The 275,311-nt window shown below is 44.9% G+C and overlaps 11 protein-coding genes and 1 non-coding gene across 19 annotated transcripts; 6 read left to right on the top strand and 6 right to left on the bottom strand.

The window, feature by feature from the left end:
- Positions 1-21,921: 21,921 nt before the first annotated feature.
- On the top strand, positions 21,922-30,349 carry cdh31 (cadherin 31). Its single transcript, XM_018752482.2, has 16 exons — positions 21,922-22,079; positions 22,578-22,698; positions 24,746-24,990; positions 25,144-25,284; positions 25,366-25,521; positions 25,770-25,914; positions 26,062-26,234; positions 26,341-26,469; positions 26,561-26,746; positions 27,407-27,651; positions 27,745-27,887; positions 27,965-28,189; positions 28,784-29,002; positions 29,106-29,236; positions 29,334-29,477; positions 29,639-30,349. The coding sequence occupies exons 1-16, from the start codon at positions 22,032-22,034 to the stop codon at positions 29,843-29,845; spliced, it is 2,658 nt and encodes an 885-aa protein (XP_018607998.2). The 5' UTR covers positions 21,922-22,031; the 3' UTR covers positions 29,846-30,349.
- Positions 30,350-32,974: 2,625 nt separating this feature from the next.
- Positions 32,975-36,009, top strand: snai3 (snail family zinc finger 3). Its single transcript, XM_018752492.2, has 3 exons — positions 32,975-33,161; positions 34,462-35,112; positions 35,521-36,009. Exons 1-3 carry the CDS (start codon positions 33,023-33,025, stop codon positions 35,700-35,702), a joined length of 972 nt encoding a protein of 323 aa, XP_018608008.2. The 5' UTR covers positions 32,975-33,022; the 3' UTR covers positions 35,703-36,009.
- Positions 36,010-45,321: 9,312 nt separating this feature from the next.
- rnf166 (ring finger protein 166) lies at positions 45,322-61,189 on the bottom strand. Its single transcript, XM_029256352.1, has 6 exons — positions 60,675-61,189; positions 52,097-52,253; positions 51,074-51,186; positions 49,052-49,166; positions 48,297-48,404; positions 45,322-48,094 (listed from the first exon to the last, which is right to left on the bottom strand). Exons 1-6 carry the CDS (start codon positions 60,881-60,883, stop codon positions 48,029-48,031), a joined length of 768 nt encoding a protein of 255 aa, XP_029112185.1. The 5' UTR covers positions 60,884-61,189; the 3' UTR covers positions 45,322-48,028.
- Positions 61,190-61,495: 306 nt separating this feature from the next.
- ctu2 (cytosolic thiouridylase subunit 2 homolog (S. pombe)) lies at positions 61,496-72,347 on the top strand. Its single transcript, XM_018752491.2, has 15 exons — positions 61,496-61,894; positions 62,036-62,116; positions 62,251-62,329; positions 62,903-62,962; positions 67,980-68,040; positions 68,192-68,301; positions 68,633-68,943; positions 69,301-69,436; positions 69,721-69,852; positions 70,391-70,482; positions 70,720-70,820; positions 71,322-71,490; positions 71,602-71,668; positions 71,755-71,813; positions 72,057-72,347. The coding sequence occupies exons 1-15, from the start codon at positions 61,839-61,841 to the stop codon at positions 72,130-72,132; spliced, it is 1,590 nt and encodes a 529-aa protein (XP_018608007.2). The 5' UTR covers positions 61,496-61,838; the 3' UTR covers positions 72,133-72,347.
- A 129-nt stretch (positions 72,348-72,476) lies between these two features.
- On the bottom strand, positions 72,477-142,519 carry piezo1 (piezo type mechanosensitive ion channel component 1 (Er blood group)). Of its 4 annotated transcripts, none has more exons than XM_029256341.1 (52): positions 142,322-142,519; positions 141,178-141,910; positions 123,356-123,451; positions 107,204-107,326; positions 106,226-106,268; positions 105,704-105,851; positions 98,852-99,053; positions 98,483-98,696; positions 97,646-97,820; positions 97,372-97,476; positions 97,142-97,232; positions 96,925-97,028; positions 96,508-96,768; positions 96,127-96,232; positions 92,573-92,754; positions 92,194-92,342; positions 91,773-91,931; positions 91,571-91,677; positions 91,247-91,410; positions 90,719-90,895; positions 90,140-90,265; positions 89,610-89,810; positions 88,973-89,177; positions 88,527-88,631; positions 88,282-88,438; positions 87,625-87,868; positions 86,917-87,013; positions 86,608-86,773; positions 85,863-85,952; positions 85,442-85,521; positions 84,851-84,922; positions 83,630-83,733; positions 83,429-83,537; positions 82,684-82,755; positions 82,241-82,413; positions 82,016-82,131; positions 81,641-81,820; positions 80,968-81,226; positions 80,366-80,554; positions 79,366-79,621; positions 79,132-79,252; positions 78,686-78,833; positions 78,364-78,578; positions 78,092-78,250; positions 77,616-77,763; positions 77,233-77,421; positions 77,055-77,147; positions 76,270-76,442; positions 75,948-76,070; positions 75,756-75,835; positions 74,046-74,232; positions 72,477-73,762 (listed from the first exon to the last, which is right to left on the bottom strand). In XM_029256341.1, the coding sequence occupies exons 2-52, from the start codon at positions 141,239-141,241 to the stop codon at positions 73,513-73,515; spliced, it is 7,557 nt and encodes a 2,518-aa protein (XP_029112174.1). In that variant the 5' UTR covers positions 141,242-141,910; positions 142,322-142,519; the 3' UTR covers positions 72,477-73,512. The 4 variants fall into 4 exon arrangements, with proteins under 4 accessions (XP_029112174.1, XP_029112175.1, XP_029112176.1 ...); XM_029256342.1 differs by having other exon boundaries at positions 142,432-142,510; XM_029256343.1 differs by lacking the exon at positions 142,322-142,519 and adding an exon at positions 142,182-142,200.
- A 456-nt stretch (positions 142,520-142,975) lies between these two features.
- On the top strand, positions 142,976-143,048 carry trnaf-gaa (transfer RNA phenylalanine (anticodon GAA)). The gene has a single exon. It is a non-coding gene; the product is annotated as a tRNA-Phe (tRNA).
- A 3,428-nt stretch (positions 143,049-146,476) lies between these two features.
- cdt1 (chromatin licensing and DNA replication factor 1) lies at positions 146,477-153,362 on the top strand. The gene is made up of 10 exons (XM_018752486.2): positions 146,477-147,128; positions 148,641-148,790; positions 149,201-149,427; positions 149,597-149,791; positions 149,900-150,045; positions 150,953-151,053; positions 151,152-151,337; positions 151,436-151,573; positions 152,077-152,278; positions 152,789-153,362. The coding sequence occupies exons 1-10, from the start codon at positions 146,583-146,585 to the stop codon at positions 152,953-152,955; spliced, it is 2,058 nt and encodes a 685-aa protein (XP_018608002.2). The 5' UTR covers positions 146,477-146,582; the 3' UTR covers positions 152,956-153,362.
- A 492-nt stretch (positions 153,363-153,854) lies between these two features.
- On the bottom strand, positions 153,855-157,260 carry aprt (adenine phosphoribosyltransferase). The gene is made up of 5 exons (XM_018752496.2): positions 157,127-157,260; positions 155,167-155,270; positions 154,956-155,089; positions 154,516-154,594; positions 153,855-154,286 (listed from the first exon to the last, which is right to left on the bottom strand). The coding sequence occupies exons 1-5, from the start codon at positions 157,216-157,218 to the stop codon at positions 154,147-154,149; spliced, it is 549 nt and encodes a 182-aa protein (XP_018608012.1). The 5' UTR covers positions 157,219-157,260; the 3' UTR covers positions 153,855-154,146.
- A 2,174-nt stretch (positions 157,261-159,434) lies between these two features.
- On the bottom strand, positions 159,435-179,921 carry galns (galactosamine (N-acetyl)-6-sulfatase). Its single transcript, XM_018752490.2, has 14 exons — positions 179,691-179,921; positions 178,972-179,095; positions 177,052-177,126; positions 175,909-176,011; positions 175,446-175,589; positions 174,171-174,237; positions 173,903-174,030; positions 172,331-172,470; positions 171,183-171,286; positions 168,449-168,585; positions 168,026-168,128; positions 165,226-165,347; positions 161,060-161,177; positions 159,435-160,119 (listed from the first exon to the last, which is right to left on the bottom strand). The coding sequence occupies exons 1-14, from the start codon at positions 179,853-179,855 to the stop codon at positions 160,033-160,035; spliced, it is 1,617 nt and encodes a 538-aa protein (XP_018608006.1). The 5' UTR covers positions 179,856-179,921; the 3' UTR covers positions 159,435-160,032.
- Positions 179,922-180,517: 596 nt separating this feature from the next.
- Positions 180,518-181,905, top strand: trappc2l (trafficking protein particle complex subunit 2L). Its single transcript, XM_018752497.2, has 5 exons — positions 180,518-180,599; positions 180,902-181,074; positions 181,239-181,326; positions 181,447-181,526; positions 181,603-181,905. Exons 1-5 carry the CDS (start codon positions 180,567-180,569, stop codon positions 181,646-181,648), a joined length of 420 nt encoding a protein of 139 aa, XP_018608013.1. The 5' UTR covers positions 180,518-180,566; the 3' UTR covers positions 181,649-181,905.
- pabpn1l (PABPN1 like, cytoplasmic) lies at positions 181,905-185,657 on the bottom strand. 2 transcript variants are annotated; one of them, XM_018752494.2, is made up of 7 exons: positions 185,396-185,657; positions 184,777-184,885; positions 183,595-183,662; positions 183,391-183,497; positions 183,169-183,256; positions 182,733-182,875; positions 181,905-182,280 (listed from the first exon to the last, which is right to left on the bottom strand). In XM_018752494.2, exons 1-7 carry the CDS (start codon positions 185,507-185,509, stop codon positions 182,262-182,264), a joined length of 648 nt encoding a protein of 215 aa, XP_018608010.1. In that variant the 5' UTR covers positions 185,510-185,657; the 3' UTR covers positions 181,905-182,261. The 2 variants fall into 2 exon arrangements, with proteins under 2 accessions (XP_018608010.1, XP_018608009.1); XM_018752493.2 differs by having other exon boundaries at positions 181,911-182,875; positions 185,396-185,656.
- Positions 185,658-192,875: 7,218 nt separating this feature from the next.
- On the bottom strand, positions 192,876-235,076 carry cbfa2t3 (CBFA2/RUNX1 partner transcriptional co-repressor 3). Of its 4 annotated transcripts, none has more exons than XM_029256347.1 (12): positions 234,454-235,076; positions 207,612-207,758; positions 206,096-206,337; positions 205,761-205,850; positions 203,914-204,095; positions 202,485-202,765; positions 202,297-202,382; positions 199,959-200,199; positions 199,685-199,753; positions 198,583-198,636; positions 196,418-196,608; positions 192,876-195,031 (listed from the first exon to the last, which is right to left on the bottom strand). In XM_029256347.1, exons 1-12 carry the CDS (start codon positions 234,647-234,649, stop codon positions 194,660-194,662), a joined length of 2,151 nt encoding a protein of 716 aa, XP_029112180.1. In that variant the 5' UTR covers positions 234,650-235,076; the 3' UTR covers positions 192,876-194,659. The 4 variants fall into 4 exon arrangements, with proteins under 4 accessions (XP_029112180.1, XP_029112181.1, XP_029112183.1 ...); XM_029256348.1 differs by lacking the exon at positions 234,454-235,076 and adding an exon at positions 223,242-224,857; XM_029256350.1 differs by lacking the exon at positions 234,454-235,076 and adding an exon at positions 223,242-224,857 and having other exon boundaries at positions 200,064-200,199.
- Positions 235,077-275,311: the final 40,235 nt, after the last annotated feature.

Below are 275,311 nucleotides of genomic sequence, written 5' to 3'. Positions count from 1 at the left end.
CAGGCCTTAAAGCAAAAATAATTACAAATCCTGTTTTTCATGTTGAATCTTTTGCTTTGCAATGAGGATTGAAACAATGCAGTTCTGTGCAATTCAGTGAAGATTATTCTTACATACTGCCTTTAGCAACAAAGCTGCTCAGAGCAATTAGGAAAGGATGATTATTATTATTTAGCTGGTGCCTTTTCACAAATTAAGGGTATTGCAGCAGCAGTGAGACTCAAACCTTTAACTTTCAAATTACAAAGCGTGCACGGACTGAAGCACATGATCATGGTAGGAGACAAACAGTCCCTCCAGGGAAAGCTTTTAGTCTTTGCTGTGCTCAGAGTCCATGGACAGAATGCAAAGCTGATTTTTACAGTTATGGAAATTATACATTTATGGCATTCATACAAATTAACAGCTTCATCTGTTAATGTGTATGAATGCTATAAATGTATAATTTCCATACATTTACATTCAACCAAGGGCTCACTGCAGAAATTTGTCACTGTTTTTAGAAGGCCCAAGAGCAGCATGAAATATGGACAGAAGTTCTGCGAAATTAACAGATATCAACAAGTGCCGGTAAGTCTGCAGTCTGGTTTTAGTTCTCAGTGGCTGGGTATGATTATTAAGACTATAGGCCAAATTTGTAAACAAGAGAGAAACGGTAAGCTACAAAGGATAGATACAGTCTGTCCTTTGAACGATCACACCTGCCCAGCAGAGTTTGATACAATATTAATTCTGTGACATTAATCTGCTGGACATATTTTCACTTCTGTGAAGAGTAGTGGAGTCAGAGCAAGGTCCTGAATTTGTTAGTCATTTTACGCTTTAGTCTCCACTTGTTTCAAAAATATCTTTAAATTCTCTTTTTGTCTGACATTGTGAAACAGCTGCCTTTCTGGACCAGTAGTGTATTTACAGTTATTTTCATGCCTGGAAATGCCATTACTGGAAACACTTGGATGTACAGTACATTTATATCAACAAATATTTTGTGTCTCTGCAGTTGTTTCTCATGACTGCAGTGGGCGCCAGTGAACACTGTTTAAAGCAGACAATTCCTGCTTTGAGGTGGACTCATGGACTAGATGGTCTTGCTCAAAAGGCCCATATGATACACCAGAGCTTCTAAGTCCACACCTGGGACTGTGAGTGCAGGGAAAATGTGCAGAGGAGCTTCTGGGCAGGATCTCTGCTGACAGACTGCTGCCTCCTCCAACAGCATCAGCCTGGGGACAGTATTGCTAATTAAAAATAAAAAAACAAAATGAATATGCCCAAACTACCACTTTAATGAGGTGTAATAGATACAGAATTCACACACCAGACTCAGTGATCATTTAATACTGATTTTACAAATTCAGGGTACTTTCATTTCTGTAATTAATGTCCTCTAATTTCCTATCCCCAAATGTACAGTACAGGACCTGGGGTTTATGTGTTATACACGCTAAAGCTTGCTTTTCCGCTGTGGATTAGAATCTAGTCCAGATGGGTGGACTTTCCCAGTGTTTAAATTCCCACAGTCCTCCAGAGGTCAGAGGAGATGGAGGAGGATGAGGAGGAGTTGGAGGAACTGGTTCAGTCCTTCTCATTAACTCCCTAAGGACTGGCAGGGGCCTCTCTCCCAAAGCACATGTCCTGGCTGCTATCAGTTTGCTTCTGGAGCTCCCGTCTATAACGAGCTGCACGGGACCCATCTGCTAAGTGTCTCCTGCATAATCCTGCACTGTCGTGCATTCAACACACCATGGAATCTTCGATGTTAACCGGACACACGCTTAGCCTATGTCTAAGAGAGCAATCATTGTCAACAGGCATTCTGGGGAAACCAAGACCACTAAGAGACAAAGAAAAGTGGACCAAACCAGACCACAGTATGCATCACCTACGAGCAAATCTGTCACATGAGCAGGATTTATGTCCTAATTATACAAGTGCACCATGGATTCCAAATGCTCATTACAGCATCTATTAAGGCAGTAAAGGTTGGGCCGCTGATCCACACACAGCCACCAGCAAAGACAGCCGTGGTGCAGCACATGCATGTAGAAAATCCACAAAAGACTGGAGTTGGTTTATTTATCTGTCAGACCCCTTAAACTCTGACATGTGAGCTCTTTGGTCCCTCCATTTATTCAGTCATTGTTGACACCTAACATACACCTGCATGTCGGTTAAATGATCTTTGTGCAGCTGGAGACCATAATGAGCTGACAGGCAGGACAGCTGATCACCCACACAGACACAGAGACAGTGGAAAATCCCTTTATTGTCTCGAGTTCTTTACCTGGTGAGGCTCATCTTATTGGGCACAACTGCTTTTCATAAACTATTGCATATTGTGACAGAAGCTGAATGCATTTTTACTTTAACTTTCAAGCAACAAACCTTTCCAATTTCATATGACATTTATATTACATACAGCATCCAGGTACTGCACAGTAAACATTCTCCAATTTGTTTCAGATATATACAGTTTAATCAGCTTGGGTGTCTAAATCTGCAGTGGACTGATATATCCAGGTTGTGACCCCACTCAGCCTTTTGCTCAGTGATTGACCTCGGACCTTGGTCAAGACAAGAGGTTATTGAAAATGGATGTATGGATGGATGGGTTTTTAGGTACTGTTTTTAAATCTGATCACATCATGTAAGCCATATAGCTGATGGGATGCCAATCCACTACAGACCTATTACACTCGTTCATTAACTCATCCATCTCACACTTAAACACAATAAAAGACAGTTAGAGTGACAGGTTTACCTGAAACACATCACACACGAATGGTGGAAGAAAATGCAAATGCTGCACTAAAGCTGCTCTAAACGCGGATCCAAACACACAGCCCTGAAGCCGAGAGGCATCAGCACTACCCGCTGTGCCATCCACTGCAATAAATGAATATATTGACAGCAACCCAACTAACCTTAACAGGACACATCGTGTTATTTGGCACAACACTGGGTGCTTTTACCCAAGTCTTGCATTCATAAGCCTCAATGTAAAGGATTATACAAAGGATACCACTAGCTTTTGTAGTCATTGCAATTCATGTATTGTAAAAGTATTTACAGAAGCTAGTACAGTGTTTTCTAAAAGTAAACCACAAGTCACACCCACTTCCTTAAAATGTGTGTTGTCGAAGGTGCTTTGCTTTCCTTTTGTCATCATTACTGAATCTGCTCACCATAGAGTACAAATGATGCCTCCATCTTTCTACAGTAATGTTACATTCTCTTTTCTGTACAGAACATGATACCAACCACTTTCCATCAGCTGATATTATTGATGCATATATTAGGAATATAATTATATTTTCTTCTTAAAAGGTTTCTCCACTTAGTGCTTCATCCAAAGTTTCATCTGGGAAAAGATAGGACATTTCTCTGAGTGAGAAGAAGGTCTGTTTGTGACCCCATTAAAGTAATGAATATCCCAGTGCTAATAATCCATATCACACAGTTATGTCCTTTTATGGTTTGCTCTGTACTGTGACATAATCCTCCTAGCTGGAACTTCCAGCATCTTGATGGTGACTAAGAGCTTTTGAAACAAACTGGAGCTCTTTAATATATTACTGTTTGATGCTGACAGAGAGTATGTTGCTGTAGTTTTGTTGGTGTGGTTTGTTTGTGAAACTAAGAGCATAGAAAACCATAAAAAAATCATTGATTTTTTTAAATCATTTAGATACATTGACTATTTTAAAGAAACTGTAAAATGCTTTCAATCACTATTTACCTGAAACTAACATGTTTGCTTGACTCATTGCCCCATCTTTGAGTGACCACAGACATGTCAGTTTGATAGATGTTCACTGCCCCAGAAATCTAACTAATATTCAATGTCACCCTTTCTCATAATGTTCATGCAGTGTGCTGAGTAATCTGATCCCCTTTGACTGCTGCATGCACTGATTTCTGAGAATGCATAACCAATAGCTTATTGGATAGTGCCTTTAAATTTTGTCATTGAATACAATCATTTAGCTGTGTCATTAGCTATGTAGAAGTGCATTACAATTTTGCAAATTGGATGTCTCCAAATGGAACTACACTGTTACATATACATGGGAGGTAGGACTCAAATGCAGGAGCTTTTATTTCTCTCCGAAGGGCAATAGCAGGAGTCATTGGTCAGGGACAGGCATAGGTTAAATAAACATGGCGCAAACATCGTGCTGGGAGTTGATCTAAGGTTGTTGTCAAAAAGCAAATCCATAGGTCTGAAGCCAGGGAGATCAGAAGCTGGGGTAAGGAAACAGGAGCAAGCAGTCAGGCAAGGCGAAGATGCAGTAAGGAAACGCAGAGGCGATGGTTGCATTAAGGAGATTCCGCAACCTGGGAGTGATGGTATGGTTGGGCTGGGATGTGGGGGATATATTCTCAAAATATATCATATTCAAATTTCCTTTTTTAATTAAATTGAAAAAAGTATTTAACACAGAGAATACTGTTGTAACCAAATGACGTGTTCATTTCCTTTTATACGGTTCTTATCTAGAGTACTACAGCTGAAATTCAAATCTGCAGCCTTTTGGTCCAAAGGCAGCAGCTCTAACTACTACACCACCAGCTTGACCTTTTTAAAACACATTTAGTAAAAGCAGCCTGAATTAGTGTCACTTGCTGTAGAGAAATCTAGAGTTTCTCTGAAAGAAAGGAAAAAAAAAAAATCTACTTAATCAAAGCACACAGATGAAATAAACATTGTTTCTGTGTAAGTGGCTACATAATAAAGATTTCTATTATTGTCTAATAGATAAGAACTTCTCTGAAACATTTCATCAATCAGTTTTCAGTGAGACTAGCTTATACTTTCCATTGAAACAGACCTCTAAAAATTAAGGGAAATAAAAATAATTTAGAAATGCTAGAGAAGACTGATGATGTTTGTAGCTCAGTTTGCTGATTTAGATGTTTGCTGAGCTTGGTATCCAGACTGCAAATATCTCATTACCAGTCAAGGTGACATCATCAGTACTTAATGTGTGTAATAGTGGTTTGAATGTCAGTCTTTATATTGAATCTGAAAGCTGGAAACTTCCTTGGCTTCAGTTTGGCTGATTGAGATGACCTTGGGCATTGGTTCCCATTCTATTTTCTGGCTGGCTGACCACTGCAGCTGTAACCAGTTCCAAGCCCGATTAACCTGATTAAACCCTACCAGTTTAGTTTTTGGTTCACGTTGAGTGGTCCTTGTGTCATATGGGCTCATAGATGGGGTCCAGATTGACATCGGCAAACACCTGAATCAACAACCCGAGCTACAAACACCATCAATCTTGTCTACCATTTCTAACTCATTCGGGCATTTGACACTCAAAATTGCTCGCTGGTGGGAGACATTTGTCTGTTGACAGATATCTGTTGACGAGGAGTTGTACTTCCTGAATGAGTGCCTCCGGAGGGTAATTCCAGCAAGCGTTAATCACAGGCCACCGACAAACCATCCCCAAGCATGGGCAATAGCTAGGCAGAATGGCAGATGCAGGGTGGCGCATGATAATCACTGATGCACACAACCGCCTGCGAAAATATGAACGCATAATCAAAGAGGAAAGAAACAAGTGTACTCAAGCGATGGATAAACAAGCGATAGAACAACTTCAGGTGACTTTTCAGTAAGAGGACTCAACTTCAGTAGGAAAGACGGAACAGATAGACAGTATCTGGCCGACCTGGAACACAATCTCAAATCCTCCGGGCTCCCAGAAGATACAAAGCAACAGGTTTGACAAGCAACAAACAGTTTGACACATTCTCACATATCACATCTGCTGAAAAGAAAACACAGAAAACAACAATCTTACAAGCCGACAAAGGACAAACGACTGGTCATGGACAAGGCTGATTACATTGAAAAAGCTAAATAATTGCTCAGGGATACAACTATGCATCAGTCAACTGATACAGACCCAGCTTTCAAACTGAGGAATAAAATCAACACCACACTAAAAAGACTCCAGGATGTGCAGGAGATAACCTAACAAGAACACTGAAGAATAAAATCTGATGACTTGAGCATTGCACAATTTTATGGATTACCAAAAGTACACAAAGGAGCCCTGCTAAGATCTATAGCCTCATTGCCCAGAACACTAAAGTACAATCTTGCGAAAGATTTATGGGGACAACGCAAACTTGTTTGTCGCTGGGTCAGAATAATTAACAATGCCCAACAATTTTTGGACAAAGTGGAAAAATATAAGAATGGACAAAAACAAAGTCATGGTCTCCTTTAATGTCATGGCACGCTTCACAGCCATCGACCTGGATTTAGCCAAAGAAATATTAAAAGAGCTTCTGGAACAAAGCAGACAAATTCAAAGCTTACAAACCAAGAGCATTTCTGAACTAGTCGTTTATGTCTCCGAACATATTTCAAGTTCAATTGGCAAATCTATGAATAGCTGAAAGGAACTCCAGTGGGCTCACCCATATTGGGATTCATCGCTGGAGCAGTTATGCAGAAACTTGCAGTATGGCAATGTTCTCCAATCAAGCCAAAACTGTGAGTATGGTGGGTACGCTACATTCGTGATTTTGAATCAATCCAAAATAGAGAAGGCCTACAGCAACAACACCTTCAGCGAAGAAGTAGTTTATGATGGAGATATAAAACACTGAATTGGACATTTTTGGATGTACTGGTCAAACAACTGCAGGAAATTTAGAAACAGTCTATCACAAATAGACACACATGAACCAAATCCTCAATTTCAGCAGCAATCATTTTAACTGTCACAAGAAGAGCTACATATGAACTTTATTCAGGAGTGCACAAACACATTGCAGCACAACGGCTGTCCAAGCAAACGAAGAAAATCTTCTTAAAGATGTTTGCACACAATGTGGCAAATGCTACATCGGCCAAAGAGGGAAGAAATTATCAACACGACTTTGGCAACACGAACTAGGCACAAGAAGACACGGCCCATTGTCCATAACCTCTGTGCACCAGGAGTTATTTACATTTATTTAGCAGATGCTTTTTCTCCAAAAAACTTCCAATGAGCTCTATGTAGTGTTATCAAGGTGACTTGCACTGCTTGATACACTGTTTACAATGGGTCACTCATCTATACATTAGTGGGACACACTTTCTCTGTCACTTGCACACTATTGGTGATCCTGAACAGTATGTTTTTGGATTGTGGGAGGAAACCCATGCAGACAGGGGGGAGAATATGCAAATGCAACACACACACTAAGTGGGAATTGAACCCATGTTCTCTCACACCACCCAGACACTGTAAGACAGCAGCACTACTCACTATGCCACCCTGTTGCCAGGAAGGACATACTTTTAACCTGGACAACCCAGAAATCCTGTCTCAGGCAGGTACAACACACTTAAGGCCTGGTACTTTTCAACAGAGTCAATAAATAGGCATGTTGATCTGAACCCCATCTGTGAGCCCATATGACACACGGACCACCCAACACTAAACAGAAACTAAACTGGTAGGGTTTAATTAGGTTAATTAATCGGGTTATATCGGCCTTAGAACCTGCAATGATCAGCCAACCAGAAAATAGAATGGGATCCAACACCCAAGCTCATCTCAATCACACTCACACACACACACACACACACACACATTTTCAGAACCGCTCGTCCTATACGGGGCGTAAGGCCAGAGGGGGAGGGGACACACCCAGGACGGGACACCAGTCCGTCACAAGGCACCCCAAGCAGGACTTGAACCCCAGACCCACCAGAAAGCAGGACTGTGTTCCAACTCACTGCGCCACCACACCCCCTCATCTCAATCAGCCAATCAGCCAATCAAATCTAAGCCAAGGAAGTTTCTAGCTTCCAGACCCAATATAAAGACTGATATTGAAACCAGCATTATATGCATTAAAGACTGATTATGTCACCTTGACTGGTGATGAAATGTTTGCAGTCTGAATGCCAAGCTTGGCAAACATGTGAACATATAAACCACTTCTCTTTACTGAAAAGTATCAGAGATGTGCTGTATATATAAATATTTTGATATGTTTTAAGATATGCTTATTTGTTTTTGCCACATTAATTTACAGTGTTTGTTGAAAGTATGTGAACCCCTTGTGGCCCTTACTTTTATCAAAAAAATTTTTTTTAATCAGAAGCCACCTTCCTCATTTGACATAATGGTTGTATAATGCATGCAGTAGAAAAACAGAAGTAGTGCAGGTGCTAGAATAAGTGAATCCCAAGTTGCACTGTTTAAACTAAGTAGGTAGGCATAATCAGTTGTTTAAATCATAATCATGTATTAATTTTATAAATTTATTTTAAGATTTAACATTCAGATTTTATGGGTTTATTTTAATATTTCATACAAGAGTAATGACCATCCATATCGGGTTCACATACTTTCAAGCAGCACTGTAGTTTTATCATTAAATAGTAAAAGCTGGATTTTGTTCATTCATTCCATAGAGTTAAATAATGTTCGACATCCTGTGTGGCTCAATCCACACTGAAACGAACGCCTTGCACAATAAACAAGTCCTGTGCCTTTAAAATTCTTTGGAACCTGAATTACCTGTTTAGATGAGGGCTGATAACTCACCTTCCGGCTTCCTTCTGGATTAGCTGTTCATTGTTGTTTGTGAGTGGAGCAGACGAGGGTGTCAGGTTACAGCGTTTCATCCCCCAGGTTCTTTTAGTGACTCTAACTGTGCTGATGAAGCCATATTTAACCAAGGCAAAAGCTACAGGAACTGAAAGAGAACCACTGAGGTGCGGTTACCAGGTGGTCCTTTTTTATACACTTTACCTGCGAGTATCACTGTCGCCGCAGGTACCGTTTCACTTACCCACAAGATATTAGAAAATTCTATCTTGTATTAGAGAGGGGGTGCAGTGGCGCAGTGGGTTGGACCGCAGTCCTGCTTTCCGGTGGGTCTGGGGTTCAAGTCCCGCTTGGGGTGCCTTGCGGCGGACTGGCGTCCCGTCCTGGGTGTGTCCCCTTCCCCCTCCGGCCTTACGCCCTGTGTTGCCGGGTAGGCTCCGGTTCCCCGTGACCCCGTAAGGGACAAGCGGTTCTGAATATGTGTGTGTGTGTGTGTGTGTGTGTGTGTGTGTGTGTGTGTGTGTGTATCTTGTATTAACAACTGAACTAAAGTGAACTGACAATAGCACAGAAATACTTAGTACATGAGAGATGTGGAAAAATATGTGCAAATAGGTATGACAATGCATGTGGCAAAGGGGTACAGTGTTTTATATTATCAGATTAAAAAATTATACTTAATATTATAAGCAGCTGCTTCTGGAATGTATGCCAACAAAAACTGTGGTATTGAACAAATTGACTACACATTCAAAATCATGTTTCTGCAAAATGAATAAACGAATATGTGGTGTAATGTGAAAGTTTTCGCAACACTATTCTCCAGAATTCCTTCAAATTATCATGCATGATCTTCTCCAGTGGAAGCAGTACATTTACATTTATCTATTTAGCAGACGCTTTTCTCCAAAGTGGCTTCCAACTTTATGTAGCGTTACCAGCCCAAACACCTTATTCACCAAGGTAACTTACACTGTAGATACACTACTTGTAATGGGTCACTCATCCATACATCAGTGGAACACACTCTCGCTGTCACTCACACACTATAGTGTACAATACATACCTCACTCAACCACATATCTGTAAAGGGAGCTTCTATTGTGACCCACAGCAGTTGCAGATGCATTTTAAGAGTAGTCAACCTTTGTTCATCAAAAACAGGGATGTAGAGGGAGACAAGTCAAATTTCTGTTAAACTTCTTTTGCAATGACCCAACAAAAAATATATTTTGAATAATTCATGGCTTTCCTGAAGTATGTCAAGGGTCGCAGTTACAGATAAATTAATATCTGGAAGTTTTGTTAAACTAGCCAAAATTAGTAAATAAATTGTTATGTCAGTAAAACTTGTTTAATTCCAGAAAGTTACCCATTTACAAGAATTCTTTGCTGGTTTCAGGTGATAAAATGCAGATTGGTCAGATTAAATGTAAAGGAGGGCCCTCTTCTGTGTGTCAAAAAAAAAAAACAGATCAAGGGATGGTATGCAAGACGGGAGTTGGGTGTGACTGGTCTGTCTCAAATAGAAGCTAGTCTTGCTCCAGGTGGGGAATTATCCACCTTCTCACCACATGTGAAAAATGCTGACCTGAAAATCCCCCACCACCCCCTCAACTCAGCATGACCCCTGCAGCCAAATCAGGACAAAAGACGCAATGAAGGACCTGTTTTCTGTAAGCAAACGGCTTTGCCCTGAGAACACAATAACTGCTGAGAGGTCTGGGAAGGGTGCTGGGTGGGATGAGATGTGAAATAATCCGGGAAGCAGCAAGAGGAGCTCAACTGGCACATCCATATCTCCTTCATGTGGAATTGTGTGCCTCCACCTCATCTCCTGCAAGTTCTTGCCCATCCTCCACAGCTGTGAGAAAAACTGCCCCCATGGTTGACAATGTGCTTTCTGCCTGCAAGCCTTTGGCTGTCTCATCATCACACAGTTTTTCTGATCACCTTTGGTAAACGTGAGGCAACAGCATTTCAGAAATCCCCCATCGAGTGACGCCAAAGATTTTGCCATGCAGTATCAGGGCCATACGTTAACAAAGAGGTGCTGCCGAGGGTTTCTTTTCATCCATGAAATTCCAGGAAACTTCAGAGTCATCTATCTTCAGCCAGGGGAGTTTCTGTAACTCAGACTGAGACAGGTGATCCACCCTGCATTCCAGGAAACAATACCCAGCCCAGAGCAAGACAGATCTTGCCTTCTCACCAGCAGAAGAAAGCTCTGGTTTACTAACGGATCTGAACATGTTTCGGTACTTATCTCAGGGGACGTTAAGGATGGTTCAGATGCATGGTTCCACACATAATAAGATTTTAAAGGTCATGCTGCATAAACATTTTATGGTGTCTGAAAGCTTCTGTGTTAATGGGCTTTTAAGGGCGTTGATGTAGAGAAGGAAGTCAGTCATGGGCAATGGGTGGGGCTTTGCAGATGGACATTCTGAAGCTGGTGCCTCCTTCTACGCAAATGTTCATACTGGTCTCTGAACTGGAGCATAGCGTACAGTGTACAGTGATTATTATTAAATTTGGTAACAAATTTATTTGCGCTTTAGATGAGGAGAGTTAACCAGAAATAGGTGGGACTTGTGGGAAATTTATACTTTGATGTAATGATAGTATTGTGCTTTGATATAGACATGGGTTCCCAGGGAATATAGCTTTCCTTTTAGACTCTGACCTGCAGGAACATGCTTTGATGCTGTCATAAAGTATTGCTCTCTTTACATGCTCATACATATTACCTCCCTTCCCCCACAGACTCTTTAGTACCTTTTTCCTATGTGCTGCCAAACAAGTAGGTTCACAGTCTGCTCTCTGAAAGCAGAAAAAACATGAAAGCGTTTAGCGCAAATGATTAATTCATGAGCAACACAAGTTTTTACCTCGCGCTTTGTTGTGAAACAGTTTGGTAAATAAAAATTATGTGTCACTCAAAAGACATAATGAATTCATGTTTGTGCTTCACAGTTGTCTTTCCAGTAATTTCCACACAAATTTCTGGCCCAGCTCCCGAGGCGAAGCATGTGAACAACTGGACAAGAAATGTACAGTGAGGTAATACAGTGGAAGCCTTTGTTTAACTATTTAATTTTATTTTTTTAAATGAATCCAGATTTATGCCACAGGGACCATCATGGATGGATATGAGGATACAAGAAGATACATAGCTGACCAATTTATCAGAGAAATATTTCCCGCTTCAGTAAATGAATAAAAGTTGGCCACTGAAAACAGTGAAGGGTGGCGACCTTGGCAGTACCCTTGTGGAATGTTGTGTTTGCATTGGTAATCATGCAGCTGAGAAAAAAAAGTTTCTGTTTCAGCAGCTGCACAAAAATTATTAATCATTAATCTAGTTTTAAACATGGACCAAGAGGGTGGGGGGTGAAAGGGACTTTGTTCAAAAAACCTTCTACAAAAAAACTGGAACACTTTTCCAGTCAAGCAACAGTTAAATACTGTAAGTTCCATTATTTAATAAACACAGTCAGAGCTGCAAACAGGATTAGTGTCACTGATTTGGCATTTTTATTGTCACTCATCCAGAGCACAATGGCTGAAGAGTCCAAAGCAAAAATCCATGCCTGTATTAAGCCAGAGGGGTGCGGTGGCGCAGTGTGTTGGACCGGGTCCTGCTCTCCGGTGGGTCTGGGGTTCGAGTCCCGTTTGGGGTGCCTTGCGACGGACTGGTGTCCCGTCTTGGGTATGTCCTTACGCCCTGTGTTGCCAGGTTAGGCTAATGCTCCCCGTGACCCTGTATGGGACAAGCAGCTCAGAAATGTGTGTGTGTGTGTGTATTAACACAATGCCATGAAAACTGAACTTATTTTCTTTGAATAAAAGGAATTCCAAGAATTTTAGGTTTATTTTCTGTTTTTTATTATGACAACAATGAACAAAAGAACACATGTCTATAGGTTATTCACTGAGTCCCAGACTAAAGGTGCTGCCTAAAGTGCACTGGCGTACTGTACGTTCATCTGATAAAAACAATTTCAAACCGAAGGAAAACATCTCGTCTGATCTGTTCTTAAGATTCCAGTGCCCAATTTTGGGTTAATCCCACAAAAGTAAACTTGTTTTAATGCACAGATGAGCAACAAATTGTACTAATGGCTGCTGCTGCGCATTTTTATGTGTTTACACTCATTTTGATTCTTATTTCAGACCAGCATGCAGAAACCAGTAAAGCAGGATACTCCTAGTCTCTGAGAAAACATGTTTAAAAACAGAAGTACATGAAAAACACTCTGCAAAATGCATTTGAACTCTATATAACAAATTCATATCACCTAAATATCAGTGACCTCTTGCCCAAAGCAGGGTTGTAATGGTCTGGAGCCTATCCTGGTACACAGGGCTTGAAGCAGGGTACATGCTGAATGGGACAGCAGTCCATTACAGGGCAATCTCACACATACTAAAGGCCTATTAATTCAGTCAATTAACTTATTCAATTCAGTTTATTTTTATAGTGTTTTTCTGAAAAGAGTGATGCAGCATGCTGAATAATTGACTGTAGGTGAAACAAAATGAGAGAGACATGAAAACAAAGATAATGGTATGCAAACATGAACCAAGGCAGCTGAAGAAAGGAAAACAAAAAAACCTAAGCAGGAAGAAAGAGAAAAAAAAATAAACCTCCGGGGGTCCAAGTACAAGCAGCTTCTCACCTCTTCTGGTCATTGCAGTGTTTTACAATGGGCCCGCATAGGGCGTATCTATGTAGAATTATAGTCTGCGAAGGTAAAATCAATAACAATCCAAATCATAACATCATGAAATTCTTTTCAAACACTTAGTTCATTCCAGTTATATGTCAAAAAAAGTCTAGTTTTTGTGAACAATATTTTAAATGTTGAAAAAGTCACATATTAAACACAAAATGCATGTCTATCCTTCTAAAATAATGCACTGTCTGTTCACTTAAACTGACCTCCACTTCAAGACTGTTTGCCTCTCTGGCTGAGATAAATGAGCCAGATGAGACACCCAAGGCTTCTTTGTAACACATGCAAGATTAGTGAGGCATCGTATCTTACGCTGGGGCTGTGCAAAAGGCAGAGGCGAAAAATACACGAGCACAACGAGTGCTTTGTGAAGCCCTCCACGCCTAAGGTCATGAATGTGACACACTAAAGAAAGCATGTCTGTTTTTCAGATCCAGAAGTATCATTTTTGAACATGGTTCTTTTGCTGTTGAAATTGTAGGACAAGTTACATCAAACCATTATTTAAAAAACTGCCAATGGAACATGTTCTCAGCTGAGTAAAACATAAGTGTTACAGTTATGGAGCTCTTGCGGCGCTTTGCTGTCGAGAACAGGAGGGTGTTTGCATAAGGAACGTCAACGTGATACAGCAGGCCGCTGTGAGATGGCCACACTAAAGCTACTGCAAAAGAAAATCTCACAAGCCTCCTTCTACGAGAGCTGAGTCTGATTCCAGGTCACAGCCACTCTTTGCCCTAACCCATGACCGAAAATTTGTGTTGCATGGTGCCCCCCCAGCTAAAAATAGTCACCCTGAAAGAATGATAAACAATAACTCCTGTTTTTTTTTTCCCAGCGAGATTAATTACAACAAATCCAGTGCTGCTCTGTAAATGTAACGTCTGTTATGCTTTTCTTCTGTGTCATGATAAGAAAAAATAAACACTGTTAAATGAAAGTAGTAGCTGAAGTGCAAAACTGTTGTTCAATGTGTTTGGAAAGACAGCTTGAAATAATAGAAATATGGTAGGGTTAATTAAGTTAACCTTCTCAAGTCCTAACAGATACACTTATGAGATTTAAAAAATTGTATTTGGAAGTGAATTTCATGCAGCACAGAAAGTGAGGTAACACTGAAAACATTACAATCTCTACTTTCAGTTACCATCCATGAAACATTTTATCATTTACTGGTCTGTCAATTAAACTTCTGTCTGAAATAAATGATCAAGTACAAGAGGTGTGTCATAAATATGGGTCTCAGGACGCAGTGGTAAACGTTGTGAAATTTGTAAATGTTTATGTTTAGCAATTTTTTTTAATGAAAATGAAAAATAAGTTGTTGAAGGATGGATAAAACTTTATGCAGCTACTCATATGATGTATACTGGTTCATATGGTGAAATGTGACAAATGGACTGTACTTTAGAACCACGTGTCTGGGTCCAAATCTCTCCTTTTGTTTATCTAACAAACTCTTTGTGTTGTTTTCTGAGATGTACGTCACTTTGGAAAAAGGTGTCTGCTAAGTGAATAAAGATGAATGTAAATGTAAAAAAATTTACAGTATGTCTATGGATATTAATATTTTCCATGAAATCCCAGATTCGGCCAAGTAGGGAAAATTACTGTGATAGAAAAATAAGAAAAAGGAGTAGAAATGATGGCATGCATTGAATGTACAACTGATGCAGAACTGTAACTGCTGCAGAAAGCCCATTGTGTGAGAAGCAGGATGTACTGAAACTGCACCCCCAACTGTAAGGGGTAACCAACACTGGTTGGTACTGAAAAACAAGAAAATAAATAATGTTGGCAGGTTGAGAGACAAACTGAAGGGGTATAGGATGCTTGCTATATGATGTGCATAACTTACTTTAGCCTATAGGAAATGTAGTAGATAAGTAAGTAACAAATTAGAAGTAAACACGAGCTGAGCACGTATTGATCATGCAGAAAGAAAGCCAGTGGGAAATGTTGTCATGTACGTAACATGCGCTTTTGGAACTACTCTATGTAATATGTATGTATTGGATCCTTGGGGAGTCTCCCTTGACTCTGACACAGGGGAATCTCCGTCCACTTGGGGTGAAATAAAATAAAATACTTTCTCCCGTTTTGGATCTTTTGATTTATGTCAAATTTCGTGTACATTACACATCAGTGGCAACGGAATATTTAAAGGATTGTGACAATTCAAGCAATTATGCTGTAACTTTCAAAAGTTTCTCAGAGCAAAAGAAGAACTCGTGTACTGCTACTGTCAGCGAAGGCATTTTTTCCCGTTTGTAAAATATATGCTAATTATGTTTAAAAAAACATAAACAGGTACCATTAGTAACCAGTTACCACTCTAGTTACCACAGGTATTACCATACTTTTATTTAACAAAGCAGGATTCTTCTGTCAAGATAACAGAAAAACATATCTGTAGCAAGTAGAATTGATGTCAGACTCATATTTTAAAAGAAACAGTTGTGGTGATCAATTTTTTTTTCTTATCTTCTAAATGTCTTCATCCCCAAGCCCTCCTCTTTCATTCACAGCAGCTGTGATTTTACACTAAATAGACAAAGATCTTGGCAAAAAATTTGAAGGCAATTGGACAGCATTAATACACCCTGTTATTTTTCAGTGAGAACAATTGACAGTCTATCTACACAATCATGAAGGAAGCACATGATTCAGCCTGTGATCTGAAGTGACTCAGCCATGATACTAGCAGTTGCTCATTTGATTCACCATGAGATTTGACCATACACACAGAACTGTTAATAACCCGATCCCATCTGCTGCTGCTTTGTGGATGAAGCATCAATTGGGACATTTCTTGAGAAACAGGGTGAACAGGAAACACAGGGTAAAGGTCATTGCTATCTGAATGCCTTACTCTTTAATGTTAAACAACCCAGTTTGTGTGCACTGTGGGTCTTTAGGGGTTTACTTCGTTTGACTTGTCCTTGAGATGAACATAAGAACTGTACTCTTATTAAGAGTGACATGTGACAATGAAGTTCTGCTGCTCTTGTCTTGAAAACTATTCAGATATAAAAGATTTCTTAAAGTTAATACTTGTTTCGTTATTGTAATTTCTGTTGTTTAGTTATATTACAGATTTTATCTTTTGCCATATATAAATGGCAACCGAAATAGAAACAAAAAGAAAGGAAGAGAAAACATAGAGAAAGAAATAGACACAGACAGAAACAGGGAGAGACAGAGAAAAAGAAAAAGAGAAACCAAGGTACAGGATAACACCTAAAGAGAAGACAGAGACAGAGAAAATAAGGGGAACATTCACAGATAGCGATGGGGGCAGTGGGACACACACAGATAAAGACAGACAAAAAGACATTGTTCATGAAATCGTTTGACCACTGCGGAATCATTTTTACAAGTGTATAAACTTTTCCAAAACTGAATTTGAAAAAATGAGAGAAGGTGGAGGGGGACGGTTAAGGGTGACTCAAAAGAAAAATCGTGCTCGTAAGGCAGCAAGAACCTCCCCCCGCCCAGTGGGTCCGCATCATTGAAGGTAGACATGTTTTCTCACCTTAAAAACAATATCGGTACCTAACTGTACAAGACTCGGTACATTACACACACACTTTCAGAACCGCCTGTCCCATACGGGGTCACAGGGAACCGGAGCCTACCCGGCAACACAGGGCGTAAGGCTGGAGGGGACGCACCCAGGACGGGACGCCAGTCCGCCGCAAGGCATCCCAAGTGGGACTTGAACCCCAGACCCACCGGAGAGCAGGACTGCGGTCCAACCCACTGCACCACCACACCCCCGACTTGGTACATTATTATCTGTTAAATGTGTTAAATACTAACATTTATTCCTGCACCTTGAGTGTCACATTGCAAAAGCATCCACAACAGTAGGCTACAGGAATGTATTTTACTAGTTTGCCCTTTGTAAGGGGTTTTCGTCATATCGCAAGATAAACTGTTATTTCATTATTTTGATTTAGGTAAAGTTAAAAGTAATAATATTTTGAGTTTTTCTTTTCAAGATCCTTGACTTGTATTAATAATTAAGCAGCACGTGGTCGACGAAGGAGTCTGGTTGTTCAGGCTTTATTTTTCGTATTAACTTGTGACATTTTGTTCGTTTTATACCTGTATAACTATGAATCGTAATTGGCCCCTAGTGATTGAGACCTTTCAGTCTGAACACCAGGTAGCACAGTTAGCAGGACTTGGAGAGTTTGTGAGGTAAAAGACGCCATTGTGATCCAGCGTCCGCAATTTGAATTTCAAACGAGCTTCGCTGCCATAGGCTCATTCATATTCATACATTCATGGCGTCTCGTGCCGTCGTTCCTTTGCATGTAAATTCCTACGTAAAAGGTGGAGGTCTTAGCGAGGCTCGTCTCTTCTGGACGTCACTTTTTTTTTTTTTTTTTTTTTTTTTTTTTTTGCATAACATGCAGAGTTATGTTTATTCATACGTAGAGAAAAAGTAACATTTAAGTTTTCTGAAACGATGCCTATTTTGACTGATAAAATAACATTTGGATAAACTCAATTTTGAGAGAATTATTTCGGCTCGGGTGGGGGGCGCGGTGGGACAGCGGGTTTTCCCGGGTCCTGCTCTCTGGTTTGTCTGGGGTCCGACTCCTGCATGGGGTGCCTTGCGATAGACTGGCGTCACATCCTGGGTCTGTCCCTTCCCCGTCCAGCCTTGCTCCCTGTCCTGTGCTGCCGGATTAGGCTCCGGCTTGCCGCGACAAAGCAGTCACTGTGTGTGTGTGTATTTGGCTCGGTAAGTTCAACTAACTTGTTAAAACATTATTAACCAGACAGTTTTTGCGAAAATTGAATGTATGGCCATTCGTTATTTTAAATAGGCAGTCGGCATGGTGGCACAGCGCGTAGCGCTGCTGTCTCCCATCACTGGTGGTGTGAGAGAACCTGGGGTTCAATCCATCAGTGTGTAGAGTTTGTATGTTCTCCCTGTGTTTGCGTGGGTTTCTTCCCCAGGACATACTGTTCAGGTTCCCCATAGTGTGTAAGTGTCATAGAAAGAGAGTGTGTATATGTACTACTGATGTATGGATGAGTGACCCAGTGTAAGTAGTGTATCTAGCAGTGTAAGTCACCTGGCTGAATAAGGTGTGTGGGCTAATGCTACTAGTATCTGTTCTAATCTCTTAGAGAGAAGTGTCTGCTAAGTGAATAAATCAAAAATTATATTGTTAATATGCTTTCATCATATAATTATGAAATTAGAAATTAAACGATTATTAGATTTGATTAACCAACAATGAAAATATATTTAATTTTTTTTTGTGTTTTAACTGATTGCAATATTAATTCTTTACTTATACATTGGGGGGGGGATCATGGGGATGCAGTGGTGCGGTGGCACAGTGGGTTGGACCGGGTCCTGCTCTCTAGTGGGTCTGGGGTTCGAGTCCTGCTTGGGGTGCCTTGCGACGGACTGGCGTCCCGTCCTGGGTGTGTCCTTACGCCCTGAGTTGCCGGGTTAGGCTCCGGTTCCCCGCGACCCCGTATGAGACAAGCGGTTCTGAAATGAAAATATATTTAATTTTTTTTTGTGTTTTAACTGATTGCAATATTAATTCTTTACTTATACATTGGGGGGGGGATCATGGGGATGCAGTGGCGCGGTGGCACAGTGGGTTGGACCGGGTCCTGCTCTCTAGTGGGTCTGGGGTTCGAGTCCTGCTTGGGGTGCCTTGCGACGGACTGGCGTCCCGTCCTGGGTGTGTCCTTACGCCCTGAGTTGCCGGGTTAGGCTCCGGTTCCCCGCGACCCCGTATGAGACAAGCGGTTCTGAAAATGTGTGTGTACTTCATTTAGCTGATTCTTTTCTCCAAAGCAACCTATAATGTTAAGCTGCTTACAATTTTTTACCCATTTAACAATGGGTAAACATTTTAGAGGAGCAATTTTATGGTAAATACCTTGCTCAAGGGTATTAGAGCAGGGTTTGAGATTTGAACCTATGGGTCCAAAGGCAGCAGCACTAATCACTATCCTACCCGCTGTCCTGTAACATTTACAAAACAATATGAGGAAAGTTACAGTTATTTTTTTAAAACAAATTAATCCACAAAAACTTTTATTTTTGCATACTCAGAATATTTTATATAGATTGCCAATGATATTGTCCTTTTGAAACAGTAACAATCAAAATATAATCAGTCTGACTTGGTTTTCATATTTGTTGTCATTAAGGGTTGTTATCTTTAACATCTGGCCACACACAATTTGTACACTGTACATCTTCCAGTAAGCACTTAACTAATCCCCATACTCAGCAAAAAGGTCTTGCCATTAATGCAGGCCGACATGGGTGGGGGTTAATAGTAATAGATCAATACATCTCACAATCATGAATGATTAACTAAGAAGCAGAAATCTGGAAACAAATGTTATTTTTAACCTCATGATTTTTAACCTTTTCGAAGAGTCTGCATTCAAGTTTCAAGCTCTGTTTTAGAGCAGAAGCAATGTAAGGTGTTTATTGCTCCTGGAATTCTGGGAATTCTTTCATAGGTAATATCCAGGGTCATCAAAAGTACTACATGGGACTTTTTGAGGAGCAAAGTTCAACGGAACATCACCTAGTTCATCTTAAAACAATAACAATTTTGGGAAATGGACCTGTCCTGTCAAACAATAAAAACACATTTATTTACTTACCAGTCCTAACCAATAAATACAAATACATCATACTGGAAACGGAAACGTTATGTCTTTGTTCTTCAGAACTCTCACAGCTGCATTTCTGATGTTATTGTACTAAATTAGGACCCACAGGAAATATCTAATAATGACATTTCTTAATGTATTTTAGTCTTGAGTAACATTACAATCTGATGGCAGCTTATATACAAAAATACCACGATGATAGTAATAAACACAAAGAATAATGACAACAGTGGTGATTTATATAGTTAGTTGTATGCACGATCACTTTTGAAACCCTGTCAGTGTACAATCTGAGAATCTGAGATACTGCACGCTATTGACACAACCAAGGGGACCGCCTCATTCGAAATCTCTTGCCTTCATATTGACAGCATAAAGTTATGATTGTTGGGATGTGAGGGCCATCTTGAGAATCTCAGCCCTGTATGGGCGAGGCTCCAGGATATCAGAGTCAGTGGTGAGACAAGGCAGCTGAATGATTCCTCTGAGTTTAGCTTGACGAGGTACTATCTTTATACAGTGTTTACAGCATCCACACATTCACATCTGTGTGGAATTGTAGATGGTATTGAGAAGATTTTTACACATCTATACTTGCAATAAGCTTTTTTCACTTATTATTGTTCCAAGGCTGTGTTAGCTTTTTTTTTCCCAGTTGATTTAAAAGGAAAGATTAAAGAATATGACAGGTTTCTACAAGATGCGGAGCTCAAACTGCTGAAACCTGTACTTAGGGCAAGGTGCTGCAGGCAGCCAGGGAGATCTGAAGCCTCACAGCAGGGAGAGACGGCCCAGCCCAGACATCTGCAACTCTGCAGCTGGCAAGATTTACTAAATTGTTTGCCAGGTGTCAGACCTGCGTGGGAACAACGGGAGGTAAATACAGCAGTTTACAACCTTGTTATTAATGAATTTCTTTCTGCAACTTTCCTGTCTGGTTGTGCGGTAAATCTGATGTTAAAGCCATTTAATGTTGTGTATGGTCAGTGGGTTTTATTGTATTTTGCAGTTTCCTAATTATAACCTATTATTATTATTACTATTATTGCCCTTAATTCTGTGGTTTACTCAAGATTGACAGTATTTTCAGGCTGGAATTTTTATAAGAGAAATATTGCTAGTTTTTTTGTATCTGTGTCTTATTAAAGTATTATCATTCACCAAACTTATCAGGATTTAGTATGAAGTGGAAGTTAATTGTTTTATTTTCTCAGAATGATTTCTGTTTCACACTTCCCTTTATACTTATCTTTCTTCTTTTATATTCAGCATTTAATTTGATTTATGGTATATTGTTCATCAAGGCTAACTTGCTGAGGGGGTGTGATTATTGTGAACTGAAAAAAGCTTTAATATGATATGGGTACAGTAAGTGTAATAACTGCTGTTCTCATTCTGTTCACAATGCAGATGATGACTGATACCACTAGTAAATATAGTATCGTCACAAGGGTGTGTCAGAGCACAAACATAGCTAAATAAGTGAATTACGCACTAATATAAATGAGAAAAAGAAAAATCTTGTACGGTGTTAGCTTTTCAAGCGATATGAAACTGACTTTTATGATTTTTTAAAAAAATATTTCTGTTACCAGCGTGTTGGATGGTGTAACCCAAACAGTAAGTTCATGGTACACAGAACCATATTTAAGTTTGTCTTTCGAGAGTTTACGCAGGTGGCTCTTTCAAAAAGAAAAGAAATGTATGAAAAAAAAAAATAATAATTTTAACGTGTCCGCTCAGAAAGCTGTGGACGGGTCGGCACTTTGACCCAGAGCAGCCGGGGCCCTACCTTCATTACCTGTGCGATACCACTGAAACCGGTATTCATGCCCATATGTGGAGCGCGGCGGCGCGAGACCTCCCTGACGCTCCTAAGGTCGACGCACCTGGCCGCGCACGCCACGCCCTCCGCGAGTTTACCTGGCGCGCGCTCTTCCAGCACAGCTCTAAAGGGCGTTATTTGGCAACTTGTTTGCAGCAGCTGCGGAGGCAGCGAAGAGTGCGGAGGGCGAGTCTGAGCGCAAGGAGTCGCACGGGGTCTGGGTCTTTAATGGATTACTTCAGGATTACGGCGCTGCTTCTGACTGTTTTTCTACAGGTAATACGACTTTTTCACCGCTTTGGATTGTTTAGGGTTATATAATATATTCCAGCGTTACTCCGGCTTCCGCGACGCCCCTGAACTCCAAACTATCAGTACTATGTGACCTAGGCAGCTTTTCGACTGTTCTGATATCTCGACCTTCTGAGTTGATCTTTATGTCGACCTTTAGTTGACTTTTTTTTTTTTAAAAGTAATGAAAGCGATTTGAAGACTTCTGTACTACCCGGTCTACCGGGTCCCGCTGTTTGCGCTGTGTTGCGTAGTGATTACCCCGAACTACTGGATTCGTCACACCTTAAGACCAGGGAGGGTAAACCTAGACTAATAGTAATTTTATAAATCTACAATCAAGGAATCATCTAACGTGGTAGTGGCATTGATTTGAGCAAGTATAAAAATATGAGGTGTGAATTCCGTCTTGAAGTAGCTTCTAGATGGTAATGTCGCCCAAGGATTGTAATGAATTTTTAAAATGTGTTTTGCTCTTTGAAGGCATTCAGCTTGGGGAGATGTGAGGAGGCTCCACCACCATGTGAACCAGGCTTTATTTCAGAAACGTTCATCTTGCCGGTGCACAACGTCCACCTGAACAGGAGCCAGAGGGTCGGGAAAGGTGAGTTCACCTTAGCCTAGGCTGTTTAAAACTTGTTTCATCTCATTACATTTCATGGATGTTCTTTCATAATTTTGTTGGATCATTTTAAACCCACCTGCTGTTTAAGATTGGCCAGCTGAAGTTGCTAAAGTTTTTAATGTTGACAAAAATAAGTTCTACTTTCTTTATAGACCTTTTCATGAACACTGGCTCTTCATTATTTCCTGCTTTGTCTCACTCGACATACAAATGGCCTTTTGTGTTAATCTGACTGCACAGAGTACAGAATGTGTTTAGTCTGAGCTCAAGGGCAGGTGGGGAGTTCCTGGTTTCTCTTGTCCTCTAAAGTCCCTTTAAAATTTTGCTAGTTATGGTTTTTACTATTAAAATGTATTGGTGTATCAACATTATGAAAGAGGAGACAGGCCTTTGGTTTTTTTGCCCCACTCTGTTTTGATGGCTTTGAGGAGTTGCATGGCAGTTGAACATGGAAGTACAAGTATGTAGCTGGTATTTTTCTCCAAAACAAACTACAGTTTGTTTTTTGTGTAGTTGTTTGCTCATTATACAGCAGAGTAACAATTGAGCGCTATAGCAGAAAGGAGCATTTGAAGTGGGTCTGCTACCTGCTGCACCAGGTACAGTAATATCCCATACTTCAGGTGTGAAGTTGTTTGGCTTTAGTTTGAACGCAGACAGGCGCAGCATGACATCATCAGTGAGACACACTGAAACTGTTCCTGTAAGTTTCACTGGGGTGTGGAAGCACAAACTTGTGCATGACTTACCGAGTTGAGTGCAACAGGTTCTCCCGGAAGGTGGGGGAGGGCAGCCTTAAATTCAGAAGGTGTTGGCCTGCAGTCACTGACTCACTCAGTGTTCAGCAGTCTTATTTACGCTTAATTTATTCATTACAATGATTTTTTTTTTTCCAAAGCAAAACCTTTACTGGAGCAATTAAGGGTTACTACCTTGGCCAAGGTTACCACGATAGGTGATATTCATACCAGCAACCTTCCAATCCAGCCAGTGACTACACTATTGGCAGCCCCTTACGTGTGTCTGCCTCTATTCTAACTGCCCTCTTAGTGTCTAGTCTATCTGGCTGTTTTGTGGGCCTTTGGTATTACTGATTAACAAAAAATAATGAAGTCATTCCAAGTGAACTGTCAGAGCTGCGAGACCTTCGGTTTAAAATGGCGGCACGATGTTGCGGAGTTCGACTAATGGCATAAAGTAGACATTGCACCTGGAAATGTATACAGTATGTGGCATGTAGATATTCAAATTCAGCCTTTCAGATGTTCACATTTAGGTGTTTTCCAGCTTCCTTGGTAGTGCTGTTTAACTACTCTAATTTGAAAATGATACCAGGGTAAGGTCACCTGTCTTTTTGGATTTTGTTTGTTTTTTTTTCTGGACCAAGGAGGGTCCTTCATAAGGTTAAGCTGAACTTTTTGCAGGTGACTAAGTTTTTTAGTGTTAATTTATTTGGAGAATGGAAAGTTGAATACAACTTTGTCATGGGTTTCACTTTTCCAATTTTCTTCTGAGCCTGAAACTGTTGACTGTGATATTCCTCAGCTCCTTAACATAAGGGATAAGCGGTATACATAACTTAAATCTCAATAACCCACTTAATACAGGGTAAAATACACTTCTGAATACCATGAGTGTTTTTTTTACATCATTTAGGCAATGGGTTTTCTTCAAAGTGAACATTGGCTGTGATAACAGGATATAAAACTTGTTTCTTAATGGAATTACACATTGAGTCCTGCAAAAAAATATGAAATGAGCCCCAAATAGGCTGATCCTGCTGTCCTGTCTGAAATTTGTATGCGGCTGGGATTCAGACATTGCTGTATAGCAAATATATGCCCTGTTTGATATTTGTTTGTTGGAATCAAACAGGTTTAGAGCTGCAACTTTGAAACATCTTGGCCATTAACATTGTAACTGGATTTTCTACTGACAATTTCAAATTAAATGTGGTGAATGCTTTAGTGCTCTATTACTTGGAATTTCTCTTATTCTCAACAATTTTCCTTGTTTCTTCCTGCAGTTATTTTTGATGACTGTAGTGGACACCAGAGAACCCTTTTCAGCACTGAGGATACCCGCTTTAAAGTGGCCCCCGATGGGACAGTCTCTCTGAAGAGGCCTGTAAAACTACACAATAGACACAGGAATTTTTTTGTTTATGCCTGGAACTCTGAGGGCAAGAAGTTCTCAGCCAGAGTTGTGATGCAGCCTGAACTGGGGACCAACGATCCACCTTCTGAGGTGGATAGTGCAAGTTATGCTCAGGTAGCATCTTAGTATTGTGAAAGCTGACAGCGACCCCTACTGGTTATGATTTTAGAACAATTAAGAGGTTAAATACTTGTCTTTTTTGGTTTCTTGGGGAAGTATATGTATTCCAAAATGTGGTGAAATTAATAAATTTGTTCATTTTGACAGCCTGTTTCCACTGAACCTGTTCCAGTACTGGAATTTCCACAGTCCTCACATGGGCTAAAAAGGAGGAAAAGGGACTGGATCATTCCACCCATCAACTTTCCAGAGAATGACAAGGGTCCCTATCCAAAAGAAGTGGTGAAGGTGTGTATGCACTTGTCTGCTACAGTATGTTTCTCTGTGTATTACATTCAGTAACAAAGTGATTGTCTGGCTTTACTTCAGATTCGTACCAGCAATGACAAAGAGGCAAAAATACACTACAGCATTACTGGTCCTGGAGCAGATGAGCCCCCTAAAGGACTGTTTTTTATGGACAAGTACTCTGGTCAGATCTTTGTGACCCAGCCTTTGGACAGAGAGAAACAAGCACACTATACTGTAAGTGTTTTCTTCATGTGCATTAATTTCTTTAAATCATTTATGGGACAGCTGGTAGCATAGTGGTCAGAGCTGCTGTCTTTGCAGCCAAAGGTTGCAGGTTCAATTCCTGCTTCCAGCTATAGTACCTTTTGAGCAAGGTCCTTACCCTAAATTGCTCCGGTAATTACCCAGCTGTATAAATGGGGTAAATAAATGTTAGCTGCTGTGGGGAAAAGCATCAGCTAAATAAATTGTTCTTCCTCCAGCTCTTTGCTCATGCTTCTGCTTCAGGAGGGACTCCAGTTGAGGCTCCAATGGAAATCATAATTAATGTCATAGATATGAATGACAATAAGCCTGTGTTTACTGAAGATACATATGAAGGCAGCATTCCCGAGGCAACGCAAGTAGGTAAGACTGTTCCATTTTGATTTAACGTTTTATGAACCACTAATGTTTACAAGCGGATTTAACATCTTGCACTTATTAAATGCTCCATTTTGCAGCATGTATTGAGCTTTTGCCCCCCCCCCCCCCCCCCCCCCCTTTGTTTTATAGGATATGACATCTTAATTGTCACGGCAACTGATGCAGATGATCCCAATACAGAAAATGGTGAAATTGCTTACAGTATTTTAAGCCAAGATCCAAAGGAGCCAAATGGCAACATGTTTGCTATCAATCCTAATAGTGGACAGATTAGGTTGAACTCCCCTGGACTCGACAAAGAGGTATGTTGTGGTTACTCTTCCTCCCCTCCTTGATTGTCCATGAGTGAAATGTCACATTCTGTATTCCCATTCATTTTGCTTTGTGTCCCTCCCCCCCCTTCTCCAGCAATATCCACAATACACACTGACTGTTCAGGCTGCTGATCAGGCAGGCAAGGGTTTCCCAACAACCTGCACAGTGTTAATCAAAGTAACAGACAGTAATGACAATGCTCCTCAGTTTGTAGAGTCCAAGGTAAGTTCATGTTTTTGCTGTAACATTAAATGAAAATTTTGGAACTGATTTTCTTAATTTGCTGAATAATTTGAGCCATTTCTGCTGACAGTACACTGCATCTGTGCCTGAAAATAAAGTGGATGCAGAAGTGGTGAGGATGCAAGTTACTGATGAGGATGAACCGCACACTCCAGCTTGGCATGCCAAGTTCAGGATTCGTGAAGGGGACCCTGGTGGCTTTTTTAATGTCACCACTGGACCCAGTGGCCAGGAGGGTATCATTACTACAGCAAAGGTAGAGTATCCTGAGCTGGCAGTGAACTTGCAGTTTTGTTTCTTCCCCTACTGGGTGGTGCTATTGACTATATTACTTAAGAGTGATATCTGCTGGGAAACTTGGTCAAGTTTTGCTGTGCCTGTTTGTGTATACATCCCATGATTAGTGGTTGTTTTTAAAATAACCCACCACACTTTAACCAATGATTAATTGACTTCTTAAGGAAGTTCCCTTTGTCTTAAAGTCGGTGTGAGCATTGCACAGGTGCCACATTAATATGCAGGTGCCAGTTGGCCCCTTGATTAGTCTGGACTGGGATTTTAACTGAATGATTGACTTCTAAAATTTAGAGTAACTCCTAATTAAGTGTTGCCCTTAAAATGTTTTTTCTACAATTAAAAATGTAGACTAAATAGTTTTATTAAATGAATAAAACTAACTTTTGTTAGTTCAAATGCACCTGCAACAGTTGTACAAATCTGGTTTCCCATGAAACTGCCTACCACCATTGGTTTAATGTGAGTCATTTATGCACTGCTTTTAAAATCATCTGTTGTGGTCTAGTAAGAGCCCAGCCTAAGCTTCAAATGCCACATCTGAGAATGCACTTTGTCTTCATGGGTTTGGGCAATAATGGAAATTGACTTCCGTTAACCACTCCCCTGCATGCTCGTCAAGGCCCTGGACTATGAAAAGAGGAACCAGTACACTCTGCTGGTTACGGTGGAGAACGATGTGCCATTTGCCATTAAGCTGCCAACGTCAACGGCTACAGTTGTGGTGAATGTGGAGGATGTGAATGAGGCTCCCATCTTCATCCCCTCTGAGCTTGGTGTAAAAGCAGCAGAGGATGCAAAAGTGGGTGAACGACTGGCCACGTACACGGCAACGGATCCGGATACACAAATGAAGCAGTCAATAGAGTAATTTGCTCTCCTTCCTCCATCTTTTAAACAACTTGATGCAAAGGCTTTTTTTTAATGTGATTTAAAACATCTCTTCCCTCTTTTCTTTAGGTATAGAATGGCTCCTGATTCAACTGGATGGCTGTCTATTAACAAAACAACTGGAGCGATCACTGTAAAGTCCCCAATGGACAGGGAATCAACAGATGTAGTTGATGGCAAATACAAAGCTCTGGTCCTAGCTGTTGACAATGGTAATCAAATAGTAATTTATTAAATGTATTCAATTTATTTAAGAGGATTTGACATATTAAGAACTTTGTATTTGCAGCTGTTGTTCCAGCCACAGGGACTGGGACTCTACAGGTGATACTAGAGGATGTGAATGACAATGCACCAACAATTGATGAAAGGGAGATTAAGATCTGCAACCAAGATCCAGAACCTGTGCTGCTGTCCGTGTCTGATAAGGATGGACCACCGTTTGGTGCGCCGTTCAGTGTGCAGCTTTTTGAACAGTCATTGACCAACTGGACTGCCACAATGAATGAAACCAGTAAGACTTCTTGCTTCCAGTTTTGGTACAGTAAATCTTAATTTGTAAGGCTTATTTGGCTGGAAACGGCAATCTTAATTCCCAAATGAAGGGGTGGCACAGCGAGTAGTGCTGCTGTCTCAGTGCCTGGGTGGTGCAAGAGGACATGGGTTCAATTCCTGCTCGGTCTGTGTGGAGTTTGCATGTTCTCCCTGTGGGTTTCCTCTGGGTGCTCCAGTTTCCTCCCATAGTTCAAAGACATGCTGTTCAGGTTCCCCCATAGTGTGTGTGTGTGTGTGTGTGTGTGTGTGTGTTTTCCATTGATGTATGGATGAGTGACCCCTTGTAAGGAGTGTATCTAGCAGTGCAAGTCATCTTGGTAAATAAGGTGTGTGGGCTGATAACACCACATAATGCGTTGGAAGTTGCTTTGGAGAGAAGCGTCTGCTAAATAATGTAAATTATTTTGGGCTGCGTTTTCAATAAGCTTCATAAACAGTTTAAATGTATGGCCCCTTAATGTAAACTGAAAGTAAGGAGTTGTCTTTTTAAAATTTTGCTTAGTACTTCTGTAAGTCCTGACTAAGACATGTTGACTAATTTCTTGTTTTCCAGGAACTGGCATTATATTGAAGCTGAAGACCAGATTACCACAGGACAAGTACAATGTCATGTTAACAGTCTCTGATAATAAGAACTTTGGACAGGTCAATACAATTCTAGCTTTTGTCTGTGACTGCAAGGGGAAGGATGTTGAGTGTGGTGATAAGCTTGTTGCTGGAATGGAGCTGCCTGGCATTCTTGGAATTTTGGCAGCTGTTTTGCTTCTACTTTGTAAGTGGGTTTTTTTAACTATAAATTCAGATAAGTTTTGTAGCTTTGTAGGGCATCTTTTGTGACAGGTGAGGCAGTTTCACAATTCTGTGTAACTTCTCAGTGCTGCTGCTGCTGCTCCTCATGTTTGTGAGGAGGAGAAGTAAGGTGAAGAAGGAGCCCCTTCTCCAAGACGACGATGTCCGTGACAACATCTACTACTATGATGAGGAGGGTGGTGGTGAAGAGGACCAGGTAAGTAATGGGCAATTTCAGATTCATTTTGTCTGTGAAATGACAAACTGGGAGAAAGGAGTGTTTCATTGCTTATTTCCTCCTGTTTCCTGGTGAGGATTATGATCTGAGTCAGCTGCACAGAGGCTTGGATAATCGGCCTGAGGTCTTCCGTAATGATGTGGCTCCAACGTTCATGTCAGCTCCCCAGTATCGGCCCAGGCCTGCCAACCCTGAGGACATCGGCAACTTCATTGATGATGTGAGCATTGTCCATTTACTTTTTATATTAAACCAATATAAACTTGCTTATTTCTTCTCTTGGAGAAGCCCTATGCATGTAATCTGACATGTTTGAAGTTTTTCTCATATGGTAGGTTTGGCATCTGAAGCTGTGCTCAATTGTATAATTTTATATTGCAGAACTTGAAAGCGGCAGACAATGACCCCACTGCTCCTCCCTACGACTCCCTCCTGGTGTTCGATTACGAGGGAGGAGGCTCCGAGGCTGGTTCTCTCAGCTCCCTGAATTCATCCAGCTCCGGGGGGGAACAGGACTACGACTTTCTGAATGAGTGGGGACCTCGCTTCAAGAAGCTGGCTGATATGTATGGAGGTAGTGACGACTGAAGAGGGTTCATGCAGCACTTGCACGTTCCTTTGTTCTGAAGCTACTGCCTGCTGTGCACCTATGCTTTGAGAAGTTGATTTTTGTTGCACAGAGGCCATTTTGAGAATGTTCAGCACCAAGTCTTCAATCACTTGGACTGGGGAAAGATGATTTATTAGCCTTTTTGGCTAGTAGCTGAACCTGAGGTTTCATGGCTTTTTCTTTTTCTCTCAACATGTAAATACAGCAATTTAAATGTTTTCTATCAATAAGCATTAAGGGTACTTGGTTCCATTGTGTTCAGGCAAGATTAATTCCCAATAAACAATTTTAAATGTTTTAGATGTACCTGTATATTTTTGTATCCTTGCTTATGCTGTGCCATAAAACCAGTAGTAATTGCTTTTTTTTTTTTTTTTCCCCCTACCACACTTCCTGTTAGGCCTAGAAAACATTAGGATCTTTCATGTTGAACTGCATGGTGTAGTATTTGATAAAGGTTTCTTAATGGGTATGCAGATTTATTTAATAAATTTTTTTTAAAATAAAACTGTCTTGTTTTTTAAACTCTGGCTTTATAATTCCTGATGGTGAAACCACTTAAAATAGTCTGCATTTCAATCTTTGAACATTCTAGTACTGAAACAGCTGAACAGAAATGCACTGGCTTGTACTGTATTATTTCTATGGGGTTTGGATGGAAGTCTTGCTTTCACATGATTTATGTGAAACACTCAATATCCCAATCAAGGTTGAGCGCTGCAAATATAGGAACTAGTACTACTGCTCATTGTGGTGAGGTTTTTTTTTGGGGTCTACAAAATGCAAACTTTGATTCTAAGAATCAATTTGTTTTTTGGAGAACTGAAGATGTATAGGGATCTTGGGGCCATGTATTTTGTCATGGTACAGTCTTGCAGTGAGTTGTCTGTTACATTGCAGCTTCTGAGCTGGTTTTGAATCTGGCTCAATCTGTGTGTAGATTGCATTGTCTATGTGCAGACCATGTTTATTATAGCAGCAAGTAGTACAGTAGTTAGATCTGCAGACTTCAGATATGAAGGTTGCTGATTTGAATCTCACTGCTGTAGTGCCCTTAAGTATGTAATCCTAAATTGCACCATTAAAAATTGCCTAGGCATACAAATGATGAATCCTTGTAAAGAGCCTGATGTTGAAAGTTTGGTCTGGAGAAAAGCAGCTAAATGTCTTTCTCCTGCATGCATAGCTTCAGTCCCACAATCCTAAGTGTTTCAGGGGAGTTAGTGATTCTGAATTGCCCTTAGGCTGTGTGTGATTACATTGGTGTTCCCTCAGTGGTGTACACTGCCTCCCTGTGGTTACTGGGATATGATGGACCACTGTCACTTTGAACTGGACAAGAAGTTACTGAAAATGGATACAGTGTGTTTGGCTTAGAGACCAATTAGATTTCTACAGTATTTAAAATGCATCACATTGGATTTTTTTCAGTACAAAGGAACCCACAGTTCTGTGTTCTGCATTGGTTCCCTATAGCTGTCTGGATGAAATTCAAGACTCCTAGTTATGGCCTACAAAACTGAACAGATGTTCCCTGATATCTACAAGATCTGATCACTCCCTACACATCAACCAAACTGCTATGCTCTTCCACCTCTACTTGCTTGGTAGTCCTACACACACAAAAGGAACAAAATTGCAAAGCACAAAGGTTTTCAGTTCTGGCTAAGATGTGGTGTAAAGACCTTCCCCTCTCACAACTGCTGACTCACTGCAATTAAGAGGGGTCTTAACTCATCTCTTTTGGACTCACTTCACCAATTTAAGAGCATGACAAAGGTGTAAATGTTTGAATAGTTTTGTGATGAGGAAAGTGGTGAATCATGGCTAGACTTTTATGCTGCATCTTGTGTGATGTAAATGTTTATAATTTTGTAAATAGATATTTGTGAAATAGATGAACATTTATGTAGCTGTGTGTGTGTATACTGGTTAGTATGGTGGAATGTGACAGCTGTACTTAAATCACACGTTTGTATCCAAGTTTCTCCTCCTGTTGTGATGCACTTGTATTTTTCTCTGAGATGCACATTGCTTTGGAGAAAAGTATCTGCTAAATGAGTAAATGTAAGTGCATGGAATTTACTGGAGAGGAATTGAGCCTCATCAGCTTACCTTCCCCTGCACTCAGTGCTTTGCTCTACAGTGCTGTGGACTGACTACTGTTGAGTTCCTGTTCAGGCAATAGATCAACAGAGTGCAGAGAAATTGAAGATGGCTTTACAAATGACCTCTTACTTTTTAGAACTTTGAAAGTAATGTCATGATTGCACAGAAGGAAAACAAGGATACAGCAATATTGTAGGTATGATGCTGGAACAGGCGATGAGGATCACGTGGGTCTCTTTGTAAGAGCACAGGGTGATGTTGGGAGGTTGAAAGGAGATGTGGTTTGGTTCAGCATTGAGAGGAAATCCTCTTCTCCCTGCTTTCAGGTTGCCTCTTCATATGCTAATGCACCAGGCCCAGTGTCTTGTTTTTCTAACCTCCTCCTCCTGCTCCCTCCCGAACCCGCGTGCAAAGGCATCCTTTTCAGCTGGGTCCACTTAAAGGACACTCTCCACACCGGGAGAAAGGAGTGACCTGGGGGACAGCCATTGTTTTCCAAACTTTAAGTGGGAGACATATGGAGCGAAGCGGGGGAAAAAGACAGAAGACCATTCATTAGCCAGTGCATATGTAGAGAATGCTTTCACTGTGTGTATATGTGCATATTTATAAAAAGCTGACATTTTGCCCAAAGAGATGGTTATGCCATTAGGAAAACTTATTAGGCCTCAAGAATGGTTTGTTGGAATTTTATAACAAATGGGGGAAGATGTTTTAAATATGTAATTCCAATACATTTCATTATAATCCTCTGAATGGTGATATGTTACCATAAATAGTTTTAAAATATCAGTTTTGAACTTGACTGAATATAAACACATGTTTCTGCGGAATGTCCAGTCCCTCCAAAACACTGCCCGTCGATGCACCTGTTTTGTTCCGGTATGCTGACAGACACCCGAGGCTCCGCCCTTTGCACTTGTCGGTCCGTTCTGATTGGGCCGGCCGCTTGTCTATGCAAATGCGGCGCGACCCCGTGCACCTGACTCTCCGCTGCGCTGAAGAATGTGGAGCAGAAAGAGCCTCCGAGTTGCAGCTATTTATTCATGAAGCGCGCAGCTCACGGATACTCATTCACAAGTCGAGCCTCGTGCGCTGGACTAACGATGCCACGGTCCTTTCTGGTGAAAAAACATCTCAGTTACAAAAAGCCAAATTATGGTGAGCTGGACTCCAAGAAAAAAGGTACAGTAGTCTTTGCGTTAAATAAGTGAAATTAATTTTTGTGTAATAATAGGTACAATAAAAAGTTATTACGACAGACATAGACTAGTAGTACTAGCTCTATCAATTCAATGGTGTGCTGCATAAAGTTTGGAAAAACTGTCCAAAGTCAAAGAGTGTTTCAGGTTGAATATTTTGAATGCTTGCCGTTACCATGACATATGATTTTGCATATTCGTTTTTAATGAACTGAGTGATATAAGAAGGAGAAAGTATCGTACACCTGTTCTTCACTTGTTTCATTAGTGTATGGTAAATAGCATGAACTATTTGCAGGTTCGCGCACGCGCGCACACACACGCACGGTGAAAGTGTTAAGTGCTGCCTTACCCAAGCAGCGCCGTTAATTATTATTATTTCATTATTATGATGAGGGGCAACAAAAGCGTATTGCAACGGATACTGCAAACGCGGCTGGAGTTCAGCAGGTGCGGAGGGTCCCGGACAAAAGGGGGGCTCATTGTCACTCCCTCCCATGGGGATGTCGAGGGTCCCATTAAGCGCCTTGAAGAGGGTCGTCTAGTGCCTCCGGAGGCTCCTTTTTAGCCCGGAATCCGCCTGAAATCCGCGGTTTTGTTCACATGCGCCCCTTTATGCGCGCTGGCCCGGGCTTCCCAGCTCATTGGTTTCAACTGTGATAATGACCGTCCCTGAAGTGATGAATGGCCATGGTAATACTTTAAAACAAAAGAGTCCTTTATGGATAAAAGGGCCATCTATTAATTTAATACAGTATGGAGTTCTGATCATTAGGCAGAAATGATCTTTAATAAATATGGTGAGGAAATGGTCATTATGAGCAAGCTGAACATGCTTATTCACAATACAGTCTCCGCATGCTAGAAAGAGCTTTTTTCTTTTCTGTATTGTAGGGGTAGGCAGGTGTATCACAAGGATTTTATTTGACCAGTTGAATTAGTGTCTGGGGAAAATGGTGTTTAATAAATTTAGGATTATTCTGTAACAAAACATGATGGCTTCGCTCAGAACACTTGGGCTGGAGGAAAGAGATAGACACCTGCCAATTTTTAAAAGAAGAAAATTCCAGAAATAAGTGGTTACTGAGTCTAATGACACATGGACTGTTGCAAATAGCAGTTTGGTGCACCAAAGGTTGGGGGGAAAAATTTGACTAATTGCTAATGTAAGCAGTATTGAACCGTTCTTAAAGTGTAAAAATAGTACACTTTCTGTTTTTTTCCAAATTTTGAAACTATGGCCTTTTAGTCACGTTGCTGCTGAATGTTGTTTGTGTCCACAGAAGACCCAACTTCAGCATATTCTCAAGAGGAAACTATAGTGTGCCTACCCTTCTCTGAGCCACCCTGTCCTGTCCCCTGCCCAGTGCAGCCTCTCAGAGGCTGGCTGTCTGGTGCTCTGGTAGTCGCACAACCAGGATCCCCTGTGGAGCTGAACGCTGTCCCCGCGGCTCTGATGGACACAGGGTCGCTGCGTGCTGACTTTCCCCTGGAAGGTCCAGCTAGGGAGCTGGGCTTCCCCATTTCAGTGGGCCACACTTCCTTCAGGGGCTCACTCTCCTCCCTGGGATCCCATGAGGTCCCGGAGACTCGGGCTTTTCGGCTCTCTGAGGACCCCCTAATCACCAAGGAGCGGGGTGATGTTCCTGCTGCCCTCCTGGGCCTGGTACCTGGTGACCAGGATCGTGGGTTTGAGTGCCTCGGCTGCCGTAAAGCCCGCTTCACTTTCTCTGGCCTGGCCAATCATAGGCAGCCGCACTGTGAGTGGCACTGCCCTCGAGGATTCAGCTGCAAGTACTGCAATAAGGAGTATGTGAGCCTTGGGGCGCTAAAGATGCACATCCGCACACACACACTGCCCTGTGTTTGCAAGCTGTGTGGGAAGGCCTTCTCCCGGCCCTGGCTGCTGCAGGGACACATCCGAACACACACAGGTATGCAGGGGTCATGGACATGTGAGCTGCCCAACAGCAAAGGATATCCATTGCCATTGAGGGGGGGGAATCTAATGCTGTGACTATTAAATAATTTAAAAATTATTTCATTTGATAACACTTTTGAAATGTAACTTTTTTTTGCTTTTAACGTGACTTCCAGTCCTTCCTATGCAGTTATGCATTTTAAATATGTCTTGAAATTAATTTCCTCCTTCCACAGTAGTGTTGGCACTGTAAGTCCAGTATTTTAACCAGCTGGATGTCTTCTTTTAAGCATTGTGTCACCTTGAATAAGCAGGAAATATGAGCCATCAGCCATAAGCAGGAAACATCTGCCATGAAGACTGCGCCCTTGCATCCCTGACTCCATCCACATCTCATGGCTGTATGTCACCCCTGTTTTAGGAGAGAAGCCCTTTTCGTGCCCTCATTGCAGCCGGGCCTTCGCAGATCGCTCCAACCTGAGGGCCCACCTGCAAACACACTCCGAGGTCAAGAAATACCAGTGCAAGAGCTGCTCCAAGACCTTCTCCAGGATATCTCTCTTGTCCAAACATCAAGAAACTGGCTGCTGCCCGATGCTGTAATTCGCTGCTGACTGCACTGGACCTTGGGCTGCATCCACTCTCCAGTGCCCCAGTACTTCCCTACGGAGCCCTGCTGAGACTGCTTTGACTGACATAATTCTGAGCCAATGAGAACACTACTGTAAATATGGATCTATCATAAAGACCTGCAGTATTAGCTGAGGGACACTCCAAACCTTATATGTGCCAAAAAAGTTAAGAACAGCATGAAACTGTTACAAAACTCATTAGGACAAAATAGGAGGAAAGCACACTATAAATTTAAATTTATAATTTAAGCTTACCTCAACTAAAGCTTAAATTTTAAATGCACAACAAAAAAAAAACTTATAAGAAATTTGAAAATTATGGTTAGAAAAAAGTTTCTGGTGCATGTTTAAAGACAGTGGTATGATTACAGGAGCATTTTATATAGCTGTTGATATTGACTTACTTAAAATCAGTGTTTAAATTTAATGCACTGCCAACATAAGAGATTTAGCTAGATTTTTCATGCTTTTGTATGTGTTTTTTGTATGGCATCTTGTACAAAACAAATACATTCATATTTTCTTATGTGCATTCTGCTTGATTATTTTAAAAGCAGCTCTATTACCTTTAAAAACCCATAATGTATAGACTTGCTTTTGTATTATGTCCCAGTTACTGTCAGTTCAGTCTTATTATTCTCAGTTCTCTAAATCTCAATGATTTAATGGCATTAAATTTTCCATCAGAAAAAAATCATCATCCTACCCCACAATAAAATAAACATACTATACTAGTACTATCACTATTATGTCTACATTAACAAGTCCCTTTGTGATTGTGTTAAATCAAAAGAGCTCCACGCTGCTTGTGTCTAGGGAACATGTTTCAGCCAAAATGCATTACACCAAAGAACTGGTATAAGGCTCCAAAGTGGCCTCTGTTCCTTTTCTACCCACAAGAGGTGTTTAAATAGGGAAATAACATATTAGCTGAGTTGTACTTTTCACATTGCAATAAACCACAGTCATTTCATCCCACACTCCTGTTGGCATGAACACTGCCATGAGCCCTTTCCAATGAAATGGACATGTGCCCAGATGGTAGGAATTTTCCCCTTTACCCTCCTGCACTGCATGGGCAACTGTGAATCCCAGATAGATCAGATATGGGTGGGGAGAATGTAGTAAAATGGCAACTCCCATGGTTCCTGCCAGGCAACCTGTTCTAGGCCTTGCCTTTTGACCCCAGTCCCCCAAAAGACCAACTTCTCAATGGCGCTAGCAAGGCCGGGGACCTGAAATTGAACCTCTTGTTTTACTCTGGTTAATTAATGTCTTTGGAGGACAGCTGTGGAGGAGGATTTCTGTCTAAATAAAACTACAAGGTTTCCCATTTGTAATGGACCATGGAAAGTTCTTCTGAAGGCTGTTTATTGGCAGGTGGAGGAGGTCCAGCTGCATGCCACTGTGGCACCAAGCCACACCTACAGTTGGGAGGCAGTGTAGGGGGTAGTGGTGTGGTATGGTTGGGGGGAGGGTGGATTGCACTTTCCAGTTACTCAGCACAAGTGGAGCAGCTGAGGCATCTCGTAGCAGGGCCTCCTGCTTTTCCACAGAAAAGAAAGGAGAAGACAGCGGATTCCTGGGGTGTGACAGCATCCCGAACTGTGTGGTCAATCAAAACTACCACTGTTGCGCATTGGAACATGCAAGTTTTTGGAAGATTGTGTTCATTAGCTTTGTGTGGATGACTGCCCTGTCAACTGTACCTAAGTCTCCAATGGATACCAATTGTGATCAACCAACTGAAAAACATTAGTACAAGTTCACAGCATCTGAATGATTAGTCCTTCAACAAAGAAAGGACTTAATTATGTGATCCTTAAACTTACTTGGAATGTATACAACTTTTGTAGGCTTTGTAAGATGAACATCACTGTCAATAACAGTTCAAATCAGAGTCACAGTGGTCTGGAGCCCATCCCAGAAGTACAGGGTGCAAGGTTGAGTAGGGTGTGCTTTAGCAGAAGATCCAGCTTCACCATATTTTCCAGAGGATGAATGACACAAGTTCCATCGCTACTGTAAAGTCTGCCAGTCCAAAGCAGATTTCAGCCATGCTTTAGTTTTTATGACACATCAAATTTAACACCAGGCATCCCATGCCCACTAACCTCAGTCAAAGCTTACCTGCATTTCCGATTACCTCCAACACCTCTTCAAGCACTTGCCTCCACCACAGCTCACCTTCACCACAATGTACCTCCAAACAGAAAAATATGGTATTAAAACCCAAGTCTTTTGAACAGAAGATGCCTCCTGTAATCGCTATGCTACCTGCTTACCTTCACTACAGTGTATCTCCAGACTCTCTAATATCTGTGTGTACCCTGACCTCAGCTTACCTCAACCGCAGCTTACATGCCTCACCACTTATCTCAATCATCACCTTCCTTCCTGCCTGCTTACCTCCACTACACCTAAGAAAACAGCTGACAACATGACAGAACTGAGAAATAGGGTAATGATTTAATATTAATTGTTGAGATGAAAAACAAGAGTGAGTCTCAGACGGGATCACGACCCCCATTGTCACACTCCATGACGTCTGCATCAGCTGATGTTGGGACCCCTAACTTTAGATGCTGTGACTCTACAAAAGACCCTGAGCTCCTATAAATAAATAAATACCCTGTAAATACACTGTAGCCATTTGCCTTCTTCCCTGTACAGCAGCAGACGGATCCAAAATAGAGATAGAGGGGCTATTTTGGATCCCATGCAGGAGACCTCCTACTGGCTCGGCTAACAGGGGCTTCCAGACCACTCCGGCTGCACTGCCCCCCCTTCTCGCCTTGAGTCCTGGCACAGCAGAGTGGAACTGTGCAAGTTTCCGATTCCCCCTCAAACACCTGTGCCCCTTCCTCCCTTAGGGAACAATCCCAATGGGGCTGAGGTCTGGCACGTCCTCCACACCATCCCATCCCTCATCCCACCAACTCAGCTGCTGGGGATTTCTTCCATTGCTCTTGACCACCCAGTGCTATACTTACCACCCCCACCCTGTTCACAGCCCAGCCCAACTGACCCCAGCACTCTCTATCTCACCCCTCCAAAAAAGCAACCTGCCTGGTCATCTCTCCCAGTCAGGTAAATTTATCACAGTGTTTGGAGGGGCAGGTAGGAGGGGGGTCAGCAAGAGCTTCTTTCACTGATGGAAAACATGCTCTGGGTACATTTCTGAACAATGGAGAGATTAAGAATTGAACCAGCAGCCCTGTAATTCAAACCAATTTCCATGACCAAAACATGGATTTGTTGAGACATGAGTGTGGGGCCTTTGTTAAATGGAAATAGATTAATTTATGGTAACAGGTACTCATATCCACCTTAATTATTGATACCCTCTAGTCCTAATGCCCACCTTAACTTCACCCGGTTAAACAGGTCAAGATTCAAAATTCAAGATAAGGAACTCTAAATACCTACCAAACCAAAAGAAAGTTGTGCAGAATTAATCTAGATCATAAGATTGAAAACTTATCATATATTGGGAGACCAAAATATGAATAATATGGAATTATGCAAAACTTTTGTATTTAAATGGCATCGATGCTGAATATTGACAACCAAATAATTTCCATTTATTCATTTAGCTGACACTTTTCTCCAAAGTGACTTACAATGTTAAGGTACTTACATTTATTTACCCATTTGTACAGCTGGGTAATTTTGCTAGAACAATTTAGGGTAAGTACTTTCCTCAAAGGTACTACAGCTAGAGAGTGGAATCAAGCCTGTGACCTGTGCATCCAAAGGCAGTAGCTCTAATCACTATGCTGCCAATTGTCCATATCCAATAATTAGAGTGCCTGGAAAATAATGCATGTTCAATTTATGTCCTTAGGACTGAAAGGAATGACTTCATTGTCATTGTGTCCATCCATCACGCTTTTCTCTAAAGCAACTTAAAGTGTTAGTCTACCTACAATTATTTACCCATTTATACAGGTGGGTAATATTACTGGAGCAATTCTAGGATAAGTACCTTGCTTAAGGGTACTATAGCTGGATGGGAGAATCAAACCTGCAACCTTTGGGTTGAAAGGCAGTAGCTATAATCACTATGCTACCAGCTGTCTTTATGAGATGCTCAGCTGCATCATTTGAGCTTCCTATGAGAATTTTGGTTTAATTTGAACTGTAATCTGTTCATTTGTTTTGCTGACTCTCCATCACACACACACACATTAGCTGAAGCCGCAGTGAACCGGAGCCTAACCCGGCAACACAGGGCGTAAGGCTGGAGGGAGGAGGGGACACACCTAAGACGGAACGCCAGTCCATCACAAGGCACCCCAAGTGGGACTCAGACCCCAGACCCACCAGAGAGCAGGACCCAGCCAAACACACTGCACCACCGCACCCCCAATCTGGCTTGCCATCATATTCTTAAAGTCTCATCTGTTGCCACAGTTTAAAGAAGTCTCTTTTTCTTATCCTGGATCTTCAATTTCCAGCTTTTGCCTCCTAATGTTTCCAATGATAACATTGTTGAACAATTCTATTGTTTATTCTTGTGGATACTATGCAAAAGTTTTAGGCATTTGGGGAAAAAAGCTGCAAAGTGAGAATGCTTCCAAAAATAATGCTCTTAATTAATAAACTTCCTACAAAGCTTAGTAACCATCCATTGTCAACAACTGCTTGGTGCGGCGGCCTTGGCTGAGTCCCGCAGTCTGGGGTTTGAGTCCTGCTTAGGGTGCCTTGCGATGGACTGGTGTCCTGTCCTGGGTGAGTCCCCTCCAGCATTGCACCCTGTTTTGCTGGGTTAGGCTCTGGTTTGCTGCAACCCCACTTGGGATAAGTGGTTTAAGACTGTGCGTCTTTTCTTTCTTTAACGACATACAAAACCTTACTGTAATTAATACTGTAACTTTTTTGCAAAAAGTATGCTTGAAGATCTAACATGCTCTTTCCCATTGACATTAATGCAGAAGACATTAAATAACCATCTAAAACTAATATTTTTGTGAAACATCTAAGTGCCTAAGACTTTTGCACAGTACTGTATGACAGGATATTTTCATTCTTCTGGATAAGCCAGCATCTTTTCCAGATGTTTCACTGCAGCTCTACGCAAGTACTTTTTTGTAGCTCTTTCCTGCTAAATCCATTGCTGTTCATTGAACTCATGGCAAAAATGTGTTGACTACTTCTTTATCTTAATCAAAAATGATAGTTTTCTGCTGAGCCTGTTGTTATGATTTCAGTTTTTTTCAGATTTGATAGTAGTCCCTTTTTTTTTTTTTTCAATCTCTGTTCAGTTTATTTTTATAGGGCTCTCTTCTCACCAGTGACAAAGAGCATTGAGCAAAGTTGCTCTGAGTTCACTTTGATGTTTTTAGGAATGACTTTTTCTACTAGACTGGTATTGTCAACATATCGAAGAATACTGACATCCTTTTCACAACTTTTGAACCCACATTTCCCTTCTTGTAGTCTAACTTCTCATTATGTTTGGTGTCCAAGTTGAATAGAACAAAAGATGCAGTGTCTTATTACTTTTGCCAACTGGGAAAAAAGAGTTTTCCATGTTGTTTCAGCTGTCCAAATTCTTCTCCAGGAAACCACGGTGTTCCAGTACACACATTTTTATGAGTAAATCCTACAGACGTACGTATTGATGGGCACATCAGGCTTGCTTGAGCATTGTGAGATGTTTTCCTACTGCCCTGCTTGTATGTCTATCATCTGCATATTACTAATACATTTTAAAACATATTTACATTTACATTTATTCATTTAGCAGACACTTCTGTCCAAAGCGACGTACATCTCAGCAAAAGTACAATTTATGCATTATATTAAGAGAAAGAAACATAGCTGCAGACATGTGACTCAAGTAAACCTAGATTGTTGCCTACCACTTGCTGTACTGAGGTTCATTGTTTAAGTAGGTGCATAAAACATAGGATAGACAAATCCTGATACCCTCCTACCAATTTTTTTTTTAATATTATATAATTAATTTATAATGATTTTTTTTATATTGCAATTGTTCAAATGAAAATATTTTGTACTTGTGTATTTCAATTTGCTTTTGCTAACAGAATGTTGAAAAACAATGAATATGAATAAATGCAGGATTATTTTCCAATAACAATGAATTTGAGAGTCAACACTACACGAGATTACTGTGAACACTTGGTAGAAACCTAAATGCCTCCATGAAGCTGGATTTGAACCCACAACCCTGCTCATTCAGCCAGTGAACTGCAATTTTCCAAGCTAAAGTTTATTATATGCAAAGATGTGGTTTCCTTTCCTATTTGGATATTAATAATTTACTGAGGGCTCTAAATATACAGAGACAGCTTATAATAGGTACAGCACCGCTCCATCGCGCTGCGGTAACGTAATACAAGCCAGCTACCGATTTTAGCCTCCCCAAGACAAAGTGTGTCTATATTGGGCCCACACAGCTTACTGTGCCTTGGCCGAGAGGTTATTTTTATGAACAACCCCTCCCCCCCCCCACAGCCTTTGCTGCGACTCAGATTTGCAGAATATTTTCCACAGTGTGTGTCGGGCCTGTAAAAATAACGCGCAGTGCGCGCGGGAACGCCTGACACACGGCGTATGAGCGCAATGCGCGCGCTCGTTGGCCAAAGCCCGCCACTATGCAACGGCGGGTACGGCCGCTTATAGCCTATCCGTCCACTTGTTGTGGAAAAAAATGGAACAGGTGCAGGTTCTTAACATTTAGAGGCCGCCTGGAAAGGGGCGCGCAGCTTGCAGGACTTTCCGCGCTGTGACCGGTGTTGTTTCCCTCCCTCATTATTGTTCGACTTTCGCCTTATCCAGATTCCGTCCACATCGACGTGAAGTGTTTCTTCACCACAACGTTTTCAGCGTTTTGCATTGAAAACGAGTACTTTTTGTGAGGTTTTACGGCGACAAACTGACTGGTACGAACCGGTTTGGACGTGTTCCGGACGTGGTTTAAGCCCGGTCTTAAAACTCGTGACTAAAAATGTAGTGTCCCATTTGACGACATAATTTAATTAATGTAATTTGTAATTAACGATTCAGTGAATGTAACCGAAACCAGGAGTACAGCCATTTTGCCTTAAATTCCACCATACGTAAGTTTGTCAGACTCGTGACACTTTTTTTTTTAGCTATAACAACTGTTGAAAATGTCCTGGGTCCTTACTCTTATCACGATTACAGCGAAATTCACCTTTTTATGTCACGAAACCGTTATACCGGATGAATATTAGCATATTTCAGTTACATTAATTTAATGGTGAATTATTATTGACATGAGGAAAAATGTGACAACAACATCTCTTTGGAAGGATGTCTCTTCTTGTTGCCTCGGGTTCGTTTGATTTTTTCAATTAAATTCTAAGGCTAAAATGAGGACTTTAAAATCTTACCCTTTCACTTATCATACCAAAACATAAAATGTATGAAACTGTAAGCCTAATGGAATTGCGCAAAATGAAGGCAAGATGGTGGAGTACTAATCATTGAAGATGGGTAGGAAGGCTAGCCTACTGTACTAATGTTTTGCCTGTACTTTACTGACGCCCTTATTGAACTGGGAGTCTGAGCTGTTAAAATAGAGGTATTTTCTAGTGCCAGCAATGACACACACATCTGACTATAAAAATAGTACCGTAAAAATCCAAATTCCTTTTTATTAAATAATTTGGATTTAACTTATCAAGAATGGCATTAAGAAGAATAAAAGTATGTTGGAGAATAGTGATTGATTTTAACCATCTGGCTTTCATCTCCTGTTTTTTGTCTGGCCTCAGCACATGAATGGTCCTTTCTGGCTGCCACAGCTACACCTGCTTCTCTGTGAATTCTTCTGTTGCCAACACACTTTCCTGCAGATCATAATAGGAATTGACCCCGGCTGCGATTGACCCTGGCCAGCCGCTCGGTGAATTCCCGTGGGGGCTTGTGGGTGGTTTGGCTTTGGTCTCCTGTCGTGACACATGAGGTCAGGCTCAAGTACGGCCATTTTCATCTCATGAAGAACTCAAGTGCCTAAGTGCAGAAAAAAATTCAGAGCAACTAGTGGGTAAGAGGTGTGAGAAATAGGCCTGAGTACCTCTAAGTGTAACCAAACAAACTTCCATTTTAAAATCAAATGCCCGTGTTCCCTTTTATTTAGTCTTATACAGTGGAACCTAAAAAAGATGACATTAGTCATTAAAGGTTTTTTAAGATTACAATACTTTTGATGTTATGCATGCCAATTTTGAAATTTACTTCTAGTTTTTCTCTTAAAATGGCTAAAACCAGATCTATCTGCATTCAGTGATTACTCAAGGACCTCTTAGATGTGGCTGAGTGGCCAATCATGGGATCACAGAACTTGTACAAGCTGTCACCAGTAGCACAAGTTTTTGCACCTACAATGCCCTGAGCTCCTACAGTCACAGGGTCAACCCAAGCACCTTGTAATTGGGGCACTTCATTCTACATAGCTCAGTCTTCCTAAGTGCTGGAGAAAAGACACGGGGGCTCTGGACCCCCCATTCCCAGCTCAGCCGTAGGCCGCAGTGTCACCTGCACCTGCTCCCAGGCAGACCGTTTGACCCCTCTTTGCCTGAAGCTCAGCCCCTCTCCACTGCTGTGCAGATGGCAGAAGTTGAATGGAGCAATGCAGTAATGAACAGAGTAGCCCTGAATCACAGCCTGAGACTTGTCCTGAACTGAGGCCGAACAAAGGTTTTGGAAATGCTTCACTTTGGTATCGTCTTCACACAAGCACAAAGTAAGGCCTTGTTATGTGGAGAGAAAATGCTGAAATTAATTGATTTCAACAAATAAATTATTTACTAGATAGGAAAGACGCACCCTTATTTCAAAGACAGACTAATGTGGTACTATAATATCCTAATTTATCTTAATTCTTAGATACAGTGTTCCTCTGCCCTGGCACCAAAGGCCCCTGGACTACAGGATGCCATAGATTAACCCACTGTTCACAGGTGCTCCCAGTCCTCAGCCCCTCCTGCCCTTTTCTCAGACAGGTCCAAAAGACCCTGGGGATTCTTTCCCACTGCTTGCTTGTCACTATGGCACTCTTGTGCTGTTTTGGCCAATCTCGTTGTCATCAGGAGTAGTACCTCCAAGGAGGCATCTCCTTGGCAACATTTGTTTGTTTACAAGCCTGGTTGGGTTCACACTAAGCCCTTGGTGCTCTGCATTCATTGGTGAATAGGAGCCCTCCTTCCTTTGGAAAAAATTGTTGGGAGTCTATTCAAAACATAATTAAGGCATATTCTTTGCAGTAAATTTGGACACACCTCTCCCAGTGTTCAGTGAGGGGACAGCAGTTATTGTTAGTGTGATATTGACACTTATTGGTCATACAGGACAGAACCTAACACATGATTCCATCATTTACATCAGATATCTGGTACTGCACTACTGCTAAAATGTTATGCAGGTGTGAATTATAGGAAATCACTCAGAATTTTGATTTTCTGTTCTTGAAAGAATACTTTCACAGAACAGGGGCGGTGAAGTTCAAGCCTATGGCAAGACAATCCAACATGATCTCATACAAAGAAGAGACACATGGTGAGATTAGAATGAGATTGCCTTTACTGGGGGGGGGGGGGGAACTGCTACAAATACAGAATAAAAGTAACTTATCAAATGTCAAACAGCAAAAGTCTGTATAGTTATTACAATCAACTATTCAACAAAATGCATAAGTCACGTAAGAAAGTCTCTTGTCTACTGAGCTGCAGCTGTAGCAGAGGTTGGTGTCGGCCACTGTGTGGGCCTGCCTGTTTCTCTATCCATCTGCAGGCAGTCCCTGGGCACCTTGCACACTGCTGCTCAAACTTGGCATTGCTGTTAAGCACAGTGTTTTCTTTAAAAGTCACACACAGGAAATGGTACTGGAAAAATGCCACTGGGGGGGTCTTGGTGAATGGTGGGGCTGACAGAGGAGCCCTTTGCATGGGACAAACCAAAGCACAAGCATGCTTTCTCTTCACATTACCAGTTTTCTGAAAACTGCCCAAAATGATGATAATCCAAGGTCATCATTCAAATGTGATTTAGGTGGTCACTGCCCAGAATCACAGGCAGCAGCCAGAGATCAGGTTTTTCATCAGAAAAGACATCACACTCTAAATGTGAAAGCTTAAGGCGAGTAGAAAACCAGGAAGATCAGTCTAGATGTCTATGAAACAACCCTTCTTAGTCTTAACACGTCATTTTCTCATTCGTAGTAATTCTTAAACCATTAATGAAGTCAGTAGTTTTTGTAATGGTATTGCATGTATGCAACAATATTTTTCCTGCACATAGATGTGTGCAGGAAACTTCATAACTTAATTCAAAGCAGTTTCTGCCTGGGCTCAAATTTAGATGAGCAGTTAAATACAGCACATTCTTGTACTAAAAATACTAATTCTGGCTTAGGCAAATGAAAATGACCAAAGAAATGTACTGAGTGTAGAAAAAAAAGCTAAAATAGGATTTCTGGAGGTTACCTAAAATATGTTATTCCATCTACCTTAAATATTAAAACCGCAATGACACTAAAATAATAAATGTCAGAAACTATAAATAACTTAGTGAAAATATGTTTTCAAATATTTTACAGGTTAGGTATATAAATGTTAAGAGCCTTTGTTTTAGCGGAATTTTGCATGTGTTGGAGTGAAACACGTTTTTCCTCCACAGTTTATTTGAATAATGATACCTTTAAGAACACTGTTCACTTGTCATCAGGTGTAACTAATAACACTTCTCTGAGTAAGTGCCCATATACTGGTCTGCATGAAATAATTAAAAACACCATGGTAAACATTTCTATTTAAGTATTGCTGTGTGGGTAACCCTGGGAACCACAATTTCCTTTTTAACATCTGTTTCACAGTTGGACACAGCGGAAATGGCTGCACATTGAGTAGGGGGTCATTCTTAAAGAACTCAGGCTGGATGGAACTGCCTGGAGAACTTTCTGGAGCCCGAGGTATTCAGCGACAGGAACCCTGGGAGCTGTCTAGAGAGAAGTCAGACACATGGACTACCACTCCTGCTTATGTCCACTCTCTCCAGAGTACCTGAGGTACAGCAGACCTATCCTGTGTTTATAAAACCTTGCTTTTTCACCCTGGGAAAATGAAAGAGCACACATCAGACTCAAGGGGGCTGTTCTAGTCACACAGTATCTACCCAGAATCCTCTACCAGGCAAACACATAAAAAGATGTTCACATATTACTTGACAAACCAGAGGTTTCATTACACTCCAATTTGTGTAACACATGCAGAGCATTCCAATATTCATTATAAAATAGCTTTATATCTTCTGCAAGGAGTGGAGCCACTTGACCTTTAAAACAATATACAGAAGAATAAAGGAGTTTGTATCTCATTCAAGATTTAAATTAGACTTGGATATTAGACCTGCAGAACAGAGCTGCATATCCTAAAACTCCTTTTGGCATTTTCAATCTGTACAGCATTAAACTATGTGGTCAAGGCGCTCTCTAGAGTTGAAACTGTACCATTGCACATCACATCAGCCAGTACTTCAGAGTGAACTTTGGCTACATATACAGTAAAACAGCCAGCATGTTCTTAATAAGATGTGCATTTTCTTGTTTGATGTTGTACCCTTTGAGATGGAAACATTTTGAAAAAAAATATAAACCTTATATACATCTTAACTGACACAAAAAAATTATCCACTGTAGCAAGATAAAAAGGTAATATTGGTATGAAGAATAAACTACTAGCCTTTTGTTAGTCAACTATAAAATAATTTTTACCCTTCGTGTAGGAAATAAAATCAGTGCAAGTTTTTGCAATAGAACAGGACTTCATTTGGAAATATGGATGTCTATAGAAGTGACCTCAGAGGCCAGTAATCTCCCACTCTATGCTTGTTCTCCTCTTCCCATGGCAGGAAATGAAAATACTGTTTATGATGGATAACGCTATGCAAGACCTGTACAGATCTAGGGACCTGCAAGTCATATTGATGACCTGGTTTGGTTTCAGTCTTCTTGCTTGCACTTCCATTTGGGTGTAAAGAAATCCTATGTATCAATAGTAGAGCCTCTCTCATGACACATCTGTACAAATGTAGGATTTCAATTTACACATTTCTGCATCTCAGTTATGATGCAACTCTACAACTGTGACTGACTCCTGTTTGCCTTTCATCTAGGGTGGTTGGGGGGATCTGGTTACGTGGTAATTAGATTTATGGGGACTGGGTAGGGTTGCCGTCAGTGGGCAGTGGAGACCGAGACAAGGCTTAGTTGGGTTTAGGGATAAAGGAGGGGTTGATGAGGGGCCTTCAATTTTCCGTCAATGAGAGTGCCAGGGCTGCTTGTAGTGCTGCATCTTCATCAATGCTGTAGTCCTGTGAACACCCAGACACAGAGGTGTGCAGTCAGCTAACACTGCAACGAATCAAAGATATTCAAGACATCAGGAACAACAGCCCAATAACAAGTAAGGTTCCTTAATGGACTTCATTTAACAAAGCAGAGCTGTGGGAGAACATACAGGCTTCTCACAGGCTAAATGAAGATAGAAGAACACTATCAGGATCCCTTACTCACCACAAATGTGTCATAAGAGAACTTGTGTCGGTGCAGGAGGTGTTGCAGGAAGTTGGAGCTTTTGTAGCTGGGATCACCCCAAGGCATAGCAGCACACACTGGACATACCTAGCACAGTGGGGATACAGTCCAGTCACAAAACACATTCCAATACCATCCAGCATCAGTTCAGTTCATCAATTTTGACTGCACAAACACTTAAAAATGAACTCACTGAGTCATTCAAATCAACATCCAGGTAACAAAGTGGGCAATTATGGATTTGTCATTTCAAGGTCCTTTGTTCCAGCTGCGGCACATGCTTCTGTAATATCACTTGAACGTTCCTGAATTGCTCCAGTAAAATACCATCTGTATAAATGTACCAAACCTTGCAAGTTGCTTTAGATGAAAGCAATAGCCAAGCAACAACCAATTAAGTCTGACAAATAGTCCAGAAAACTTACTGAAGCGATTAAGAGGGAGTGCTGTCGTAAAAATTGTAGCCCTCCCAACTGGGATTTACAAAAAGCTTTCTTCACTTACTAAGTATGTTATAATCTTATTTGAAAATAATCAGTTTTTTCATCCTGCAGCAGTTACTGAAGCAAGTGTAACAGCAGGTTAAGCAGCTTTTTTCAGAGGTACATTGTCAGGAATTCAGCCTGAAATATCTGTCACGCTTTACATGCCTCCTCTTTGTTACCTCAGGACTCTGAGCTACTCCTCAGTACCCTGTGAGCCTTCATGGTGCCACCTTGCGCCCGTGGACTCACCACACGGTTGGGGTCACTGCGGTGACTCTCTAGACAGTGCTTCACCAATTCCTGCTGGTCCAGGTTCCGGGCCCCACAGTACGGACACACAAATGTGGAGCGGTTGGGGATATTGCTGTGGACCAGACAAACACAACAGTTCACCAAGTAAAGCTCGTCAAATGACAGAGGAGAAAAATGGAAGTGAGAATCAGGGCAAACTGAGAAAATCCTCTCTGACTATACACATTATTACCATAGTAAACACACCCAAAGCCATCTGTGGTGGTGTGGCAGCAACCTGTATGACCAATCACTTTGTCCCACTGTGACTCATTTCACCCTTTCCTAAAGGTGAAACTGGGGCCTTTTAGAGATTTTTTTTAAGAGAGCTAGAACTTAAGAGCAAATGTAAGTTATACCCTAAAATCTGTACAGCTTACTGTTTTGAGAAACATTATAAGAACAGAAATTTCAATTTAAAATATAAGCATTGGTGATGTTAAGCAACGGACAAAGCCAGCAACAGTCCCCTCAACACAGAGCATGACTTCTTCTGCACACCTCGGCTTTCCATAGCAGTGTACCTACCCACAAGCATCTCACAGAAATCTTGACTTTTTATAATCTATAATACTGAGGACTTTAATACTTAAAGGAAAAAGTTAAATTGCTAAAAGCTATCAGTTTAAAACCTGAAGTGAAAAAAATGCATCGAATTCTTTTGAAAGGGAATATGAAGAGTGACCTTTCTGGTGTGATTCAGTTTACTATTCATTTATTGCAAACAATACTTTACAAACAGCTCATCGAAGCAAGATTAAAACCATTACAAGTGCTTACAGTTATTACACTGAATGGTACAATTATCTCGATGGGTTGTGCCTGTGTTTCCTCTTGGTGCTCTGGTTTCCTCCCACAGCCATTTTTCAAGTGGATTGGTGACATTAAATTGCCCTTTGTGTGTGTCAGATATATAGAGAAATAGATATTGCCCTGTAACAGACTGGCGTCTTCTCCAGCACAAACCCTGCATCAAGTCCTATGCTTCCTTGATATGCCCTGGTTCAATATGACCCTGCACTAGACAAGCAATTATTGATAATGGAGGGAAAGATGAATGAATGTTATAAAGTCACCCCAACAGTCTTTTCCAGCATGTCTGAGGTTCTCACTTTGCTAATGATATGGACAATGAATCAGAGCTGCACGCACACACGCACGCACGCACGCACGCCCTTCATTACCCTGTTGAGGAAAGCAAAACAATCCTTTTTGAGAGATGGTCTGTTTAACAGGTCTGTTCCACAGCAGGGACAAGTGGTGTGTTCCATGCCTGGGGCTCATTCTGTACGAGCAACAGGCTGTCAGTCATCACCACAGACTGAGGACAGAATGGCTCTGGCTGCCTCTGAGTACACGAGACTCACACCTCTCAAACCCAAGCACATCCAGCCAGACAGACACGTTTGAATCAAGCTCTATATATGGAGGATTTAATGAGCCATATTTCCTAAAGCTTCACTAAAATCCTCCTTATTTATCCGTATTTGATTCAGCCCCTCTTAGTATGAGAGGGAAAGAAAGAGCAAGAGGAGAAAAAGATGTGTAATTTCTACAAAGTGTTTTATTTATGAAAGAGCAGATGAATGTGGCAAGACTAAGGAAACCCTCCCCATCTCTCATTTTCTGTACGTAGTCCACAGAGGATCACACATCTCCCACTCGTCACAAGCCTTCTGGGTGGATGTCTGCTGGCGGCAGAGAGGGTAACACGAGTACCACCCGGCTCGCAAGCTGTTGCAAGGTAAAAATGTAAGGCTTCTGTGGAGACAGGTTTGAGATATAATTTATAGACAAGGGTTATAATGAAATGCATCATTCTTTATAACCCCACAGCTGTAGAGATCCTGTAAAACACCTTTCTAGCGATAACACAAATTTGTTCAGTCACACACAGAACACTTCCAGCATATGAGAGTTCTGCACCTCCTGATGGTATTTTCCAAGTTGTTTTGGAAGGAGAGTAAGGAAGTGTCTTACCTTGGGATGGGCTGTGATGTGGGCACTATGGGGACAAACTTGGGGCAGTTGGCCATTTGCTCATGAACCTTGGAGCAGGACGAAATGTGTGACCTCATTTTAATCAGTGTGACCTACGAGTGGGGTGGAGAAATAAGATTCAGATATTAAGGAGCAGTTGAGGAAAACGGTATACTGGCTCTTCGGGTTACAAACATTCAGGACACAAGTGATAAGATACACAAACATTTTCCCCACTTATTAAATTTTCTCTAAAAATCTATTTTCTAAAATTCTGTCTTCTGAGGAACAGAAGAAATCAGTGTTTACATACATAGTCCTTAGATGACAGTAGAGTGCACCTACACAGAATTAAGAGTTTGCAAGCACCTGACTTCAGCTCACTGATTTTAGGTTAGGGTTAGCTGTCTTTCAGTGCCTTGACTATTAACACTGCACATGTTTATTGGATGAATTGGTTAATGTTGAAAAAGAATTTGTAGAGATTATGTATTTTTTACTTTCAGCAATTTCAGTTTTGATGTTGGAAGTCAATGGGGGGTGTAGTGACACAGCTGGCTTGGCCAGGTCCTGCTATGTGGTGGGTCTGGGGTTCGAGTCCTGCTTGGGAGTGCCTTGCGATGGACTGGCATCCCATCATGGGTGTGTCCCCTCCCCCTCCAGCCTTGCACCCTGTGTTGCTGGGTTAGGCTCTGGTTCCCCACAACCCTGCTTGGGACAAGCGGTTTCAGTCTGTGTGTGTATATGTGTTGGAAGTTAATAAACATGATAAAATGTCTTAAGAGTTTTTATAATACCTACAATATATTCAGAACTTTTACAGAACCTTTTACATACCTTTTTAAAATTATTTTTAAAAGACTGTTTTTAAACATTATACTTATCTAAGAACCTAACCCATAAATCAGTTAAGGGGACATCTGTATTAATGGGCCTTTTATTGACTGAGACTTGTAGTAGGTGTGATTTTGGTCAAATGAAAACCCTTAAGGTATTTTCCTACACTAGAATGCATTGCTTCACCTTCTTACTGCAACCCCTGCAGGGTGCCTTGTAGGAAGACAGCTGCTTTTCCACATTGGATGACCTCTCCACCTTCTTGGGGTCGAAGGGCATGCGACACAGGGGGCAGAGGGGTGAGCTGACTTGCAGACATGGCTGGAGACATTCTCCACAGAACCTGCCAAGGGAAACAGTGTCAGGGTGCGCAGGTGTCTTTTATAGCCTAACCCTTCTTGTACACAGCACCTACAAGAAGGGAACCTTACCCTGTACCTCAAGGTTCAGTCTGTAACTTGAGATGAGTTACAAATTAATTATTCAACCTTACATCCATTTTCAGTAACCTATCATTCCCCCAGTTGGGGTTGCTGTCATCTACAACCATATGTGTCACGACCCATTCTATAATAAATAAATTATTCTGAATTCCATTAAACCTTGTAACTGGCTATTTAGCTAATGATCAGTTAAAAAAAATTCAAACCTATATTTAATTATTTATACAACAGAGTAATTTTACTGTATCAATCCAGGATCAAGGATAGTATAGAAGGAGGTGGGATTTGAAATTGGGTTCTCGAGAACAAAACAACAGGTCTATCCACTACCCGCCTGCTGCCCAGGTCATTTAGTGCTTACATCTTAAGTAAATACAAATTCAAGAGTATGTGGGTAAAGGTAAAAGGTAGTGGGCCAAAGAGCAGCCAACTGAGATCTAATTCGTTCCACCATCAGCAGGACATGCAGCCTGGCTCAGGGGTCAAGAAGGTTTGAATTTGAACTGATAGACAGAGCCCTCAGGAGTCTGTATGGACTCATCCAGAACCTCCGCTGGAGAGGCAGCCAAGTTATAATGATGCATAACTACATTTAGGCCTTGGTGCTGCTATAGAGTTATTCAGTACCACCAGGTCAGCCCTTAGGAGCAGGGAAACCGTTTTATTTTATATAGTCATTATTACTATCTAACAGAAGAAGGGAAGAATAAAGCTACAAACTGGGAGCGTTAATAAGGGAGTAAGGCATCCCGTCTTCCAAAACGTGAGATGCAAAAAAGGAGACTAAAGAAAAGCGTTTGGCGGACTGAGTCAGACAAGAAAAGATCCAATTTGTCACCGTGCCTCTCTAACAAAAACGCTCCCACGCGCTTGCAGCACCGCTACAATGGAGCAGTGCACCGCGCCGCATGGCTGCCTTTGTCCTCCTCCGCTCGGCACTCCTCCCAGCCGTCTGCGTGGCAGGTAAAGAGGGAGCAGGCGGCAAGTTGGCTTTCCACACCTGTCTTTGCCTTTGTCACCCATTCACGTTCCTTACACAAATACCCACACCAAAAAACTATTTCCCATTGAAATCATCTCATTTTTGCCCTCATGGAAACTGATTTTTCATGACAAGCAGGTGGAAACCATTATGTATGCTGGGTGAACATAACTACGGAAAAATTGCAGTGTGAGAACAGAGGGAGGAAAGAATATGGCAAAGCAAGGCACAGTTTGTTTGTACTGTTAATTAGTACCACAAGGTGTTCCCCAAACCATTGCAATCTACTGTCTGATCATCTTCACTGGCAGGGAACCGAGGTCTCTGATCATACTGTACACAACAACCAGTTGTTGCATCACCTGCACACTGGGCTCCTGTATTAAGAACATTTAGGTTACACACACTTATGTAAGCGTGAATGCGGTTGAGTGAACCCTGTCTCACAGCAATCGCTCATGTGGTTTCTGTGGCAAGGGAGGAACAAAAGTGGTTTGCCATTGCCTTCTTCCAGGCATGTTGGGGGGTTCAAGAGTATGTGGGTAAAGGTAAAAGGTAGTGGGCCAAAGAGCAGTCAACTGAGATCTAATTCATTCCACCGGCAGCTAACATGAGGGGAAATGCACACCTTGAGTAGGACTTGAACCCCGCTGCAGCTGAGCAGCTTAGGAGCTTTACCAGCTGTGATACTTATATTTAGTTTTAATTATATCTTCTTTATTTTCAAAAATTTCTGCAGACTGCAAGGTGAAAGCAACCTATACTTACAAAGCTAGTCAATTACTGGAGCCAAATTGCTTTCAGACAGATTGTGGATTGATCTTAATTCAATCTGTGTTTACAACATTTACTACTTGTGTGTTGTGTTCCTGCCTGTTGGTGATCAATAGCACAATGAAGAATGTTCATTCAACAACTGACATTTAATTGGAGTTTATAGAGAAAAGGTGTTTTCATTTTCAGTTTATTTCAAATCAGTTTTAATTGTACTGTAGCCCAGAGTTAATGAAAACTAAAAAGTATTACAACTGTAAAAACCCTGAAATATAGAATGTAACCCACACAAATTGAGCTACCTCTGTAAGATTTTATTAATAGTGAATGAGTGGTGAAGTGATTTTGGATTTTTGAACAAATCAAGTTATGAAGAGACTTTCATTCCTAACTGATCTCACAGTGCTGAGCTAGTGTTTATGAGAAAAAGAGCATGTAGTGGGGTTTCTGCATTGTACCCAGAATTACAGTGCCTATGCTCAGATTAACCAACCACATAATATGACAGTTCCCCTTAACTGAGATGTACTGAGCCCTCAGAGGTGAGAGCACAAAATAAATGACAAAGCATTGTTAGCGGACAGAAAAAAAACAAGGGGGGGGGGGGGGGGGGGGGGGGGAGATCAAACCCAGCAGACTCAACTAATTTAGCAGACAAATCTATTATAGTGGATGTGGTTTTTATTCTGATTAATCAATCTGAGCTCCCTATTTAGGACTGTAATCCACTGAGTGTTGACTGACCTTTTGGTACTTGCCCTTCTCTGGAGGGCTGCACGACTAGCAGCACACAAGGAGCCAGCAGCTCTAAATGGGTCCAGGTGGCCGAGGGTTCAAATTTGCTTTCATGAATGCTTGCGAAAGCATTTGATAAATTTCTTTCTGTGTCAGCGGGATATGCCTTGCAACAGCCTGACGTTCCATTCTGGGTGTCTCCTCCCCCTTCGGCCTTGCGCCCTGTGTTGCCGGGTAAGGCTCCGGCTCGCCGTGACCCTGCTTGGGACAAGCGGTTATTGACATTGGTTGGCTGGTTGGTTTGTCAGTCAGCAGGATAGATGGAAGACAGCAGGTGATTAAAGTTTTCATCCCAAGCTGGCCTTTGCTGCAAAAAAAAAGTAGTAGTCTGTCCATTTATCACCTGCTCCTGTACACCCATGGTCCCTGATGAATATTCAAATTCTCTCTTGAAAACTTATCTGGAGCAATGAAAATGCAACCAGGTTCACAGTATATTAATAGGTTCCTGGAACTCCTTGCTTAGATAAAGAGGTGTTTGCAGCTAACTAGAGCAAGTTAGTATGAGGAGCAGGAATTGTGGGGGAAGGACCATTGAATAGAATTTAGCAAAATAACCCACATAAATGGGTAAAACTAATCTGTGATAAATTGCTCTAGCTGAGTATGTGCAACGCAACTGAATCACGATCAAAGTGCACACACTTTTACACTCAGGGAACCACATCCGTAACACACTCAGACACTGATTGAGAAGACTGGCTGATTTCTCATGGTACTTTGTGAGAACCCAGTAGAATGCATACAGTACTGTAAATGGTTTAATAGATGGATTTAAGTGGTGTTTGATAATAGATGGATGTTCAATAAGTTAAGACACCATGAGAGTTTTAAACTTGGCCTTCAGGTAAGAGTGCCGGAAGCACGTCAAGGCACAGCAAGCGTAACTGTTGTATCACCCGGGATCTGATGAGCTCCCAAGGTCCTTTCACCAACACAGCGCTGTGCAGGTGAGCCCCAGATTGCCGTACAACCAGTAGCTCATCTCGACGCAACGCAGGCACCTCAGACCACGTGCTCCCCAGATGAACGTTGCCTGTTATGCCCCACTGCTCTGGGGATGAGTCATAGGAAGAAGGCCTTGATTGGATGAGATGCAGAAGGCCCCTTATTGTTACCCATTTTTGAACATGGCAAAAAATAGAACAAAGAGTATTAGCATATCCTTTGGCATTGCGTTATAAAAAATTATTTTCTCCTTGACAGGAACTCGACAGTCCTCTTCAGAAACACACGTTCGTGGAAACTAAACTCCTGCAAAGAGCCTTTATTACTGGCTCTTTATTTAGTGGACACCTTTTATCCAAGGTGACTTACAAGTTCTGTGTTACAGTGAGGAAGTTTTCAACAGCAGAGTATACGGGAGGCGATGTGAATGTTGACCTCAGAGCAGCTGCAGTTTGGACAAAGTGTTGGCACCTTAAGGTAAAGATTTTAGTAATATTAGCCAGTATTTAGCTGACCGCTTTCTCTAAGACAACTCGTGTCAGGTTTATACACTAAGCTACTTAATTATTTATCCATATATACAGCTGGCTAATTTTTACTGTATCAATTCAGGATCAGTGCCTTGAGCTCAGGTACTACAGCATGACGGTCCTCTGAACACAGGATGGGGCCTCTAAGCATTACGCCACCCTTAATGTCTCATCATTTCCCCTTTGGCCATAAAAACTGGACCTATTCAACAAACTTTGAAAGAGTCTGGTCTACATGTACCATTTGAATTGACCCAACAGTTGCCTTCAAGCAGCGCCAGGACAAATACTATGGGCAGATTGCCCTGACACAGGAGGAAAACGGCCAATTCGGACGCATATCAACAGTCAGGATACATTGCTGTTGGTCTACGAGTGTATACTATGACTCTGACCTCCCCCCATTTACTTCACAGCCTGATGCGAAGATGCAATAGCAACAAGTGTCAGACACCATTGTGGGTACCGTGGGGTCAGGAACTCAATGACATTTCTGCCAGACGTGCAATGCCACATCCCAGGACACATGACCTCCAGAACCTGGCAGGACATTAGTCATTCAGAAGCTCAAGGGGGTGGCAGCAGGCATCATGCCATTTACAGCCAGAACATGGAGCTCGCTTTGTGAACGAGAAACCCCTGAAACGCAGTAATACTACAGCAGCCTGGCCCCGAAGCCTAGGGGACCCGAAACAGAAGCGCTTCAGGAACATCACTGCAATTTCAGTCTTAGATGGAGCAGAGCTGTTTTTACCATTCATGACAAAGTGTCAGCTGAGTGGGATGTAAGGATTTAGCCCGGTGTTCTCTGGACCGCATAGTGAACGAGACAACCATCTCAAGTTTCGGCAAGTTAGTCGCGCTTTCTTCTAGGTTTTACATTCCAATGCACCTCATAGATCACACATGTGCTCTTTGCCCTTAGCAATGATTATTTATTTATTCATTTATCAGATTTTTTCCCCCCCAAAGTAACTTACAATGTTAGGTTTATACACTACTTACACTGATTTACCCATTTATACAGCTTTACTTATAGTAAGTACCTTGATAAAGGGTACTAGAGGCAGAAGTGGGATTTAGACCCAGGACCTTCAACTGTAAAGCAGTGGCTCTGATGGTCAGGACTGTCCTGTCTGTCTAACTGTTTGGACACAACCTACTTTGAAGTAGTCACCTCCAATCCTATAATGCAAAGCACAATCAACAGCACCCAACACAGTGGGGGGGGGGCAGAAACATCCTGAACTGACAGAGTGAAAAAATAACTAGGCTCAGCTTCTATTGTATGCCTCTCATCAAAAATTCATTCCCTTAAAAGAGCATAACGTGTGTGTTTGGGGAGCAGCGGATGACAGCCATGATGTGTCATCATACTGATGGTATAACGTTCCTTTGTGTCTACAATTCAGTGTCTGCACGAGACAATCGGCCACAGAATAAACGGGGTAAAAAAGTGTTAGTGTTTGTCACTTCTAAGGTATTTCACCTTACTTTGATTAAGCGTGACAGGCTTGAAAAGCACTGAGCCACAATGTGACTCAGTGCTAAATATATTTTTACCACAAAGTTGTGTTTTTGTCACGCAAGATTCAAGTGGGACCACAGACTTGCATTTGGGGAGAAGGAGATGTCACTGAGCGAAGTCGACTTGAAGCCGGAGCAGATTTCTGTGAGTGAAATGAGCACAGTAACATTGCATTGTCTGACTGTATGAAACCTGTCAGCCAGATACAAAAATCAATGCAGAAGTATTTAATATTTTTTAAAAAAAAAGTATTTTATAGGTTGGCAGCACAGTGGCACAAAGCTTGTGCCTCAAAGGTACTGGGCCATGGATTCAGATATGGATTTGAATCCAACTCAATCTGTGCATAGTTTGCATTGCAAACATGTTCTCTCCATGTTTGAGTGGCTTTCCTCCAGGTGCTCTGGTTTCCTCCCATAGTCCAAAGACATGTGTTTCAGGTGAACTGGTGACTCTAAACTGCCTTCACTGCATGTCTGAGAGAGTGATTCAGTAAGTAAATGAAAGGGTATGCATAAATGCCCTGCAATGAACTAGCATCCCATCCAGAGTGAACCATGGGTCACACAATGTGCTTCTGACCATAGCAACCAGTAGCTAAGCTGGTGTGGTACTGCAGAAATGAGTGCAGAGGAAAAAAAGTTGTAAAGAGAAAGTGAGATCAGCTGAGGACAGGGGCTCTATGTGTCACTGAAGATCTGAGATCTCAATAAAACCAACTATCAGCCAACTGTACTGTGGACAATTGGCTTAAATGTGCCTTAACTAGATGGCTTTTTGCGCCTGAAAAATGATCACGACCACCAAGGAAACGCATCTTTCATACGCAGCACTTGGGATGCACCAACCTATTGCCAGTTGAGACCACAGGAGTGAGCTGGTCATCTGCCACAGTCACAGCAGAGATGAGAGAAGCCCAGCAGATGCGTGTGCTCACGGATATCCCCAGGAGAGGGATACAGAGAGGAACTATAGATTTCAAACACATAAATATCTATAGTTCTATAAAAGGCAATGAGTCATTTCCTCACACCTGGAAACCGCAAAAAAGAAATGGCAAGATTAATGTTACCTTTGTGAGATTACAGCTGACACAAAAACAGCAGTACAATACGTTCAGTATTAAATGCCACAGTGCCAGCAACATACATCTTCAGACAGTTATTATACTCTACTCATATTATAAACCCATGTGGTTTTTTTGGGGGGGGGGGGCGGCGAATAGTGCTGCTGTCTCACAGCGCCTGGGTGGTGTGAGAGGACAGGGGTTCGATACCCACTCAGTCTGTTGCATGTTCTCCCCGTGTCTGCGTAGGTTTCCTCCAGGTGCTCTAGTTTCCTCCCACAGTCCCAAGAGATGCTGTTCAGGTTCCCCCATAGTGTGTGTGAGAGAGAGAGAGCGAGAGAGAGAGAGAGAGAGAGAGAGAGAGAGAGAGTGTGTGTGTGTTCCACTGATGTATGGATGAGTGACACAGGGTATGTAGTGTATCTAGCAGTGTAAGTCACCTTGGTGAATAAGGTGTGTGGGCTGATAACACTACACAGAGTTAATTGGAATTCACTTTGGAGAAAAGCGTCAGCCAAAAAAATAAATGCATACATCTTCAAAGTGATTACAGCACCAATCTCTTTTCAAACCCTTTGAATAAATTGTTGATAATGAAAAAACACTCAAAGATGGACAAATTAACTTAATTGGTTCTGAGCACATTGCTTGAGGTGTTATCTAAATAAAATACAGTTAGTAGGTTTAGTGCAGTAAATCCTCACAGTTTGGGACACTTCACTCGAACCCTGGGAGAGCTAGAGATGACAAGATATGGTATATCATTTGTTGACAGACATGACATGTTTAATGTTACAGAAAGTGATGGGATTACAGGTCCTTTGTAGGGTCACTCTGACAATGTCAATCCCTCCTCCTGCTGGACCACCCTTGAACAAAGTACTTACCTTGATTTGATACAGTAAAAATTACCCTGCTGTATATAGAGGTAAACAACTGTAAGTAGCTTAGTATACAAACACGCTTAATATATAATCTCATCTAAAACTAAATCCCCACTGTCAGAGATGAAGCGTTCATCGGTGGATTTGACCCTCTCACATTACTTATTTCTCCTCCTCTTCTTCCCACTTTGAGTCGCTTCTCTTTGCCCAGCACACTAATGATCTTTTCTTACAACAGACCTACCTCTTCATATCTTTATCCATCAATTCATTTTTAATGATGAGCAGCTTAGCTCACTCTTTTATCCAAAGAACCTTACAGTATCTGACCCACTTTCAAAGCCGGATGTTTTCTGGCGCAGTTCTGGGTCACCACTTTGTTCAAAGGTGGTATAGGAGTAGTAAGGAGTGGGACTCAAACCAGCAACCTTCAGGGCACAGCTCCACACCACCAGCTGTCACATGACTAAATGGAGACTCTGGGGCCATGATTGGCCAAAGTTGACGCTATTTTAATGTTAGTAGCATATACACTACAGAGTATGTTGGTAGGTATGCTGAGTATTTTGGTATGTTAAGTAGTTCAAGCCATTCATTCATCAATCATGTATGTTGACGATGCACTTTCGTCAGGCATGTTATTTTATGTCTCTCTCTCGCAAAGCAACTCATTCATTGCCATTTCTCCAGTGGATCGGACACCTTTCCTTCACTTCAAGGCGCGGACCGCCGACCGGGTTAGGAAAGTGCAGCACATCTGACACACACACACACACACACACACACACACACACTGCCGCTCGCGGGTACTCACGTGTGCGCGCAGCTCGCGATGCTCACGGGCTTGTGGTACACCTCGAGGCAGATGGGGCAGGAGAACTGGCTCTCCACACTGTCCCCTGGGCCCCCTGCCGCCGCCGCCGCCACCACCGCAGCAGCCGCTGCCGCTGCCGCCTCGCCCGACTGATGCTGCTGGTGCCTGAGCTGTGCAGCCGACACGAAGCTGCGGAACATCGCCATCATGAAGTGTGAACACCAATCAGTTCACGCTTGGCTCCCCTGTGAACGACGTGTCCCAAGCAATAAGACTGCAACAGATGTATTTGTGATGTGTGCTGTATGCCTGCAGATGGAGGAGGTACGCCGCTGCGCCCGGAATCGGTCTGTCAGCGTTGGGACTGTGGGGCGACAAGCAAGACACGCCGAACACGACAAGAAGTAAACATTAGAAGGCAGTGCTCCCAAACAAAAACCTTTTAAACCCATTGAGCCGAAAGGTTCTCTGGGTACTGTCGTTCAGAGCCCGGTTTTGGCAATGTAATACAGCAATACTTGAACTATAATCCCAAAAGTCTGTGCAACCCCTCACGCGTCTTCGGTACGCTCAGCCGAAAGGTTTACTGGGTACTGTAGTTTAAAGGTCTATTGCAGCAACAGCGAACTTGACAGTCTAAACGGCATTCCCACAAGACGTTGCATCCTTATCGAGTACCTTCAGTGCGCTAAGACGCAAATTTTACTGGGCACTGGAGTCTTGAAGTGTATTTTACCTATGGAAGATGTTCACTTTAAAACTTCAATCCCAAAAGTCTTTGCTAAGTTCAACGTACAAAGGATGCGACCAGCAAGACGCAGTGGAAAGAAAACGGTTCTGTTTGGGCTAGTAAATCGTATCGTTGTATTTTTTCGTAGTAAAATTTACATTTGTTATCTAGGAAATATTAATAGGCTGTAATTAAAATGAGTTTTATGTATCAGTAACGAGAGAAAAAGTTGACTTTACGTCATCAAACAGCGACGTCTCTGATCTATTTTGTGCACATGTGTAGGGAAGTCGTGTAGAGTGGCTTCATGCGACAATGTAAACAAAGCAGCGAAACTCGTGTTTTTTTTTGGATTTGGAGAATACTCTGTGGTGAGGAACAAGCAAACATAAATAAAAATTTGCGTCCGAATTTTAAAACGGGTAGCGAAGAAGATGTGTCAGGTGGAGGAGGAGTACAGCGACCAGCTGGAGACGAGGAGAACCGCGAGGTGCGTGTTTTATAAATAATATAAAGATTCTCATTTCTCCACTCTTCCTCCTACGAGAAGATGGTTTATATACAGGGAAGTTGAGATGTAAACAAAAAGCTTACTCAGCTGTGCCATCTCAGCATCTGTTTGTGCCCACAGTGTGTCCCAGACCCAGAGGTGTGTGAAATGCAAGGCGAACAGCGCCGCCCTGCTGGTCCGTGCTGGAGACGCCTTCTGCCGGTATGAGCAGTGTGTAGCTGGGACACGGCTGTTCTGGGACACACCCAGCCCATGAGTGTCAGACTGTTCACTTACACTTTCTGACAGCCCGGTTGTGCGAGCTTAAACATCACTCTCATCGTGTCTGCATGTAGGGGCTGTTTCAGGGACCATTTTGTGCATAAATTCCGCGCCACGCTGGGGAAAAATCGTGTCATCTTCCCTGGGGAGAAGGTGAGTGTGTGTGGCTCGTCCTGCCTGTCCAGTCCCGGGTGTGTTTTTCCACCGTTAGACACAGACGATGTTTCCCTGTTCGCTGGAAAAACACACAGCACGTGTGTATGAGGTCAAGGGTCACTGTCAGGGAGCAGGGCTCCGAACTGGGGCCAGGACCAACGCTGCACGAGACAAGAAACGCAGAGAAGCTGGTAGCTGCTAGAGTTAGAGACATCACCTTACGAAGGACACAGGTTCAAGTCCCTCTTGTGTTGTAGTACCCTTGATATAGGTACTTAACCTAAATTGGTACAATAAAAATTACTCGGCTTTGTTAAATGGTAGGTTGCTTGACATTGTAAGTCACTTTGGAGAAAAGGGTCAGATAACGGTAAGACAATTTCAGAAATTGCCACGGATGACGCATGATCAATTTTGATTAGTTCTTCTGTTGCGTTTTTGTTTCAGTGGATTACTGAGGTTGCAGCAGGCAAAGCAACCTGTGGTTATATCTGATTCTGAAAGGCAGAGTAATGGGAAGCAGTGTAACTTGACAGGGCAACTTTGAGTGACTCTGTTCTTCTTATTCAGGTTCTCCTGGCCATCTCCGGTGGACCGGCCTCCTGTTCCATGCTAGCGCAGGTCCAACAGGTACTGATCTGCTACTGATGTTCTCTACTCTTTCATGCCACTGCTCTTCAGAAATGCTTAATATATCCACATTTTTATGATTCCTTTGCTTAGGCCAAAAAAAAAATTGAGGTTCCAGTTACATGGCAAAAAAATTAGGGTGGGTGGGTAGGTAGAGATTTTTTTTTTCTCCATGTTCTAGTAGTATTCACTGTAGATACTATAGTCTCTGGTATAACAAAAAAAGTCACATTGAAGGTAAAAGTACCACAAATATTTCCTAGTATCTAGTACCATATGAAAGACAGTTCTAACAACTTAACTTAGAGCAGTTTTCTTTTCAGGGCATTAATTCTTAGAGTGTAAACGTATTCATTGCCTATATCCTCACTTATTAATAAGTGTGAAGTTTGCAATGCCCTTGGCAGATTGTCCAGGCTCTTTGTTTTATTTGAAAAATAAAGCAAAAGGAAAATTAATAGTAATTGTTGATATCACTGACAACTTGACCTCAACTTGACTTGTGGTCAGTGATGAATTTTTTTAAGCTTTTTGTAGGAATAGTCCACACCAATGCACACAATAGAGCTGCATCCTGAAAATGTACTTTATGAAATATTAAATAGATTTCAGAATCAGAGTCAGAACGAGCTTTATTGCCAAGTATGTTCGCACATACAAGGAATTTGGTGACAGAAGCTTCCACAGCACAGACAGAATGACAGTGACAAGATAGATGAGAAGATAGAGTATGTGAATAAGGGATGAAAAATATATAAAAATATACAGTACCCAATATTATATATAAAATAGTCACTAGTTACAAATGCAAGGGAGTGTGAGTAAGAGATATGATGTGATAAATAGTTATAAATATAAATAGCATTATGTATTGCACTGGTTTACTTTCTAGGGGAGAGATTTAGGTGTTCATGAGGTAGATGGCCTGAGGAAAGAAACCTGGTGCTCAGTGTTCTGTAGCATCGGCCAGATGGCAAAGGTTCGAAGAGGAAGTGGCCTGGATGTGAGGGGTCTAGAATGATTTTGCTAGCCCTTTTACTGACTCTTGACGAGTGCAGTTCTTGGAGAGCTGGGGGGGATGTGCCGATGATTCTTCCAGCAGTCCGAACTATCCGCTGCAGTCTTCTGATGTCTGACTTCGTAGCTGAGCCGAACCAGACAGTTATAGAAGTTCAGAGGACAGACTCGATGACTGCGGAGTAGAATTGCATCAGTAGCTCCAGTGGCAGGTTGAACTTCCTCAGCTGGCGAAGGAAGTACAACCTCTGCTGGGCCTTCTTCACAGTGGAGTCTATGTGGGGCTCCCACTTCAGGTCCTGTGAGATGGTGGTGCCCAGGAACCTGAATGACTCCACTGTTGCCACAGTGCTGTTCATGATGGTGAGTGGGGATAATGCTGAAGTGTTTCTCCTGAAGTCTACGATCATCTCCACTGTTTTGAGCATGTTCAGCTCCAGGTTGTTATGACTGCACCAGACAGCCAGCTCTTGGACCTCCTGTCTGTAAGCAGACTCGTCACCATCCCGGATGAGGCCAATGAGTGTGGTGTCGTCTGCAAACTTCAGGAGTTTGACAGGGGGGTCTTTAGCGGTGCAGTCGTTGGTGTACAGGGAGAAGAGCAGTGGGGAGAGCACACATCCCTGGGGGGGCGCCAGTACTGAGTGTGCGAGTATTGGATGAGAATTTTCCCAGCCTCACTATCTGCTGCCTGTCTGTCAGAAAGTTGGTGATCCACTGACAGATGGAGGTGGGCACAGAGAGTTGGGTTAATTTGGACAGGAGGAGGTGTGGGATGATGGTGTTGAAGGCTGAGCTGAAGTCCACGAACAGGATTCTTGCATAAGTCCCTGGTTTGTCCAGATGTTGCAGAATGTAGTGCAGTCCCATGTTGACTGCATCATCCACAGACCTGTTTGCTCGGTAAGCAAACTGCAGGGGGTCCAGCAAGGGTCCAGTGATGTCTTTCAGGTAGTCCAACACCAGTTTTTCAAGTGACTTCATGACCACAGACGTTAGGGCGACAGGTCTGTAGTCATTAAGTCCTGTGATTTTGGGTTTCTTTGGGATGGGGATGATTGTGGAGCGTTTAAAGCAGGAAGGAACTTCGCACATCTCCAGTGATTTGTTGAAGATCTTTGTGAAGATAGGGGCCAGCTGGTCAGCACAGGTTTTTAGGCAGGCTGGTGAGCCACCGTCTGGGCCTGGTGCTTTCCTTGTCTTCTGTTTGACGAAGACCCGACGCACCTCCTCTTCGCAGATCAAAGGTGCAGGAGGGGGGAAGGTGGGGGTTACTGGAGGTGTTAGTTGATTTGTGGAGAGAGGGTCTGAATGGGTGTGGGGTGTGAGACAGGGTTTATCAAACCTGCAATAAAACTCATTCAAATCGTCGGCGAGTTGTTGAGTTGACACGGTGCCGGGGGGTGGTGTCTTGTAATTTGTGATGTCTTTCAGGCCTTTCCACACCGATGCAGGATCGTTGGCTGAAAACTGTTTCTTCAGCTTTTCAGAGTAGTTTCTCTTAGCCACTCTGATCTCTTTTGCCAGTGTGTTTTTGGCCTGTTTATTCAAGACTCCGTCCCCGTTCTTGTAGGCGTCTTCTTTGGCCTGACGAAGCTGTCTGAGTTTTGCAGTGAACCACGGTTTGTCGTTGTATGTTAAACGAGTCCTGGTAGGGATGCAGATATCCTCGTAGAAACTGACATATGATGTTACAGAGTCTGTTAGCTCATCCAGATCAGTAGCAGCAGCCTCAAAAACACTCCAATCAGTGCACTCGAAGCAGGCTTGTAAGTCTTGCTCTGCTTCCTCAGTCCATCTTTTAACAGTCTTTCTGCCTGTAGGTCAGTATAAGATGAACCAGGCAGTGATCAGAGAGCCCCAAAGCTGCCCGTGGAACAGAGTGATATGCATCCTTTACTGTGGTGTAGCAGTGGTCCAGTATATTACTGTCTCTGGTGGGACATGTAATATGCTGTCTGTATTTTGGCAGTTCACGGGAGAGATTTGCTTTATTAAAGTCCCCGAGAATGATTGTAACAGAGTCCGGGTGTTGTTGCTCTGTGTCTGTGATCTGATCCACCAGCTGTTGCAGCGCTGCGTTCACGCACGCTTGTGGTGGAATGTAAACGCTTACGAAGGTGAACAAGGAAAACTCCCGCAGCGAGTAGAAAGGCTTGCAGTTGATGAAGAGCGCTTCTACGTCGGGACAGCACATCTTCTTCAACGCTGTTACATCTGTACACCACCTTTCGTTGATGTAGAAGCATGTCCCACCGCCACGTGATTTCCCCGCTGATTCCGCGTCGCGTTCCGCTCTGAATAGCTGGAAGCCCGGCAGATGTAGCGCGCTGTCCGGGATGGCTCCATTCAGCCAGGTTTCCGTGAAACACAGAGCAGCAGAGTTTAAAAAGTCCTTGTTTCTTTGGGACAGGAGAAAAAGTTTGTCCATTTTGTTGGGTAAGGAGCGGAGGTTCGCCAGATGGATACTAGGCAGCGCTGTTCTAAAGCCGCGCTTTCGGAGCTTGACAAGCGCGCCGGCTCGCTTTCCACGCTTGCGCGTCTTGGAGCGCTTGAGCAGCGCCGCTGCACCTCCGACTACAACGTCCAGCAAAACGTCAGAATAGTCGAAAACCGGTAAAATGTCGGGTGGTGTGTACTGCCGAATGTTCAGCAGTTCTTCCCTGGTAAAACTGATTGTCGGAGTATAACTAAAGACAGGGCAAACTAACAAAAACAGTAAAACAACTGTGGAGCTCCACACCGAGGCGGCCGTTCGCGGCGCCATCATGCAGAACATTATAAAAGAACGTTATTTCACGTTATTTCACAAATAATCCTGTAGCCATAGGCCCATCACATGGATTAAATTTAAAGCATGCAAACATTTACCAGAGATGTATATTAGTATGGTACCAAATAACCCTAAACTTTATAGTCAAGGGATATGTTATATATAAATATATTTAGATACACACATTTATGTATTTGTGTGAAACCACAAATGTCTTATTTTGTGTGTGTTTGTGTGTACATATTTAATTATATTTACACACACGAGTATACACATATTTACTGATACACGTGAGACTTGCATTGCAGAAAAGAATTTTGGTAGGGCTGCAATATTAGTCATTGAGTCAATCGGGAAGTGTCACTTATGTCCCTAATTAAGTCCTGTTTAACAATCTTAATAACACTGCTCTTAAGTGTTTTCCTACTAAACAATCTTATATATAAATGATTAATTAGATTTAATTTTGATTGTTTAACATATAATGACAGTGTATTTCATCAGTGGTACAGAGCAATTAGTATGAGAGATAATACAGGAATTACATGCGATATTGATGACCGAAACTTAGTAGAAACAGGAGAAAGTATTAGCACAGTAAACTAGAGGATATTTTGAAAACCCTGTCAAACTCACTTTAACGGGAAAAATATTCGAGTGTATTTAAAACCGTATTTTTATTCTTTTTCAGGAAATTATTAAAACAAATTTACCTCTTTCTGCCATTGTTGTTGCTTGTGATGCACATCGGTGTATAAAACACGTACTTGATTGACACATAATTCTGATTTAAGAGATTACTGGTGAGTATTGAATTATGCAAGTTGTATACAAAATGGTAAAAACTCCTATCCGATACCAAAAAAAATCAACAGCCTAGCTGTATTTCAGTACGGTTGACTGGGTTACAGGAACTGCAGCTTTTTTATTTGGCCTAAGCATAAATTTGTATCCAGTGGGAATCTTACATTTACAAAAATACATTTTATTGTCCTTAGGGGCCCAATAGCAATGGAATGTAAAAGTCTTAATCTAGTTTTCCTATCTCTGAATGCTAGTTAGTCCTAGGATAGTCTTATGTATGTGTTTAATAATAATTTTTTTCAGAAAAAATGATGCAGCTAACCTTGTGTCCTTTGGTCCTACTGTATGAGTGTTATATTGTAATATATTTATTTCTGTGTATGAGCCTAAAATGATACATTGTTGATACATGTTGTTTTGCAGGGTTTGAGTAAAGATGCACCAAAAAAATTAAGATTTGTTCCTGGCATCGTCTACATAGACGGTAAAGTTTGTACTAATATTTCCAAACCTTAAGTGTCTTATAAGCATCCTCAATTCAGATGAAACTGTGACATGGGTGACCCCCAGCGATCCTGCCGACTACTTTAGAAAAGCTCTTCTATTAATATTTTCATTTGTTTGCTCTTGAACAGAGGGATGTGTCACCGGTCAGAGTGCCGAAGAGCGACAGAGGACATCAACTCAGCTGGAGCTGATTTTCAGAGCCACTGGGTACCCTTTCTTCATAGTCCACCTTGAGCAGGTGAGCCTACAGTTTTCATTACTACATATTGGAGCACAATGTCATTTTTCGTCTTATGTTGTACAGATTTTTATTTCTCATTTCATATTGTGTTCTTGTGTAGTGTGCTGTTTTATTTAAAACTTTATAATTTCTGTAGTCATGGTCTCAATTGTCTGTCTTGGTAATTAATATTAAGGTCAGTGTCATTTTTATATTATTTAGGAATATCAGTCGTGCTGGAAAACGCCTTCCGGTACTCGATTCCTGTTTCTGAAATACCTTCGTTAGTTGTTATTAGCGAAGTTTTGAAGGTGATTGACTGAGTCGTGCGCTCTGCTGGCTCTTTCAGGTGTTTTGCCTGCCTGGTGCTGTTCTGGAGGCCACATGTTCGGTCCCAGTGAGGTCAGAGGGGGACTACAAGGCTGCTGTGAACAGATTCATTGAGAGCAGCAGGGCAGCCAGTAGCAACACAACCAGTGGGGAGGACCAGGACCAAGACCCCTCTGTGCTCAAGACCCAGTGTCTTCTTTCCCAGCTGGACACTCAGGACCTCCCCAGTGGGCTGCTTCCCTTTGACCGACAGCTGACTGGGGTCCTACAGAAGCTTTTTGACGCTGTGAAGACCCTCACGGCCAAGGAGGACTTGCTGCACACCCTGAGGTCAGAGGTCCCAGCAGAAGGGCTGGATGACAGCTTCTTATTGCTGTTCTTCATTCACTTACAGATTTAGGTGTTTGTCCAGTGTTGTGTGCAGTGTGGTCTGATCTCCGTTCAGGCTCTTAGTCAGAGATCATTTTAAGGAGGAGCTGCTGTTGCTGAGGGTGCAACTCCAAACAACGGCAGTGTGCCGGCCACGTCACTGTAGTATTTCATTGTGCCCATTCACAGTCTCTCCTTATATTTGAGAACATTTCAATGGGTCACTGTGACGGAGGACACCCGTGAGCTCTTTCTCTCCTGCTGAGAGAGATCTATAGGGGAAGCGTAGAGTAATGTTGGTCTCTCTCTGCCGGACAGACAGCACCTGATTGTCCACACGGCCCGGACTCATGGCTACTCCAAGGTGATGATGGGGGACAGCTGCTCCAGACTCGCAGTCAAGCTGCTTAGCAGCATCTGTCAGGGCCGAGGGGCTTCGCTCGCTGCCGACACGGTGAGGGCCGGGGTCTTCAGCTCACCGCACCACTGTAACCGTTTCCTCAGATATTCCTTCATTTATTTTTAATTATCTTCACTTGCTTTGCCCATGCTTTTTTCCACAGTGCATCTTGCATACTGTATGGATTGCAATATTTACAGAGGTAGTTCACCTTGACCACCTCCCTCAAAGGCTTCAGTCCTCTTGGGATCTAAACTGACAAAGTTTTTATTGCAGATTCAGTTCGTCAGACTTTAAGGTGCCTGCAGACACTTTTTACATCTGATGTGCATGAACAGGGCTTCTGTGATCTTCGCTACGGAGACATTGGGATCGTCCGACCCATGAGGGACTACTCCTCCAAGGAAATAGCTTTTTACAACAGGATGTTCGGGGTCCCGTCTCTGTTCATCCCTGGGCTTGACACCAAGGTGGGAGCTTGTTTTTGAGACATGGTGTGTCAGCTTGATGGTTGGGAGAACTTTTGTAGTTGTGTAATTGGATTCAAACGCACAGCACAGGGGCTGTGAGGCACAGTGCTACCTGCTGTTCCAGCTTGTCACTTCCATTTAACTGTCTGGATCAGTGCTGTTAGTGCTGATTGTCGTTTGTAAAAGCCATGGATTGGAGACATGGTTGCTTTGGGCTGCAAGTTTGGCATAAGTGGCTCCAAGAGGTGGAGCTGTAATACCCAAACCCCTCTCTTTCTCCCTGTGTAACACTTGCTCTTGTCTGCCCCTTGTGGCCGTGTGCAGAACGGTAAAACCCAAAGAACCGCGTTTCTGTTCTTGTCATCTGTGATCGCATACAATAGAACCAGTCCCACTGAACAATCACTTTTTCACAATCTGTTCCTGGTCTTTGTGTTCCCCCTTCTTCAATGTGCTGGGAGGGAAGTGAAACACTGAACACACATTTCTGCTTTGAGTTGTTTGCCCCAGCTTGGTGACACGCCCTTTCCTTCTGCAGACCCCAGACAAGGCGAGCATTCAGCGGCTCACGGAGAGCTTCGTCACCAGGCTCCAGGCTGACTTCCCCTCCACTGTCAGCACCATCTACAGGTAGAGCTTCAGTTGTCAGTGGTGCGGGACAGTCCCGAACGGTGTCGCAGAAGAGGTTCAGTGCGACAGAGAAGTGTTTAAATTAAATGCTGGTTATGTGAAATACTGTCTGGTTTTGTCAATATTGTATGTCTGTATACCATATAAGTATGTACCATATATTTACAGTTCATTGAAAAGTACTTTGTTGTCCTTTTGATTAATTTTCTTGATGGTTTACTCTGGTTTCCAACACAGGACAAGTGAGAAACTCCAGACGTCAGGAGGTACCCACAGTGCAGATGCTGAACCTGCAGGCAAATGTCTGCTGTGTATGTGTGCCTTGGACACCAAGTTGGGTGAGTAACAAGAACAGCGGCGCAAAAAGGGGCAGTAGCCTGGGTTTCGCTGCAGCTTGCAGGGCGCTTTCATGCACAGTGCAGTCAGCCTGAAAAAATGCAAAGAATCATAGTGTGCTGAATGGGTAATCGACAACTGGCAGCAGGTGGTGTGATTAGTGCTGCTCCCTCCATTTGAAGGTCCCAGGTTTGAATCCCACCTCCTGCCTCGATCAGTGTCGCTGCCCTGAATTAATACAGTAAAAATTACTGTATAGCTGTACGACTTGGTAAATCAGCGTAAGTAGCTGAATGCTTTAAGCTGCTTTGGAGAAAAGTGACAGATGAATAAATGTGAATGTAATTATTCAGGGAGAGCTACAGGAAGAGTTTTCTCCCTGCTCCTTAGTGTCTGTATATATTGGGTGTGGACATGTATGTGCGCTTTGCTGAAAGGATGTTGTTGATGTGGGTAACGTCCTTGTCTCCGGACTTCTTCCGTGGCCTTGCTGTCCCCTCCAGAGGAGGCATCTGCCTTCCACGCGACCTTGGTGTCTGAGAAGCTCTCCCAGAAGCAGATTACAAAGTCTCCTGCTGCTGACTGGGTCCCAGATGGACAGTGTTGCTCCCGCATAGATGCGCAGAACCACAACTGTGGGTCATCAGGAGGCAGGTGCAGCTCCTCTGACAGGTGAGGGTAGTATGTTTGTGGGATGGAGCACTTTGTCTAACAGGAAATGGGTCGGCACTCAGTAGAGGTTTTCATTCTGGGTCTGTCTCTCTTGCTCGCTCTCTTCCTCAGGACCCCCACCTCCACAGACCTGAAGAGTTTGCTTTGCTACAGCTGCAGACTGACCATCCAAGACATGGTGAGTGAAATGGTCCAGTCTGTCAAGCAAATGGCTGACGTTCCGTAGATGTCTATAGCATGTCGGTGTCTTCTTGTCTGTCACAGAGCGCTGCTGAATTCCTACCTCCTTATATTATGGCTGAAGCGGAGCGTCGCATGAGAAGGTAGGGGGGCAGCCTGATCTGAGGGACTTTGTTCTTAACATCTTACAGGTGGTGAATATAATTTGCCCCCTTTTTTTCCAAAAAGAAAAAAAAAAAAACCTTTCACTCCATTGAACAGCTTGATATTTCCAATGAAGTAGGACAACTTAAGTACTTTATTCAGGAGTACAGTATTAGACCTGCTCTAGGTCTTAACCCTATGTGCTGTTGTGTCATGAGTCATTTCCCAGTGCGGTTGTTCAGGTCACAGATGGAGGAGGAGATCGCTGCGTTCCTGCTGCCTGAGGATGACGCAGAAGACAGAGAGGAGGTCTCTTGAGAGAGGTCCGTCTTTATTGGTGAACTGCCATCTTCTCCAGCACAAGGCCTTTCGACAGACAATCAGTGAAGAGGGGATCGTTTTTATTTATTAAAACACTACTCAGCTTAAGATCTGGGAGAAATTGATTTTATAAATTCAAGTGTGTTACTAATGAATGTGGGTGTTTCATTCCTCTTTTTAAATGAACAAAATAAAACCACTTTTTTGGAGTATGCCACTGTGTGAGTGTTGTGCACAGAAACCAAGATAGCTCTGTAAATGTATCTTCATCAATAGGCACACTTTGTGTACTTTCTCAACCAGTATTGTTACAACATACTCACTTTTGATATAGACCAGGGAACCTTATTTATTTGCAATCAGGAAAGCTGCAATTTTCAGCTCAACACAATTAGAATACAAATACTTTTGCAAAAAGAAAATTACAGTAATTTACAGCATTAAAATTTGTGAAGATAGACACCTCCCCCATGTCATTTCTCAAGAAACAGCATAACAGTAATTATGACAATTTGTTAAAAATAATATACAAGCCTTGAATTAGCAATACACTTGACCACACAACAGCAATACTATTGCTGTGTTGAAAAGTGATGCCTCTAATATGTTTCAAATCTATTCCAGCAAGAGATCAACCTTGTATCCTCTCGTGTGACATCCAGCAGCTTCTAACAGGACCTCCTGGACACTTGGTCAGCTTGGCGAGATCATAGTTTGAAAAACAGTCAAGTCTGCATACGAGAAGGAAGCTACCGCACTTCGTCTTAATGTTATGTAAAACGGTGAATAGGTTTTTCCACAGTCAAAATATTCGGAATTGAACAAATATCTTGAATTCAAGTGTATGTGGTCTTGAGGTTCACCAAGACCTTATAACCAGTTATAAACAAAATGTTTTTCTCTCTATGCATACATCAAACTTCATTAAGCCTTAACAGTTTTTTTCCTTAAAACACTGAGAGAGTCAGGATCTTTTTTTACCATAATGACTGTAAAGGAGGTCCCAAAAGGGAAGCTCCTGAAAGCCTTGTCTATTCCAAGCTTGTCAGCATGGAGAAGAAATTCTATCTGTTGCGCAACAGCAAGAGGACAATCCACAAGGGACTGGGCTTCACATTCTTTAGTGTAGCCATGGTGGAGCTGCTCTACTGTACCTTTGGTGATACCCAGAGGAAGAGCAGTCAGCACACCTCTGACTCACTGATAGGTAGTCCAGCACGGGTCGCAACCGCAGCTGCAACCAAGACTTTGCACATGCTTGTGCGGATAGGAGCAGTTACCTGTCCCATGAGTGTCTCAGAAATGTACCCCTGGGAAAAAGGTCTAAATCTGGGCCCCTGCTGGAACACAGCGTGGTTGGCCTGGGGCTGGGCAGCTCTAGTCCTTCTCCCGCGTCCACTTGATCATGGTCTCGGGTGAGCGGTACAGGAAGATGAGCTTTGAGTAGAGCTCCTCTTCCAACTCCAGCTCACCCGTCTCACGCACCAGGAAGATATCGGTGCAGAGCTTGAGGATGCGGTCCACGCAAGGCAACTCCTCAAACATGATGGAGTGTGATATCTCGCTGAAGAAGCCACGCACAAACTTCCCAATCACGAGCACCACTGACACGTAGAGCCCCATGATGCTGTACACACAGAGAGAGAGAGAGAGAGAGGGAGGGATTGGAGTAAGTTGCGTTGATCAAGAAACTGCTAAACTTCTCAATGAATCAAATGGTCTGAGTAAGAACCAAAAGTGTTGTGGACGGACAGTTGAGAATGAAGACACTGTGTGAGGCATCCAGGGCTGCTGAGAACTTGGCAAGAGAAGACGCAGTGCGATACAACTTTGCCTAACCCACGCTGGAGTCACATTGAGTTCACATGAAACCCTGGAAGAGAGCAACAAGGAGCACTATAGATCCATACCCGTATCCTGCCAGGAAACCCAGGCTTGGGGGGCTGACTTTGTCATTGAAGATGACCATGGGAAGGACATTGCAGTCCTGTGTAGAAGGGTCAGCAATGCCGATGTCCCACCACTCAAGCATGCCGTTGCCATTCAAAGAGTTATTTCTGAGTGCCAATGTCACGGTCTGGTACCCCTCCTCATCACCTAGAGGATGTGATGAAGGCATTTAGGTAGGTTGAGACTTGATAAGAGAAAACCACCATAATGTCTTTGTGACACATTCAGAAGTAACATTTTAAATGGGCAATTTTTCAACAATTTCTTGTGTATCATTATAAAACTAATGCTACCCTATGAGAAACATGGACAGCATGAAGAATAAATCACTAATGCCATTTTGTGTTATCTTTTAAAAACTGGGTGATGATTGTGTTGGAGAAAGATTATGGTGTACTAAGGTTCACCCTGTGATAATTTTTAATAGGCCAGTTAACAGGCGATCTACATTTACATTACATTTATCTATTTAGCAGATGCTTTTCTCCAAAGCGACTTCCAATGAACTCTATGTAGCGTTATCAGCCCACACACCTTACACTGCTAGATTGTGTATCTCCAAAAAAAAAAATAGTAGGAAGGTTATGAATCATCAATATTCTGAGTTTTATGCAACTACTCATGTGATGAACATTGGTGCATATGGTGGAAAGAAACTACTTACGAATCATGCGTCTTTCTCCTAATGTAATGAACATGCTTATTTTCTATAAGATGTACGTCGCTTTGGATAAAAGCATCTGCTAATTCAATACATGTAAATGTACATGTAGATACACTACTTATAATGGGTCACTTATCCATACATGAGTCTTCAGTTGTGCTACAGAAGTACCAAACCAGCCAATTCCTGTCTGTCCTGCTCCTAATATGTACCCACCACAAGAGTTCCACTGACCACTTCCTTCACTCTCACTGTAGTCACCTTTGTAGATACATTTAATAAATTTCATTAGCCAAATCTGAATTTACTACAAAAAAAATCACAGTTGCAGTCCAGCTGCTGCCATTCATACAGCAAAAAACACTAGATCCTCAAAAAGACATTAGAACAAGAAAATGAAGATTTTTTTTTCCCTGAATGCAATGAGTAATGCCTGTCATTGTGAGGGGAGTCACATGTTTGGGACAGCATGGTGGCACAACGAGCAGCGCTGTTCTCTCACAGCCTGGGTGGTGCAAGAGGACGTGGGTTCGATCCCCACTCAGTCTGTGGGGAGTTTGCGTGTTCTCTCTGTGTCTGCGTGGGTTTCCTCCAGGTATTCCAGTTTCCTCCCACAGTCCAAAGACATGCTGTTCAGGTTCACCCATAGTGTGCGAGTGACAGAGAGACTGTTTTCCACTGATGTATGGATGAGTGACCCATTGTAAGTACTGTATCTAGCAGTGTAAGTCACCTTGGTGAATAAGGCGTGGGCTGATAATACTATATAGTGTTCATTGGAAGTTCAGCAACCAAGTTCATGCTGTGAGCCCAGAGCTGTCCCTCTCTTTTAAATGACATTTATATACTGACTGTACTATTGAATTATGTGTCTGCATCCAAATCTCTCCATCTGTTGATGTACTGCACTCTTTGTATTTTTCCTTTGAGATGTAGGTTGCTTTGGATAAAAGCGACTGGTAAATGAAGCAACGAAGGAGAGAGTCCTATTGTGCGATGAACATACCTTCATACAACTGGCTGACAGGTTTGGCCTCTGGCCCATTTGGTGCTCGGATGTAGTTGGGGAAAAAGTGAAGCACATGCCTGTACAAGAGCACACATAACATGACGTGTCACATCGTGTCCCCCAACCCTGCTTGTCACATCATGCCATCCCACCTCAGGTCAGCTGGAGGAGCTCAAGGACAGAACCTACACTGAGTCAGACCGATTTCCCACCAACAGCGAGGCCAGTTCTGCCCGGACCAAGTCTCCGGGCTCCAGTTTGATGGAATGTGTGTCGTATGTGTACTCCACTGTGCCACCCTTCCCTAAATCCCTGTTCAAGGAGATGAGAACAGAAGTAGCATTGCTGAGAGGACATGGCAGTGGTCAGTATTTAAATGGTGTACATGCCAGTGGTCAAAAATTTCACAACCAACAACAGACACACTGAGTCACAAACAAAAAACAATAAGAGGTACAAACAAAACAATAAAAACACACTCGTAGTCACAGACATGCACACACGCTCTGACCTCTGGAAGTTCCAGGTCAGACGCAGAGTCATGGCTGCACTGCTTTCCCTCAGCTCCCTGATGAGCTCCTGTCTGCTGGGGGGGCTGATCATCCAGACGGACCCTGAACTGCCCTCTATATTAGCCATCACAATGTCCTCATAGCTGTACAAGGTGATGAACTGCATGGCCACCTGTGAGGAAAGAGATAGAACTTGCTATTGGAGCAGTCAATCCAAGTCAGTCTAAGACTGCAGAGGAATAACAGCTGTATCAAACAGAGGTTTGGAACTGGACTTTTCACTTAGTGGTTGCTGTGGAAACTTGCTGTAATCCTGTATAAACGGTATGTAGCACAGACAGTATCAGTGAAAAGTGCCAGTTACACCTGGGTAACCTGGTCAACACCTGTATGAGATGGACTGGGCATAAGAGTGAAAGCAATGAAATGTCCAACAGTATCACTAGGTAGCACTGTAGAAGAGCTGGGACAACACAGCGATTCACTTCCGACTCAAACCTGTTCAGCAAATGCCTTGAGGGGAAAAAAAAAATAACTGATTTCCAGCAGGTGAACTCAAACTTTTAACTTGTACTTAATGAGTTGAAGAAAACAGAAATGTGAAATTTAAATGTACATTTATTCATATAGCAGATGTTTTTCTCCAAAGTAACGTACATCTCAGAGAAAAATACACAGAGTGCAGTATATCAACAGATGGAAAGATCTGGATGCAGACATGTAATTCTAGAGTACAGTCAATATATGAATGTCATTTAAAAGAGAGGGAGAGCGTTGGACTCACAGCATTTTTGCTGAACTTGGTGGTGAGGGCATCGTAGTTCTTCTGGCTGAAAGGCTGGATGGACTGCTGCTGGGCACTCATGGTGAACAGGGGCTGTAGAGAACAACAGTGGTCACTTGTCCCCACATCTGACAGCATCAGTAATCGAAATACAATAAACGGTATCTACACAACTTACTTCATAACCTCCCAGCTTGACTGTAACTGTAACATCCACTGGATGGTTGACTACACCCACCACAGATCTGACCAACGAGATGAAGAGCAGTGGAAACCAAATGATGCAAATAAGAAAGATGATGATGAGTCCTCCCATCCCATATTTCACAATCTTCTTCTTTTTCTGACCCTTTGGCTGAGGATATTTCTGAACAAATAAAAACAAAATCAAAACAGCGACCATGACATTACACCGGCAGGAAGGCTACAGCACAAAGTTGTTATAGGTTAGAGAACATGTGAAATTGGGTTGCTAATTACAGCTGGTAAAGTTAATATGTATTTTAGGTCTCACTACCACATTATCGTCAAGGAACTGGGATGGAAGAACAGTTGACACACCTTCTCTGTCTCACGGCTGCACTTTATAATAAAGATATTGGCATAGATGTCCTCCACACACATCCAGTTGGAGAGAGAAAGTGTGGTGTCAGTCCACACCCAGTCCATGACTGCCCGCAGTTCCACCAAAAATGGTACCAACCGAAACCTAAAATCAGAGCACATTTTAAATACAGATTTAGCAGAGGCTCACCAAAATCAAACATATAACTGGGTACTTAGTGGGGTAACATATAACAGTATCTGAATCTGCAACATCTTGATGTCAAGTACAGTTTCTTCACCATTTACATTTACATGTATTCATTTAGCAGACGCTTTTGTCCAAAATGACATACATCCCAGCAAAAGTACAATTTACATGACTTATCGCCCTCTGACATTGTAGCTTGGCTGTGCTTGGAAACTGCTCTTTCACTCATCCTCCCTATACACACACGCACATACCTGGGATGTCCTGAATATGACAGACTCACCCCTGGAACAGGAACAGGTTGAGGTGGTTATACTTCTTGGTGAGGATATTACCCAGGATGCGTGTTGGGTAGCCACAGCGGATCTGATATGCGGACAGACCAAAGTAGATGCACTTGACAAAGTACCAGAGCTGGGCCACGGGGTTCTGACTGAACATTCTGAGGAGAAGAAGGGTAAAACAATTTAAATTCAACAGGGTCTTTACAGATTTGGTGAAGATACTGTATGTGCCAGTGCTTCGTGTCCAACACAGCACACCTCTCTCCCTCACCTCTCTGTGACAGCAGGCAGGATGAAGAACATCCAGATATGAATGCCAAAAACAAGGATGATCTGGAAGATGAGCTTTCCCAGGACAGTCTTTCGCAGGTACAGTGCACGGTCGATGATCATGGTGCTGAATTGGATGAGCAGCATGACAAGGAATGCTTCAGGCACCTGGTCATCCGACAAGGTGGAGGCAATATCTGCTGCCGCTGAGTGTTTCTGGAAGATGGGTGGGGTACAGTACATTGATTAGAGACATTCTGAGATGTGGTTAAAATTGACCTGCATGGCTGGTGTGATAGAAAGGAACAGCTATAGAGACTTACTCCAAAGGCCCAGAACCCAAACACAATCACAATGAAGTCAACCACATCGGTGAGGAACATCAGCGCATAAACATCTGTGGCTGCACGGTAGTCTGAGTGCAGAATATCATAGAAGAATCCATATACTGGTTTGTAGACATTGCGCACACTGAAAAGAGAACATCAACAATCACAACGAGGTTTAGCATTATCAATGAAACGGACTTCCTAAGCCCACTACCACCTTTATTTCAAACATATGATAAATATAAAATATTATATTCTTAGCGGACAGTGTTTTTGTGAAACGTATGGCAGCAAAAATCAAACAAAAGTTTTAACACCCAAGTAATACAAATAATTCAGGAAACAGTGGTTCTATGTTTACATAGCTAAAGACAGGAGATGAAGGACAGCAGAACTACACTACATATTAGTAGGTCAGACAGCAGCACTGTTATACTCACAAGCCCACAAAAAGGCGATTAAATTTCTCTCTTGCTGCCTTCAGCTTTTTGCTGGCTGCCTCTTTGCGTTCAGCTCTCAGCCTTTTCTTTGCCTCTTTGGAATCTTTATGATCCTTTGCATCTGATGTGAGGAAAGAATAACAATAATAAATATTGCTATGGACAGAGGTTTGGCTGTAGCATTACTGAATGAAGACTCATTTTGTCCTCATGGTATATCAAAAGTGGGGGTACCTTTGCTTTTCTGCTTCCTCTTACGGAAGCGCAGCAGGCTACTTTTCTTTTCCTCTGATTTGCCCTCGGCTGTGGTAGATGGGCCCTGGTCCCAACTCGCATCAGATTCCTTCTGCATGTCCTCGCACGTTATCCTGTCATCCAGATCAGTGATGCTTGGCCTGGGGCTGGCATGAACTTCTGCCTCCCTGGTACCTTCCATGGGTTTCTGCTTCTCCTCCTCCAGTGGACCATCGCGGTCCCAAAGCCCGTACCGCTGGCAGTGAGACAATTTGATTTGCAGGTGAAAAATTACAAACAGTTCTGGCTTTACTGCCAGCTTCAACATGGCAGGCCTCACTGCTAGCTCCCCACATCTGGCCTTTTCCCTGTACCAAACTCTCCCTTTTTACTTGGTTACCATTTGGTCCTGTGCATGCACAGCATCAGTCAAAGGTATGAGTACATTTGCTGAAACAATTTTTTTCACTGAGCCATTAAATTAACAAATCTCAGCAAGAAACCAGTCAATGTGTCTTTTCAGCTTTTCCGCAGCAATGTCTAGAAGTACAGAGCACTTGCAGGTTGGTTTGCATTCACTCTTCTGTTCATTTTATCTCATACAAGCATTGGCAAGGGTGCCTGGTGCATTCACATTTTTCACTGGTACTATATATCTGCAAAGCAGAAACTTTTCTAGTTCTGCAATAAAAGTTATTACTGCTGTGCAGTGCTTCAACTTCACAAAAACAACCATTTCCTCAACAGGACAGACACTCTGGGGAATAATTACAATACTAAATGAAAATGCTGGACATTAGTACATGGCTTTATATTACAAAACTTGCCAAGAGACAGAAAGACTGGAGGGTGAAACCCGAAATGCTGTTGGAAAGAGAAAGACACAGAACTTGTTTATCTTGGTCACTTTGCTAAAGGCCTCTGCTAACTCAACATAATGTAATATTCTTCATGATTCAAATCAATACACAAGAAGATCGACAGAAGAATACCAGGCTACCTGGAGCAGGGAGCGATGGAAGAAAAGGGCGAGCAACTGCAGCAGGTCATAGCGGATATAGTTGTCTGTCTTCTCCAGGCCCAGGATGCGTGGTGGGAAGAAGGGTTTATCTTCATTCAGCTTGGTTTCATAAACACTATTCCATGGGAAGAATCCAAACTGGAACAGGTATTTGACTACCACCATGACCTAGGACCAACCACAATAGAACCAACATTAACATTCTCCTCAGATCTTGGATCAAAGCAAAAAACAAAAATACCCTGAATTAAGTGAATGAAGTAAATGTTTACAAAACCAAAAAAGATGACTGGTGAACACCAGAAGATAAAGATAACATCAGATAAAGATGTAATACAGCAGAGAAAATATAGCTAGTTTATTGTAGGGCTTTATGCTTTACTTTATACAAAAAACTTCCTCATTCAGCAGTGTGCACATGAACTAGTGTAGTTCAGGTCAAGTATTCTCTGTGTTTAAATTGGATAGCTTTGGTTTGGAGTTCCTTTCTCTAATCCTTGCTGCTTATTGCACGACTGGACACTGGATTTTTCTCAGCCTTTGTGATTTAACCATAGACCGTGGTTCTCCCAGTGACCCACCTCTGTGTAAACAATAGCAGTCATCCAGAACTTCTTGGTGGGCCGGGGCACGGCGAGCATGGCCCACAAGAAGACGAGGATTGGTAGGACCAAAGAGATGACTGATGCAGTTACCACATTGTTCAACACAATGATAAAGTAGCAGACTAGTTCAGAGTTGGCTGCCAGCAGGTTGTAGAGGGCAAAGAGCAGCTTCAGGGCCCGGTTCTGAGAAGCATAGAACTCCTGGCTTTGGACCAGCTCCTCCACAAAGAAATGGCTGAAAGGAGGGGGGGAAAAAAAAAAAAAAAAAAAAGGGCAGCAACAACATGAGATGAAATTACACACATAGTACTAACTGACAACAGGCTGGGCTCGAAGGACTTGGACAAGCAGGAATGGAATTAAAAGGAATTAAACACAAAAGGCAGGAAACAGAACCCCATGGAAAGGAAAGCAGAAGAATGAAACTGATAGAATGGAACTGGCATTCTGTTCTCTTGGTCCTTCTTGGAACTGACTAACAAAACGCAGTAAAATCCTGAGTGCTGTCGTATCATAAAGAAAAGTACATATCCTTTTATTTAATCATTGTTCTTGTTTTGTTAGTATCTATGAAATAAGAAACAATCAAATCATGAAAACCAGGGGTATTGGTGAGATTAGCAACTGGTGGTCATGGGATCACAGCCACCTGTCAGCAAGCAGCTCGCTGGCAGTTCTACACCGGCGAAAACATGGACTGCTGTGTTCCTCAAGCTCTGGCTCCCGTTCCCGTTCCGGGACTGCCTCTGAGCATAGGGTGGTGCTACTGTGGGCAGCAGTTTGAAGTGTGGTACACCCCATGCCGGAAAGTTCTTCCACCCCTAGGCCACTGCAGGATCAACAACAGGGTGAATCACACTTCTGTTGCAATGCTTTCATATGAATAACATGAGAAGATGATCACTTAAATTTTGTTTCAGACAGATCTTTGGCAGGAAAGCTGTAGTTTAAACATTGATCTAGTGTGTGTCTGCTTATGTGTGGGTGTGGATGCATGAACAAGGTCTTCAGGGCTCACTTCTACCTGGTTGCACTGTTACTGTTTATATTGTCAGTATCCAGCTCATCCAGACAGGTCTCAACTGTGGGGCTCTCACTGCCCTGGGATACCTGGTCTTCTTGGGGTTCCCTAGAAGGTGTCTGCAATGCAACACAACCCAGTTAGTAGCCCATCAGTGTCCACCACCTGTCTGTAGTAACCATGGGTGGATAACAACCACTGGAGTCAAACCAGCTAGCCAACAGTCACCTGGCTGATGTTGTGGATGATGAAGAAGCGCTGGTTGCAGAGCACAGTTGAAGTGTCCACGTACTGCTTGGTGAGGACATTGAGCCACTGTGTCAACCCATCCACCATGGCCAGGAGGAGCACCCACAAGAACCTCAGGATGTCCAGGATCCTTTGCATGATGTCACTCCTCCCTGGGAGATGCAATCATCATTAACATCAGACAGCATAGTGGACAAGGAAAAAGATTTGAAACCAGAAGCTTGTTTATTTGGGTGCTCCCCTGTACAAAGTTAAAAATTAATTAAAAACTATTACTATTCTATTATTGCACCTTTGTGCATGTTTACCAAAAATGAGTGTACATCAACAAGCCTGCTGTTGGGGGGGGGGGCACTGTAATGGTACAATAATTATGAGAAACAGACCCCTGGCCAGTAACATTATAATGTTCAGACTGTGACCTGTGTCTCCCTCCTCTGGCTCCTCCTCTTCCTGTGCATTCTGCCCCTCAGGAGTGACCTCACCTTCCATGTCTTGAATTGTAACATAAAACAGGAAAAACTAAAATGAGTTATTGAAGAAATGTCTCAGGGCAAAAACCATTCATAGTAGATAGATAGTTCACAGGCGTGACTAAGGGTGTGAAGATGTCAGTGTGTATCCTATCTTCACGGCTGCCTTGGTTTTTAAGTTTTTCTGTGTTGAGCTTGTGAAGCTGGTACATTGTATGAAATGGAGAGGAATTTGACAGACAGCCCTCCACTGTCTGCCCATGACAGCACAAGATAACGAAGACCAGCTGTTGACTGTCAAGAAGAAATCATGAGGAACATTGAAGGCAGCTGGTCTGAGAATTAGGAGAGTCTTGTCTTTCATAACTGTTATCTGATGGTTGTCTTGTTTGGTTTCCCTCTGGTGTTCTACTTTAATAGGCCCTGACCCGATTTCATTTGGTTACTTTCTTTATAAAAATCTTAATTTTTGTGAGAAAACTTGCTGTGCTCTGCTCCTGCCCCACCCATGTGGCAACTTCCACTCCACAATATGTATGAGTACATTGTGTGTGTGTGCGTGATTGCGCGCATGTGTATGACAGTATAGTGTTTATGTGTGCATTTCTGTCAGTATAGCGTTTGCATGTGTGTCTATATAATATGGGTATGCATATGCAGCAAATACTTCTGTCACTTTGCTGGTGTCTCTAACCCAAGCTCTGGCGGTTCTCCTCTGCCTCGTATTGCTGCAGCTCTCTGAGGTGTTGCTGGCGTTCTTGCAGTGCTGCCTTGGCGTTAGTCACCCAGGCCTGGTACGCCAGCTGTGGGCACAGCATCAGCATTATGGCAAGCCATTTTTTTTTTGAAGAAGTAAATCAGCTGGGAATGGGGGCTCAGAAAGGTGGTGTGTCACCTGAAAGGCACTCTGCCGAGAGGGCTTCAGGTCCTCTACCGGCAATGTCTCTTCCTCTTCCTCACTGTCTGACTCAAAAAGGTAATACTCCCCAGAATGCAACACTGCAACCACACAAGGGGAACATGGAAAAACAGAATCAGTCGCACTTCCTGTCCCTGCAATGACACAGAACTAAAGGGGCAGAAAAAAAGAACTCATAGCACTGTGAGAATTCAGACAGAGCAGAGAAAAGTCTATGCACGGTCCTTTTTCGGACCCTGATAACCTCATGCAGAGGTCATTAAGATTAGCAATAGCGCGCACACACACATTGCCTGAAACCACTTGTCCCGAGGGGGGTCGGAGCGAACCAGAGCCTAACCCGGCAACACAGGGCGTACTGGAGGGGGAGGGGACACACTCAGGATGGAACGTCAGTCCGTCGCAAGGCACCCATGTGGGACTTGAACTCCAAACCCACCTGCGCCACCGCACCCCCTCTCAGGGCTCTACAGGCAATTTCAAAATGACTATAGTCTATTCCTTGTCATTTAACAGATCCTCAGAGATTTTGTGAAATGCCTGTTGTACTGCATTTTCCCTGGGGGGATAGAGGTATGAGCAATTTGCTCAAACAGCTGAAGCTGTACAATAGATTCTACTGGCCAAGGCAGAAAGTAACGAAAACAAATGATTAGCATAGGCAATTGTACAATTCTCAGTAAATGTGAACTGTGCCTGAAACTACTGCAGACAGACACCTTTCAACAAAAGACCTTACATTACTGAAAAATATCAATGGCAGATACTGGTATAGTAACGATGTAAATATTTCAGCAACACTGACGTGCATATATGAAGACATCATGCCCTTTATAAATTTAACACAGTAAAACACACAAACTAATTAAAATGTTATAGTTCACCTCCTCTGCTAGAGAAAATATATATAATTTGAGGAGCTACACAAATAGCTCTAATTTTAAGGCTGCTAGTGTATATAAGAAGCCTCAGGTTCCCCTCCCTCAGGGTCACACTATGAGGTTCACAGACATGGGATCAGGCTGTTTGGAAGTCTGGCGACTGTCTGAAAATACCTGCCCATGCAGCCAGAAACAACAAACACAACAAGCCTTGCCAAAGCACGCTGCTGCAAGAGAGACACACTGCAACTTGGGTGGGTGCATGCACATGCACACATAACTGCATAGACACACACATGCACTCACACACTTATACCTGTCGCATGGTCGAGCCATGGACGCCACCACCTTTTTTTCTGTTTCGGGGACTTACTCTCCTCCCCTGGGTCTTTAACACGAAGTGTTGAAGAAAAAGGCCAGAGGTATTAGAGCTTCTGCCCATGCTAAACAATTCACAGTGTGTATACTCACAAGAAAACACTTTCTCAAAGTTGTCTTGAGTCCAGGGTTCTAGCATTTTTCATTATATTTTAACTTTAAAATGTAACAATGCAAGTTGTTTTGACAAGCCTTCATCACTACATGCTGGGCAGTGGGTAGCACTGTGGTTAGCATTGTTGTCTTACAATCAGAATGTTACTGGTTTGAATCCCTAACCTTGCTATACTATCTTTGTCATTGTTATTTACCCAAAATTGCTCCAGTAAGAGCACCTAGCTGTATCAAAGAGGTAAATCATTGCATGTGGCTTAGTATACAAATTGAGCATTAAATGTTGCCTTGGACAAAGGTGTGAGGTAAATAAAAAGAACCAGTTAGAACATTTGTAAAACAACTAGAAAGCATCTTTTCCCACTGCACTAATCAAATTGCCACACTGAGGTTGCCTTCAGGAGGTGTGGTGTACCCAATTCCTCCCCCACTGTGGTCTTTGAAGAATGACGTCCCTCCTTGTATTTCTGCTGTTTGGCCCGGATTCGCTCCATTCTGTGAAAAGAAACAGTCTCAATCCCGCACTGTAGTTAAAACACTTTTACCTGTTTATCCCTTTGCTGCCCTTCTTATCCATCTGCTATCACCATCCATTTCCCTGCCAACTATGGCTACCCCCCAAGATTTCACTTCTACTGACCATTTTATTCATTCATTTAATAATTAATGGTCAGTCCAACAGTCATGTGGAAAAGGGAGAAAGACAAAGCTGACTGTTGTTCCTGGGCAAAACAATGAAAAAGGCAAACCCACTGATCCCACTTTTTTCTTATATTTGGTTGAAGAACTATTTAAAAAAAAAAAAAAAAAAATCCTGCGACAAAGCTTCCACTCACGATCTCTTGAGCTGTCGGAGAGACCTCTGTTCAGCTTGCTCATGGAATCTCATGTTCTTTATGATGCTGGCCCTAAACAGCTCAAAGCCCCTGTTGGGAAACATGTAACATCTGACTTACTGCACTGACACACACGTGCACATGCCAGAACGCACTTCATTACATATAAACAGAACACACAAAGTAGTAGTCCAGCAGGGAATGCATCACCTTGTGTAGTAATAAAACTTTGACCACTGGGACCAGCAACCTTTGGCTTTAATAGTGAATTATAGCCTTTATAGACTGTAACATACAGTTGTACTGCTCCTTTTTTGTATTAGATGTATCCACACAGGTCCTGGGTCTCCACAGTGGAATGCCCAGGAGGGGTGGGCACCCACTGGAGCTTGGACCCCTAAAGGTTTATTTTCTTCCTTTGGTTGTGTTTCAAGTTTTTGCTCTCCTTTCAACTGTTACGAACAGGGTTCTGCATTGTCATTTGTTTATGCATTATAACTGCAATTTTGAATAATTTTCAGTTTCATTGTTGACACTGTGACATTCTGGTAAGAAGAGAGCTGACCATAAAAATAAATTGAATTGAACTTCAATGCATTCCTAATAACGACGCAGATCATCTGTGTGAAAGGTAAGCAATTTAAGTAAATCTTGCAGAGAAAACAGCTGGAAGTAATGGCCGTGTGGAGCTGTAACCTAAGCTGACTCATCAGAAGGCTGGAGGAAAAGAGTTTGAGAGACTAACCGGGAGGCCTGTCGTGCAGAGGCCTGCAGATCTGCCGTCACGTGTAGGAAGTAGAAACTGAGGAATACTCTTCTCTGAAGCAGGAGGAAGAAGAAGCAGATGCTGTCCCAGATGATCCCAGCCTCCTCCACAGGTAGTACACAATCTTGGTCACTTACCACCTTGGCTGGAAAATAATTTCACACACAAACATGGCTATTTGGATGTTACATGTGGTGACTACTACAGTTGCAATGCTCTTGGATGTAACTAAGGTACACACATGGTTTCAGGGGTCTGTTCAGTTACAAAAGTGCTAGTGTTACTCACGGTTATAGTAGCCTTTGACAGTACATGCTAGGCTGAAGAGCTGTATCACCCAGCAGAAGTTGGTCTGCAGGTACTCCACAAACACACATGCCAAGATCTACAGGGGTAGCAGAAACACATACAATTACTATATGAATATTACAGCAGGTTTTCCCCACTTAAAGTGATGGAGCAATAATAAAAACTTCCAGGTCAACCACTTATATACCTCATTTGAATGGATATTTACGGTGGAAATCACTTAGACAAGAGATAAACTGTTAAACGGACCTAGATGCTGAAGCTTTATGAATCTGGTGAAGTGAACAATGAGATAACTAAGACCTATTCACTGACTATCAATAACTCCATGTCCAGTGCAGGCTGGCTGCTGTCTGGAGCCTGTCCCAGAAGCATACAGTGCGAGGTCAGGTAATATACACTCTGGTCAGGACACCAGTCCATCAGAACGGAGTCACACACACTATGGGTAATTTAGAGCTACCAATTCTCCTAAAGCACATTTGTTTGGACTGCAGGAGGAAACCAGAGCACCTGTGAAATCCCTATGCACACTGGGCAGAACATGCAAAATCTACACATAAATCTATGCCTGACTCCATAGCCCAGGTGATGTGCCACCCTGTAACTGCAACACACTACAGACCAGTGTTAACCATTCTGTTCCCAGCTGTCACAAGTCATCCTGTGAGGTTGTCTGGCACTCACTGACAGCACGTTCTTGGCCAAGATGACAGCCACGTTGTACATAATCAGGCAGTCCCATAGCACTAGCCGGGTCCGGGGAGGCTTGATTAGCAACTCGGTCCCAAACAGCAGGAAGTAGAAGCATGCCAGCAGGTAGCCCAGGCCAAAGACACTGATTCGTGTGGCCCCGGTGACAAAAACCACTGCTAACACAAACCACAACATGTGGCGGAAAACCAGCACCTTGACCATGTCTAGGTAACACCTGGGCAAAAAGGAGAGAGAGATTGAGTGATGGAGACAGGGAAATTAAAGGTACATGCAGGGACAGACAAGTGCATAAAGACACTATATAACGAGATAGCTATACATTGTTTTGGAGAAATGCATCTTAAAAACAACACAGAGAAATCTTAATCAATATTATATGTGTTGTAGCATCTTAATTTGCACTTAAATCACATTCACCTGCATGGCTTTAGCTGGAGTTCAGCTCAATAGAGTTCTCATTGACCTCGTACAGCTGGGATTTCTTTGAGTGAGGTTTGTGTGTACTGGCAGGTTGTGCAACTCATAATAATATGTATACCTGAGAACTAGTAACTTATGCGCACTTGAGTATACACTTCAGTACTGCACTTTACAATGACTCTTCGCTGCATCAGCTTAAACACGCACCTGCAATTTATGAAGTTAGGCACAGGGTTCACAGGCCTGTCCTTCATAGGGTCGTATTTATCCGTATTGTCCCCACCCAGCACCATCCACTCCTCCTTCTTTTCCTCCTCGAATACCTTCCACTGTTGCGAGGCACAGATCAGCAGGAGGAAGTCAGCTGTAGAGAGAAAGAGGTTGAGGATCGAAACTTAATCAACCGCAAGCAACAGTAACCCCATCTGTCCACAAGGGGGCTGCAGACTCACCAATGAGGTTCCTGGAGTTTGGGATGGTGTAGAAGTCTGGCAGGTAGATCCACTTGATCAGGGCAGAGTTGATGGTGATGGAGGATTTCCACCTCCAGGGGTAGTCTAATGAAGAAATGATCTTCAGAAGCTGATTGTGTTTGATTAAAAAACCACCCCCAAAGAAATACCTAAATTTACAGTTATTCCTTTAGCTGATACAACTATTTATCCACTCATATAGCTGGGTAATATTACAGGCCAGTCCAGCAGTCCCAGTACCTTGCTCAAGGGTACTACAGTAATACGTGAGATTAGAACTGGCAACCTTGCATCCAGAAGCAGCAGTCCTAACCATTATGCTATCAGTTGCCCCCTACTACAGTGATGAATGTATACGGACTACACAATAAAATGGCTGAAATGAACAATGCAGGTAACAATCTCAGTATGACTAGGACAGTCACCTATACACAAAGCTGGAGGGATTCCCACACACAAGATGTACTGGTAGATTGTGAAAAACACCAGAAAGAGACAATATTTGGGCCAGATCCTTGCAATAGCTGCCCGCTGCCGTCGGGTCAGTATTACCACCAGCCAGCAGCCGTGAATTATGACCAGGAAGTTCATCCGCTGGCCAATCACATTCACTGTCACCAGGAAGCAAATCTGGAGAAAGAAATTCAAATATTAGCATTTGAAAACAACTTCAAGTAACCCAAAAAGCCTTAAGACTTCAAAACAAGTTCTTACTGATTTTATAACCTACATTAAGTTAATAATAATTAGCATCAACCAACTGTAGACTTGCTTATAGTTCAATGTGGTGTTACTCAGATGAAATGTAACATTTTAAAAACAAGTGGGTATGAATCAGGTGGACTGGTGACTCTAAAATCAGCCATAGAGAGAGAGAAGAGAGAGAGAGAGCCAGAGACAGAAAAAGTGTGTTTCACTGGTGTATGGATGAGTAACTCATTGTAAGTAGTCTCTAGCATTGTGGGTCACCTTGGGTAAATAAGGCGTGGGGCCATAAAACTAAACAGTGTTCGTTGGAAATTGCTTTGGAGAAAAATGTTTCCAACTCTGTGTAAGTACTACCTCCAGGCCAAACTTGTAAAAGCTGTAGTTCAGCAGGTACTTGAAGCAGGTCAACAGGTCCTGGTCAAGGTCATCCCGATTGGCATTGGGGAAGAGAATAGGGATAGAAGGTGGGGAGCACTGGTGCTGCCGATAATGATGTGTCTGGTGGCGATACACTGTGGCTTCAAACACCAGCAGCATCAACACCAGGAGATGGTTCTGAACATGTGACAGAAAGTGGCATGAGGTGAACTTTAACCAAAAATGTTGGCACACAGTACTAAGTCACTCTAGAACCACTATTATTATTTTGTAAACAAGGAGCTGTGCAAGTTTGTGTATCTACAAACACAGTAAGCTGAGTTAGTAGCAGGAGTCTCTGTTAATCAAATAAATGATCTATGATCCAAGACTCACAATAGACAACTCACCACAATGGTCCACACAGCAAACAAGCTGATTTTTTGTGTATTTTAGGAATACAGAGGGTCCTCGGTTAAAGAAAAGAGTCCACCAGAGTAAATGATTATGGTGAAGACGAGTCCCACCTTGCTGTACCCCAAGGCTGTTGCATCCTTCCTGAACCCGAACCAGTTGGCTGGGTCCACGGGGGCCTTGTAGAGGGTGGAGTTCTGCAGCTCTTCGATTTCCATGTTGGTCTCGTTGTCAAAAGGCTGAAGATACCATCAAGGGAGAAAGAGGAGTCCAGACAACCAAAATAAAATCCCTTCAGTTAAAGAAATTCTTTAAAGCCAAAACAGGAAACAGCAGACATTCATAATGCTGCTATTAATGTATTACACAGCTCCTTAAGTCACACATACTCCCTGGGCTGATGTATTAAGTCTCAGCAAATGCAAACAAAAGGCTCCTTTCTTTAAACAAACCACTAAAATTGAAGTTACACACCCCCACGGATTTCAAACATGATAGCTGCTGCAATTTTTGCACTAAAATATGTTTCCTACAGACTGAGGAGAAAGAAAAGGTGGACAGCCTAATAAGCACGTGTGCTACTGCCATGAAAGCATAGGACCCTTTATTATCCGTCTCATTAAGTAGGAGCATAACAGCTGGCATCTCCAGCACATCTGCACACATGTGACTAAAGTGCACAAGGGTCTCACCATGGTGCAGTTGCTGGAGTATTCATAAGGGGTGACCACACTAAGCTGGTAAAGCATTTTGCAGACGATGATGATGCAGACCCAGATGGTGGATAGACAGGAGGCCATGTGACGGAAGCGGGAGTATGGCATAGCAAATGTCCACAACACCACTAGAACCAGGTTCATCACTGAAGGCTGAGGGACACATCCAAAAACAGAAAGAGACATGAGACGGGGAGAGTTCAGACAAGCTTTGGCACAGTGTCTACTGAAACTGGACTCCACAGGTAAACATTATAACAGGAAAGCTTAGCTCCAGTCCTTGAACACAAGATGTTTTATGGGCTTTTAATTTCTTGCTTTAACTAATTATTTGAATGGGACATATCCTTAGCTTATATTTTAGGTGTTTACCAAGTACTAAGAATCATTGTAAAACTGTAACTCCAATTTAAATTTTAATTGTTTTTGATTGTTCTGACAAAAAAAAAAAAAAAAAAAAAAAAAAAACTAATTCCACCTAGTTGACAGGTACAGAACCCTGACCTCCAGAAGTGCCACACAGATGACAAAGAAGGCAACAATTTTGAGGATATGCAGTTCCAGGACCCTCCAGATGAACACTTGCACACGGGTCAGGTTGTCAGAGAATTTCCTGAAGAGCACCACCAGCCGGTCCATGACCAAGCCCCACTTGCTGGGCATAATTTCTGGATGTACAGAGTCAAGAGAGGGTTCACACGGCAAATGAGTATTGGGAGGTGACAAGATGAATTAAAAAAACAAGGCGCATTTACTGTCTATTGGTAGGTTTGAGTAAGGAATACATACATTCAAACACACACTTGCATCTCCATGCAACATTCTCACCTTCATCTTCTGATTCATTACCCAAAAGTTCCGTCTGCTGATTTTCTCCTTCGTATACTGTTCTTTCTGCAGCCTGTGGGACTTCTGCTCTCTGGCCAGCTTTCTTTCTGCAGAAGAAACCCACCATTAGGAAAGTGTTGATTCAGTACTTCTAGTGCAGACAGGGCCAAGAAAGGGTAAAAGCATTACTACAGATGATTACCTGTGGATTGGTGTGACATGCTCCAGATCAGTGATCTTCATAAAGGGCCGGTGAAAGTAGTGCAGCTGGAGAATGCAGGCCAGCAGGAAGAACCCTGGGATGACTATGCTTGTGAACAGCTCTGAGAGCTGGAATGTTTCCAGGCCAATGACTGCTAACCTGGGCAGCACAAGCACAGTTGACCACTGATTAAAGAATAAACACAGCAAGACAGTGCAATCTGGTGCACAGCAAGACTAAACGCTAAGGACCTTAGCTATCACATCCTTTTCTAAAGTGATAATATACACAGAAATTTACTGAACTTCTACAGCTGTTAATCAGGTTTCATAAAATGTAATAAATTTTACACTGTAAGCAAAACTGTGGATCTCATGGTCCAAAACTTTGCAGCCATGTATGACAAAAACAGAAAACATACTGTTCTTTTGTAAAACCGGTAAAATTCTTCCAGTAGTTGGGGAAATCCTCAAATTGGAAAGTATAGATGGCAATGAGGACCAACATGGTGTAAGCCACCACTAGCCACCAGAAAACCTTGAGCAGTCTCCGCCACAGAGAGTAGTATACCTGTAAGAGGGAAGACTGGCTTCAGGGAAAATTACCAGTCTATTTAGAACTCAAAATATGTGTGGAAGAATAGGGAGCTGTCATGGTCATGCCACATGGTGGATGATCCCTAAGGGTATTGCTTGGCATGTATGAAAAAGGGAGACTGAGTGTCAGTATTTAAAGCACATGAGAGAGGTCATATGCAAGGCTGGAGGCCTACATGGGAATGGTTCGAGGCCTGTCCATACCTGGTAGAGGCAAAGACAGAGCAGGAAGAGGAGCATGTAGACAATCTTGTAGCCGACCAGCTTGCCAGCGAAGCTGACCGTGATGAACATGCCACCACACACATAGATCCAGTACTTGGCATAGCAGCTCATGACCACCTCACCCAGCACCTTCAGAACGGATTCATTCCGCCCAGCTCTCTCTGTGAGCCAAGAAGAAGAGCGAGATATCGTAACTTAATATTTTTATCAATATTACAATGTAAAAAAATATACCAGTACAGTAGATAAGGAAGTACAGAGGCAAATAACTAGCTTTGAAAATTGATTCCAGCTTCAGTCTCCAATGATGTGGATCTGCACTTATTCCATTTAGAGGCAGTCCCCGAGTTTCGAACTGACTGGACTTGCATACAACCCATACTTACGAACTACCCCTTTACTGACCGGAAGTTGATTTTTTTTTTTGTCACTATAAGCAACAATCAAATGAAAACTTCAAAATTAAGCCTATTAGAGTAAAAATTCCTGGTGCGTCAGACATCTCCGCACGCATTGCTGCCTGCCTGTCGGACATCTCTTCATGGATGTCTGATCACCACCTCCAACTCAACCTCTCCAAAACAGAGATTCTTTACCTCCCAGCTGGCCCGTCCTCCTGTCACAATCTATCAATCAAACTGGACCACTCACTCACCTCGCCTACCTCCTTGGATAAGAGTCTGGGAGTAACGACTGATGTGAGTCTATCTTTCGCTCAGCACATCAAAGCCACAATCCGGTCCTGTAGATACATCCTGCATAATATTCGTAGGGTTCATCCCTACCTCACAATTGACTCTGCCCAACTACTTGTCCAGGCCACGGTGACGTCCCGTCTGGACTACTGCAACTCTCTCCTGTGTGGCCTTCCTGCTACTGCCATCAAACCTCTGCACCTTCTACAAATCCTGCTGCACGAGTTATGTTTGATTTGCCAAAGCGTTCCCACATACCTCCTCTTCTCATTTCTCTGCAATGGCTTCCTATAGCTGCCAGAATCAAATTCAAGAACCTGGTTATTGTCTACAAATGCATCAATAGAACTGCTCCCAGCTATTTTCAGGTCTTGGATCAACCGCTACACCCCTTCGCTCGTCTACTTCGGCTCACTTAGTGGTCCTGCGTGCGAAAGATAAAGCATGGAGGTTCTTGGTTCTGGCTCTGTTGTGGTGGAACGACCTTCCCCCCCGACTCAGAACTAGGGAAACTCTGTCTACATTCAAGAAGGGTCTGAAAACTCACCTTTTTCGGACCCATTTTGCCCAAGATCTCTCCAGTTCATGAACAATGAACATGTTCATGCACCGTAACTTCATGAGTATCACCAGATAAAGCCTTTTATAACAACTCCGGCATTGTATTTGCTTGCTTGTGTATCTTGATATTAAAAAAAATAAAATAAAATGGTAGGAGGGTATCAGGATTTGTCTATCCTGTGTTTTATGCACCTGCTTGAACAATGAACCTCGGTGCTGCAAGTGGTAGGTAAACTGGGTTTACTTGAGTCACGTGTCTGCAGCTATGTCTCTTTCTTTTAATGTAATGCATAAATTGTACTTTTGCTGAGATGTACGTCACTTTGAACAAACGCGTCTGCTAAATGAATAAATGTAAATGTAAAATTTGAGTTACTGTATATACAATGGTTCGTAATAAAGAACAGGCGCTACTTTGCAAGTGCATCAAAACATTGTGCGTCTACAGTGGTTTGGCCGCTCGTGGGTGGGGCGCATGAGCCCAAGGCAGGACAGACTTCCTTCTTTTCCCATTAACAATGTCTCGTGTTACTGTATTTGGCTTTTTTATTTTTGTTTTTACCCTCCTAATTATAGCACCAAAGTGTAAATGTGATGCAAGTGATGGTGATGCATCCAAGAAAAAAGAAACAATTACAACTGAAACTAAAGAGTAAATAATAAAGCGAAAGGTGAAACACCAACGAACAATGGAAAAAGCCAACATTAAAGTTTCTTAAATGTTTTGCACACGCACATGCACTCTCTCTCTCCCTCTCTGAGAGAGCACTCAGCTACAAAAGACACATCTTCCCAGTTGTGGAATCTCATTCCAGACAACCTCCCCCTCTCTGCTCTTCCAAGTCTTTGTGTTTGACTTGCCAAAGCATTCCCATGTATCTCCTCTACTCCTTTCTCTGCACTGGCTTCCTATAGCTGCCCGGATCAAATTGAAGAGCTTGGTTATTGCCTACAAATGCATCAACAACACTGCTTCCAGCTATTTACAAGAGTTGATCAACCGCGAAACCACAACCAGACCACCTTGCTCGTCTACTTCTGCTCGCTTGGTGGTCCCACGCATGAAAGGTAAAGCGCGGAGGTTCTCAGTTCTGGCTCTGTTGTGGTGGAATGACCTCCCCTCTTACTCAGAACTGTTGAAACTCTGCCTACATTCAAGTAGGGTCTGAAAAATCATCTTTTCCAGACTCACTTCTCCCATAATCTCTCAAGCTCATGTATGTGTAAATGTTCATGCATCGTAACTTTATGATCATGCCCAGATAAGCCTTTACACAACTGCTACTCCTGTATTGTATGTAAATGTTTCTGTACCTTTTTATTTATTTAAAAAAAAAAAAAAAAAAAAAAAAAAAAAACACTGTAGGAAAGTGAACTGGATTCGTCTATCCTGAGTTTTATGCAGCTACTCATGCGATGAACATCGGTGCATAAAGCGGAAAGAAACAAACTAGGTTTACTTAAGAATCACATGCCTGCAACAGTGTCTCATTTTCTCCTAACGTAATGCACAAATTCTATTTTCTATGAGATGTACATCGCTTTGGAGAAAAGCATCTGCTAAATGAATTAATGTAAATATAAGTCCTGTCCCTCATCATCCCCCAGTCCCATTCCACATCTCCTTGATAACGACTGCCCGCCTTGTGCCTCGACCCCGATTTCAGATCAATGCCTCTGTTCAGTTCGCCAATCGACTGACCATGAGAACACGTCTAGTCCTTTGATTCTGAATAAAGGATCCTGCATTTGGGACCGGTCTCCTCCATGTCCTCTGTTCATCATCACGTTACATTTATTATTATTTGTTTCTGTCTCTCTTTATTAGAAATAATGTAAATTTACTATTATTATTACATTTACTCACTTAGACACTTTTCTCCAAAGCAACATACATCTCATTATATTATCATTATATTGTGTTATTATTTTTATTATTGTATTGTTATACTAAAGATGTTTTAATGTGTCTGAAGTGTTTCTTTAATGTTTTTTTATGCACAGAAAGATACACGATATACAATATACTAAGTCAAACATTTGACAAACTGACGTTAGATACCTACCATACCTAACTCTTGAATTACGTTAAAATCCGACTTAAAGATGGACTAAAGACACGGAACTCGTTCGTAATTTGGGGACTATCTGTAGTGGAAAGTATAACTTCCAAATTGTTTCAACTGAAATACCCAACTGTATATATGTATATATATATATGGATATATATGTATATACCCTCCAGAGAAAAATGTGCACACATTCAACATCACTCACCTCCTGTAGTTACTTCCTGCAGTGGTGTTGCCAAAATTTTCTTCCTGCTAAAACTGTCCTTAACCGACTGTCGCAGCAGCAACCAGAAGGTCAAAGTGTAGAGCAGCTAATGGACAGAGGCAAAGTGAACATTGTCAAGGGACATCCCATTAGTGATACCAAAAAGTGTTCACTGTGACAATACCATACATTTGCACTCACTACTTCTTTTGCAGGGCTCTAAAACTTGTACTCTCAATGTACTTAAATTAAATCACCAAGCTTATGGGTGTATATTATGTATTTGTATGACACTAAGACAATATCTGCATTAAGACAAAAAAACACAAGACTACAAGCTACTTTTCAAAAGATGACAACACACTCCTTCACCCTCCTCACCATAGCCCCTAGGCGCAGGCATGGGTAAGGGGCTCGGTCCAGGCCCAGCTGCCTCAGGCTCATTGTGCCCAGGTTCTGGGGCAACTCTTGCTCCAGGTCCATGGCCCAGACATACTGTAGGCTGCAGAGTGACAGGCCATAGAGCAGAATGAAGGGCGAGCAGAGTGTGGCAAAGTGGCGGCGAGCCCGCACCATCCAGATTAAGCATGCCCACAGCAGCAGCACAAAGGTTAGCCAGCTGTGGTAGGTGATACTCCAAACCTGAAGGGGGCAGTGTGGGGACACCACAAAGCATTAAAATCTCAGTCAGAAAAGCAAAACTAAAACAATGACTCCACCATTTGTAATTAGACAATAAGTGTAACACTTATCACATGTGACTTAGTAAAAATTATAGAACTACAAGATGGGTCTTACCATCATTGCAATGAGAGCACACACATAGCTCTGCTGCATAATCATTCGACCGACTATGTGAAGGGGGTTGTCTCTGTCAAGCCCACTGGGGGTACCACCAAGGCCTGAAAGATGGGGAAAAAGGTAATACAAGAGGTTAATGGAAATTAATAACAGAACAGTTCCACTTTTCTTATTAGGGAAATGAAAAAGAGTACAAGTGTACAAACTGCCTCACCTAGATCCTGGTGACTAGAACCGTTAATTACTTGACCTCTGGCACTCTCAGACTCACAACCTGGTGGCTCACTAGCAGTTAGCAGCATTTCCTGAAATAAACACATCAATTTAACTTAACAAGCAATGAAAAATAAACAAGAGGAAGAAAGAGAGGAACAACAACAGGATCCATAACGAAGGAGCTGGAGATGTGAACCCTGAAGACAAAGAGTTGGTACCTGGACTCACCTTAGTGTCATCTTCACTTGCCTTTCTTGATCCCCATGATCTGAGCTCCACTTGCTCCCCTCCACCCTCCATCCTCACACTGCTTGTCTGCATTGTCTCTTCCTGCTTTCCAGAAATTACAAAAAGTTCTTCAGAACTAAGACTAATTTTACAGTGGCACTTTATTTTATCAGGCCATGCATTGCGTTGGAACAGTATACCAGACTTATTCAACAGAAGTAGAATCAATTAAAAAACAAGTAGACTCATGCATATATCCAAAATTGATAAGTACCTCTTCAGAAGACAAAAGACTTCCCATTTTAAGCACTGTTGCCATAGTGATGTACAGAAGTAGCAAGATCCCAGGGTTGGCATACACAGGCCAGTTATGTTCTGTGTTCACAATGAGGTCATAGGAGGTGGAGGAGCAATTACTTGGCATAAGGATAACTTTTAGGCCAAAGAGTCTGAGGGAGACAAAACAAGAATGGACATTCTCTCACAACACATCATCAATCACTGCAACCAAGGCCTAAAATCACCAAAGGTCATGTCATTCTGGGATCTATGGAAAAAGTTCAACTCTTGCCCATATTTGTGGAAATGTGGCTACATCATCCACGTTCCACACCAGGTAAGGGGCCCAAAAATACTGACACTGGGGGAAACTAGAACCCTCCCTCCCTCCTATCTCCTGCCACTGCCAGCATACTGGAAAATAGCTTTCCAGAACTTGCTCAGCCAATAACATTCCATGCATAGCTCCACAGTTTGCAAAATTCCTCCCGTCTCAGAGATCTGAAGGTGGTCACTATGAGTGCTTGACTTGTGCACTCACAATGCTGCAATTAGCGCAATGTCATTCCAACTTGTTAAATATCGAGGGAGGGAATCAGATACAAGAACTTATAAAACCGTTTGTCTAAAACTGTGCCATTTAAATTTAATGTGACAAAAATATATACATAATATGACGTTTGAAAAGAATACCCAGAATAAAGCAACTGGTGGGATCTCTCAGGGATCTCATCTGTAATCTCCCTGACAAAAAATATCAAGCCTGAAAATAAGAAGATGGAATCCAAAACATAGGATGATCCCAGTGAGTCATGAAGGTTGGGAAACTGACCTGGCCCACAGGCTGGCTGGGGGGATGAGGCCCTGGGCATAAGAGCTCTGATACAGGTACAGGCAGACCAGGTGACCTGCTGTGAAAAAGCCAACCATGACACACAAGGCACTGAAACCCAGGCGGTTCATAGGGAAGTGGCAGGCCCACCAGGTGCAGATGCCAATGAACAGCAGGTAGTAGAATGCAGAGAAGGCCGAAGGAAGGGTGATTCCTGGAAACACACAAGTCAGAACATCCACATAGCTAAGCCATACACAGTGTCAGTCCTGTGCTCTTATTTCAACAGTGGCATACAAACGTGTATGTAATAAAAGGTAATGTGTGCAGTTTTCCCAGCAGGCCAGTCCATCTAGCATCATCTCATACCAGCCAGTGCCAGGAATGTAACAATGAGGATCCTGCCCAGGTCTCGAAGGAACCTCTGAGCTGTGGCACGGAAACGGGCCGCCAGGAGAGCCGTGCGTGTTGCAGGAGATGCCTCCTCCTCTGGCTCACTGGAAGATGGCTGGCATTCATCTCCTTCCTCATCTGCCTCATCCCCCTCATCATCTTCTGTACCTTCATCCCTCTGGAAAGAGACACAAACCTTGTAAAGTTCAGAGGATTCACACTGCCTACAGTGAATTTCAACTATTCCTAATACAGTTTCATCACAGTCTGGTTTTGCAATCCCAGTAACACTGTTATACCCAATCCAAATTCCGAAATGAAAAACAATAAGAATTATTATTACTACTACTACTAAAATTAACACCACCATTCAAACATTTCAGTTTGGTGGTTTACTGTGTAGCTATTAAAAAAAGAAAAATAAATAAATAAATAAATAAATAAAAAACCTCCTGGAATCAGCACAGTAGTAACACAACAGCTGATTAACCGTAAAAAGAGAGGTTAAGTATTTTTTACCACAAATAGCCACAGCCAGCCACGAGATGTTATTAGCATCACCTCACTAATTGTTTTTGGTAAATACAGTGTAGGTATGATATCAAATATAGGAATTTTTTGGTGGTGTTATTTATTGTTTCCCTACTCATATCTTTCTCACAATTAAGTCAGTGAAGTTCTCAGCTTTTGAGCACTGGTTGAGAAATACTCAGCTTGGTATTAATAAAAAATAAAGGTCAGGATGGAGTGCAATATTACCAACACCCCAAGGACATGCGTTTCCAGGATTTCCATATATTGCTCCAGTGCCTAGATGGGAATTTTACTATAGCATATCTAGCATTATAAGTTCTCCTAGACAAAGGTGTCAGTAATTTACTAGTTAATAATCATTTCATCTTACAGAAAAACCCATCTACTGAAAAAAGAAAAAAAAAAAAGAAAATTAAAAGCACATAAATATCAGCCCACACATCTTTCTGGCACCCTCCGGGAAGCACAATGGATTATCTAGACCATTTACAGGAAGTCCACAGGCATGGTGAGCCAGAAATGTCAACACCTCTTAGGTCCTTCCTGGCTCATGAAACAGTTCAACATCAGCCAAAAAAGTTGTACCATGACACCACAAAGAAACAATAAGAACAGATTTGCATACCTTTGCCAAAAGAATAAAGAAGCAGTTTTGATTTTTTATTAGTTCACATCAGTCCTTGCCAATGGAATAAAGAACAGTTCAGACATCCAGTCAGGTTATATGATCCAGAAACAGACAGACAGACAGAGACACACACAAAAAGGCCAGCTAAACAGGTTTTTTTTTCCCAGTCCATTGGGCTGTTTTTCCCATCAGCCATGTCAAATGACAGAGGACAGAGCACTGCAGCCAAATAAATGTAAAACAACAGACACTCCGGAGCACTTTTTATCCCCCTCCCCATCCACCCACGGATAAATACACAAACAGGCTAATGACAACCACATAAACATGGGAAGATGCATGTGCACAGCCATACACATAGGTGGTTATCTTGTTTACTATGCAGTTCTAGAGGTGAAACAATGCCTGGAGAAGCCAAGAGGAAGACCACATTGAAACTGTTGGAATGAAAGGGAAAAACAACCAACAAAAATGAAAACACACACACACACACACATTTTCAGAACCGCTTGTCCCTTACGGGGTCACGGGGAACCGGAGCCTACCCGGCAACACAGGGCGTAAGGCCAGAGGGGGAAGGGGACACACCCAGGACGGGACGCCAGTCCGCCACAAGGCACCCCAAGTGGGACTCGAACCCCAGACCCACCGGACAGCAGGACTGCGGTCCAACCCACTGCGCCACCGCACCCCCTTAAAAATGAAAACATTACACAGGAATTTCATAAAAGCTCTGTGGGCCTTTTAATAAACAGAATTAAATTCAGGACATAAGGCATAGAGTTTGTGATGGTAGATATAGGACGTTATTTCTGTAACACCTAATCCAATAGTTTAGGAAATATTCTTCGGGACCCCTTACGCATTGTGCAACTTTTAACATTTATGCAGATGAGTATCTACTACCTTAATACCAAGTAATTCCAAATGCATGTGGGTATGACAGCACTGAATCTCCAGAAACTGAAGCTTAGGATCATAAAACCTTGGGGAGCAGGTAACTTAATGGTTTAACTGGATGTGTGACAAGACTGCAGCTCCAAGTCCAAGACAGGGCTTTGTTGCTATACCTTTAAATGAAGTACACAACAGGAATTGCGCTTTCAAAATACCCAGCTGTAAAACTTAACGCTATGCAAGTTGCTATGCAACTTCTTAATAACAACCAGCATACCAACAGCAGCTTATGAAGTGCTAATTCACACTGCTATGTAAAAAACAGACACAAATGCCCTTAGACAGCCTAAAACTTCTGCACCATTGTATCGGGAGCCTTGTACAGATTTAGACAGGTTTGTGAGCACATTGTGCCATACTGAAAACTGTGCCTGCAAATTCCTTACTTCCTCACATTCTCCCATCACGTAAATAGAGGAACGGGCCTTGAAATCAGTGTTTACAGCCTCGGAAGACATGGGGCAACGTGAAGCTTATCACAGGTTCCAGGACAGCAAGTGTACAGAGTAAACAACAGTGGGTACTAACAGCTGTGAATGCCTCCTGAGTAGGTTATAGTTATATTCAACCACTGTTATATTCTGCTGAGCTTCACAATTTTATTGTGATTATCCTCATTCAGTAAATTCCAAAATTCATACATGTCAAAGACAGAATGAAGCACCAAAATAGCTGATACTCATAATGAAAATCATTATGAGCTCTTTAGGGACCAACAGCCTCACAGCCCTCACCTATAATGACAAAATATAAGGTACTGTGCAGGTTTAGCCAAAAGAATTGAAATCAGGCATAGCAATATCATGATTATACCTGCGAATTAACATCAAATGGAAATTAAAGGGCAGGAATTTTCCATCCTTATCCCCCACCAGCAGTATGCACATGCACTGTTTTCATGCCATTACACTTGCACACGTGCAGTGGTCATCCAAAACATTCCCCCTAGACAGAGACATTCACAGAGAGACACTTGGGCACACAGCATTTATTGATCATTGTGAAGACCTCACTTTAGTGTTAAATTTTCCTAACCCTAACCCCAGAAAAACCCACAAGGTTGGTAGAGCTGTACAAACATACCCTGGATCTATTCTCCCTGACTTGCACCACCATTGTGACATCTGATAGGAATAAAAAAAAAAACCACAGTTGCATCACTCCTCATTATTTGACTTTGCACCATTAAAACAAAACCTCTGGAAAAGCTGACCTTATAAAATGACCACCGCCCCAAAATGATGACTATGATTACACTGATAAAACACAAGAAACTATAAAATTTTGTGGGAAAATTAAAATGGATACTTGGGTAAGAAAATTCAGTTTTTGCTCCATTCAAAACAGCCAAGTTCTGACATGTCTGTTAAGAACTATTAGCCAAATTGGCACACAGGAAGAAGTTCTTTAGACAGATTTCTCCTTCCTTTGGGCTCCAGTCAGATGACAAACACATGAAAACCTTGTGACTGCTCAGAGTAGAGTCTCTGGGTACAGAAGTTAACCATACAAATACCCTTAGTCTCACAAATAAAACACACACAATCTCAAAGCAAAGACCCTGCAAAAAAAAACTGTATGACATCACACCTATAACTCTCCTACAAATGTAGAGATGTCTCCTGTATTACTTGCACAGACCCTGCAAATCTTTGGTGTACTCACCTCTGTTTCCTGAGTGAAACATGTCTTCGATCATACAGGAGGTGCTTAAAGGCAAAATATTGCACAGCTTACTTTAACTGCCTGAGCCTAACATTAATAGAAACTTCAAGAACTGTTATATATGTTGTGTGTACCGGGAGGTGGTGCAGTCACTCATATCAAAGTCATTCTGACTGGATTTTCCAGCACAGAGCCTAGCAAGAGGAGATGTAGTACTAACTGGAGCCAGATGGGGGTTCAGGCCTGTTTCCACCCACTCCTTTTTTCCCCATGAAGATCTAGCATCCACATCAAAGTCCATCATCAGACCACTGCATTTGTGGACCACTTGACTGTGTGCCCAGGGAAACAATCCAGCATCTAAAGCAAGGAAACTGACACAGGCCTGTGTTTGCAGTGCATTATGGAGCATTAGATGTATTAATTTATTATAAATGAGCCCCCACCTTAGTGTTAAGAAAAGATTTTATAACATATAAATTTGTTGTATCAAAATGCAAATTTTAGAGGAAAATTTTAATTAAAAGCTCACATGGCTTTTACTGCAAACACATTTCAGTTCACAGTAGAGTAGGACCGAGAGAGCTCATGTATTAATTGATTTAGTATATTTCTCTCTTCTTTGCTAATAACAATTGGGGCAATCAGTGTTTGTTGCTACAGTTGTCTTGACGACAGAACAGGTCACTGCAGGAGTCTGGGCATCTGTGCCAAGAGTACTCAGAAGCACATGGTGGCTGGAGAAGCAGGAAAAAAGTGAATAAGGGAGGGAGAGGAATGCTTGGAAAAAAGAATGAGAGGGAGGGAGAAAACAGAGAATGAATGACACAAGATGTAATAACAAAAAGAAAAGACTGACATTTTCTAATGCAAGCGGCCTGCTTTCCGCTGGCTTTTTTTTGTCAAGGGTGCTGCTTGACTAAATGAGAGAACTACCAAGAAGTGAATTTGTAGACTGTAGACATGCTGTAAAGTGGGAGTATTGTCTCTCTCTACCAGTGCACACCTCCAAATACGATTTTGAAACACAGTGCCTTAAACAATGTCCCTTTGTCACCGACCAACATGAGTCCACCCAGTGACCTCAGCCTCATCAGAGTCACAGTAACAAACCACAATAAGCACAAGAGCAGTTACCAGAGAGACACCAAAAGCCTTCTAACCTTCTAAGCTTTCTAACACAAAAAGTCAGTATACTTACAATGGAATACACAGAGACATAAAAGTGCCAAATGCCATGGCTCACTGGCAAGCAGCAAGAGTTTCACTCTGTCACTTAGTTTCAAAGAAAACCATAGGAAAGAGGAAGTCAGAAATCATTGTCACAACATTTCACTCAAGTTAAGGAATCTGCCTCTGATCTCTAGATACCTGGAAGTGCTCAGTGACGGGTGGTGTGACCACAGCATTTCCCTCTGAAGACCCTTTGTGTCACAGCCCTTGGTAAACGCAACTCTTGTTACAAGACTGTGGAAAAACTCAGAATGGTTAAAGTGGCAGGGCTGTTCAGAAGTACTGAGCCCAGTGGAGACACAGGATATCCTTACTGCCATATTTTATCACAACATCAGGTGCAACCACAATCTCACTATTTTTCATGGCTGTTTTCAAGTGAAACAGACAAGTATAGATTTCCTAGTACGCCTCTCCTTTCTGTGCAGCTAATCTGGATATTGCAAGAGAACGAAATCCAATTGGCTGATGGTTTGGAGATACAATTTGGCATTTTAAAAAAATCCACATAGTTTTTCTGTTATAGTGTGAAGCGGCTCTGTCACTTTGAAGTTCTTGTAACAGTGTAAATAAATTACCCTGAGTTTTATTTCCTTTTACAAAAAGCCTGGCAGTGCAAGCAATTTTTTGGAGAAGCTGCCCATTGTTAAGGGCAAAGCACAAAAGCAATGGCGCAGAGTTCAGGTTTCGTTGGTACATTAAACTGTTCTCAGTTCCTGGCTTATGTCAGGACTGTTTAGCAACATTCACTGTTACCAGAAACCGAGGACCAGGGTGTGCCTTTGAGTTGACCTAGCCGACTGTTTGATGCCTGCTTTCTGATGCTTTACACTAAAGAATATACACACGACAGCTGAATGACCAGTGCAGAACACTCACACGTAAGAACTGAATCAAAGTTCAAGGCAAATTGCTTGAGACTCAGGAAAAGCTCAAGACTACTGAAATCATAAGGAATGCAATTCCACCTCCATCATCTTCACTGTCACACATAGACTGACTCCTCCTTTCTGCCACTTCTCACCACCTCACGAAACACTCCAATAGATGAATCGTCACCATTTCTTGGATTTTTTATAATTTGTTAGTTAAGAAAAGTGAAAAACATTTCTTTTACATCATAATGGTATTGATTCCCCTCTTAATTATACTTGGTGTTTCCTAAATTGGACACCTTGATCTCTAGGTTTATCTGGAATAATAAAAGGCCCAGAATTAGGCTTTCACACTTCTATAGCGAATATATTTTACCTGGGTTGCACAGATTAAACAAGTGATTAATTGGTTCTAGGCTAGACTAGAGTCTCTGTGAGTGGGTGTAGAGTCCATTTCATGCTACTGAAGAGTGTGAAGGTCTTTGCTTTTCATTCAAAAATTTCATAAGATCCTATCTTTACCCAAAAATTTTGCATTATTCAACACTCTGCTTATTTAGAGGGACACTGACCCTGTACAGTGCATAAAACCAATAAATAAATAAAAAAAAACCATCAACACAGTCAACTTACAGTACACAACGGTTGCTATTGCTAGTAGGGTAAATGTGTAGTGTAGTGGTTAGGGCTCCAGAATTGCAATTTGAAGGATTCCGCTTCAAACTGCACTCCTGCTGTAGCTCCATTAGGTAGAATACTTAATGATTTAAAATACCATGATGTATAATGTGTACAGTAGTTTCCTAATTTGAATTAAATATCAGATGTCCACTCTATGGATATTTGCCTAAGCAGCAACTTATGCAAAATGACATTGTGCCTGTTTTGCAGATTATGAGGGTATTCACTTTTATAAGTACAGTTCAGTGAGCTCACCTGCTGTAAGACCTCTGTACCTCCAGGCCTAATGTTCCTCCTCTTCAGCAACCTTTTGCCTATCAGCACAGTGACCAGGGACACAATGAAGATGCCCAGATCAGGGGCCAAAAGCCGTACCACTGTCCAGGGCTGCTCCAGGGGTAACCTTGGAGTAGGGAACAATAGGGGGGTGGAGGAGCAGTCAAGGTGCAGGCATAAGTCAGTCTAAGGGTTGCTGGAATCATAACCTCCAATTCTTTCTCTCTCTACCACACACATACGTCCTGCCAGTATACCCATGCACAAGAAAATTTTTCAGACAAACAAAAATGTCTCACACACAGTTATGCATACAGTGATAGAAACAAGTGTTTGCACAGAATGTGAATATTTATGCGCTATGAAATAAGCCACAGAGTCATACTTCAACAGAAACACTGGGTTCAGAAATTAAAATATTGTGGTATGTTGCAATCTGAGTTCTGAACAGGCCTTAACAGAATTGAAAATATCCCAAATAGTCCCCAAAGACAAACATACCTGGATACTCCAACATGCCATGATAATGTCTCCCATGAGCTGCCTGCAAAACAAGAGCAAGCAAATACCATAAACGTGTCTGAGATCATTATCTGCTTCAGAGCAACGAGTTGTAGCTTGTTGCTGGGATTTTGCACATAGCATGTGACTTCCACAGCACTATGATTAAAGGGACTTTCTCACTGCTCTTATTCATATTTGTCAGGGCATTGGTTACCTTGGAATTTCTAATCAAGGCTGGCTACTTCCAGTGTAAGGCCCAGGGATAAACCTCAGGCAATTCAAACTTTTTTAAATGTTTCCTGAAGACATGTTCTGGAGAAAAGGCCTAACATGGTGTACAGGGTACAAACAAAAATTCTTTATAACTAGGGCCCAGAGACACTATAAACATTTAAAATGAAAAAAGTAAAATATATACATCAAGTTGGACCTCATATGTCATGGTAAACGAGTGTGTAAGCCCTCTTTTAACAGAAATTTTCAAAATACTATTCCATTGAAACACTTTGCATATCAACAGGTGTGCCCTTTGGAGTAGGTTAGAGTTGTTTTTTTTGACAAAGTGAAATCATTTTCCACCCCCCCCCTTTCGGTACTAGGTTAAACAGTAATGCTAAACCATGAGTTTACAAGACCAAAAATGGGAATAATTTACATTTGTTCATCAAGCTGACATTCTTCTCCAAAGCAACCTAAAATACTACGCTGCTTAAAGTTATTTACCCATTTAGACAACTAGATCATTTTTACTGGAACAATTCAGGGTAAATGCCTTTCTCAAGGGTACTACAGCAGGAGGTGTGATCTGAACCTGGGTCCTCTGAGCTCAAAGGCAGAAGCCCTAACCACCTCAGCATAGTCTGTTATGCCACTTACTGCAGCATCACTGCAGGTTCTTCCATCAGTTGTATATTAGGTTGCCCTTGTGCAGTCCCCAACACCCCAGGTATTTCGTCCAGATCAAAGGTAACTCACAGTTGTGTCCCAGCGTCTCGTCCAATGCTGGGATGGTGTGCAGGCAGATTTGGAAGGTCAGGTGAGCTAGCAGGAAGACTATGCTGGTGCCAAGCAAGGCTTTGGTGAAACGGCCTGTGTGGCCTGCAGGAGAAACACAGAGTTAGGAGAGAGTGCGTCAAAACTGAGTAATAGTAGGGTCAGCACTGAGTCAAATCCGGAGAACTTGAGGAAAAAAGCCCAGTGAGAGGGTTTCTACACTGTGATGATTTAATTGAAAACCCAGCTGAAGTGGTTGATGGGATCGAACATTTGTTCAAGCAATGCTCAAAGGCAGCAACTGTGCTCATGTCTTGCAATACATGCTTCACAAGTCTGAGCACAGACAGTGATTATTACACTTGCAGGAACAAGCTGTAGGCACTGACAATGGTGCAATCTGTGAGTAATATCAATGGACAGTCACTTGTGTAGGATTCTAAAAATGAACTAGCAGTTACTTGTACTGGTGAATTTATTTCTAAGCTTTGAAAAGAAAAGTGAAAGGGCTCTGGATTGCTCCCACATGAACAGATGTACAATCAAAATGAATGGCCCTCAGCTGACATTGAACAGATGTTTTTTCTATTACCAGTAGCTGGCAGAACTATGGATGCTGAGGATGTACCAAGAGAATCAAAAAAACGTTCCCCAGTACAGGGCCATCTCACTACACACCCTTCATTGCCCTGGGCAAAGGAACGTTGGTATAGGTCTCCACAAAACTGTTAGCATGAAAACTGATGTCTAGTAAAAACAACGACACATGCTTTTCCATTGTAGTAACCTCAAGCGGAGGTGAGCCCCACTAAATTGTGGCATGGGTGAGTTTATTGGACTCTGTATAGCGAAAGAAAATTAGCAGCTACAATGAGCATGTATTTGATTACACTTCAATTTTATTTTATGGGGAAGTTCAGCTCTGTGGCCTGGGGCTAAGGCCAGTTTCATGGCCCATTTACATCATAGCTGTGCCTCCAAAAAAATGAGAAATGGGGTATTTTGTTTTATGGATTTTGTTATTTGAACTAAAATGCTCTCTATTTTATGAGGAAGGCATAAACCTGCTCAAAACACATAGCCTGCTTCTGAGATCTGTCCAAATAGTTGACTGAGATAAAAGGATTAGATTTAGTCATGATACAATTTAATTTAATAAACTGCTGTTTGCCACAAGAAAAAAAAACTGATTTCAACTTCAGTCTGATGGGACTCATCAGGAAAGATAAGACTACAGTTTTCCACTTCCAACGCAACACAGCTGAATTGTTTCATCACTGCTAGAAATGTATTTTTCAGATTTTAATGGAAATCCAACCACAAAAATGAAGCACAACTGAATTTACAATCTTCATGACAGAGGTGCTTGCATTTCCAAGATTTAATGGCAAAGGCAGTGAAGTCCCAGCCATCAGCTAGTCCCCTACTCCACACTCCAGCATTCACTGGGGAGGGTTACAAAGCCAGCAGTGAATAGGATGGGATTCTGGGGAGGAAATATAGCATATAGCAGTCCTATGAACAATGCAGTACCTAACCCACAGAGCAAAGACCCCTAGACCCACCCAGTGGGAATCTACAGTGAAGTCAGCTCTGACTTACTGCTGCTGATGTCCTCCACCGATAGATTTTGGAAACACAAGTGTCAGCTGTTTAGGAGTGCCAGTGTACTAACAAACATGTACATACTAAATGAACAAACCACGAATGATTTGATAATGAATGGATTTGTGCATAAACAAATGAACAAAGTAAGGTAGTGTAGTGCTGCTGGACCCAAAGGTCACAGGTTTGAATCCCACCTCAAGCTGAAGTACCCTTGAGCAAGGTACTTATCCTAAATTGCTCCAGTAAAACTACCTAGTTGTATAAATGGGTAAAATATTGTAAGCAGCTTAACATTGTATGCCAGTTTGGGAAAAAAAAGAGCAGATAAATTAATAAATTTAAATGTAATAAAACATGAAATACCTAGAGCTGCTGAAAGCTGGTTAGTGTTTTCAGCTGAAAAAACATACACATGGTATCATGCTGCACAGCAACCAGGCATTTTTTTCCCCACTGGTTACTGGGTTGCAACTGTGACATCATAACAAATCCTGCTGCCTTGCGATCTGCAGACCAAGGTCAGAGTGCTATGTATAATATAACCTGCAGTAGCTAATCACTGTTCCAGCATTACTGCATACAACCCCACCCACAAATCACTTGGCCTTGCAGCAGCTCCTCTCCCCACAACTAGTCTTTCTGCAAAGACCTAGGCCCAATTTGCATGCTGCTAATCCCCAAACTTAATCCTTGACCATTAACACCACACTTGGATTTCTTAGGATCTGCTAAATCTCATGTCATAGCTAATGAAGAATGGAAAAAAGCAACCAGCAGTTAATAATCACATTCCAAAAGGTTACCACAGACCCTTTTTGGAAAAAATTTAAAATAAAGGCATATGTAAAACCCCTCCGTGAACCGCCACCTTACCGTGGTGGAGGGGTTTGAGTGCCTGAATGAGTCCAGGAGCTATGTTGTCTGGGGCTATATGCTCCTGGTAGGGTCTCCCATGGCAGACAGGTCCTGGATGACAGACGAGACAAAGCGCGGTTCAAAAACCCCTTATGACGGAAAAATCGAGGCTTTCGTTTACCCCGCCCGGTATGGGGTCACCGGGGCCCCACCCTGGAGCCAGGCCTGGGGGGGGGGCTCGCATGCGAGCGCCTAGTGGCCAGGTCTATGCCCACGGGGCCTGGCCGGGCTCAGCCCGAAGCCATGACGTGGAGCCGCTCTTCGGTGGGCTCACCACCTGCCGGAGAAACCGTAAGGGGCCGGTGCGTTGTGATTTGGGCGGTGGTCGGGGCCGAGTGCCCGGCCGACCCAAACCTCGGGCGCCAACTCTGGTTTTTGGGACTTGGAATGTCACCTCACTGGCGGGGAAGGAGCCTGAGCTGGTGCGGGAAGTCGAGAGATACCGTCTAGATATAGTCGGGCTCACTTCCACTCACAGCTTGGGTTCTGGAACCACTCTCCTCGATCGGGGGTGGACTCTCCACTATTCTGGCGTTGCCCAAGGTGAGAGGCGGCGGGCTGGTGTGGGCTTATTAATAGCCCCCCAGTTCAGCTGCCATGTGTTGGAGTCTACCCCGGTGAATGAGAGGGTCGTCTCCCTACGCCTTCGGGTCAGGGAACGGTCTCTCACTGTCGTTTGTGCTTATGCGCCTAGCGGCAGTGTAGAGTACCCGGCCTTTTTAGAGTCCCTGGGGGGCGTGCTGGAAAGCGCTCCCACTGGGGACTCTGTCGTTCTACTGGGGGACTTTAACGCCCACGTGGGCAGCGACAGTGATACCTGGAGGGGCGTGATTGGGAGGAACGGCCTCCCTGATCTGAACCCGAGCGGTGAGTTGTTATTGGATTTCTGTGCTAGTCGCGGTTTATCCATAACGAACACCATGTTCATGCATAAGGGTGTCCATCAGTGCACTTGGCACCAGGACACCCTAGGTCGGAGGTCGATGATCGACTTTGTAGTCGTTTCTTCTGACCTTCGGCCATATGTCTTGGACACTCGGGTGAAGAGAGGGGCTGAGCTGTCAACTGATCACCACCTGGTGGTGAGTTGGATTCGATGGCGGGGGAAAAAGCTGGACAGACCTGGCAGGCCCAAACGCATAGTGAGGGTCTGTTGGGAACGTTTGGCGGAGGCCCCTGTCAGAGAGGTCTTCAACTCCCACCTCCGACAGAGCTTCAACCAGGTCCCGAGGGAGGTGGGGGACATTGAGTCCGAATGGACTATGTTCCGCTCCTCCATTGTCGGTGCGGCGGTTCGGAGCTGCGGCCATAAGGTCTCCGGTGCCTGTCGCGGCGGCAATCCCCGAACACGGTGGTGGACACCGGAAGTAAGGGATGCCGTCAAGCTGAAGAAGGAGTTCTATTGGGCCTGGCTGGCTCATGGGACTCCTGAAGCAGCTGACAGGTACCGACAGGCCAAACGGAGCGCGGCTCTGGCAGTCGCCGCGGCAAAAACTCGGGCTTGGGAGGAGTTCGGTGAGGCCATGGAGGAAGACTTTCGGTCGGCCTCAAAGAGATTCTGGCAAACCGTCCGGCGACTCAGAGGGGGGAAGCGGTGTTCCACGAACACTGTTTACAGTGGAAGTGGTGCGCTGCTGACCTCAGCTGAGGATGTTCTCGGGCGGTGGAAGGAGTACTTTGAGGATCTCCTCAATCCCTCCAACACGCCTTCCGTAGAGGAAGCTGAGGCTGGGGACTCGGAGGGGGACTCGTCCATTACCCTGGCTGAAGTTGCTGAGGTAGTCAAAAAACTCCTCGGTGGCAAGGCTCCGGGGGTGGATGAGATCCGCCCCGAGTTTCTCAAGTCTCTGGATGTTGTGGGGCTGTCTTGGCTGACACGCCTCTGCAGCATCGCGTGGAGTTCGGGAACGGTGCCTCTGGACTGGCAGACCGGGGTGGTGGTCCCTCTTTTTAAGAAGGGGGACCGGAGATTGTGTTCCAACTACAGGGGGATCACACTCCTTAGCCTCCCTGGGAAAGTCTATGCCAGGGTACTGGAAAGGAGAATCCGACCGATAGTCGAACCTCGGATTCAGGAGGAGCAATGCGGTTTTCGCCCCGGCCGTGGAACACTGGACCAGCTCTATACCCTCACTAGGGTGCTGGAGGGTTCGTGGGAGTTTGCCCAACCAGTCCATATGTGTTTTGTGGACCTGGAGAAGGCATTCGACCGTGTCCCTCGTGGCATCCTGTGGGGGGTACTTCGGGATTATGGGGTTCGGGGCTCGTTGCTACGGGCTGTTCGTTCCCTGTATGACCGGAGTAGGAGCTTGGTTCGCATTGCCGGCAGTAAGTCAGACCTGTTCCCGGTGCATGTTGGACTCCGCCAGGGCTGCCCTTTGTCACCGATTCTGTTCATTATCTTTATGGACAGAATTTCTAGGCGCAGTCAGGGAACGGAGGGTGTCTGTTTTGGTGGCCGCGAGATCTCGTCTCTGCTTTTTGCGGACGATGTGGTCCTGTTGGCTTCATCAAGTCAAGACTTGCAGCGTGCACTGGTGAGGTTTGCAACCGAGTGCGAAGCGGCGGGGATGAGAATCAGCACCTCCAAATCCGAGGCCATGGTTCTCAGTCGGAAAAAGGTGGATTGCCCCCTCCGGGTTAGGGGGGAGTTGCTCCCTCAAGTGGAGGAGTTTAAGTATCTCGGGGTCTTGTTCACGAGTGAGGGAAAAATGGAGCGGCAGGTTGACAGACGGATCGGTGCGGCGTCCGCAGTAATGCGGTCATTGTACCGGTCTGTTGTGGTGAAGAGGGAGCTGAGTCGTAAGGCGAAGCTCTCAATTTACCGGTCGATCTACGTTCCTACCCTCACCTATGGTCATGAACTCTGGATCATGACCGAAAGAATGAGATCGCGGATACAAGCGTCAGAAATGAGTTTCCTCCGCAGAGTGGCTGGGCGCACCCTTAGGGATAGGGTGAGGAGCTCAGTCACCCGGGAGGAGCTCGGAGTAGAGCCGCTGCTCCTCCGCATCGAGAGGAGCCAGTTGAGGTGGCTCGGGCATCTGTTCCGGATGCCTCCTGGACGCCTCCCTGGGGAGGTGCTCCGGGCTTGTCCCACTGGGAGGAGGCCTCGGGGCAGACCCAGGACACGTTGGAGAGACTATGTCTCCCGGCTGGCCTGGGAACGCCTTGGGGTTCCCCCAGAGGAACTGGAGGAGGTGTGCGGGGAGAGGGAAGTCTGGAGGACTCTGCTCGGACTGCTGCCCCCGCGACCCGGCCCCGGATAAAGCGGAGGAAGATGGATGGATGGATGGATGGCATATGTAAAAACTCAAGGTTCACCTGATTTTTAGGCTGTGAAAATTTCTTTTGCAATTGCATATTACCTCGCTTTGCAGTGCTGGTGTTTTTATAGTGTTAGTGTTTAGTTTATTGTTTAGTTTACCATCTTCAGGGCAGCATAAATTTAAATCTAATTCACATGCTGAAACAAGAAAACTGGGGGAAAGTCAAGTATCAGTCCCTGCAATGTGCTAAGAATATCTTCAGCTGCCCATGGCACATAAAACAAGAATCAGCTATTGGAACGTTAGCAGAAGGTTATCTGCTATCACATATTTAACAATCAGTAACAGAGAGAGAACTCAATTCTGCAGTTGTGACATTTTAAGGCTACATGGAGTATTTTTTAAAATCTACAAGAGAATAACAATGTACTTGAATGTCCTTACAGTGGCCTGCACACAGTGCTTTCAATTTTACTGAAATTATTCAAAAACTGTTCCAACACTCACAGTTTCTGGTATCACTGTAGCAGCATCCATCCGTGTACTTGGGATGTGGGGAAAACCATGAAGAACTTTTTGCTGGGCTACTGAAGTGATTGTCCACTGCCATTATTCAGTTTCATTCTACCGAATCTTAGCATGCTTACAATGACATTTACATGACATACACACACATTGTGCTGTACCGCCCATACAGACACCACCCTACTTATGTAAATTTGACTTGAGTAAATCTGGATTTACGTAAAAAAATTTCCAACATACACATTATTTACAGACAGCGCTTACACATAAGATCTGAAATATGATAAGCACAAGTTGGTGTAGCCAGAGAAGGCAGGAAGCTGCATCATCCCAGTTCCCACGTGTTTTGAGCCGTGAACGTATATCCTCTTGTTAGCATAGTGCTTTTCGCATATTTTCTACCCTTTTCATTATTCACAATGCCTGCTGGTCAACATGCACTTGAAGGATTCACTTACTGCTGAATCTCTGTCCACATTTATAAAGAGGTTTTAAAACTCCTCTCTTCTGGATTTATTTTAACGATGATTTACTAAGCTCATGTAATGTGTAAATGTGCACTATAACTCTGAGATCATGCCTGTTAATGGATAAACCTTCATGTAACTACTCCTGTAATGTAATGTAACTATATATACATATATATGTACCTGTATATATGTATATAAAATACTGAAATACACCTAAACTGTGGAACAATCTACCAGTTACTGTCAGAAATGCCCCGTCTGTATCAGTCTTCAAATCCAGACTAAAGACTTATATGTTTACTTAGGCATATCTCGAAATGTAATTCCACTTAGCCGTCAGCAACAATGCCATTGCTTGTAAACTGACTTAGAAGTCTTATTTAATCTACAATGCCCAGGAGGGGTGGGCAGCCACAGGCCCTTGGACCCCCAGTGGTTTTTCTCCCTCAACTTTCAGTTGGGAGTTTTTGTTCCTTTCCTCCATGGCCAGTAGGCATACTTATAGCTCAATAAAAGCATTATATTATGATAGTCTGTAGTCAACTGTCTTCTTTGTTCTGATGTATTTGTTTTGTTTTTTTTGACCTTATGCCTGTATTAAAGCGCTCTGTGGCACTGTGTGAGAAGAGCGCTCTATAAAAAAAAATTTGAATTGTGTATAAATACTGTACTAGGAAGGACTCGTTGATATTGGGATAAAGTTTTATGCAGCTACTCGTGTGATGAACATTGGTTCAAATGGTGGCGCACACTAACTGCATTTATGAATCACGCATCTGCATCTATCTGCTAATGTAATGTACACGTATTTTCTATGAGATGTACGCCGCTTTGGAGAAAAGTGTCTGCTAAACGAATACATGTAAATGTACGGAAAATGAAAACGGACAAAAACTGTCTATATTGGGAACCAGGCTTAGCCGTATCGACTGTGAATACGATGAAAGATAAAATGTGAAAGATGTGGCACATATAAAGGACCATGTGAAAAGAACAGCAAGCATGGAAACAACAATAATAAAGAAATGTCAAGATGCAATAACTGACAGGGAAAAATTAATATTATGTTGAATAGAGAGGGAGTAGGGGGAAATCTGACATACGTAACTTTTGACTTACGTAGGGGGTTGAATGGTCTATTTGTGTAAGTTGAGGGGTATCTGTATTTCCTTCACTTTGAGTTCAGTAACTGATAATTTATCACAAAAAACTGCTTTGTAGGAAGCCAACAAGCTATCAACTATCAGTATCACTGTACACTGTATCACAGTATCATTTGATATTTGATATCCCAGTAACGAGAGCAATGTGTGAAATTTCAAAGATGTAATCTGAGCACTCCTATCGCTCTTCACCCCTCACCCAGCATCTCTGATGAACTTTAGCCCCCCACACATAGCTGAAAAAAATTGTTTTTATTATGCAACACCTCACAGAAGTTTTGAATACTGAAAAGTGTTCAGATAGACAGACTGGTTAGCAAGTTGGTTAAGGATCTGGCAGAATTCTAGTGGAGGGATTCTCCATTTTACCTTCGTACACTAAACTGCTTCACTAAATTATCCACCTGTACATTCAGAAAAAGGGTAATGTGGTAAACTACATTACTCACCTCGGAATAAAAGCACATGCTAAGCAATTAAGCTATTAAATGAAATGGATGCTAACATTTTTACTGGGTAGTAAGTAGAAACAGACCACATGTGGAGTTTTACAGAAGAAAGAATTTCAGAAGAAAGAAGCACAAGTGAACACTGCTCCCCAGAGCCCTTTTTTTTCTTTTTGCAGGCAAGCTGGAATCTGCACCAGCAGTGTCCAAGAAAACAGCTTTAGGGTTTCATAGGCCTTTGCTTCGCTCCCACCAAATGGATTAAAGTAAAATCCTACGAAAGGAGGAATCTCAGCGTATAAGCCCCCAACAGTGTTTTAACAAGTTAGCAAGTCTTGCACACCTGACTCAAATCCACAGCTTGGACTTCAGAAAAATACAAGGTTATAGAAACTTCTGAGCCTCACGGAAAGAAAAACACAGACCGTGAAAGACTCAGGCTTTGTGATTTGTAACGTAGCAATTGAACTCCACAGGATTTTTATAGGAGGTTAGAATTAGAGAAAACACTTTGCTAAGTAAAAGTATTAAACTTTTTTAAACATGTAAAATAATGTCTCCATTAACATTCTGGGTGTCATGACTATATTTAGGGAATCATGAGTATATTTTTGTTTTGAAATTACATATGGAACTGATTCTTTTCTCACTTTCACTGTTATGATTTATTCATGTTATCATTTTAAAGCTGACATCTAGATTTTTCAACATTTGTTTTTCCAGAGGTTTAACATGTCACTGGTTTTACAAATCATCAGGGAACAGCAGGTGTTCTGGAAGGAAGATGGGAGGAAGCCAGGGGACACTACAGCCATTAAGGGCCAGGCTTAGTGCAGGGTCTTCCTCACATACTGTGCACACAAAGCAAACACAAACCCTCAGGGAAAGGGCAGAATGGATTAAGAGGAAATCCTTAAGTACATTAAGTGTGTGTTTAATATGTCTTACAAGTGTAACATGTTCAGTAAAACGCCACAAAACATTGACAGCTGATTTTTTCCTAAACAACTAAAAAAGCTGCTTTAAACTTATTTCTAAGGCAAGCTCAGTGTTTAGAGTATGATATACCTACTAGCTTTAGATATAAAGGTGTATCCAGGTATACAGACCCCCGGGGGTAAAGAGACTTTCCATATAATGGACCAAGAAAAGTTGTAGCAATGTTCAACGTACGAACTGACTGCTCCTGATGTTACGGACTTTTCCGAGTGTTTGAGGCAGACTTTTCCCCGACGATCTAGAAGTCATGAGCCAATGAGGCACAGACTTTTCAAAAATTATGTTGATGTCGTCATGAGCCAATCAGGCTGACTGTACTCTGCAATCAAGTTTCTGCATCAAAATCTCTCCTTTTGGTGATATATTGCACTTTTTGTATTATTCTCTGAGATGGATGTCGCTTTGGAGAAAATCATAAATAAATAAATAAATTTAAATGTGCCTTTCGTGTGTACTATACAGTAGTTCAGCTAAAAAAAAAAAAAGTCCAAATTTAAATCTTTGTTAATTTCCTTCTAGATTATTTTTAAATATCACATCATCCTAATGTTTTCATTACTGTTTCTTGAGACTGTTTTTAAGTATTTGGAGGGTGTTTGTGGAAATATCTGGGCTTGTCCACAAAGCCTAGGCATGCATATTTTCCCCATTTAAAATAATAGGAAAGGACCTTCTGGTTTATTGACTCTTGGTATACAGACTGTTTTCAGCAATAAATTATGCCCATATAATGGGGGATACATGTTTGGTTCTGGGTCTGGGTGACATTTAAATCCAAATATGATACACAAAGACAACTACAGTTTCTAGCTAAGGATAAAGGCTTTTAAAACTGGGAAGTAACTATAACTCCACCCTGCCTGACCAATAAAATATTTTTATGACCATGCAGCAACTTCCTGCAGGCTGACCTGTGTTACACAATGATTATCTTTCTGCCCTCCATCTTCCGGTGAATTCCATGGACAATTTTTTTATGAGAACAAGTTTTAACGGCAAAAAAAAAGATTTTGACTGAAATTACAGAAATTTGGTGGAATCATAGATCCATCTAGACTGAAGGGCACAGCACAGATGAACCCATGGGATCTGACACTCTTCACTTGGTACAGTGATCAAATAACCCGTGATCAAGAACAATGTCATCCCCTTCAGGAAAAGCATGATGGGGCAACAACAACTATTCTTTGATAAGCAAAATGGGTATATATTAAACACATAAAATAAATACCTAACTACATTATACATTTATGTGACATATTATTAAGCTTCAGGCCACAAACACCTAGATTTTGAGACATGACCAAAGAGAAAACACACCCAGCACAGAAACATTCTGATAAATAAAGGAAAGACGTATGTATACTTAAAACACACACACAGGCTGAAGCCGCTTGTCCAAAGCGGTGTCGCGGCAAGCTGGAGCCTAACCCAGCAGGAGGGGGAGGGAACACACACAGGACAGGACACCAGTCCGTTACAAGTCACCCCAAGCGGGACTCGAACCCCAGACCTGCCCGCTGCGCCACTGCTGTACCCCACGTATATTTAAACGTAAAGTACCAAACTGAAAAAATCTTTCTTGATGACAATTCACATCTGGGCTCATGGGGTGAGCAAGGTGAAATCTTTGCAGTTCATCACCCCATGTTCCATTACAAGCAGATCTATTCCACAAAAATCTCTTTCTTTAATTTATATGCTTATGTGAGTAGGTATTTAAGATGGTCTTCTCTTAGGAACTCAACAAGCTTTTGTCCATGGAGAGAAAAAGACCAGTATTACATAACTGCGTGGGTGACTCAGCCAGATGTTACTGAAGGCCTACATTGTACATCACACAGACACAGTATTACACAGTCTTACGGAATGGAATATAGTTTGTTTTCAATTGTGTTTGGCTAGACAAAAAATATGGAATAATAAACAGCACCAGCTAATCTCTGCAGTGTTTTCCAAAAGACAACCTTACATTTTCTATCATTTTAAAATACCCTGGAATTTCTTCACATTTAGAAAGCTGTTGTCTACTCCATATACAGTACAATCAGTACAATCCCCTAGTGTCCTAGATCCTGCAGTCTGCAACTGGCCTTGGCCATTCACTGGAGAAGATCAGCACAATATCTATTTTTCACACTCTACTGCTTTATTCACACCCTCTCATTAGATGGCACTGACAAGGCCAGGCGGAAAAGGCTACAACAGGTTTGGGTCCAATGAAAAGCACTTAGACTATGGCACAAAGGGGCTCCATATCATGCCAGTTTGATTGTCATAGCTAGGTATTTATGAGGGTAGGTGGGTGATAAAAGCAGCTGATAAAACATGCAAGGATGGAAGGGAATGCACATCAGCATCCAAATAAACACACAATTTCTCTTTCAGAGTGACAGTAGCCATAATCCTGCTTCAGATTCACACAAATCCCAGAAATCTTTGTTGTGCAAGTTTTGGCCCTAATCACTAAAATGTGACACAACGGCAAACTTTAGCCCCAGTTAAAAATTACAGCCCCACATGTTCAGATCTCAAAGAGAAATCTACTATCCTTAGAAATGGTAAACCTATTTCATCAGTAAAAATCCAGCTGTATGAATATGGTTTGAAGCCACTTTTCAACAACAGTAACTTAAAAATAAAAACATACATCAAAGCTGTAAGTCTTTGAATAAGTGAAAAGAACTTCAGCATATGTAGCAACATAGCATACACTGGTCTCTGTTGACCCAAAGGCCATTCCTATCTTAACCAAACGGTTACCATAAGACACTGTTAAGTGGTCAGCGCCGCTTTACACATGGAGCAGCCCTCAGAAACGAGGTCAAGAATTATTTCTGACGTCATGACAGTCTAGAAAAGAAAAAATAAAAAAACTATTTTTTCTGGCTCTTGGGTGAAACGGTGGCCTGTGATTAAACAGAACGGAGACTCACTGCAGCCTGTATCAAACAGAGTAAGTGACTCCATTCTCCAGGGGGCTGCAATCCCTAAGTCTTCCTCCCAACACAGTTGCAGCTTCCATGCTTGTCTCCTTCTATACCCCTTGCATCAACTTAATTACAAGCATCTGGCAGTTGGTCCTGCAGCCAAAAACTGTCCCTCATTTGGAGTAGAGAACAAATAAGATGATTTTCATTAAACTGTTGTTTGCTTTCAGCTTTAACCACAAATGCTTGGCAACACATTGGACTTTCCTACAGCAGACCATATCTGCCAGCCAATGGTCTAAATCCATCTAAATCCAGAATTGTTAGGCTCACATAGTTTTGGCTCTCACACTTACATTCCCTGTGATCTGTGACTCCCTGCTATACACATTCTTCCTCTGACCAATGACTGTTTGGTACACACAATCCCTGCGATACAGTCACTCCATAAACTGGGAATCACTGTAACTGATCACTTTTCATCTGTTATGGTGGGCACATTATTTTAATGAGTGAAATAAAAAACACTGATGAAACCTTGACTTTCAAAAATAATCACAAAGCCACTTGCTGATGTCAGGAAGTAAAACAAAAAAGTTTATATGGCCTAAAATTAACTAGCTTCCTGCAGGGTGTTTATTTTCCAGAAACAGGAAAAGCACAATAGTGGCCAATTCATTTTGAGCGTTATCGCAAACAGGAACCAATAGGCCAAGGAAGGACTCGGTGTGAAAGGGTTGATAACTTGGACAAACAGAAAAAGTAAGGCCATGTACAGCACATGGAGACCTCAGAGATCACCATTGTTCCACCAGAGTGAGGCCAAGCGCTTGCTTCCCCAGGGAGGGGCCAGGATATGGAAAAATCCCTCCCAGAACTGAAAACATACACAACATTTATGAGAATCTGATTCTGAGTGAACAGCTCTTGTATGGATTACAGCTGCACATGGGTGTCTTGTAAAGCTCTGGGTTTTACCAGCCAACTGGAAACAAAGCAGCCAATGTAAATAAACCTTAACCATAGACTTCCAAACCCAATATTCAAGTTCTTGCACATGTGCCAAGAAACTGTGTTCAATTCCATGTTGTTTTCATGTTGCTTTCACATAACGCTGCCATTTGCATGTCATGTCTGTGAAATGAGATCTGTTGTCATCCCAAAGCAGAACATATTTTTTATATATATATTTTTTTTTTAACAAGAAAGTGCCATGCAGAGATCAACCAAAGCACAACAATGAATTCTGAGGAGGCCAATAGCCTTCTAAGTCTCTGTACAAGCATTTAAATAGGGTGGTGCAGTTGAAAATATTCTCCACTTTACACACACACACACACACACACACACACACGCGCATTTTCAGAACCGCTTGTCCCATACGGGGTCGCGGGGAACCGGAGCCAACCCGGTAACACAGGGCGTAAGGCCGGAGGGGGAGGGGACACACCCAGGACGGGACGCCAGGCCATCGCAAGGCACCCCAAGTGGGACTCAAACCCCAGACCCACCGGAGAGCAGGACTGTGGTCCAACCCACTGCGCCACCGCACCCCCTTCCACTTTATACAGCAGGAGGAAAAAATATAGTAAATCAAAGAATTTAAAACAACTATTTCAAACTTTGAAATCACAATTTCCATGAAAAATGTTCAGGACACATAGCCAAAGTTGGGTTGCTGTGGCATCTTTGTTGCTAATCAACACTGTTTGCTAATTCAGAGGCTGATATCCTTCAATTAAAAATGTTCACCATACCCTACTATGCATGCACATACACAGCCCAGTTAACATATACAGGAAAACTAGCTTGACTATGACATAATGATAACAGTATGTAAGACGATGCCCCCAGGCTTGCAATGGTAATCTGTACCCTGATGATGAATGTGTTTGTTGGCAGAATGTACTTCAAAATAAGGTTGTGCTCCACATTACATCTACAAGCAAATACAAACTGCTTGGCAAAAGAAAATACCTGCATTTTACATTAAAAAGTTATATTTCAGGTAGTTCATTTTGGTGGTTAGTACGTTAGATAATACATCTTCATCAAAAACAATTGCTTTAAAATTCGGTATCCTTAAAAGGAAGAAATGCAAGCATAGTTTTGCTACAAAAGACAATTAATCATAACACTATTTTCATATACTTCAGTAAATCACTTACAAATGAAGCACCTGGCTGAAGGCACAAAAACAAGTAAAATTAAACACTTATTTGGACTCGATGGAGACAAATCATGGAACTGAAAAAACTGGCTTGTGACCCTCATCTACACTGTGGAACACACGAGAAAATGGATTTTCTCTCTGCAGTGGAAATTGCCTTAGTAACAAATTGTCTTTAATAACAAACATTAGTATTAATTTAAAAAATTCCACTGTTTCCATAATCTGCAAGACAAAGCGACAGCGAAACCCTGTCACTGGGCTCAGATCTCTGCAGGCCTTGGCACAGATCCCTCGTAAAAGTGTCCGCAGCACGCACTAACTTCAGCAAAGAAGAAGTGCAATATGTAATGAAACCTTGCAAAATATTATTCCACTCTGGTTCAGTTCAACTATCACAGCAGGTGCTATAGTGACTACTGCCCAGAGTATGCTGCAGGTCAAACCAAAATCCTTCCCATTTTTCTTTGTGTTAAAGGCCGTTTACAGAGCAGCCTTGGTGGGCACTAATGTTTTTTGAAGGTGAAACTGTAGAGATGCAGTCACACAGCAGGGTTCTGCTAGTCCCTTAAGACTGGGATAAAACCTCAATGTTTTACTGCTTAACCCATTTACACATCTGATATGTACATTGACATTTATTCATTTAGCTGACACTTTTCTCCAAAGTGACTTACAACTATTTACCAATTTGTACAGCTGGGTAATTTTACTTGAGCAATTTAGGATAAGTACCTTGGTCAAGGGTACTACAGTCAGAGGTGGGATTCAAACCTGTGACCTTTGGGTGCAAAGGCATTTGCTCTAACCACTACACTACCAGCTGCCACATATATACCTCCCATATATGCTGAAAGAAAGTTAAGCACCTCACTCAAGGTTAAAAGCAGAAACGCATCAGTGATATTCACAAATTAACTTACTGACCACTATTCAAGCATCTGCAGTACATATGTGAATAAATGTGGGAAATGTAGCAGTGATTTTCTTGAAAAATAAAATACTATTTAGCATGCACAGGATCACGTTTCACCCAAAGTGCAGCAGATCTCTTACCGAATAACTAAACACACCCTTAGGTGGATAAACATCGAAAGTAGAATAGTTTCCATTTTATCCAACTTCTACATTATAGCTGAATGAGGCCTGCTATCAGTTACATAAACAACTAAGATCTTTACACGGACTGGGACAATCACTGTTTTTTTCCCCACACCCATAATTCAAAATAATAATAATCATCAATGCATTCATCCATTTTCCAGGGCCACAGTGGTCCAGAGCCTATCTATGAAGCACAGAATATGAGCCAGAGTACACCCTGGACAAGACACCAGGACACACATACTCATTTACTCACATATACGCACAATGCAGGGAATTTCAATTCACCAATTCATATTAAATACCTGTTTTAGGATGGTGGGAAGAAACCAGAGCACCCAAAGGAAAACCATATGAATATGGGGAGAATGTGCAAATTCCACAAAGACGTGCTCAGATTCAAACCTACGTCAGAGCTCACATCATGAGCTATGACGCATCAGCACTAACTACTGTGCTACCATAACACCCAATAATATATAATAAATGTATGGTCCTCCCAGGTGCTAAAAATAAGTTAAAGATGTTTCCTTACCATGCAGTGTGTGCTTGCTGGGCCACAGGAACCATGGCAGTAGCAGAAGATACAGAAGGTAGACTAGGGACAAAGCATTGTGACGAAACAGGCAGGCTGTAGAGACAGAAACAACATCATGAGTCATTTTGAGAAATTATAGTTTGCTTTACAGTTCTTTTCTTGGCTTTACACAATTGTGCATAGAATCAGACCTTGTGACACAACTACACCAACTACAAATTAAGTCTCAACTCATCTCCTTGTTAATCAGTATCCCCACCTCCTCCTACACACACTGTACAGAGCCTTAAACTGGATCTACATTAGTCTTCCCCACAGACTTGTACCAGTCACTGAGAGGAATTGGAAAACTAAACCTCTGGCATTCCACAGCATATGAACACCCCAAACACCCTGCGCACAGTACAACCTTTGCTAGCACTGAAAGTAAACAATGTGCACCCCTTACATGACCCATAAGACCTCATAAAGGTCCATCCTAAGAAGGACCCGCTGGGATCAGGGAGATGAGCTCCTCCCTGGCACCTCTATTGTTGCTCTGGACTTGGTGGTGAGGCAAGTCCCCTACGTGAGATAATACTACAGCCAAATACACCCAAGGCAGAGAACGTCAAAGAAAACATGTCAGCACAAAGGAATGAAGGTGGTAGCACGTGAGTAACTGCCCTTACCTTCTCTCCTCTGTGTATGAGAAACCAGCAAGCAGAAAACAAGACATACTGGGTCAATTTAATACACACAAAGCCATCTTCACACCTCAAAGACAATCAAGACATCACACCTGCAAAATACAGCTTTATCCTGTCTGATAAGAACTAATGAACAAATTTTATTAATTCCCTGAATTTCATTGTTGCATCTGTGTATCTACCCAGCCTGTCATGACTGTCTTCTGAATGAAACACAGCAAACGAGAAGCAATGTAGAAACATCTTGGAATGCTGAGACTAATGTCTGTTTTGACTGAATTTGCATAGTTCCTTAGCAAAAGCACATGGTGCTGAAATATATCAAATGAAAATTGACAGAAATTTAGAGTTTATTTTAAGAAATTAGGACATGGTGATTTCTCACTGACACCATGATTTACTACATAAAGGGATTAAAACACAACCACACCTTCCACAAACTGAATGACACCATTCTCCTGACAGACTTATGAGCTTTGTACCCAAAAATAAACTGGCAGGAATTTGTTTTCCCAAACTGAGAACTCATCCATTTATCAATATTTCACACAGCAAAGAAAACAACTGATGTTGTTTAATTCAAAGGCTGCTGTAAATCTCTCTCGTGCTTCAAGGGGACCTGTCTACACCTCCTCATTCCCAGTCAATCCCACTTCCCATGTGAGCAAACAGAGGAATGATCTGGCTCTCTGGCAGTGGATAATGGCAGAGTATTGAACAAAAATCTTGTGGGAAACGAAAACATGATAAAGTGTCAGGATCAGACCTATGCGTCCTCCTCCAGGCTTATCCAGAGACATCTTGTTTGGTGGCTGACCGACCCTCCTCTCCTCTTCTCTCACGCATTACTCGTCTATCCGTTTTAGCACAGTCAGCTGCCCCTCAACCGTGAACGAGCTGGACTTGAAATTATGCATTTTTTAATTAAAGTTCTTCTACAAGTTGCAAAAAACAGCCACAGTGAACACCTTCTGTACTTTTCAGTATATCATACTGGGCCTGAAGACCAGCAGAGCAGTAAAACAATGTCAAATGACAAATAAATAAATAAAGAAATAAATAAATAAAGGCCACATTTCTGTCAAATCTTCTGGCATCCAGACAGAGCTATGACTTCACTTTTACCAGGGGCTTAGCCTAAAGTGAAATGCCAGAACAGCCGCAGAAGTTATCACTTCTATACAGACGACAACTGGGTCAGTGGCTCACACATGATGGACTGCACACTCAGACCAATCGCCCACTGTTGTGTCATGACATTAACTCATCTGTACTCATCTCCCTGCTACTTTAGACTGGAGTGACAAATGAAATAATGGTAATTTCACTTTGGAAAAACCAAGTTTACCAGAACGGAGCCCCATGATGCGAGGCCTCTGTGTGTGACTTGTGTGTGAATGAGAAGCCTGAATAGCAGCTTGTTTTTGCCATTAGTCTCAAGTACTGGTAAATGTACCTGTATCCCAACCAGTGAGGCTCTTTATGGTTTAATTTATTCTCCGTAGACATTATCTCTGGTTAGAAGTTCTCTGAGTAAAGCAAAATAATATGTTTTTTCAGCGATCTACGTACAAAGGGGTGTACTGGGAAACATTACCGCCACAACAGCTTCATACTTTTAAAGCTTGCTGCTGTTTCAGAAGCAATCCACATTCTGCTGGGTCTACAGAGAAAGTGGCACTCTTACCAGATTCACTGCCAAAGCCTTTCAAAGCTCTGCCTAGTGCTCAAGGTGTCTACATTTACATTTATTCTTTTCTGTAAAACAACTTCGGATGAACACTTTGTAGTAATGTCAGGTCACATCTTATTCACTCAAGGTGACTCAAACACACTACTTACAAAATGAGTCATTCATCCATATGCCAGTGAAACACAGTTTCTCTCTGTCACTGACACACACGATGGGCGATTTAGGCATCATCACTCCACCTGAACAGTAAGTCTTTGGACTGTGGGAAGAAACTTGTACAGACACGGCAGAAACATGCAAATTCCACAATCTGAGCGGGTATCAAACCCACATCCTCTTGCACCACTCTGGCACTGCGAGGCAGCAGGGCTATTCACTGTGCCACCATAAGAACAAACGATTTAACTCCTGAAACCTGACACAAGGACTGCAGTGTGAAATCACCCACAAAACACTCACTATAATCATTTGAAGCTTAACAATACACTACGCCATCAACTGAGGCTTAGATTTTAAATGGACAACCTTTGAAATATTTTTCACCAAATTAAACAGCATTTAATTACATTTATAGACACATCTAACTTTCAAAACTGTTTACTCCATTGTTTCAAGAATCCACATTTGTTTTATCACGTTTTTCTTTCCCCACTGATTATGAGCTGTATTTAAAACTGGGAAAACAAGAGTGCAGCTCCTGTACACTAGCATGGTTTCTTACCAACTTTAAATACTAATAAATGTATCAACTCAAACACTACCACAACTCTGCACAGTTTCTGATCCAGGCCATGGTGATATCCCACCCGCACTACTGCAACTCTCCCACATATTTCCCCTTCTTGTCTCTCTCCATCAGTTATGGCTGTAGGTTATGGCCTACAAAATTATCAGCAGATCTGCTACCAGGTACCTACAAGGCCTGATTGCTTGCTAAGAGGACTACTATGCTCCTCCACCTCTAGCCACTTGGAGGTTCCATGCACAAGAGGTCCAAAGTCATAAGCACAAAGGTTTTTGGTTATGGCTTCAGTGTGCTGGAATGGCCTCCTTCTTGCACTTAGAACTGGGAAATCAAGCTACCATACAGCAACAATGCTACTATTACTCATAAACTGGCTTAGAACTGTTACTTAATCTAGAATGCCCAGGAGGGGTGGGCAGCCACTGACACTTGAACCACCAGAGGCTTTTTTTTCTTTTTCCCACTCCCTTGACTTTCGGCTGGGAGTTTTTTGTTCCTTTCCTCTGTGGCCAGTTAGGCGTACTTATAACTTTGACAAATGCATTTATAATGTATTACGCTAGTCTTCAAACTGTCTGACAGTCATCAACTGTCTTCTTTGTTCCTTTGCCTGATGTATTTGCTTCTTTGCCTCATGGCTTTGTTCAAGTGCTCTGTGTAACTGTGAGAGACGAGCGCTCTATAAAAATAAATTAAATTGAACTGCTGAATCTCTCTTGCTCCTCCCCGATCTATGTGCTCAATAAACAACTACATTATCTGTTTAAAAAAACCTTCTATACATACCTACTTGTGTAATGTATACTGGTTTAAACAGTGGTATGAAACAAATACTGTAATGAAGAACCACGTTTCTGTATCTAAATCTCTGTCTGCTAGTGTAATGCATTGTTCCATTGTTTTCTGAGGTCTACGTTGCTTTGGAGAAAATCATCAGCTAAATAAATAAATGTATCTCAGAAAATATTTTACTGTCTCTGGAACAGTTTCCATTACATAGAACTGGCTTGCCCTGGATCAATATACTGTCTCTGCTAATCACACACAATTTCATCCACTCTTCCATCTACTGTATCCAAAACCTACATGCTCGGGGCAGGAATCTGCAGTAAGCCAAGTCCTTGGTACAAAGCTGCCTTTTGCTAGCAGTAATGAAAACACAGCATGGCACATTGATGGCATCTTCACGTAGTGCTTCATATTGGTTTGCTAGCTGTCAATTTTGAAAGTGTGAGCTGTCTGCTAAGAAGCCAATCTATGCCTTCATCTATGGCTTCTGAGCATGAAGAGTGACCATACATACACCAATGGCAGTGCTAGGGTATGGTAGTTAAGATAATATATGATTCTTCTCCATGGCACCTACATAGCACACAGAAGTGTTTCATGCTTAACTCACCTCGTCTGAAGCCTTAATTAAATCTTTCCTTTTTCTGAATGCAGCTACATGTACAGGAGAGAAATGACAAGTAAACACAGAAAACCTGACACCTGAGTTCTAACCACATCCAGGAGACAGAACCTCAGTTTGATGCAGGCTGGTGTACCAAGACCTGGCATTCCATTAAGGACACCATTAAAAATAGATCTTGCTGGTGCTTTTGGACTGACAGTCAGGTAGCCTGGAAAAGGATGTTTTAGACTTTTCCACAGCGACAGGTAATTCACGGTGTATTAAAAGCACATTTCACAGCAGACAGGTTAAGACAGTATAAGGAGAGAGAAGTAAGCCATCTCTTGCACACACACACACACACACACACACACGCTACCAGAAATGCCATGCCATGCATGCTAAGCTGCTGACAAAGCAAGTTCCTACCATGAGTACCAAATCACAATGCATATTCAGTCAACAGACAAGCAAAAACCCATCAAACAACTTTTTGTAGCACACCTGAACTCCAAAACAAGCTCTTGATTCTTCAGGTATTCACTGGCAGAAGCCCAGTCAGACAGGAAAACAAGGGAGGGATAAACAGAGAGAAATGAGAGGCAGAGGGAAGGAAAACAAGAATGCTGGGGGTCCAGAAACCTATGAAAGAAGAGGAGCAGGGTACTGACAAGTGGAGCACTGGCTGCGGGTGATTAGAAACATTAAACCATAAGCTCTCCTGGATTGACATTGGCTATAAATAAGGTGCAGACGTGTACCAGTGCCACAAAAGCTGGAATTTTCCTAGTGCTACAGTCAACAGCAGCAATATTGACTAGAGAGCAAATTTCTACAATCCAGCCATATAAATGGATGAGTCACTTTGAATGAAACATTTTGCTAAGCAACTGAATAATAATAACAAAATATAGTACTGATACAAGAGGCACAGCAGCTCAGTTAGCCTGCCATCCAGTTTGACTGAAAATATGTCATTTTGAGCAATAAGCATGAGTTTCCATGCAGAATCTGTGGAGAACTCTGGGAGCTAAATTGTGACAAGAGGTCAAAACAGAATGGCTTCAGGACGTAGGTTTTGAGGTAAGGCTGAAACAACTGTGGATGACTGCAGCTTTGTCTCTGGCTCTTTGTACTGGCAGCAGTGTGTCACACTAGTGCTCTTGCCCAGGTTCCGAACTGAATCGGTCTTTCGCAACATGCCATGGACTCTCATTGTATTCCTACAGCCAACAGTGTCTGGAAAACTCCTCTATCTTCCTATCCATCTCCCTCATGTTGCTGGATCCACATCAACTGTCAACATTACTGATCCACTACAGCATGTAAATGGAAAAACCAGCAGTACTTTGAGCCTTCAAAACAATCAAGCTCTGTATTAAAACTGCACATCTGAAAGTCAAATGCCATATATTCATTCTATATCCCTTATGATTAGGAAATACCAATTCAAGTACAGATTTCAGTTATATCAGTACAACAGAAAATAATCACAATCAATCATGGAAACAAATTTTGGATGTAAACACATGAGGGCACCAGATGATCGTGATTTGGTTATCATAATCAAATTTATTAAATATTAGAGTAAAGGAATAAATGTGGATTTAAATTTTATGAAGTAGTTTGTTTTTCCTTTTTTGTTTCTTTAAAACTTAGATGAGTCCCCTATCCGATGGAATCAGCAAAGTCAGGGGTCTTAGACACATTAACAGTTTGATGATTCCTTCATGGATGGCCATAACCTGTGTTCCCTGCACACTAGCACAATTTGAGTTACAAATCCTTCTCCAACTGGAATTTGTATGTCCCTTTAATGCCCTGCACAGGATTCCAGTGTGAAGAAATATGACTCATTTTAAAACTTTTAGAGTTGTTGCCACATGTTCCTCCCTGAACTTTATAGTGTATGCCCTATTACTTCTGAGAGCTTGCATTTCAATTTTGCTCTGGCAGGAAGACAAAAAGGCTGGTTCTGCCACAATGTGAGTCACTATGACCCATGTAAACAACTGAGGCTATCTGTTAAGGACCAGATTCCCAGAGATGGGGCCAGATTGTATGAGGGGTTCCAACAGCTGCTTCTGATGGCAACAGCATAGAGGCTGGGGGTTCAGGGCCACAAGAGGACCTGTGTCAAGTTCCCAAACCCTGGAGATCATTGCTGGCCAGCATCACAATGAGGAGGAGTTCGAAGACACTGTGCCGCTTCTTATATTTGTGGAGATGAAAAGTAAAGCAGCAAATGTCAGAAACATGTCTGCTACTTTTGTGAAAATGAGGGAGAAGTCTGACAGAATTAACTCCCTATTTTTGTTTCTCCAGGTCCTTCAGGGACCACAGCTTTCCCAATCTTATCAATTTGTTCAAATACTGACCTCCCCACCCCAACGCCAAACAGAAACAAATATATCGGCCACAAACCCGTGGAGCACATTTCAAGACAGGCAAGTACTTCAAAATCTGAACAAGATATGCTTGCAAAACTCTGTCATTAATTAAACTGCAGGGCTCATTGTCATTGAATGTTAGATTCATAAATCATGTAGCTCAGAAATACTAATTCTGAAAGAGAGTAAACAATGAACTCATGAATTCTACAAGTTGATGTTAGTAACTTTTAAGAGCAATAACAATGAATCAGGTAATATGACCTAATGGATAAATTCCTGCTCTTTATTGTTTTTAAAAATAAAAAAAAAAGTCAACATGCCAAATACCATTAAATGAGTGCATTAAAAAAGATCATTCCTTTGTAAAAACAAGAAGCATATTGAACTGCAGTTTGCTAACTAGACAGAAACACAGTGTGGTCATGTGAACAGAATGCTATAATTAACAGCATGATGGGAAAATTAAATGACCTCTTAAAAATATTATTTACGCTACTGAGAACAACAAAAGTCTTCTTAGCACTAAGCAGCAATGTGGCTAAATCAATGCTAATAAGAGGAATTTCAATAATAAATTATTTCAACTGAAGCCCTTCCCCTTGGCATTTTTAAATTACCATTACATGTCTAAGGTTTGTAGTATCCTTTTTAAACAAATGAGTGCCTATTTGATTATCATCCTGCTTTTCTTGAGGGAACAGCAAGTGACATCTTCTGTACAGCCTAGAGGAAACCAGTACTCTGGACTATGGAGCTAGTAAGTGACAGAGAAAGGGTTTGGAAGATTATCCCAATATTATGGAGCTATACATCACTCCCCGCATCTGTTTCAACAGAAAACAGCCCCTAGGGCATCTCAAAGCAGCAGATTCCTGTACCCACAGCCATGCCCATGTTTTACAAAGGAGCTAGAAGAGAAGTGCACTAGGCAAGTAAACTAATCTATCAAGATCATTTTTAGCCCTCCCCCCTCAAACACAGCAAGGAGCACAACAGAACATGTGTTACGGGATGATAACAGGGAAGTGGGTGCTGAGAGTCGCTGAGAGAGAATGCAAAGCCGACAGCACCACCGTCTCGCTCTTTCCCATTCACCCCACCTGCAGATCCCACAAGACCCCAGGTTCAGCTGTGCCAGACTGTGGATGTCACCATTCCACTGTAGTCAGCACTACTTTCCTCACAAAACGGCCCAAACATAGTACACTAAATGTGGGTCATAATTAAAACTGACTGTGCTAAGTCAGAGAATTCACTTGATTCACAAATTTTAAGACAAACTCCTCTTGAAGCTGAGTTAATTCAGAGATGAGCGGACACTGCCAGCACTGCTGTGCCCTGTACTGGGAATAGGCAGACGTCAAACCCATAAAATGAGCCTATTAGAATGACCAAAGACACACATTTTCAAACCACAGCACTGGGCAAAAACAAAAGTTAAACAGAAGATGTTTCTCCCGCTTAAGAGGACTTAAGAATGTAATGTGTGTCTCATTTTCAATGAGAGCTCATAGATCCATCTTAACTTTCAACAGGAGATACAGACTGGATCACTACAAGAAACATCTTGCAGCTCCCTGGAATTACAGAACTGAAAGCAAACACAGACTAGTCGGGACAAGTGAGTAAAGAATGCTCACTAACTCTGGAAGACTCACAAAAGCAACACAAAATGATTTTTTTAGATTTGTACAAAAACAAAAGTGTTTTTTTTTTCTTCAAAAGAAGTGTTTCATACAGAAGGTTGTAGGTTCAGAAACAAAAGTCTACTGTTGTTTCAATAAACTTCTGACATCCTTTGCCTTGGTGTGTTTGGTTAGACTAACAGCGATATAGGCACTGGAAAATCCAGGCCAACCAAGTAACTGATACAACATCAGCAGCCTAGTCACAGGGCAGCCGGTCTAAATGCAGTTCAGTGTGACCACAACAGGTGGGCACCCCCCACCACACACAGACGCGCGCGCGCGCATGCGCGCGCACACACACACACACACACACACACACACACACACACACACACACCACTTGCAGTCCAAAGCCCTCTACTGCAGCCAGCACTAGTGAAGCTGGAACACAAGTATTATACATTTCCTGGAATCTCACATTCCTACACAGTTTTTCTGCTGTCTGCCTTCACGTGAATTAAATCACAATTCTGCAGTCTTTTACAGGGACAAAGGAAATAAATGTTTCAATGTTACCTTTGCATTCACCAATGGAAAGGGACGTTCAATTATCCCAAAGGCCAGAAAGGACATTAGTTCAATGAAATTATTAAGAGTATCTATGGTACATTTTATCACTTGGTTTATCAGATTAGAAATTACAGAAATTGCTTTGTTATTCCTCAGCAGCAGCATCCTCTGCCCAGAGTCTTCAAAACAAACTCATCTCTTACACTCTGCATGACTTGTAATTCAGAGGTTGATTTATAAAGCTATATGGAAGGCGCACAGAGACTATAGGTTATACTGACCTTTCCATCCATCTATGGATAGCAAAGCATGCTTCTGAATACCAGTCAAAAGTTTGAGTACACCCAGACAATACTTCCAAGATAGGATTCAGAGGGCTAAAGCAAAGGAAGCCACAGCTGTCCCAAATCTCGGGAAATTGCTGCAGAAGAGCTGTGAAGACATGTTAGTTAATATCAAGCTCAAACTTGTTTGCCAAATGGCTCATGAAGACAAAAAAAAAAAAAAAAAAAAAACTTGTTTCCAGCAAGTAGACTCAAATTTTTGACTGTCACTGGACACCATGTGTAATATCGCTTAACTGGTGATAATTTGTTAAATACAGAGTAAAAATTTCTACCCAGGTGACTGTCCTTCTAAGCATCCACAGTTATCTACATTCTCATAACCCTGAATGACAACCATGGTGTGAGGTTGCCTCAGTGACATCATCCCTGGACCTGATGTCAACCACAACCATGATACCTCAAAGATCTCCGCTGACAGAAAGTCAGGCAAGTTGGTTAAATATACATACTTCTACGTATTGTTTAAAACTCTCACTGACATCAGTGATGAGAAGAGTTGGTTTTTGTGTCTCTCACTGTGCGTGCAATTCTCTCCTCTCCTTCCGGCTTTAACCCCGGAAATGGCACAGAGCATTGCCTGCAGCAGCTTCCCAAAGTGGAAGTCATCATGTCAAAGCTCGGAATCTCAAAAGTTTAGGTCAAAGTTGAGTCTTTGCTTATAGCATTGGGTCCAAGACTGGCATATTCTTGCTCATAGCATTTGCGTTCCACTCTGTTGTCCTGTGTGTTTTGAGCACAATGGAGCTGAGCCTGTGTTCTCTTTGTCAGCTGCCCATAGCTGTGAGAACCACAAGACTTCTACAGGAACATTTCTGTGCTGCATGTGTGCAGCCATCTGGCTGAACTGTGGATGCAGACAACTGCTTTCCTCCACCACACACCGCTGACTGTGCAAAGCCAGTCTGGGTTCCGATCTCTCAGATATTAGCTGCAGTTGTCCGTCCTGGGTGTGTCCCCTCCCCCTCCGGCCTTACGCCCTGTGTTGCCGGGTTAGGCTCCGGTTCCCCCCGACCCCATATGGGACAAGCGGTTCAGAATGTGTGTGTGTGTGTGTGTGTGTGTTTACTCTGTGACTGTAAATGAAGCTTGCGATTTGGTCTCTAAATTTGTGTTTACGTCTTAGTGTGGTTCTGAACCTTTGACAAATTATCTCCCTGCGTTATCACACTATGTAATTTTACATTAGTAAATTAAGCAAAAGCAAGTGGCTGTATTGGCCATGAACATCTGGTGGAATGTGTAACTGAAGAAATGAAATGCTCTCCTCTTTCATTGTAGGGGGGTACTGGTGAACAGAGGGGAGAAGTCTACCCCAGGGAATGGATCATCACACCTCATCTTACACCTGCCCCAGCCAACACTAACAGCTCCCTGGCTGGTGCTGCTATACCATCCATCACCAGATTTCAAAACTTCAGTGTGAGCTAACTCATTCCACAGAGATCCAAAAGCTATAAAAGTTCCTTCTGGTGAAAAAAAAAAAGGTCAAAAGTAAAGACTGGGAAAAAAGCCAACAATTTTCCTTATGATAGATAATTTTCTCAGTACTTTAATCTCTTTTTAACTATATGTATGTAGAGGGGGAAATCATGCTTCGCTGTAAAGAATGAGCTAAAATGGCATTTAAAAACATTATATATTAAAGCACTAAACCAGAGAGAGAAGCAAATGTGTCATTTTTGTCACTATGACACAATTGTCCTATAAAAACCTACCAAATTTGCTAATTTTTTCAATTACTATACATATGAATACAAAAATAGTACCTAAAAGCTATGATTCCGTATGAAATGAATCATCACAAAGCTGTTCCCTAATCATAACACAAAAATGCTCTTCTGTTTCTCTAGCTGGCAAAAGCTGCCTGCACTGGATTTTTCTCAACTTCATTTAAAAATATATTTCCTTCCCAAATTCCAGTATTTTCGCTGTGCTCCTCTCAATCTATATTTAATTTCACAACCGAAGCAACTGTACTGGCTTACGAGGGCCAGCAGCAAGTGCTTTAGCTGAAGTGAGGTTTACAGACACCAGCCCTGGCAGTTAAGCCTTTAATGAAAGGCCACAGAAAAACCCCAACTTTTTTTTTTTATTTTAATGGCACCATAGTCTTGAAGCACTGGACAGGAAGGAGTCATACTCCTCTGACATCCTGCTCTGGAGAACAGAATTCTCGTCAGCCGAAAGACAGGGGACAAAACTGACACAAACCCAGATACATGCACAAATATGCATGTTGATTTCCATGTGCACATACATACGTGCATGTACACAATTAAAACACATGTACAAATACCAGATTTCAACAGGGAGGAAACCATTCACTCTCATGCAAGAAAGCATCTGCCTGCATCCACATTTCAATCAGAAGAGACCTCTACACATTTAGCAGAGAAATATTCCAGCACAAGTTCTACAGTTCTCACCACTCTGGGCAGCAGACAAACAGGACACAGACTCAGCTACCTGTGGCCAAAGCATACAGGATGACTTGTAAAAACACTGATGCCAAGGAAAACATAGAAGGGTCTGTCAGCTACAACTCTGAAACTGTGACTTGCTGCTTTACTTTATTCTCATTAGTATCCACTTAAGTAAGCAAGGTACTTGATTCAAATATAACTCAGCAGTATTGCAGATCCCAACTCCAACCAAACTACATTCCTTCATGTTATCAAACATAAGACATGATTGAAGCCTGAATAGTGATATAGCTGCATAATGCAGTTCCCAGAACCTCAGACGAAAGGCAGAACTCACAATCACAGATTAATGACACTTGTCATAAATTTGTCTGACATCCAAAAGTGCCATATGAACAATGAATCCTGGAAAGTTCACCATAGAAATAAAATAATAAATAAACGAATGCCACTCAGTTCCAGATTCCACATTTTCAGGCTTTCCTCACAAAAGGTTTACCATATGGCAGAATAACACCTGAGAATGCTGACACTCTGCAGGACATCCAGGAGACATTACTGCAGCAGTGGGAGTTCAAACTTGCATAGTCCTGACTGCAGCTTCCAATATACTAATTTAGTGGAAAGAATTCTCTCCACAGCTATCAAAACAGCACATAAAACGTCCTCTCCTGGGTACTTTTGGTCAACACAAAGCTCAAGGTGTCCTTTAAGGTTTCAATAAGTCTCCTGACAGTAGACCTGCAAGTAGTCAGCTGAATGCCTGAGAACCCTGGGCCATATCCCACCTTTCAGGACCCACTCAGAGGAGCACAACTATGGTGGAAAATCCCTCCAGACATCTCCATGCTGGGTTTACAGAACACACTACAGCATCTGAGATGCCCAAACCAGCCAACTCACATAACCAATGTCAGGTGTGACACTGTATGGTGAAATGAGTGAAGTCGTATGTTACAGTCAGCAAAGCAGTAATTTCATGGCTAAACATGGCAGTGAACCAAGGAAGATGACTGATGATTCATCTCCGTACCTTGAAGCAAAGTGCAACACTAAAGTATTTTTCAAGAGGATTACATAGAGACAGTCAAAACTTGAGGATCAAGGTGGACTGTAACCAAAACACCACCTTAGATTTTTATGAAGTGATGTCAGAACACTTTCAGGTAAAACATCTCAGTATACATTTAACACCCATGTCTTGCTACTTTTAAGTTCTACCGGATGTGCAATGCCATTGCAGGTTCTCAATCCTTGCATATGTATAGCGTATACAGACAGTTCACCATTTCATTACTGTGCTATGGAACAAACAGGAAAATACAAAAAGCAGATGTAGCATTCAACTAGTGACAGCTTGTTTTGCTTTACTGTATACATACTGCAGCTGAAGGGCTCAGCCTGGCCATAATACTTCTGTGTTTACTCTTATTTATCTAACTTACTCTGTAGTTAGTAGGACAATTACAGAAGTTCTACTTTTTATCCTCCTTAATCCTGTTCCACATAAAATAAGAACTCACCTCCTTTATTTAGCCTGTTAAATCTGAAATGTCAAAGAAAGAAAAGAGTATGAGATAATACACTGCCGTTTCCCTTGGCTAACTTAGAAACAGACGGATATGATGTTTAATTTCAGACCACAGTGAGTTTGAACTGCCTTGTAATTCTCCTTTAATTACCATCATTCACAATAATCCTTGTGGGTGTCCTAGACATTAGGACATGCTGGAAGTCAATGTTGAGAGGAAACACACCCATCATTGTTTATTTATTCAGACAATGTGTTCTAGGACCTGAAATTCTTCATTACACCGTTACGTCTCCTCCTTACCTTGACAACTGAGAGTTCCATTACATAAATGTGTAACAATTCTTTGTCCTTTGTCACTGAGACAAACCCCTGTCTATTGTTAACATAACACTACCAGTGCTGTGCTTACCCGATAGGCCAACATCCTGTTTTTGTGGAGAAATAGAATCAGCTCTACAGGGAAGAAGGGTCACACCCATCATGCCACAGCAATACAGCAAACGGTAGTTGCCGTACTTTACAACCAACACAAGAACCCCACAAATCCTAACTGTATTTAATGACCCCAGTTGTGACCCTCACCCCCATTCTTGCTCATAAAGCATCCTGACCTGGATAAGGAGACCTAACCCTTATCTGCTCTACCCCACAGTCTACTACCAATTAGCTCTAGGGTCCCACCCACACAGGGTTACAGGGTCTTTGACAAGTTATACATATCCATATACTCATATCCAATTCAACAACATACATTGTAGGGTTTCCTGTGGGCTACTGTAAAAAGTTTCATCCTTTGTTCCAGAATCAACAGAATATTATGAAGGCAATGTTTTTTTAAAAGTATAACAAAATCATTTAGGCTAATTATGGAGGGGCTTAACGTATAAAGCACACAATGCATGTTTTGCATATGTCACTTGTCCTATTGAGGCTTTTGAACATGAGCTCAGAGAAGCCAGATGGGACTTGAAGCATTAGCCATATAAAGAATTTCTTTTAGTCAAACCTAACCTTGCAACATTTCCTGTTTCCCTCATACCAATGTGTGTAACTCATAGATTATCCTTTTAAGAATCAAAGAAATTTCAACTTAACAGTAACTTGAGCAATACCAAATAATCAGATTCCTATATACTCATCAGTAGCCTATTTTGTTAGTGTTGTACAACATCTGAGGACTTCCAATAAATCAACTATGGGCAGAATTAAACAAAACTCATTTTATGATGGGCTGGAAGAATATTTGTTATAACCCCACACTGTTTACATTTGGCCTTTCCCAGATGGCATGGCATGAACTGCTATGTGACGTTGACAAGGATTGGAGCATAATTTATCTTAATAGGTGTTATTAAACAGTGGTGGAATATAAGGCCTATAACAGAGTACTGCTGTTTATCAACACACTCCAGCACAGGGGTCCACTGAGTGATTTATCATCTTCAGGCTGAATGCCTTCAGCAGGTTTTAAATGAGGGTAAAGAAATCTTTCGCATTCTCTTCTATGACCTTAAATGACACCCCCTAGAGGTAAATGCCTCCTCAAGCCCATCTACAATGACACTGAAGCAAGTACAGTAAACATTAAATACACAGTAAACATTAAAAAAAACACACACAAAGAATTTCACTGCTTCAGCAACTCATATAAAGAACTATATTTCACCTATTTTGACACAGGTTCATTATCACTCTCAATGGTGCAACAGAAGGGACCATCCTGACATTTGAAACAGCAGCCACAAAGATGCAATTCAGTACCAGTTACCTGCTTTGCCTATATGAAAATAAACACACACTAGACAAAGAAAATTTGATGTAAGAATCATAAAAAGCCTTAATAAAGAAAAATGCATGTCAGTATCAATCACCAATGGAGAAAATTTACTTATTTTGAGCAAAATTGTTCTAGAAAAACCTGTTTATCTGATTCTATTAACTGAGCTTTGTTTAAAATAAAGTATTTTAAATAAAAAAAAAAAAATCCAGAACAACACTGAATATAGCTTCATAATATTTTGTTATATAGTTTGCATAAATGTACAACTCACACAAAAAACAGGAATTAATGTTGGAAAAGCCATTTAGTACTATACCCAGAAAAGAAAGAAAAAATAAAGAGCACCAGCCAGAAACAAAGTATCTAATTTAAAGTCACACCACATTAGTCACACTGACTTTAAGGGTAGCAACCAAATATCCTCAAAACACAGCACTTGTCAAATGTGTGATAAAGAGCTGCAACATTCAGACTGTGCTACTAGTTAAGTGAAGAGCAGTCTGAATCAAGTGTACTATGTGAGAGACAGTTACCCTGAAGCAAAAATGAGTGAGTCCTGACTCAAAAAGTAACCACCTTAGAGATACATATTTTCCAGGTTCTGACTTTGAGCACAGACTATACCCAAGATGAGCACCTTGTCTAACAGCAGGCAATACTCTTATCGATTGCGTCACAATCTTTGTCAAATTCCTCTTATGGGTGTCTCCAACACCTCATCAACAGAGGAGTAACTGCAAGAGCTCGTATTGCCAAAAAAATCTGTGGACAGGATGACAGAACTCATTATTCAAATAAAAAAGAGAGACCCCCCCCCCCAACATGCCAGCCAAGTTTTTTCCTTTAAATCAGGTATTCAGTGGTTGCTGCTCCATTCATAGTTAAAGTGAGAGAAGGTTGCAATAGCAAGGAAATGTATCCATTTGAGATTTAATTCTTCCATAGGTCCCCTGGGATGCACTTATGTAAACTAAGGCATTATATCACAAACTTGTGAAGGGTGATATTAAATGGCATTAAACTGAGACTGAATCACACAGGGGGGTGCGGTGGCGCAGTGGGTTGGACTGCAGTCCTACTCTCCAGTGGGTCTGGGGTTCGAATCCCGCTTGGGGTGCCTTGCGGCGGACTGGCGTCCCGTCCTGGGTGTGTCCCCTCCCCCTCCGGCCTTACGCCCTGTGTTGCCGGGTTAGGCTCCGGTTCCCCGTAAGGGACAAGCGGTTCTGAAAATGTGTGTGTGTGTGTGTGTGTGTGTGTGTGTGAATCACACAGATACCTTACTATGAAATGGTCTTTGTCAAAAACACTTTCAAAGGTGTTAATGGTTTTGGTGCTGTTAGGATTGTTTGGAGAAGACCCTGAAGAAAAGAGCACGTGCAAAGTTTTTACTAGGCACACACTTAAATGGCATCCCTGAGTTTACACAACAATAAAAATGGTGCGGAAGACCAGTAAAAGCGCTCTAGTGAAAAGAATAATTTGTGAAGAGCAAGAATGTAGGCAACAAAAGCCCGTGCTAAAATTACAATGTAAGTCTGTCTGACCACTTTTTGGTGAGCAAGTGAAGTCAGTGGTAACTAAAGGAGCATTCAACTTCCTGCGTGTCACGAGGCCCATGCGACAAGAGAAACCGCATGCTGTCAGACAACTTCCTATGTTTTAACAGTAGTTACAGGGAATCAGATATACGAAGTAGGCTTTCAGAAAGGACAAGCAAAGGTTTGTTTCAGAGAGACAGAAATGTCACAGGTTAAAAAAATTAAAAACCTGGAGCAGAGTGGAGACGGAAATGACTAAACAGGATAGAGTACAGAGAGCCTGTGTACACGTGGGCTGCAGAACGCATGAAGTAGACAATATGACCTCATGTGCACTCAAGTGAATAGGATATAAAAAAGAAAACACTGAGTGACTGACAACACTTAAAATAAAGGCTGGAGAAGGCAGCAAGGCTGGTAGGGGATTTTTGTGTGAAACACAACAGAAACAACATACAACAATGCTAATCGGTGGTTCAGATTGGTCATAACCTGGGCAACAGGGGCTGCTTATGTTCACTAAGGAAAACAGGATATATTCTGTATATCCTTAACCATCCATTCATTCCACCCAGTAATATGTCAAAAGGCTAATTATTTTTGTCTCGAGAGTATGACTAAACAAGGTAGTAACCAGAATATTTAACACTGAAACTGAAATAAAACTTGCTCCAGACATCATAAATTATACTAATTTAATAGTAATAATACTCTAAAGACACTTTGTACATGTCATACTCTGCATTAACAGTATGACATGAATGCTATTGCTCCCACAAAATGTATATATGTTCTTATATAAAAAGCTACATATATATATATATATATATCTTATTTAAAAGCAATATATTGTACAGTCAAATCAACTTTGTCTTTTAAAAATAAAAAAAAGTTACCAGAAAAAATATTTATAAGTATAAAGTTGTGATTACAGTAGTACAGACATGTAAGGCTTGCATAGTTCTAATATTTTATATTTAACAGTTATCTTAAATCTAACTGAACAACAAAGCAAAAACAATTATGACATTTCAGAATTACTTGTTATTTACACCATGGTAATGTGGAGAAGATCGAGTGTGTTACCTGCTAAAAGAGAGATGGGCAGAAAAAAGCAGTAGAAGAGCCCACAGACCACTTGGAGGTCCATGAGAGTCCCTGAAAAACTCACTTTTCCAGAGTCAAACTAAACCCGTCCAGCTGGGGACCAATGTTCATGTTCCAAAGGGGGATAAATGTTGGATTGAGAGAAATCACTCCATTCCTTAAGGAGGAATCATCTCAATCTACTGTGAAGTTACTCTTCATGTGTCAGGCGCTCAGAATGTTTGCAAATCTCTCATTTTGTAAAATCCCAGCGAGACCTGCAGCTCTTCAAAGGTCTGTGTGGGTCATACTCTCCTTGAGAAAAGCCTGAGAAACCTGAAAATGTTCACCAAAACCTCTGGAGAAGTCCCAGTATTAGCGACCCCCCTTCCTCTCCAACGTGGGACATTCCCTGTGCAGCAGGGTGTTCATGGAAAAAGTGATTCACTTGAGCTGCTCCTTCGCTCCAGAAAACTGAGTTTTCCACGTTTCACCTCAAGGCTTCCCTTCACAAGTTAAAAAAGAGGGCAGTTCAACAGGGCTGGAGGCTGACAAACATCAGTGTGGAGTGTGTCTGTCCTTCTGAAAACTCTACCTACAACGGATCCTTTTGTGATCATGTTGATCCACACCCACGACGCGTGGAGAGCCCACCTTCAGCGCGTGTCCAAATCCAACCACGTTTCTACACTGGGGGTTCCAGTCCCCTCCGCCTTTCCTTTTCGGGATCGAGCTAATGTTAAAAAAAAAAAACAAGAGTCGTATTGACATTTACATTCACTTCAGCCCTCCCTTTACGCTTTATTTCTAATTCAAGATTTTGCAGGACAACAAAATTATCATATATTTATAAACATACATACACGATTTTAAATTTACCAGCTTTAGTTTAAGTGAACACAAAGTTTGTCACGCAACAACCCTATACATACATGATACAAAACTCCTCTGTCCTAGGGAATTACACTTCATTAAATACAAAAAATACATCACTATTTACTTACTAATAATCACACTAACACACTTGTCACTTCACTTGTTGCTATTATTAGTAACACATACACAACTAGCCTCGCTATTTTCCAGTATTTGCAGGAAGACGACTACTACTAGAGTCTAAGTTAGACGTGCTTCTCAAACTTACTCGCCACAGAAAGACTACTTTTTTTTTTATTTCCTCGCTAAACCGTATGAAGTTTCGAGTCCTTCCCAGCCGGTCGTGACGCTGTTTTCAGAATTTATAAATAATATTACCAGCGCTCCAGTCAAGTCAAGATAACACACTTTCCACCGAAACGCAAAAAACCTAAGACGTCTCGGCACGTCATCAGCGCGTGCCACCCGTCTGACACATGTTGCACACCCTGTCTCCGTCGTGCACATGCACGCGCCGAGCCCGGTCCTTCACGAGGTACAACTGTTCAGCGTTCTGGCGTGACATGGTTGAACGGTCAGTCCTCGCCTGCCCCCTATTGGTGAACACTTTCTCACGGATCATTTTTCTGAACTACACAGTTACATTATTTAGTTAAAATATGTCGTACAAAAATAACGTGACGATTAATTTTTTAACTTGAATTATGTTCTTGAAATTCCCCAATATTTGTTATGTTTTGTTTTTTTTTTCCAGGAAGGATACCTAATGGCTTAAAAAGAGATGCCGTCAGAGAAAGGTGTTAAAATGTTAGAAAAAGAACAATTTTGCTTTTTCGTAACGTCCCAAAACCACGATCTCCACAAGAAAAGTGAAGAATCTCCTTGAAAAGTTTCATGACATGTAGCTTTTTCTAAAACAACTGCCGAAATAGCTCAGTTGGGAGAGCGTTAGACTGAAGATCTAAAGGTCCCTGGTTCGATCCCGGGTTTCGGCATGTATCAAGAGACTCTCACTGTCTCGTACTACCTTTTGATTCAGTGGGTAGTATGGGGGTTAAAGCTACTCCTTTGGACCTAAAAGTCACAGGTTCTTCAGATCTCACTCTGGCTGTAATACCCTTGAGTCAGGTACTTACCCTAAATTGCTCCAATAAAATTCCTCAGCTGTATAAATGGGTAAATAATTGTATGTCGCTCTGGAGGAAAGCGTCAGTTAAATGAATAAATGGAAAAAAAAAACCATAATGATAAGAAAACAAGCAGTTGTACATGATATAATATTAATCATTCAATTATTTATGCGTCAATGAATAATTCTTGCTGTAAATTAAAAAGCTCGTCCGCTGTGTACTGTCATTAACGGTCCAATACTGTCTACGTTACGGTGACAATAGTGTGATAAACATTACTGTAATCATTAGAAATTTTTTGATATTTGACAGTTTTCAGTTAACTAAATGGTTTTTTTTTCAGCTAAATCAGTATTTCATTCTTGGTAGCTGCGTGGCATTACATGTAGCGAGTTATAGTCACAAAAAAAAACCTCGTCAGAAGGGGAAAGACCGAATCCCGGGTGGCTTTACTGAGGTAAAACGGCCAAGCATGCTAATGGCACTGTTTGAAAGCGATGTAATCCTTATTTTCGTGGAAAATTAAGACCGGTTTTGTGGTCACTTGCGGCGCCTGTCCTGTAGGTTATTTGTCGGTTCTTCAGAGTAAAACACTGTGAAACACTTCTGGACTCGGCCAACGCGGTCAACCAACGGAGCGGGACTAGTGCGCGAGGCCTGTCGTTCCCTCGAGACGGGCGGCGCGCCAAAAATCGATGCCCGGTAAGATGTTCAGCAAAACAACAGGATCATGCAGAATCGAATGGATTCATCAAAACCACAGTATCTTTGAAATAGACAGAATCAAATGTAAACCAATTCATAGTTGTGTATTCGCGTGGCAAGTTCAGAAATTCCGTAGCTCACGTAGGTAGAATTGATTAATAATACTTTTAACTACACTGCACCCTAGTAGAATATTAAACAATTCATGAAAACGGAATCAATGGATGGATCCATTAAATCACAGGGAGTACACACGGGGATACATTTCAAAAGGAACCAACTAACCCTCTTGAACTGATCGACCCAACTGAAATCCTGCCCTTGTTTGAGTAACTTATAGCTAAACAAAACTGAACTGCTACCAGCAGTATAACTACATTTCACTGGTTTGCTTGCGTTATAATACCTACAAAATAGTTACATTATTATACCTCTAAAAATGATGACTCAGCCTAATCTTAGTGATACATTTTTTTATGAGATTTCCACACTTGGGTAAAAATCCACGTTCCTGGTATGATTCCATATTTATAACTATTCACTTTTCTGAAGCTAAATAATAATAGAGATAATCAAAAGGGGATTTTTTTTATATAGGTGAAGTTTAAAAACATGCTTTAGATGGTCTTGATAATCTGAGATTAACTTTATGATGGAATGTTCTATTACATATCTGGACAGCAATATTGCTTCCATCACAATTTAGGGCAACAACCTAGTAATCATGCTCAAAACAAAATTATGTTATGTATTTATGCAGCCAACACTTTTGTCCGCAGCTACTCACAATTTTGGGTTTGAAGACTAAGCTTCTTAAAATGATTTATCAGTTTTTACAGTTTATTAATTTTTGCTAGAACAACTGTGGGTAAGAACCTTCTTAAAGGGTACAGCAGCAAGAGCAGGGACTCAAACTTGTGTCTTCCAAGCACAAGGCAAAGGCTCCGATCTCTTATTTACCTATTGCCTCATGTGAGAAGAATGAAACTTTGGAAAAGAACTCTGTAGGGCCATCTATAAACCTTCTCCAGATCATTCAGGATGCCAATAATATACAAGATAGGGTTCAAGATCTTGATTTAAAGAGACTACATGGCTCTGCTCTTCCTTTCCCCAAACACAATAAACTCTATGTCTCTAAAAATGTGGCATGAGCTTCTGGTCACCATCAGATCTGCTCTCAGTCTCCTGAGTAATGGCACCTCTTGAAGACTCAATTCTTCCCATACCTCCTTGGAAGTATCTTGTATCTGCTATTCTGACAGGCTGCAATTTTAAAACATATATCCCATTGTGCTGTCAGTCTCCACGTTTTATATTTCCTATAATTTGCAGGAACCGCCTAGAAGTTTGAATTGAATTACAATAAACCCATTTTCCCGCTCAAACGTCACACTCCCTAGTAACGGGGTCGTTACAATATATTCTATTTCATTTCTTTAATAAATATGCAATTTTGATTAATATTGTTCTGATGAGATGAGACTAATATTCGTCATTTTTAGCAAGAAACAGTTGACATATGGAAAGACTTTAATTGTATCAGTCGGTTTAAGTATGAATAGTGGTGTGACAGGATAATGTAACGACCATTGTTTCTCACTAGCTCATATCATAGTAACACGACTTATTTAATAAAGTTTCCTTTCAAATATATGATTTTAAACGAACAAAAAAACAAAAACAAGTTATAGGTGATGAGGAAATAAAATCAGCTTTTGAACGCCGGTTTTTGACCAAGATCTGTTATATACTGTTTTTTAGGACCGCCGTGACCCTGCCTTGGACAAGTAGTTATCGGTAAACTAGTGATATTATATTATAATGTTCTTCATTTTTATAACCTCACACGATGTACTGACATGTACTGAAAATTTAAATTAAAGACATAAATTAACATTAAAAACACCTCTGTGTTCACGAAGGAAATCACTGACTGGACACACAGCACAAAAGTTAACTATTTACAGCAGGTTTGCTATTGAACGCAGTGAATAAATCTGGGCCAAACAGACGAGCAAACTCTTTTGGAACCAGACCGTGATTAGGTCAGGCGGACTGGATGGCGTTTTAATGTAGTCTCCACCATTAATCAGTTTATTCCCCGCCACAACAAATCACATCAGAGAGCTGAGTGAATTTCATTCAAAGTCAATGCAGAAGCTTCCAGTAACAAACATCAGTGGCAGTTCAACATCACACGCACTGCAGTTTCATAGCTTTATTCATTGCATTAATTTGGAAGGTAACGGTGTCAAAATGCACGTTTTTATAATTATTTTGTACATTGTCAAAATGTATAATGTTTTTAACTGGGGTAGAGTTAGTATTTCAGAATGCCTGTAATCTGATGAAAACATGATTGAAATACAAACTCGTTCAGGACAAACAGTACCGGCGCTTCTCCGACCCCTAATCCCTGATTGCACGCCTCACTCCAGGCGGATACGCCCACTTCTGCGGTTGAACCAATCGTGTTTCTCTACGCAAGACATTCTGGGTCACATGACACTCTGACAGTCCAATTATTTTGTAGTTCAGCCGTAGAGAACCGCCCACATATGTCACGTGGGTATCTGTGGCGCGGGAATTCTTTTAAACCCTTCTTTAAGGTGTGATGAAGGAGGGAGGACGGTGCTGATCTGTTGCGGTTTTCCAGTTTGTGTCGGGAGTTAACTGGAAGTCCCTGAAACAATGTCTCAGGCTCGGGTCACCGATTTCTTCAGCCAGAGCAAGAGAGTCAATGTGGACGGTACAGGGTCACCGAAGGCGGCTGTACAAACGGAGGTCCTGCGAGTGGAGACAAAACGGGAACATGTGCGAACGACACGGTCCAACAGTAAAACGCTCCCTCTTGCTGATGCATCCAGGACCAGATCCACGTGTTCTACGAATCCGGTCCAGCGGGATCCGAAGACTGAGCTGGGAGAGCAGGGAGCGCCAGCAGTGCTGAGGGACACAGCAGGAGTAGCTGCGAATGATCATGGCGCCTTTGAAAAATCATTCGCTTCGGCTCCCCAGGAGGCTCCCCGCACTCCCAAGCGGAGGTCGCCGGAGACGGAGTTTGACCTTAGCTCTGAGTTGTTTTCCACCGCCGGGACGGGACACAGCTCAGCAAAGAAACGGGCCGTGTCGTGCCGCGTGGACCCGGAGACCGAGCCTGTACCGAGGCGCACCGAGGGGAAAACTCAGAAGAGGACAGCAAGGAAGCGGCTTGTCCTTTCCAACCCACCGGAGGAGGTAAAAACTGCGTGTTTAAATTAATCCTACGAAGAAACGTGGCGAGATCGCCTGCTTTTTGTCCCACTCTTTAGTGTCGGACTTGTCTTTTCAGGGTCGGTGTTAAACTCTAGAGTGGAGAAAATTAACATGATCCATAAAAAATATACACATGTATAAATGTACCAATGTATCTATTTTGTCATTTTATCTACTTCAAGTTTTGATCAATGTACTACAGTGTCTGTGGCTCATGAGGCTTTTTAGCCAATGAGTGGGCGTGCATCGTGCGCGTGTGACATTTGATGAGCCATTGATCAACAGCGTTACGAGTTACGTTTAAGGAGGTCTCCGGTCGTAGCCAATCATCGGCCACATAGAGGGTGACGTTGCGTCCGTTCCCGCTTTCGCGGGCCTCGGTGGGGTTGATGTCGGAAAGTCACTTTTGTATTATCCAAATTATTACATGTTTAGGGTTATTTAATATAAATATGATATGCAAAGCCGTTTTCGCACTTTCATATAAATGGGTATTAGTAGAAGAATTCAATTTGGAAACATGCTTCTTGTGGCTCCTCTTTCAGTTTTATTTTTCCTTTTTGAATTACACAGCTTGATACAGTAACAGTACACTTGCTTTATTCAAGTATTTTATCAAGTAAAAAATGAATTCCTGCATGTATGCATTTCAACAAATGTAACATTACCAAAGCACTTCAATGCTTTCTTCTCCCATTAATGTGCAGCTTTACTCCCAGACTCATGAATACTAGTTTTTTATGCATACAGTTGTGTAAATACACTCATGGCTGTGACTGACTCTCAGATGTAGATGAAGATGTGAAGTAAAGACAGTGTTACTTCACTAATGCTGATTTCCATAACACTAACTGGGCCTTATTGTAATTTATTAAGAGCACCTCTGTTTCAGCTGTATCCTGAAGTGTGATTTTGCTGCAAAACTTTGACCAAAAAAATATAAAAATACTCATTGCTGACTGTGCGCCAGGGATTGTGGGAATTATTTGCCTTCCAGTTGGACTCTGCATTGTTGTACTGGTAGGCACATTCAGGAACTTGACCAAAACTTAATTTCCTGGAGCTCAGTATATGAACACCACTCCCAGACTTAAATTAACTCTACATTGTGTGCTAAGAAGTACTGAAGTATGAATTTTGCAACATTCCTACAGATGTCCAGTGCTTGGTTTCCAACACCACTAAATATGTTGTTCAATAGCCAGGTCTAATTTGTTACATTTGTTAGCATTACTCTTTATATAACAAATTATTGTCTTGTTTTTGAAACCAGGAGAGATGGGTAATGGATTGGCATAATCTTAATTCATGCTTTTGCACTAGCAATCAGTACACAATTTTAGCGTATTATAATATATCCGGTTGTTTTCCTTGACAGAAATCGTAGTAGGGTGTAGCCTGGTTTCTTTGTATATCTACATACAATTTTTAAAACCTTCAGTATTTAGCATATTTAGGCTGCTTGTCCACAGTCTTATTTCACCCGATTTTTAGATAACCGTATCGGAGAGCAAGCCAGCCACAGAGGTGGTGTCTGGAGGCAAGGAAGTGAAGAATTCGGTGGACCAGAGTGGCGATTCCCCCTCAGCGGGTAAACTGCACGACAGTAGCAGTGTCGTTCCCCAGTCGACAGCAGGGAAAAAGGCAAGTTTGTGTGAACTCGTGATGTACATTGGTTCATATGGTGGAAAGTAGCAAACTGTACTTTAGAATCGCACATCTGCATTTATGTCTTTCTGCTAATGTAATGTACATGCACACTGTCTGAAACCGCTTGTCCCAAGTGGGGTCACGGCAAACTGGAGCCTTACCTGGCAACACAGGGTGCAGGGCTGAAGGGGGAGGGGACACACCCAAGATGGGATGCCAGTCCGCCGCATAATGTAATGTACCACTTGTATTTTCTGAGATGTACGTCGCTTTGAAGAAAAGCGTCTGCTAATATAAATGGTATCAACTTACATCTCTTAGCCCACTCCCTGTGGTACTTTAGTGGCTTGTCTCCATCTCCTGGAGTGGGAGATGGTGTGCTTCAGCATCTGCTTCTCCTCCAGACCTTTTCCGTGGACGATATGGCAGCCCTCAAATCTCGCCTTCAGAAGTTCCAGGAGAAGAAGGGGCCTCTGCCCCCAGCAGCCCCCAAGGGCGTGTCCTCGGATGTGAAGACAATGCTGGCTCGTGCCCGGGAGTTGGGGGCAAGGGCACAGTGCCGCAAGGAGGAGAAGCTGGCAGAGGAGGCTAAGCTTGCCACGGAGGAGAGGAAACCCCCTGTTGTAGAAAGGTAGAGAAATTGTGTTCTGACATCCTTTTGGACCTTTGAGTTGAGGCCCAGAGGTATTGTGTGCTGGCTAAGCTTCTGGTTTTCAGAGTTTTGAGTAGAGATTAAAATGGTTGATGCTGCAGATGACAGACCACCATCTGTGCCCTGACTGCCTTGCCTGTTTCCACAGTGAAAATGTTCCAGCATACCAGCGCTACCACACGCTTGCCCAGGATGTGCCGCCTGGCCTCTCCTTGCCCTACAAGTTCAAAGTGCTAGAGGAGATGTTCCGGAGCTTGGACACCATTGTGGGTATCCTCTACAACCGCTCTGAGATCATCACCTTTGCTAAGGTCAAGCAGGGTGTCCAAGACATGATGCACAAGTAAGACCATCTTGGATACTAAAACCACACCTTGTTGATGACTTTAAGCATTAAGTGATGAATATGCTTGTTGCGCTGAATGATTTAATGTTGGTTTTCTGTGCTTAGGCGGTTCGAGGAGAGTCATATGGGCCAAATTAAGACTGTCTATCCATCAGCCTTCACCTTCCAGCAGGAAAACAACATCCCCACTTTCAATGCCACGGTGAAAAAATCCTGTTACCAGCTGACAATCGAGCCTGTCATCAATAAAGGTAAACATCTGATCTGTAAGCAGTGGGGAAAAGGAATCGTTCTCTTGGTTTTTATTATCCAAGGTGTTGCTGGAATATGAACCATTTTTGAAATTTTCCAGTGTTGAAAATTAAATGGTTTTGTTATGAAGTGGCACAGATGGCAGTAACTGTGCCTCCTAGTTTCTAGACTGTAGGTTTAGATCTGTCTCAATCTGTATGGAGTTTGCACGTTCTGCTGGATTTCCTCCAGCAGTCTAAAGACATGAGCTTCAGGAGCACTGGTGACTAATTCCCCATTCGGCACTGTAGGTCCTGTGCCCGAGGCCTGTGAAAAACCGAAATTTAAAGCAGGAGAAATTAAATTTAATGTAACTATAACTTAAATGCAACTTTGTCTTTCCTTGGCTTTTCCAGCTGTCAAGTGGTTTAGCACTAGAATAAAGAGCATCATGTTAATCATAACTGAACTGGCATTTACCCTCTTTCTGCATGTTTAGTGAAAGTACCTTGGGTCTGCAAACATCAACATCTGTCCCTGCCCATAGTATGTGTATGAATATGTGATTGCCCTCAACTAGTATAATATGCCTCGCACCTTGTGCTTCCAGGATAGACTTCAGGCCACCACAACCCTGCACTAGACACCCAGTACTGACAATAGCTGTAATTAAAGCTCAACAGCAGTGTACTGTATAGTTTAACCAGTGACTGAAATAAGAACTGTGGTACATTTGCTCCCACCTTAGTCATATCTATTTGTCATGCACCCCCTCTTCTAGTTCAGCTACTGTAAGGCATTCAACTCTAAATGATTTGTACTAGAATGAGAGCCAGTTTCCTACATACCTTCAGAATCTGGGTTGAAAGCCACAGATTTACCATTGCACACAGCAATGGATGTAGCTGACTGTTTTGGCTCCTGCAGAGAACAATGATGCGAGGCCCCTGCTTTCCAGTTCTCGTCTGCTAGAAAGGAGACGCACGTTCCACCGAAACTTGGTTGACATTGTCAAGAAGCATCACAAGGTAAGCAGCCCGCTTGGAGGCCTTTCTGTTCTACCAACACCAGTTCTTGAGGGTTACGGGAGAATTACTAAGAAACTGACATTCTGCTTGTTCTCAAGGTGTTCTTGGCATCCCTGGACCCACCCATGCATGTCCCAGATGGCAAACTGACCCGCTGGCATCCTCGCTTTAATGTGGATGAGGTGCCCGACATCCAGACCAGCAAGTTGCCACAACCTCCCCAGATGGAAAAGCTGACCACTGCAAAGGAGGTGCTGGACAGGGCTTGCTCTCTGACACCGAAGGTAATACCCTCAGCTCCTCCAAAGCATTAGGGTCTGGGGCTAGAGGTCAAGCAATGGGGTCCCACTGTCCTGCTAACTGTTGCTCTTGATATCTCCAGATGGAGAGGGCCCTGGCCAACATGGCACTGAAGACTGTGGAAACCACCAGTCTAAGAGAATCTGCACAAACAGCCACCCCAGTGTCTGCTGCAAGGCCAAAAGCTCTCAAAGGGGTTTCTGAATCTCTGCTGGAGAGGGTGTGTGTATATTTTTCTTTTACCCCTCCTTCACTTCCCTAACTTTTTTGGCCCTTATGTTCTGCAGAACCAGTTTCAACCATTAAGAAATATGTTTGGTTGTAAGTTGTATGAGCATCTGCTGTGATTTGAGCTTTGGTTTGCATAACTAATCTAAGGATCATTCTTTCCACCCACTGCTGTCCAAATAATTTAGATGCACAAATAAGAATTTGAAAGTCTTCCAGATGTTACAGCTGCCTCATTGATCAGCTTGTTGTGGTGGGAGGGGGGTGTGGTGCCACAGTGGGTTGGACTGGGTCCTGTTCTCCGGTGGGTCTGGGGTTCAAGTCCCGCTTGGGGTGCCTTGCGACAGACTGGCGTCCTGTCCTGGGGGTGTCCCCTCCAGCCTTACGCCCTGTGCTGCCGGGACAAGCGGGTCAGATAGTGTGTGAGTGTGTGTTTTGTGGTGGGACTTTGTGTCCAGTGCTGTACACTATTAAGGTGCTACCCTTTAACCTTAGATCAGGGCAAAGGAGGCACAGAAGCTGCAAGCCACCATGATGCGCAACCCACAGCAGGAGGAGCGGCTGGTGATGATGTCGCGACTGGGGGAGATGGCCAGGATCCTGCGTAATGTCTTTGTGGCTGAGAAGAAACCATCCCTCATCATGGAGGTGGCGTGCAATCGTGTGATTTCCAGCTACCGCTCAGCCCTCAGCACCGGTGAGTTATGTACTCATGGGTCCACATTGGATTTTTCCTTGTATTCATCTTCAAAACTGACCAGTCTTGTCTGTCCCTTAATTTGACTAACATTGCAGTTCTACTGCTAAAAATATAGTTAGGATTTTCATTATACAGTTTGGTATTGGGTGTTGTGTGGATCTCTTTAGTACACTATCTTTCCAGACCAACCTCATGTAAATACAAATGGCAAAAATGTGAAACAGTAATGTAATTTTTGACTGTAGGTGTAGTTGTTAGTCACTGCCTTGGAGAAAAACTGGGTTCAAAAACCCCTCCTTGTGTAGTGCCCTTGAGCAGTTTACTTACTCTGAACTGATGTAGTAAAAGCCGCCCAGCTGTATAAATGGCTTAGTGTACAAACTTAACATGGCAAGTCACTTGGGAGAAAAGTGCCAAATAAGTGGATTAGTTTCTTCACCCTTAGTATCATGGCCATGTACACCATCTCCAGGTTCACATTTTTATTAAAAACCCCTTTCATTTCAGGAGACATGGAAAAGCATCTGCGCCTCCTGGCAGAGCTTGCCCCCGATTGGCTGACCATCCACCCAATCAGAAAGGACTTCTACCTGAAGCTCAACAAGACCATGGCTCTGAATGTGGTGCTAGAGAAACTGAGCCAGAAGACAAAGGAGGAAGAGGCCAAGAACTGAAGCTGTCAGTGAGCACCTGAGCAGTGACAGCTATGTGCAATCAGTAGCTAATAGTCATTTTAATCTGATCTTAGTCTTATCCTCCTTCCTCCAACTAGCATTATGTGGTCAACATTAGATGCACTGTCCTTCAAAATGTCTCTTTGGGTTTTAACTGTGGGAGGGAAAAGAATGCACAACCAATAATGTCACAGGCTTTTTTTTAGAGTGGTGAATAGAGTTTGTAACCAATTTTTAAATTTGTACTTCCTAGGCTTAGGAGGAACCTTTAATAAAAAGTTGTACAATTTCTATACCATTTCTTAAAACCCCAGCTTGGTTAATATGTAAAGTTTTAAGATGTAATTTTATTTTATTCCCTCTTACACAGTGAAATATTTCATGTTATCAAGTTATGTATTTATACTAGGGTATGTGAAGATGACTATCAGCCATAGATTGTAACTGAGTTACATTTAAGTGAACAATGGACACTTCCCTTGGTGTTGAATAAATGTTTCATCCCAATGTTGTACTGCCTTTCAGTGTATGTGTGAATGAAATGTAACCATATGTACCTTGTGGAAGTAAATGACCTCTAAGGAAGCCTTCACTAGAGCTGTATGCAGCTAGACCCCCTGTAACAAGCATGGGGGGGGGGGTGACCCCTATGACACATTAATGGAGTTTGTGACATTGTTTTGGAGATATTAGCAGCTGTTTCCAGACTATACCATCACTTAGCCCTCCTACAGTGGTAGGGAAACACAGAACCAGGGTTTAAATGGAACAAACATCTGAAGCTATCTCCATTACTTGGGGAGATAGTAAAGGTTGTTTATGGGCCCCTGCTGTAGCATTAAGTGGGGAGCTTAATCTTTAGTGCTACATTTGTGCAATTAAAACAACTGTCACTTTTCCAGGGATTTACTAATATGACACAGTGGCTAGGGCCCTGTCACTGCATAGAAAAAAAAAAAAAATCACAATACAGGAACAAATTTGAATCATGGTCCAAAGGTACAACTAAGCAGAGGGTTTGTTTTTTTTCCCCCTTCCCCATTTGTACTACTTCAGAGCTCTTCTGCACACCAGTTCCCATATTAACACATGCATGATTACATTCCTTTGCTGAAGGATGACATGAAGGGTCATGCTTGTAATATGTTTCCAACACTCCAATATGGAGGTAGAGAGCAGTCCAGCAGGCCTTTAATACTGCAGCAGTGAAAACAGCCTGTGAGTGCCCAGCTTCTCAGCCCCCTTGAGCTCCTTCAGCTCAATGACCACTAGGCAGCCCAACACAGTTGCCTGCTTCTGCGTCATCAGGTCACAGGTAGCAGCCAGAGTTCCTGCCAGTATATCAAGCACAGTTAGTTTGCATGTAAATGCCCAGTGCAGGAAAACAAACCAAAAACCCATGGTATCAAGGACTTCACAAGTGCAGGACTGGAACCGTTGAACCACAACTTTCAAACTATCAGGAAATAGTATCAGTATGCCTTTATACAGTTAATACTATTTATTTCTGGAAAAGATGCTAACTTTGCACTGTATCACACTGGTAGAGGAATATCTCACCTCCAGTGGCCAGCAGGTCATCAATGAGCATCACCTTTTGGCCTGCAGACACAGCATCCTCCTGGATTTCCAATTCAGCCTGAGTTTGGAGGAAGAACTTTAAAGTATCTGATATTTTCAACAATGGGGAAGAACCCTGGTCTACACACACACTTGTGACTGAAGATGTGGAATGCCACATCTCCCCATTCATCTGGTGTTATATTATTATACTTTAACACTGTAAGCAAAAAATGGGCAGTAACCTGTAGTATGCACAGGGGTGAACCTTGGTGATTCTGCAAATCAGGTGACAGAGGGCAAATTCCAATAAGGAAAGTGAGTTGTATCATTTACAACTTGACCTATACAATAAGTTTCGTGTGGAAAATGTCTGCTAAATAAGTATCAATGTGCAGGTAGAAACATGGCACAAGAACACAGATGAGAGAACTGCACACCTTTCCATACTCCAGACAGTACGACACAGACACCGTGGGACCGGGGAGCTTCCCTTTCTTGCGGACTAACACAAAGCCAACTCCCAGCCTCTGTGCCAGGAGAGGTCCGAAGAGGAATCCGCGGGCATCCAGGCCTATGGGACAGAGAAGCAGTTTAAGATCATCGGTCTGCAAAAAGACACACACTCAAGTGTTGGTCAATGTCACTTACCTACTATTAAGTCAATGTCGAGGTTTGTCTGCCTCACATATTCTTCAAATAAATCGATGACAGCTGCGACAGCTCCAGGATCCTTCAATATCGGGCAGATATCCCTGCAAACAACAACAATGATAACATATAAGGTTAGGGTATGAATCAGATACAACAATTACATGGGACTTAAAACAAGTGTCCATTCTCCATGTGTTCCACAGTATCTTAGCAACGACTCAAACGACATGTTAATTTTTTAATGTCATGTCACTGTCAACGATCGCTTGTCCCAGGTGGGGTCACAGCGAGCCAAAGCCTACCCAGCAACACAGGGCGCAAGGGGGAAGAGACACACCCAGCACGGGACACTGGTCCATCACAAAGCTCGAACCTCAGACCTGCCACACAGCAGGTACTGACTGAACCCGCCACGCCACCACGCCCCCCAATTTATTAATGTTTGCAACATAAAAGAGCAAGTCAGTGTCAAGGAGGGTATATGGCACTTATAAAATAATCATTGAGTTTATAAACTTGCTTAATAAAAATAGTGTTAAACAATTGCTAATTAAACCATGGTTTTTGTTGGCTTGAGCACATAATGACATCTTAACTGTACAGGCAGCCCCCGGGTTATGAACATCCAACTTATGTACAACCCGTAGTTACGAACCACCCCCTAACCGACCGGAAGTTCACTTTTTTGTCACCCTTATTAAGGGTGCACCCTTATTAACTGCTGCAACAATCAAATAAAAACTTCATAATTAAGTCCGTTATACTCAAAATTTGAGTTAAATACAATTATTTGTAATAACAAACGGGCGCTACTTTGAAATGCATCAAAACATTGCGTGTCTACAGCGGCTGTTGGCTTGTGGGCACATGGGCCTGAGGGAGGACAAACACTTCATTCTTTTCAGTCAGACCACATTGCTGTTAACAGCGCCTCGTGTCTTACTGTATTTGGCTTTAATTTTTTGTTTTTACCCTCCTAACCATGGCACCAAAGTGTAAATGTGATGCAAGTGGTGGTGATGCATCAAATAAAGAAAAACGATCACGACTGAAACGAAAGTGGAAACAATAAAGCAATAGGAAAAAGGTGAAACACCAACGAACATTGGAAAACACTTTCACACTTTCTCTCTCTCTCTATTATAAACACTGTAGTCGTGAGGACCACGCCCGCATCTCAACCAAAAGCGTCAATCCGAGCACTCGGCTACAAAAGACACTCCTTCCCAGTTGCAGAATCTCACTCGACACAACCATCCCGTCTGTGTTCTCAAACCTACTTTGATTTGCTCTTCCAAGTCCCATCCCTCATCGTTCTCCAGTCCCTTTCCACATCTCTTTGATAACGACAGCCCGCCTTGTCCCTCGACCACGATTTCGGATCCTCGCCTTTGTTCAGTTCACAGATTGACCGACCATTCGCCCATCCCCAACCATGAGAACGCATCTAGTCCTTTGATTCTGAATAAACGATCCTGCACTTGGGTCCAGTTTCAACATCATTCCATGATTGTATTATTATTACTATATTGTTAAAGATGTTTTAATGTATCCAAAGTATTTCTTCAGTGTTCTTTATGCATAGAAAGGTACACGATATAGGATATACTAGACAAACAGCTGACAAACTGACGTTAGATACCCACCATACCTAACTGTTCCGACTTACGTACAAATCCGACTTAAAAGAGAGACTGAGGAACGGAACTAGTTCGTAATTCGGGGACTGCCTGTATCTGATTATAATAAGGCACTGCTGACTAGAAGAATAACAACACTTTTTCAGGAAAGAGGGACAGCTTATATAATATATAACATATAAAAATTTATATCCAGCAGTTCAGCGACAGTTTTTTTATTTCATTTCACTATTTAATAATCACGTGGAAACTGCCCAGGCCAGCCCCAGCAGGGACTTCCGTTCCCGGCGGAAACCTCTCCAACGGACCAGGGGTACCTGAAAAGAATGCCTTTCTTGGGGAAGTCTGGAATCGCCCTGACCCGTTGGGCGATCAAATCCAGTTTCTCTTGCTTCCTTCCTCCAGCCATGATTACCTGCTATCACGTTTCTCTCGCCGCTGCTGGAGTTTGTACCCCAGCCGGAAGTCCCTCCTCTTCCTTCAACAGCCAATGAGATTCGTGTTAATCTGACGTCACGGGGCCGTAACCAAGAGAACAACAAAGACTTACACACATAAAGACCTCTGCTCATTGTTGTCGGATCACATCTTAACACCTTGAGACAGAATATAACAGGGGAAAGCAAACGCAAGGGTCTTTAACCAAGACCCCGAACTCGTGGGCTGCACCGCACTGCGTCACAGCCACGGAGAGAGACGCAGAACACGGAGACGTTACAAATACACATATATAAAACAAGGGCAAAAGGATTCAATATTTTAAAGGTGTAATCACGTACTACTATCTATCAGGATGAAAAAAGTGCCGGACATTTCAAAATCTGACTAAATTCTACAGATCAAATGTTTTTTAGCAGAAAAAGAAAGAAAACAATTTATGTTTAAACATGAGGACCATCACGATTTTTCGCTTAGAAAATGTGTGACTGCAACAAAATCAGACTGTTAGCAAAAAAGTGAACTGAATTCAATGGTTAACTAATGAAGACGTGACCAACTTTAAATGGCCGAAATGAGCTTTACACAACTGGAAAATGTATAAGGGTTTCAAAGTGTGGCTCAGTCTAAGTTATTTTCCACAAAAGGGCCAGCAGGTGGCGTAATGGTTGGAACTGCTGACACACACTTGAAGGATTCAGGTTTGAATCCCTCCTCCAGATGTAGTACACTTGATCAAGGTGCTTCTCCTGAACCGATACAGCAAAAATTGTCCAGCTTTATAAATGGATAAATAACCGAAAGTGTTTTTGGAGAAAAGTTGTTACAAGTTACAAGTAGTTTTTACTCTCATTCCTCCACAGAGCTTGTGTACAGCGGAAGGAAATGTCGTTTCTTCGGAGACCATGATGCAAGACAGAACATAGCATAAGACAATGAAAAAGTAAATAAATAAATACACAGGATAGGACGCAGGTATGGCTGTGAGCTCTAGGCAGTTGTGGAGTAGTGTAGTGCTGAGTTAATTGGTCAATGGAGCCAGTTGAGTGTTGGGAGGTAGCTGGGTGTTGAGATGCCTAACTGCCTCAGGGAAGAAACTGTTGCGGAGTCTGCTGGTGGTGGCGCGGATGCTCCTGTACCTCCTGCCAGATGGCAACAGGTCGAAGAGTCCATGAGAGGGGTGAGAGGGGTCGTCCACAATGCTGTTGGCTTTGCGGATGCAACAGTTTTTGTATACGGAGTCAATGGAGGGAAGAGTAACTCCGATGATCTTTTCAGCTGTTCTTACCACTCGCTGTAGGGTCTTGCGGTCGGAGACTGTGCAGTTCCCGTACCACACGGTGAGACAGCTGGTCAAAGACGCTCTCTCTCCTCCCCCTGTACTATCAGTAAATCAGTAAAATAAAAAATACAAGGGCTTTGGGAAATGTTACCAACTTGACCAACTGGTTATTTTACTGATGCTGGTAACTGAGGTTAAATGCAGTGCTCAGGGTTTCTACTGCAGTGGGACTGGACCCCATGATCTTGATGTTACCAGCATTTATACACACACACACACACACACACACACACACACACACACACACACACACACACACACACACACACACACTGTCTGAACCGCTTGTCCCATACGGGGTCACGGGGAGCCGGAGCCTAACCCGGCAACACAGGGCGTAACCAGCATTTATACATGTAAGCTTTTCGTTAATGCCAACATACAAATGACTTTTTTCCACGGCTGTAACTGGAACAAAGGCAGAAGCAGCACCCAGTGACACCAATAACAGTAGATTTGAAGTCTACAATGTTTCTACTATTCAGTGCCTCTTCCAGCACTCGCAGCTGCCATGTCCATCCCTTTGACCACGGTCATTTGTTTACTCAAGTCTTCCTTAATTGCTTACATACTGTTCTTGAAACATTATCCCATCTTCAAAACAGTTTATACAAACTCCATAAAAACATTTGAGCATGTTTTTGCAGATAAGTACAAACTGTTGAGTGACTTCATTTATTTACAGCAGGAATAAACTCACCTGTGGTGCAACCAACCTCATAACTCATAACTCAATTAGACTAACTGTCAAAGTCATTCCCTTGTACACAAACACATATATAGTTACATGTACATATAAAACTAGAACGAGATTTCTGAAAGCCTGTTGCTAGAAAAGCATAAAGTATGAATTTATCAAAAATGTGGATATGCAGGATTTAAATGTGCCAATTTGTAATGTGGAGAGCTGATGACAGAGGAAGATGTGATGCACATTTAGTGTTCTTCTGGCTGCACTGTGCAGAAAATTATGAGATGTGTATGTCAACATGTGGACGATCAGTGCACCCTGACGACCACCCCTTTGTATGTCATCGCTCACTTCTGCAAGCTGCACCAGTCAAACACTGACAGCTGCACGTGACTGAGGTGTTTCACTTTTTTTTTTTTTACTTAAAAATATGTACACGTTTACATTTTCACCCTGAATCACTTCCAACATGAAACACAAAAGATCCACTCTTCACTTTCTTCCCATTATCCTAAAAAGTTCATATAACCCTACAAGGTATTGCTTTGCAACCCCTTACAAACATTGGCCAAACCGGCTAGAATTATCCCCAGAATATTTTCCTAAGAATGTCTTTTCCCTTCATAAATTATAACAGTTTAAAAAGTGCTTCTGGATTAAGTCTGATTGCAGAATCATCGCAGTGCTATGATATCAAAGACAGAAAGTGGTCCCTGATTTTTTTTGCGCGTGTGTGTTCTCTCCATTGCTGCTCAGTGGGGCCAGTCACACTTCCAAGGCTGCGACTTGGGGCCCTTCAGACACTTCCCCAGCTTCTCGCACCCAGCTGGGGTCCAGTTCTGTGAAAGAAGAAACATGACATGACACATTAGGCAGAACCACACGGAGAGGAGAGAGGAAAGAGGAATCCACATGGAGAGAAGGTAAAGCTTTCCAATCATCACACATGCCCTGCCCAACAGGTGACACTTGGTGGCGCTCTTGCTCTGCTGGGTCATTACAGAGGGCCAAAAACATCAAAATTCCACTTTGATATCACAATAAGAGACAAAATTGCCTCATCTTTTTTAATAAACACATTCAGTGAAACACTGCCTAATTACAGCTGAGAAATCTTAAACATCTCAGCAACAGGAGGTCGACAGAGAAGAGGGAGATCGGGTTCGATTAGCGCGAGTACAATGAGACTCTTTAATAAGGAACGGAGAAAGAAGTTCCAGTAAACAAATCCCAAAGAGAAAGGCATTTATGAACTGAGAAAACATCCCTCAGTTTCTCTATTTATGGAGTCATGCGAATATTTACCCTTGAAATGGGCAGAGCAATAAAGACGCTGTTACTGAGAGTGGAAATACAGTACATCGTTATTAGAGGCACAGGAGTTTACCGAGGGGAGGGGACACGACTTGTTGCTCCAAAAATGGGGCAGAACTGCTGCCTCGCACTCCAGGGCCAAGGTTCGAAACCCCCTCCTTGCACCCTTTTTCAAGATACTTACCCTGAACTGCTCCAGTAAAATTACCCCACTGTAAATGGGTATTTTATTGCATGTCGTTTGGGAGGAAAGTGTCAGCTAATAATGGAAACGTAAAAATCCCTCTTTAAGGACAAATAACTTGTTCAGGCATCTCCTCTGGTCACAGATGGAGCCAGAGGTAGATGTGGGTGAGAGTGTGGAGAAGGGTGGGGAGGGGTGGAGGCAGTGGAGTGAGACACATTCCGGGTGTTGACTGGGGGCAGAGGCAGAACAGAGACTCCGGAGCCAGTCTTTCTCCTCACCATGACTGCCAAGTCACACATGTTGAGCTGCGGTACTGCGACCACCAGGTTCTTCTTGTGCCGCTCCACCACTGGGGAGATGTTCTGCAGAGCTGTGCGGTACTCCTCACTCAGCACGCTGGGGGAGGTGGGTGGCAGAGAGTGAGACCGGGGGAATCTCTCCAAAAAAAAAAAAAACACACACACACACACACACACACACACACACAATCAGCCACCGTGGACCTGGATATAAGCCTCAGCTTCCACAAACAATAGCTCTACCTCAAATACATACCTACCATGTGTTCTAGACATGTCCGCACAGGTCCCCTGTCCCCACAGTAGGATGCCAAGGAGGGGTGAGCAGCCACACAGGTTTAATTTTTCTATTTTGTTTTCCTCTCCTCAGCTGCCAGCTGCCTTATCCCACTAGTTCACGATAAAACTGTTACTGCTGCCTTTCTGTGCCGAATCTGTCCCTGGAACAGTGTTAAGCGGTCTGTGTGTGTGTGTCACCCCTGGAAAGGAGAGCACTCTAATAAAATAAATGCAGTTTTAATCTGAATTCTTGCACGTTTTCACACAAAAAAGGACAAGAGACATACACATAAATACAATAAATACACGGACACACACTGGGCAGAAGAAACCAGTAGCGTGCACACAAACATGCTGATGATCAGTGATCATGCACAACACACGTCTTCCTTTTTGATGATAATATGAGAGAAATTTCAAATTGCACCTGGAGATAAGAAGGTGGCAGAAAGTGGAGAGTTCAACACACACAGACAGAGCCTCCATCACGTACCGCTGTGTAACCTTTTCTGCACTAACATATTGCGCTCACTGAAGGCCCTTCCCAGATGACATCCCTTCCTCGCTGGTAACATATCACATAAAAGTGGTTTGCAGTAGACTTGACACACACACACACACACACCGCTGCTCAGGGAATCACCTGGCTGTCCTTTTCCCCTTTGTGCAATTTTTTTCTTGTTGTTGTGGAGTCCAGCGAGCAGCTCTCTGTTGGGTCGGATTGAACAAATGGAGCTTGTTTTGAGTATAATCAAAGCAACACATCGTTTGTTGGGGGGGGGGGGGGATGTTCTCAGGACAGGGGGATGTGGTAAATCTCACTAGTGCAATTACAGCCCATAATGCCAGTGGATACAGCACCTGTGTCAGATGGCGCACCCTCACCACTGCCCACGCGCTGATTGGCCCCCGGGGAGGGTGTGTGTGCATGCACGGGGTGATGCATCAATTAGTGTAATCGCTCAGGGCCCCGTCCTCCTCACACCCCAGCACCCACGATGCTCCGCTCCCTGGGAGCACACAGCTTTCACCACACAATAAATCCCCTCTGCTGTGTTTCTCGATGGAGATCACAGTAACGGCACCCCCTTCCCGAGGCTGCAGCAGTTCAGACTTTACCCACTGAGAACGACACCGACCCCATCTGCAGGGTGCTGCGGCTGAGAGGTTCAGGTTCTAGCTAATCATATTCCATCCTGTTGTGCAAATTTATCAAAATTGACATCATTGCTTTACTTTAAAACTGAGATTACTTTAATTACCTTTTTGTTAAGAAATGTACAAAAGTGGCAGAAACTGACAAAACCCTAAGATATATACTCTACAGGGACAGCAGGTGGCATAGTGGTTGTTAGAGCATCGCCTTGACACCGAATGACTCACGTTTGAATCTCACTGCAGTACCCTTGATCAAGGTATTTAGTCTGAATTGGTGCAGTAAAAATTATCCAGCTGTGAAAACGGTAAAGCGGTGTGATGTCCCTAACACTGAAAATCACTCTGGAGAAAAGCGTCACATAAACGAACAAATAATAAAGGCATATATACTAGTTCAAATAAAAGTTATTCAATTTACTAACGGGAGGTACAGTTCTGTTAATACAAAACTACAAGAAAATCACTGCAATATACTTCCCACTGATATAAGAAAGCAGAAGTTCTAGGCCTATTTAACTCTTTGGCCCATAGAAATATAATAATTAGCCAAGATAAATACTTTTTCTCTGCAGATTTTTTTTTAAAAATAACAGCTGGAGTATAATGAAAGCATCAGTATCTGCATAATTGTTATATACAGACACCCAGCTTAAATGTACTATTTTTAATTTGTAGTAATTTTACTGTGCAGTGAGAATTACCAACACAGTCCATAAGTCTACTTTAAATAATTAGCAAAATTGCTAATTTATTTCCAGTTCATAAACAAAAAATCTTAATTCATATATAAAAAGCACTGTCTGCAAGGTTCATTATTGAGCTGACTTCCAGAGTGAGAAGAATGGAAATAATAACAACACTAAATGCAAATGAAGCCCTTTGATTTATATTGTATAACCCCCTCGGGGGGGAGAGGGGCACTGTTCAGGAGCGTGACTGCACTGATTAGGGATTCATATCCTCAAACACACACACACACACACACACACACACACACACACACACTAACACATACACAGAGAAACACACACAAAGACACAGAATCAATCAGACACAACCACTCACACTGAAACTCATGAAAACAGAACAAATGACTAAGAAACAAAGACACAAAGTTGCACACGCTGAACAACACACATGCACGGGGCAAGGCAATCGGAGATGGGGAGGCGGGTGGACCTTTCTGCCCCTGCCGCTCCTCTCTGGAGGAAACTGGGCAGTTTACTGAGGACTGCTGCCTGGGGGGGGGGGGGGGGGGGGGTGAAGTGCTCGTAGGCAGCCAATGGTGAGCACTGGGTCGAGAGACACAAACATCCGGTGAATGTTTGCGGTGAATGTCACAGCATCATAGAGAGGAGGAGGGCACGACAGGAACTGGAGAGAGAGCCTCCTCTGTCGTCCTAATGAGAACAGACCTTCACACAGTCCAACCTGCTTCCCCCAGCCAGCAGGTGGAAATGGACACACACAGGGATGACCTGTTGATTTCTAACTCAAAAATGGGGGATCTTCATCTGGTGACCGCTCTGTTTTTATGCACGGTAAGAGTAAACGTCACTTCTGGTGAATTTTGTCTCAACTTGACGCTGACCTGACTGACCTGACAAGGCAACGTCACACTTCCAATACCCATTTCATCCCAAACTGGATGATGGAACACCTGCCTCCCATTGGTGCCCTGGTTCCCCACCGGGGGCGGCCCAGGGCCACTGTGGCTGACATACTGAGTGTTGACCGTATGGGTGACAAAAGGCTCTACATCATCACAAGTGGTTCTCTGAACCCAGCCGGTGAGTGAAGGCCCCCACTCGGTCCTGATGAGCACACAGGCAGCACTGGGCCATCAGCCTGACACTAGGGCGGGGGTGGGGGTGGGATGGAGTAAATTAGCTCAGCTTGTCCTCTGAAATGGGCCCCCAGGCCCTGCTTCTCAAAGTGGTAGCAAAGACAGGCCCCACAATGTGTTTCCTGGGACGAAGCCATGGGCTGGAACTGAAGGCAGTCGAGAGGAAAACCTGAACAAGGGGGGGGAGGGTTCCGCATCACTAATATTAATTTTGGGCCAGGGGGGTCTCAGGGGTGACAGTCCACCTCCCCCGATGGGTCGTCACTCTTCATTACCTGCAAGTTTTACTCGCGCTCAACATCCAGTGCCACTATCGACATCTGAGCAGTAACTCCCAGCGTCCGCACAGTGGAAACAGCTCTTTCCCACAAATCCACGGCCTTAAAATGCCAAGAGCATTTATCGGAATTAGCATCCTCCCGAAACAATCAATCTCTATCTTCACAGCTGCAGCTCCCCTGACACTCCTAGCTAACCGCAGGGCCTTTCAAGCAGGAAAGTGACCTTTGCCAGTCTTGACTTATGCATATTAATCTTTAGTCTTCTCCACGGCTCTGCAGAAGGAGCTGTCTTGCACCGATCCCATAAATTCTTCACTCGACTTAACCTCCAAAGTATCCTCCTTCTTTTCGTCTCTTCAACAGGCAGCCGGTGCGCCGGCCGCTTGATCCAGGATTAGGCGGAATGGATGGCACATGGCTCCTGTGACTCTTGCCTGGGTGTGACATTTGGATGCGCCCATACTTGTGAGGGACACTCGGTAAGAAATCAGGTAGCGATGGTCCTCCAGCCCAAAGAGAATGCTGCCCATTTCCGGGAGGGAATCAGCCGATGCACCGGCGATCAATTTGGATGCACTCACCTGATGGGGAATTTCTCTCCGGGATCCCGGCCCAGGTGGAAGATGAGCGGCTGCATGGTGTGTTCCTTTTGGTCGTGAGTTGTTACCCCGTCCACTTCTTCTCCGGGACAAAAGTTAACGCCCTGAAAGCGTGGAAGGACAAACAGGCAAAGGATCAGCATCCATTAAATGCCATCAGAATAACATGACCTTCAATTCACTTCAGCTGTAAATGTTGGACGTGCCCTGAGACAGGGCCTGTTTCAACGAGGCAAACCCAGGACTGGGATGCCGAAAATCTGGGAATTTTCCTATTAGAATAAACTAAAAATTACTAACATAAACAATATTAATGACTAATATAAACTAAATTTCTACCATGGAAAAAACAACAAATAAAAATGTTGTTTAATAATACACAGGGGGGTGCGGTGGCGCAGTGGGTTGGACCGGGTCCTGCTCTCCAGTGGGTCTGGGGTTCGAGTCCCGCTTGAGATGCCTTGCGATGGACTGGCGTCCCGTCCTGGGTGTGTCCCCTCCCCCTCTAGCCTTACGCCCTGAGTTGCCGGGTTAGGCTCCGGTTCCCTGTGACCCCGTATGGGACAAGCGGTTCAGAAAATGTGTGTGTGTAATACGCAGTTTTATTAGAAAAGATCTGCCGCCATATATATGATGTAAAACATGATATGAGTCTATGTTGTACCTTGTTAGGTGACATTTCCTTAATTCGGTCTGTATACTGAACATGAGTACAGCTATTCTTGAGCAGTTACACCAACCATCTGTAAACCGGGAGTCCGCATACTGGGGTATACCTGTAAATATGTGTGTATGTGCGTGCATGTGTGTGTGTGTGTGGGGCAGTCTACGGGCTGCCGAATGGACTGTTGTCTAAGGGCTCCACAAATGTGACTGCCAGACCTCTGCATCTCCTCCTGGAACATGGTGCTGCAGGAGCTGCTCCTATCCCACAGACTGGAGGGTTCCTCACTGGTGTCCCTCAGGCCTAGAGCCTCCATGCAGTGATCAAGAGGAGCTCAGCAGCGTCCACTTCCCACGCACATGCCCATCTTGCTGTCACGGCTGAGCGCCACACGGTGACCCTTTGACCGAGGTTGCCTTTGGTTCAGCCCGTCATACTGCTGCTCTCGGGGTCTTGGAAGACTAAAACATCTCAGTCCCAGAGGATTCTGGGACGGCCCTTCCGAGCCTCACTTTTTCCCACTAATATAGCTGAAGGACCACGTGAGAGGGAAAGCCTCACACACCGCTAACCTGAAGTAGGGCTTTATTTAAAGCGCACTGAAGTTAGCGTGCGCCATTCCAAAATCTGATTTAGACCATAAAATGCTTTCAGCGGCAGTCATCGTGTAGGAGCGGTGCTCTCTCTGTGGGGACTCCGTACCACACTCCTTTGGTGAAATACCATCTGAAGGGAAGCCGTAGCTTCCGAACACAGCATCCTTCAAACAAAGTGCCTTGCTCACTATGAACCCACAACAGGGGGTCCAAACCCACCATTCATCACAAGCTTTGCCGACGTCCCATGCCGGTTTCACTTTATCTGAGAACGAGCCCTCACGTCTACAGCGTTTCCTGTGACCTCGCTCGATGGTTAGGGTTACCGCAGACCCTGGCGGAGCAGGCTGCATGGTGTGAGGCAGAGCAGGCCTCTGGCTGCGGCTCTGAATCGCCAGCGTTACTGTCATGAGAGCCTCCACCATTCACAGCCAAGCGCTGATCCCTGTGAAATTTCTCATTTTACACACGGTCGAGTCGGACAGGTTCCGCAAGGCAGACGTAATGGCTTCCACAGCCATTAGGCCATCATTTCCAGCAGGTCGAGAAGGGACGGACCCCATTTCTTTATGTATCTAACGCACGCGACGGAAACGCCAGCTGGACAGTGAGAGGTGAGGTCAGCGTAGAACACGGGGCTCCAAACTCTCCCAGTTCGCCATTTCTCACCCATCTGACAGCTCACACCAGGGCACCGGTCAACATCTAAAGCATTAACCACCTAGAAAGGCTCCCCCACCCACCCACCCCCTCGGGCTGCGAGTACCTCTGTCTCCTCACGACGCTGATCGATAGGCAACTCGCAGGCAATCAAACGCCATTATTTGTGAAGTTCCACTTCAGTTCACGTGGACTGATAAAGCAGGCAGCTATTGATTCGCGGCCCTCCAGGAGAGAGCTATTGAGGCAGCCGACAGGCCATAAAACAAAGGCTAACGCTCGTTTGAGAAAGGCAAACCGTGGTCTCAGGAAGCGGGGCTCAGCTGTGTTTAAAGGGCCTTGTCCGTTCACCTGAAAAAGAGCCCTTCTGCATTTCGGGAACATTTCTATTAGCTGATCAAAGAATTTTGCTGAGCTCACAGCCTTGCTGACATCAGCGCTTTGGATCCTGACAGTGCCTCCAATTAAATGTGGTCACTCAGCTCATCTTAAATTACATCTATTCATTTAGCCACACTCTTCTCCACAGACACATACTATGGTACTTTTTTGCTCGTATTTTACGTAAAACCTTTATCTTTTTGTTAAACACACTACAGTAAACTGCCTACAGTCATTCACACATCTATACAGCACAGCAGCGTAACACACACACGCACAGACCTGAAACACTTCTTTGGACTGCGGGAGGAAACCAGAGCACCTGGAGGAAACCCACCTGAACACAGTGACAACATGCAAACTGCACAGAGGTTGGACAGGGGACGGAACCACATCCAATCTCTCAGCCAAGGTGCTGCGAGCCACCGCCTTCTTTTTCTCTGTACTTCTCTGGAACTCTCAGGCTGAAAGACGCTCTCACCTTGTGGAACTCCTCCCACGAGTTGCTCCAGGTCCAGTAGTGTGCCTTGTAGAGCCCCAGCCGCACTGCCATCAGCTCGTTGCCGCGGTAATAGAAGATGGGCCTGTTGGGTGTGAAATGGGATTGGAGGCTTCTGGATGGTGCCGATAAGGGAGCCGAGCTTTGCCTCCAGCCAAGCCCAGACCAGACCCCTCCATCTCTCATTCCCTTCTGTTCTCAAAGTCAGCAGCGGCCTCCCTCTGTGGACCCCCAGCAGATCCTTCCCACAGGGCATGGCCAGAATCCACCAAAACCCACGGTGCGGGTTGGAATTCAGAGCACTGCTCTGAACAGATATTCCCAAGGACAAACCCCACAGTGGGTGCACTGACCTACACTGCTGACCCTTCAAAATACCCTCAGATGGTGGGCGTGACAGCTCACCTGTCAATCAACGAGCTGTTGAGGAGGACAGGGCTGAGGTCCAACCCATCGATGATGCGGTCTTCTGGGACGGGCAACCCAGCCAGAGCCAAGCTGGTGGTGAACAGGTCCATGATGTTGCCCAGCTGTTGAGAGACCTGTAGTGGAGACGGTGCACCATGAAACCCATGCAAACATGTGGAGAACATACAAACTCCACACAGAGTGAGACAGATTGAAACCCAGAGCCCAGGAGATACGAGGCAGGAGCACATGGAGGACACTCGTCATGACAGCACAACGGCACAGCTTTCACACGCATTGAGATGCAGAAGCGTGGCACTCTGTGGGTGGGTATCGGGTCCGGATGGAGAATTTCCGGTACACCGACGCCCCCCCAGATGCCCCACCCCATCCACCCACCCCCTGTAATCTGTGCTCGCAGGTTTATTATGAACTACACGCGTCTCTGTAAATTAGCGGCTGAGACACAGAACAGTGTCAGGATGCGGGCTGAGGCTCCAGCTTTATCTTGCTCTCCCAGCCCTGTGAAAAGCTTTATTTTATTTATAAACTTTGAACCGTGCTCAGATAAAACGCCATTTTTTCGCTGTCATCCTTGATCTTTCTCCGCCGTTCCCTCCCGAGCGGCCCTTTGAGGAAGCCTCAGCTCCCGCCATCAGATAAGCCTATCAGGCGAGAGCAGCTGCCGGTGCCGCCACCCCCCCCCCCCCCCTCCCCCACACACACCCCCAAACCCCCTCAGCGCACACACTCACACACACACACACACACACACACACACACACACACACACACACACCAGAAAAAACAGATTTCCTTTTCTCCGACAGCCACCGGGAGCCGGAACGCGTCGGGAGCACATATTACATTATCTGTCCTTCCAGGCTTAACAGAAATAAAGGAGGTAAAAAAAGAAGGAATCAAAGAGGACAATTAATAAAGCTGACTTCTGGGTAGTGCTTCAAGAATTCCTCCTGATGCAAAAAGAAGTGTGTGTGTGTGTGTGTGTGTGTATGTATGTGTGTGTGTGTTTGTGTGTATATATGTAAAATGGAGCACATTTTAAAATATTAATGTATTAAAAACATTTGAAGGGGTGCATGTTCTTCTTTTCATTCCTTGCCATTTATCCTTCTTCCGTCTGTGGCTCTCTTGCCTTCTGCCAGGCTGCGACTGCGCTGCGTTGAGAGTAAATCCCTGCGCCCGCTATCTGACGGCGCACAGCCGCCAGCCCTATCCAATGTGCTCAGGCTCTGTGTCTCCCTGCTGATAAACACAACAAAAGGGGCTGTGATGGCAGCTTTGGGGAGAGGTGGGGGGGCCATCAGCTCACCACCACTGGGGGAACGTGCAGCCCAGCGCATTCTACTCCTTTGCTAACCCTCTCCTCAGATTCTGGTTCTACCCCAGATCCCCCCCCCCAACACCCCCAGGGACCCTTATGCTGGAGAGAGCAGTGGGTAAGGACTCAGGTTTGCCCTTCCTCACTCAGTACATTCATTTCACATGCGGGTACATGCGAGGAACAGGCACCCAAAGCGAGAGGCAGGCGAAAGTTCAACTAGAAAAGAAAAGAGATAGAAGAGAATAAAGCTATGCTTTTAGAGATGGATCCATGTAAATGATTTCTGCTTATGCAAAATAGCTTATATATATATCTATATATACATACACACATACTGTATATACACGATGTGTGAGTCTATATACACACACACACACACACAGAGGCTGAAACCACTCGTCTCGAGCAGGGTCGCGGTGAGCCAGAGCCTAACCTGGCAACACAGGGCGCAAGGCTGGAGGGGGAGGGGACATACCCAGGACGGGACACCAGTGCGTCGCAAGGCACCCCAAGCGGGACTCGAACCCCAGACCCACCGGAGAGCGTGGCCCGGACAAACTCGCTGCAACACCAAACCCCCCAATACTGTCCATAGCTTTCAGATCAAAGTACATTACATTCACATGCACTCATTTAGATGTATAAATGGATAAAATTATAAGTAACAACACTGTACTGTGTTCTTATAATTTTACTCATTTATACAGCTCATTTTAAAGCCCACTGTCACAGGTTGAGGGCAGCGATACACCCTCTCTCCGCTGGTGTGGGAAGTTTACCAGGATGGTCAGGTGACAGGTGTGAAGGCATGGAAAAGAGATGCCAGCACATCTCTGGCAATGCCAACCTTTCCAGCAGTCCTCTATGATCCCCTCGCAAAAAAAAAAAAAAAAAAAAAGTATTTTTTGTCACCCTTTATCCCGCACGCCTGGCACATTCAGATACGGTCCTCATTACGGCTCCATCCAGCCCCGGCAAACACACAAACAGATTAGCCGTTTAAGACCCTGCCGATCCCACCACCTCCAGGCGCACGGCACCGCTATCAGCGCTCAGCACACCCCTAGAGACGGGAGCCGGGCCAGGGCTTACTGCACCCGCGGGCCGCTCTGCCGCCACCCTCCCCCACCTCCACGCCCAAACGTGTCACAGCAGCCACTAATACAATTAAAAGTCATTTGCAGAACGTGCCGGCTTAGCGGATGAGGAGGGAAATATTCAGTGATGGGGGGGGTTTGAGAAAGGGCTTTTGTGGAAGAGGGAGGGGGTGTTTCAAAGAGTCCCACATACACTGGGACTCTCCAGTACAGCTTCTTTCCTTCACGGCTTCGTTGTATGTGGACTTTCAGACGACTGCATGGAGGTCCCAACCCCTCCTTCCCTCACCGTCCCCGCTGGGATGCGTCCAGGCCACCACGCGATGGCGGGCTCCCTCATTCCCCCCTCGAAGGTGGTCTCCTTTCCACACAGGAAGGGCCCGTTGCTGCCACCTGAAAGAATACGGCGTCTCAGTGTGAAAAACAGGATGTGGCACCAGTGAGTCATCTGAGTGATGGGGCTTCAAAATGTTTCAGAAACCTAAACGTGGAACTTTGGGACTAAAAAGAGCCTCTGAAAGAAGTGCACAAGGCCTTCTGTTACGGGCGTATGGCTCACGCCGAGCAGCCTCAGTGTTCACGAGCAGAGAGATGAACGCAAATGAAATCGAAGACACATTTAGATGTATACAGCTAAGGCACAAGCTCCTGGGCTGTGCGTTTCCACATGGGTTCGAACGTGCCTCAGTCTGTGGGGAGTTTGCACGTTCGCCAAGTGTTCAAATGGGTTTCCAGCAGGTGCTCTTGTTTCCCCCCACCACCAGTTCAAAGACGTGTCAGGTAGTTTGGCGAGTTGGTGATTCTAACTGGCCCACAGTGTGTGTATCTAGACCCCTCACATCCAGGCCACTTCCTCTTCGAACCCTTGCCATCTGGCCGGCGCTACAGAGCACCGAGCACCAGGACAGCCAGGCATAAGAAAAGTTTCTTTCCTCAGGCCATCTACCTCATGAACACCTAAATCTCTCCCCTAGAGAGTAAACCAGTGCAATACATAATGCTATTTATATTTGTATTTATAACTATTTATCACATCATACCTCTTACTCACACTCCCTTGCATTTGTATCTAGTGACTATTTTTGTATATTGGGTACTTTATATTTTTAAATATTTTTTGTCCCTTGTTCACATACTCTATCTTCTCACCTGTCTTGTCACTGTCATTCTGTCTGTGCTGTGGTAGTTCCTGTCACCAAGACAAATTCCTTGTATGTGTGAACATACTTGGCAATAAAGCTCATTCTCATTCTGATTCTGATTCTGATCTTACATTGCTCTGCTGTACAGGTGTGTCAATGACTGTAGGCAGTTTATTGTAGTGTGTCTCATACCGTAAGTCACCATGGATAAAGGAGTCGGCCATGTGTTGCGTTGGAGAAAAGGGTCCCCAAATGATCAGATGTCATGTGCGTAAAACTCGTCGTGGGAGGGTACCTTGTGTGGGGGCCGACACCAAGGCAGCCCCGTTGTCAGAGGTGAAGAAGACAAGGGTGTCCTCCGCGAGGCCCAGGGTCCGCAGCTCATCCAGAATCACCCCCACACTGTGGTCCAGCTCCATCACGGCATCACCGTAGCTACAGAGTCCAGCCGAAAACAATCACATTGCGGTCTCAGCCAAACACGCATCACTGGCATGGTCACACGATGACCCGCACTCACTTAATAAATGGAAATTCCTGCACTTCCTTGTGACTTACATTAGTAGAGGTGAGCAGCTGCAAATGTAATACTGGACAGGGAAACACATAGACGTAGGATCAAATGAAAACAGAAGCCTCACTGGAAGCATAAACGTTGAGACTGAGGTCATCATAATTCGGACACGTCTGGGTATGTCACGAGAAGGATGCATTCTCTCGAAAAGACGGTTATTTTTGTAAAAGTTGTAGAAAAAAGGACTGGACAAGGAGCAGCCGGATGGACGGACTCCGTCACAGCAACTAGGGACACAGCCCTCTTGACACTAAGGACTCAAGTCAGGACAGAACATTCCAGAACAGCTCTACCTATGTGGCCGGCGAGAGTTGATATTGACGGTCAAAGGTCAGTTTGTGCTGCACAGGCCTGGTTACCACAGAGAGCATGCTGGGAATTTGGGGATCCTTGGAACAGATAACAGTTCTTTAACCGCTTCACCACCTGCTACCCATTGCTCACCTCCCCAAAGGAGGGGGCACTGACACTTTCAATCCATCTCAGTAAAATGGAAGGGACGTCTTTATCACAGGGCCTCTCGGTCATCGCGACGCATCCCGCAAACTGTCTCCAACATCTGGACGGTTCTTCCTGCCACAGTCCAGCACCATTGCAGTCTTCATCATCGCGGAGCTCATTGCTCATTCCAGAGGCCAGCTGCTCCGTGGGCCTCGAGAGCTGCGAGCGAGCAAGCAGAATACTGAGCAACCCGCTCGGCACAGAGACCAGACGTCTCTGGCTGGCCCTCGTTGATACCGGAGAGGCGTACGCGGCATCAAATTTGCAATGTAATTAATCAATATTCCCCAAGCTGAAAGCAGTGGTGTGTACACTTCACGAGTGTGATTGCCTTACACTCCCCTCCTTTTCCTGGCGCCTCACCCCTGATTTGATTTGGTTTAATTCGCAGCATCCAAATGAGCCTCCCATTTTTTACCATCACGACAGATTCGAGTCACGTCTTGTGAAGAGCGACGGGGAATAAATCACCTTTCGATTCATGCGGGTGCATTTGCCTCCCATTAAACAGCGACGCACTGAGAGTGGTGACATTCCTACTCGGGCTCTCCGGGGACAAAGGGCACCGTGTCCAACAAAGGTCCAAAAACATCTCATGTGGACCGACACACCATGCCAGGAAACTTTACCAGCCTAATTTCTGGGTATTCATGTTCACATATGATCTCAAAGTGTTATTTTACTCTCAGCCTTGAGCTCTGGAACCAGTTTTACTGGTTCTTCTTCAGTCAGACAAAGATGGCTGTCATCGCTCACAAGAGCTGACTGGTGTGTGTTGCGCTCAGACAGTACCGGCCTCTCTGACTCCGCCCCAGGAAGCTCTTGGAAGCATACACCGGGGCATGGGTGGCATCCACTGCCCAGTACAGGAAGAAGGGCTGCTGGGCTTTGGCGTGGGCACGCAGGAACAGCAGGCTTTCCTGTCAGGGCACATTACTGGTGGTGCTTATTGTTATCAAGTGCAAGACAGGGTTTTAAAAAAAGAAAAAGGAAAACGTGGTAAAGTTCATCATTGCTGCACTTCATTACCAGGTGACAATACACTCGTTCACTCACTCACCTCCAAGTATATCTGTGTGAGGTTGGACTCTCCAGTTTTTACATTGATCTCGAACTCTTCATAATATCTGGAAAACAAATTTAATTTTTTTTTATTTATTAGTATTATCATTATTCGTTTAGTTGATGCTTGTCTCCAAATAAATTTACAAAGCTAGGTTCTTGTACACTCAGCTACTTATGATTTACCTATTATTCATTCAGGTAATTTCTAACTGTATCAATTCAGAGTAAGTACAGCCATCAAGGATCCAACAGCTGGAAGTGGGATTCAAACCTGTGTCCTTCGATTAGAAGGCAATAGGTCCAACCAGTCTGCCACCTACAGCCAATTGAAGTAATTAATTATCTTTTGATTAAAGAAATTTAAAATCTAACTGTAGCACCTCAGAAAATTATTATATCTAAGGGACTAGCATAGCCGGGGGGGTGCGGTGGCGCAGTGGGTTGGACCGGGTCCTGTTCTCCGGTGGGTCTGGGGTTCAAATCCCGCTTGGGGTGCCTTGCAATGGACTGGCGCCCCGTCCTGGGTGTGTCTCCTCCCCCTCTAGCCTTATGCCCTGTGTTGCCGGGTTCGGCTCCAGTTCCCCGTGACCCCGTATAGGACAAGCAGTTCAGATAGTGTGTGTGTGTGACTAGCACAGCTTATATACAAGTGTACATCAAAAAGTGTCTGAGGTAAGGTAAATGTTTTTATAAACACTGCAGATGCTTTTTCCACTTAAACTCATATTTTGTCCTTATGCGTCTGCCCCCCCTGCCAAAGAGCCCCTCCTGTGTTTTGAACTTATAATTTTCTTATCATGTGTTCCAAGTACTTAACCATTACGACTCACTTTCACGAGCCTGAATGTCAGCTGTCATCTGAGGGTAACATGCGAGTCCTGTGACATGGTGGCTGTGTGAAAATAGCGGTGCGGTGGCGCTCCACAGCACACGGCTACGCTCCTGCAAAGTCCCTCATGCTCAGGCTGCTCCAGGTGTCCCTGCGCAAACTACGAACGCAACCTGCCGTCTCCTGGGTGCACGTCTGTCCAGGCCCAGGTACGTCAATTAAATTCATCGCTAAGCACGAAAAAGCCCGGCTGCCGGCACCAGTGACCCCAAACGCGCATATGGTCCGTCTGCGAGGAACAAATGGATGGAAAATGGAGCAGCACGAGCGCAGCTGCTGGAGAACGAGAGTACGGGTGGAGTGGGGGTGGGGCGCCAAGCACCGAACCAGGCCCAAGCGGCGCCGAGCACACGGCATGGTTGACGTGTGCATGGGCCTTACCTGCCCACCATCTGGGAGTCCTTGTAGACAGGGATGTTGGGCCTGTCACTGTCATTGTATGGCCCAAAGTGGCAGTTGGGGGATCCGAACCACTCGTCGAAGCCGTGCTCCAGCGGGAGGTACTGCGACCTGTGGCCGAGGTGCCTGAACGAGGACCGTGACATAGTTAATCACCACCATAACCACTATCAGCATTTACTTATTTAGTTCTTTATTCATTTATTTGAATTTTCTCCACATCAACTTATAGTGTTAAGCTACTTACACTGATTTACCCACTTATACAGCAGGGTAATTTTCAAGGTATCAATTCAGTCTAAGTCTCCTTATTCAAGAGTATTAGAACAGGAGGATAGATTCAAAACAGGGTCCTTTGAGTGCATGGCGGTGGCTCTAACCACTATGCCACCTGCTGCCCCATCATTGCCATCATTTCCACGGAGCAGAGACTAAGGCCACTCACCACTTGCCCACGATCTTGCTAACGTAGCCCACCTTTCTCAGCATCTCTGGGAGGAGAATCTCATCCTGGCTGATGCCTCCCACAATCTCCTGGGGAGTGTAGGCTGCAAACACAAAGGTTGTTAGCAGCGCTCGCATGAGAGCTAAGGCAGGCCATTTCTGCAACAGCAGCTCGGCAAGAAATACACATTTACTGGCGCTGCAGAGGGTGCCGCCGTACTGTTTTCCAGGCCCGTCGTGCGCTCTTGGAATTCATGCTTCAACAAATCCGTTCATTGTTCAATCTTACGTTCACATCACATTTACATTTTTCCCACTGATCGGACGGTTATTTCCGTAGGTCATGTGCAATTCGGAGTAAACAAAAGAGCGTCAACAACAGACAAAGGGCTTTAGATACAGACACAGGATTATCGACCCACAGCTTGATTGTCTAAAACCACTGTGTGGTTAATTCGCATCCTTCAGGAAGGTCCTATAGAAAAGACAATCAAATAGCAAATACAAACGTAATAATAGCATTTACATTTATTCATGTTCGATATGTGTGTGTATATTTATCTGACGCTTTTCTCCAAAGCAACATACAATGTTAAGGCTACAATTATTGACCCATTTATACAGCTGGGTAATTTTACTGGAGCAATTTAGGGTAAGTACCTTGCTCAAGGGTACTACAGCTAGAGGTGAAGCTTGACCCTGAGACCTTTGGGTCCAAAGGCAGCAGCTCTAACCACTACGCAGTAGGTTGTATTAGACTCAGTTATGTGGCTTTCAGGAGGTCAGGAGAGAAGTGGCTCTGAAACAGATGTGTTAGAATCCCTTCTCGAACGTTGGGAGGGATCCAGCTCCTCTGAGAGACAGAGGGAGTTCGTTCCAACACATCGGGGCCAAAACTGGGACCCAAGAGACTTTCGATTTTGGAGTCCTTGTGAGTGGGGCCACCAAGCAGCTAGAGGTGGAGACTCCAAACTACTTAAATGAAGCCACTGGTGTGATTTCTGATATCAGCTGCTAATTGAAACATAGCTTAAAAACAATTCCTCTGGGTGGAGAAGGCTGGATTCTCTAGGAGAACAAAGGGGCCATTAAAAAAACACTGTTCTAAGAGAGAGTGGCTAAAAAGGGTGAGCATCGGCCTCACCATTCCTGGCATGGGCGTTCGTAGTGTAGAATCCATTCCGAACAGGCAGCCTCCCTGTCAGCAGCGCCGCCCTAGCTGTCAAAAGAGGAAACGCACACAGCACATGAGTGAAACAGCCAAAAAAAATTGTTGTTGCCCCATTGAAATTAAAACTCTGTGTTTACCACTAACAGACTAACAGCTCAAAGCCCACTCCCATCTTCAAAACTTACTTTCTATTAAGAAGAGAAATGATTAACTTTTAATTTCACGTAATTACGCTGTGCCGCATCACAAGAGATTTTAATAAAAGCAGTATGGTGCTTTATTTCGTGATTGCTAACAAAAGTCTCGCTCACCAGGAAGTAAACAGACTGCAGATTGTATTTTACAATTCACGGTTTATGAGCTGGAGTATTGATAAGAGTTCCGAACTCCGCCAAAGGAGGAGATAGAGCTGCATTTCGGATTTGAAGAAAATTGAGCACGATGCAAGCAGCACAATGCAGGAAAGCTGAACTCATATTTCTGATAACTGCTCTCGCTTCCATCTCAGCATGTGATGGAACTGTAATTATAATTAATGCACATGGGTCAGGGTCCTACGGCAGCACCTTCTCCCTGCTGCTAATAAAGTTCCAGGCCCTGCACTTACGACTTCTATAGGGTGCACAAATCATGCACGTAGGAGATTAATAATTGATAAAGTCTTATTTGCTGAAATATTAATTAGAAAAGAAAAGGCCTAATGGCACATCTCATTTAAATAGCACATTTATGCAAATTCTTAAATTAGGTCTAATTAGCATATTTCAAAAGTACATTATCCCCATTACCATAATGAGTCTTCTTACCACTATCATCCAAGCGCGTACAGCTTAGTGTTTTGAATTATTCATCAGACTGAGAACAGTCTTCTGCGGGATTTCAGCACCTACTACCCACCCCTCAGCCTAAAATTTCTCTTCTTTCTTAATCACCATTCAAGTGAAATAGTCTGATTCCTGACTGACGAGTCAGTAGCACGAACAGAAATCAATTCTTAAAATGAAGGCCTTTAAGAGTCCTTCTTACAGCCATAATGATTATAAGCACATTGCAAGACTTGTGTGCAGAAGGGGAAAATTCAACAGGCAACAGTTCATCCCTGGAGCCAGCAAATGAAATTCCAGCAACAAATAATAGCAATAATAATATAATAATAAGAAGAATTGCAATTACTACTTTCTTTGAGCAAAAGAATTACTAGCAATAATAAATAATAACAATAGAATTTTTATTACTGTTACTATGTACAAAACAACTTTCTATTTATGCAAAAAGATTTTAAAATCATACCAATAGTGTAAGACTATTTTGGTAATGATGTATTTGGAAAATAACTAATTCAGCCATACCTTCTATGGACAATGTCTACCTAGACACTGTTCCGGATAAGTGGCCCACAGAGTTCTCATGACCATAGGGCCCCGACCAGCATGGTTATCTCAGACCACTTAACACATAATCAATCAATGCATACAGGCTGCATGACAGTAAATCAGCAATAAACTGTGGGCAGCAGTGGCGTAGTGGTTTGGGCTATCACATCAGCTAAATAAAGGTCAACAATAATAATAATAATAATAATAAACTATGCTGGCATACACATAAGAAAAAAGCAATTATAATAAAGCACAGAGTTGTACATTAACACTGATCTTAAAGGATGAAATCAAAGCTATTTGGTCATTACCCCCCTTCAACAATGCAGTTCCACAACCAGAATGGTGGGTAAGGACTACGGAGTAGAGGCAGAGGACCTGCAGTTTTACTAGTGAGGTACTGAGCATGAAAAATATATCACTATACTCAGACCAGTTGAAACAAACTGAAACTGCAACTTTCAAGATGTGTTTACTTGTTTCCCAGGCCCGGTCCAGGGAACATGATGAGACTCACATGGGGAACAAAGGGGGTTTGCAGCATAGAAGTTGGGGAAGAGCATTCCCTCAGCAGCCATGCGGTCCAGGTTTGGGGTCTCCTTTGCCGGCTGGCCAAACACCCCCAGGTCACCCCAGCCCATCTGAAACAGGACATCAACTGGGTCACCAAAGTTTGGCAGCAGATAATACTCTGGTTACAGCTGACGCCTTGCAACCAGCACAAAACGGGTTTGAATCCCACCCATGTTGCAGTACCCTTCATCAATACACAGCACTTCAGGTACCACTGTGGGCTCTTGATGGTCCCACTCGCGAGGGGTTCGAAATCAAAACCATGCTGGTTCTCAGTCTTGACCCACTGTGGTTTAAGGAGCACCCTCTGTCTCTCAGAGCTGCTGAATCCCTCCCAACATTCAATGATGGTGTTCAAACAACTGCAAATTAATGTGAATTAACACACTGCAAGTAGTACTGGACAAATGTACCACATAAATGGAGTTTTATAGTAAGTTCCACACGTGGCACTACATTTCCTGCTGCAGAATGGCAACAAAACAGCGTTTTTATACACGAGTCAGTCAGAATAACAGATTCGTAAGTGTGTTCAGCTCTGAGTTCAACATTGCGAAGGATCGCATCGTAACGGTCACTTTAAAAGCGAGGAGCACTGAGTAGAGCGAAGCAGTGAGTGAAGCCAAAGCAAAAGGGACAGAAGAGAAGTGACAAGTTCCTTACATCGTCCATCAGCATGATGACGATGTTGGGAGGAGAGCCGTTTCTGCTCGTCTCTAAGCAGGAGCAACAGGTAGACGTGAGGATGAGAGAGAGCAGCGCAGCTCCGACTCCGAGGTGGTTAGTGCTCATCGTTCTGGCGCCCGATGCGCGCGGCGACACCTCCATCCGAGACGGAGCCTTGACTAAAAACCTGGTGACATGTCACATGAGAACCTATGCTCGGCCTCTTTGCGCGGCATCTGCGCAACGGGACGTGCTATTTCCGCCAGAGTTGCGAGAAGGAACTGAGTGTTTGCGCAGCAGCTGCGTGTGGCGGCTCTGGGCGAGTGGAGATGCAGGTGCCGCAGTGGCTTCTAGATCTGAACCTGAGCTTTTCAGCAAGTTATTTAATCTGCGCTGCTTCAAATGCACTGTTGTGAATTAAAAAATGTAATCTACACGGTTATTTCAGATATATATGGTGCCTCATCTCGCCTCGTCTGTGTATTCGGACACATATTAACATCGTATTCAGTCTTGAAGGGAGTTTGGATATATTAATTAATGGTTATCAGTTCGGGTAGTTTTCAAGTAATTATATCACACAAAATCCTTGGTTTACTGGAGCCCAGAAGTGATCACAAGTTTATCTCAGAACTAGAAAACATATGATATGGTGGGGGGGGGGAATTCTTTTGTCTGTATAATATTATAAGATTGACCATACTATGATGCGTATCGAACATTGGGTTACAATGTTTTTAGAGAACCGCACTGCAGCGTTGCCCAAAAACAGTGCAACTTGACAAACAGGATCATGTGACCATTGCGTTCACGTGATTTCTGGTCACATGATCATACGTTGTCACGTGACCAGGAAATAGTTGCTGGTCCAATATGGCGGTCTGCATAGCCGTTGTTGCTAAAGAGGTACGTGAAATGTTTCTTTTTCCATATAAATAATTGCGCTTATTTTTTAGGGTCTTCTGAACACCATAACTGCACATACAGGCAGTTGCGCACTTTTTTTTAAATCGCGATCGTAATATTAAAGTTTAAAAGAAGATATTACTAGTAGTAGATGATCGTTGATGCTTACGACGTGGTTCGAGACACGGCAGACTAACTGGTGTCGCTCGTTTTTTTTTTAAAACGTTTCACCGTTGTTAGGGCTAATATTTCGGGTACTTTGTGTTTTTTTTTTTTCCCCCCCCTATTTTTTTTATCTACAGAATTATCCGTTGTACATACGCAGCGTGCCGTCGGACAGCGAGCTCAAGTTCCACTACACGGTGCACACGTCGCTGGACGTCGTGGAAGAGAAGGTGTCGGCCGTAGGCAAGGTGATTGTGGACCAGCGGGAGCTATACTTGGGCCTGCTGTACCCCACCGAGGACTACAAAGTGTATCCTTTCTTACATCATACACACAGTTCACTGCAGTGTTTCCTCATGCTGCAACAGTCCCACGATGGACCTCCACTGTAGTGTTTCCTCCCGCTGCAACAGTCCCACGATGGAGCTCCACTGCAGTGTTTCCTCCCTGTTGTCCCCTTGACTGAGAGCTCAGCTACGGCTACGTCACCAATTCCAAAGTGAAGTTTGTCATTGTGGTGGACTCATCAAACACGTCGCTGCGTGACAACGAGATCCGCAGTGTAAGTTGCACCTTGCGTGCTTATTCCCACCTTAATTGCCAGCACTTCATTAAACCTTCACTGTAGTCATGTGCTTTAGGCATCTCTACTGTAACAATGATGAAACATTGTCTATGGCAGATGTTCCGGAAGCTGCATAATTCCTTCACCGATGTGATGTGTAACCCTTTCTACAACCCTGGGGATCCCATTCAGTCAAAGTAAGGCTTTTAACTGTGTGTATATAGGTTTGAGATTTTTACTTTTGCTCACTCCACTGTTTCTATCTTTTCCCAGGGTGTTTGATAGTATGGTGTCCTCCATGATGGTACAGACTTGCTGACAATTTCTTCAGATTGTATATTTCTGTACATAACATTCCTACCTATGCCTTGTGTAGTAAACTCCCTGTGTTTTGTGTGGAGGTTGGAAAATTAAATTCATGTAAGCCACACCAGTGCATCCTTTTTCCCCATAAAGAAATGTACTACTTTATTTACAATGAACATTTAGCTGTAAGTTACAAAAACAAAACAAATTCAAGGCACAGCTGCAACATCCCCTCTCCAACATAGGCTGTATTTTTAAAAAAAAAAAAAAAAAAAAAAAAAAAAAAAAAAAGGGCTGCACTGCTGCATGTGTGGTTTTCTGGGTGAGAAAAAAAAAAAAAAGCTCACCCTCTCAGCTTTATAAAACATGAGCAGAAATGCTAAGCATATCCACTGAAGACAGGGGGGGAAGTCTTGCTTTTGCATACAGCGTGCTCTGACCATGATAAAAAGCTTTACACCGACATGAACAAGGGAGCTTGAACACAAACTTTAATCTTCACACGTAGTTTTAAAAAACTGATCATGGATAAACAGGCAGAGCTCTTCCACCTCTAAAGGGGGGGCGGATAACATTTCGGCACAATGGACTTCTGCTCCACCGATTCAGAAGAGCCGCCTCAAGCTCTACCATGGCTGCTGTCGTCTGAAATCAGCGTGAGTAAATATGCCAAATTAGTTGTATAGATGAACTGGGATTCCAGGAATCTTGCAAACAATTGTGGGTGAAATACTGCTTCAAATCCTAACCTTTGTGCTTTCTTTAAAAAGCAAAAAAAGAAAAAAGCCATCCGATTTGACCACTCCAATTAGCATTATGCAGTGCACCAATTGATCGGTTAAACGGCTGTGTTGTCTGAGTCACAGCATAAGCAGTTGTCAGTCTTTGAAACAGGGGTGTCACATTTCTTGCAAAATATTAAAACATTTACAATGTGCTATGGATACTGCTTTCCGCTTGGCCCCGGGCTGGAGTCCTCAGAAGGTGGGGTAATTAGCAGGAGGCAGGGGTGCCGTTTGGGCCCCTGGTCACGGTGCTCTGGTGCTCCCCAGGGTCGTTTTCCTGGTGGGGCGCCGTAGGGGTGTGGCAGTACTGACCTGCTGGAGCGGCAGCGGTACCTGCCCTGAAAGCCACTGTTGAATCTGGATGTGCGGAAGCCTCGGGCCCGGGATCGACCCCCTCGGTAGCCACCTCGGTCTGTGGTGCTAATCCCAGGCATATTGGTCCTTTTGGGAAGCACCTGTGTGCCAACAGCCAAAGCACATGATTCATATACCATATACTCACTATGTGGTCAAGAATTGCCAAGAGGGAGAGAGATTATACTCATTTCGCAGTCCGATTCAGCAATTCAAAAGTTGACGTATGGGGGGGGCAATTGGTAAAACTGGAAAATATTTCTTGGTTCCATGTCAGGACAATGCGTTGCTACTGGTTACCAGGTTTTAGCCATATGCAGGTGCTGCTTCCGAGAAACAGCCCTGTCTGGTGCTGATGGGGCCCACAGCTCCAATCCCCTTATCTGCTGCCCACCTTGATAACTCTACCCCTGAACAGGGTCTCGTCCAAGGCCATTGCAGTCCTCACCGAATCTCGGTCGGAAAACTCAATGTACGCAAACCTGGGAACAGAGGTCACGGCAAAAGCATTGGAGACACGAAATGAGCAGGAATCCACAACGTTAGTCATAAACTGGCTACATTATGAATAATTTGTGTTCGTAAGAAAAAAAACCGTTTGATAGAAAAGACTCACCCTTTGGGATGGCCTGTGAATTTGTCACACAGTATAGTCACACGGTTCACAGGACCACAGCCATTGAAGTGGATTTCCAGCTCATCAGCGGTTGCACCGTAATCCACCTGTTTCGAGTCACCCATAAAGCATCACTCTTAGGAACTATAACCTGGTAGTTACTTCAACACTTACGGACATTTCAGAAAAGGTACGTTATCTCACATTTCCCACATAAACTGAGCGATTGTCAGCGTCAACCCTCTCCTCATGGGTCATTGTGTAGAAGAAGCCTGTGGACCAAGAGAGGCTTTTAGAGCAAGTCTCACAATTTACATTTATTCACTTAGACGCTTTTCTCCGAAGTGGCTTACAATGTTAAGCTTACGATTATTTATCATTATACAGGTGGGTAATTTTACAGTAAGCACCCTGCTCAAGAGTACTACAGCCAGAGGTGGGAAACCAAACCTGCAAGCTATGGATCCAAAGGCAGGAATTAACCACAATGCTAAAAGCTGTCCCTGCTTTCAGGCAGTGGCCAGGTAACCTGGGTAAACCATCCTCATATCAAGCTCAGCCACTAAATAATATGTCCTTCAATTCCTGATCAAGGTGCGTATCTTAAATTGATACAGTACAAGTAACACTGCCATATAAACAGGTAAATCATTCTAGATTACTCAACACTGTAAATCACCTTTGGTGAAGGGGTCAGTTAAAGAATGGTTAGATATGAGATTTGGCCATCAAAACTTAAGTATATTTGCAGGGACAGCTGGTAGCATGGTGGTCAGAGCTGTTGCAGGTTCAAGTCTTACTTCCAGCTGTAGTACCCTTGAGGAAGGTACTTACCCTGAATTGTTCCAGTAAAATTATTTAACCATTTATACAGCTAAGTACCTTACATGGCAAGTCACCTTGGAGAAAAGAATCAGCTAAATGAATAAATGTAAATGTAGGGTCTGTTGAAGTTAATGACAGTTGTCTTTCACAAGTGAAGAATGCAGAAAATCAGAGTAAAAATTCTGGATTCAGCGTAGCTTTTGTATTTAAGTTCGCAAAATGAGTAGACACTTCAGTGACATACAATTAACATGCGTTTAGCTTACATACTCCTCACACATGCATACAGCACAGCAATGCAACACACGCACAGGGCATTTTAGAGTTGTCAATCTAGCCGAAACATCTTTGGACCGTGGGCGGAAACCCACGGGCCACAGAAGCCGAACCCACATCATGAAGCAGGTGCGATGAGGCACCAGCGCTACCTGCTGTGCCACCATACCTCTTCTTTAGACACATACTGGAATATGGGGGTGCAGGTGCACCAGACACCCTACTAGACTGAAATGTGGGTGCTGCACCAGACCATCACACCACACTGAGAAGGTCCACACTCACCCCCCTGAGGGCTGCAGATGAGCTGTCTCTCCATCTCATACTGCACCTCGTTCAGCCTCTCGGCCTCCTCCTCCATCTCCAGCACCCGGGCCTTGATGGCCTCCAGCTCCTGGACACACACGACGGGGGGGGGGCGCGTACAGCTGCTGTCAGCCGCTCCGTCCACACACACACACACACGCCTGTGACAACACCAACCCGAAGGACCCCACCTCCCACACACACTGAATGTGTTCATCTAGCCGACCGACGTTTGCTTCTCGTGCACAACTTTAAATACCCAACGGACACAGCAACGAGTGGGGCGCGCGGCCCGCCCCGTGTGTGTGGGACGAACGCAGGACGCGCTCCGCACGAGCAAATACACACTTACACATACAGGACACGAGCTGATTATAATAAAAGCCTGCTGTTCGACGGCTTCTAGACGGTCACACGCACCAGTGAGCGCGCGGCACCCCCGCGCCGTGTCCCCGCGCGCGCACGGATTATTAATAAACACCGCGGCGTGTCCGCTCCTTTCTGTGGATAAACCGGGGTGGGTTGTAAGAGCAGACGCACCGTCCTTCCCGTAGAGGCGGACACGCGGCGATGTGAACGCGCAGCCGCTCCTACGTACCGGGTCCTCCGCGGACAGGCCGTCGGGAGCCGTCCGTACAGCGCGCCCGTGCTCCTCCATGTCCACGTCCATGTCCGCGTCCGGGTTCCGCGTAGCGTCCGTCTCCGACAGCATGCCCACAGCCGCGTGCTCAGGACACCCCCCCCCACGCCGATGGATCCCGATGCGCAGCGACGTCACCGCCACGAGGGCTCTCCACGCGCACAGAAAGCCGTCCCTCTGTGTCCCTAGTGGGGCGTGGGGAGGTTCTATGGGTTCTCTTCATTGTCGTCATCAGTAGAAAGTCTTAATCAGTACACACCTGTGGATCACGTGTCAGTAGGTGTGTCCCAGTGACTTAATGGCGTTCACCTGTGGATCACATGTCAGGGTGCCTGTTATTGTCTCCTAACCAACTTGGCTCTAGGTTATGTGTGGTCTCCATCAGGTGTCTAGCTCTACAGTTGCTAGTGTTACCCCCCTTTGGTTTTTCATTTAGCAGACACTTGGCTCCAGAGCCACATACAACTCGGTAGACCAAACTCATTCTCCTCCATCTCTCTGCAGGTTTGGTCAACTCTAGGATCCTGCTTAGTTTGCTAGAACAGTTTAGAATCAAAGGGTTTTCACTGAAATGGTTTGAATCCTACCTGCCAGGTAGATCTTCCCTAGAGTTTGGCCTGCCTCTCTCTCTGTCTCTCAGCTGGTGTTCCCCAGGGGTTGGTACTCAGCTCTTCGCTGCTTTCCTTGGCTTTTCTCCCCAACGAACACAGACATATCTTCGTATATGGCAACGTGTCTCTCCACCAGCTCAGTCCATGTGGAGCTTCTGTGTTCTACCCATAGCTTTTCTCCTCCAGGTGGTCTGGTTTCCTCCCACAGCACCATCTACAGCTCAACTTCCAAGACTAAGATCCCTTGCCCTCCAGCTTGTCCATCCACCTATCTGACTTCTGTTAGGAACTCTAACAAATTTTACATGTATTTAAAATAATAACAGTAACTTAATGTGGATGTATATAGTATTTAAGGAGGTCCAAAAATTTGTTTGCCAAATAACAGAAAGTATAAAGTTTAGAATTAGTGTTTTGTTTACATTTTTACCTTGCTCATCTCATTCTTTTTGAAAGTCTAGAACCTGGAAGTAACAACTATCTCAGGTCTCTTCTTCTCTCAGCAGAGTGCAGCCACAACCCAGTCTTGTAGATGGCTACTCTGTGATATTTGTAGAATCTGTGGTACCCATGTCTCATACCTTACCCAGCCTTTGGTCTAACCAATGGTGATTTCTCACTTGGAGTACTGCCTCTGCCGTCAAGTGTCTTCACTTGGTTGAGAATGCCATGGTGTGAGTTGTTTGAACTGTCTAAGTGTCCTCGTATATCTCCCCTTCTCATCTCTCCACAGTCTTCCCATAGCTGCTTGCATCAGATTCAACACTCTGGTTAAAGTCTACAAAATGATCAAAGGATCAGCACCCCAATATCTACAAGACCTGATCACTCCCTATGCCCCAGCAAAAGCACATTGGTCCTCCACCTCTCAAGCTTAGTGGTCCCACTGCCAAAGGGTTTGAATTTAAAACTCTGTATACTCTCTGCTTTTGTTTTAATGTAGTTGAATGAGCTTCCTCTGTTCCTCAGAAGTGCTTAATCATCCCACTGATTCAAGAAGGATCTCAATTCTTTTTTTTTTTTGGACCCACTTCTCTCCTGATCTCCTAATCGCTCCATAACGTTGCTTCGCACCACCTGTCATGATCACCATAATATTTCCTCAGAATCAGATTTCTTTCTAAAGGCAGGTAGGTGTGTCAGATGGTCCCTATGCTTCTGGGATAGACTCTGGACCACTGTGACCCTGCATGGAGTAAAAAGCTATTGAAAATGGATGGATTTGCTTTCCATTGAATTCCCTTTAAAGTTCCTTCTCTTTGTTGCAGTATTAATTGACAAATCAGGTTGAGTTCAGTTTGATCACTTGACCCTCAGTTAAGCTGTATTGAAACCACACAAATAATGTCCTGAAGAAAACACACTGATGTATAGACTGACTGTGTTTCTGAATGATTTCTTTAGCCATACACTGGCCTTCGTGCTTTTTTCTTGACGTCACATGTTTTGTCACATTGCAGTTCAGTTATTGTCAGATCTTTAGAAGACATGCCTTTAACCATGTAGAAAAAACACCAAGCATGATCATGAAGTTTCTGCCTGTGATTGAGAGACAGATTACAATACAACACGACTGAAGTTTATTGTCAGATTTCTATGAAAATTTTGTCTTGTAGTAGCTCTACCCTTCATATCTTGAGAAATTGTTGATATGTTAATTGATTTAGTTTTCATGCATTTAATATATATATATATTACCTTTGTTTTAATACAAATACTATTGATGATAGTATTGAAATTGAAGATATTTATAATATTATGCAAATATGTATTATAATATTGTTATCAATATCTTGTTTGGTGCTTAATAGGGGTGCGGTGGCGCAGTGGGTTGGACCACGGTCCTGCTGTCCGGTGGGTCTGGGGTTCGAGTCCCGCTTGGGGTGCCTTGCGACGGACTGGCGTCCCGTCCTGGGTGTGTCCCCTCCCCCTCTGGCCTTACGCCCTGTGTTACCGGGTAGGCTCCGGTTCCCCGTGACCCCGTATGGGACAAGCGGTTCTGACAATGTGTGTGTGTGTGTGTGTGTGTGTGTTTGGTGCTTGACATGGTCATATGGCTTTGTAGAGTGTTAATGAACTTGTCTTTCCATTACCATGTCCTAGGCTTCAATAAACATCCATTAGAATCTTATGTGGCTGTTTCATACCTGCTATAATACCTACTTTAGATGGATGTGAGCTTTTGTGGTTGCCTGCAGACATTTTAAACAGTAAGCTTGTTACTAAATCAATTGTCATTTTAAAAAAAATTATGCAGTCGCTTTTAAGTATTAATATGTGTGTTATGGCTGTAAGAATGCAGCCAATTATTAGTGCTTTGAAATAGTTACAGCAGATTCAGAAAGGATTTTCTCTTATGCTTGCATGCAATTGCTACTCAGTCTGTTAATTTCTAAATATCAATTTTTATAAAGGCAGAGACAATTTATGGATGACTGCTCATGTGTCCTTTGTCCTTTCTGTGTGACTTTCTCATTTGTTCCTGCCCATTTTGTTGCAGAATGAAGAAGATCTTAAACAAATGACCCATTCCTAAAGTTGCCATGTAAGAAAATAACATGTCAAGAGACAGCTGATCAGTTCATATTCAATTGGCTTTTTAATTACACAGATATGTAGCTCAACACAGACAATAACCTGAATTAGAATGTTTACAGCTTCACATGTCCAACCTAGCGCACAATTAGAGAGGGAAATAGAGAAAAGGGGACGCATGCAAGAAATAAATTAACATAAGGGTACAATTCTCCTGGCACAGTTTATTTTTTTAGAGCATGACCACAGGACCCTTAAAGAGGAACAGAAAATTACATTTTCTTCAACACACCGACCTTCCTACAGAAACGTACTTTTTCCTGTATTTATGTATTGCACAAAACAGTATATTATGATTCTCTACACATATGAAATCAAATCATTTCATCTAAAGCGTTCATTAGAAAAAGAATTCCTACAATGGCTTTGAGAATACAAGTGCTCAGTCAACCTTTTGAAGAACCTTAAACAGCATTTAAACATTGCTGGGTTTTTGCAGTATGAACTATTATTTTGCTTAAAGCAACATCAGAATCATATAGGCAAAGTGAATCAGTTTGTACTGGGAGACTGGGGGAAAAAACGGTGTCAGAGGAGCTTATGCCTCCGATGCATTATACGCATAATGGGACATGGCCGTCTTCTTCACAGACCATAGTTTGGAAAAAAAAGCCGAAAATAACACACAATTTTGCCAAAGAAAGGATGAACTGGACCTGCACCTGTCGAGGAAATGAACATTCATATTTATTTACAGCAGCCGAAGGCTTTCATTGTTGTGAATTTAAAAAGCATTAAAGCCATAATCCATGATGATCCTCCCTAAGGATGATACTCATACTCACATTTGATTAAAGGAATAAACCTGCTCACATTGGATAAGGAGAATGAAGAAAGTTTATATTTAAATTCAAACAGACAATATATTGTTACTTTACATCCAAACCTATATCCTGTGATTATTTGTTTATTTGATCTGTGTATTTTTGGATTTAAGGAAAGAGGTTGTTATGTGGCAATAAGCAGAGCTCCTGTTTGGAGATGAACAGCCCACCAGCACCTAGGACCCGCGCCCGCTGCTGACCCCCTGACGGTATTCCCGTGAACGCACTATTTGATGAACCAGTTGCAGAAAAATGAGAAAAATCCTTCTTTACACAGAAACAGCAGAGGTGACAAAGATAACAGCGGATACCACAAAGTACTCGCAATGTTCTTTTTTTGGATTTTGTTGGAGTTGTGGAGGTGATGACGAATGAAGGACTGAGACCTGTCGGGAGACTGCGAGTGATGGGCACACACGAAAGCCTTTGTACAAGTGTATAATCAATTACTTTTTGACGCTCCTGTAGGGGAAAGTGTTGCATTGCAATCTGCGCAAAAGTATTCAATTAAATTGGTTATTAATTATGTGCTTAAATACCTTTAAATAGACGAGCTGGATGTGTAAATCGCTGTGGACCACCAGGCCAACACGCTGCCGGAGTTCCTTGGTGCTCGTAGCTGTTGACTGTCTTTGAGACACTTTGGTTTACAAACAGTTGCCATGGAGACTGTTCTCCGGCCGGTCCGCGACACGCCAGCACTGCCCACTGGTGTGAGCTACAGCTATTTCTACAAGCTTTGGTGTGCGCTTTCAGTGATTTTGGATGATTGGTAAGGGTTCGAACGGAAGTGACACAGGAAGAGCAAATGCACAACCTCCAAATGTCTGATCGGCAAGACAGCACAGGATGGGTCAGCCATTGGGTTGTGGGAATAAATACAGCACGCCATCCAAAAGGTTTCATGGACATTATTGATGAAAACAATGGGATCTTGGTTTTCAGTTTGGATTCTGATGCTCATACCTGTCTGTAGAGAATGGTACAGTAGGGTGACCATGACCTCACTGGGTTCTAAGTTCTAAACTTGTCTGCTTTTCCCCTGAAAGTTTCTCAGCTCCCCCCCGTCTCTTTTTAACCAGAGGGGACATACAGGATCCTTCGTCCACCACTCTCACACACTAAGGAGATTTATTTTTATTCCTTCTATGGTTTCCATGCTTTCGCAATAATAGATTCCCAGCCAGTCCAATGAGCACCCAGAGGCAGAAGCATCAACACCAGCTATATTGTGGGAGGGGAAGTGGACGGACCCTTTTGTGGGAGGCGGAGCTAGGGGTAACGACAAAGGATCGAGTGATCGAGCTCAACATGCAAATTAAATATAACTCAGAACTCACAGGGGGACGCGGTGGGTTCAGCCGGTGCCCACTGTGGGCCGGGTCTGGGGTTCGAGCCCTGCTTGGGGTGCCTTGCAACGGACTGGCGTCCCGTCCTGGGTGTGTCCCCTCCCCCTTCAGCCTTGCGCCCTGTGTTGCCGGGTTAGGCTTCGGCTCACCGCGACCCCGCTCAGGACAAGTGGTTGTTGACAATGGATAGTGGATGGATGTCCCACACGACGCACTCAAACACATGAGTGGAGGGCATCTTGCTGGTGGTCTCAGCAGAAAAATTCTATACCTTTAATGACTGAACGAGAAAATAGAAAGCATACATTTCCATTCTGGTAAAACTAATAAATACTGATGCTTTCTGATGTCCCTCTTTTTCTTTTTTCTCCCCTCTGCCATACAGAGTAGCCCGGCTGGACTCGTGCATGTGGCCGGAGCTGAATGAACGCTGCGCAACTCGACAACGGCGGCATGTACTTTTTGGAGTCATGCATTTCACACCGGTTTTGCAGTCTTTATGCTAACATCTGATATAAAAATTAAACGTTTTGTTTTCCAAAGCTTCCCCAGCTGCCCAGTAATCTCATGCATGCTGAGTGACAGCAACAGATGAAAGAGGCCTTTTCTGGTTTGAGTCGGACAGAAGGGTTCTGACTCAGCGAGCGGGGCGGGTGCATCATGCGCGGAGCGTCCTCGCTGCCAGGTCACCTCAACAGGGGGCAGTATTTCATACATATTGCCAGAACTTGGAACGTGGAATGCCCTTTCCCTGTCACTCAGAACTGCAGAAACTCTGTCTGTTTTCAAGAAGGGTTTGAGAACCCACCTTTTCCAGATCCACTTCGCCCAAGATCTCTCCAGCTCATCTGTGGTGTAACTGTTCACGCATCGTAACTCCAGAAGCATCCTCAGATACAACCTTTATTCAGCCATTACTCTGGTATTGTACTGCTCATTTGTGTATCTTATAATATTTAACTAAAAAAAAAAAAAAAATTGGTGTGGGTATCGGGATTTGTATATCCTGTGTCTTATGCACCTACTTGAACGATGAATCTCGGTGCAGCAAGTGGTAGGGAACAAACTGGGTTTTCTTGAGACTTTTATGTCTGCAGCTATGTCTCCTTCTCTTAATGTAATGCATAAATTGTACTTTTGCTGAGATGTACGTCGCTTTGGACAAAAGCGTCTGCTAAATGAATAAATGTAAATGTAAATGTAAACTTCCCCTGGCTGGAGAAGGGACCCTCAGGCTTCGGTTGGTCCTGTTTTCACATCACGTCAGAGGAGGAAAACCTCATCTTAACGTTTTCCACATTCCGCACAGTGTGCCCAACCCCCTGTGGGGTTGTCTCCATATTCAGGTCACAGAAAATCAACAAAGAATCCTTCCTCACACATTTTCAGTATTATTCATTTTGCTTTACTACAAGGGGAGTGCTTGTTTAGCTCCGTTTTTGTTTTTTTATTATTACTTGGTTTTTTTTAATTTTTATTAACATTATTCTCCATGAGCACAGCTTCTCGCTCCCGCTGTCATTCCACTGGCGAAAATTTCATGCTCCTTCTGACCAGAACACACGCTTCCTGTCTAGATTAAACATACACGTGATCATGAAAACCTGGGGAAAAATGAAGCTTCCAAATGACAAACCACAAATCCTTCATCAAAATAAAAAAAAAACCAAAACAAAACACTAATTCTAAACTTTATACTTTCTGTTATTTGGCAAACAAATTTTTGGACCTCCTTAAATACTATATACATTCACATTAAGTTACTGTTATTATTTTAAATATATTTATGTATATTTGTGTATTATATATATATATCACCCTAGGGGCAGTAGCTGAGGTTCTGTTCAGTAGCTGAATTCTGCTAACCATATTGCACCTCTGTCCTTTCACTGTCTCACAATCAGAGCGAGATATAATATTTTGTATGGGGAGTTACTTTTCATGCCTGCTGTAGATGCAACTGGGGCCTTTTCTGGTCATTTCCTGCTGAGCGCCTGGTCTTCCGCCACAGAGTTCAGCCCCGAAACGTAAAATCATCCCAGAATCCCTGTGGTACTCTCGTTGGGGGTGGGAGGGGGGGACGATACAGAAACACGCTCGAGCGGCACAGGCTAACAACATCAGAGAGGACACATGGAGAAATGTTAAAAAAAAGAACGTACAAAGGAATATGTACAGATGAGCTTGGTCCCCTCCCAGGTGTACCTGCACGGGCGTTCTGTCAAAAGGGTGGGGAGCGGGGGGCAGATGGAAGGGGCAGAAGGTACATGGTGGGAGCGAGAGGGAGGCAGAGAGAGAGGAGAGGGAGCTGCTCATCCCTGGCATGCTTTGGAGGAGAAGGACGACCAGAAAGGTCGACGCCGCCGAGCACCTTCATGTGGCACGGTCCGCTCTTGGCGCCGGTCCTCATGCAGTACTGCCGTGGCCCTCTGAGGTTCCCCTTGGCTCCCGGGCTGTCCGTCAGCACTAGGAAGGGGACGGAACATTCCAGTTCGCGGTCCGCCAGCGATCACTCAAAGTCTCTGCCTCGATCGGTTTGTCACCCGTCGCCTTTAGATGCTGCGTTACAGTTCACAGGGGCACTTTGGAGAAAACACCCCCTTGTTATCACCATAGAAACGAGCGCTGGTGACACCGTGGGTGCTGTGGGTCCGCTGTGGCATCCGGGTCCCCTGCTTTGCTGTCCCCCCCTCTCTCTTTCTGTCTCTCGCTCTCTCTTGCAGGGCGGATGCTGTCGCTGAGAGGCTGAAATAGCTTGCGTTTGGTTCCGAGATGAGTGCTTCTCCTTGTCTCTTAGTAACTTTGGCAGTGTAGTAAAAATAGAAAGGTTTGGATCGTGTTCTTTTAAAGTCAATTTGGGTTCACATCAGCACAGAGAGGTGAGTCCGGTGTACGTTTTCTTGGCTCGCTAGCAAGGTAGTTAACAGGTTTATTCTTTTTTCTTCCCATTTCTTTAGGATTTTTGGACTATTCTTTTTATTATTTTGTTTAAAGCCAAAAAAGGGAAATTTTTAAGGTAATCCTCTATGGAGTAAAGCGTCAGCTGTTATATGGAATCGTTCCCGTCAATCTGAAATGCACCACCTGTGGGTCGGCCAAAGGTCCTCCTCGTGGCCCACTTGCGGTGCGCTGACCGCGCCCACCAGGCCGAGCGCAGTGGGGAATCTGTTCTTTGAGATAGCATCAGAAGGCCAGCTGTGTGTGCGGTGCCGACGCGCAGAATCCCACAGCTCTTTCACATATTGCAGGAGATGTTACTGTACCATTCACTTCTGTGAGGTTTGAGGGCACGCCCACGCACACGAACACACACATACGCACGCGCGCACACTGCGCTCCGAGGGAGTATATCCCTTCAGCCAAGTGCTGGGCGCTCCACATATATTACTGTGAGTAATATCTGTCCAGTCTGCTGCATTGATACTGTTCTGTTCTGCTCCATCTGTAACAAATTCCATGATCATTTCCACTTGGTGTTAGCGGCGGTCAATGATGGTCGTGTCACTTGGGTTCGACTTCTCATAAAATAGGCCATGTCGTCCAGTACAGCAGACACCCATGTGTTTGCCTGTAAGTGTGTGTGCGCGCGCGCGTGTGTGTGTGTGTGTGTGTGTGTGTGTGTGTGTGTGTGTGGCAAGTGTGGATGAGCGTGTCTGTGAGTGCAACTCAGGGACAGTGGAGTTCGAGGAGGTGCGAGAAGATCTTCAGGTAGCTGCGGAAGTGACCGTGGTGTTAATGGTTACTCCAGCGCCGGCCTGGAGGAGGAAAAGGTCTCACTGGAGATTCCTCGGTCTCTGTTGGATTGGGGGGGGTCAGGGGGGTCGCTCCAGTGGCGGCAAAGCGTCAGCGGGAGGCGCTGTCCAGCAGTGCCGGCGTGGCCGGGGTGGTGGACCGCGAAGCGCTGCTGGAGCTGGACTCCTTGGGGCTGCCTGAGGCGCTGCTGGATCCTCCTCCCCCGCTGCCTCCCGGGCCACCCACGGACAGCGTAGCAGGCGGGGTACCCTCTGAGTGCGTGGGGGGCGCGCCAGATGAGGATGATGAGGAGGATGAGGATGAGGAGGAAGAGGGTGCCGCCCCAGGCAGCCCCTGCAGGCCCTGGCCACACACGTGGTGGTGCTTCTCCCAGTCGCGGTGTTGGCAGAAGGAGCCGCAGTAGCGTGCCGTGTTGCACCCGCTGCACGTCTCGCTAGCCTTGCGCCCGCAGTTCCAGCAGCTCTGCAGAGAGAAGGGGGGTGCCGTTAGTGCTGCGAGGCCGAGCTGCTCGATCCCGACTCCGCTCCCACAGAGGGAGCCGAACGCCGGGATATGATCACAGCCCTTTGGTGACTCAGTGGCACCATGTCAATCCCTATAATAAGGCTGCATTCACTCAGGGTCATAGTAATACCAGCACTGCTTCAATTCCCCACTTTATATTGTTTATTTTTCTACATTATCTGAAAAATTGTGTTTACCGTACGTTTGCTGCTGCAGGTGGTCCTCGATTTACGACATATGCGACGTAACGACGATCCACACTTACGCAGGCCATCCCAGTAACTTTATACTATTTTTGAGTCCCAAAGTCATGACGTGTAACAACGACCGTTCCATCAGCAGGCTGCGCTGCTGCAAGGCACCAATATCTCTTATTGTTTGGATCTCAGTCAGTGTTTTGAGTGTCCAGCAGCTATTTTTGTTTACTAAACTTTGTGATCCCCTTTCAGGTACTTTCTATTTATAATGGTTAACAAGTGACAAAATTAGTGTTCCGATGAGGCGGAAACGAAAAAGCAAAAGACAAGACATTTAGAAAGTGAAAAAACAGTGCAAATGAAATATTGTGCTGTACTGACATTATTATTTTTCTATTTTGGTTTCATTTTAACATGAATAATGTGCAAAACTAGCAAAAAAAACATGACAAAGCCCTGTTGAGCATTCACTCATGTTAATTATTTATATATCGTTATGGTTCATATAATAAAGTTGACTTACAATGAGGTTGTCGGAACAGAACCCCATTGTTAGTTGAGGTTCACCCGATTTACGATGAGGTTACGTTCCCCGAAACCCATCATAAGTCGAAAATATCGTAACTCGAAAATGCATTTAATACACTTAATACACACCTCTGCGTGACAGACTGGGAGATGCGGATCGCTGTCGCTCCCCAGCATCGCGAGAGAGTATCGCTCCGCATATCGCTTGCCGGGGAAAAAAATAAAATTCAAAATTTGAAGTACGGTTCCTACTGAATGTCTATCGCCAGCTCACCATCGTAAACTTGAGAAAATCACAAGTCGAACCATCGTAAATCGGGGACCACCTGTATTTGAATGTGAGTGTCATATGTGAACTGTGTCGTAAAATGACAGCGAATGTGTGATGTATATTTGGGGGACCTGTCTGTACATTCACATTTACATTCACATTTATTTATTTAGCAGACGCTTTTGTCCAAAGCGACTTCCAATGAACTCTATGTAGTGTTATCAGCCCACACACCTTATTCACCAGGGTGACTTACACTGCTAGATACCCTACTTACACTGGGTCACTCATCCATAGATCATAGCTGTACAAGGGTTTTTTTTTGGTGTCTATGTGTATGCGTGTCACCTCGCTGGAGTCCTCTTGCAGATTAACGACGGTGAGCGCGTCCTCCGAAGCCTGCCTCTTGGCCTCGGCCAGCGCTCGCTCCATCTTGGACCTCTCGGCCGAAATCATCTCGTGGGCTTTGCGTTCCGCCTCCGACACGGCCTTTTGCAGCTCCGACATGGCCTGTCTCTTCACCTCGTTCACAGCCTCCTCTGCACACAAGGGGAACACGTGTCAGGGACCGTACCCGGTCCTGGCAACCCTGTGCTTCCCATCCCATCATCCTTTATTGAGGCGCTCTAAGCTGTCGGCTTGTTTCATCCCAGCAAACAGATGTACGTCATCCAAGATTTAAAACATTCTGTCAGAAAGTCCTTAATAATTCATTAAAACAAGTCTGGTTACAATCATTTGCAGCCCTGACAACAGCAGCTGTCTCCAAACTTTGTTTGCAAACTTCCTCATTAGCCCAGTACTTGGGGTCTGTTCTCCTTTGGACCTTTTTTTCTCAATGAACAGAAGAAGAACTTGGAAAGGAGGGAACCGCTAATGACTCCCTTAGACGCCGTTCCAAACCGGAGCAGCATGGCGGGCCGTCCGTCGAGCCAAACACACTCCGCTCCACAAAAGCTCGGTGTGTCTGAACGAAGGCCGGGTCTGTGAGAACGGGCAGGTGTGGACGCCCTCGTACGGGGGCCTCGGGACAGACGCCCACTCGTACCCTCGGGACGACACACGCAGCCTCGCTGTCGAACTGCGCATTCACCCTGTTTGTCATTTATCTTTCTGCATCACGACAGGCTAGACGAGAATAAGCACGGACGTGGAAGCAATCATCTTTGACTCTTGAAGAAAAAAAAAAAAGAAAATCCCCTCTGGAAAAAAATTCTTTAAGCCAACGTGATAAATTTTAAAATTAATTTACATAGATGACATTTTTACTGCCGTCAGAGTTTCAGAGGGGTAATGCGATCCAATCCGTAAACATTTTGCAGCTCTCCTGGAACCAGAGGCCATTGAATAAATATCAGATGCAACCGCTGAAAGAGGGGCGGCAGGCTGAGGGAGCATTCGTAACTCCCACCCAACCACCGCAGAAAAAAATATTTTTACCACCCATTTACCTCTCCGCTTTCAGCCCTCCCTGGTCCACCAGTCCCCTTCTCACCCATGTTTTTTGGTTTTTGTGTTTGCACCATGGGCACTTTTGGCCGATGCCTCTTCGAGCTGCATCCATCCAGTCGGTTTATGTGCTCTGTTCAGTGCTGAAGCCTCCTGCCTGGAAGCCTCCCGCCACCCGCAGGCGTTACACTCGTAGGCACCTTGCTCACGTAAGTAAGAGTGGGCCGATCGCCTGGCGCTCACTCAGAGGAGCTGCCCCCCCACCCTCTGCCGCCTCTACCCTCCTCCCATCCATCCATCCATCCATCCATCCATCCATCCCTCACTGTGCCCTGCCTCTTCTCTCCTTAGTCCCTCCGACAGCCCCCTGGTTATCAGCTTTAAAGCAAGCTCCTCCGTAAGATTAGTCTGCAAATGTAATTAATTTTATCAAGGAGGCTCTGGAGCAGATGCTTGCGTAATTAACACTTAATGGAAAACACAGAGCCGCGATATTAATGTTTCAGTTCTGCGGGGATTTGCCAGGTTTAACTTTTTTTAGCGCCTCCCTCACTTTGCATCCAACCTCGGACTTTCAGACCATGAATGTACCTTTTTATTTAAGACAAGCTGGGGGAGGAGTACAGTGTAGGGCTGATGGGGTTGGCAACCAGACAGGGGTGCTGCTGCACTAGAAATTAGCCAATAAGATTCCAGACAGTGCAGTGGCAAAAATCTCTCCGATCAGACTACAGACAGGGCAGCTGTGTGAACTACCCAATCAGAGTCCAGACAGTGCAGGGCAGCTGTGTGAACTACCCAATCAGAGTCCAGACAGTGCAGGGCAGCTGTGTGAACTACCCAGTCAGAGTCCAGACAGTGCAGTGCCAAAAAAATATATCCAATCAGACTAAAGATCAGACAGTGCCAACTGATGACTAATAATTGATTTTAAAAAATTTTGTCTAACATAGTCCAGCAGACAGGTGGTGTTGAATAATGCTGTGTGGCCATCATTGATTGTAACTGTAACAATCAATCCAGCACAAGCACATGTTGGGGTGAACATGGGTGCAGTAACTTACCCTGCTTGTTTTGGAGGTGCTTTAGTGCTGGTGAGAGTGGCACACTTGTAGTACCTGCATGAAAAACAACTGCAATTAAAAGGGCACTGCTGCAGTGAAGATGCAGCAGGGCTCCTGCAGACAACAGCAGAATTCCCAGCAGGGACTGTTGAGGCACTGCGACTGGACTGTGATTGGACTGTGGCTAAACTGTCACTGGACTGTGATTGCACTGTGAGCAGTCACTGGACTGTGATTGGACTGTGACACACACTCGTATATACAGTACACACAAACCTTTACTGTTACTAGTTGAAGTATTTTATTGTTAGACTTTTTTGTTATTTTTGTCATTATTATTATTAGTAGTAGTAGTAGAAGGATTTCATTGTAGTATCTTTATTATTATTATTATTTTATTACTGTTTTATCATTATTAGTTTTTCAAAACAAAAAATAACATTTTGCATATGATTGTTCAATACTTTGGGTGTACATGTATACAAGCATTTGTCATGCCAATAAAGTACACTAAAATTGAAAATTTAAATTGAAACTGACTGAATTGTGACTGGATTAACAAATCTGTGACTGGACAGTGACTAAACCATAACTTTACTCTCACTGGACCATGACTGGACCATGACTGGACTGTGATTGGGCAGTGATGGTCATTGGCCTTCTGCTGGATTTTCACCGGACTGCATCAAAACACGATACAGGCTGTTAGTCCAGTCAAGGATGTTGGTGCACCTGATCCGTATCAGACTGCTGCTGTATCTGGCCTGGAGCTCTTCAACCACTTCATCTCTATGGCTTGTTACTTCTATATCAAAGAGAACATCATCTTATGGGACTTCTTACTTAAAGACACCCAAGTGTCCCACCTTGACTTGCTCTTGGGCCCCCTGTAGCAGAGTCCAGCTACACCTGCTTCCGACTTTCCCTACACTGCTGACAGCTGCACCCGGACACTGCATTTTCACAGCGGTTTTAACTGCGGTCGCTTTCCGTGGCAATGACAGATGGAGGCTGCTTACTATTAAAGACACACAGACATCCAGATTCTGCTCTTGCGTAACCACACTATGCTCGCCAGCACCATCTGCGCATCAGTACTCACCAGCCTTCCTCCAAATCTCTTCGGGCAGGTATCCGGATGGCGGTCTGTGCAGAAAGTCCCGGTGGATTTCTGGAGGAAGCAGGCAGAGAGACAGGGTTGCCCTCTTTCACACCCGATCCTGTGACCCTGCCAGGGCATGGCTGGACGTACTTTCTGCACCCCTGCAGGCGCTGACACACATACTGTACATGACATGTGCCGGGAGCTAAACACCCCGGTGTGCGCTGCGTGCTGAGGGTGCGTGTTTGTGGCCTGACCTTTGCAGGACAAATACCTATGATGCGTGTCGTGCTTCTGTTGGGATTGCTGGAGGAGGAGCTGTGAGGAGGAGCAGGAGGAGGCGGCGGCGGAGGAGGAAGGCGGTGGGCAGCACTCCCACCTTTTTTCATATCCTCAACGTCGCTGTAGCGGCGGATCCAGTGATTCATCTCCTCGCGGTCTGCCTCCTGGCATCGGCGCAGTACCGTCAGCGATCGCCGTGTCTTCTCCACCATGTCCATGATGCAATTCAGCAGCTGCACAGAGTGGGACAGGAGTGAGCAGGTAGGGGGTGAGAACATACCTTCTCCAGGAGCCCTCACTCCACCGCTCTCCTTATCTCCTTACTGGGTGGAAGGGCCCGCATGGCTGTGGATCCACTCAATCAAGCCTGTTTTTGTTTAATGCAATTATAAGCTTTACTATAAGCTGGACTGTGTGCTAAACCAGCCTGGTGACATGAGCCTGTAACTGGTTGAGTTTTCTTTATTTCCAAACACTTTTCATGAACCGTGAGTCCAATGCAGGGTTGTGGTGCTCCAGAGATTCTCCAGGAAGCATAGGATGTGAGGTAGGGTACATCCTGGAACACTACTCCATCGCAGGGCAACCACTCACTCTTGACAATTCGAGAGTCTTGTCACCTGAAGCATTTGTATTATATTAATGGCACCACTCCCTAGTATGTCAGTCTATTTCCCTCTGCAGGGGGTCTTAATATTGTAAGCAGAGATTGAGAGCAAAAAACGGGGCTAAAATCAGGGGAAAATGGGGATTTATGATGAAAACATAAAATGGTTGTTAGGACTGTGATTAAAACTAAAATAATGACAACTGGCGGAGGAACAGACTCTGGTGTTCATGGTAAAGATGTAGAAGTTTTTGAAACCTTCTGTCTCTTTGGAAACACCCAGATGGATCTGGGGTCAAATCAGTCAGGACTCCCATTAGAAGCACAGATGATGAGACTGAGGTTATTGTACTTTGAACATATCCTGCAAAGATTGGACTCTCTTCTAAACACTCCAATACTTGTTGGAAGGTTGGAGGAAGGCGAGGAAAACAAGCAGCGACCAAATGGACAAAACCCAACTTCGCCAACAATGGATGCATCCCTCATAACACTCAGGACACCAGTGGAGGACAGAAGGCTTTGGAGACACTCTGTTTAAGTGGTTGACATTAACTTGATGGCATTTAACAAAAACATGATCTCCTGCTCTGCATTTTGCACTGATGCTCAGGTTAGGAGTGCAAGGGGTCTGCATGGCTCCCCAAACAGGTCTGGAGTGGCTGTGCTGCTGGTGCCTTCTCCTCCCTGTTCCAACTCAACCAGTTTATTGGTGTCAATGAAGGATTTGGCCTGAAAGTGTATCACTGCTGGCCAAACTTCAACAGCTAACATTAACACACGGAGTGTAAGTGATCTCCCATCCCTTCTTCTTCCTCCACACCTCTCCTAGTCGGGTGCTCTCGCCGGCTCTCCCTTCCTCCCTCACCCTCGCTTCCCGTCTCTGTTTCTCTGTCCCACTCACTCTCTGAGCTCTGTTTGTTTTCCATCGAGTGTTTCTCACTTGGCTCTGGCCCAGAGGAGCCCGCCTGCTTTCCTCCCTGACTGCAGCCCTTGTGCTCAGCTGCTCGGCCCAGCTGGAGCCTTCTCTGCTCCATCTGTGGCCCTTTCTCCCTCTGTACGTGTGTGTGTGTGTGTGTGTGTGTGTGTGTGTGTGTGTGTGTGTGTGTGTGTGTGTGTGTGTGTGTGTGTGAGAGGGAGAGAGAAAAGAGAGAGACACAGCTCAGGAATCATGAAAGGTCAAGAACTGTGATAGGGTGGCACAGTGGATAACACTAGTGTCTCCCAGTGCCTGGATGGTGCGGTTGGACATGGGTTCGATGCCCGTTCAGACTATGGAGTTTGCATGTCCTCTCCATGTTCTCACCTCAGTTCCCTCCAGGTGGTCTGATGTCCTACCTTTCTCTAAAGACTTGTCTTTCAGGTGATTTGGTGATTGAATTGCCTGTATTGTGTGTGGGTGTCTGCGCATATCTGTGTCAAATTGCTTTAGTATAGATGGGTGGCCAACTTATTGTAGGCAGTTTGCTACCATGTTGGGGATTCCCAGCTGTGCTGTACAGATCTGTGAATGACTGAAGGGAATTTACTATAGTGTATCCGGTACTATAAATGACCTTGGATAAAGGTGTCAGATAAACAATAGTTAACAATCATTGTACATCAGTTTGGAAAAAAGTATGTGCTAGATGAATAACTGTAAACGCCCTTGTGTGAGGTCCGTCTGTGCAATGTGTGTGTCCCTCGTGCCCATACACTCAGCTGACCCTCAAGCAACACATACATTATCCAGGTGCTTCCACTCCTCTGCCCACTCCCGGTCCGTCAGGCGGTGATCAATTACTTCTTCCTGCCGTGTTCCATGCACTGCTGCAATAGAAAGATCCTGGTTAGACCCTTCCAGCTTCCAACAACTGACTGGAGAGTTGAACCCCGTGCTGCCTCCTGAACCAATAAGCAGATCCTGCTTACCTGTCTGCCGGTGGCGGTCACGAGCCTCTCGGTGCTCTGTCTGACGGTAGGCATCACGGTAGTGGTGGGCCAGAGCCATGTCCTCCAGGCGGTAGTGCTGGGGTCCGGGGGGAGTGGCATGCGCCAGGCCGTTGGGGGGGTGCGTGGGCAAGCCGTTGGGCGGAGGGTGGGCTGCCAGGCCGCTGCTGGGGCTGTAGCGGTGACTGGGGCTGACCGTACATGGTCGCTTGGCCAGGTGCTCCGCATGCAGGGTGTCCCTGTCTGCACCGCTCTCTTTGGTCCTACCAGGAAAGACCGAGGTTCGACCATGCTGACCAGGTCACGGAGGGATTCAGGAACTGGATTTGTGACCAGAATGGGAGGGGGGGGGGCAGGAGGACGGCTGCTGTTTGAAACCTGATTCAGCGCAGTGCATAAGTGATGGTATGAATGCTCCAAAGTGTACATGTTTACTTAAACAAGGTGAGCTGTGTCCAGGCAAATACACACGCTGCTCAAAGCCCAGCTCCAGTCTGAGTTTTGTTTTAAACCTGAATCACCATCTAGAATAAATCAATGGTGGAAACATACTGTGATCACAGCCACCGTCACTGTAGGTATGGAGCTGTGGAGCGAACCAGCAGCACCTGTGAGTTTACAGTATTATTATTATTATTATTATTATTATTATTATTATTTATCTGACACCTTTGTTTAAGGTGACTTGCAACGTGAGGTTTGTACACCACAGTACTTACAGTCATTTAAACCGGTAATTTCTACTGTGTCGGTTCAGATTAAGTATACAGTTCAAGGGTACACAGCAGGAGTGGGGTTTCGAACCCGTGTCCTGTGATTGGCTACAGTGCTTGGACTACTACTCTGCTCTCTGAGAGCATTATGCAGACAGTGTGAGTTCCATGGAGCACTTCATGGGTAGCGTGAAGCATGGTCGAACCCGAGACGCATCATCCAATGTGTCATCCATCCAGAGCAAATCAAAGCAGACGCCAGGGGACAGGCCTAACACCCCCGCAACCCCGCCCTTCCCCGGATTGGCAGATCACCATCTGGACACATCCCTGACATATGGCTGGCTGCGGGCGGGTGCAGCGTGGCACAGACTGAGAGCGGCTCTGCGGTTGCACAGCTCTCACGCTCCGTAAAGACGATTCAGAAGACAGAGGACTGAGGCACAGACTCCCTTTGGAAAGTGTACACTGATCCTGATGTAAAGTTCATTTTTTTATTTTATTTTTTATAGAGAAAAGTCTATCTGGATGCTACAGTAAATGGAAGTGGGGTAAAATGGCTGTTAGAATTCATGCCCAAATGATGCAGCCTTATGACCCTCATTGGCATATGGATATGGCTGCATGGGTGGGTGTGCATGAGTGAAGGTAATGTGGTTGAGCTGGCAGGTTAATGGAGGGTCTGAGATGATGGGCACCTGTCGGGGGTCCTCCTCTTGCCGTGCTCATTGATCTCCAGCAGAATCTCAGAGGAGTCCAGGGGCGAGCCGGCGTTGGCATCCAGCAGCAGCTGCTCGTGTTGGGCCAAGTACTGGGCAGGAGTCTGCTTGGCCATGCGAGCACAGTGCAACAGCTCCCTCTGCAGGAGGGGCAGGTTTGCCTGCAGGGGCAAAAGGTGGGGGAGGAAGCAGGGAAATGGAACACAATGAGTTAAAGGGGGTTACGGAAGAAATGGAGAGGAAAAGAGTCCAATGGGAGGGAGGAAGAGGGAAGGAGACAAAAAGGGAAATGGGACAGAGTAAATAGGTGAATATGGGGGCGGGGAAGGTGAGACAGAGGCAGAACAGAGGGTAGCAAAGAGAGGAAAGCATGGGGAAATGAACAGAAAGACAAATAGGAAGGAGAGCAGGAAAAAAGAAGTATGGTAATTAGGGAAAAAACAGGAAATGAGGTACAAAGTGGAAAAGAGGGGAATAGATGGAAAGGGAGGGAAGGAGGGAAATAGAAGAAAGAAATGGAGACAGAAGAGAAAGGGGAGGGAGGGAAAGAGACGGAAGCATTGAGACATGGAGAGAAATAATAAAACACGAATGAGGAAGAGAAAGAGAGGAAATCAGGAAAATGGAAGGAAATGGGAAGAGAGGGTGAGAAAGGGAAGAAGGGGAAAGAAGACAATGGAAAGTGAGGTGGAGGGAAAAGGACAATAGATTGACAGGTGCGTAATAATGGAGGCAAGAGGCAGAAAAGGAGGGAAGGAGAAACAGATGTGGAGACGGGACGGAGAGACGCGCGGTGTGAGACAACGCAGACACGGGATTCAGCCCACATTCCATCCCCGGGGGGCCTCTGCCCCGAACCTCCCACATCCACTTTGACGAAAGGCAGGCGTCGAGCATCGAGCGTGGGGGACACGTTTGCTGAGGCCCGCTGCAATCGTCTCGGGACGGTAAGAAATCCGTCTGTGCCGTCTGAACCGATTTCAAACAGAAAATGTGCTTCACGGATGATGGGCAGCAGCCTTCAAAGAGGAGCCTGCAGAGTGTGACCGACACGTGTCTGTACATCAGCAAGAGGCACTCATGTTTTTATGAGCTGTCTGCATGTACCGGTCTGCGCCAGTCCCAAATGCAGCTTCCACAGACCGCACCCATGACTGATAAACAGAGGGTTCTCCTTACAGAGGACTGTGTGTGTGTGTGTGTGTGTGTGTGTGTGTGTGTGTGTGCGTTCGAGTGAACACCAAAACCGGCTATAGTATGTCAGTTATCTATAATCAAAAGCGGGCCCAGCTCCCTGGATCACCTGATCTCTGGACCAACAACCATGTTGCCACGTTGTTTTTTCGGACATTTTTGCACATTTCATCTTTCGAACCAGCTTCTACTCAGTTCATTGCGTCCATGGCACAGGACTGAGGTGTGACACGACAACGGGCTCGGACAGCAGGACAGCGGTCAGCCGCCGCCACGCACCAATATCCGTCAGTGTCTTCTGCTCCCACGTGACACCCCCTTCCCTCCCGCAGGAACTCGGAACAATACCGCGGCCAGATTCAGAGCTCGGCGAAAGTGCCAGTGTTTCTGCAGAAGTGCGAACAACTACCAAATGGATGTTGAAATGCAAATTACCTCCCTGCTGGGGATCTTCACAGTGAGATCCACATGGATGGGCAAATACAAAACACAAAAGCACGGTGGTGATCAGTCTGCAGTTCACTAGCGAGGCTGATTCCCAGCAAGGAGGTGTGCGCGCGGGTAAGAGTGTGTCCGGTGGGGTGTAAGATCTCGACTCAGGAGAAGGGCAGTATGGGGCGTCACCCACTTACCTTGAGGAAAGGAATAACAAAGGGTCGAAGGGGGAAGTTTGTCGCCTCATGGAGCTTGGAGTGAAACTCCTCGATAGTCAGGGTGGAATTCTGGGATGGAGACATGGAGAGACATCAAGGGAGGACAGATACAAAGAAGGAAATATACAGACACCTATGTTAATTGGAGCAGGTATTCACAATGCATGCTTAATTGGTTGGGGGGTTACTACAGAGGAGGAGATCCACTGATGAGTCTGAACCTATGAGCATCATCTTATCATCCGGTTGGTCATCATCTTGGATACTCCCAGCAGAGAAGGGACAGGGGATGGTAGGCCAGAGGGAGGACTCACCACCAGGCCCAGCACCAGGCTACGTACTCTCTCCCCGATCTCGGGGGAGATGTCATTGCCAAACTGCTGCAGCGTCGTGAGGAAGCGCTTGAGCTTGCAGAGTTGCCGGGCGCCGCAGGCAGGGGGCAACTGTTGAGTGGGCAATGAGGCCGTGGAGGACATGGCGGGCCCGTTGCTAAAGCCATTGGGCGTGGAGGGGGCCCCGTTGAGTGCCGTCGGCGAATGGCCACTCCCATTTAGCACTGTGAGGACAGGTAAAGGTGAGTGGGTGGGTTGAGTAATGAACCGACCTGCTCAGCTGACGGTTGATCCAAAGTCCCCCCGGGGTGGATGGTGTAACATACAACGTGCTAGGTGGCTGTAAGCAAACTGGAGCTGACATCCCTTCTGGGAACCCCCCTCAACCCCCCAGCCGTTGCCAATCCATCTCTCCCCACCTCTCCGCCACTCACTGGAGCACAACTATGTGAGGAACTTGTTAAAGGGATGTCAAAAATAGACCGTGTTACTTTTATTCCAATAGCAGGTGTGTTACTAATTTAGACGGTGCACATGTCCACCAGCTGAAAGTGGCTTTTGCAGCGCTCAGGTTGAGACCCCCCGACACCCGCACGCACACACCCAACCCCTGTCACACCCAAACAGGCTTCCTCGCAAGAGTGACTCCAGAATTATTTACTTCTCCCTTTCCACCCCAAAGTTTCTGTATCAAATCAGAAGCGAAACACAACATGAAACCCATTAAATGACACCTTACAGTTGACATTAAATTTTGTGCATTTCAGTCATTTTTTTATGTTGCAGCATCCGTAGGATACCATATTAATAAAGCATCCATTAAGGACACACGTGCCTCACTTCTTAAAAGGCAGGATTTTCTTGGCCGAATCCTTCATGTAAGTGTTTGTAGTTCAGGACAGATTAGCGCATGTGTGTCTCTTCCCATGTGTGTCATATCACATGTGACCTGTGCTGATGCACGTTCATGGACTGCCACGCCAACATGCACACATGTGAGGCAACCATGTGATAACACTTGTGTTCTGGTTCTGGGGTACAGAGCATCCCGCATATGCCTCCAACACAACAGGTGAAACAACACAACTGCACTGGCTATATAGAGAATAACGCGGTACGAGCCCTGCCCCTCGGGAGCAGGGCAGTAGATCTGCACAGGGACAAACTGGACTGGCATAGACCTGCACCTGGAGCTATAGACAACCCCACACACAAACACACACACGAGTCTGCAGGCTTAGTTTATGGTAAAGCCAGCGAATGAAACATTCCAGCACTTCACTCTGAGTAGAGAATTTGGCTTCAACCACAGGTTGGACTTTGCAGTCAGAAAAAAAGTCCATGAGGAGTATGTTTCAGATGCATGTTCTCCAGGCCATTAAGGTGCCTGAAAAATGCTACTTATTTGAAAATAAACACAATGGTATATAGCAAACATCAACATCGGTGATGTGCAGATCAGTGTATTTTACCCAAAAATTCAGTAATGTGGATTTACTTGTGGTGGGTGTGAATGAGGCGTTGCGATTGGCTGCCTGGCTCACTGCAGGGGGCGGTGGCGGCATGGTGGGTGGAGTTGATCTGGGCTGGGTCTTCACATCGGCAGGTGAATCTGGCATCGTTCCCACCTTCTGTCCGGCGCTACCTGCAGGGAAGGTGAGACCTTGTGAGAACACAAAAGTGTCAAGCAAAATCACGCGCTGCTGTGACCTCGACTTCGGGGTCCGAACAGTCAGCTTTCTACTGCAAAACTGGCCTCAGTTTGGTCGCGATGTGGTTGCGGTCAGCATTTACGGTCACGTACTGGGCCATTTGTTTTATCGTAGGAGTGACAGATAATAACGCAATGGTTCCTTCTACTGATCTAGAATCTGGCACCCCAGCCCCTGCCCTGGATGTTCTCTTGTTGTTCCCCTGTTCTTCAGACAGTTGCGTAATGGTCTGGGACAAGTGCAGCTGGTTGCGCTCCTGTCCATCATGGCTGTCCAACTGCGGGCACTCGAGAGGGGACCAAACAAGGTAAGCCTCCCTGCAGGGCATGATCAGGAGGTCCCATGTCCCTCCCAGAAGTGCACCGGGACACCCGTAACACTGCCCACAGCCTTGTTCCCCCGCTTCCATCCTCACAGTGTTAGTGTCATTTTATCCGCAGGCATTCTTGATAGCTTTCTTTTGTGCTCACAGCACTTTACAAAACCGTTGGAAACGTGCCTTGGGGTACCTCCTGATGCCTGCTTTATAGGACTGGGGACAGTAATAATCTCAGAACAAAGCCACACACACACATTGGTGCAGATATTAATGTGCAGAGTTTACCACTGGGCACACGATCTCTTGCACAATTTATGTAGCAGAGCCCTACAGAAGCCATTCAGGTAAAGAACGTTTCTTAAGCACCGACTGCAGTTCTCTGGAGATCTACACGGGTTTTGCAAGCCTTAGTCGTACAGTGTTGCAGTCCTCCTCCCTGCAGGGGGCATCTCACGGACACAGCCAGCCTCCCCATGAAGATGGCAACATAAACCAGCAGCAGGGACGCAGTCCCCATATGGTAATGGACAGAGGGTTAGTGCCACTTTTACACACGGGGTATGAAAATAACTAACGGAACAGGTTTCCAGCCAAGCCCTGGGTAGTAGAGAAGGCAGTAACTGGAGGTGTGGCTTACAGCGATGGGAGTGATAACAGGGCTACAGGGGTTGCAGAGCCGGGTGGGGATAAAGGGGCTACCATGGCTTGGGCAGGACGTTCAGATGTCGAAAGGCAGTTCAGGCACTACAGTCACTGGAACGTTGCGGACAAAGCGGTCCTCGCTGGGACCGGCCACCAAAGCCATGATGGCACATGGCCAACCCAACGTTGGCCCCTGGGCTCCGCTACTGTGTCCGCTCTTCGGACAGCACTTTTTATCTTCGAAGGAAGAAAAACAGCGTTCGCCGCAGCAATGCAGGAAACCTGAACTGCAGAATTTATCACGCTGTGTCACACAAAATGCATTTCCGTTGGGTAAATCAACTCCGGCCCACTTCTGACAAATAGCAAATAAAAGTCTTATAGTTGGGTGGGCGCCCCCGGCGCCCCCCCACCATTAGTGAGCAGGGTCTCCAGCGTAGAGCTTCGTGTTTATGACCTTCTCGGCATTCCGGTTCTTGTGTGGTCCTCAAAGTAAGGAACTCATGGAAGAACATGATGGAGGACTTCATGTACAGAGCACCAGATTCCACATATGGTCACACAACCACCGTACGCGACAGTCTTTAAACAAGTGCCAGCTCCGGACTTCGGCTAGTCAACTGGAGAGCGAAAGGGGCAACGAACAGATCTATACTTCAGTCCATGTCATCTGAGCAGCAGAGTGGCCCACAGGTAGACAGTGCCAGACCACCCGTGCGGGATAAGCATCCAGAACCTTGTTGGTCTATTGCAAAGCAAATTCACCAGGTCTGAACCTGAACCCCAACCACCTGGAGCAAAGCAGAGCCCTTGGACAAAAGGAGACTCATTGGGATTATGACTGGCTGGATGGGAGAGTCTCTGCTCTGATAACCTGGAGGTCGCTGTGAGAGTCCTGAGCCTCCCCTGTAGCGGCCCTGGGAGCGTCGTGGACGCCGTACCTCTGAGATCGAGGGAGGATGTACCAGCAAGGGGCCAGGGATTACGGACAGATGTTTAATCGCTGAAGCTAAAGGATGGGGGGTTGCGGAAACGATTCTAATGCCACCCCATGTCTGCCACTGCTGTGCACCATCTGGAGCCATCTGCATACACTTTGTGCCCCAGGGGGGAGGTCAGTGTTGGCGTGGGGGGACTTCAGGGAGGAGTGGACAGACACAACTGTGAGAATGAACAGGAGGGAGGAGATGAACGACTAGCGGTTAGAAGACAGCAGCTGCCTTCACAGGCTCTCTCACCTAAGCACCTCTTAAAGATCGAGCACGGAGGAATTCCTCCAAACTCTGAAGTGTGCAAACAGTCTCGTTCAAGTCCTTTGGGTTGTGACCTGTTCAGTTCATGGTTCTCCTGCTCCTTCTCCCCCTGCATGACAACAGCTCCATCTGTTCACTCCTCCACCGCCTGTTCTCCCAGTCCACAATGCACCCTCCCAAGAAAGTCTAGGGGTCGTTTGCACTCCCTCTCCCTTTCCCCTGACCCCCCAGACCTGCCCTTGCCTTCAGTCTTTCTTCTCTTTTGCCACACTCTGATCTCACCCCCGCTCCCCCCTCTTTGTAATTCCCCCAGTCTCCAGGAATGCTGTTGTTTTCAATCTCTCCCAGCTGTTCTGGCCTGGTGCCCGGCCGCCAGCCGGCCCACATCTGGTCCCCATCAGCCTGCGGAGGAGGCCGTGCAAACAGAGGCCTTGCATCGAAACATGGGGATTAGCAACCCTCCACATCCCCGCCCCGCCATCCCAGTTCCGGCCCCTCCCCTTACTGTATCTGTCCCGTACCCGACCCACCCACTGCCTATGGTGCACGAAGGGGGTTGGGGTCCTGCTAATGGGATGTGCTCTTTAAAGCCCCTCCCCTCAGCCTCTGATTTTCCAAAGGTGAGTACTGTTTGATTTTTTTCACCAGGAACCAAGATTTTTTCAAAACTGGGAACAAGACCACCCTTTTAGTTCTCACTTTCTGATGGAAAAGAATCCAACCTTGCTGTTCACAGTTTCACATCAGCGTTGTGGTGCACAAGTTCACCCATCTGACCTATTGCCCCCTTCCGCCTCTTCTGAGGGGACAACCATCTATGAAACTGCCATTAGACACCAGACCACATTTTAAAACTGCTGAGCCTTTAAGTTCAGGGTCGGGTGAACTGTGTGTTTGAAAGTTCCCTAGGCCCCTCTGAATCCGTCCTCGCCCCCCCATGTCTCACTGTCGGAGGGACCTGCAAAAGTGAGTGTGGGAGTTCTGGAGTTTTGCGTGTGATTCCGGGTATGACAACGGGAAATTCTGATCCCGCCGGGCCAGGGCCGACTGCAAGCGCAAAAAATGAGACGATTCTGTTGCTTTTGCCTCCAGCTGTGTACGAGCTTACTGGTTGGCTGCCAGGCAGCAGGAGTGCGCTGCCCTGCAGGTGTGAAGAAGGACACCACGTTGACATTCTGTCTCAGGCCTAAAAAAATGTAACTGCTGGTCAAGATTAACATAGCACATCTGGACAATGAATCAGTGCACTGAAAGACACAGTCCAAAAAAAAAAAAAAAAAAAACACAACATTGAGTAGTTTGCCAAATTCAGTTCTGTCCCTCCATGTGTCTAAGCCACCCTGGTGACTACGCCACCACTGCTGTCACTGCAGGGAGCACCCACGGTGGTTTCCAGCATCCAGTGCCCATCTGCCTCCATTCCCGAGAGGGTGTTGGCAGCTAAGTGGTTACATTTCATATATTATTACTTAAAAGAGAAGGGAGGGAGAGAAGAGAGCTTCCTTTTCAGATTCTCCCAGTGGCAGCTAATGAAATCCAGATGTTCCAGAAAGCTGTTCCTCTTGCTTGCCCTTTCCCTTTCTTGCTCTCACTCTCTGGCTCCCAAACCCTGAACCATTCCTAAATAAAGGAAAGTATTTGTGACATTCTGCCATGGCAGGCAGTGCCAAGAACAACTCTCCGGCTCGGCCTGTTGACAGAGCGTTCGGACGGCACCGAGCGCTGGCACCCGTTGGGGGACATGTGCCACGCGTGCACGCGCACACACACACACACACACACACACACACACACACACACACACACACAGAGCTCTGTTCCGCGGTCATGTCTTTGTTCTTTCCAACTTCTAGGGGACTTTCTGGATTACTAAAAACCAGACTCAAAAACGGAAGCAAAACTCAAGTTACAGAGCTGCACTTGCGATGGTGGGTCGGTGCTCAGCGATGCCCGGCAGTTGACGTCTCTCTCCGATGTTTGGCAACTCTGCCCTTCGGTGATGTACTGAGTCAGCGAGGGAACACGGACATCGGTGGTAGCTCCCGCGACGAGCTCACACCTGAGCAGCGATAACTTCCCCGGCCGCCACCTGGGATATGGCAGCACCGCGGGTGTGAGCCATCACTGGCGCAGCTGTTCCAGCCCGATGGGGGAGGGGAGGGGGGTGCCAAGCGAGACGGAGACAGGAAGAAAGATAAAGCGAGCACAACGTGGCAGGAGACAGGGACCTCAAACACCACCAGCACTCTCAGGGGGCAGACAAAATTCGATTCTAATAAGGTTAGAAAAAGCGGCCGCGGCGGAGTGTGTACTTTCTTTGCTCCAATGGGAATGAAGTCATGGCTCCAAAGTAACAACTGCTGCACTTCGCATGACATCATTGCCGCCCCAGTGGAGCTGCGGACAGTAATTTTGCCCAGAAGCGGGGGCGACTGCGGCCCCCCGTCCCCAGGCACCCAGGCGGCGGAGCCAGAGGAACATCGGTCCCCGGCTGGAGCCTATTTACCACAAGCGCTCACACACAAATAACGCTCCCTATCAAAACACCTGCAGCTCCACCGAAAGCCAATTAGCTCATCAAGCTTTTAATTACTCTGTTAATTGCACACAGGCAGCATGAGAGGCGGGCCGGGAATAAGGAGAGGGGACCCTCCCGGGGACTCACCTCCAGCATCCTGACAAACAAAGAGGAACCCAATTGCTGCCACTCTGCTCCAGCAGCAACAAGAACAAGAGGGAGTGGGGGGCCATTGGAGGGATGGGTACAGAACCCATGTGCACCTACAGGTTGCCACAACTAGCCTGATTAAAGAGCCATTCAAATAATTGTGCTCTCTTAAGGGAGAAGAATGGGGCGAGCAAGCGGCCTGTGCACGTGAAGAGAACCTGCTGAGAAGCACTGTGTTTATTTTCCCTGGGTTTTATTTACTTTGTTTGGCATACAGCGTGCTCCCCTGTCTTGCTCTCCCTCCCTCTAGTCCTGCTTCCTGTCACTGAGATGCTCCTCTGCCTCCTGGAAGCACAGCGGCGAGGAGGGTATCCAGGAAGCAACACCGTGGCCAGGGTTTCCTGTGTGGCAGGTGTGCGTTGGGTCCGGACAGCTGCCGCCCTCCTGGCTCACCTGGTCTCCCGGTACAGTGCCACGCTCTGCTTGTTTGCTCGACCTACCCTCAGAGAGCCCCTATGTCTTTTTATGCTGCTCTTGTCAGGATACACATGGTGAGAGGGGCAACGCTCAAAGTGAGGGGCATGGCAGAATGAAGGCGTCTCAGTCCAACATCCCTCATCACACCCCCCCCCCATCTGATGCACTCTTTACACCCAGGCGGTCTGGTGTGCTCTTAACCCTATCTGCTGGGGTTTGATCCCTTCCGGTAACTTTCCCCAGCTTCATTTCCAATGAGCTACCGTGTGGTTTGGGCCTCTTTCTGACAGCAGCTATCCTCTCGCTGCATGGGGAACCTGGACATGGGGGGTGGCGTTGTTCAGGAAGCACACTGATGGCAGTGCGAGTGGGGTCATGTGACAAGTTAAACAGAAGCTCGACAGGTTCCTCCCGCAGCACTCCGTTTAGCTCGGAGCCGCCGACAACCGCTGAAGAAATAAATAATGGAATCGGCCTGCGGGACGTCGCTATGACGCCAACCGGCCGCCGTTGGTACCCTGGCTATTTTCTCCTCTAAAAAGGCTCGGAATTAGCAGTCCCAAACATAGGCTTATGATTGGCAGCGTAATTTGTGCAGATGACGGGGGCCGACTGAGGCGAACCAGCACCATTAACACTGGGGGTTTGCCGGTCCGCGGTGGAGACTGAACAGGTTGCTGGGGAATAAATGATAAGGATGTTTCAACCTGCCTGTGTGAGACTGTCATGGCTCCTGGAGTGTGAAGCCATGTCTTGCCGTTCGTACCCTGCACCTCACTGCTCTGAAGCGCTCTGCTCCCTCCTTCTGCCATGCCTGTCTGCGGCTCTCCCTCCCTGCGTCATTCTGACTCATCCAGGCCCACAAAAACCAAGTCAGTATTTTTCTTTTCGCAAATATTTCCTCTGAAATCGCTGTCCAAGTGTCTCCCTCACAGTTTATAGTGTGACACACAGTTAAGGACTTAGATGAAGTCCATTTTTAGTGTCCACCTCACAGCGGTGCAGTCTGGACACCCACATCTGACTTGCCCTATAGGAAAAGTGCATAGGTTTCCAATGTTCCCAAATGTCCTTTTATTTGTAAGTCACATCCAACGGTCCTTTTTTGTCTGGTCAAGAACCGGCGGACGCAGGACAGGATGGACTGTCACAAAGACACTTCGACAGAGGAAGGGTCATCTTTTCATCTGAACAGGATCTGTTTGAAACATGTGAGGAGACCCATGAGAACATGGGGAGAACGCGCAGTCCCCACGCAAGCCGATCTGCGGCTGCATTCGAACCAACAACCCAATACCCCTTTCCTTATATAACTTATAAAATTTATAGCAGTTCCTTTCCAAAGTAAAAATCCCAGCCATGTTGCGGTAATTTTGAGACGCTTTCTTTCAGGCAGAGTATAAAGCAGACCTGAAAAACAGAAAGGAGCCACATGGCACTGAAACTCAGTTTAAAAAGGACACCGAGTGTTTGCGTTTCTGTTCCTGTGAGATAACGAACGGCGCTTAATTTCACAAACCTGCCCAAAGACAGGATCCTCGCACAGCTGCTCGCTTCCTCCCACTTTCCCGCAGATCATTCCGCATGCTTTTAGACCAGGTACGAGGAAGAGTGCTGCGCTTAGTTATTTCAGGTTTGTGCCATAAAGTCAGCAGCCGACGTCTGCAGATCCTCTCTTGCTGTGGCATCCCAATGGTCAAGGAAGCCGCCATCATCTTTACACATAAACTCCTCCTCAGTTTCTTAGCCAACACTTTTATTCACTTACAGAGCTGGGCAGCATTTCAAGTTAGGAACTATGCTCTAGGATGGTGCAGCAGGCCAAGGCTGGGACTTGAACCAACAACCTTAGGAGTGCTGGACAGTGATTGTGTGTTTGGCCTAATGCTTATTGTACCTTCCACCTTGGCCTGGTGTCCATTGGAAGGCTCACCCCTGCTGCCAGATGTGGTTGTTGAGCTCCTCGTTGGGACACCTTTTGGACAAAGTAGAGGAGGTGGGATGGTGGTGAGTTTGCTGAAAACACCACATGTCTGAGTGTGAAGGTTAGTGGACATTTATGTCTTGTGTTGGGTTGACACCTGGGTGTGGCCAGGGCTTTGTTTTAATACTTCCCTCCTGAAAATCTGTCTCCACAAACTCTAAACACATCTGTGTTCGCGTGGTAACACCTACATCAGCAGGTCTACACCAGCTCCTGACCTTATACTCAGAGTACCATGGTAACATGGTGATGAAAAGTTCTCCTGCCCCACAGACCCCAGTAGCGGGTCTCACTGAAAACCAAAGACACAGTGGCTACTTGTACAAATAGGGGGATGTGACCGTATGTTGCGTCATATCCAAGCCCGTGTAGCTGGGGGGGGAATTCATTTTGGCTTCTGCTTGACTTATTTGGAAACCAAGCTTGAAATCAACAACTCATTTTGGTTATTTCTCTGTTCCTGCTGCGAAATTTACCCCCTAGTCCCCGACCGTAATGTACGGTAATGTTACAAAGCCAGGTGCATCGTGTTTGATTTTTACTCATATTCTGTGACGGAAGGCCTGACTCCCATGCTGGACAAAGAGTGTTTTTAATATTTTTATAGAGCTGGGTTCACGTGAAACTGACACGCTTTCCATTATTCATGTGTCGTCATTGTTGGACGGATCTATAAATAGGCTGACATACAGCTACACGCGGTTCGAGACACGCAGATGGTGGAGGTGAGCAGGAGAGAACAGCTGGCTCTTGACTCTGTGAACGCCTGTGTCTTTGTGTGTGTCGTCCCGGCAGAAGGGTGCTGTGGCTTTAAGCGCACCCAGGTCTGCCGCGTAGGCCGAGCACGTCTCAGCTCCTTCGCTGCTGCTGGCCATGTGTTTCTCATTTGGCCAGATGTTTGGAGACCAGCTAACATCTACACCCCCAGCACACAAACACACACCGCCTCCCCGGCAAGGGGAGCTGACCATGTCACGGTAACGTCAAACACATGTGCAGGAAACTGAAGCCTCCGCACTCCAGCAGTTAGTGGAGGGATCGCGGAGTACATAGAGACACGAACGGGCACTCAAACAGAATTCAGCATGGGTCTGATCAGCCGGTCATCCTGTGATTGAACCGGAAGGTTCTGCACTTAATTCCTTCAAGACAACACTACCGTCCTGGTAACTGATCAAAGACATACGCTTGGGTCGTGTCCCTGAGGCCAGTTGAGTGTCAGAAGTGAATTTAAAAATGCAATCAACTTCAAAAGCATGCCGTAGGATTACCATAGTACGTATATCCATCCATCCATCCATCCATCTATCCATCCATCCAGCTTCAGTAACTGTTTATTCAGTTCAGGGACGTGGTGCTCCAGAGTCTATCCTGGAGGCACAGGGTGTGATGTAGGTACACCCCGAACAGAAAGCCAGTCCATCATAGGTCAAACATACACACTCATTCACTCACATGCGCACACATACAAAGGGCAGTTTACAGTTACCAGTGATTCATGTGTTTACCATGTCCTACCATAGTACAATGAATACAATAATGAAACACACTTTTGCCAAGAAACTGACCACCATGGACAGTCATTCCCTGCCTGTATCTGGAAGTGATTCAGTCAGGGCTCTCTGATGGCCTGCTATCCTTTATATCTCTCACACACACGCACACACACATATGTCCCATTCCCTAATCATAGGGATTTTTCTGAGGTTACATATTGTCCTTAGCTTGGCTTTTCAGTTCTTCTCACATAAACAAAATGGGCTGCAACTCTCCTTGGACATCCCCCCCCCAATCCCCCAGCCCCGCAAAAAATCATTTTCTCTGTCTGAAATGAATTTCCTCACACCGGGAATTTAACTGGAATCTGAGTGCTTTCTTTGGCTGCTAATGTTGCGATAATCTGGACACCCGCGGCTCTTATTAAGGCCCACACAAATAAACAAATGGAACAGCGGGGGTGCTGGAGACCCTCGGCGCTGAGGGTGAGCCGTCCACGCGACGCGTCTCTGGGCGGGGCATTGTGCATAATTGCTCAGCGGCGTTAACGTGCCGTGGTGTGTTAGGAATTAGGTTCACTTGGTAATCTGCCAGGGGGTGCGGTGGCGCAGCAGGTTTGGCCGGGTCCTGCTGTCTGGCAGGTCTGGGATTCGCGTCCCGCTTGGGGTGCCTTGCGACAAACTGGCGGCCCGCCCTGGGTGTGTCCCCTCCCTCTCTGGCCTTGCACCCTGTATTGCTGGGTTAGGCTCTGGTTTGCTGCAACCCCCCTTGGGACAAGCGGTTTCAGCCACTGTGTGTGTTAGTGAACAGAACCCTTGGACCAGTGCTGGCAATGTCACAGGGTGTGTCGGTCATAAAGCAAGGACACAAACACACTCACATGCAGGGACAGAAAGTCTCAAAAAGACCAAGTTTCAGACTTAGCAGCACATGTCAACAGGTCACTATCATCCTATAGTGACAATGACCTATGTGTCTGACTTTTGAGCTGAACTGACCTAACGTGTAGCATGTATTTCACATGTTGGGAACACCCATATGTGGTTAAAGCCCAAGGAAGCCCCCAGATCACTGAGGAAGTGTCACATCTCTATTCCTGCTTCCCCCCCATGTACATTACACCTGTGCTTCAACCTATTTACTGCAATAAAACAACAAAGTGATGGGACCCCCAAGCTGTTGGGACCCAGATAAGGGTCCGGCTAGGAACAAGACCATGGCAGCATCTCAGCTCCTGGTGGAAGAAAGTTCCCTATCCTCACTCTCTTACTCCTGGTGAAGACCACCACTGTCATGGCTCCTGCTGGGGGTCACCCCACACAGGCCAGTACCCAACTGGGGATACACCTGTCCTACAAACCTACTAGCCTGTGTTACTGTAGTAACTGTAGTAATCCCCACATTTGTACTACTTAGACCACTGTTCATTACTTATACCACTACTACAACTGATATTAGTATTCCCTGTCATACAGACACATCTCTTTACTACTGCAGCAATTATCCCACCCCCTTCTGTAGTACCCTCGATCGAGGTACTTGCTATGAAATAATACCGTAAAAATGACCCGGCTGTATAAATAGGTAAATCACTGTAAGCAGCTTAACGTACAATAGAAACCCAAGAAACTGTAAGTTGCTTTTGAAAAAAAAGTGTCAGTTAAATGAATAAAATCATAATAAATAATTACCATATTGCAAACATATTTCACTCTTCATTACTGTAGTAATTGCCACAATTATAGTACTTATGCTGTTTTTCACTGCCATACCCCTCTATCTCTGTTCTAGTCTTACTACTATTTACTGTCATACAGATACTGCACTCCTTGTTACTGCAAAAATCACATTTTTCCCACATTTCACTACTGTTCACTATCTTACAGACCAATCACTGCATTGCTCTTGTAATTACCATATTACACTACTCTTCCCTGTGATGTTAATGTAACACTGTACCATTCTATCAATTACCACTTCTATACTACTGATGCTACTATTCACTGCCAAACTCCCATATACCTTTAAATTTACCTTTATCCATCTATCAGACCCTTTTATCTTCCACTGCTGTAGAAATGACCATATTCTTTCTAGTTTACCGTCACATAGATATTACTGCTTTGTTACTGTAAAAGCTGCCACATGTATAGTACTTAGACTGCCATTCACTGTCATACCCCATATCTGTGCATTCCTGTAATAATACTGCATTCTTACTACTGTTTACTATCTCATAGATACATCCCTTTTTGTTACTGTAGTATTACCATGATTCTACTAGTGCTCACTATGATACAGACACCAGTGTACTGCTGCCATAATTACATTATACTGGCCTTCAATGCCATGTATTCATAACTGTACTGCTGTGTTATCACATTTGAACTACTCTCCACTTCCCTACGGTCACATAACCCTATTTGTGCAGAAAATACTGCGCTGATACATCTCTTTACTGTCAAAGGGAGGCATCACTTTGCGTTGCTGAAGTGACCTGTACATGCACACCACTCTTCGCTGTCACAGGGACGTATCGCTCCATATTCCCGTGGTAATCTCCCCATTTATACCATGCTGTCGTGCTGTGAGTTATCTCCACATGCAACCCATACCCATGTCAGCCTGGAGTATCAGTCTGGGTTCTGGAATAATCCTCAGACATGCACACGCTGTGTTTCGCTGCTATAAATAAGCAGTGGAACATGTACATTACCTCGCTGTGTCACAGGAACCGTGCGGTGTGTTTTGGACCACAATAACGGTGCGCGGCTCAGCGGTGCCGTGATATACAGCAAACGCAGGACACGGATTCACGTCAATCACCGTTAATCCGTAGCGTTCATTGAATGTACAGCAGCATTAACAAAGCAATAGGAAACATCATTTAAAATATAATCTAACGTCTCTCGGATGACAGATCTGGATACTCGGCAGCCCTGGGTGGAAACGTGACTCCTGCATGTTGAAGTTTTTGGCTGTTTGAGGGTTTGTCTGTCATGTCCTACATGCTGTCATCGCCACGGTCGCTGCAATCGCCATGCTGGGGAATGTGCTCGCAACACCACAGGGGTGTGTGCCACTGAGCGCCCACAGGACCACTCCCAGTGGGCCCCTCAGGGTCACACTCTTGGCCACAATGGCGCCATGCTCCTGATGACAGTCCCACCACTTCACACACACCTCTGGGTTGAGCAAAGCACTCCTGTTCAGAAGCCACAGCAACTGCAGATATTAACGCAGACTGAGGACACACTGTGAGTGCACACCAAAGGGGTGTCCTGAAACACAAGGGACACGCTAAACAGTGGGACGTGGGCTGGAGAGGGCTGGAGAAGGCTGGTGAGGAATGGTGGGGAACAGTATGGCCCTGAATGGACTGTAATGGACAGTACACACCAGTGTCCAACAGTCCATACCAATCTACGCCAGCATCCAAAATGTCCACACCAGTGTCTAAAAGTCCACACCAATTTATACCCGTCCCTAACAGCTCATACCAATCCATATCAGTGTCCAACAGTCCACACCTGTATACCACTCAGGTCCATACCAGTTCCCAGTAGTGTAGACACACTGGTGAGCACTGGCACCACTAAGATCAGCAGGCATTTGTGGTAACGGTGCCTTTGTGAATCATTGTACACTTTTTTTACCTTTAGACCTCCCATCAATTGTGGTGACTATTATCTGACCATTTAATTATTTAGCTGATGTTTACCAGGGCAACTGAATAATTCATCACCGCACAGTCCTACAGCGAATATATTATGAATGTTTCACAGCTGTAAATGTGACCACAGGGTTAGCGATGGTAACTTGGACATTTTTTAAGGTACTTATACCAGGTTAGTGTTAATGGCCTGGTATTGTAAGATGATAGGATTTGATGACGTTTTCATGGGCCAGCAGATGGCATAATGGTTAGAGCCACAGCTTTACACTTGACAGACCTAGTTTTGAATCCCACCTCCTGCTGTAGAACCCTTAATCAAGGTATTTACCCTGAATTAATATAGTAAAAACACCCCAGCGAGGCCCCTTCGCTCATCTACTTCTGCTCGCTTGGTGGTCCCATGCATGAAAAGCAAAGCTCGGAGGTTCTCGGTTCTGGGTCCGTTGTGGTGGAATGACCTTCCCCTATCACTCAGAACTGCGAAAACTCTGTCTGTTTTCACCTTTTCCAGATCCACTTTGTCCAAGATCTCTTCGGGTCATCTATGGTGTAACTGTTCACACATCGTAACTCCAGAATCATCCCCAGATACAACCTTTATTCAGCCATTACTCTGGTATTGTACTGCTCATTTATGTATCTTATAATATTTAATTAAAAAAAAAATTGGTGTGGGTATCGGGATTTGTCTATCCTGTGTCTTATGCACCACTTGAACGATGAACCTCGGTGCAGCAAGTGGTAGGGAACAAACTAGGTTTGCTTGAGACTTTCATGTCTGCAGCTATATCTGCTTCTCTTAATGCAATGCATAAATTGTACTTTTGCTGAGATGTACATCACTTTGGACAAAAGCGTCTGCTAAATGAATAAATGTAAATGTAGTAAAAATTGCTGTACAAATGGGTAAATCACTGTAAACAGTGGCTAAGCTTTGTAAATTTCTTTTTAGGGAAGCTAAACGAATTAATAAATACAATAAATACTATGTGTTCGGCTGCCCTCATCAGGTGCGAGGGGTCCTCTAGATCACATCACTACCGATGTCCCGTCAGGACATCTTCCTCCCGATGACCTGAGAGCCCCTCACTGTCAGACCAACTGGACCGAAAACTGACCGACCAAACCCAGACAAAGGAAAAAATATTGACCTTCAATAAAAAAACAGCCCTCAAACACACAACTAAAGAGAAAGCCATGCAGCGTTCGGCTAAATCAAGAATTTGTGTACAATTATGTGTCTGCAAACATTATGCAAAATTTACTTATAAGTTACACTGATGACTCAGTGCAGCGCAAGACAGTTTTTCTTAACTGTTTTAATATGGAAAAATGTTCAATAGGCCAAGTAGTTATTTTTTTCACAAATAAATACTTTAAATGGAAATTAATTATCTTGATTTTTATCCCAAAACAAACATGCACAAAATTATTATTATTATTATTATTATTATTATTATTATTATTATCAGGTGTAATATTCTAAAAAATACAAATCCTTAACCATTTTTGTTCAGGTGGCTGTGGGACACTGTGCTCCAGCACAGGGTCACACACATTATTTATAAGTGACACAAGGCGGGTGTGATGGGCAGATGTGTGGCTGTGAAGGTAAAACGAGAAAATACTGCTGATATATTGTAAATTGCACAGCTTTGTACTACACTGATTTACACAACATTGTAGTGTAACAATGTAGCCATATTTCTGAAATACAGCATTTCATATTTCTGCAGAGCATTTTATTATGAGGATCACGAGGACCAGATTAATAATACCCATATTTCTGAGTTTGGTCGCTGGTCTTTCTGCGGAACTACTTGCCTTTGTTGTGCTACTTGGTGCATCAATTTATTTTAATAACTAAAAACTATGGAAGTTATTTAACCGTGGCCTGTTGCGGATTGAAGCCTAACGTAATGTTACATCCATTACCTGTAAAATCTCCCTAACAGGTGAGTTCCTCTCATAATAAACAGGGGAGGCATGGGATTGAGCTCCCATTCATTCATTCATTCATTCATCCGTCCATCTATCCATTCGTTTGTTCGTCCATCCATCCATCCATCCATCCATCCATCCATTCATTCATTCATTCATTCATTATTCCACACTTTGAACCTCCATTCACATCAATGTGGTGTAGATATAATGTGGTTTTAGTTTATATTATCTAACTACAGTGTACAAGGTTCAGACTATAAATGGAGTAAATACAGTTTAAATGTTTCGAAATAGCGTAAACGATGTAAATTGCAGAAATGTGTAAAATACTGTAGTGTAAACTGTGTAGGTACAGTGTTAGTGGTATAAAGTAATGTTAGTGGTAGATCTCGTGTAAATGTGAAAGAGTGTGCTAAGCCTAAGGGCATATATGTGGTGTAAACTGTGTGACACAGTGAGTGAATATAAATAGTGTAAATGGTGTAAAATGTACATGCCTTGAGGGAGGTCCCGAGGCCGAGCACAGAAGAGCTGACAGTCAGTCCAGGGGGTCTTGTGTTCAAGATTTCAAATTATTTCTGTCGGGTAAGTTGGAAGAGCAGCAACAGCAGTACTGCGAACATCTGGACTGCACCGGTTGCGATGAGGCTAATTTAATGAATGGTGAAATTAATGTGCAGATTACTTGTATGAAAGTGCAACTGATGCGATGGAATTGCTGGAAATAAAAATGAATCGTTTTTCGATCGGAAACACCACGTGGGGACTTTTCATGCATCACGCTGAGAGCATCAGGTTACACACTGATAGGAAACTGAGTTTGACGGGCGAAGGGAACAAAAACCATCATTCATAAAACGTGAGCAGTTTCCACAGTTGCCCTGGATTTATGCACCCCCCCCTAGATTTGACAGAGCGGCTCGCAGACACAATGGATGGACCCGTGGTGCACTTACTGTGTGAAGGTCGAGGTCAAGCTGAGGTGTTCGGGGTGAGGAGGATAATCCACATGGAAAAGGAGGAGAAAGACGAAAAGGAGAAGGAGGAGAAGGAGCGCGTGGCCTTCAAAGCGCAGCCGCGTCCAGCATCGCGAAGTGTCGGGCAAAGCATCCACGTTTACAGTGTTTCCTTCGTCCGAAATACAAATAGATGTAGAAATAAGGGAGACAAAAAAAATCCCGCCCTCGGGTGAAAAGGGCACACAATGAAAAAGACTCCTTTGGACTTGAGAGTGAATAAATGATGAGGTAATTTAGTTTACAGGTGCGACGTCTCGGGGATGTTGGAGCGGCACGGAGAACTCGACGGGGGGTCCATGGACACGGCGGGCCAGACAGTCTTTGGTTTCCCTTCCCTTTCCGATCAGTACAAATAACCTCTTTAAAAGTGTGTGCTTAGCATGGACACATGTTTAGCTTCTCACTTGCTTCACACTTCTCCTTTATGTCTCATTTTGTTTTCCATAAAACGGAGCTTTGAAGAACTTCTGGAAGGTTGTTAAAGCACAGTGAATATGCATCAATATGAACGTATAGAATAATAAGAAGAAGAATAGAAAGATCACATCTGATTTGCTCTCACGTGGGAAAAGTGTTTGGAAAAAGTGAAAGTTTTGTGTTTTCTTTGTTTGCTCGGGTAATCCACAGCTTCCTTCAGTCCTTCCTTCGCCCTTCTAACAAGGTAAAACAAGGTAGTACTGTCGAAAACCGTAAACGTGGTTGCGGATCCACCACCAGTTGTCCGACTTGGGTTCTTTGACACTTTTTCGCACCTCTGCTGTTGATCACACTGGTCACACACTGGTCACACACTCACTGGTCACCCTCGGACACAAGCACGTTATACATCCGAAAGGGAGGCTTTTCCCGCGATGCTCGCCGCCCGGCGCTCGCTGGTGCTCGTCGATGCTTGCCGATGACGACTGCTGGTTGAAGTCTGGTCTGGGGTTCGAGCGCCGCGATCTGGAGACCGTGTCCTGCCCACCGACCCTCCGAGCGCTCCGGCGACAGGACCGCTCATTCCCCGCTCGCTGCGCGCACAGACGCCGCTCGCTCCCGTCTCCACAGCGCAGATCCTCCGCTCAGAAAGAGACAATTAAAGAAGTGAACGGAGAGATGATCGAACGCGCGTATCCGACGAGCCTGAGGCTGTGTGATAGCAGTCCAGAGCATCTAGTGACATCTACAGTATCTTCTTGGTCCGTGGTCTCCTCTTTCCTCTGTTCTCTCTGAGCGCGGACCCTTCTGTCACTGTTTAAATGGCCATCTGGAGCTGGGATGCGCGCCTGACGGGGACGCGCACTTAACGGGGACGCGCGTCTACCGGGGATGCGCTGCTAACCTCCCTGCTCTTTCTTTCTTTCTTTCTTTCTTTCTTTCTTTCTTTCTTTCTTTCAGCCTCCCTCCTGCTCGATGTACTGAGGGAACGGGACCGAACCCCTCCTCTTAAAGCCTTCCTCCTCCTCCTCTTCCTCCTCCTCTTAAAACCTTCCTCCTTCTCCTCCTCCTCGGAAAACCCAGCCAGTGTTTCTCTTACTCCATCCATTCCTCGCTTTGTAATTAAACGACATTATTTTAAAACGTGCACCTCGCATTCATTCTAAATGCTGCGAATCAGTCATTGATGCTGTTTCGTGCTGTTTCGTCACTGATTTATTTTAGACTCTTTTTTTTTTAATCGCTAAAATCATCTGTATTTATCGCTGATCTCTCTGAGAGGTCGTTGCTTCTTTTCTCAAACGGTCCTTAATTTAATCACTAACTGAACTTATTTCCTTGTTTACAGGACATGATGCTTAAAGTCGCGCGCTCATCGCTGAGGACGGGCGCTGAGATTCTGGGCAGCGCCTTTGTCGCGGAACCAGGACGACGGGACGAACGAAGTTCACAGCGCGCCCGAGGGGTCTCTGCCTGTTCCCATGTCCGCCTACGGGGGGCGCTGTTTCCTCGCCTGCCCCGCAGGCCAATTAGACCCATCGTGCTGGAAAGAGGACAGATCCCCGTAAGCGCCTTTACCACTGCACTGAGCACCAAGAAAAATAACAAAGGGCTGATTAAAAAAAAGACAAAAAATAAATAAAAAGAATTAAATCTGCCTCCTTACAGCTGCATTAATCCTCTTTATAACTGATCATTTGCCATGGACACGTGTTCTCTTAGAACACATACTGTACTGCTCTGTTTTACCCCTCAGCCACAATTTCTCCCGGTCCTTATTGTCTGAAATGTTCCTCGATTAAATGATCATTGTTCAGAAGAGATAAAGTCCATTGAAAAGAAGGTGCTGTGGCTCAGGGCCCTGGGAGATCGGCTCCCAGTGAAGCCGCGGTGACGGGAACTCGCTGCTCATCAGCTCTACGGCAAATGAAAACACTAAGTGTGGAAACGTCGTCTCCTTTCTTTATGTGCTCGGCAAAACACTTAATGAGAACAAGCTGAACGAAGATTACAGTCGTAGAATGCATGAAAGTTAAGTTTTATTTAGCTTTGGACACTCTGGCTTGGATCATTTGTACTATAATGCTCCCCTGGCTGAGCTGAGACCCCCTGTATGGCAAGGCCTGGGCTATAGAGCCTTGCTGACCCCCCCTGGGAGATTTGGTTATACTGTTGCATGACACCCACTCACACACACACACACACACACACACACACACACACACACACACACACACACACACACAGACACACACGCTTGCTGAAGCCGCTAGTCCCAAGCAAGGTCACGGCAAGCCGGAGCCTAACCCAGCAACACAAGGCGTAAGGCTGGAGGGGGAGGGGACACACCCAGGATGGGACGCCAGTCTGCCGCAAGGCACCCCAAGCAGGACTTGAACCCCAGACCCACCAGAGAGCAGGACCCAGCCAAGCCTCCTGCACCACTGCGCCCCCTGCGTGACATCCATGGTACTATTTTTAATGTTGTCTTTTATTTTAAGTCCATGTCTCATATTCAGTCTCGTTTGATTGACATCATATAAACACAGTGAAGATGTGTATTGACACTTTGTGAATATAAAGACCTCGTGGTTCATAAAGAGTGCCATTGTGACAACTGGTTCTTGTAGAACCAACACAGTAGCAAAATGTTGATATTAGACAGGCTAGTTGAGACATATCCAGCGTTGTATAAATTTACTCTGTTCCCAAGTACTCCTCACTTTGACTTTTTGCAAGATAAATGCTTTTCGTGAAAGTCTTCAAGTTTTGGGCTGGATTTTGTCACAGTTCAGAATAAAAACTGGATGTTGGCGAGTGAACTGAAATCCTTGAGTCGTAATTTTAAGGGCTGCTGCATAATTCCATTTTTTTCATATGTTTTGCTGACAGCACCAGATAGGGCTGTGTTTACAGATGTTACCCTTCACTCAGAAGGTCCTCCTATGCAGCAGAAGGTCACAGTAATTTAAGCACGCAACTTAAATTACTGAGTAAAGTGACTCTGCGGTGTCAATAATGATGAGCATCTTTGTCAACAAACCTGATAACAATAAGTCAGCCAGGGGGTGGGGGTTCAGGCTAAATGAATAACAATAAAGTTGTTTTGTGTATTATTTTCAACATCTGTTTTATTCCTTTATTCGGGATTTCTGTAAAGAATTGTCCAATTAGAGTGGTCATGACTGAAGTGACTATGACCAACAGGCGTCTCAGACACCTTGACAAAGCCGTGACGACTAGACAAAGAACCGATGACTCAAATTCTTCCCGAAACATGCAACATGTTCTTCTTTCTAGTGTTTTGTGATGCCGCCCCCCTCCAGTTTTGGCCCTGAATCTATAGACGACTCATTCTCTTCATTTCCCTACTTCCACCAGCGTGAGAAAACCTGTCACTCCACCTGCCGACCAGTTATGATTTAAGCGTTGCCAGGCAACAGATCACCAGTTCAGGTACACTAGATTTCTCGCCTACTTCTCTTGGGTTTTGGGAGGGATTCCATTTTGCCCCACGACACAAAGGTAAAAAAATACAGTAGGTGGAAAAGTACATATTTGATGCCAGACCGCATGGTTCCTAAGATGAATGGTCTAGAATGTGGAGGCCCCTGCAGTCACACGCGATCACACAGCTCCCGCAGCAGGTGAGCTCGTCCCCTCTTTTCTCGACTGAGAATTTCACATCTGCCTGCCGTTTGAGGACACGGAACGAGATAGGGCCGTAAACACGGCAAACAAAACAGCAGAGCGCGGGAGCGTCACCGCCGAGGGACACAGCTGCCTCCCAGCGCCGCCTGTCCCACAGTCGATTGACGAGTCTGTTTGATGTGTTTTCTGGGAAGGCGCTGAGATGCAGGGCCACACTGAACGCCGCTCACGGGGCCCGACTAGCACGTCGGGTCAAACGGACCTGTATGAAACAGAGCCCCGTTCTATTTTTCTGGCTAATCGGAAATTAGAGGAGAAGATAAAGATAGTAAAGTGATCCTAATAATTTGTCACTCTAGTTCAACAGCTAAATATATAGCGTGTGTTTTTATGAATGAATGAATGAATGAATGAATCCCAAAGAGAAATTCTACGTGCACATCCAGACAAGTAAAGCATGTAAGCAACCAGTTTTGACAGCTTTGGGCAAAAACACACACACACACACACACACACGCACACACACACAGAGGCTGAAACCGCTTGTCCCAAGTGGGGTCGCGGTGAGCCGGAGCCCAACCCGGCAACACAGGGCGTAAGGCTGGAGGGGGAGGGGACACACCCAGGATGGGACACCAGTCCGTCACAAGGCACCCCAAGCGGGACTCGAACCCCAGACCCACCAGAGAGTAGGACTTTGGGCAAAAAGCCCTTTAATAATCCGTATGATGTGTTTAATGGTTACTCTGACTCCTGACTCTCCTGACTGAATTACCTCGATGTGCTTGTTTTAACTTAAATTACAGTAAGTGTCTCTGATGCCCTGGCTTGCTCATTATAACACAGTTTCACAGCATCCTATCAGACAGATATCAGCAAGAAATAAAGAAGAGGAAAAGTAGCTGCTAGGTTAAGGAGGGGACCTCCTGTTCTACCCTTGAGAAAAGCATTGATTATAGACGGCACCAGCGCGCATTTGGGCAGAATTTTTAAGCATTTGGCTGAATAAATGGGTTAAAAGGTCAGACGTGTGAGGCCCTTTGAGACAAACACACGTGCAGTGTGAATAATGTATGTAACACGCAACCGGAATTTCCGCTGCGTTTCTCCACAGCTCAGTTTTATGTCTCTATTTCCGCAATAAAGCCTTTAAGGCTCTGGTTACAGTGATGCAACACACACCACAGTGTTGCAGTGACGACACGCTACATGCCGCGCGCTTCTGCTCCATTCAGGTCGACGGAGCCTCCGAAAAGGCCCCGGCTGGAAGCGTCGCGGTCACCCTATGATTGGGGGCTCGGGGATGTCGTGGTGACTGTAGAGATGAGTGGAGGCCCTGGGGATCATTTTTCATTGTTGTTTTTGGCTATCTGCTTCTCTCGGGGAACCCTTGGCGGTGGCCTCAGCCCTCAATGCATAGGGATGCACCCGGGGGGGGCTTGGGTCCGAAGGCCCTTGGCAGCTAGTTCGCCATGGCACCGAGTCTGGCTGACCCAGAATTTGCACATTCCCTTAAGAGTGAGTGCTTGCTGTTGCACCCCATAGATTTTTTTGGTGTTTGCTGGAGAAATTGCTGGCTGGATCTCTGCTGTTTTAATACCAGATTAGAAAATTAAGGTTGAGTGTAAATAGGATTTGTTTGAGGGCCTTGGCTAATTGTTTTCCAGGCGGGTCTCCAGAGGAATGGCTGAAAAAAGCCTTTTGGAGTGTGACTTCAAAGGGAGTCGGAGCGGGAGGGTGGCTTCAGAGAGCGGTCCCCCGAGACCCCCCCCCACCACCACCACCACCACCAACCTCCTCCTCAATGCACCCCGGGATGTTGGGGTAGGGGGTGGAGTTTGTGTCTCAATGATGGTGAGTGTACTGCCGTGATGGAGAGCCTCAGTGGTACCCTTTGCTCCCCCAACATCAGTGATGAGTAGTTCAAAGAGCTTGGCATGTCACCCCCCCCCCCCCCATCTCCCATCCCCCTACGCCCCCCCCCAACATTGTGGTAATCCCCCGTACTCCCCCGGGGACTTCATCGACCAGATTAATCAGAAACCCTGCACTGTATGAGTTATAATCTGTTGTTGAGATATGCTCTGCCCTCTAGGCTTACAGGTCAGGTGTAAAGATGAAAACACACACACACACACACACACACACACACACTTACACATAAACACATGCAGCTCTCAGTAACTCCTGAATTCCTCTGCTACATTCTACAAAATGCTATATATGTGGTGTCTAAAAAGATTTTGCAGTTAAAGACACAAAAATGAAAAGTTAAAACGTTGAGCACTTCTAATGATACCCCAGTAAACCTGGGGACGTATCATTTTAAAAGGGTGTAATCTGCCATTAAATGGGTGTGTTAGAAAACACACTCAAGTCTCTTTCAGCTTCACAAGGCAGACACTTTTTCCCAAATCCATTTACAGTGTTTATACCATAGTAGCACAGCTATATAAAGAGAAAGGCAGTGGACAGAGTGAGCAGATCAGTTCAGTCAGTCAGCATTTACTCTTAGAGGCAGTCATCTCTGGGCGGGTTTCAGCGATGTACAGGGTAAATGAAACAGGGATGAAGTACAGCAGTTGATGGACTCCTTTTGACCCCTGGTTCCCATGGGTATGGATGAGCCATGAATTTCTGTCTGTCATGGAGAGACAAATTCCTCTGACCACATTGCTTTGTACAGTATTCCATACCCATCAGCTGGTCTATTGTCATTCTGTACTGCACTGAACGCTGTATATATTTATATATTTTACTGGCCCATGCTATGTGCATCATCTGTATTTCCAGGATAGGCTCTGGACCGCAATGACCCTATGTTGAGATATGTGACAATAACAGTGAGCGACCACGCTACACGTCTATACTACCACCCATCGATTCATCCAACCATTATTGGTAACCTCTTGCCAATACAGGGACCTGGTAGCTCGGAGCCTATCTTGGGAGCCTAGAGTGTGGGGGAGGATTGGAAGCCAGTCCATTACAGGGCAGTCTCACACACACACACACAAAATGCGATTTAGAGTCACTGCTCCACCTGAACCACTTGTCTTTGCACTGCAGGAGGAAACCAGAGCACCCAGAAGAAACCCACACACACTTTTTGAACCACTTGTCCCATACGGGGTCGCGGGGAACCGGAGCCTACCCGGCAACACAGGGCATAAAGCCGGAGGGGGAGGGGACACACCCAGGACGGGACGCCAATCCATCGCAAGGCACCCCAAGCGGGACTCAAACCCCAGACCCACTAGAGAGCAGGACCCAGTCCAACCCACTGCGCCCCCCTCCCCACACAAACACACAGTGGGAATCTGCAAACTCCACGCAGAGTGAGCTGGATTCGAACACCTGGCTGAACCCAAAGCCTAGGAGTTGTGAGGTACCAGCGTTATCCGCTGTGGCATAGTACCACCCTACATGTATCACAACATCCCCAGTAAATACTACCACACCATACTTTAGTCCATTTACTATACTGCCATGCTGTACAATACACATGGTACGACATACCCCACACAGTACACAGTATGTAAAGTCATCCAAGCACATGGGACCTACACCGTATTTCCACTACGTTCTCCATATTTGTCTTCCATCATATGCTCTGTGTACCGAGCACCAGCACGTTTCATGTTTCTGCGTGTTCTTTAACATGCTTATAAATAAGGCTGCCCTTTTATTCTACATTTCTTCTTCGAAATTGTTTCAAAATTTAACTCTGACAAGTTAGCGGGGAATTTTCTGAGTTCGAGGGCTGAGAGCTAAATGCGTCGTGATGCAGGCGGCCCCTCATTGTAGGGCTCCAGCAATAAGGGCCCCGAAAAAGAGAGACGCTTCCTGCAGGGGGCGCCCAGCCGCAACGTCCGGTGGGACGGACCGAGTACAAGGGCCTTTGATTGACAGCAAGGAGTCTCGCAGAATCAGGAACGGCTGAAATTGTTTGTTGTCACGGCGATGGTAGCACACGTGGAACTTCACCCTTCTTGACCCCTCGCGACACCGAGACCGATGACGCCTCGCCCTTTGCCTGTCTGTACTTTCGTTGCCAGGTTTGCAGTGTGAAGGATGTTGGTCGGGGACGGGGTGACAACTCAACCGCTGCGACCCCGATGGGAAACTTTCCCTGCTCGGGCCCACGGAACCCTGCTCTGTGACATCGGTGCCCTTGTGGCACGGCGCCTCCAGCCCGCCCTGTCCGAGGTACTGAGTCACGGGCGCAGCAGAACCCGAGAATACAGACACAAAAGGAAAAAACACATTGTTTTGCAGATTCCCGGTTGGATGATTTGAGACGACTGTCAGAGATGCGCCGAGCAGATGGGCTGATACTGCAGAATGGTGTCGAAGAGCGGTTATGCAAATGAGCCTGGCACTGCTGGCATTCGCCAGTTTCCGGGGCGACGGCCGGTAGCCATTCCTCCGCTCGCGCGTCGCAAATCCTTCTCGGCTGCGCCGTCGCAAGCGTGCGTGTGTGTGTGTGTGTGTGTGTGTGTGTGTGTGTGTGTGTTTGCCGCAGATAAGGCGCCCGCTGGAGGACAGAGCTGCTCTTCCATTGTGCTCCGACACTGAATCCACACGGACGTCTCCCGTCGCTGAGACTCTGCGCACGGCGGGTATTCCGGGGCGCAGCGGTGGAAGGAGAGGCAGCCGGCATCGGGAAAAAGCAAAGGCGGGGTGGGGAAGAGGTGCAGGTCACGCATGAGTCTCTTTTATCGTTGCACAAAGAGCTGATGGAAGATCATAGGAGTGTGAAAGCGATGGATTAGAGCGTCAGTGTCCACTGAGAGCTCAAGGGAAGGTGGCGTTTCGGGGCAGGCTGAGGCTCCCCGGTCGAGGGAATACATGTGTGACGTGTGTGAGAGTACATGTGTGACATACATGTGCGGAGCCAACGTCTGAAGACACACCTGAAACCTCATGCTCACACACACCGAGGACAGATTAGAGTCAACAGTTCAATCCAAAGCTTAAACTTTCTAAAAAAGCCTGAACGGTAAAAAAGTTCCGGTTAACGACCGAACGTCACACGCTGCTGCTGAGATGACCGTGATTTTTTTAAGGTCAAGCGTGGAACCCACACGCGTGTGTTTAGCCGTGTGTCTGCGCTGACTGGCCTGTGTGTGTGCTGTGCACCGTGTGTAAGGAATGCAGCGGAAGTGGTGGTGGAAGCGGGGGGGTTAAAGCGCCGATTCCAGCTGTGAACATCTGTCCCTCAGGATACTGAAAGAGCAGGGCAGCAGAAGTGAAAATAGTGGGTGCAGCCTGTCAGTGCAGCTTACACATACACACACACACACACACACACACACACACACACACACACTATAGTAATGTTCATAATGAGTCCATTCTCCAAACTACTACGCCAGTCATCGAACAGCCGCCCCGTTTCCCCTGGTGTACGTAACCCACTGCCCACCCCCTGCCCTAGTTACACCCCTGTCAGGCCCGCAGCGTTCAGGTGGAGATGCAGCTGTGTAAGGAACCCGACAGCGGTGCAAGGGTTCGAGCACGACAGCAGCGCCCGTCAGATAAGGGAGCCGTGCGCTCTGTGTTGTATCACAGAAATAAAGAAGAACTGAAAGCTTCTGTTCTGATTTTTTCCCTCTTTGGGCACAAGTGGCTGCTGATTCTCTGGAGGTCAAAATTTCAGCACCCATCACCCCCTCCTTCCCCTGCTGTGCGCCCCAACCCCCCCCGGACACCCTCGCCCCCTTGCTCCGGGACAGCAGTTCCTCACTGCGGTACCGTGTGTGTTGTGTTCTCCGTGATAAGACGAGCTGCAGGGGCGGGAGGGTGCATGCACTCTGGGAGGGGGGGGGAGGACGAGTCGAGGATTCGGCACGCCGACAACCCCCCCCGCCGCCGTGGTTATCGCCTGCCGCAGCTGTGCCTCGCCCTGGCGACATCTGCTCCTGCGCAGGAAGCGCCGGCTGTTTCTCATAACGCCCCAAGAAGAGGAGCTCCTTACCGAGATAACAGCAGCGTAGTGACGGCGGGACCCCCTGTGCAACCCACACACACACACACACACACACACACACACACACACACACAGAGAGAGAAACCCACCACAGGTAAAATGGCAAGAACACGCGGGCCCGGCACCAAGGCGCCCCCTGTAATTTTGAGCACACGTGATTGATGGTGCGGGCGTCCGCCACCGCTCCTCCGCCTTTTATCGGCGAATTACAGCACACGCTTATGACTAAGCCTATTTATAGAGAGCTTATCGCAGAAATGTGCCCAAAGCTCATTATTGCTGAGGAACAGGCTGCTGTCGGAGGTAATTCACTGGGCGCCGTGTTAATGCTCCTCTAAGGCAACCCCTTCAAATATTTAGAAGTGACAAAGTCCTGCTTTAAAGGCAGTTTGCCCAGTCTCTTGCCCCGGCCGGGACACACACCGATCGCGGTGCTCAGACCTGTGGCAGCAGCAGTCGGAGCGAAAATAAGTCAACAACTCCTGTAAATAGTACAGATATTAAAAAAAAATAACTAAAGCCTGTTTGCCGTTTCTATGTGTTTACGCAGCAGGGGCTGCTGCTATGAGTGCCAGGCGAGGGACACCGGGGGTGTAGTTAGATCTCGACACGCAGCACATCCCGCAGGTGAGCATGTCCTCAGTCGTCATCTTTGTCCACACATTGAATTCAAAGTGATGCTGCGTACGTTCGGCGCGGGTTCGATAACTGAGCCCATTATACCGGAGTGCGCGGCTCAAAGGTCCAGCTGGAGGTCCCCAAGCGCATCCCAGAATCAGAACTTTCCTACTGACATCGTAACCACCATCTCACACACACACACACACACACACACACACACACACACACACACAGTGATTATGAGAAGAACCCCAGCAAATGAGCACCTTTTCTTACCACCAACTAAACTCAGCCTTAAACTATGACACGTATTACAACAGCAACCCATCATGTCATATAATTTCTCCGTGTGCTTCACACATTGGTCTCAACCGACAGGCTTTAAGTGTGTAGCAGCGCCCTGTGCGTGTTGGCTGTCACGCTCGGGCATGCCGCCGCTGCGTGTGACATCACGTGAGGAGTCCTCACCTTCCGGGGCTCTCTTGGCCCCTTGGGCGGGCGGGGGGGACGCGGGGCGCGCTCGCTGTGCCGAGCGGCAGGCCGGCGTGCTCCTGTGGCTGGTCAGCGTCACTGTGGGGATCCTCGGGGGGGTCGCCGAAGGAGCTGTCGCCACGTGGGACCCCCGATGGTGTTGAAGGCTCGCCTCGGTGGCCAGCTTCTGCATTCCCTGGGGGGGTAAGGTGGCGTCTCGGACGGTCACTTGCGCTTCCCTCTCGGCGTCCACGTCACGAGCAGGACAACGGGGGCGAGGTCCTCCTATTTAAGTCTGCTTTTGCCTCGGGTACGAGGGCAATGGCCTCATGGCGATAGGTCAAGCTGTGTCCGTCGCTGTGGAGTGTGCACAGCAGTCAGCGAGGCGCTTGAGCTCAACACCTCCTGGATCCACAAGGGGCTCCTGAGCACATGGGGGAGTGTCAGTCTCCGCCAGTTTTAACTTTCTTCCCACTTTCACACTCTTTCCTTTCGCTCTGCGTCTCTTGGTCCAACTCGGATGCGCAACCTTCCTTCTTCTCGCTTGTCCAGTTGTCCCCGGACACCCTGGGTGGTCGGCAAAGGCTCCACAGAGACTCCGATCGCGTGCTCCTCATGAAAAGATCTTCCTCCAGCTCTCCTCTGGTCCTCTCTCTCCTCCCCCTCCCTTTCTCTCTCTCCCTCTCTCTCTCTCTCTCTCTCTCTCTGTCTCTGTTTGTCTCTCTCTCTCTCTCTCTCTCTCTCTCTCTCCCCCCTTTTCGTTCACTCCAGGCCCATTAAAGAGGTTCACATGCAGTGGTGGGCTGTGGCTCCAGGAAGGTGCTGGGGTCCCGAGAGCCAAAGCCAAGGCGACATGCCAGAGGCTACAAGCTACAGGAGATGCACGCGCCGGTGTATCACTGTGTGTTCGCTGAAGTGCGCCCCCGAGGGACCGTGTGAAAGGGGTGGGGCCGGCATTGGCCGGGCCCGAGGGGAAGGTAAACAGAGCTGTGTGCAGGCGATAGTGCGCAGATCGCACCCGCAGCCTCCTCCTGGCCTTCCTCTGGCAGGAACCAGCTGCGGCCGCAGGCAGGCAGGCAGATCTTCCCCTTCCTAGGCGGACAGCGGGACAGCCTCCTGTCCCCGCACTTCCTTCCCGCGCCCCCCCCACCCCTCGCTCGGGCAACGTGACCCCATGGCGGCGCCGCGCCGCACCTTCGGCCGTTCCCATAAACAGCCCAAACCCGAAACCTCGCTCAAACACATTCACAGCCCCCAGCGCAGAAGTGAAAGGGGAGTGCGCTGAGGAAGTGTGGCTAAATGTTCCCCCCATGTGAACACATACACACACACACACACACACACACACACACACACACATACACACAGAAACTGTCTCACGGTTCTTGGTCAAGAAGGGGGGATGGGGAAAATGCAGTCAGGTGACTCAGGTGGGATTTTTCCAGAAAGGGACAGGATCCCCTGGAGGGCGAGACTCATGTGTGACAGCGTTTTCAGAAAGACCCGACCCCCCGCGGGGGTTTCCAGTGCGATGGGGAAGATCCTGAAGGGCACCTATTCTCACGTGTCACGACAGTACGAGACCGATACTCATCATCCCACCAGTTCAGATTAATGCTGGAAAATCAACACATGGGGTCAAAGTTTTGATACTCAGAAGGTATGAAGATCTCAGTCCTCTTGCATGTCCACCGGCTCGCTGTGCCACCAAGCGTCCCCCCTTGATATAATATAATATAATAGAATAGAATACAATACGGGGGGTGCAGTGGTACAGCAGGTTTGGTCCGGTCCTGCTCTCTGGCGGGTCTGGGGTTCGAGTCCCGCTTGAGGTGCCTTGTGTCGGGCTGGAGTCCCGTCCTGGGAGTGTCCCCTCCCCCTCCAGCCTTGCGCCCTGTGTTGCCGGGTTAGGCTCCGGTTCGCCACGACAACACAGAGACAAAATCAGCGCACTAACAAAATGCTAACGGACAAAAACAGGCCCACATGAAGCACAGGGGAAAATGTTCAGAGTATCAGGGGTGGTCAAGCAGCACTGCCTTCGAAAGGAGTTTGAAAAAGGTGAACAAATATTCCAAAGTTCTTTAGAATTATGATGGGGGTCAAATATGAACTTTTACTGCGGGACAAAGTTACACAACAGAGTGAAACACATGCACATATTGCTAGTGTGGACCATAACTGTCATGAACTCCAAAGGCTATTAGAGGAAAATAAAAACTTATTAGGGGGCAAGGTCAAGTACATGCCCTCTGCCCCAGACATGATAAACTTATACAATTAGGAAAGTAGTAAAAGGTTCAGCAAGACAATTGTGGACAGGTCAAGGGGTCACCCCCTCACCCCCGTCTGGTCAGCAGGTGATCTTTAATGGACGAGGCAGCACAGCAGGGCTGGCGCTTACTGGTCTCAACCCAGCAAAGTTAACTCCAGGTGCGCTCATGGCTGTGGGACTCGGATGGCGGAAGAAAAAAATGTATCTAAATAGTGATGTATACTTTCGCAAACAGGAAGCACCAGTAGGTTTCATAACAGTTCAATATAGTATTTAAATTTATTTCTTTCATATGGACACTGTCGTGAGATTTGTGCACAGAGCCACTTACAGTGATTTATACGGCGGAGTAATTTTTACTGTATCGCTACCTTGATCGGGGGTACTGCAGCAGGAATGAGAATGGACTCCGGTGATTAGAGTATTAGTTACACTATTATTTATTTATTTTTTTTTAATTTTATTTTTTTTATAGAGCGCTCTTCTCACGCAGTGACACAGAGCGCTTTAACACAGACATAAGGCAAGAAAAACAGATACAAACAAGGAAGACGGTCAACTAATGGCTACCATTACGAAGGAACTGGAATCCCTACCTTTGGCTGTGACGCTGTTCCGCGCTTTAAGGAGGGCATCAATAAAGGCTTCAGCGAAGGCCGCTCATCTGTTCATTCTGAACGCACACAGGTTTTGTTTGCCATGAAAATTGTGTGTATCGGAGTGTGTGTGTATTAGTTCATTGTGCGTAAGCTCAGTTATAGAGTCCATCGAGGCTGTGGCAGTAACCCCCGATCCAGGGAGATGAGGGTCAGTGGGTGAGCAGGCTGGGACGAGTGTCTAGCCTTGTCTCACATGACAGATGGTGCTTAGAGCTCAGCGCCACACCTGTAAGTTCAGGCCAGCTGTGTTACAAAGAGTCCCTTATGAGTGCAACACTGACGACTTGGGGAGAGACAGCCGGCCATGGAGACAGTGGTCAAGGGAAGGCCAGACTCTGCACTGGAAGGACACTCATTTACCTTGATTCCTCCCAACAGTGATTCCTACCTGTCTGAGGTTAGGGTTAGGGTTAGGGTTGGGGTCACAGTTAGAGTTAGGGTTACAGTTAAAGTTAGGGTTAGGGATAGGGTTACAGTTAGAATTAGGGTGAGGGTTAGGGTCAGGGTTAGGGTTATGGTTAGGGTTACAGTTATGGTTAGAGTTAGATTTATGGCTAGAGTTAAAGTTGGGGTTAGGGTTACGGTTAGGGATTCTCCACCCTTTTACTTTTACATTTACATTTATTCGCTTAGCAGATGCTTTTCTCCAAAGCGACTTCCAATGAACTCTATGTAGTGTTATCAACCCACACACCTTATTCATCAAGGTGACTTACACTGCTAGATACACTACTTACAGGGGTCACTCAATCATACTTTTCCCCAGATAGGTACTGGAGCAAACCTCTTGAACCTGCTGAGTGTTTGGCACTACGCCTGCAGACGAGGCCTTCTTGTGTTGTGTGATGGAGCCCATTGCAGCACGATGAGCCATTCGAACCCCTGCAGCTGGCTCCCCACCACCTCCGAGGTCTCTGGGAACAGCAGCGACACTTTCATTTACTATGGTACTGCACCACATCTCCACGTGGATAATTGAGACTAAATACGCACCTGCATCCTGGTACTGGCTAAAGCTGAGTATCTTGTGTTCTATACATAACATATTAAAAACTGATTTATGACATAAGCCCATTTACAGTATATATGTATATATGAATTTTAGCTTTTTATTTAAGGGTTCATTTTTTATTTAATGGGCCAGAACTGTATCACATGAGGACAGGATCAGTGCACTGCATGCAAACACAGGTATATACAATGCAAGAAACACGAGGTTACAGCATTTAGTGGGGGGGTGGTCATGTAACTGTCAGAGGACTTTCAAAGAGGTGACAAAATATTCCAAAATGAATTAGAAAAATCAGTAAAATATTAACGCTTCCAGTGGAAGGAAATGAGGTGCTTGAGTCAAGCACCTTTTCTGCGGAGGGAACTTCTGCTATGGATCACAGCAAGAAGACACATCCTCTCGCCAGACATTGATTTCTCTCAAAAACACAACATGGGCTGTAACTAAACAGCAATATAAAGAAGACCAAGTCAAAACTTACTAGAATGTTCTGCATTATTGAATTTCCTGCAGAGCTTGTATCTGTTTGTTCCCAGTGTGTGTGTGTCTATGTGTGTGTATCCATTTATATATATGTGTGTAAGTATTTATAGCTGGACCCCTCCAAGCGAGTCTCTGGACTTCCCCGAACGTCCCCAGACCTGAGGAGCGCCTGCAGCTGGGCCCCTGTCTCCGCCCCTTCCGGGCTGGCGGGCGCACACCTGCTCGGCACGGCGGCCTCCTCGGGCCCGCGGAGCTCAACCCGGCGCTGGAAGTTAAACCGTCCCCATCTGTCACGGCGTCGCCTCCCACAGATGCGCACTGGGGGCTGCTCCGAACAGGCCTGGCTGACGTTCAGAAACTGTCAGAGCGCACCTGCCAAATTAAGTGTGCTCTCTCATGCACCCACACACAAACACACACACGCACACACTCACACACACACAAACACACACTCGGGCGAGTGCACGTGCTACTTCGAAGTCATACATCTTCATCGTTCGGTGTGTAAATAGGAGAACGGCTGCGGCTGTACAGTGTGACCGACACCTGTAACCATGTCCAGGACTCCTCTGTGTGAGCATCTCTCCGCACTACCTGTGTACTGAACATTATAAATAAAACAGATACAAAAATAATCTAATAATACTATAGTAAATATTACAACGCATTCTTATATGGGAGGCAGCTGGTAGCATTGTGGTTAGAGCTGCTGCCTTTGGATTTCGCTGTTGCGCCTTTGAATCTCACCTGATGCTGGAGTAAAGCACTGTACTTATCCTCAATCGCCCAGCTGTAAAAATGAGTAAATAACTGTCAGTATCTTAATGTTGTAAGTAACTTTGGAGAAAAGTGTCGGCTGAATGAAAAATGTGCATAATAAAAATTAAAAATGGATAGTTCCTCCACGGGGGGTGTGGCGGGTTTGGCCTGTGCCTGTTCTCTGGTGGGTCTGGGGTTCGAGTCCCGCTTGGGGTGCCTTGCAATGGACTGGTGTCCCATCCCGAGTGTGTCCCCTCCCCCTCCAGCCTTGCGCCCTGTGTTGCCGGGTTAGGCTCCGGTTTGCCACGACCCTGCTTGGGACAAGCAGTTTCAGACAACGTGTGTGTGTGTGTGTGTGTGTGTGTGTGTGTGTGTGTGTGTGTGTGTGTGTGTGTGTGTGTGTGTGATTCCACTGCTTACATAAGAGTGGAGGCCTCTGGGCTGTTGTATCAGAGCCACAGCAGCTTGCTGGTGTCTGTGGGGGGCAGCGGGAGAGTGAAACACAGCTGCCTCCCACGGAGCACCACCAGCGGGTGCCACATTGAAAGGGGGGCAGGTGGAAAGGAAAACTCTCCATCGCGTGGCTCTCCAGCACCTGCCGCTCACCCGTGGACCAAGGGATGGTCGGTGTCCTGGTGGGCGTCATGGGGACCAGGATCCTGCACTTGCAGCGAGGCCCACATGGGGCTGCAAGGTCCAACCTGTGATGGGCAGTTTCATAGCAAGCGCGGGAAAAAAATATGTACGTTCTCAAACAATAAGACCCCACTTAACAAGCTTTATAGTTAAAGTGCATCGACAGTTTCAGCTACATTATAGATTACGGTTACTAGAGGCTCTGGGCCACAGGTGGAGCAGTGGTCAGAAATACTCCTTGGCTCTCTAAGGACTTGGGTTGGAATCCCATCTGCTGATTAAGATACTTGAACTGATTAAAATTACTCAGCTGTATTAATGGGTAAAGAGTTAGAAACAGTTTAGTTTAAAAACCTAGCAATATACATACATTTTCAGAACCGCTTGTCCCTCACAGGGTCACGGGAAACCGGAGCCTACCCGGCAACACAGGGCGTAAGGCCGGAGGGGGAAGGGGACACACCCAAGACAGGACACCAGTCCGTCGCAAGGCACCCCAAGCGGGACTCGAACCCCAGACCCACCGGAGAACAGGACTGCGGTCCAACCCACTGCGCCACCGCACCCCCACCCCCACCTAGCAATATAAGCAGCTTTAAAGATGAATATTTAATAGATTTAAAGAAAAATTGTTTAAGGCACAGTGGCACAGCAAGTAATGCTGCTGTCTCACAGTGCCTGGGTGGGGCGAGAGGATGTCGGTTTAATCCCTGCTCAGTCTGTGTGGAGCTTGCATGTTCTCCCCCTATCTGCATGGGTTTCCTCTGGGTGCTCTGGTTTCCTCCCACAGTCCAAAGACATGCTGTTCAGATTCACCCATAGTGTGTGTGACAAAATGTGTTCCACTGATGTATGGATGAGTGACCCAGTGTAAGTAGTGTATCTAACAGTGTAAATCACTGTGGTGAATAAGGTGTGTGGGCTGATAACACTACATAGAGTTCATTGGAAGTTGTTTTGGAGAAAAGTTCTGCCAAATAAATATAATGTAAATGTTAATTTCTCAATGAGGAGGGTGTGAATGAGGCTGCTGGTGGCAAACACAACCCTGATGACAGTCCCTTGGGGGTGACATGCCTTGTTTTCGGTATTGTCATCCACAGCGCATTATGAGAACCAGCTTTTATAATTGACATTATCATCTTTACTGTCACTCTGGACATTATCCATTTGGACACTGTCACGTGTGTTAACTGTTGCATGCGGTTCTCTGAAAGCAGGTCTCGGTGTAGCGCGTGGGCGAGCGCTCACTCACACACACGCGCCCGCACACACGCGCCCGCACACACACACACCTGGGGTTTTACTGCAGTGATGTCCCCGGAGTTTGCGGTGGGATCATGAATCATTCATGAGGGACAAACTCTTAAAAAAAAGGTCACTGAGGAAAACCAAAAGAGACCTAAATCTCTTTTCTATTTCACCGAAAGTGCTGCATAAATTAACTCCGCTGTTTGCATCTGAGCCCCTGAAACTTGTGATTCTAGACTGGAATTTTACTCTAGTGGTCAAATAAAAATAATTAAAAACTGAAAAAAAACACCAAGGCCAGACACCACGGAGAGAGGCTGTCACAAGCACTCCTTAGTAACTGTCCGTAGCTCGATTCTTGTATTTTATTATGCTTAGTTATAATTTATTCATGGGCTTGAGCCATGTTTTATTCATGTGGGAGCCCATTTGTACGGCCAGGTTGAGAGCATGGCACCCACGTGCGCCGTGTCGCTCTGAGAGCACTTAAGCGGCACGTGAGCAGCCCGGGTTCGAGCCCATCCGGCAACGCTGCCCCAGGGTCGCACTCCCGGCTTACGCAGCAGCCCCTTCACTTTAGCCCTTTCCAAAAACATGTGTGATTCCCTCATTAACAGCTTCCACATTGTGTGGATTATAATAGTGTAACTGAGAAGGAAAGAAAAACACATGTTGTCATTATCATAATTATCCCACTGCTTTGAATAAGACATAAACAGGACTTTGCTTAGGTATCATTTTCCACCTGAGGTGCAGGAGACAGGGGGGCATGGAAACAACACGCAGCAGCGGTGGATCTCGATCCCGACACCGGAGTGGACTTTTCCGAAACACGGACAGCGAAGACGGGATGACACGTGCAGGGAAGGTGGCCCGGCTGGACCGATGCGCTGCTGCGCCTCTCGTCCGTATCACTGCTCTCCAGCGGGTTCGTAACCCTGACCGACACATTTGAACTTTTCGTCTTTGCACAGAGTGAAAACAAGTCATTATTATCTGAACCGCTTGTCCCACATGGGGTCGGGGGAGCCGGAGCCTAACCCGGCAACACAGGGCGTAAGGCTGGAGGGGGAGGAGACACACCCAGGGCGGGACGCCAGTCCATTGCAAGGCACCCCGGGGAAGACTTGAACCCCAGACCCACCAGAGAGCAGGACCCGGTCCAACCCACTGCACCACCATGCCCCCCTCCGAAAACAGGTAATTTTTCATGTAAATCACATGCCCAGAGAAATATTGCTGCAGTAGGAAATGTGATTGTTGAAGTAGTCAGTGTGTCCAGTATTACTGTTATTGCCAGCACACATTACATGAGTACCTGCATGTAGAACTGTTAGTGTCGCCGTGGGTTTGGATGGGGCAAAAAAGGACGCAGAGGCAGGATTCATGACAAATGACTTATTTGAACACCAGCACCAGGAAAATAATGCTCTCTGTCTGAGGACCCCATTTCCTCTTGGACTTGCACCTACAGCCAGCCTTCCTACACTGCTAAATACCCCCAGGCTCTCTCTCCACACACTGGTAGGCACAGTTACCCCATCATTTTTCCCCTAAGTGCCCCCAGTGGTTGCACACCCACATTTAACATCATTCCCCATAATGCAACTATTTACACAAAACATCTCCCCACCTAAATACAAGTAACGCGGGTCGTTACAATAGGAAATACAGAGGTGATCATGACAGGTGACGTGAACGGTTTATGGAGCAGTTAGAGGAGAACTGGGTTTACAAGAGATCTGTTTTGAGACCCTTTTTCAGAGTCCAAATAGATTCAGCAGTTCTGAGGGACAGCAGGTGAGAACCAGATGTCTTTTCTGTTGAGTGTGCCGGTGGTGTCCGCATCCTAACCCTAAAATCCTGGCCCTAGTGTGCGAGCAGGGGGTTTGACTTGACTTGAAATGCCTGCCCCTGCAGGTGGGGCTGGAAAGTGGGGCTCCAAGGACTAGCCTCGCAGACTCCTCAGCTCCTGCAGTCTCAGTGGCTCCCAGAATGTCAGTGGTCACGAATGGGAGCTGGGCTGACGCCCACAACCAGCCCGCTCATCCCATCTGGTTATCAGCTCACGGCAGGCTGTGGGCTCCACGTTGCTAGGCTCCGCCGCCGTGTTTGTGTCCCTAGTCCCCCTGTCTCGGCTCGCAGGCAATCCTGAGTGGAGGACGCTGATAACGCAGCGGCAGCAGGCGTGGAGCTGGCAGCCAGGAGCAATCGGAGCTCTCCTTTTCGCGCCTGTCGCCGAGGGTAACGCGCTTAGTTACGGGCCTGGGGACGTGTGACACACACAGCTCCAGGGCGTATCTACGCATCCCGTCCACCTCTTTCATATTCCTAAAACTCCAACAGAATTCCCAGCATTAAATTCCAAAATCCAGGTCAACAAGCCTAATGTCGGATTCTTGTACCCAGCTCTATCTGCACTCTCTGGATATTTATAAAATATTTCGCTGTTTCCCTGTGGGGGTCAAGGGGGTTGGGGGGGGGTTGGCAGTTGGGTCACAGTAATGATGAAGAGCCTCCCCTCTTTGGCACCAGAGAGTCAGACTGTGGGAGATCAACAGGAGCCCATTTGTTCGTCAGCAATAACTGTATATGAAATGCAGGGTCGTGGTGGTCCAGACCCTATCCGAGAAGCAGAGGGTGTGAGGCAGGGTACACCCTGAACTAAAGGGTGATCACACACCCATTCAAATCACGCACACTAACCCCAAACCTAAGGGTAATCTAGAGTCACTGGTCCAACTGAAACACACAACTTTAGACCGTGGGAGGAAACCAGAGCACCTGAGGGAAACCTGCACAGACACGGGGAGCACAACAAAACTGCATACAGACTGAGCTGAATTTGGACCCATGTCCAAACCCACAGCCCAGGAAACACACGTTCTGCTGCCCGTAACGATGGGTCTGTTCTTCTAAAGTAGGACGAAAAGCTCCGAACCTTCCAGCGAGCAACCAGAGGAGTGCTGTGGCGACTCGGCAGGTGTGGGGCAGCGGAAGTGCCCACCTGGACACATGCATTCATGTTCCTTGTCTTCTATTGTCCTTGGGCGGGCAGCGACGGTGGCGGGGAGAAGGAAGGCGGGGATTGTGATGTAGATAAGTGTCACTTATAAAGTCTTACTGCAGCCCCCTGGGGGGGGGGCAAAGAGGGAGAATAAAGGCGATGAGAGAGAAAAAAGGTTCATCCCCTGAGAGAAAGAGAGAATAAAGTGTCCCGGTGCGGAGAAAGAGAGGTCAGAGCGAGGGGGGGAGCAGGGGAGGGGGGCGCCGAGGGACCGGCACGGCCAGAAAGGAAACGAGTAAATAGGAGCAGCTCTAATAGGAATATCAAGGCAGCGAAAGGTAAACAGGGCGACACAAAGGGCACGCGGCGGCTCTGAGAGCGCTCGAGTGGCGGCACGCTGCTGCGGCGCGCCGATAACGTAGCCCTTCCCGCCTGCGTGCCGGAGATAAGCGGCGTGTTGGCACGCGGTGCCCCGATCCCCATTTCACAGTCTCTACTCATCCCCGCTGACAAAGAGGCGCCGTGCGGCGCCGCACAGATAGGGGAAAGAAATAAATAAATATTCCCTCCTCCCGCCGCTGCCTCCTGTTTGTCCATCTCCTGCCGCGCACACGCCATTGAGCAGGACACGCGCAGGCACACGCGGCGCGAGGATGGGACGGGATCCGGCGCTGCACCTGGCCTCGGGGTCCGACCGCAGCTGTTTACCCAGAGGCGACCGCACACCTGGCCCGCGACCTCCTGCGACCCTGAGTGTGCCGAGGGGGGGTCGGTGAACCCCCCGGGCGCCGGTGCCGCTCTAGTGTGCGTAACTGAGACGGCTTAACCACACGGGAGTTGGCATGTTCTCCTCGTGCTTGTGTGGCTTTCCTCCCACGGTTCAACGATGAGTTTCAGGTGGACTGGGGACTCTCAATGTGTGTGTGTGTGTCTGTGTGTGTTTGCCCTCCAACTGATGCCCTCTCCACGGTGCACCCTCCTTCACGCCCTGTGTGTCCAGGAAAGGCTCCGGACCACCGCATCCCTGCACTGAACTAGTGGTTGCTGATGATGGATGGGTGCCTTAATGACACGGACTGACGGTGTGATGCCGGCTCTGGACGCACCGTTTAAAGGCCTGTGGTCAAAGCCACTTAAACAGAACCCTTTATGGTTTGAGGTTTGCCGTCTGTTCAGCTTTGCCGAAACGACCTCCCTTGACCTGCTCCGCGCTCCTGCTGCGATTGCGCACGTGGCAAAGGGGATCTGAAAGCAGCTCGCCGCCCCGCTTGGTGTCGATTCCTCCCTGCCTTGCATGCGGCCACCTAAGTTCTGCTTGAAAAAAGTTATTTTTCTCCCGTTTTTTTCACACCGCAGGGGGTCATGGAACAGAATCCAAAGTGAACACCAACCCATCGGGTTTCTGGGATTTCGCCACGTCCTGGAGGTCAGGATTAGTGGTGCAGCCCGCCGCTGCGGCTTGTGGTGTCTCTTTAAAAGAGGAGCTCTGCCCAAGATGACTGCACCCTCCGCACACCTCCACAGATGGGTGCCGCAGCACGCCAGCTGGCGCAGGAACTCCCACAATCCCTTGCTGGCGCCTGGCCAGGAGGCCTGGTCAGCCTCACAGGCCCTTCGTGCTGTTGCTTCTGCAGCACTGGTACAAGCTGCAGAGACACACAGACATACACACAGACACACACACACACACACACAGATAAGGTCGTCCACACAGGGAACACGTGTGGCCCCCCCACGGGGAACTGGAAGCCTGATGGCGGTACTGAAAGGAGATGCGTGTGCAGCTGTGACCACAGGAGCGGGTCAATATGGTGTGCGCACACTGCCCTCCTCTCTCTGTTCCCCTTCGCGCCGGATTTGGCGTGATGAGGCCCCAAAGACCCGAGTGCGCACATGTGTTGATATTAGAAAACAGCTTCTGGATGCTTTTGTCCATGTGAAGTTCTGGTGCAATCAAATCTCCCAAATCTCATTTAGCTCATCCTTTTCTCTAAAGTGACTGACACTGATTTACCCTTTTATACAGCAGGGTAATTTTCAATGTATCAGTGCAGAGTAAGTACCTTAGTCAAGGGTGCTGCAGCAGGAGGCAGGATTGGAATCTGCAACCACTAAATGCTGAGGCGCTCGCTGCAGATTTACACTCACTATACTGGACACATGTAGGTTCACACACACACACACACACACACACACACACACACACACACACACACAGACACAGACACACAGTGTACCCGCCTGAACCTGAGGGTCTCTGTCCCTTTGTTCCCTCAAGGGCCCTGCTGGGGGTGGTCACTCACTGCAGGAGCAATAGGGGTTCGAACAGTGAATGGGGGAGGGTTGTGCTACAGCAAAGCCTGTGGACCTGGTGCCATTGGAAGAATGTCGAAGCCAAGTCTCATTCCACCAGGCGCCCCGTGTTTCACTTATGCGGGCGGTACCTGAAGAGGAAGACAGTCGGAAAAACCTGATAAGGGGGCGGAGCCAAAATCCCCCCAGCAGAGCCATATTCTCGCTGTCCCTGTGTTCTGATGGGGATGCACACCTTTCCTGTACCTCGCATATATGTAAATGTCAGTGCGACAGACTCAGGTCTGCCCTTTGTTCCCTTCAGAGGGCGCTGTGGCGTTGAGGCCCTGGAGCTCGAACCCTCACTCAAGTTAATGCTGACTGAGCTGTTCATCATCATCCCCCTCCTGTAAAACCCCAGACACACCAAAGCATAAAGAAGGAATGTAAACACAGGTAAGACTGTGTAAGAGTGTGTGTTAGAGAGTAAAGTGCCACCTTTTACCTTGTGCCACCACTGCTCTGGTAAATTACGGTAACTGGTACCCAGCCTGGGGTCTCTTTACAGCAGTTAAAGATCTGGACACCACAGAAACACTGTGTCCCATTATTAATCATGTCCCAAACTGTGTGCACTGTGGTTAAATAACACCAGACAATGCTAGGTGTTTGTAAGCTCTGAAGTCCCGCCCCCAAGCACTTGGAGCTCCGCCCATCAAGTCAAACCCCGCCCCTATTCTTGTTAAACATGTATTATATCCACTGAACGTCAGTGGGACACAGTTTAGATGACTGGAGGAGTGTTTTCTTTTGTGTGTTTTCTGTCTTGGTGCCCCCCCCCCCAGTCTTGGTGGAGAGGGGGGGTTTCAACGAGCTGCCAGTCAGTGGGGTGTATCCAGATGGCAGTCACAAGGCAGGCGGCACGGTGGGGGGGGAGGGGGGGGGACAGGACACACACACACATACACACGCACATACACATACACAAACACACAGTGAGCTTGATGAAGCCTCATGCATTATTTATGACACACAAACACACTCTTGTGGGGGGGGGGGGGGGGGGGGTGGCGACTGTCAGAAGGAGAACGCAGCCAAACTGCACTGAGCTTTACTGTTTTAGCTGTTTTCCCTCCTCCATTTGTCAGTTGGTTGTAAAGTCCTTCCAGGTGGACACATTCCCTTGGGTGTGACGGCAGAGGCTGTGTAGAAAATGCTCCTCTGCAGAACGGGCTGTGATCAGTAATGCCCCGGTGCTGCGGTTTGGGTTCGATTCCCTGGCCTTTGTGGATGTTGCAGATGTCTCACTGTGGATGGGTGTGTCATCATGGCTGCACCGTGGTCCCAGTACCTGAGCTCCTCCAGAATGAAGGCCACATTAGGATGATCAACCTCTCGCTGATTCTACCAAGTGGTTCTCGACTTGGGTCCTGAGAGTCGCTCGTTTGAATGGTGGACCTGAGGGAGATGCTCAGAGGTGGAACTGCCCACAGATGCGTGTCCTTCCCCTTTTATCCTCTTGTTCTTTGATCATGCTGTGACCTCCTCCAGGGGACAACATGACAGCAGGTTTAACCCCACCTGACTGATCCTTTGGGTCAGATGGTAAAACAGGGTATCGAGATGACATCCCTCTCAGCATTTCTTTCAGACCCCACTACTCTACTGTCTGTTCCATGAACTTGAACCGTATTTTTTTTAAATTCAATTCTATAAGCAGCTACTCATGTAAAGTACATGGTAATTAATAGTCTGGACTAAGAAAACATCTGCTAAAAGAGTAAATGTAAATGTGAATGTGGGTGTGGACAGGTGTGGATGAGTATAGCAAAAGCACCTGAGCACACCAGCAGCAGTCATATGTGCGGTGTGTGTGTGTGTGTGTGTGTGTGTGTGTGTGTGTGTGTGTGTGTGTGTGTGTGCGAGTGCTGGGATGCTCTTTGATGAAAGTGTCTTCCCTCTCTCTGCATGGAGACTTTTCTTTGAGCTCATCTTTTCTCAGACAATGCTTTGGAGTTCCAGTGATGGGCCACAATCCATCCTGACATTGCTTTTTCATTACTATTGTGCACAGTTTCCCAGGTGTCGTCCAACACCTCAAACATCTCTTGAAACGTACATATCGGTATGTATCTGTATTCCAGAACTTTCTGTGTGCACTTTCTCAGTAAAACGCGTACAGCATGTAAAAACAAAAAAAATACAAGTGACATACAAACAGTAAATAATAAAATAAAACAGTAAAACGGAGAAGACATGTGGACAACAAATTTTGTGAACAACAGATTTAGCGGCTCAGCAGGATAGCTGGGCACGGGTGTTTTGCGCAATCCTCTCAAGACCGAATGAAAAAAGTTGCACCTAAAATGTTGAATTACCAAAGCTAAAGGAAATAATAATAATAATAATAATAATAATAAGAATAATAATAATAATAATAATGGCCTGTGAACTGGCATCCTGTACAAGGTGCATCCCCCCTTGGGCTTGCACCCAGTAACTGTGGCATAGGCTCCAGGCAAGCAATAACCAAGACAAGCAGTTAATGAAAATGAGTGGATGCATGGAGTAATAATAATAATAATAATAATAATAATAATACTAATAATATATTATTATTGTTGTTATTATTATTACTATTATTAGCTCATAATTAGAAAACTCATCTTCAATTTAGTTTGAATATATTAAAATCCTTCTACTTTTAATTATGTTTACATCTCAAGCAGTAATTTTAAGCGGAAACGGAAATGTTTTTACCAGGAATCGGTAAAGCGAGAATGAGACCCCCTTCCTTCCATTTTTCAAAATCCGAAAATCATCACGACCTCACGAATGTGAGCTCGCGTCCCACATCGTGCTCTCCCTGATGGAGATGAGCCAGTGCGCGCATCCTTCTCTTTGGGTTCACTCTGCAAAGTAGGACGGCCCTTTGAACCCGGGGCACTTGAGCAGCACGGCGGTATAGTTCCAGGGAAACGGGCGTGACTAATGGGTAAATAGACAGCGTCTGAAGCACGGGGAGTCGCTGCGACGCCTCGGCGCACACATTAGAATAATCACAATGAAGTGGGCCCTCTCATTATGGGCCCAGCTTGACCGACAGCGACCGATGGCGCTCGCAGGAGCGTTCGCTTCTCGGGGCGTCCGTCAATAGATCTTTTGTGCGACTGAATGTGAGCGAGCCGTCAGCAGGCGGTGGGTGCCGGGGATCTCTCGTAACTGGCGCAGAGCCACGTGGCCTTGGAACACGGCGCAGCAGGTGTACCGCTGCGTGACCACACAGGTGCTGTGTGAGCGCCCGGAACGGGAGCCAAACCGTAGACGCGGGTGAAATCGGAATTCATACACATCTCAGGAGGAAGGATCAAATAATCGAAACCTGTTGGTTGCCGGACCATTGGGGGTGCGGTGGCGCAGTGGGTTGGACCGCGGTCCTGCTCTCTGGTGGGTCTGGGGTTTGAGTCCTGCTTGGGGTGCCTTGCGATGGGCTGGCGTCCCGTCCTGGGTGTGTCCTCTCCCCCTCCAGCCTTACGCCCTGTGTTACCGGGTAGGCTCTGGTTCCCCGTGACCCCGTAAGGGATGAGCGGTTCTGAAAGTGTGTGTGTGTGTGTGTGTGTGTGTGTGTTGGTCGCAGGGTCTGAGCAACACCTGGTTCTGACCTTGTTCCAATCCATCATTGTCGATGCCGTCCTCCAAAAGATTAATTATGGTGCGCTGTGGGCTGGTGGGAAGGGTGGAGAACACCCAGGCTCCGCCCCCATCCGGCGACCCCCCCTACAGACAGATGGACGTTATTGATAAATGCCAGTCTGAGGGGTCAGTTGTCGTTGTACACAGATTCTCAGTGCTGCAACTACCACCAGTGCCCCTCAATTCATCGCAGACCTTCCTCCAATCATTCACTTGCAGAACAGGTTCGGTGAGACTCCCTCAGTCCAAAAACATGTGTTCCCAGTGAACTCTGTGTGTGTTTGTGTGCGTGTGAGCCTGTAAAACAGCAGCGAGAGCCAGGCTGTTCTATCACAGCCCGTGACCCAGGGTCCCACAGAGCCCCACTGCTCACCTGCCATGAGCTGCAAAGCAAACGCGGCTTAATTAATACGGCTGCGCGCCACAGGACACGCAGGGGAAAAGCACCGAGCGCCAAGAGTGGATGAGCTGGGTGACTGGAGCAGGTTTCGCACTGATCATCCCATGAGGAGCAGCAGGCCGTCAGGGTCATTCCGACAGAAGAGGCAGGAAACCCCGACCCGACAGCGCCTCACACACATCAAATACACTTTTATTTTCAGCTCCTGGGAGAATATTTGACGTAAATTCTCGGATTTGTTTGTTTTATTCTGATTTCTATTACATACATTTTTTCTGATTATTTTATCTTTAGACACTTTTCTCTAGAGAGACTTACAATGTTATCCCAGCTACGGTTATATATCCATTTGGAGAACCAGGTAATTTTTTAACACCTTTCTTCAGAGCAACTTGCAATGATTTACAGAGCTGGAAAAATTTACTGTAGAATTTTAGGGTTAATATTTTGTTCAATGGTACTACAGGCAAAAATAAGATTCAAACCGGCAACCTTGGGGTCCAAATGCAACAGTTCTAACCACTCCGGTACCAGCTGCCCCAGGCTTCAGCTGCAGTGAGGTGCAAAGGGGCCTTGCCTCTGAATGGGGGTAACAGGAGCTCCCTGTCATGGGGGTGGGGTCTTCAGTGGTACAACCACAGTATGAGTGGGCACCATGAAGCCAGTAAACTGTTTCTTCTCTCTCACCAGGGATGTCTGTAAAATGAGGTGAACCCAGGCTGTGGGTAACATTTGAAGGCACCGCATTTTGTAACTAAAATAAAAAAATATATAGTAATCTTGGAAAAATTTGCACATACTGATGGAAACTACATGTCCCAAGTGGAGTCGTGGCAAACCAGAACCTAACGCAACAACATAGGGCACAGGGACACACCCAGGACGGGGCGCTAGTCTCTCCCAAGGCACCTCAAGCAGGACTCGAACCCCAGACCCAGGGGCACGCAGGACCTGGGCAAACCCGCTGAACTGCTGCATCCCCTGGAAAAATTAAAGTCTTGCTTAATAAACAGTTTTATTACAATCTGCCACCGTAAATATGATTTAAAACATAGTATGCGTCTATGTTGCAACTTTTTAGGTGACATTTCTTGGAACTGTCGCTCCAACGTGAAATAATATTAAATATTATATATTATTCATATTAAATATTATACATTTTATATTTATATTATATATATTAAATATTATTAATCTATTTGTTCCCTTAACAAACTTCATTGTAGAAAATGAGTTCAGCTTCCAGTCTCTTCTGTCACTAAAGTATAAATCTGTGTTCAGTGTGTATATCACGTTCACATATCATACATTATGATAAAGGACTATTTAAGAAATAACTTTTTCATAAATTCAGATTTTATTTTCCTTTTTCACAATATGTATCTATAATTTTCAACACATTTATGTGTGTGTGTTTGTGTATGTGTGTGTGTGTGTGTGTGTGTGTGTGGCTTCATTAATTGAGACACAAGACTGTAAGAGGGTCCACACTGATTTTTGCCCAGGTGCCACAAACCTTAGTGCAGGAAACAAACGCTCATGTATGATTGAGAAATGGTGCCACCAAGCTGTACCCCCAAAGTTCAGAGGGAATTAAAAAGGGGGGAGTTATTCAAATTCATACACGCCGCTCAGGTCTGCAGCAGATGTTGGCATAATTAAAATGAAGGAAAAAAAATGTGAAATTAATTTCAGGTTTAATGTAAATCTCGATGATTGGCAGACCTGCGCTAATCACCGCTCGCGTGCAAGGGAAATATCCACGCCCAGGTGCACACATCCTCGAGCATGACACACGCACGCTCGCGTGCCATGGGCACACACACACACGTACGGCAGGAACACGCACAAAGGCCAGGTCACACATGAACAAGGCTGCTCTGATTTGTAATATCAATATTATAAGTATATTTTATTAATAGATTTTTATAATACATATAATATTTAACTATAAATATTAGAAATAAATTATAAATATATATTTTAAAAACCATGTAAAAGGGAAGTGACTGAAGATAGTGGCAACATCTCTATCATGTTCATTTTGTTCATTTATTCCATCATAAGAGTGGGACTTTATTTTTATATCATAATGTGAGGACATAAAGAGAACATGAACCACAGCATGTACCCATAATTCAGTTCTCCTGTCTTGGATGTAACCGGCAGGGGAAGGGGCTACACACACGCCTTTACATGCACACACACACACACACACACACACACACACACACATTTTCAGAACCGCTTGTCCCATACGGGGTCACGGGGAACCGGAGCCTACCCGGCAACACAGGGCGTAAGGCCGGAGGGGGAAGGGGACACACCCAGGACGGGACGCCAGTCCGTCGCAAGGCACCCCAAGCGGGACTCGAACCCCAGACCTACCGGACAGCAGGACTGCGGTCCAACCCACTGCGCCACCGCACCCCCTCTACATGCACACATAGATACACATACAAACCCCAACATACAGATACACACTAACCTGGAAAAATAAGAAGTAATAGGAAGGAATTGATTGTTTAACAGGTGGGCTCAGTGGCACAGCAGGCTTGACCGGATCTGGCTGTCTGGGGTTCAAGTCCTGCTTGGGGTACCTTGTGATGGACTGGTGTTCTGTCCTGGGTGTGTCCCTTCTCCCTCCAGCCTTGCACCCTGTGTTGCTGGGTTAGGCTCTGGCTCCATGCAACCCTGCATGGGACAGGCGGTTTCAACATCGTGTGTGTGAGACTGTTCAATTAAGCTGTGTGCTTCATTTTGTTTAATCGCTGGACATAAAAAAATAAGAAGAATGACAGAGGGTGTCCAATAATATTTAGGCTATGAATCTTGAACGGAAACACTGTATGGCTCATGTATAAATATTGACTTTGTATGAAGGATATCATTTCTTGGTGATGGCAGGTAGCTGAGTGTCTGCACTTTTTATTTTATACAGCTTTACGGTCCACCTTTGTCAGCAAAGCTGATAACTTTAGAGGCCACTCCACAGACACACACACACACACACACACACACACACATACTTACAAACCACCGAGACACCCAAACACAAACTGACACAGACACGCTGGGTGCAGCGGTGATGGGACGGGAGCCTGGAACAAGGTGTTGAAGGACAAGTGCTCCTGAGTGTGTGAGTCACTGAGGCTGGAGAGCTCCTCACACACACCACAGTGGAGAGAGTGTGTGTGCACCAGAGGAGGGGGGGTGTACTCTATTGAGCAGAAGCAACCTTGACTGACAGCTTGATTGAAACCCCCACCGGAGTCACTATCTCAGTAAATCATGGTAAAATGTTTTGCAACTGAAATTATCCTACATCCAGGGCTCAAACTGTCATGTCCACAAAGCAAACGACAACACCTCACGCTGCACTAGCTCCTGAGTAATCGCTCACCCTATAAAGACCCTCTTCAGCTCCCGTAGCGTTGCGGAATCTCGTTTGGGATGACCGCCCTTCCTCGCGTTACTTCGCACACACACTTACTCTATTCTCTGTTCACGAGCTCCGGTTTTTGACTCCTTGCTTCGTTTTCTGACCACGTCCATGGATCCTCTTCCTTGTCCTGTTCGCCAATCGACCGACCCTTCGCCTGTCCCTGGTTTTGAAAACTTGCCTCTTCCCTCAACTTCAGACAAACAACGCTGCACTTGGGCTCAGCCGTCCCGGCTCCCTGTGTTCCTTGTGACACGAACCTCCACAGCGATGAACCCACAGCAGAGGTTCTTATTGTCTCCAGGTCCATGGATTCCTTGAAGAATCTTATGGAAGGTTAAGGCCTACTACAAATATGTCCATGAATACATTCAGAAAATAATATTTGTACTTTATTTATTAATGATATTCACTTACCACAGAAAAAAGCAAATAATATATGTGCTGCATTTTTTTAACTCTATTTATTTAGTGCTGTTTTCACAGCAATCCTGCACTGGATGAACTCCAGAAGCCCATCCACGGCTGTGGCTGCTCACACACTGTACATTGATCATATTTTAATCTGAAATAATTTTTGTCAATGAACACAGAGAGACTGCTCCATATTTTTCGTGTGTATGTCAGTCATGTGACGCGGATGCCCATCTGTGGATCGCAGACAGGAGAGGGGCCCCGGTGGGGGCTCAACATAGAGAGGGTAACAGAAAGTAGACATTCAGAGAAAATTAGGGAGGATGGGAAGAGAGAGTGAGACAGAAACGGAACAGAGGGACAAAGGACAATCACAAGGAGAGAGAGACACGGGTACATTTACATTACATGTACACTTATTCATTTAGCAGACGCTTTTGTCCAAAGTGACGTACATCTCAGCAAAAGTACAATTTATGCATTGCATTGAGAGAAGGAGATATAGCTGCAGACATGAAAGTCTCAAGCAAACCTAGTTTGTTCCCTACCACTTGCTGCACCGAGGTTCATCGTTCAAGTGGTGATAAGACACAGGATAGACAAATCCCGATACTCACACCAATTTTTTTTTTAAATTAAATATTATAAGATACATAAATGAGCAGTACAATACCAGAGTAATGGCTGAATAAAGGTTGTATCTGGGGATGATTCTGGAGTTACGATGTGTGAACAGTTACACCATAGATGATCCAAAGAGATCTTGGACAAAGTGGATCTGGAAAAAGTGGGTTTTCAGACCCTTCTTGAAAACAGACAGAGTTTCCGCAGTTCTGAGTGACAGGGGAAGGTCATTCCACCACAACAGTCCCAGAACCAAGAACCTCCGAGCTTTACTTTTCGTGCACGGGACCAAGCGAGCAGAAGTAGATGAGCGAAGGGGGCTGGCTGGGGTGTACCAGTCGATCAAGTCCTGTAAATAGCTGGGAGCAGTTCTATTGATGCATTTGTACACAGTAACCAGGGTCTTGAATTTGATCCGAGCAGCTATATGAAGCCAGTGCAGAGAGATGAGTAGAGGAGATACATGGGGACACTTTGGCAAATCAGACACAACTCGTGCAGCAGCATTCTGTAGAAGCTGCAGAGGTTTGATGGCATTAGTAGGAAGGCTACACGGGAGAGAGTTGCAGTAGTCCAGACGGGAAGTCACCATGACCTGGACAAGTAGTTGAGCAGAGTCAGTAGTGAGATAGGGATGGATCCTACGAATATTATGCAGGATGTATCTGCAGGACCGGACTGTGGCTTTGATGTGCTGAGAGAAAGATAGACTCGCATAAATCGTTATTCCAAGACTCTTAGCCAAGGAGGTAGGCGAGGTGAGTGAGTTGTCCAGTTTGATCGATAGATCGTGACAGGAGGATGGGCCAGCTGGGAGGTAAAGAATCTCTGTTTTGGAGAGGCTGAGTTGGAGGTGGTGATCATGCATCCAAGAAGAGATGTACGACAGACAGGCAGCAATGCGTGCGGAGATGTCTGACGCACCAGGTGGAAAGGAGAGGAAGAGCTGGGTATCATCAGCATAGCAGTGGTATCTGAATCCATGGGAGGCTATGACTGGACCGAGGGAGGAGGTGTAGATGGAGAAAAGAAAAGGACTCAATACCGAGCCCTGCAGGACACCGGTTGAGTCAGGCTGAGGAGAAGAAATAGGATCTGTCAGAGAGGTAGGACTCAAACCATCTTAGTGCCGCACCTTTGATCCCAAGCTGGTTAAGAGAGGAGAGTAGAATCCGGTGACTGACAGTGTCGAATGCTGCAGATAGATCGAGGAGGATGAGGATCAAGGAGAGGGAGGCAGCTCTAGCAGCTTGGAGAGCATGAGATACCGCCAGAAGGGCCGTCTCAGTGAAGTGACCAACTTTGAAACCAGACTGATAACCATCAAGGAGATGGTTCCGGGTGAGGAAATCGGACAGTTGATCATAGGCTGCCCGCTCAAGGGATTTGGACAGGAAGGAGAGGAGAGAGATTGGTCTCTAATTTTCAACCAGATTGGGGTCCAGGGAGGATTTTTTTAATAGAGGTGAAATTAGAGCGGTTTTGAAGGCAGCTGGGAAACAGCCAGAGGAGAGTGAGGAGTTGATGATAGAAGAGATGAAGGAGGGGAGTTGCGGGGGAATGTTCTGAAGGAGTGATGATGGGATCGGATCAAGCGAGCAGGTGGTGGCTCTGCGCGATATCAGGAGGTCAGCAACTTCAGATTCAGAGAGCGGCTTGAAGTTGGAGAGGATAGCTTTGCAGGGAGGTCCAGCGCAAACCGGGCAGGTTGATGGTGAGCATTTATCAGTGATCGCCTTGATTTTGTCTCTGAAAAACAAAGCAAAGTCTTCAGCAGTGAGAGAAGAGGGAGGAAGAGGTGGCGGGGGACACAGAAGGGATGAGAAGGTGGCAAACAGTTTGTGTGGTTTTTTGGATGCAGACTGTATTTCGTTGTGGAAGAAGGAGGTTTTAACTGAAGAGACAGCAGACTGAAAAGCAGCTAAGAGTGACTGGTAAGCATCCAGGTCCGATGGACGCCACCTTCGCTCTGCAGCCCGCAGTTTGGTCTTGTTAGTATGTAACGTATCAGACAGCCATGGGGTAGCCATGGGGCGTGCTGGTCTAGAAGACAGAGGGCAGAGAGAGTCAAGGATGGAAGACAGGGCAGAGAGGAAAGTATTAGTGGCATCATCTGAGATAGATCTGAGAATTGTGGAGCAGAATGGAGAGCAGCCAGAGTAGCAGTGGGTAGGACTCATAGAAACAAATAAGATGTATGAGTGAGACAGGATGGGAGCAGAGCGAGACAGGCAGAGAACAGAGGGGGCGACAGGACAGGAATGGAGAAAATGACAAGCTGGGAATAAAGAGAGACAGGATGGGGACAGAGAGATGGGGAGTGACAGGTTAGGAATTGAGCGAGAAAGACAGGATGGGAATGGAGAGGATGACGAGCTGGGAATAGAGAGAGACAGGATGGGAACAGAGAAAGAGAGGACAGGAAAAGAGAGAGAGGCGAAGGTAACAGAGAGATAGAGAGAAACAGGTTGAGAATAGAGAGAGATGGGTTGGGAATTGTGAATAAAGAGAGAGACAGGTTGGGAATGCAACAGGAGAGTTGGTGTGTGATTGACAGAGAGAGGATGTGTTTTGCTGATGTATATCCATACATGACCCATTGTAAGTAGTGTCTCTAGCAGTGTAAGTCACCGTGGTGAATAAGGTGTGTGGGCTGATAACACTACACAGAGGTCATTGGAAGTCGCTCTGGAGAAAGCGTCTGATCAATAAATAAATGTAAATAAATGTAGATGTAAATGAGAGAGATGGAGCAGAATCAGAGTGAGAGAGACAGGAAAGACACATGGAGACAGGAAGAGGAAGGGCGCGCCAGAGGGACAGCAAGACGGGACGGGGGCGCAATGAGACGGGGGGCCGTGCGCCGGCGGGCACTATGTGGCTGTAGCACTCCCTATGCGGGAACGCGCCGGATGCGCTCAGCTCATTAAAACGCACCCATTATCCCCACATTTGCACGCATCACATGCAAAACTAATTTACTTGTAAGAAATTAAAAGTTCATTTTAATTGAGCTCGCGCTGCAGTATGCAAATGAGGAGTACATAATGTACATTGAGGCAGAAACAACACGCTGAAAGCGCACTTAACCCTTTCCTCTCCTGGGACAAAAACACATGACACACACACACACACGTGTGGTACAGCCATGTGTGAGGGTGAAGAGGCTCGTTCCGCCCGACTGGAGCGTTTGTCCACATTTTGCTGACGTCGTCCTCGGAATGGGACACGAGTCCAGCTCTGTGTCGCCATGTTCCTACAGTACGTGCAGCACGACGCCGACAATGTTTCAAAGCCTGACGTGTCACCGGCTTTGGCCAAGAGCTGAAATCTCACACTGCAGTCACCTCCATCGCTGCTGTGTAGGCCTCATACTGCACAGTATTATTACTGAGTCATTACACCCAGTATTATTACTGCCTTATTAAATACAATATTATTTCTGACTTATTACATGTAGTATTATTACAGTGTTATTTCTGCCTTATTAAATACAATATTATTACTGACTTATTACATTTAGTATTATTACAGTGTTATACCTCCCTTATTAAATACAATATTATTTCTGACTATTGCATATAGTACATTATAGTGTTATTACTGCCTTATTAAATACAATATTATTTCTGACTTATTGCATATAGTATTATTTCAGTGTTATTACTGCCTTATTAAATACAATATTATTTCTGACTATTGCATATAGTACATTATAATGTTATTACGGCCTTATTAAATACAATATTATTTCTGACTTATTGCATATAATATTGTTTCTTATTATTACATATTACAGTATTATTACATGTAGTATTATTGATATTAAATATAGTTTCATTAGAGCTTTATCAAATACAGCATTATTAATGCCTTATTAAATAAAATATGACTAATGAGTTTACATTTACTCATTTTGCCAACACTTTAAAGCCACTTACAAAGTTGAGGTTACAGTTATTATAAGCTTGCAGTAGTTTACCCATTTATACAGCTGGCTAACTTTTTACTAGAGCAATTTGGGGTAAGGATCTTGCTCAAGGGCACTGCAGCCAAAGGTGGGGATCAAACCTGTGACCTTTGTATTCAAAGGAAGTAGCTCTAACAACTACACTACCAGCTGTCCCTATCAAATAGCTATGAGTTATCATTTATAGTATTATTACAGTGTTATTAAATACAGTATTCTTAGTGCCTTATTTAATACAGTGTTATTACTGCCTTATTACAGTATTTTTATTGCGTTATTAAATACAGTATTATTACTCCCTTATTAAATACAATATTATTACAGAATTATTGCTTATGGTATTATCACAGTGTTATTAAATACAGTATTATCAGTACCTTCTTAAGTACAGCATTACTACTGCCTTATTTAATACAATATTATTACTGTGTTATTACATAGTATTATTACTGTTATATTAAATTCAGGGTTATCACTGCTTTATTAAATATATCATGTGTTAATTTAGCAGATGCGTGTCTCCGAAGTGACAAACAGCTCAGAGAGAAATACAGTTAGTACATTAGATCAACAGAAGGAGTGATTTGGATGCAGACACGTATTTATAAAGCACAGTTAATTTGACACATTCCACCATATGAACCAGTATACATCACATGAGTAGGTGCACAAAGGCTTATCCATTATTCAACAAATTGTTCTTTAAAAATTATTTGACACAAACACGTACACATTTATCATGCACTTACGAGATCAGGGGAGAAGTGAGTCTGAAAGAGAAGAGTTTTGGGACCCTTCTTGAATGTAGACAGAGATTCAGCAGTTGTGAGTGAGAGGGGGAGGTCATTCCACCACATCAGAGCCAGAACTGAAAACCTTTGTGCTTCTGATTGGGAACCTTTCATCTGTGCGACCACAATGCAGGCAGAGGTGGAGGAGCGAAGCAGTGTGGTTGAGGTGTAGTGGATGATCAGCTCTTGTAGATGTCAGGGAGCAGATCCATTTATGCATTTGTAGGCCATAACCGGAGTCTTGAATTTTATCCCGGCAACTGTAGAGAGCCAATGTAGAGAGACAAGGGGGGGGCGGTATATGGGAACACTTCAGCAGGTCAAACACAACTCATGCAACAGCATTCTGTATCAGCTGTAGAGGTCTGATGGCAGGGGCTGTTATATTACAGTAATAATGCGGTATTATTCCTGCCTTCTTACAGTAATGAGGAAAACCGAGGAACAGAGTCCACGGTTGTGTCTGAGAACGAGGAGCGAGGCGAAACATGGAAGCAAATTCATAATCAAAACTCACGTCAGTGTTGGTTTCCACAAACACAGAGAAAACACACACACTCATGCAGGACACAGGGGAGTCACAGTTGAGTCCATGTGTCTTGGCTGGGTCCTGCTCTCTGGTGGGTCTGGGGTTCGAGTCCTGCTTGGGGTGCCTTGTGACAGACTGGTGTCCTGTCCAGGGTGTGTCCCCTCCAGCCTTACGCCCTGCGTTGCCAGGCTAGGCTCTAGCTTGCTGTGACCCCACCCGGGGCAAATGCTTTCAGTGTGTGTCTGTCTTGTATTGACCTTTTACTGGGTTCATTCTGCACAGACACACACACACACACACACACACACACACAAATCCAAAACAGTGACAGAACACAACGCTCTTATCCTGGACATGCAGTTGCGATAAAAATTTTAGGAACCCAAACCCCAAAGAAGTATCTGCATTTCTACACACTACAAATGGTTCTTAAAATGTGATCTCACCTTTATCTGAGTCATATTAATAAATAAAGCGTTCAGATTATTTACTGTAACGCAACACACAAGCATTTCACATTGCCATATCTTCATTGATGAAATAGTGTAGACGGTCGAGGGCATTCATGGTAAAAGTGGGAACCTCCACAATGATGACCTCTTGAAAAGAGGGCATCCCAGGACACGCCCCAGACACACAGGGAGCACCACTGCCACCTTTCCCAGCTACAGAATCATGACACGCTACTGAACACCCACAAGGTCTCACACCAGAATGTATTTTACAGTGAAGTCACTTACGATTTGTGTCTACGGTTCATCTGCGGATGACTGGGGGTGACTATGTAATTGAACAACCAGACAGTCCAGTGCATCGCATTACACACACACACACACACACACACACACACACACACACACACACACACACACACACACACACACACACACACACACACACACACACACACACATTGTCTAAAATCCCTTGTCCCAAGCAAGGTCGCGGCAACACAGCGCATGAGGCTGTAGGGGGAGGGGACACACCCAGGACAGGACGCCAGTCCATCACAAGGCACCCCAAGTGGGACTCAGACCCAGCAGAAAGCAGGACCTGGCCAAACCCGCTGCACCATCGTGCCCCCTGTGCATCACATTACACACACACACACATTTTCAGAACCGCTTGTCCCATACGGGGTCACGGGGAACCGGAGCCTACCCGGTAACACAGGGCGTAAGGCCGGAGGAGGAGGGGACACACCCAGGACGGGACGCCAGTCCGTCGCAGGGCACCCCAAGCAGGACTTGAACCCCAGACCCACCGGAGAGCAGGACTGCGGTCCAACCCACTGCGCCACCGCGCCCCCCTTGCATCACATTATTATTTCTTAAATCATTTTCCAAAGTTTTCAAAAAAATCTGTAAAATGCAAAAGTTCCTCTTTCAATGTTTGAAGTGATTTACAGCACATACATATAGCTTATAAGGATAACATACAAAAATTGTATAACAAATATAGATTTGAGAAGGAAGTGTTGCTAAGTATACAACATGGAATGTGACTTTTATTTTCATATTTTGTGACATTTTGACATTTTTTGATGAAAACATTTTATTTACGTATAGAAAATAGGAAACAAGTAAAACTGATTGTTTTTAAAAAGCACGCAGGTGAAAAAAAGGAGTGATCGGTCAGTCCCATGACTGGATCCCCCCTTGGTGTGGTCATGTGGATGAGCTGTATTTATTGTGATGGATGGGTATTTGGGCCAGGGTGTACCATGTCTCCCAGGCTCTGGACCAACCATGACTTTGCACTGCTAAGTAGTTATTGCACAACAAATGGACAATTAATACTTATCTGTTATTTCAAGACATATCAATGAAACACCACACACACACACACACATTTTCAGAACCGCTCGTCCCTTACGGGGTCACGGGGAACCGGAGCCTACCCGGCAACACAGGGCGTAAGGCCGGAGGGGGAAGGGGACGCACCCAGGACGGGACGCCAGTCCGTCACAAGGCACCCCAAGCGGGACTCGAACCCCAGACCCACCGGAGAGTAGGACTGCGGTCCAACCCACTGCGCCACCGCACAATGAAACACCAATGAATTAATATTTAATTTCCACATATATGTTTTTAATCACACATATTCTGGTATTACAGTGTACACCCCCCCCACACCCCGTGAAGTATCTGCAACATTCCTACTAGAGCTATTGGCATAAATGTTACCTAAAGACATCATCATTGTCTCCCATGTGCAGAAATGTGAATGACTCAACGAAGAGATCAGCCCCGTGGCTCCCGTTTGGGCTCTGAGGCTGTAGGGGTTCCTAGGACAGGGGTCAAAGGTCAGAGAGTAATGACTGCAGGCTGTAAATAAACGAAAGTGGGTGTTTTTCCCCTGCTCCTGCACTGACCAGTGCTGAAGTAATCACTTGACTTGGATGGAAGGTCATGACCGCTGTGACTGCTCTGTTCTCTCTAATGAAGCCAGTGAAGAATATCTGAGGCCTGTGGAGCTGCTGGGACTGACCTCTCCATGCCACAGCGGCGGAGGAGGGGGTGAATCGATGACCGACCACCTCTGACTGACATGAACACGTCTGGCAAACAGATGAATTTCAGTCTTTAGACCTCCAAGGTGCATTTTGGGTAACATGGCTGCTGTTAGATTAAAAACGATTTGAGAGGTATCATGTTCTTTATTCATCCATCGCAGGGTCATGGTGACCCAGAGCCTATCCTGGAAGTATAGGGTGCAAAGCAGGGTACACCCTGGACAGGATGCTTGTTCATCACATGCATATTTCAGAATGACTTATCCACCTGAAGCACACATCTTGGGACACTGGGAGGAAACCAGAGCAGCTGAAGGAAACACATACAAACACAGAGAGAGCTTGGAAACTCCACACAGACTGAGCTTGTTTCGAACCCACAGTCCAGCAGCTGTGAGGCACCAGTACTACCCGCTGTGCCGCCCTGCTGCTCAGATCCCGCATTCTGAAGGGTGTAAATCCATACAAGCATTCCTGCATTTTTAAAGCCCACAAGAGAGCGTTAACATTAAGCATGAGGAGTGCGTCCTCAACATGAGTCTCACATTCAATGTGTCAGACGTGTGTTGTGTGATACCACCGTGAGGGCTCCATAAACACGCCCGAGGCCCACGCTGGGAGGTGTGTGGTGAAGGTCGGCCCTTAATGAGGCTCGTGTCGTCCTGATAGAGCGCCCCGCCTGGCACGCAGCTGACAGTCAAGGGCACAGCGCACAGCCATGGATAGTGGGTGGGGGGAGGGGGGGCGGTGTTGGCACGTGTGTTCCTGGAGCTTATACTGGATGGATGGAGAGGGGTCTTCAGGTAGCTCAGTGATGCAAACATGGATTCATGGAGATATGCTTCTCCTCTCAGAGGCTTCAGCTGCTCTGTTCCTGTCTGGGTGCAATATGAGGGATAACTCAGCCTGAGTGGGAATGAAGTGTTTGTGGTTCAAGGTTCACTTCATTGTCATTCCACACGGATGCAAATGCACAAGACAGAAGGAAATGCAGCTCCTCTTGGGCCACAGAGCGACAACACACTTGACAGTCAGCGTAGCGTCACAAAGCAACACAGAATAGCCGAGCGGCAGTCAGTTAGCAGCTGGTGTAAAACTGGGTGTTGGTAATATAGGTATATAAATAACAGCACAGTAAAGAGTAAATGAATAGGGAAATATGTAGGTGTTTATGCATCTATCCATCCATTTTCAAAAATCATTTACCGTATCCAGATTAGGGTCACAGGGGTCAGGAGCCAAACCTGGAAACGTTGGGCACAAGGATGGGGGATGGGTACACCCTGACCTGGCAGTGTATAATGATATACAGTAATACCTCGCCCTACGTCGTTTCGTGTTACGCCGTTTTTTGTTAAATGTATACGGAAAAATACAATTCGTCTTGAGTCGGCTGACGCGACTTTACGTCAGTCAGCCGAAAATACAAAAATTGTTAAAAATTTAAAAATCACTTGAAAACAATAAAAAGTGTAAAATCAAATAAAAATAAACGTTAAAATATATAAAATAATATATTGTAATCTATAAAATCAATTAAAAGCTTAAAAAGAAAAAAAAAAATTGTCTTATTTACCTGCCATTTTTTTGTAATTTTTTTTTTTCCTTTACTTTAGCATTAATTGAAATGTATACACTTATTAGGCGTTTATAAGGAGTCTAAGTCAGTTTTTTAGGGGTTATTTCGTTTTCTGTAGTTTTTCGACTTAAGTCGCGCCCTTCGGAACCAGTTAACGACGTAGGGCGAGGTATCACTATACCTATATAGAGCACAATATACCTATATATAGGTTCCTGTATATATAGATATATATATATATATATGATGTGTTGGCAGCTATATGCTGTTGTGGTTGATTTCTATGCAGGCATGTGCGGGACAGCTACATCAGCACACGCAGGTGGGGTATGTGCAAAAAGACCCTGCGGCTCAGGCAGCCGACTCAGGAGCACAACACTGGAGCGGCCCTCAGGTAGTTTGGCGGCGGCAACGGATGCGGGGCAACACCCATCAACTCCCTGAAGAGAGAGAGAGAGAGAGCGAGAGAGAGACTCCCGAACTGTCTGGGGAATAAAAACACACCCATCTCCCCTGCAAAATTCAAATGCAAATGTGTTGTTTTCCTTCCCCCCTCTATCTAGCACCCCCCACCCCCACCCCCCTCTGCTTCGTTCCTTTTGTCTCGAAAATTAGCCAAGCAGAGTGCTCGGGCGGCTAATTACGTATTCAAATGAAAGAGGTTCGTTAATGTTGCACAGGGGAGAGTGGAGATGATTGGGAGAGGGTGATGGAATTGAAATGAGCTCTCCGGCGTTGGCAGCCGCGCATCTGGAACCAGCCGAGCGGATCCCGGCAGATGTCACCTCCTGGGGGGTGGATGGGGGGGTGGCATGAGCGATGGGTGTGTGTGTATTGTGAGTGTTACATGTGTGTGCGGGCGTGGGGGTGGGGGGGTCGTGGTGGTGGTGGTGGTGGTGGTGGGCCGGGGGGATGCGACGCACGTTCCCCCCGTTCCACAGGAGTCGAAAGGCAGAGCTTTGTCTCTGCAGAGGACTTTTAGCAAGGGTGGGGGGATTTTAAAAAGCCAGATAAAACAAAAGAATTTTTGAACGGGGGGAGCGAATGGGCGAGAGCTCGGCCCGCTTGTGTCCCGCTGCGCTTCTGCCTGCAATCATGGAGATGATTAGGACGGGGTTATCTGCCAGGCATGGCACTGCAGGGGGCCCCCTGAGAGTGGCCATGTGCCACCCCCAGACCACATCCAGCTCCGCACTTCATTCAGATTCCGCCACACAGTTCTTAATATTGAGCAGCCTTGAGGGTCGCCATGAATGGGGGGCTGTTGGAGTCCTGCTGGTGACCCCATCACAGGGTGCCCCAGCTGGCCAAGGTAAAAATGAGGAAGCCATCCTGGAGGGTCATACCACAGTGAGGCGCCACCAGGAGCTCCTGCCCCATCTTTTGTCTGTTCAGTCCTGGTATCACAGCCTTCACACCCCCAAACCCACCCGTTCCATTCCTGTATGAAGTCGGTCATCTAATTCTGTGCATTAGGAGTTGAGACTGACTGGTGTTTCCATACACACACACACACACACACACACACACACACACACACACACACACACACACACACACACACTCTCTCTCTCTCTCTCATCCTGTATTCATGGGCCGTGTCCTGTCAGCTCCCTGCCCCAGGGCACCTTACCTTCTGCCCTGCAGGTATCATTAGCATGGGCCTGTGGAGTCTTTATTGATCCTATGACTGCTAATGGCATGTGCTGCACATCCCCAGGGGGCCGGTCCTTTGAAGCCAGTTGCCCCGGCCCCACCCACAGACTGCATCCAGCACCCCGACAGTGCTCCCCACGGGCATCCTCAGCGGTTGGTGCCAGCCAGCAAGTGGGGCACCTGGGAGTGGCGGTGGGGGGTGTTGGATTTTAATAAACCTGAGCTGCGTGAACCACAGGCTGACCAGGATCGGGATTCCTGATCTCTGCTGTGGGTCCGAGCTGGGAGGTATTCGCAGGAAGGGTGGCAATCTGTGTCTGGGTGCCTTCTCCCTCTCCCTCTCTCTCTGTCTCGCTTTCCCCCGACTCGCCCTTTTTTCCTGCCCGTTCTGACGGAGATGCATGGTGTTTCTAATTTGGCATGCAGACATTAATTCCAGCACAGCTGCTGCCTGCGCCGTCTCCCCGAAGGCTCCTGTCTAATGTGCAGCTTCAGAGACGCGCGGCAAATTAACACCATTTGTTCTGCGGAGCATGCCTTCTTCTCAACGCTACACGCATATCTTATTACTCCGTGCCAGTCGCAACGTGGAAAAGGGGCAACAATAGAGAGAGAGAAAATTCCGGTCGAAAATGAAAGATGCTAACTCTATTGTCAGCCTCCCGTAAGATCTGAGGGCCCATTATACGGTCCTTGGTTGGGTTTCCCGACCGAGACGCCCTCATGCTCTAGCAGCGGTCCTGCTCTCTTTGTGCGGCGGTGGCTTTGCATGTCAAAACGCAAAGCCACCGGTGGATCAACGATGAGCCTGCAGCGAGAGACCCCGCAGATCTGGCCACACATGCCTTGAAAGGTAGGTATGCCTTGTGGGTAACAACAGCACCTGGCAGGTAACAGCTTCCCACCAGTCGATTCAGTCCTACTCATGGATCTTCTGGCGGTGAAGGTCAGATCTTGTCCTTTTCTTTAAAATAGTGGTGGGAAAAGAACTTCTCCGTGTGGTGTCATGTGTCCAGCATGTGGCAAGCGAGGAACCATAAAACACAGGACATGATTCTGGAAAAATCAGTGGACCGGTTTGTGTGTGAGGAATGAAAGCACGAGGAAAACCTCTGGTTTGAATGATGGAGAAGGTAGCTCCTCGGTCCATTGCCCAGGTCTCCTCATTGAAAGGAGACATTCTCATGGCCTGACATGACCAAATCTCTGGCCCCGGTTACTTGTTCGCTGCCACCGGGGAGCTGGTTATCTCTTGGCTGGTCCATTTCCCAAGGACATCCCAGGTAGGGCAGACAATTGTGAGGAAACTCACACACAGTGTAACACACTGAACTCCCTCATATAATCATACATAGATTCATCTATACTCACTTTTCCTATTAGTGGATATTTCCTATAGTGGATAAACACGGTAGCATGGTGGCCCAGCAGGTACCACTGGTGTCGCAGAACACCTGGAATGTGCATTTGGACATGGGTTAAAAATTGTCTGACTGTCTCAGAGTCTGCATGTTCTCTCGCGGTGGACTGTGCTTACATTGCAGGGTGCTCTGCTTTCTTCCCACAGTCCAAAGATATGTGTTAAGGTGAATTGGTGGCTTTGGTGAAATTGCTCATAGTAAGTGTGTGTGTTACAGTGCTCTGTTGTACGCCGGCGTGAGGGAGCAGGGAGACTGCCGCAGTGTACAGAACGCTTAAGTCACTTCGCATAAAGGTGCCAGCATCACAAATACCTAGTATCTGTTTTTTCGCTGCTTTGGAGAAAAGCATCATGAAATGAATAAATGTGAATGTACAGCACACTGACAAACAAACACACTCTGCTTTTCACACCCATATCCATACTGACACACTGCAAAACACTCTCACACACACCAGTGGTAAGATGAAAAATAATAATCAAATACAGGCTCAGAATTCTCCCTACGTGTCATGAGCGACATCTTATTGATGTCTAATTAACCAGGAATTTAAAGCAAACGTGTTGGGGGTGTTTCTGGACAGAAGCAATCTGATGTTATTCTGCTGCAGCCAGGTTGATGGTGGTAGGGGGGTGCTGGGATATGTCAAAGAAAGTCAGGCTCATGAGGGAAGGAAAGAGGAAGTCAGGGCAAACCAGGTGGGTGGTCTATATGGGGGGACGTGGCCGATGGACAGGCAGCGCTGTGGATGCACAGACTTGGCAAAAAAATCTGCTGCGGCATCTGCTGCCTCCACGACTACCGCCGTGATGTCACTGCTTCTGCCATCAGCTGTCAGCTTGGACGCCGGTCAAGTCCTGCTGTGCCACGCAGCCGTTCCTCTAAGCTCCATCGACTCGGGTTGGAATTTCCTTCCTGTGGATGATGTGGACGTGTTGGGCTTTCTTGAGACACCTGCAGCGACATTGTTATGTGTGCTAGTAGTAAGGAGTGTTCTGGATCTGATTGGCTGTAAAGTGAGCGTGGATCCAAAAAGGCTCCAATACGTTGGTGTCACGCGCACCTCGCCCGCACCTGCCTCTCATCAAGGCGGTACGGGATGAAAAGACCGAGATTCCACACATGCTTGCAGAACCTCACTCGAGCGACCGCTACTCCCGTGTATCCAACGATTCCTGTCCTTCCAAAGTTCCTGATCTCCTGGCTACTGACCTTCCCTTCATCTTCTTGTTTACGTCCTTTGTCTGCCCCAAGAAACCCCGAACGCACATCGCTCGACCCACGCCTGTTCTCGACTACTGCTCCACGTCTTGCATCTTGGCGTTATACGTTAACAAATGGAGCCAACAACTGGGTCCCACTCACCTTCGCCCCGGCTCCCATTATTCCAGCATGACAGCTGGTCATCCCCTTGACCACATGTTCACGGATTGGTTTTCCAGCACTGGGCTAGAAATATATTCCGTGCCCGTCTCCTCCATGTCCACCTTAATCATTATAAACAGTCCAGCTGGGCTGTAGAAAAATCCAGCCCTCCTACAGCTCAGCCTGCGCAAAATTTCTTAATTGGAAAATCGTGATGGCTGCCATGTTTTGACCTCAGGAGAACATGATAGAGTAAAGGGGCAGTGAGATTTGATGATACTGTGGTTTCAGTAACTCCACCAGCACACCAGGTACACACCAAAGCTCCAGCATTCAGAGGACTCCTGTTACCCTGCTTCTGGAAACCGCAGAACATAGATTGGACAATATGTGAGACCACATTGTTGAATTAAACCATTTACATTTCATTACAGGGAACTCTCCTGATGTGAGGGCACATCGATAGACATTCAATAGGAGAAGAACTTCCTTTATCGACTCCCAGCATAATTGCAAGACAGTCTATTATTCATGTATTATTGTCTATTATTCATGTATTATTATTTATTGATCATGCAGATGCCCATACCCGAGCTGGAGTAGCGCACATCAGGAGATATGAGTGCGTGAGAGGCACGGTGCGGCTGTAGGTAAGTGCTGAATAGGCGAGGGGTCGCCAGGCGAAGTGCATCGTCAGCCCTCGACATTAGTAACCACTGGGCAGCGTTGCTCTGGCTTTGAGCAGGAAAGGTGGAGATGAATGTTTGCACGGTCTGTGCGTCGGTGCTGAAGACCAGTGTGGGGTGCGGAGAGAAAAGGTGGCTCAGATGACTGCTGAAACGATGACGTACATCTCGGTCATCCATGTCTGCATCTGTTAGTCCTTATTTTGTATGCTATTTAGTCTTCTCATTGGCTCATCTTCACCTAGACACCTTCAAGACCCTCCACTCCTCCACCTAGGGGCACCTCATGGTTTCACTTACAAGGGGTCCAAAATCAGCAGTCTGTTGGTTTTCAGTTTTAACCCTGATGTGGTACAGTAAGATCCCTCTGTACCTCAGAGCTGCTGAATCCATCCTAGCATTCAAGAGGGGTCTCAAACAAATCTCTTTCAAAGCCATTCCTCTCCTGATCTCCTAACTGCTCTAAAATTTGTATCACACCATCTGCTATGATGACCTTTAAATTCTTGTTTATTCTGCAGGCAGCTACTCGTGGAATGTGTGATGGTAAAAATGGCGCTACTGATCAAATTGACTGTGCTTTGACTATAGCATCTTCATCTATCTTTTGTGAGATGCAGTCCTGGTTACTCTGAGTTGTATGTTGTTTTGGAGAGAAGCATCTGGCAAACAAATAAATGGAAATGTAAATGTAGATGTCCACAACCCCTCGGTCTTGACTTGTCATTAAGCGACCGGTAACCAAGACAAAGTTCTAAGATGGGAAGAGATGATTCGGACTGGGAGACTGAGACAGACAGATGGAATGTATGGGGGGGACAGGCGCCTGGTATGTGGCCTGTTGTTGTGCAGGATGATGAAATAAATAAATAAGCAAGCTCCCGGTTGCCCATGAATATTGCATTAGCAAGCGAGCGGGGCTCATGCAACCCGAACATCTGGCCCTGTCCGCGGGGACCCTCGTGGCGAGAAAACTGCAACTTTGGTTGGGGGGTGGGGGAGATAGCAATAAAAAGGGAAAAAAAAGGAGCACGGTTTCGCATCATACGGCTGATTTGTTTTGCTAATTTGATTTTTTAACACCAGCAGCCCTAAGTACCCATACAACATGAAAGGCAGTCAAGGAGACTCTCTAAAGTATGGCAGTGGAGCACAAAACAGGGTCGAACCCACTACCTGACCTTCATATCTCAATGGCAACTTTGTGGTCTTTGGGCTTGTGGTGGGATGAACGCCGAGGTTCAGCATGAGAAACGAGTTTGCCCACAATTAATATTTTATCAAGGTTTTTTTTCTCACTACTGCCCAAGTTGAATGGTTTATTGAGCCCGTCTCCGTCACAGAGCTCCACATCTGAATGGCTCATTGTCCAACGCTAATAACGTTGAGGAAGGAGCGGCAGCCAGGCGCTTGAAAAGCCCACGAAACACTGAGTCGGGGAGGGAGAGGAGCGGCGCGACGACCATCATCTGCATAATTGTTGCAGGAGAACTCGCTGTTTGCTCCTGCAGGTGTACAAAGAGAGCGGCCTTGTCGCTCTACTGCTCACCAGAGACACCACTCATTGTAGCTCGCCCTGCCATCCGCTCGGATTGCTGTTTGCTTTTTCCTGCGTGGGTGTGATAGAAAGAAAATGGAAAAAAAGGAATAAAAATGATCGACTAATTGCTTCAGATAATGAAAGTTACCCCTTTGGATCCATTTGCACCACTCTCCGGCAGGCCGTGAGGACACCAGCGAGTGACACGACGATCAGCCTTTCTCACCTGCCCCAAGGCATAGAATCCAAATCACACCCTATTTTCCCTATTCTCACCTACACCATTATACCTCCAACAGTCCACATGTACACGCTCCATAGATACCACACACACACACATTTTCCGAACCGCTTGTCCCATACGGGGTCACGGGGAACCGGAGCCCACCCGGCAACACAGGGCACAAGGCCAGAGGGGGAGGGCACACACCCAGGACGGGACCCCAGTCCATCGCAAGGCACCCCAAGCGGGACTCGAACCCCAGACCCACCGGAGAGCAGGACCTGGTCCAACCCACTGCACCACCGCGCCCCCGACTCCATAGATACCACACACACACACACATTTTCGGAACCGCTTGTCCCATACGGGGTCACGGGGAACCGGAGCCTAACCCGGCAACTCAGGGCGTAAGGCTGGAGGGGGAGGGGACACACCCAGGACGGGACGCCAGTCCGCCGCAAGGCACCCCAAGCGGGACTTGAACCGCAGACCCACCGGAGAGCAGGACTACGGTCCAACCCACTGCGCCACCGCGCCCCCTTCCATAGATACCAATGGGATTAAATTAAAAAGCGCATTTGGGGTTTGTAAATCGAGCTTTTAAAATCAATATTTTCACAGTCTTAATTATATTTGGGCATCTGTAGGCAACATGGAAAAAAATGAAAATAGTCTGACGTATGTCCCCCCATTGCAGGATCTTTGTGAGATTTAAAGAATGTAGCGCTTGCGTCGGCATCCATGTGTCGTGAACATATGCAGAAAACTTTAGGTTCTTTTCAGACATCTTGAAAACCGCAGACAATCAATTATTTATAGGGCTTTTTATTATCGTGGCAAGTTTGCCAGTTGAGTTCAGTGTCTCAGTTTCAGCCCTGTCTCCTGCGCCCATGCTGCGTACAGTATGTTCTCCACGGGTCCTGCCAATCAAGGAGGAGGTGGGATGGTCAGGACAGACGGTCAGCCAATGGGCTTTGTAGTGTCTTTGTAACGGACAGCGGAGAGAACCAATGAGGCTCACCCTGAACATACTGGAAAGGAAGCCCTGAAAATATTTGGTAGTACAGTGTAGTGGTTAAAGGTGCTGTCTTTGAATCTGAAGGGCATTGGTTCAAATCCCACCTTCAGTGCTAGTACCATTGAGCAGGCTACTTACTAAGAATTACTCTAGTAAATTTATGCTGCTATGTAAGTAGCTTAGCATTTTAAGTTGCTCTGGAGGAAAGCGTCAGATAAATGACTAAATGTAAAGGTTTGCGGGATGACAGCAGGATGCTCAATCTCTCTGTTTGATTAAAGTGACTAAAATCTGGATCTCAGAAAACAAGAGGGATCGTAAAAGAATCCAGCAGACACCTTGGGCATCCACACACGCTGTACATAATTTCAAGTTTTAATTGTAGTTTCATGCCTCATTTTTAAATCAAAGTATGATTATTTGGAGCAATCCTTGGAAGGCTGAAACCAGAGAGCGAAATACTGATCATGTATTAAAAAAATACTGCTGCCTCCACTGATGATACTTTTGATGTTTTTTAGAATTACCATAAAGCTTAATTTGGCGTTCAGAAGCATCTTCTTACACAGAAAATAGCATAACCGGTATTAATCCAGCTGCATTTTTACAATAAAATTTACTTTATCTTAGACAGGGGTCCACGCAGCATTTTATGTCAATTTTGTTACATGTGTGCAATGCCATGTCAGACTTCTTAAATCTAACTTTTGTTTCTTTCCTGTTTGAAGCATGAAAGGGCAGGGAAGTTTTGCCAGGTAGTGAGCCCTGCCTCCTTCCTGCCTGTCAGGTGGTCTGTGCTAATCTGTTAATCTATTGATCATCAATACCTACATGTGTTTTTATTGATAACGTGCTGGGTAAATGGATGCCCCGTCCCTAATTCTGATAGATTACGATGCATTCACGTGTTCCTGTGGGCTCTGTTTGTCACACACTACAGCGGGAGATTAGTTATGCTCTGCTCCAACAGGCGCATTCTGCACCGATGAAACCAGGAGGCTCTTAAGCGCTTTGTCTAGTTAATGGATCTGTTAGTTATGTGGTTGTATCATGGTGAGGAATTTCCGGGCCTGACTGCTGTGACCTGGAATGTTCCCTATTCAGAGTGAACAAGTGCAGCTTTTCACTGCTATTTAATTACACCTTTGGCGTGAATAACTGTGATGGTTTCATTGCTGATATAAAGCTATTCATGAGTTTAGAAGAGGCTGCCACCCATGTGCAGAAAAGGTTTTCACAGAGAGGCTGTGGTTACATGAATCCAGCAGGTGGCGCACTGGTTAATGCTGCTGTCTTTAAACTCAATAGGACAAGATTTAGATCCCACCTCCTGCTGAAGTGCCCTTGAGCAAGCTGCTTACCATGCTAGTACATATAGGTCAATTATTCTAAAAAGCTTAATATTGAAAATTGGAGCATCAGCGAAATGAATAAATTAAGTTCTGATAAAGGTTGTTAAACGGCTGAAGGTGTCAGATGAGGCTCCTGTGTCACTGATGGTTATGCTCTGGTTATGCTGGTGCTCTAGGTTCTCACATGTGGGGCTTGGATCGTGACCCGGCATGTGGTTACTCAGCAGTCTGTATGTCAGGGAGACGAATGGTCAGGTTGACACTGAGTGTTGGGGGCTGGGGAGGAGCTAACTCCCAGTACTGGGGGGTCTAAGGCTCCTTCCGTACACAAAGAGATGTCGAGAAGTGCTCCAGAGATGATGAGTGGGACCGTGTCCCAGTCAAGCACATTGGTCAATCCCTGGAGTGACAGTTCCTTTGTTAATGCGCTGCCACATATTTCCATACAATGCAATTTACTGTTGCACAAGGCTCTGTCCTGAAGACAGACTCGGAGCGCTTTCATTTTATTACAGATAAAAGACAAACCAAAGACAAATGACAAATGACATACAACACATAAAACACAAATTTGAAAGACTGAAAAAGAATAGAGGTGTCAATAAATATGTGAAATACAGTCAACACAAGTGTTCTCTAAGGCGACAGAGTGATGTTTGAGTGTGGATGAAGTGTTCAGCCGCCAGCGGAGAAGAGGAAAATAAGAACTCCATACTGACATCAAACACGAGAAAATATACCTCTGGAATGTAAATCGTATGTAAATTGGATTGACCTGGACCTGCTGGCTCCCACCGTGTCCCTGGGCAGCAAAATTCCCACCGACACCTCCATATCTCCATGTCAGGGTGCATGGCCTCCTTTGGACATGGGATCCCAGGAACCCGCATGCGAGAAATGTGGATCCATAAGTCCTGTAGGTCTGAATGGATGATCACGGAAGCTCAACTGTAACGCTATTGCGCTGCGATCTTGCAGTCTCCGATGTTGGACAAGCGCAACAGTTTCGGCCGTCAACGTGGACCAGTCAGGAGTCAAAGCCCCCAGGTGAGCGGGTGTTTACGAGCACTGAACTTAGAACCACTTCCTGCTCTCCAACCAGGGTATGGAAGGCATTCCAGTGCCAAGAGCTCAGTACATGAGCTTTGCAGTTTTAATCTGGGGAGCCCCCAGTGTCTGATTTCTCTCTCTTCTCCCATCTGGCCCCCTGTCGCATCTCTCTCCTCCACTCTTCCGCTCTCGCTCCTCTTCCCTAGGGAGCAG

Source organism: Scleropages formosus, chromosome 11, assembly GCF_900964775.1.
Source record: "Scleropages formosus chromosome 11, fSclFor1.1, whole genome shotgun sequence".
NCBI lineage: Eukaryota > Metazoa > Chordata > Actinopteri > Osteoglossiformes > Osteoglossidae > Scleropages > Scleropages formosus.
Note: the sequence above shows the minus strand (reverse complement) of the source record. Positions and strands in the feature narration are given on the sequence as shown.

Bases quoted from the DNA above. Each gene is read 5' to 3' on its own strand.
- aprt (XM_018752496.2), bottom strand. From the start codon at position 157,218: ATGGCTGGAGGAAGGAAGCAAGAGAAACTGGATTTGATCGCCCAACGG. The intron at 155,090-155,166 runs GTAAGTGACATT...TCTGTCCCATAG, and splicing joins CGACATTGACTTAATAGTAG to GCCTGGATGCCCGCGGATTC. The intron at 154,287-154,515 runs GTGAGATATTCC...ATATACTGGCAG, and splicing joins TGACCTGCTGGCCACTGGAG to GAACTCTGGCTGCTACCTGT.
- rnf166 (XM_029256352.1), bottom strand. From the start codon at position 60,883: ATGATGGCGATGTTCCGCAGCTTCGTGTCGGCTGCACAGCTCAGGCAC. The intron at 52,254-60,674 runs GTGAGTACCCGC...TTCCCTTGGCAG, and splicing joins ATCGCGAGCTGCGCGCACAC to GTTCTGTGGAGAATGTCTCC. The intron at 48,095-48,296 runs GTGAGTAAGGGA...GGGTGTTCACAG, and splicing joins TCTCTTATGACACATTTGTG to GACTACAGCATTGATGAAGA.
- ctu2 (XM_018752491.2), top strand. From the start codon at position 61,839: ATGTGTCAGGTGGAGGAGGAGTACAGCGACCAGCTGGAGACGAGGAGA. The intron at 61,895-62,035 runs GTGCGTGTTTTA...TTGTGCCCACAG, and splicing joins GAGACGAGGAGAACCGCGAG to TGTGTCCCAGACCCAGAGGT. The intron at 71,491-71,601 runs GTGAGGGTAGTA...TCTCTTCCTCAG, and splicing joins AGGTGCAGCTCCTCTGACAG to GACCCCCACCTCCACAGACC.
- cbfa2t3 (XM_029256347.1), bottom strand. From the start codon at position 234,649: ATGCAGAAGCTGGCCACCGAGGCGAGCCTTCAACACCATCGGGGGTCC. The intron at 200,200-202,296 runs GTATGTGTTGCT...CACTCTGTGCAG, and splicing joins AGTGGAAGCACCTGGATAAT to CTGCTGAATTGCATCATGGA. The intron at 196,609-198,582 runs GTAAGTTACTGC...CCTTGTGTGCAG, and splicing joins GCACCTCCAAAACAAGCAGG to AGGAGGCTGTGAACGAGGTG.
- pabpn1l (XM_018752493.2), bottom strand. From the start codon at position 185,509: ATGCTGTCGGAGACGGACGCTACGCGGAACCCGGACGCGGACATGGAC. The intron at 184,886-185,395 runs GTACGTAGGAGC...GTGTGTGTCCAG, and splicing joins GCCTGTCCGCGGAGGACCCG to GAGCTGGAGGCCATCAAGGC. The intron at 183,663-184,776 runs GTGAGTGTGGAC...CTTGGTCCACAG, and splicing joins CATCTGCAGCCCTCAGGGGG to GCTTCTTCTACACAATGACC.
- snai3 (XM_018752492.2), top strand. From the start codon at position 33,023: ATGAAGCGCGCAGCTCACGGATACTCATTCACAAGTCGAGCCTCGTGC. The intron at 33,162-34,461 runs GTACAGTAGTCT...TTGTGTCCACAG, and splicing joins GCTGGACTCCAAGAAAAAAG to AAGACCCAACTTCAGCATAT. The intron at 35,113-35,520 runs GTATGCAGGGGT...CCCCTGTTTTAG, and splicing joins ACACATCCGAACACACACAG to GAGAGAAGCCCTTTTCGTGC.
- piezo1 (XM_029256341.1), bottom strand. From the start codon at position 141,241: ATGGACCTCCAAGTGGTCTGTGGGCTCTTCTACTGCTTTTTTCTGCCC. The intron at 91,678-91,772 runs GTAATCATCTGT...TTTCTTCTGCAG, and splicing joins CATGTCACACCAATCCACAG to AAAGAAAGCTGGCCAGAGAG. The intron at 83,734-84,850 runs GTATAAGTGTGT...GTGTGGTTGCAG, and splicing joins ATGGCTCGACCATGCGACAG to TGTTGCATTCTGGGGAGTAT.
- trappc2l (XM_018752497.2), top strand. From the start codon at position 180,567: ATGGCGGTCTGCATAGCCGTTGTTGCTAAAGAG. The intron at 180,600-180,901 runs GTACGTGAAATG...TTTTATCTACAG, and splicing joins TAGCCGTTGTTGCTAAAGAG to AATTATCCGTTGTACATACG. The intron at 181,075-181,238 runs GTATCCTTTCTT...CTGAGAGCTCAG, and splicing joins CCCACCGAGGACTACAAAGT to CTACGGCTACGTCACCAATT.
- cdt1 (XM_018752486.2), top strand. From the start codon at position 146,583: ATGTCTCAGGCTCGGGTCACCGATTTCTTCAGCCAGAGCAAGAGAGTC. The intron at 151,574-152,076 runs GTGTGTGTATAT...CTTTAACCTTAG, and splicing joins CTGAATCTCTGCTGGAGAGG to ATCAGGGCAAAGGAGGCACA. The intron at 152,279-152,788 runs GTGAGTTATGTA...CTTTCATTTCAG, and splicing joins CCGCTCAGCCCTCAGCACCG to GAGACATGGAAAAGCATCTG.
- galns (XM_018752490.2), bottom strand. From the start codon at position 179,855: ATGGAGGTGTCGCCGCGCGCATCGGGCGCCAGAACGATGAGCACTAAC. The intron at 176,012-177,051 runs GTGAGGCCGATG...TTGTGTTTGCAG, and splicing joins GAACGCCCATGCCAGGAATG to CCTACACTCCCCAGGAGATT. The intron at 174,238-175,445 runs GTAAGGCCCATG...TTTGTTTTCCAG, and splicing joins GACTCCCAGATGGTGGGCAG to ATATTATGAAGAGTTCGAGA.
- cdh31 (XM_018752482.2), top strand. From the start codon at position 22,032: ATGGATTACTTCAGGATTACGGCGCTGCTTCTGACTGTTTTTCTACAG. The intron at 22,080-22,577 runs GTAATACGACTT...TGCTCTTTGAAG, and splicing joins TTCTGACTGTTTTTCTACAG to GCATTCAGCTTGGGGAGATG. The intron at 29,478-29,638 runs GTGAGCATTGTC...TTTATATTGCAG, and splicing joins TCGGCAACTTCATTGATGAT to AACTTGAAAGCGGCAGACAA.